The 288,358-nt window shown below is 39.8% G+C and overlaps 12 protein-coding genes, 2 long non-coding RNA genes and 1 pseudogene across 24 annotated transcripts; 7 read left to right on the forward strand and 8 right to left on the reverse strand.

The window, feature by feature from the left end:
- Positions 1–1,464: 1,464 nt before the first annotated feature.
- On the forward strand, positions 1,465–7,164 carry LOC115784916 (immunoglobulin lambda-1 light chain-like; annotated as a pseudogene).
- A 1,982-nt stretch (positions 7,165–9,146) lies between these two features.
- On the reverse strand, positions 9,147–12,708 carry LOC115784182 (immunoglobulin lambda-1 light chain-like). The gene is made up of 4 exons (XM_030735302.1): positions 12,654–12,708; positions 12,241–12,563; positions 10,555–10,588; positions 9,147–9,632 (listed from the first exon to the last, which is right to left on the reverse strand). Exons 1-4 carry the CDS (start codon positions 12,691–12,693, stop codon positions 9,310–9,312), a joined length of 720 nt encoding a protein of 239 aa, XP_030591162.1. The 5' UTR covers positions 12,694–12,708; the 3' UTR covers positions 9,147–9,309.
- Positions 12,709–14,098: 1,390 nt separating this feature from the next.
- On the forward strand, positions 14,099–15,753 carry LOC115784183 (uncharacterized). Its single transcript, XR_004020275.1, has 3 exons — positions 14,099–14,150; positions 15,351–15,444; positions 15,636–15,753. It is a non-coding gene; the product is annotated as an uncharacterized LOC115784183 (long non-coding RNA).
- A 473-nt stretch (positions 15,754–16,226) lies between these two features.
- On the forward strand, positions 16,227–16,958 carry LOC115784184 (uncharacterized). Its single transcript, XR_004020276.1, has 3 exons — positions 16,227–16,550; positions 16,669–16,762; positions 16,868–16,958. It is a non-coding gene; the product is annotated as an uncharacterized LOC115784184 (long non-coding RNA).
- A 7,083-nt stretch (positions 16,959–24,041) lies between these two features.
- Positions 24,042–30,109, forward strand: LOC115785172 (uncharacterized). The gene is given in 12 exon segments (XM_030736664.1): positions 24,042–24,122; positions 24,203–24,411; positions 24,413–24,529; positions 26,044–26,290; positions 27,533–27,628; positions 27,631–27,642; positions 27,732–27,761; positions 27,764–27,835; positions 27,838–27,907; positions 27,909–28,049; positions 28,722–28,756; positions 29,637–30,109. Coding segments are annotated over 12 exon segments (1,392 nt in total). The 5' UTR covers positions 24,042–24,082; the 3' UTR covers positions 29,960–30,109.
- A 4,268-nt stretch (positions 30,110–34,377) lies between these two features.
- LOC115784176 (immunoglobulin lambda-1 light chain-like) lies at positions 34,378–37,527 on the forward strand. Its single transcript, XM_030735292.1, has 5 exons — positions 34,378–34,433; positions 35,282–35,367; positions 35,448–35,773; positions 36,458–36,491; positions 37,052–37,527. Exons 1-5 carry the CDS (start codon positions 34,393–34,395, stop codon positions 37,372–37,374), a joined length of 810 nt encoding a protein of 269 aa, XP_030591152.1. The 5' UTR covers positions 34,378–34,392; the 3' UTR covers positions 37,375–37,527.
- A 2,938-nt stretch (positions 37,528–40,465) lies between these two features.
- LOC115784179 (immunoglobulin lambda-1 light chain-like) lies at positions 40,466–62,290 on the reverse strand. 3 transcript variants are annotated; one of them, XM_030735296.1, is made up of 5 exons: positions 62,254–62,279; positions 58,767–58,800; positions 58,349–58,671; positions 41,921–41,954; positions 40,466–40,874 (listed from the first exon to the last, which is right to left on the reverse strand). In XM_030735296.1, the coding sequence occupies exons 1-5, from the start codon at positions 62,257–62,259 to the stop codon at positions 40,552–40,554; spliced, it is 720 nt and encodes a 239-aa protein (XP_030591156.1). In that variant the 5' UTR covers positions 62,260–62,279; the 3' UTR covers positions 40,466–40,551. The 3 variants fall into 3 exon arrangements, with proteins under 3 accessions (XP_030591156.1, XP_030591158.1, XP_030591155.1); XM_030735298.1 differs by lacking the exon at positions 58,767–58,800 and having other exon boundaries at positions 62,220–62,290; XM_030735295.1 differs by lacking the exon at positions 62,254–62,279 and having other exon boundaries at positions 58,767–58,852.
- Positions 44,742–49,528, forward strand: LOC115784175 (5-hydroxytryptamine receptor 3A-like). The gene is made up of 9 exons (XM_030735291.1): positions 44,742–44,882; positions 45,006–45,139; positions 45,819–45,863; positions 45,958–46,064; positions 46,367–46,536; positions 46,993–47,108; positions 48,542–48,752; positions 48,842–49,000; positions 49,150–49,528. Exons 1-9 carry the CDS (start codon positions 44,819–44,821, stop codon positions 49,404–49,406), a joined length of 1,263 nt encoding a protein of 420 aa, XP_030591151.1. The 5' UTR covers positions 44,742–44,818; the 3' UTR covers positions 49,407–49,528.
- On the reverse strand, positions 59,879–69,203 carry LOC115784180 (immunoglobulin lambda-1 light chain-like). The gene is made up of 4 exons (XM_030735299.1): positions 69,116–69,203; positions 68,698–69,020; positions 61,025–61,058; positions 59,879–60,357 (listed from the first exon to the last, which is right to left on the reverse strand). Exons 1-4 carry the CDS (start codon positions 69,153–69,155, stop codon positions 60,035–60,037), a joined length of 720 nt encoding a protein of 239 aa, XP_030591159.1. The 5' UTR covers positions 69,156–69,203; the 3' UTR covers positions 59,879–60,034.
- Positions 69,204–80,946: 11,743 nt separating this feature from the next.
- Positions 80,947–87,074, reverse strand: LOC115784181 (immunoglobulin lambda-1 light chain-like). 2 transcript variants are annotated; one of them, XM_030735300.1, is made up of 4 exons: positions 86,987–87,074; positions 86,569–86,891; positions 82,102–82,135; positions 80,947–81,438 (listed from the first exon to the last, which is right to left on the reverse strand). In XM_030735300.1, exons 1-4 carry the CDS (start codon positions 87,024–87,026, stop codon positions 81,116–81,118), a joined length of 720 nt encoding a protein of 239 aa, XP_030591160.1. In that variant the 5' UTR covers positions 87,027–87,074; the 3' UTR covers positions 80,947–81,115. The 2 variants fall into 2 exon arrangements, with proteins under 2 accessions (XP_030591160.1, XP_030591161.1); XM_030735301.1 differs by lacking the exons at positions 86,569–86,891; positions 86,987–87,074 and adding exons at positions 82,895–83,217; positions 83,312–83,371.
- Positions 87,075–88,062: 988 nt separating this feature from the next.
- LOC115784178 (immunoglobulin lambda-1 light chain-like) lies at positions 88,063–97,190 on the reverse strand. Of its 2 annotated transcripts, none has more exons than XM_030735293.1 (4): positions 97,142–97,190; positions 96,710–97,032; positions 89,244–89,277; positions 88,063–88,577 (listed from the first exon to the last, which is right to left on the reverse strand). In XM_030735293.1, the coding sequence occupies exons 1-4, from the start codon at positions 97,188–97,190 to the stop codon at positions 88,255–88,257; spliced, it is 729 nt and encodes a 242-aa protein (XP_030591153.1). In that variant the 3' UTR covers positions 88,063–88,254. The 2 variants fall into 2 exon arrangements, with proteins under 2 accessions (XP_030591153.1, XP_030591154.1); XM_030735294.1 differs by lacking the exons at positions 96,710–97,032; positions 97,142–97,190 and adding exons at positions 90,025–90,344; positions 90,439–90,501.
- Positions 97,191–102,085: 4,895 nt separating this feature from the next.
- aatka (apoptosis-associated tyrosine kinase a) lies at positions 102,086–132,091 on the forward strand. Of its 2 annotated transcripts, XM_030735701.1 has the most exons (15): positions 102,086–102,226; positions 102,338–102,452; positions 114,513–114,646; positions 119,859–120,000; positions 124,325–124,404; positions 124,754–124,872; positions 125,004–125,091; positions 125,230–125,363; positions 126,022–126,106; positions 126,191–126,312; positions 126,519–126,668; positions 127,368–130,668; positions 130,752–130,932; positions 131,021–131,224; positions 131,666–132,091. In XM_030735701.1, exons 2-15 carry the CDS (start codon positions 102,371–102,373, stop codon positions 131,692–131,694), a joined length of 4,851 nt encoding a protein of 1,616 aa, XP_030591561.1. In that variant the 5' UTR covers positions 102,086–102,226; positions 102,338–102,370; the 3' UTR covers positions 131,695–132,091. The 2 variants fall into 2 exon arrangements, with proteins under 2 accessions (XP_030591561.1, XP_030591563.1); XM_030735703.1 differs by lacking the exons at positions 102,086–102,226; positions 102,338–102,452; positions 114,513–114,646; positions 119,859–120,000 and adding an exon at positions 123,287–123,873.
- A 2,277-nt stretch (positions 132,092–134,368) lies between these two features.
- Positions 134,369–185,443, reverse strand: LOC115785161 (brain-specific angiogenesis inhibitor 1-associated protein 2-like). 5 transcript variants are annotated; one of them, XM_030736655.1, is made up of 15 exons: positions 185,219–185,442; positions 171,163–171,238; positions 167,662–167,748; positions 155,991–156,052; positions 154,436–154,507; positions 151,890–152,027; positions 144,091–144,243; positions 142,266–142,508; positions 141,204–141,435; positions 140,558–140,759; positions 140,363–140,431; positions 140,122–140,275; positions 139,833–139,870; positions 135,989–136,031; positions 134,369–135,508 (listed from the first exon to the last, which is right to left on the reverse strand). In XM_030736655.1, the coding sequence occupies exons 1-14, from the start codon at positions 185,288–185,290 to the stop codon at positions 136,004–136,006; spliced, it is 1,626 nt and encodes a 541-aa protein (XP_030592515.1). In that variant the 5' UTR covers positions 185,291–185,442; the 3' UTR covers positions 134,369–135,508; positions 135,989–136,003. The 5 variants fall into 5 exon arrangements, with proteins under 5 accessions (XP_030592515.1, XP_030592512.1, XP_030592511.1 ...); XM_030736652.1 differs by lacking the exon at positions 135,989–136,031; XM_030736651.1 differs by lacking the exons at positions 134,369–135,508; positions 135,989–136,031 and adding an exon at positions 137,003–137,878 and having other exon boundaries at positions 185,219–185,443.
- Positions 185,444–186,903: 1,460 nt separating this feature from the next.
- Positions 186,904–193,907, reverse strand: LOC115784663 (charged multivesicular body protein 6-like). Its single transcript, XM_030735977.1, has 8 exons — positions 193,702–193,907; positions 191,591–191,700; positions 191,241–191,328; positions 190,720–190,806; positions 190,396–190,461; positions 190,099–190,179; positions 187,372–187,447; positions 186,904–187,259 (listed from the first exon to the last, which is right to left on the reverse strand). Exons 1-8 carry the CDS (start codon positions 193,765–193,767, stop codon positions 187,210–187,212), a joined length of 624 nt encoding a protein of 207 aa, XP_030591837.1. The 5' UTR covers positions 193,768–193,907; the 3' UTR covers positions 186,904–187,209.
- Positions 193,908–195,963: 2,056 nt separating this feature from the next.
- ttyh2l (tweety homolog 2, like) lies at positions 195,964–225,208 on the reverse strand. Of its 2 annotated transcripts, XM_030734866.1 has the most exons (14): positions 224,996–225,208; positions 221,960–222,132; positions 214,833–214,944; positions 208,850–209,070; positions 205,808–205,903; positions 204,278–204,350; positions 202,173–202,242; positions 202,020–202,075; positions 200,687–200,779; positions 200,511–200,603; positions 199,450–199,592; positions 199,140–199,325; positions 198,983–199,061; positions 195,964–197,724 (listed from the first exon to the last, which is right to left on the reverse strand). In XM_030734866.1, exons 1-14 carry the CDS (start codon positions 225,122–225,124, stop codon positions 197,629–197,631), a joined length of 1,620 nt encoding a protein of 539 aa, XP_030590726.1. In that variant the 5' UTR covers positions 225,125–225,208; the 3' UTR covers positions 195,964–197,628. The 2 variants fall into 2 exon arrangements, with proteins under 2 accessions (XP_030590726.1, XP_030590727.1); XM_030734867.1 differs by lacking the exons at positions 204,278–204,350; positions 214,833–214,944; positions 221,960–222,132; positions 224,996–225,208 and having other exon boundaries at positions 208,850–208,984.
- Between the last annotated feature and the right edge of the window lie 63,150 nt (positions 225,209–288,358).

A 288,358-nucleotide genomic window follows, 5' to 3' on the forward strand; every position in this document is an offset into this window, starting at 1 on the left:
TTACATTGTAATCATTTGGTAAACCAGTATTTAATTAAATTTGGATCACCTTTACTAATTATTGTCTTACATGTATTGTATGTCTGTGTAGATTCTCAGTTATCCAGGTCATATTAGTCTCTGGAGCTTGAAAAAGGCGACTGGACTTCTTTTTGTTTCTTGAAGACGTTTCACCTCTCATCCGAAAGGCTTCTTCAGTTCTCAACCAAATGGTGGAGAGACCCAGGTATTTAAACCCCTGTGGGCGTAGTCCCCTGGAGGTGGTTATGACCCTCTATTGATCATGTGCTTGAACACATGTGCCCAGGTGTGAAGGGGGCGTGGGTCATATTTAATCAGTGGTTTCAGTTGAAACCAACTTAGGACTCCGCTCCATTGTTTCCTGTGGCCTATTGAGGTCACTGGAACAAAGGTGTGAATGGGGGTTGAGACGTCTGGGAAGGGAGCTCAGGACAGCACTGTAAGCGGGGGAAAGTTGGTGACGTAATCCACCTCCTCTGTTCAATGATGGTTGTTCACAGTGGACATAGATGGCTTCTTTCACTCCTCTTTCAAACCATCTGTTTTCCCTGTCCAAAATGTGGACATTGGCATCCTCAAAGAGTGCCCTTTTTCCTTCAGATGCAGATGTACTGCTGAATCTTGTCCTGTCGAGGTGGCTCTTCTATGTTGTGCCATTCGTTTGTGAAGAGGCTGTTTGGTTTCACCAATGTAGAGGTCCGAGCACTCTTCACTGCACTGAACAGCATACACTACATCGCTGATCTTGTGTTTGGCGGGTTTGTCCTTGGGATGAACCAGTTTTTGTCTTAGGGTGTGACTTGGTTTGAAGGGGTTTAAATACCTGGGTCTCTCCACCATTTGGTTGAGAACTGAAGAAGCCTTTCGGATGAGAGGTGAAACGTCTTCAAGAAACAAAAAGAAGTCCAGTCGCCTTTTTCAAGCTCCAGAGACTACATGTATTGTATTTGATCTGTTAACAGCATCGCTGTGATATTACTAATAATTAGAAGTAGTTGTATGGACAGTGATTCAGAAAGAAGGGACAACACAGAGTTAGGAGTGTGACTATAACAACCAGATAAAAATGGTAGATCCACCTAATTACATATACTTTGATTTTCAGCTTAATTAACAGGATAAATACATACAACAGAGAGATTTATGGTGTTCACAGAAGATTAATCCCAGCAAATTGGGTCAACAGTATATCCTGAATTCAAATATATTTGTAGATAATAAATAAAACTGCTGTAAACTCAAAACATATTTGGTAGACTTATTGTTTTTTAAATAAACATTTAAGAATATTTGAAAAGTAGTTGAGTTGCTATCAAATAGTTTTAAGTATTGAGACTCCTCCTCCTCTGCTTATCCTCTCCTTAGTCCTTATAAGTTTCACTCTCTTCATCCCTCAGTTCACCTCTCAGCTGGACAGCAAAGAGAATACACCACATTTTCAACATGCAGGGGACCCTCTGCACTCTTATTGCTGTTCTAGCATGTAAGAGAGCTTTCTGGTTGATTTTAAAGCCTGTACTTACAGACATAAACATTTCATTAATGTTTCTTTTTCTCTGACAGGTGTGGATGCTGCAAAAGTGTTGACCCAGACACTGCTGTGCTCACAGTTTCTCCAGGAGAGAGGTTCTGCTCAAATGCAACATTCAGAGACCTGAAAGCTATTATGTAAACTGGTACAAAACAGTCCCTGGTTCTACTCCTCAGTATCTTCTGAGATTTTACCAGTCTTACACAGCTCACCTGAGTTTGGAACAGGAATCTCCTCAGACCGATTTAACTCCAAAGCCCTCATCAAACATTGATTATCAGTTTATCATTAAGCGGGGCAGAAGCAGGAGACTCTGCAGTGTATTACTGTGCCACATGGGACAACTCTGCAAAGGAGAGCGTATCACAGTGATTCACACTGTGACAAAAACCTCTTTATTAAATACTTCTGCTTCTTCCTGACTCTTTGCCATGTCATTTACAATGACTGTGTTGTCTGCTGTAATGAATAAAAAACAAAATTCATCAAAAATATCCATCCCTCCAGCCACCGTTCTGATAAAAATATAAAAGAAATACATAAATATAAATTCAAACACGTGTTATCAGTTGAAAACTATTGCAGAGATCAAAGTGCCAATGAGTGCCCAAAAAACACCAATGCACTGAATGTTTTATTTAGTTGCATTTATGTATGAAATATCCTCCTGCATCATCCAATGCTTCTTATTTGTATTCATCCATAACACAACAGAGAACATATTACAAGAACAAAAAATAAATGCAAGTCAATTGTAAATCTATTTTACTTGATTACATTTAATTTTTGGAAGACAACTTTCAGCATCAGCAAGTTAGACATGAAGCTTCTTTTATTCCACACTTCTGAAAGTGTGTAAATTTGGTATAACATCAAACTAAATGCAGAAGAAAATCATCAGAGTTTTGGAAATAAACAGACTGATGAAAGGAATGAGATGTTGACAGTGAAAGTTGGTCTCACAGGATGTTTCAGTTCCTCTGCCCTCATTAGTGAGAGTCAGGAGGTTTTTGTACAGCCATGAGTACAAACTGAATCACTGTGGTATTTGGACAAGGAACCAAGCTGACTGTGACAAGTAAGTACTTTTAATTTGATCATTAAAATTGTTGCTTCGCTCAACTTAGGTCTGCTTTAAAATGTATCATTGTTTTAAGTTAATAAAATATGTTTTTGTCCAGCTGTTTTCTTCTGTCTGTAGTAACTAACATTTTTACTTAAGTTAAAATATGGAGTTAAAGATAAAAATCTGACTGAAGTTTATTATAGGGGTATATTTTATTTCACAAAGACTGAACAATAATAACTGATTACAACTGTGTGATCTGCTTTAGATGATTACTTGTCCTTACCTTAAGTGATTTATTACCTTCATCCATTACTGTGTCTTTCTTGATGAAGATGATGTTAGGTCTTAACATGTGTTTTCCATTTATGTGTTTGGACATGAAATTTCTGCTGCTGTAGATGATTAGTTCAACTTATTTTGGCAGATTCAATATTTTTTCAATTTAAGACATTATTTAATTGTAAATAAATATTCAGCCATTATTGTCGATTGCTCGATTCTCAGATGTTCTAGATTTATTCTTTCATTTCCACCTCGTTCCTGATTGTCCTTCTATGTATTTTCAGGCTCCAGCCTCCCTGCTCCTGTCCTCACAGTCTTCCCTCCATCCAGTGCTGAGCTCCAGTCCAACAAAGCCACTCTGGTCTGTCTGTCCAGTCAGTCTGGACCTTTGCAGATGTGACCTGGTCGGCTGCTGGGAGTCCAGTGAGCAGTGGGGATCTCTACCAGCACTGCTGTTCAGAGACCAGACCACACTTTCCAAATCAGCAGCTCTCTGACCATCCAGACTCAGACTGGAACATGGATAAGGTTTACACATGTAAAGTGTCTTTGGGCTCCCAGACTTCAGAGAAAACCATCCAGAAGTCAGGATGTCCCGCTGAATAGTAGAGGACCAGAATGAGCATTTAAAATCTGCTTTTTTACTGCTTCCATGTGAACTTTCATTACAAAGATCACTGTTAGAAATCAGAATAAAGCAAAAGGTTAAGCATTGTGTTCATTTTGTCATTTTTTTTCCTTGTTGGTAAATAAATAATAACACACTGTTTGTGTTGCTGAAACATAAATTCAAAGTGACTGAAGAGAATCTGTAAAATCTTTGCTGAGGAGCACACAGAGGAGGAGAATATGATTCAGTCTTTCTACCATAGTTAAAATACATTAAAAATACTGATACAGTCCATGCTGTACCATATTTGTACACTAGAGAGCAGAAATTCCTAATTATACCAAAGCATAGAAACTGGTTTCAAATGTTGGTTGTAAACATGCAAATAAACCTTCACACTCAGTTAGTGAAGCATCAGCTCTCTGCTGCTCCCTCTCTGCCTGTCCAGGATGCACCTGCAGGTCTCAGGATCTCGTTTCTAACTTCATGTAAATGAAGAAGAATGAGATGGAACTGTCCCTGACTGGATATGTTTCATTTTACAATAATTTACTAAATCAGAGGCAGTTAACTGAATGCTGGTTTGGTTTGGTTTAAGAATAGCATTGGTTATCAGAGAAACTTTAAATGGAGTCAGCTGTGCGACTCATGTTTCCTGCAGCTCTGCTGCTGTCACATGAAGGTTTGCTCTCAAAGGGTTATTTTTATGTTGAACATTTAGTTGCCGTTATTCATCTTTTGTCTAATTTTCCTCTCATTTCCACTTTTAAGCTTTTTTTTTTACAGTGTGAAGTTTCAAGTTGAAAGCTTGTTAAAAATTGCCTCCAATGTTTTGGGGCATCACATTTACAACAGTCTGACATTATGAGCCCATTGTTGTGGAACGTCAGCACAAGTCTCTGACAACTCTTCTTTTCACTTCAGATATCCACAATTTACCAAATCATGGAATCAGAGCTCAGACAGACACTGTCTACTTAATGTCACTGAAAACTGTCAAGGATCCAATTGTGTGTAGAAAGTATAAAAGTAAAATATAATTAAAATTAAAAAACAGCAAATTTACAGTAAGATGATATTATAATGGGGTGACAGTTGTGACACATCAGCAACACCATTAGTTACAAATGCAGTCATGATGAAAGGCTCCTCCTCCTCATAGTTGTATTAAATGGCTCCTCCAGCACCTCCTCTCTTCATCCTACAAAGCAGTAACATCTCTTTCAGAGTTACAGGTTTATTCTGGGCTCACACTGACAACAGGCTGGTGGACTCTCTGCGCTCTCATCACTGCTCTAACATGTAAACACTTTGACTTATACTGCAGACTTACACACAGATGTCAGTGTGTTTCTCTTGACTCCATGTCTTCTTGTTGTCTGCAGGTGTGAGTGGTGTGACGGTGGTGACACAGAAACCTGTTGTATCAGTGAGGAGAGGAGAGACAGCCACCATGGACCTGTAACCTGGGGACTGTTACTACAGTGCTGCTTCTTTGGTATAAACAGATTCCAGGAGGAGTTCCTCAGCTTGTGCTGTATTGGTATTATAGCTGGAGTTCTCCAACCTATGGCTCTGGGTTCTCCTCTCCAAAATTCACATGCACTCATCAGTCAACAACAGATTATCGTTTGATCATCAGCAATGTGGAGGAGGGAGACTCTGCAGTCTATTACTGTCAAACATGGGAGAGCTCTGTTGCTGTATCACAGTGATTTATGCTGTGACAAAAACCTCTTCACTCACATTTCTGCTTTTTGACTCTCTTTCACTTGCTGATAAGCAAACTCAGTGTAAACCCAACCACCAACAGGTAACAGTCAAACATTTAAACATTGATCTGCTCTTTTTTTTCTTTTTTGATTCAGTTTGAGGTTCATCATTGAAAATATTTTAGCAAAGCACTAAAACATGCACACCTCCTTCACCCACATCTTTTCATCCTTAAACAAGGCTTAAATACATGCTTGTCTCAGTGCCTACATAGAGACATATTTTACATTTCCCTCTGCACTAAAAGTGACAGTAATCAGATTGTTTTATCCAAAGGTTAACTTATACATGACTGAAAAAGAGTTATTAGTATAAATTGTATGTGTAAGGTAGCAAGAAAATGCAGACATGTGAGGATAAGGACATCAGAGATAAACATTTACTTCTGTTATAACTGCTCACATCGCTCAATGAGTAAAAATCAAATCATTCAGTCTGGAACAGAACAAATTACACTTTATTAACGGTGTTTAAAGCACATTGTTATGAAATATAAACAGACTGATGAGGGGAATGAGATGCTGACAGTGAAAGTTGGTCTCAGCAGGATGTTTCAGTTCCTCTGCCCTCATTAGTGAGAGTCAGGAGGTTTTTGTACAGCCATGAGTACAAACTGAATCACTGTGGTATTTGGACAAGGAACCAAGCTGACTGTGACAAGTAAGTACTTTTAATTTGATCCTGAAACAGGAGATATTTTCTGATGACTTAGTGTTTATGCCTTGATGTCTTATTTTTCAGAGTTTATTTGTTGTTAAGCGTAAAAGTTGCTGTTTTATACAATGTACAAGCAACAGATGTGACCAGCAGTTTGAATGCAGTTGAACTTCTTTAATTAGAGTCCACAGAAACAAACACTGACCTTGATCATTGCTATGAAGTAATAACTCTGTTCAACTTTAAGAAGATATTTTTCAAGAGCCATTTTTTGGAAATGATTCCATTTTCTTTCAGTAGTAACAAAGTATTTTTTCTAAAGGTAAAACATTGAGAAAATTTACATTCTGAGCTTAATTTGTCTCAGTTCCACAACTACTTCTCATTGTGTCTGAAGTTTGTTTATAGCTGCCTCTGCTTTATTTCACAAAGATTAAAAAATATTAACTGATGTAAAAGAAAAAACGTGTTCATTATTTTTGTGTTTGAAAGTTTTATCATTTCTACTCCTTTAGATGTTTATTTGTACTTGTTTTGTTTATAGTTGATTTAGTCTATGACATTATTAGTAAATATTATATTTATCCATTACTGCCTCTTGATTGACAATGATGTTATTTATATAAGTTTTATTTATTTATTTTGTAGGACTTTAAATAATTTTCCAGCACATTTGTTTGTACAGTAAATTTCTGCTGCTGTGAATGATTATAGCTAGTTACATGTATTTTGGCACATGCTGTATTTTTCATTTTTATGAGATCTTAATATTTAATGGTAAATACTGTCATCATCCATTACTGTCGCTTGCTCAATTCTCAGACATTTTTAGTTTTATATTCCTTCATTTCCACTTCGTTCCTGATTGTCCTTCTCTGTATTTTCAGGCTCCAGCCTCCCTGCTCCTGTCCTCACAGTCTTCCCTCCGTCCAGTGCTGAGCTCCAGTCCAGCAAAGCCACTCTGGTCTGTCTGTCCAGTCAGTCTGTGCATTTGCAGATGTGACCTGGTCGGCTGCTGGGAGTCCAGTGAGCAGTGGGGTCTCTACCAGCACTGCTGTTTCAGAGACCAGACCACACTTTCCAAATCAGCAGCTCTCTGACCATCCAGACATCAGACTGGAACATGGATAAGGTTTACACATGTAAAGTGTCTTTGGGCTCCCAGACTTCAGAGAAAACCATCCAGAAGTCAGGATGTCCCCCTGAATAGTAGAGGACCAGATGAGCATTTAAAATCTGCTTTTTTACTGCTTCTGCTGTTTGCAAAGTTCACATGTTAGAAATCAAGAATAAAGCCAAAAGGTTTTAAGCATTGTGTTCATTTTTCTTGTCATTAAACAGGCATTTACAGGAATTGCTGTGTTATACTGACTAAATAAAAGCATTTTATTACATATTATGTTTCCTTGTTGTAAACAGAATAATAACACACTGTTTGTGTTGATGGTAACAAATTCAATGTGACTGAAGAGAACCTTGTTCAGTCTCCTTCCCATAGTTAATAAATATATAAAAAAATATAGTCAAAATACATGCTGAGCCATATTTGGACACTAGAGAGCATCATTTCATAATTCTGCCTGGGTACAAAAGTACAAAACAACTTGCAGATAAATCTTCACACTCAGTTAGTGAAGCATCAGCTCTCTGCTCCTCCCTCTCTGCCTGTCCAGGAAGCACCTGCAGGTTTCAGGATCTTTTATAACTTCATGCAAATGAAGAAGTATCAGCTCTGTGTAAAATGACATGGAACTGACTCAGACTGAAAAAGTTCCACTTTACTATAATTTGGTAATCAGAGGCAGTTAACTGAATAATGATTTGGTTGGTCTCAGAAAGACTCAGTTTTTTATCAGAGAAACACTAAATGGAGTCGTTCCTGCAGCTCTGTTTCTGTCATATGAAGTTTTGTTTTGAATGGTTATAAGTGTCACCTACTGTTTTGGAGCGTCACATTTACAAACAGTCTGGTCTCATTTTCTGACATTTAGTCCGTTTTTTTTAGATGATCTTATAGTGGAAAGTCATCAAAGATTTGATTAGTCAGAGAAATGTGTATCTAAAATCTCTAAATGCCTCCATAACGTTTTTAATTAAAAATCTGAGTTGATATTTTCTTTCCTGTTGAATTTTTATTTACCTTTTGTCATTTCAGAAAAATTTAACAAAGCTACAATTCTGTACTTTACTGCAACTGTTAAAAATTTAAATCTAACTGCAGAAAATAAAGACTTCAGGCTTTTTACATCTTATTCAGGCCATGGAGAGAGTAACCATTTCATTTAAAAAAAAAAGGATGAGTGTGTTTTAATAGGACAACAAGCAGTAGACAACAATAACTTATTAACTTAGGGAGCTATTGACTGTCTTCTATCACTGCTCCAGCAACAGTGTGCTGACTTACTGCATTCCCATGTGGTTCTACAGCTGAACCATGGCACACAACAGAAGGTAATTAACAATGCCCAGAAAATCATTGGCCGCCCTCTCCCCTCCCTGATTGACCTTCACAGCACCCACTGTCTCAGGAGGGCACGCAGCATCCTGAGAGTCAGCACACACCCAGGACACCATTTGAACTGTTATAGGCGATGGAAGGAGATTCGGGGCTCTGATGGTGCAGACTAAAAGACTAAGGGACCGTTTTTACAACAAATCAACAGCCCTGATCAATGCTGATATCTGTCTTCATCTGAAAGGCTGCTATTTAAATGAGCAATTGAGTGATTTTATTTCTTATTTATTTTGTGTATGTCTTATGTTGCACTGATTTGTTATACAGCCCATAGAGTGTTTCTTTTATAATGAACAAAGCTATTCTCAGACCAACTGCCTCTAATTTACCAAATTATAGTAAAATAAAAATTTCCACTCACAGACATTTCCATTTCATTTTACAGAGAGTTGATACTTCTTCATTTACATGAAGTTATAAAAAGTCCTGAGACCTGCAGGTGCATCCTGAGAACGCAGCACGGGAGGAACCAAGAGGTCATGCTTCACTAACTGAGTGTGAAGATTTATTTGCAAATTTAAAACCAGCATTTTGAGCCAGTGACACATGTGCCTACTAGGGCTGAAATGTGAAATGATGCTCTCTAGTGTACAAATATGACACAGCATGTATTTTGACAATATTTTAACAATGGTAAGAAGAACAAATTCTCCTCATTTAAGTTGAGCAGGTTTTAATAAAATGCTTTTATTGAGTCAGTGAATACAGCAATTCTAGTAAATACTTGTTAATGATAAACAAATGCACTCGTGGCTTAAAACTTTTTCTTTATTCTGATTTCTAACATGTGAACTTTGCAAACAGCAGAAGCAGTAAAAAAGCAGATTTTAAATGCTCATTCTGGTCCTCTACTATTCAGTGGGACATCCTGACTTCTGGATGGTTTTCTCTGAAGTCTGGGAGCCCAAAGACACTTTACATGTGTAAACCTTATCCATGTTCCAGTCTGATGTCTGGATGGTCAGAGAGCTGCTGATTTGGAAAGTGTGGTCTGGTCTCTGAACAGCAGTGCTGGTAGAGATCCCACTGCTCACTGGACTCCCAGCAGCCGACCAGGTCACATCTGCAAAAGGTCCAGACTGACTGGACAGACAGACCAGAGTGGCTTTGCTGGACTGGAGCTCAGCACTGGACGGAGGGAAGACTGTGAGGACAGGAGCAGGGAGGCTGGAGCCTGAAAATACAGAGAAGGACAATCAGGAACAAGGTGGAAATGATGTAATAACAACTGGAAATGTCTGATAATCGAGAAAGAGACCATAATGATGATGATATTCATTGCTAAATAATATCTCATAAACATGAGAAAGATATAGCGTCAGCCAAAATAAGCAGAAACAATCTCCCACAACAGCAGGAATTTCATGTACAAAAACATGAACAGGAAAAAATTTTTTCAAATCCTCTAAAATACATAAAAGTTAAATTCTACAACATTGATCAGGCTTTTAGATCTTTTTACCATCATCAACGGTGACCTATGATAACCTTCAGACACAGCAGGGCTAGTTTTCAAACTAAGACATATTAAGGTCAAATTATATACACTCTAACTTAATGTTATAACTTTAAAACTGACAGAATGTGTAATGGACTATGATTTTCAAAACTGTTCTTAAAAATGTCAAAACAAAGTAAAATAATATAATACTATTTCTTAGAAGAATGATCCTGTACTAATTGGTCCCCATCTGTTTCTATTCACTGTAATAAAATACATGCAGATAAAAGCACTGAGAAAAATTCAAACTTTTGTCCATTGTCTAAAACAAAGTTTAGTCTGGTATCAAAGCTGTCATACAGACAGGAAGATCAGTCTAAACTTAAAAAAAGAGAAAGAAATAAAATCATAAACAACAAATTAACAGAAAATGACTCCTGTTGATCTTGTTAATGATCATTTGATTAATCAGTAAAAGAAAATCTATCTTGATCATGGATCAATTGCTTACTTACTAAGACTAATGTCTAAAATGAAGATTGAACCTGCAGCAGGTGGTATGAAAATATAAAAGGCTAATCGGTCTGAAAATTTCAACATATGAAATCATTTGTTATCAGTAAATCATTTTTTTTTTCCAGTTAAAAGTACTTACTTGTCACAGTCAGCTTGGTTCCTTGTCCGAATACCACGGTGATTCAGTTTGTACTCATGGCTGTACAAAAACCTCCTGACTCTCACTAATGAGGGCAGAGGAACTGAAACATCCTGTTGAGACCAACTTTCACTGTCAGCATCTCATTCCCCTCATCAGTCTGTTTACACACTATATTGCCAAAAGAATCCACTCACCTATCCATATCACTGAGTTCCTGTGTTCCAGTCACTTCCATGGCCACATGTGCATAAAACCAAGCACCTAGATATGCAGACTGCTTCTACAAACGTTTATGAAAGAATGGGTCACTCTCAGGAGCTCAGTGAATTACAGCATGGTACCATGATAGGATGTCACCTGTGCAACAGTCAGCTGTTAGTGGTGTTATAACAAAATGGAAGTGACTGAGAACAACAGCAACTCAGCCACAAAGTGGTAGAATAAAGTATCTATATATCTAAAATCAAAGAGTAGGGTCAGCAGATGCTGGGGCACAGAGTCTGATGAGGTCACCAACCTTCTACAGACCTTCAAACCTTATGTGACCTTCAGATTCAGGACATTATGGACAATTTGTGCTTCGAACATTGTGCGAACAGTTTAGGAACAGCACGGCCACTTCCTGTTCTTACATAACTGTGCACGAGCACAGCATAACAGCTACCATAAAGACATGGATAAGCGAGTCTGGTGTGGAAGAACTTGACAGGCCTGCACAGAGTTTTGACCTCAACCTAATTCACACCTTCGGTATGAATCAGAGCAGAGACTGCAGGCCAGACACTCTCGTCCAACATCAGTGTCTGACCTCACAAATATGCTTCTGTAAGAATGGTCCAAAATTTCCATAAACACACTCCTAAACCTTATGGTTTATCATTGTCTGGGTCAACACTATCACTGCATCAACGTCTGCCAACAAACAGAAAAAACACGAGTGAAAGGTTACTTCCCCCCAAAAAAAAAAAGGTTGTGAAACAAATGAGAACATCTTAAATGTTCGAGCAATGATGAGAGTGCAGAGGGTCCCCAGCACGTTGTCAGTGTTTGGTGTAAACGGCTCTTTCTGTTCAGCTGAGTTGGGAACAGGACTGTAGTGAGAAGAGGAATGATACTGAAGCTCATAAAGACACAGAGGAGAGGGAAACTAAAGGAGGCGATTCAATTAAATGAGTTTCATTCATAGATCAAATAAATTACGAGTGGTTTCATAGTGTGCCATTCAATTATTACACATTTTTGCTTCATATTCATAATACTGTGCTACTTCACACTCTGTCACAGAATGGCAATCTTTAAAAAGCTGTTGTAAAGGAAACACTGACAGCTAAACTTAATGTAGCTGCATTTTAACTTCATATGAATAAGGTTATTAACCTCATCATGTAACAGTAAACAGTGTTTGTGTAGTCTGAACAATGTCACCTTAACTGCAGCTGAAATGTATCAGTTATCAGAGTTTTAACATTCAGACATGTCTGTCAAATTTCTATCAATTAAAACTCAGCAACATATGCATTTGTATGTTGGTTAAAATGCATGAAACAGAGTAATTCAGTGTTTATTATCTCCAGTGTTTAAACTGAGTTTGCTTGATGAGCCTGTTATCAGCATGTGAAAGAGTGTCAAAAAGCAGAAGTAATAGTGAGGAGGTTTTTGTCAGAGTGTAAATCACTGTGATACCCAATGCTTAGCAGAGCTGTCCCATGTCTGACAGTAATAGACTGCAGAGTCTCCCTCCTCCACATTGCTGATGATCAAACGATAATCTGTTGTTGACTGGTGAGTGGATGTGAATTTTGGAGAGGAGAACCCAGAGCCATATTCTGGAGAACTATAACTATGATGAAACCTCAGCACATACTGAGGAACTCCTCCTGGAATCTGTTTATACCAACGAGCACTACTTCCAGTAACAGTCCCCAGGTTACAGTCCATGGTGGCTGTCTCTCCTCTCCTCACTGATACAACAGGTTTCTGTGTCACCACCGTCACACCACTCACACCTGCAGACAACAAGAAGACATGGAGTCAAGAGAAACACACTGACATGTGAATCCAACACTCAACTACTGAACTAGAAATAGGTTTCATACATGTTAGAGCAGCGATGAGAGCGCTGAGAGTCAGCAGCATGTTGTCAGTGTGAGAATTGAAGTTGTAGCTTCAGAAAGAGATTGTTCTGCTTTTGTAGGATGAGGAGAGGAGGTGTGAACCAGAAAGTCGACAGGAGGAGGAGCTTTTGGCAAACCTGCATAGTTTGTAATGTTTTTGATTAACTTCTTCAGTGGATGATAACGCTGTTGTGTATTTATAGTTATTGGTGTTACAGATGCCTGCCTCCTCTCTGCTAAATATTGCAAAATCGTGTTCCTGTAGTTTATTGTTATAAATTGGTTACTTTGTCCATGCCCTTTAGATTTGTTATTGATGCTTTAACCGTTACCCATTTTTGTTATGGATTAATATGTTAGTCTGTTTGGACAAAAAAAAAACAAAGCAGTACTCAGGTTGGGACAGTACCTTCTTGTTTGACTTGTGTTATAAATGAGGAGGCCTGCAGATGCATCCTGGTACAGAAAAGAGGATGGAGTAGATTTCAGACTGAGCCACACACATACACACACAGTAGAAACATATGAACTTTTGAAGAGACAGCAGACAACATATTTAAAGATTTGTTGTCAAAAGAAACAGATAGATTGATATATTTCACACAATAAAAAGGAGAATACTCAAAACACAACACTATACTAAAGAGAAGTCACATTATTACATAATCCAAACTGCCAAAATGTAAACTTTGGAATGCACTACCATTACATCTGAGCTCTGCAAACTCTACTCTCAAGACTTATTTGTACAGGCTTGCTTTTAACTAGTGGTTTGCGTGTGTATTACTATTGTAGTACTGTGTAATGCTGTTTTTTTTTTTTTTTTTTTTTAGCCTGTCATGTCTGGCAGATCTTGCAAGCAGAACTGTGATCTTGTTAGTGTGTGACCCTTTATTTTATTTGAGTTATTTTTAACATAGTGTGTGACAAATTTTGCCAGAGCTGACAGGCTTAGGAAAAAGAAAGAAAAAGGGAGAGAGAAAGAGAGAGGGGGGGGGGGGGGGGGGGGGGGGGGGGGGTAGAGAGAAAATAAAAAAATAAGATAAAAATAATAGGAAAGAGCACAAGTAAATAACCAAATAATTAATCACTTGTTAAACACAAAAGATACTGACAATACACAGCAAATTCAAAAGTGTTACTTTCCAGAGTTCGAGTATTGTAGAGTTGTTTTTTTTACACTGTGGAGTTCATTAGTAATTAGATACACTTCCAGTGTTGCAAACAGTGTCTCCTATTGGTGTCAGGTATTTCTGCAGTGTTAGTGAGAGTTTATATTAAACTCACTAACTCTCACGGTGTGTATTTGTGATTGAGTCTTCACGGTTCGCATTTTACGTACCGTGCGTGTGCACGTCGGGTGCGTATCTGTTGCGACGTACTCTGAATGCGCATGCACCAAACAAGCAGACGGCGGTTATTTTTCGGCGGGATTAACTAGTTTGGATATAATGCCTTTTCAGACAACAGAAAATACAGGTAAGTACATTGACAGTATGTATGTACATTTAATTTTCACCAAATGTTAGTGGCATCAGCTGACAATTAAATGTATCGCAAGACGTGCTAAATGTCAACTCAAGGCAGATGTACAATTATCGGTGCTAGTTGAAAATTTTTTTTTTTTAAACTAAGGAGACAGACATGTCATTATTCCCACTGATTTTCTCAAAACTGTACTTTCTGTTCCCTCCATGTTATGTTCGCTGTGTTTGCCCTTCTGTCCTGCTCCTTCACCGGTTGCTCTCGAGATCTAGCACCTGCTGCTGATTAGCATTTCCACCTTTAGTGGCTTCTTGTCTTGTAGCGTAACTTAGGACGCCTTAAAGAGTACCAGTCATAGCCGATATAATGCAATGAAAGCCACTATCCCATCCACACCCTAGTTCTTCCGCAATTTTGAAAACTTGCTACGCCATTTTGACCCAACCCTGTTGCACTGTTCTAGCTAGCGGTTGATCGCCAGGCGCCTTGCTGAGATGCCCTCGCACTGGGCTGAGGATTTCACGCTTCACTTCGGAACTCTGCTGTCACTGAATTAATGACGAAACGCTATTATCGCTATTACTGCATTTCATTTTAATTCTGCAGCTCGAGTATCACTGTGTAAGCAGAGCATTCCATACTCTCTGTCGCTGTGTGACGGATTTCCATTATTTGAAAAAAAACAAAAAAAAAAACGACCCTTTAACACGAGTGGATCATCGCTGTTGTGCTGGCTGTGCTGAGAAGGTCAGCTGTTATTTTTTTTTCTTTATTGCAGCTGTAGCCACCAGAACAGGTTGCTATAACCACGACTCTATAAACACACCTAGTCTCCAGCATGGTAGCCAAGCAGCATATCATTCGGCGCTGAATGGCTAATGCTACACACAAACTATATAAAACTTAAAAATTTTAAACGCAGCAAGAAAAAAACAAACAAAAAAACAACACTTAATGGAAGCTGTCTCTCAGCCTTCATTGGGGATGGGCAAACATGGCATTAGCTGCTCCCCTGCCTCAATTTTATTTTTTTTCTTAGTTAGATTAGGCATGACCACAAGGGTCTGCCTTTACACTCTATGAACCAGTGACTGTTAAAACCCATAACAGTTTTGCTCTGCTTGTATGGTGGTGACACTGTTAACATGACCAGGTCACCGTTTAAGTAATGTTGAACTTATATTTTTTTCTCAGATATCTGTGACAATGCTCTTTAAAGTCCAATATGCAGGAAAGAAACGCTACATCAAACTCAATGGAGCGTCATATTCAACATTTTTGAGACAAGGTAATGTTTTTTGGTTTATTCAAGTTGACCTGCTTAAAATCCTACATTATATTTTTGCCTGCATTTTTATATATTTGTTCACCTTTTGTCATAGAAGTAAATTTGCAGGAATATTAGTGATACATAAAGAACTGACAGAATTCTATATTTGAACAATTTAGTAATCTCCAAAAATGTATGTGCATTTACAGCCAAAGAGAAGTTTGACATCCTTGAAGAAACAAATGTATATCTTGTGGATGAAACTGGGACGGAGGTGGATGAAGACGTCTTCAGTGACGTTCTGGAGGAGAAATCCGACATTGTCTGGACTCTCACTGATGCCTCTTCTGTTGAGGGTACAGTAGCACTACAAAATTAGGCCTATATTATTTCATACAACTAAAACTGAAGTATAGAAGTTCAGAAGGTTTTGTTTTTATTTATGTTTTTAGTACTTCAATTACATCACAGACAAAATCATTCTCTCATTGTAGGCACAGATTCTGTAATGGTGGTCCACTATCTCTTTGTATGACTGGTTTCTCCTTAGAATCTCCAATGCCAGTCTTCATGCACAGCACTCTCTCTGTGTCATCACGTTCATCGGGACAGTGATCTTTCGTTCATGTCCCCTAACCGAAAGATGCATTGATGACACCTTGATGATGTCCCCAAGAAGAGATTCAAGTGATGACATTTCCTTACCAGCCAAAGAGGTGATATTTTCACTTTATTTATATAAAATTACTTGGTTTAATTATGTGGGAAATAGTTTCTGAATGGAGTGGGGCCAATCTAATAGCTGTGTGAGACACAGATACTGCATTTCTCCACTATTTTACCTTTCAAATTAAACTTTACATTCTTATTTTAACACAGTTGCATATATTAGCTGCAAACTGAAAAAATGTGAGTGGGTTGACAAATGTATTTGGATGACTGAATAAACCTGTATTTCAATAACTTTGGATGTTTCACACTTTTAAGCTTGTCAAAACACTCCTGGATGCTAAGCCAGGAGGAGAGAAGATACTCAAAGAATACACACAAACAGGGGAGGTTAAAGACCCATTACGACGAAAACTGGTCAACATGGTTGTAGCAGCAATGATTGAGCAGTATGGGTAAGTTGTTTTTGTTACACTTGTAAAGACAGGATACTCAGATACACATGAAAATAAAAATGTCAGGCCATGGAAAAAAGAAATCCTCATCAGAGTCTAATATTAAAATCATGTTAAGGACTGCTCCACCGATGGATGTCAGGACACGTTATGCATTGGGAATTGTCACCCTGTTCCCTTGTCTGAAAGATCCGTACTCTGAAAAAGGATATGTGAGTATTCCCATTGAGTAAAAAGTTTTAGAGAAATATTGTGATAAGTATTTAAGGATTAAACTTTTTTTTTTTTTTCCTGGCAAATAATGTTATTCACTGCAGGAGCACTTTTTTGATTCCAAAAGTAATGAAGGCTACATCGCTTGGAAACTGAAAAACATGCAGCGCGAACTCAGCAGTGGCAGCAGGAGGGCAGCAGCACCAGTCGCGATCCATCGAGCAAGAGAGGACCACAGTTTGCAAGGGCTGTGACTGCGGAGCATCAGTTGGAGGGTGACCAGTGCAGAGAGGCCATTTCCCTTCTGAGGCACACCACAGATGAAAGGCAGATCTTCTTGAAAATGGAACAAACATTTCAGTACAGACAAGCACTGATTCACGATTCTGAGAAGTGTGAGACCCTCCTCAGCGTGTTCCCAAGATTCCTTGATACAAGAGGCCTGGTGAGTCCACTTTGAACAGAAAATCTTAAGATGAAGGCTTTGCTCTAAAATTTTTTTATTCTTCACAGCTGCTTTGATACATTAATAAATCCAGCAAAGCATCTCCCTTTTCTTAATGCTGACATGTACGCATGTGCACACGCCAATCAAGTTTGGCAGTTCCTTTTAACTTTACCTCCTTTAGGTCACATCAGTAATAGTGGCTAGCTGAACGTTATCTTTTCACCTCAACTCAGTGTATCTTGTCTTGTTTTCTCCTGCATTGATGTTCCATGTAATTTATAGTTTAATGTAGATTTTTTTCTTTGTTCTTTTTTTTGTTTTTTTTTTCTTTAAGGTGCTGCAGGATTTCCAAATGATGTTTGGAGAGGAAATCTCATCAAAACTAATGGAAAAGTGGGAAACCTCTTTGAGGCAGAAAGTCATCAAAGAAGCAAACAACCTCACTAGGACGCCGATGCTGGAGTCTCTCCTTCAGTCTGCTCAGGAGAACCCAGAGGACAACGAAGAATCATCAGGTTAGTCCTAGCTTTGGCATACTTCTTTTTAAAATGTGCAGATTATTGGAATCACTTTTTCCATTACATTGACAAAATATCACAACTTAGTTGAATGATGCATTTTTTGCAAATAACCAACAAATGTCTTTTTTTATAGAGCAATTATGAATAGCATATCTGACAGTGTTTCATTTAAATCTTGTAGAGTCTGCCTGGAACAGTGACATGGCAGCACTGTTGCTGTTGGGTACCTTCTGCCTCCACCTCCTAGTGGGAAGAAGAGGGCTGTGAAATCACTGTTCGAGAAGCTCTGAGCCACGTTGTCTGGTTTCACAAAGTAAGTGGCCCCAACCTTGAGTGAAGGTGTGTGTTATAGTGAAGTTGGAAAGCTGTTATCTGATTTTTATTTTTGTTCCACTGAAAATTTTCTTTCAGTCATGCCGCAACCTTCAAGAGACAACAAGCTCAAGTCCAGGGGAGGCAGCCCTACATTTTAGCAGTTGGAACATCGCGTCGCACCATCAATGACTACTACATTGTTGTGGATCGTCAACTCATTCCCTGCAAGGCTAAGTCTTCAATTTCAGCCTTTGATGAACTTTTCAAAGCACACTATGTGTTTGGCATTTCTTATGATCAGGCCCTGCACAATATGTACACATTTGTGCAGACCACCATTTACAATATTGATGTTGGTCTGTGTCATGAAAGCCCCAGGGTGAAGGATCTTAGAGCGAAGCTCCTTAACGGAGTGAACTAAATTAACAAATCGAACAAGATGCTTCAATGTTTTGTTTGCAAGTGTTTGTTTTGCTCTGTCAAAGATTTGGTTCGCCATCTTAAGTTCTCTCATGGCTTTTACCCCGGTTTGAAATTTAAACTGTTATGTGACCAAGACGGCTGTTGTCAGAGATTTTGCACATTTTCAGGCTTTCGAAAACATCTTCATAACAGGCACAGAGCTTGTATTGTGGATAATTTTGAGGTAACACGCCCTAATTTAGCAGTAGATCAGTCATTTGAGTGTTCTTCTGAAGAGCCACCTTGTTCTTCTGAAGAGCCACCACATAGTTTGCAAAGCAGTGAAAGAAATAGGCAAAATACTCAAGAGATGTGTGCATCTCTGATTGGAAAACTGCTTGGCTGCGGTGTGGCAACCACTGTAATAAAGTCTGTTGTACAAACTGTAGAGGAACTTGTAGATGAAGTTCAAACAAATATACAAGATGATGTTCTAAACATATGTTCTGACAATGAGAATTTGAAAGTCCAATTCGAGGATTATTTCAGAAGTGTAGGAAATCCATTCGTGATGTAACACAGAGACAAAATGGAAGAAACATTTTGTGGAAAAATGGGGGGTGGTCGAACCTGTCGAGATTGCCCTTGGCGTACGGTATGATGCACGAAGAAATCAAACCTCCTGTACATATGATCAGGTTCCAGTAACAGACAAGTTTGTTTACATTCCCATATTAGAGACTTTAAAATTTATTTTTTCCAACAAAGAGATATGTAGCCATTTTGTTCAGCCTTCAGGTCAACATGGAGTGTACAAAGATTTCTGTGATGGTAGTTATTTTAAATCTCATCCCCTCTTCTCCAACAACAAAAATGCTCTTCAAATTCAGATTTTCTTGACGAGTTTGAAACTGCTAATCCACTTGGGTCTAAACATGAATTCATAAAATTGGAAGCATCTACTTTGTTCTTAGAAACTTGAGTCCAAAATTAATTCTGCTCTCATGAATATCCATCTTGTTGCACTATTTCACAGTCAGGATGTTAAAAAGTATGGCATCAACTCAATCTGGAGCCCCTGGTACATGATCTGAAAATCCTTGAGTCCTCAGGAATCGGTGTCCCTTTTTCCAAAAATCCAGTTCATGGAACAGTAGCACAAGTCACTGGGGACAATTTAGGTTGCATACACTGCTTGGATATGTTGAATCTTTCAGTGCTAACTATTTTTGCCGTTTTTGTGTGGCTAACAAAGATGTCTGTCAAAGCTTTTCACTGATGATGAACCAGACTTGATACCTGCGCAACAAAGAACTCCATGTTCAGCATTGCCTTGATATAGAGGACCCTACAGTGGCGTCATCATTTGGGGTGAAGCGAATTTGCTACTCAATGATCTGCAGTATTTTAATGTCTCTGACAACTATGCTGTTGACATTATGCATGACATACTGGAGGGTGTCGGGCAATTGGAGTTAAAGTTACTTTTGGTCACCTCTCGGACAATAAAATCATATCCAAATATGAGGCCACTGAAAGAATATACTCATACAACTATGGATATCTTGAACGAAAGAATCGTCCCAACAGAATAAACTTGGAGCAGATGAGTAATTCCATAGGTCTAAATGCTCTTCAGACATTTTGTTTGATTAGAAATGTCCCACTAATATTTGGAGATGTCGTGCCAGAAGGCAATGCTTATTGGAGACTATTGCTGCTGCTGCTTCAAATTCTCAATATTGTTGTTTTCACCAGTCATACAGAAGGGATGACCATTTGTTTGAAGCATCTCATTATTGATCATCATCAGCTGTTCAAAGAGCTCTACCCACAGCAAAACTTGATACCCAAACACCACCTTCATGATCCATTATCCCAGGATCATACGAAAAATTGGCCCAATTCTTCACTTTTGGTCAACCAGATTTGAGGCAAAGCACAAGTTTTTTAAGAACACTGTAAAAATTTCAAAAAACTCACTAAGACATTAGCCCAAAAACATCAAATGGCAATAGCGTACCACTGGGAGTCATTGCCTTTGAAAGGCGTTGATTCTGGACCTGTAAAGACAGTGAAAGTGTATGAGTTAACAAATGGGGACATGGTGGCAGATAACCTGCATGCTGACATTGAACTGTGAGGTGGATGTGGTGTCTTGGGTTGCCTGTTATGGCACAGAGTATCGCCCTGGTCTCATTGTGTGTTCCAAGATTGAAGATGGAATGCCAATATTTAGTCAAATAAGTGACATTATTGTTTTTGCTGGGAATTATTTTCTTGTGTTGAACACTTGAGACGCTTGGATTTGATGAGCATTTTCACCTCCTACCATGTGGCGAAGGGAAATGAGTTTGATGCTTCTCTTCTGAGGGTTGACCAGTTGCAGTTTTTCCAACCTTTTGACCTTCAGACAACATATGGTTTTGAGAGGAATGATCTGTATGTGGTTCTTGTACATGTGCTGTTGTAGAAGACATTGACAGAGAATTTGTTCTTGTTTTAGACTAACTCTTTCCACAAACTTGTTCAGTACAAACTTACTTTCCTCAAGTTGCGTATATTTTTGAACTCTGATGACATAATGCTATTTTTAACACTTCAGTTACCTGTTTTAAAAATAAAGTCTACTTGGACTTTCTGTTGTTGGTTGCTCATTCATGTGTAAAATTATCTTTAAAGTAAGAGTTAATATTTCTAATTAATGTTAAATTGTAGCTTTGTAGGTGTGCATAAATGAAAAAGAGGGAGTTGTTGGATTTTAACCCTTTTACTACCGCAGGGGTCAGGGTCATCGTGACCCCTGTGGTAGTAGAAGGGTTAAAGCTATAGTACGCAGTGATACAAGTGTCAAAGATCAAATCTATAAGCTAGAATTCACTCTGTTTTGGTGATGAATAGGCTCTCTTTTCCATGGTACATTGTACTCCATATCATATAGATTAGACACCCTGTCAGAGTTTATTTTTATTCTCTGTCAGTCTGGAAAGAGTCGAATGATATCATTAAAAGAGTTCATTTATACTCTTAAAGTGTAAGAATTTTACACTATTCTGGTGTTATTTATTTAACTCCAATGTCCAGTGTGTTTTCAACACTCGGAATTTGGACCCAAATGATCACCGAGTTCGTGTAAACTTTACTCTTAAAGTGTAAAATATACACTTCACAATTTGCTGTGTACTTGCAAAATTAAAAATTGTGTGGGGGGAAAAAAAAATGCTTGGTTACACAAACCAACCATTTTGTATTATGATTACGTGGGTGTTTGTGTCTGTGTCATGAAATGTACTTACCAATGAGGGCAGAAACGCCGTAGCTCTGCCCATCAGAGGCTAGAGGCAGGCACAGAAGCCCCAGGAAGCCCAGGCCACCAGCAGCCCATCAAGACCTATGAAGACCCGCGGCCGCTCATTCCAAAGACAACCGTACACCCACCCCAGGGACCCCCCCCCCCCCCCCCCCCCCCCCCCCCCCCCCCCCCCCCCCCCCCCCCCCCCCCCCCCCCCCCCCCCCCCCCCCCCCCCCCCCCTCCCCCCCCCACCCCCCCCCCCCACCACACCAAAGAAGCCAATGCAGCCTCGCGCCGCAGCCCCCAGGGGAGCAGGTCAACAACCACGTCAGAACATCCAGCCCCACCCAGGAACCCGGAGGCACCCACACCCCAGGGGGACAGGGGGGAGGAGGCAACCAGCAAGGAGTGGCCAGGAGGCAAGGCACAGGCCCAGACCCAGGTCCAGCCATACATACAAACACACACGCACACCCGCAAGCACACCCATGTACACATTTATGCACAAATACACATACATGCACATACACACTCACCCACACACGTAAACATAGATACACCATACGTACACATCCACTCACCCACCCATACTCACGAAGACTGTGACAAAAACAAGACACACATTCATCCATAGCTACCCCACCCTCTGAAGATGGGGCGAGTGGAAACCACCCCAGGGCCAACAGTGACCCCAAGACGCCGCCAGCCCAGTCCCCAAAGAACCACCCGACCCCCACCTCAGGCGAGGTGTAAGAAATCAGGGTGTGAGATGACCCCTGCCCCCCACTTGTAAGTGTATGTGTTTATGTTTGTGAATGAATAAGGTTGTATAGGGTGCAGTATAAAATTGAGCGGACAGTTGTGCCACAAGCACCAACTGTGTAATATAGTACTGTGTAATATTGTTAATTGGTGTGATGAATTTGTGATCATTATCTAGAAAGGTGCTATATAAAAAATCGTACTTACTTACTTACTTAAAAATAACTGTTGCAATCATAGAGTTTAATGAGCTACAAGTAGTAAAATAATATTTTTTTGTAAAACAAGTTATTTTTGTTCTCCGAACTTTTACAGATGTGTTCAGGTTCAGGTTCCACAGAAATAAAATGCAGTATGTAACTGTCTGGTGAAGGAATGAAAAACCACAGTATTTTTTTTTTTTTTAGGTATATGATCTTCAGTGTGTTTTTACATGAAGCTTCACTTCCACCTCGGAGATGTCTGTCTACAACTTGTGTTTACTGCACAGTCTCAGTGCTTGGAAAAGATTCTGGTTTTGCACTTTTGTTTTCTTGCATTTTAGTACATTTTTAGATTTATCATAAAGTCCACTCACTTGCATTATTTTATAATGTCTTTTATAAGGTATTTTTAGAAGTTATTTATGTCTTATCCATATTGATTCTGTATCTATGAAGATACAATGCAGAATTAATGGAATGAAATTTTATTCATTTGTACACTGCGTGTATAGTTGAATGACAGTAAAAGTCTATTTTATTCTATTCTATCTAAAACACTGATGGTTGATGTACTCAGCAGTGGCATTTGTTAGAGAAAAAAATGTTTAATAAATACATGAATTAAAGTGTTTATTTCTCTTAAAAAATTGTCTTTCAGTTGATTTAAATTTAAGTACAAGATAAACTTCAGGGGAATTTATTTAAGTATTTATTATAATCTGTTTTTTTTGTGGAAGGATAACTAGTTTAGGTTTCATTTTGGATATGTTGCAGTTGGTGCCTAAAGTCTTAATTGTTTACATTGTAATCGTTTGGTAAACCAGTATTAATTAAATTTGGATCACCTTTACTAATTATTGTCTTACATGTATTGTATTTGATCTGTTAACAGCATCGCTGTGATATTACTAATAATTAGAAGTAGTTGTATGGACAGTGATTCAGAAAGAAGGGACAACACAGAGTTAGGAGTGTGACTATAACAACCAGATAAAAATGGTATAGATCCACCTAATTACATATACTTTGATTTTCAGCTTAATTAACAGGATAAATACATTACAACAGAGAGATTTATGGTGTTCACAGAAGATTAATCCCAGCAAATTGGGTCAATAGTATATCCTGAATTCAAATATATTTGTAGATAATAAATAAAACTGCTGTGTAAACTCAAAACATATTTGGTAGACTTATTGTTTTTTAAATAAACATTAAGAATATTTGAAAAGTAGTTGAGTTGCTATCAATAGTTTTTAGTATTGAGACTCCTCCTCCTCTGCTTATCCTCTCCTTAGTCCTTATAAGTTTCACTCTCTTCATCCCTCAGTTCACCTCTCAGCTGGACAGCAAAGAGAATACACCACATTTTCAACATGCAGGGGACCCTCTGCACTCTTATTGCTGTTCTAGCATGTAAGAGAGCTTTCTGGTTCATTTTAAAGCCTGTACTTACAGACATAAACATTTCATTAATGCTTCTTTTTCTCTGACAGGTGTGGATGCTGCAAAAGTGTTGACCCAGACACCTGCTGTGCTCACAGTTTCTCCAGGAGAAGAGGTTCTGCTTAAATGCAACATTCAGACACCTGAAAGCTATTATGTAAACTGGTACAAACAGGTCCCTGGTTCTACTCCGCAGTATGTTCTGAGCTTTTACCATTCTCACAGCTCACCTGAGTTTGGAACAGGAATCTCCTCAGACCCGATTTAACTCCAAAGCCTCATCAAACATTGATTATCAGTTTATCATTAAGCGGGCAGAAGCAGGAGACTCTGCAGTGTATTACTGTCAGACATGGGACCGCTCTGCAAATGAGAGAGTATCACAGTGATTCACACTGTGACAAAAACCTCTTTATTAAATACTTCTGGCTTTCTGACTCTTTGCCATGTCATTTACAATGACTGTTTGTCTGCTGTAATGAATAAAAACAAAATTCATCAAAAATATCCATCCTCCAGCCACCGTTCTGATAAAAATATAAAGAAATACATAAATATAAATTCAAACATGTGTTATCAGTTGAAAACTATTGCAGAGATCAAAGTGCCAATGAGTGCCCAAAAAACACCAATGCACTGAATGTTTTATTTAGTTGCATTTATGTATGAAATATCCCTGCATCATCCAATGCTTCTTATTGTATTCATCCATAACACAACAGGAGAACATATTACAAGAACAAAATAAATGCAAGTCAATTGTAAATCTATTTTACTTGATTACATTTAATTGTTGGAAGACATCTTTCAGCATCAGCAAGTTAGACATGAAGCTTCTTTATTCCACACTTCTGAAAGTGTGTAAATTTGGTATAACATCATAACTAAATGCAGAAGAAAATCATCAGAGTTTTGGAAAATAAACAGACTGATGAGGGGAATGAGATGTGACAGTGAAAGTTGGTCTCAACAGGATGTTTCAGTTCCTCTGCCCCTCATTAGTGAGAGTCAGGAGGTTTTTGTACAGCCATGAGTACAAACTGAATCACTGTGGTATTTGGACAAGGAACCAAGCTGACTGTGACAAGTAAGTACTTTTAATTTGATCATTAAAATTGCTGCTCGCTCAGCTTAGGTCTGCTTTAAAATGTATCATTGTTTTAAGTTAATAAAATATGTTTTTGTCCAGCTGTTTCTATAACTTTAGAAAAAAGACTTGATTAGTATTTATACACTGATATCTTATGGTTCAAATTTTTAGTCACAGATTCATCACAATTCTGAAAGCAACTAAATGTAATTCTTTAACTACAGTTAACAGAAACAACCTACTGACCAAAAATCTTCTTGTGAAAAAGTAGTAGTATATTGATCTTTCAGTAAATTTTTTAAGAAAAATTTTGGAATGATTATTCTTTGTCTTCTTTCAGTAGTAACTAACCTTGTACTCAAGGTAAATATGGAGTTAAATTTAAAATTCTGACCGTAATCTGTGACTGAAGTTTATTATAGGGGTATATTTTATTTCACAAAGACTTGAACAATATTAACTGATTACAACTGTGTGATCTGCTTTAGATGATTACTTGTCCTTAACTTAAGTGATTTTATTACCTTCATCCATTACTGTGTCTTGCTTGATGAAGATGATGTTAGTTCTTAACATGTGTTTTCCATTTTATGTGTTTGGACATGAAATTTCTGCTGCTGTAGATGATTAGTTCAACTTATTGTGGCAGATTCAATATTTTTTCAAATTTTAAGACATTATTTAATTGTAAATAAATATTCAGCCATTATTGTCGATTGCTCGAGTCTCAGATGTTTCTAGATTTATTCTTTCATTTCCACTTCGTTCCTGATTGTCCTTCTATGTATTTTCAGGCTCCAGCCTCCTGCTCCTGTCCTCACAGTCTTCCCTCCGTCCAGTGCTGAGCTCCAGTCCAACAAAGCCACTCTGGTCTGTCTGTCCAGTCAGTCTGTGCAATTTGCAGATGTGACCTGGTCGGCTGCTGGGAGTCCAGTGAGCAGTGGGATCTCTACCAGCACTGCTGTTCAGAGACCAGACCACACTTTCCAAATCAGCAGCTCTCTGACCATCCAGACATCAGACTGGAACATGGATAAGGTTTACACATGTAAAGTGTCTTTGGGCTCCAGACTTCAGAGAAAACCATCCAGAAGTCAGGATGTCCCACTGAATAGTAGAGGACCAGAATGAGCATTTAAAATCTGCTTTTTTACTGCTTCTGCTGTTTGCAAAGTTCACCATGTTAGAAATCAGAATAAAGCAAAAGTTTTAAGCATTGTGTTCATTTTTTTTGTCATTTTTTTCCCTTGTTGGTAAATAAATAATAACACACTTTTTGTGTTGCTGAAAACATAAATTAAAAGTGACTGAATAGAACCTGTAAAATCTTTGCTGAGGAGCACACAGAGGAGGAGAATTGATTCAGTCTTTCTACCATAGTTAAAATACATTAAAATACTGATACAGTCCATGCTGTGCCATATCTGTACACTAGAGAGCAGAAATTCCTGATTATACCAAAGCATAGAAACTGGTTCAAATGTTGGTTTGTAACATGCAAATAAATCTTCACACTCAGTTAGTGAAGCATCAGCTCTCTGCTGCTCCCTCTCTGCCTGTCCAGGATGCACCTGCAGGTCTCAGGATCTCGTTTCTAACTTCATGTAAATGAAGAAGAATGAGATGGAACTGTCCCTGACTGGAAATGTTTCATTTACGATAATTTAATAAATCAGAGGCAGTTAACTGGATACTGGTTTGGTTGTTTAAGAGTAGCATTGGTTATCAGAGAAACTTAAAGGAGTCCAGCTGTGTGACTCATGTTTCCTGCAGCTATGCTGCTGTCACATGAAGGTTTGCTCTCAAAGGTTATTTCTTGTTGAACATTTAGTTGCGTTTATTCATCTTTGTCTAATTTTCCTCTCATTTCCTCTTTTAAGTTTTTTTTCACAGTGTTGAAGTTTCAAGTTGAAAGCTTGTAAAAATTGCCTCCAATTGTTTTGGGGCCACACATTTACAAACAGTCTGACATTATGAGCCCATTGTTGTGGAACGTCAGGCACAAGTCTCTGACAACTCTTCTTTTCACTTCAGATATCACAATTTTACCAAATCATGGAAATCAGAGCTCAGACAGACACTGTCTACTAATGTCACTGAAAACTGTCAAGGATCCAATTGTGTGTAGAAAGTATAAAAGTAAAATATAATTAAAATTAAAAAACAGCAAAATTACGGTAAGATGATATTATTAATGGGGGACAGCTGTGACACTCAGCAACACCATTAGTACAAATGCAGTGAGGATGAAAGGTCCTCTCCTCATAGTTGTATTAAATGGCTCCTCCAGCACCTCCTCTCTTCATCCTACAAAGCAGCAGTACAGCCTCTTTCAGAGTCCATTCTTGGCACACTGACAACATGCTGGTGACTCTCTGTGCTCTCATCATGCTCTAACATGTAAGATTCTGACTCATACTGCAGATCAGACCTAATGTCAGATTGATCAGTGTGTTTCTCTTGACTCCATGTCTCTTCTGTTGTCGCAGGTGTGAGTGGTGTGACGGTGGTGACACAGGAAACTGTGTATCAGTGAGGAGAGGAGAGACAGCCACCATGGACTGTAACCTGGGGACTGTTGTGGCACGCCTTTTGGTTATAAACAGATTCCAGGAGGAGTTCCTCAGATTGTGCTGTATTTGTATTATGGCTGGAGTTCTCCAAGCTAGGTCTGGGTTCTCCTCTCCAAAATTCACATGCACTCATCAGTCAACAACAGATATCGTTGATCATCAGCAATGTGGAGGAGGGGACTCTGCAGTCTATCACTGTAAAACATGGGAGAGCTCTGTTGTTGTATCACAGTGATTTATGCTGTGACAAAACCTCTTCACTCACATTTCTGCTTTTTGACTCTCTTTCACTTGCTGATAAGTAAACTCAGTGTAAACCAACCACCAACAGGTAACAGTCAAACATTTAAACATTGATCTGCCTCTTTTTTCTTTTTTGATTAGTTTGAGGTCATCATTGAAAATATTTTAGCAAAGCACTAAAACATGCACACCTCCTTCACCCACATCTTTTTCATCCTTAAACAAGGCTTAAATACATGCTTGTCTCAGTGCCTACATAGAGACATATTTTACATTCCATCTGCACTAAAGTGACAGTAATCAGATGTTTTATCCAAAGGTTAACTTATACACGACTGAAAAGAGTTATTAGTATAAATTGTATGTGTAAGGTAGCAAGAAAATGCAGACATGTGAGGATAAGGACATCAGAGATAACATTGCTTCTGTTATAACTGCTCACATTTCTCAATGAGTAAAAATCAAATCATTCAGTCTGGAACAGAACAAATTACACTTTATTAACGGTGTTTTAAAGCACATTGTATGAAATATAAACAGACTGATGAGGGGAATGAGATGTTGACAGTGAAAGTGGTCTCAGCAGGATGGTTTCAGTTCCTCTGCCTCATTAGTGAGAGTCAGGAGGTTTTGTACAGCCATGAGTACAAACTGAATCACTGTGGTATTTGGACAAGGAACCAAGCTGACTGTGACAAGTAAGTACTTTTAATTTGATCCTGAAACAGGAGAGATTTTCTGATGACTTAGTGTTTATGCCTTGATGTCTTATTTTCAGAGTTTATTTGTTGTTAAGAGTAAAAGTTGCTGCTTTATACAATGTACAAGCAACAGATGTGACCAGCAGTTTGAATGCAGTTGACCCTTCTTTAATTAGAGTCCACAGAAACAAACACTGACCTTGATCATTGCTATGAAGTAATAACTCTGTTCACCTTTAAGAAGATATTTTTCAAGAACCTTTGTTTGGAATGATTCGATTTTCTTTCAGTAGTAACAAAGTATTTTTTTCTAAAGGTAAAACATTGAGAAATTTACATTCTGAGCTAATTTGGTCTCAGTTCCACAACTACTCTCATTGTGTCTGAAGTTTGTTATAGCTGCCTCTGCTTTATTTCACAAAGATTAAAAAATATTAACTGATGTAAAAGAAAAAATGTGTTCATTATTTTTGTGTTTGAAAGTTTTATTCATTTCTACTCCTTTTAGATGTTTGTTTGTACTTGTTTTGTTTATAGTTGATTTAGTTATGAGATTATTAGTAAATATTATATTTATCCATTGCCGCCTCTTGATTGACAATGATGTTATTTTATATAAGTTTTATTTATTTATTTTGTAGGACTTTAAATAATTTTCAGCACATTTGTTTGTACAGTAAATTTCTGCTGCTGTGAATGATTATTTCTAGTTACATGTATTTTTGGCACATACTGTATTTTTCATTTTTATGAGATCTTAATATTAATGGTAAACACTGTCATCATCCATTACTGTCACTTGCTCGATTCTCAGATGTTTCTAGATTTATTCTTTCATTTCCACCTCGTTCCTGATTGTCCTTCTATGTATTTTCAGGCTCCAGCCTCCCTGCTCCTGTCCTCACAGTCTTCCCTCCGTCCAGTGCTGAGCTCCAGTCCAACAAAGCCACTCTGGTCTGTCTGTCCAGTCAGTCTGTGCAATTTGCAGATGTGACCTGGTCGGCTGCTGGGAGTCCAGTGAGCAGTGGGGTCTCTACCAGCACTGCTGTTCAGAGACCAGACCACACTTTCCAAATCAGCAGCTCTCTGACCATCCAGACATCAGACTGGAACATGGATAAGGTTTACACATGTAAAGTGTCTTTGGGCTCCCAGACTTCAGAGAAAACCATCCAGAAGTCAGGATGTCCCACTGAATAGTAGAGGACCAGAATGAGCATTTAAAATCTGCTTTTTTACTGCTTCTGCTGTTTGCAAAGTTCACATGTTAGAAATCAGAATAAAGCCAAAAGGTTTAAGCATTGTGTTCATTTTTCTTGTCATTAACTGGCATTTACAGGAATTGCTGTGTTATACTGACTCAATAAAAGCATTTTATTACATATTGTGTTTCTTTGTTGGTAAACAGAACAATAACACACTGTTTTTGTTGATGGTAACAAATTCAGTGTGACTGAAGAGAATCTTGTTTAGTCTCCTTCCCATAGTTAATAAATATATAATTTATATATATTGTGAATATTGTGAAAATACATGCTGTGCCATATCTGGACACTAGAGAGCATCATTTCATAATTCTGCCTGGGTACAAAAAGTACAAAACAACTTGCAGATAAATCTTCACACTCAGTTAGTGAAGCATCAGCTCTCTGCTCCTCCCTCTCTGCCTGTCCAGGAAGCACCTGCAGGTCTCAGGATCTTTTATAACTTCATGCAAATGAAGAAGTATCAGCTCTCTGAGATGGAACTGACTCCACTTTACAATAATTTGGTAAATCAGAGGCAGTTAACTGAATACTGATTTGATTTTTGATTTTTTTTTTTTTTATTTGATTGGGGTGGCTGTAGCTCAGTAGGTAGAGCAGGTCACCTACTGATCAGAAGGTCAGCGGTTCGATTCCTGGCTACTCCAGGCTACATGCCAATCTATCCTTGGGCAAGATACTTAACCCCAAGTTGCTCTCCGACTGTCCCGTCGGAGTATGAATGTGTGTGAATGATAGTTAATTAAAAAGCACTTAGCTTAGCAAACATGGAAGTGCTTGTATGAATGGGAATGCACGGGTGAATGTAAACATGTTGTAATAGCGCTTTGAGTGCTCATACTGAGTAGAAAAGCGCTATATAAGAGCTAGTCCATTTACCATTTGGTCTCAGAAAGACTCAGTTTATTATGAGAGAAACACTAAATGGAGTCGTTCCTGCAGCTCTGTTTCTGTCATATGGAGTTTTGTTTTGAATGGTTTTGCTGTTTAAGCATGTAGTTGCTGCTTTTATGTTGACACAAAAACATTTATATAGGTGTCACCTACTGTTTTGGAGCATCACATTTATAAACAGTCTGGTCTCTTTTGTTCTAATAGCGAAACATCATCAAAGATTTGATTAGTCAGAGAAGTGTTTATCCAAAATCTCCAAATGCCTCCATAACTTTTATATTTCAAAATTGAGTTGATATTTTCTCTCCTCCTGAATTTTTATTTAGCTTAAAACAACCGTTAACATTTAAATTTAACTGTAGAAAATAAAGACGTCAGGCTTTTACATCTTATTCAGGCCATGGAGAGAGTAACCATTTTAAAAAAAGGAAAAAGGATGAGTGTGTTTTAATAGGACAACAAGCAGTAGACAACAATAACTTATTAACTTAGGGAGCTATTGACTGTCTTCTATCACTGCTCCAGCAACAGTGTGCTGACTTACTGCATTCCCATGTGGTTCTACAGCTGCACCATGGCACACAACAGAAGGTAATTAACAAAGCCCAGAAAATCATCGGCCACCCTCTCCCCTCCTGAGTAACCTTCACAGCACCCACTGTCTCAGGAGGGCACGCAGCATCCTGAGAGTCAGCACACACCCAGGACACCTTATGAACTGCTGTAGGAGATGGTAGGAAATTCAGGGCTCTGATGGTGCAGACTAAAAGACTAAGGGACAGTTTTTACAACAAACCAACAGCCCTGATCAATGCTGATATCTGACTTCATCAGAACAGCTGCTATGTTGTCCAGCTGTGGACACTCTATACATCATATGTTATTATGAAGGAGGAACATCAATGATATATACTGATGATGTCATTGGTATTATTATCAGGTGCAATGTAGATTAAACCATGAAATCAATGTGACTGAAATAATAATAATTAGTATCAATTAATCCAATGATAAATGTTTCAGTCATCTATGAATGAAAGCTGTTTCATTTAAATCCGTCCTCTTTCAGTTCTCACACAGTTTTGGCCGGTCAGGATGCTGTTCCCAACTGCAACACTGAGAGAAATGATGGGAACTATGTTAAGCAGGCTCTTGGTGGGGTTCCTCAGTTTGTTCTAAGATTTCACTGTTCTGAAAGCTCATTGATCACCAGTTCATTATTAAGTGGGCAGAGACAGGAGACTATGCAGTATTTCTATGAGACATGGGATGGCTCTGTTGATAATGGTTCTTCTGATAGTGCTAATAATTCTTTTAAAAAAGTAATTTTGAAAACCATTTAAGTAATTTTAGCAGGATTGCAGTGATAACAGATACTAAAGCTCATAGACTGTCATGGTCCTGGGCTGTTTGCCAGCATTTAGACTCATGTCTGTCATTAAATAATGTTCTTGAAAAAGTTTCTGTAAAGGAAACAAATGTTTATCACTGATGTCCTTTAACTCACACATCTACATTTTCTTTCTCCCCACATGTGTTTCTGATTAATTAACAGCTCAATTTGAATTTATTGGTTGTTTTTAGATGCATATGAATAACTGTTTTAACCTCATTGTGTAACAGTAAACAGTACCTGCATATTCTGATCACTGACACTTTTACTGCAGCCGAAATGCATCAGTTATCAGAGATTTAACACGACAGACCAGTGCCTGTCAATTTTCCATCAGTTAAAACTCACAGCAACATATGATTTGTATGGTGGTTAGCTCTGTGTATGATCATTTGGGTTGTCTTGAGTGAATGTGCAAATTTCTCAAATTCCTTATTTATTTATAGTTTCAATGATGAATGTTAAAATGCATGAAACAGAGTAATTCAGTGTTTATTAACACACTATCTGCAGTTGGTGGGTTTACACTGAGTTTGCTTGATGAGTCTGTTGTCAGCATGTGAGAGAGTGACAAAAAGCAGAAGTATCAGTGAGGAGGTTTTTGTCAGAGTGTAAATCACTGTGATACGTACTCATTAACAGAGCTGTCCCATGTCTTACAGTAATAGACTGCAGAGTCTCCCTCCTCCACATTGTTGATGATCAAACGATAATCTGTTGTTGACTGATAAGTGGATGTGAATTTTGGAGAGGAGAACCCAGAGCCATAGCTTGGAGAACTCCAGTCATGACGAAACCTCAGCACATGCTGAGGAACTCCTCCTGGAATCTGTTTGTACCAGCGAGCAGGACTGTTAGTTACAGTCCCCAGGTTACAGTCCATGGTGGCTGTCTCTCCTCTCCTCACCGAAACAACAGGTTTCTGTGTCACCACCGTCACACCACTCACACCTGCAGACAACAAGAAGACACTGAGTCAACACGACGACATGTGAATCCAACACATAACTACTGAACTTAAGTAGAAATAGGTTTCATACATGTTAGAGCAGTGATGAGAGCGCAGAGAGTCACCAGCATCTTGTCAGTGTGAGAATTGAAGTTGTAAGAGATTGTTCTGCTTTTGTAGGATGAGGAGAGGAGGTGTGAACCACAGAGACTGACAGGAGGAGGAGTTTTGGATAAACCTGCATAGTTTGTAGTGTTTTTGCTTAACTTGTCTTGAGTGGATGATAATGTTGTTTTGTACTTATAATTATTGCTGTTAGACATGTCTACCTCCACTCTGCTAAATATTGCAAAAATTGTGTTCCTGTAGTTTATTATTATTAGTTGGCTACTTTGCCCATGCCCTTCTGATTTGTTATTGATGCTTTAACATTTATTAAAATGCTGGTGGTATTTTCTCTTCAAGTTTTTGTTTCTTTTGTGAAGGGGACCCCTTCTCAGATAACAAAACATAGGTATGATCCTTCATATCTTGAGTCTTAAGGTACAGGCATGAATTGAAATGTTCCTCCACGCCACAAATGGCTATGAATTCTCCTCCATCTCTGGTGTTCTACCTGTATAGCTGGTCTCTAGTCACATAGGTAAAACGCAATTAGATGTCCTTCCTGGCCGCTGTATTGAAATATGGTGGGAGAACATGGCAGCTTCCACAAACCAGCACTAGGTCCTCTGTATTTTTAATGGACTAATTATAAGTTTATCAGAATGCATCAATTCTCTCATTTAGGATGTGGGTAGAGTAACCAGTTCACAAAAAAAAGTTTGTTTTTACGAGCTGTTTGTATCTATCATGAAAAGCAGTTAAACTAGAGTGTTTACTAGTCTTTGTAGTGGCAGAGAGAGAGTTTCAGGTGCTGCCTCTGCTAATTACTGATTGACTACACCTGATGAGGTGTGGATAAAGGTCTTAGCATAGTGGTTTAATTATCAACATTCCTCAACATTGCACACATTGAAATATGGGCAAAGCAAGACAGGGATCAAAACCCTGTCCATGTGATTAATGATCGTTTGTAACCACAGCTGCAGCCCCTGCCAGTGGAATACAACGAACACATTTTAAACACACAATGTATGGAGGCTGGCTTAGACTACGACTGCCCCACATCAGGTGAGTCTGCAAAGTAGCATTAATCAGAGTCATTTAACCAGAAGTAATGTGTTAATTTAAAGCTTAATACTGCAGCTGATACACCCCTGACTTCAAGTAAACCATCTGCCTGTGTGCTCTGTAACAATCCTGCTTATTAAATGCTTTTCAAAATTACTTTATCCTAATTTTTAAATGACTGGTACTACACATAAATGTCCAACTGATAATCTATGAACCTGATACGAAGTAATTTTTTATAATGTATTTTAATGTAAAATATTCCAGTTTGTAGCAGATTTTCTTTTTCTGATTTAAATCCCAGAATATATAAAGAAAATGTCATAATATAGATCCTCAGATACATCTGTTGTAGCTATTCTATTATAACAGTTGTGCTTAATAATAAATTTGTTGTATATTCCTGTTTTATTAATAGAACCAAAGGTTACTATCTGCAAATAGAAGTTGCAAAAACTGCCAATAAAAGTTTCTTATCAAAACAACCAGATAAAAATGGTAGATCCACCTAACTACACGTACTTTGATATTCAACATCATTAACAGGATAAATACATATAACACAGAGATTTATGGTATTTACTGAAAATTAATCCCAACATATTGGGTCAACAGTATATCCTGAATGCACATATATTTATAGATAAAAATAAAACTGCTGTAAACTCAAAACATGTTTAGTTGACTTACTGTAAAAAATAAACATTTACGATAGTTGAATTTTGATGCAAATACCTAAATTCATATAGTAGTTGAGTTGTTATCAAATAGTTTTAAGTATTGAGACTCCTCCTCCTCTGCTTATCCTCTCCTTAGTCCTTATAAGTTTCACTCTCTTCATCCCTCAGTTCACCTCTCAGCTGGACAGCAAAGAGAATACACCACATTTTCAACATGCAGGGGACCCTCTGCACTCTTATTGCTGTTCTAGCATGTAAGAGAGCTTTCTGGTTCATTTTAAAGCCTGTACTTACAGACATAAACATTTCATTAATGCTTCTTTTTCTCTGACAGGTGTGGATGCTGCAAAAGTGTTGACCCAGACACCTGCTGTGCTCACAGTTTCTCCAGGAGAAGAGGTTCTGCTCAAATGCAACATTCAGAGACCTGAAAGCTATTATGTCAGCTGGTACAAACAGGTCCCTGGTTCTACTCCTCAGTATCTTCTGAGATTTTACCATGAGCACAGCTCACCCAGCTTTGGAACAGGAATCTCCTCAGACCGATTTAACTCCAAAGCCTCATCAAACATTGATTATCAGTTTATCATTAAGCGGGCAGAAGCAGGAGACTCTGCAGTGTATTACTGTCAGACATGGGACAGCTCTGCAAATGAGAGAGTATCACAGTGATTAACACTGTGACAAAAACCTCTTTATTAAATACTTCTGCTTTCTGACTCTTTGCCATTTCATTTACAATGACTGTTTGTCTGCTGTAATGAATAAAAACAAAATTCATCAAAAATTTCCATCCTCCAGCCACCGTTCTGATAAAAATATAAAAGAAATACATAAATATAAATTCAAACACGTGTTATCAAAGATCAGTTGAAAACTATTGATGAGATCAAAGTGCCAATGAGTGCCCAAAAAACACCAATGCACTGAATGTTTTATTTAGTTGCATTGATGTATGAAATATCCCTGCATCATCCAATGCTTCTTATTGTATTCATCCATAACACAACAGAGAACATATTACAAGAACAAAAATAAATGCAAGTCAATTGTAAATCTATTTTACTTGATTACATTTAATTGTTGGAAGACATCTTTCAGCATCAGCAAGTTAGACATGAAGCTTCTTTTATTCCACACTTCTGAAAGTGTGTAAATTTGGTATAACATCATAACTAAATGCAGAAGAAAATCATCAGAGTTTTGGAAAATAAACAGACTGATGAAAGGAATGAGATGCTGACAGTGAAAGTTGGTCTCAGCAGGATGTTTCAGTTCCTCTGCCCTCATTAGTGAGAGTCAGGAGGTTTTTGTACAGCCATGAGTACAAACTGAATCACTGTGGTATTTGGACAAGGAACCAAGCTGACTGTGACAAGTAAGTACTTTTAATTTGATCATTAAAATTGTTGCTCGCTCAACTTAGGTCTGCTTTAAAATGTATCATTGTTTTAAGTTAATAAAATATGTTTTTGTCCAGCTGTTTCTTCTGTCTGTAGTAACTAACATTTTTACTTAAGTTAAAATATGGAGTTAAAGATAAAAATCTGACTGAAGTTTATTATAGGGGTATATTTTATTTCACAAAGACTGAACAATAATAACTGATTACAACTGTGTGATCTGCTTTAGATGATTACTTGTCCTTACCTTAAGTGATTTTATTACCTTCATCCATTACTGTGTCTTGCTTGATGAAGATGATGTTAGGTCTTAACATGTGTTTTCCATTTTATGTGTTTGGACATGAAATTTCTGCTGCTGTAGATGATTAGTTCAACTTATTTTGGCAGATTCAATATTTTTTCAAATTTTAAGACATTATTTAATTGTAAATAAATATTCAGCCATTATTGTCGATTGCTCGATTCTCAGATGTTTCTAGATTTATTCTTTCATTTCCACCTCGTTCCTGATTGTCCTTCTATGTATTTTCAGGCTCCAGCCTCCCTGCTCCTGTCCTCACAGTCTTCCCTCCGTCCAGTGCTGAGCTCCAGTCCAACAAAGCCACTCTGGTCTGTCTGTCCAGTCAGTCTGTGCAATTTGCAGATGTGACCTGGTCGGCTGCTGGGAGTCCAGTGAGCAGTGGGATCTCTACCAGCACTGCTGTTCAGAGACCAGACCACACTTTCCAAATCAGCAGCTCTCTGACCATCCAGACATCAGACTGGAACATGGATAAGGTTTACACATGTAAAGTGTCTTTGGGCTCCCAGACTTCAGAGAAAACCATCCAGAAGTCAGGATGTCCCACTGAATAGTAGAGGACCAGAATGAGCCTTTAAAATCTGCTTTTTTACTGCTTGTGCTGTTTGCAAAGTTCACATGTTAGAAATCAGAGTAAAGCAAAAGGTTTAAGCATTGTGTTCATTTTTCTTGTCATTAACAGGCATTTACAGTAATTGCTGTTATACTGACTCAATAAAAGCATTTTATTACATATTATGTTTCCTTGTTGGTAAATAGAACAATAACACACTGTTTGTGTTGATGGTAACAAATTCAGTGTGACTGAAGAGAACCTTGTTCAGTCTCCTTCCCATAGTTAATAAATATATAAAAAAATATAGTCAAAATACATGCTGTGCCATATCTGGACACTAGAGAGCATCATTTCATAATTCTGCCTGGGTACAAAAAGTACAAAACAACTTGCAGATAAATCTTCACACTCAGTTAGTGAAGCATCAGCTCTCTGCTCCTCCCTCTCTGCCTGTCCAGGAAGCACCTGCAGGTCTCAGGATCTTTTATAACTTCATGCAAATGAAGAAGTATCAGCTCTGTGCGAAAACCGACATGGAACTGACTCAGACTGAAAAAGTTTCACTTTACTATAATTTGGTGAGTTAACTGAATACTGATTTGGTTTGGCCTCAGAAAGACTCAGTTTATTATCAGAGAAACACTAAATGGAGTCGTTCCTGCAGCTCTGTTTCTGTCATATGAAGTTTTGTTTTGAATGGTTTTGCTGTTTCAGGATGTAGTAAAAACTGACATTTAGTCAGTTTTTTTTTTTTTTTAGATGATCTAATAGCGAAACATCATCAAAGATTTGATTAGTCAGAGTACTGTGTATCCAAAATCTCTAAATGTCTCCATAACTTTTTAAATTCAAAACTGCTACATTTTTATTTACCTTTTGTTGTTTCAGAAAATTTTAACAAAGCTAAAATTCTGAACTTTAATACAATTGTTAAACATTTGAATCTAATTGTAGAAAATAAAGAGGTCAGGCTTTGTACATCTTTTTTAGTCCATGGAGAGAGTAACCACTTCATTTAAAAAAAGGAAAAAGGATGAGTGTGTTTCAATAGGACAACAAGCAGTAGACAACAACACCAATTATCTTAGGGAGCTATTGACTGCCTTCTATCACTGCTCCATCGAGAGTGTGCTGACTTACTGCAGCACCCATTGTCTCAGCCAGGACACCATTTGAACTGCTGTAGGAGATGAAAGGAGATTCAAGGGTCTGATGGTGCAGACTAAAAGACTAAGGGACAGTTTTTACAGCAAACCAACAGCCCTGATCAATGCTGATTTCTGACTTCATCTAAATAGCTGCTCTTTAAATGAGAAATTGACTGATTTTATTTATTTATTATATGTGTATTTTTTTTTTTATCTTATACAGATATGGATGCCATACATATGTTATTATGAAGGAGGAATATCAGTGACATATACTGAAGATGTCATTGCTGTTATAATCAGTTGCAAAGTAGATTAAATGAGGAAATCATTGTGATCGAAATAATATTATTCATTCTTCTCATAGACATTTATTAGTATCAATTAATCCAATTCTAACCCTAACCGTATAATATCCGGGTTACCATTAGCATAAACACTTACTAATAGATGGAAGATATTTTCAATTGGTCATAAATACTGAAGTTCACAAACATAGTGTGAGATGCATTGAGCCCAGTGCTGCTACGAACCAGTCCAGATCGTGCTGCTACGGTTGCAAATGAGAGCAACCGTTGCTCATGTGTGCAACTGTGTTTGGAGACTGGTCGAGGCAACTAAGCCTCAACAAATCCCTATTTAAGATTGCAATGACTGTTCAGAAATCATCAGCTTGCACTTTGCTTTGTCATTTTTGTCAAGTTTAATTAATGGCTGAGTTCGGTGTCCGACGAGTTGCACTTAACTGTGTAGCTCGGCGGGCATGTACACTTGGTCATTCTACATGTAGAGCTATAGAGTTGTTCAGCACATGCTTATGAACCAGATGGAAATTTAAGAGTGACAGAGGAGAGGAGAAAATCAAGCAGATATATCTTGCAAATTCAAACTTTCTAAACAACGATAAACAAATGCCATACAAATGAAATGTTCATCATCGCTCCAGACCTTACTGTGGTCAACCTGAAATAAAGCAAAGCATGGAGGACTGGGACTCTCACCAATCCCAAAGTTTTTCTGTCATAGTCTACACACATCTGAGTTTAACATGTTTCCAGCTCAAAATTTTGACTGTGAATATCCACGAAGAACAGGCAAGTCTGACAGTACGGAAAATGTGTATAACATCGAAAAAGCTTTGAAAAAGAAAGAAAAATAATCAAAGAAAACCTTCAAATTAAAGCAACAGTAAAATTTGATGATTCAGCCAGACTTCATAGAGTGTTAGACCAACTGCCTCTAATTTACCAAATTATAGTAAAATAAAAATTCCTACTCAAGGATAGTTCTATCTCATTTTACAGAGAGCTGATACTTCTTCATTTACATGAAGTCATAAAAGTACTGAGACCTGCAGGTGCATCCTGAGAAGGCAGAAGGGGAGGAGCCAAGAGGTGATGCATCACTGACTGAGTGTGAAGATTTATTTGCAAGTTTACAACCAGCATTTTGAGCCAGTGACACATGTGCCTTTCTGTACTTGTGCAGAAATGTGAAATGATGCTCTCTAGTGTACAAATATGGCACAGAATTAATTTTCACAATATCATATATACATAAAATGTGGCTACACATATTTTTCCTGAAGTGCTGCTCACTAAAATTTAGCAGGTTCAAATCCCTGATTCTAATTTCATGTCACTATTTTGACAATAAGTGAAAAATGATTCTGCATTGCATTAATACATTTGTTCCTGAATGCCTGCTAAAGACCACCAAATGACCACATGGCTTAAATGTTTTGCTTTATTCTGATTTCTAACATGTAAACTTTGTAATAAGCAAACAGCACAAGCAGTAAAAAAAAAAAAAAAAAAGGAGACTGGAAATTGTGGAAAGTGTAAAAATGAGTGAAACATTCAAGAAACTGAAAAAAGAACAGCAGAAATATTTTAAAGATGTTGCTTTTTATTGAGTTCAAAAGAGCAAAATATGAGTTTCTTTATCCTGATTTCCAACATGAAAACATTCTAGCAAACATGAAAGCAGTAAAAAAGCAGATTTTAAATGCTCATTCTGGTCCTCTACTATTCAGTGGGACATCCTGACTTCTGGATGGTTTTCTCTGAAGTCTGGGAGCCCAAAGACACTTTACATGTGTAAACCTTATCCATGTTCCAGTCTGATGTCTGGATGGTCAGAGAGCTGCTGATTTGGAAAGTGTGGTCTGGTCTCTGAACAGCAGTGCTGGTAGAGATCCCACTGCTCACTGGACTCCCAGCAGCCGACCAGGTCACATCTGCAAAAGGTCCAGACTGACTGGACAGACAGACCAGAGTGGCTTTGATGGACTGGAGCTCAGCACTGGACGGAGGGAAGACTGTGAGGACAGGAGCAGGGAGGCTGGAGCCTGAAAATACAGAGAAGGACAATCAGGAACGAGGTGGAAATAAAGGAATAACAACTAAAAATGTCTGGGAATCTAGCAAGCGACAGTAATGGATGAATATTTATTTACAATTAAATAATAAAATATTGAATCTGTCAAAATAACTTGAACTAATCATTCACAGCAGCAGAAATTTCATGTCCAAAGTTTGAGAATCCAGCAAGACGTAGTAATGAAGATGATATTTTTTGCTAAATATTACCTCATAAACATGAGACAGATATAGTGTCTGCCAAAATAAGCAGAAACAATCAACTACAACAGCAGAAGTTTCATGTACAAAAACATGAACAGGAAAAAAAACATTTCAAATCCTCTAAAATACATAAAAGTTAAATTCTACAACACTGGTCAGGTTTTTAGATCTTTTTACCATCATCAACGGTGACCTGTGATAACCTTCAGACACAGCAGGGTTAGTTTTCAAACTAAGACATATTAAGATCACATTATATACACTCTAACTTAACGTTATAACTTTAAAACTGACAGACTGTGTAATGACTATAAATTGCTCTTAAAAATAAAAGTAAAATAATATAATACTATATTTTTTAGAAGAATGATCCTGTACAAAATGGTCCCCATCTGTTTCTATTCACTGTAATAAAATACATGCACATAAAAGCACCGAGAAAAATTCAAACTTTGTAATTTTGTCCATTGTCTAAAAGAAAGCTGAGACTGGTATCAAAGCTGTTAAACAGACAGAAGGATTACTCTAAAACTAAAAAGTAAAACAAAAGAAATAAAGAAACCAAAGAAACAATAAATCAACAGAAAGTCTCCACTCTTGAGCCTGTTGATGACTAACAAACAATCAGAAACAGAAAATCATTCTTGATGACTGATCGATTACTTACTAAGACTAATGTCTAAAATAAAGCTTGGGTCTGCAACAGCTGGTATGAAACTATAAAAGGCTGAACTGGTCAAAACCATGTAAACATATGAAATCATTAGTTATCAGAAAATCATCAGGAAATCATTCAGTTAAAAGTACTTACTTGTGACAGTCAGCTTGGTTCCTTGTCCAAATACCACAGTGATTCAGTTTGTACTCATGGCTGTACAAAAACCTCCTGACTCTCACTAATGAGGGCAGAGGAACTGAAACATCCTGTTGAGACCAACTTTCACTGTCAACATCTCATTCCCCTCATCAGTCTGCTCATATTTCAAAACAAATGCTCTCTGTAGACATTTTTATTCCATTCTGTCATTTCTTGTTTTCTTCATGATTTAATGGTTCGAGCTGGTTAATGTTAGAATATACGAGTGCAGCTGTACTCATGTACTCATCAGCAGTCATCATATGTCTGACAGTCATGCACTGAGTCTCCTGCCTCTGCCTGCTTGATGATGATGTTTGATGAGGATTTAGAGTTGACTGTCTGAGGAGAGCCCTGTTTCAAAGCTGGTCCATCTTTTCAGAATTAGCTGTGGTTTGCCTCCATATGGATGGAGTATTTGTTAATCTTGTGATGAAACGGCTCCTCTGTGAATTGCCACGTAATCTTGGTGGAGGTGTTTGTGTGTCCCAGTGGCTTTTGCCCACATTAAGCATGTCAAACTGGTCCAGGGAGAGGGGCCAAAGAAAGAGCGATTCAAATTACTTTTATGGGAGATACATCAAGGGAACAGTTTACCCTGCCACCCTGGAGCCTGGTGGAGTTGTACTTTGACGTTTTCACAGATGGACAAGAGGGTTGCTTCCCTGCGCCACTGGGTCAATGGGCGGGGTGCACAAGGACGCTCCTTTGGGGGACTCCATCGTCCTTCTGGGAGACTTCAATGCTCACGTGGGCAATAACAGTGAGACCTGGAGGGGCCTGATTAGGATTAATGGCCTGCCTGATCTGAACCCAAGAGATGTTTTGTTGTTAGACTTCTGTGCAAACTACAGTTTGCTCATAATGAACACCATGTTCAAACATGAGAATGTCCGTAAGTGCACATGGCACCAGGACACCCTCGGTCAGTAATTTCTATGGACAGAATTCCTAGTAGCAAAGTGGTGGAAAGCATGAATGAATGAATGAAGTTTATTGCCATGTGGGTGAACAAGTTCACACATTGGAAATTGCAGTTACAGAACACCATCCAAGAATACACAAACACAACACACATAGGGGGATATGTGTCCTCGGGTCATGCAGCCGACTTGCAGCGCTACCTTTGGCAGGAGGAGAAAACAACACATCATGGGGAAGTTAGGTTAAAAAAAAAAGTCATCTGGTACAGTGCTCAGAAGGAGCACTATACCAGGGTCCAAAAAAAACCACCTCAGCAAAGCATTTGCACATGTAAAGCAAGGACAGCGGCGGTAGGTGAGGTCAGGTCAGGAGGGGATGCAGACGGAGACGAGAGGTGGGGGCATTGTGGAGCCAGATGCCAGGTTCCAGCCAAAACAGTTCGCTGATAGTGGTGGAATTTCATCAGCGGCCGTGATACACCAGACCCAGCTTCACAAATCACAACGCGGAGTGGGTGAAAGAGCAGACGCACACAGAGCCCTGGAGAGAGATATGGTTGCCAACCCAAGGCCGGCAGGGGAGCCGAATTCCTGATAACAAATGTTGTTTTGGAACAGGCTGCTTGTTTTTCCAACAGCCTTCAGTCTTACTGGGAAACCATTCGAAAATCCAATATTCCAAATTCGTTGATTGCCGTCCTCACTGTGCAGAACCGAACTATATCTCCTGATCTAACCCCTCTCGCCTGCGAGCTCGCTAATCTTGCGGCTCAGGTCCACCAGGCTTTGAGTCTGAGTTTGTACGGCTCTGCTCAGCCCTTCCACCTGGATCTTATCTGATCTCTGATTTTTGTGGATGATGCGGTCCTGTTGGCTTCATCAGGCGATGGACTCCAGTTCACACTGGAACAGTTCGCAGCCAAGTGTGAAGCTGCTGATATGAGAATTAGCACTTCTAAGTCTGAGGCCATGGTCCTCAGACAGAAAAGGGTGGAGTGCCTACTCCAACTCAGGGATGAGTTGGTGCCCCAGGTGGAGGAGATTAATTACCTCGGGATCGATCGTTGGGGTCGAGTGATGGAAGAAGGGAAAGGGAGATTGACATTGGGGATGCGTCTGCATCACCCGTGATGTGCAGTGATGTGAACACTGCACCGGTCTCTTGTGGTGAAAAACAACTGAAAAGTATTAAAATAGCAGATCATTAATATGATATGATGTAATATGTTGCACAGTTTGAAACTTAATGATGGTCTGAATTGAAATCAACACACATCAGCACTGTAGTTTAAAAGACAGACATTGTTTATTTTCCTTTGTTAATACTCCAATTATAATTATTATAGGCCTAGAACATACACCAACAATACATCTTTCCATATGAAAAATAATGTGTATTATGATAGCACAATACAGAAATTAGAATAAGCGTTATATAACCTAATAAGCCCCTGAGTGAATTCATCAAGCAGCTGTCATAACTGCACCTTTTTGACTTAAACCACAGGCATGACGAACCTTTGTTCTACATCTATGACTGGGAGAGCAGCCTTATTCAAGTAAACTTATGTCGATATCACTGTGTGCTTTGTTTCACTCTCACGTATGACAGGCACACCCCATTATAATGCACACTAGCATAGCTCTGATGACAAAAAGCAGCTGGAGCTACCTGTATCTGCGGGCAGGTACACAGATACTGGGAATAATTGACTGTTTACACAGGCTCATTGATGACCACACAATTGTGTTCCTATTGTGGGTGAATGATATTGTCTTGGAGTGTGCTCAATCCAAGCGGACATCACAGATGGGTTATTTAAGGTTGAAACCTAAACAAGGATGCGAGGACAGGGATGGTGAAAACTGCACACAGCCATCAATTTAAAGTTTTTAGCTGGATGTGAGCTCTGCTGCACAGTCTTCAGAAATGCTGGAATTTCTTACCCCCAGTATAGTGAAGGTTGTGTTCTTACTGTGTGTACCAACTGTAGGTAAGTCTAACTTACTTTGCTCAAAGATTATCCTATGAAATATACTATAAGAGGCAGCAGATTGAGAAAAAGTGTTGCAAAACAATTATTCAAACCTATGTTCACATTTATCTCCCATTTTAGGGCGCGCACTCTGCACAAGTCGCCGATGTCTAAGTAACAAGTTGATAGATGAAAACTTGTTATCGCAGCCACAGAATCAAAGCTGCATCAATGAAATTCGTGTGCCACTACTGGAGTACACGACTCTGGCAGTTGTAAGTATTTTTTGTTTGTAGTGGAGCTAACTTTTAATACATTTTCATTTCTTATTTTTAGATCTTTTCAGTGACAATTTATCGAGGGCTTGGAGCCATGAGGGCGTAAGTGACTTTACAGGAGAGCTAAAAGAAAAAAAAAATGGCCATAATTTGCTCTTACTTTGATTACTGATTTTAGTCTGTTTTAAGCATATTTCTTTTTACAAATTGATGACACAATGCTTAATGAACAATATTGTCTTTCTTGTAAATGCACTGCCGCCCTTTTAGCACAACTTCTTCTCTGCATTCAGAGTTAAAGCTTTTGGTTTTTGTTGAACAACTCTTTCTATTAATATTTTACCTCTGTAATTTTGACAGTAGAGAGAGCACATCAAGAGCTTTCACTTCATATATATGTCAATTACGCTCTTTTGGCTCCAAGCCCTCATTACGATTCAAGTTCAAGTTGTAGCTCTTTGTTTAAAACATCTTTGCTTTTGTATCACTTTTATTCAATGCAAGTTTTACAAACCTGGTTAACATGTGTTCAGACTTTGATAAAGTAAAAATATATATAGCTTGTCATAAAAGAAAAAAATCCAACCAGCCTTTTTTTTGAGAGGCAAACACAGGCTACGTGTTTCAGCACTCTCATCAGCACTCCAATGCTTTGCCTAACTCATGTTTTCAACAGAACACAAAGGATCTCCATCTAAAAATTCTTCTGCGAGCCCTAATCGTAAGAGTCAAAATACTTTCAAATTTTAAAAAAATTAAAAAAAAAAAAAAAACTGATAAAAAATGAAAGCATCCATTTTGATTTGAAAACACAGGAATGGGAAGATCCTGAGTTGTCTTGGGACACATCGGTGTACACGTTTGATGAAGTGATTCTGCCAGTAGATAAAATCTGGACACCAGAGCTCCGTGTAACAAATGCGTAAGTAGTTACATCATTTATTCTCTTCCACTTATCCTGTTCTGGGTTGTGGTGGTGTGTGTGTGTGTGTGTGTGTGTGTGTGTGGGGGGGGGGGGGGGGGGGGGTGTCATAGGGCGCGGGGGGGGGGGGGGGGGGGGGGGGGGTTGGGTACACCCTGTACAGGTCAGTCTGTCGCAGGATTAACGCAGAGAGACAGACAACCATTCACACTCCCAGTCACACCTATGGGCACATCAAATTATTAGGACAAATTAAGAATTGCTAAAAGTCTTCTCAGACATTTCTTACCTCTTACATGTAGAATAACATCAACTGTGCAGCCGGCCTCTGGCAATCTGCTGGTGTACAGTAACGGGACTGTGAAGCACAGTTTGACCATAAATGCAGTGGTGAACTGTGAAATCAACCTGTTCAACTATCCCTTCGCTTACGATGTTTGTCCTGTTCCAGTACAAGCCTGGAGCTATGATGGTAAGTTCACAAAGGTACTGCATGTATTTTTAATGTTGTATAGTAAATATATGTTAATTCTTAAGATTAGTCTTACAGTGCCTCCTTTTTGCTTATTTGTTTTTGCTATTTTTTAAATTTAATTGCTAAAGTAATTCCTTACTATATGAATAACACTGTAATTATTTTAACATTATGATAATATCATAATACCCTAAATGTCACCCAGTGACAATAGAGTATGGATGGGGTGGGGGTGGGGGTGGGGGGGGGGGTGGGGGGGGGTGACGGGGGGAGGCAGTTCTTCCAGTACAATATAACTCAATTACTGCAGGTTTTTGCAACCAGTTTTACTGCATGAACCTAGTATCTTACATTCACAACTACATTGCAAATGTACACACACACAAAAATCACGGGGTCTTTATGAGTTTATTTTAAAATAAATAATATCAAAGCAGGCTGTATTTCCTTCAGGATGTGGTCCAGTACTGACGTTTGGTAAACTGAAGCTGGTTAATACTGGCCATGGAGACTGGCAAACCATGAATGCAGAGTTTCAGAAAAAAGGAGGTAAACGCAATTACATCCAGGTAAGTGAATCAGCCAGGCCTGCAGTTTGTAATTAAACTGAGGAAATGCTGGTGTTCAGCTACAAGAATTTAAGCCTAATAACAGCGACTTGTGTAACTGATGCAGACAGAAACAAATACACTACATCCATACATAGATGTGATTGGAGTGAAGACTTTATATTGTAAGGAGCGATTGCAATAAGTGTTTAAGAATTAAAGCTATTTTTATCCACAATTTTAAGCCACAATTTCCTAACATCTATAGCAGGGGTGTCCAAACTTTTTTCAAGGAGGACCAGATCTGACAAAGTGAAAGTGCCCAAGGGCCAACAGTCCCTGATGACATTATTTTATAGAATAAAAGATGCATATAAATATAATTTAATACTTTTATTTCCATGCAGCAAACCAACATGAAATAACCAAATGTAGATGATAAAAGCTCTCTGAATTGCCAAATGAAGTTGATAACATACAGAAACTGTCACATACTACTGTGTAATTCTCATAAGAGAGCAACAGGTAAGCTACTGATACTAACCTGAAGAGCACTCAGGTACACAGGGCCAGTCTGGCTCCAGGACAGTGGTAAACGTGCGTAAAATGTCACGCAGGTGGGAGTCACTTAGTCTTGAACTCAAGCAGTTCGTGTTTAAGTTCATAACAGAGAAAATCTGCTCACACAGCCAAACAAGCTGAACATTTTCTTTGCAAATGTTCATCTCTGGAAATTTGATCTTATCCAGTTGTCGGTTTGTTATTGTATCTATATTATAATCAACCTGGTCCTTTTTGGCCACATCAACTATATTTATAGAACTGTGGGGTGCTGAAGAGAAATCCGTACGTACAAAGGGAGTGCAGTATGTTCTCAGAATATTAGTATTTTTGTTTTCTGGGCTCTCAAAAAGTTTCTAAAAGTTGCCAAAGTCACCAGAGTCGCTTTTTGTTGCTAGAGGTTCTGAAAAGGTTCTGAAAAGTGGAAAGAAGAAAGCTGGCGACACTGTGTGCCACCTATGACCCCCACCCAAACAGCATGGCATCATACAGCATGGGCTGTGATTGGTTAATCATTCAATCTTCTTCTTTTTGAGGTTTTGAAGCAGTTGGCAGACATCTGTTACAGAACACTGCCTGAATGAGATAAAAAGAGGAATTGGATGCTGTGTTGTATTCATTGCTTGGGCCAGCGGGCTAAAAATAACACATGTATGGGCAAGACTCGCAGGCCATATAAAATCCGAGCTGGGGCCATGTTTGGCCCGTGGGCTGCAGTTTGGACACCCCTTATCTATAGAGAAAATGACTTCTCAATTAATTGTTGCTGTCTTAGATTAAGTATCCCCTTCATATTTACACTGAAAACTCACTAGCATGCACAGACACGAGTGGAAAAAAATATATCATTGTCACAATTTTCATCTTACTATGTTTTCTGTTAAACTCCTGAGGTGGAACTAGAGCTCAAATCTGACAGCCCCTTCTTAACATTGATGCTGCCCAGTTATCTGCTCATCTTTGTTGACATGGTCAGCTTTGTTTTGCCACTGCGAGGTGGAGAACGCAACTCTTTTAAGGTCACTCTGGTGCTCAGCTTAATCCTCTATATCAATATCCTCAATAATAAGCTCCCTGGAGACAGCGAATGCAGTCCAATAATCCGTAAGTCAGAGATTTGTGCACAAACAAACCATATAAACAGCATCACAGTGGGATTAAGTAACTGACTAATTAATCTGCCTGTACTGCAGGACCACACTTCTGTGTCTGCCTGATCTTCTTGATCATGAGTATGCTGGTGTCCATGCTAACTACACGGATATCTCAAGAAGGCCACCTGGATTTCTGCTGTTGGTCAATACGATCAGCCCGCAAAATCACAGGAAACAAGGAAGAGATGAAGGATGAGGGTAAGGAAGGCTTGATTATTGAGCAAATCCTTTAAATATTGAATATTAGCATTTTTAAATTGTATGAGGTGTTTTGATGCTCATCGAGGCTTTTTTAAGAGTAAATATGGTATGACCTGCTCTAACTGTGACCTGCTCTAACCTTTCAGAGACTAAAACTGATATTAGCACCATCCAGCTAAATGCCACAGAGAAGACTCAAATACTCAGAAAGGTGGCCAAATTCTTGGAAGCTCATAATACCAACAAAGCAGAAAAGGAGAGACAACACAACTTTGCCAACTTGTTGGACAAGACTTTTTTCTGGATCTATTTCATTGCTGGCATTGGATACCTTGTTATTATAACTGTAATTATGGCAAAGTATAAATGTAACGTTAATCATTTTGGTTTCTGGAATGACTGATGTGTATTAACACCTGTTATTATTACTTTTGTTTGAAAAGACAAATTTAAGATACATTTCAGATGCAAAAACTGATGAAAACCTCTGCATGTATTTATAATTTAAACCACATAGTCACAATGATATGCTAGTAACTGCTGATGTGTACTTGTAGTTTGTCTTTGGATATTTAACAAAAATGTTATTGTATGTTTCTAAAAATCAGAGGAATAAATTACTTTTGTTTCATTCATGACATTAAAAATAGGGTATTTTTTTCTTGATGAACGGTTCAGTGTTCGACAATATCTTTTTAAGCACCTTTAGTATTTCAAAAACGAACAACACATTTAAAAAATGATGAAATGACAAATGAGGCAATTTACTGGACAATCTGTTAGCCCTGCACTGTGGTACATGCTCCTTTGCAGAGCCGCCCCACGTCTGACAGTAATACACTGCAGAGTCTCCTGCTTCTGCCTGCTTAATGATAAACTGATAATCATTGTCTGATGAAGATTTAGAGTTGAATCGGTCTGAGGAAAATCCTGCTCCAAAGCTGAGTGAGCTGTGAGAATGGTAAAAGCTCAGAACAAATTGAGTAGAACCAGGGACCTGTTTGTACTAGTTTACATAATTGCCTTCAGGTCTCTGAATGTTGCATTTGAGCAGAACCTCTTCTCCTGAAGAAACTGTAGTGACAGCGGGTGTCTGGGTCAACACTTTTGCAGCATCCACACCTGTCAGAGAAAAGAATTTTTTTTTTTTTTTTATGTCTATAAGTGCAAGCTGTCAAATTAATCAGAAGGACCTCTTACATGTTAGAACAGTGACGGGAGCGCAGAGGGTCCCCAGCATGATGAAAGACAGGTGAGCCGTGTCAAACTGAGGGGCGAAGAGAGACTGAGACCTACAGTATAAGGAAACTAATGAGAGGGAAATGCAGAGGAGGAGGAGCTTCACTACTAAAAACAGTTTGTGATCATAACTCAGGAACTCTAAAATAAAGTTTATAGTCAATGTTTATGGTTTACAAAAATTCTCCTGAAGAGGATCATATTATGAAAAAAGTCTGGTGTAAATGTATCTTAACCCTTTATGGGACACTCATTAAAATACTTTCAAATTCATAATTTCAGCCTTAGAGTGTTATTGAAGGACATAAAGAGACCTTTCAGAATGTCTCAGTTTCATGTCAATGAAGTGAGCATATTTGGTTCATTGCCCGTAAGTAGTAACTGTATACAGCATTAGGCCATTTCTTCTTCAAGGCCACATGCTTCTTAACCTCTCTGAGGTGCAGCATGGACGACACATCCGGCATGTCTTCCACAGCTTGTCTTTTGTCCTGTCTCTCTCTCCTCAGGCACAACTGGTCATAGCAGATGGCTGCCCCTCCCTGAGCCTGCTTCTGCTGGAGGTTTCTTCCTGTTAAAAGAGTTTTTCCTTCGCACTGTTGCCAGTTGCTGGCTCACAGGGGGTCATTTTGACTGTTGGGTTTTCTCTGTATTATTGTAGGGTCTTTACCCACAATACAAAGCACCTTGAGGTGACTGTTGTGATTTGGGGCTATATAAATAAAACTGAATTGAATTGAATTGAATATGAAGTGTGTGGAAATTACCAAAAATCGTCACTTAAGTCACAAAATTGAATTTAAGATATATTGTGTATCCAATTTGTTAGGATGAATCTACTGTAAACACCACGGTTCTAAAATTGTACTGCATACATGTAAAGTATGTGTTGTTAGGTGAATGTACAATTTGGATCTGGTAGTTTTAACTTCAAATAAGATTTTGGGGGGTTTTGTAATTTCTATTTGTAGATAACATTTAGGGCAGTTAATAAAGCAGTAAAATACAAGATATATATCATTTAACATAACTGTTGTGCAACAAAAGCTGAAGTAGATGTGTCTGTGTTAATTTAGATCAGCTGATCTGCTGCAAACTTAATGATTTTGTTCTTTTATATTGAAATGCACAGCAAACAGAGCACAGGCAGAGATCAGGACTTTGTAGTTTATGAGCACCAATATTAATTTGAAAAGGTAATTTTGAAAAACATTCAAGTAATGTTAGCAGAATTGGAGTGAGACAAAAAGAAATACTGAAACTGAGAAAGACACTGGGTAGAGAAAAACTCAAAGAAGAGGAGTTTAAAAGAACAGCTTTCATTTGATCAAATCAATTATGTTCAGTTTCACATTTTGAAACACACAAACTGATTAAATAACAATAACATAAACATTATTATGATGAAATCAAAGATTTGTTGTGTCTAAAAATCAAAATGATAGATGGCATTTGGAAGTCTGTTTGGATACTCATCCTTTGCATCCTTGCAGTCTGATCTCCATCTTTACAAATAATACATTAAATCACACCATCATTACTTATTCATATTCATATCTTTTATCATGTCTGACACAAATGATGTTCTTGAAAAACAGTTGTAAAGTAATCAGATGTTTGTCGCTAGTGTTTTTGTCCTCACAGTCCTAAATTTTCTTTCTGCTTTATAAACGTGTTTGTGATGAATCCAAACTGAATTAAAATGAAGATTCCCTCGATCTAGATGATCTAAGATGAGTGTAACAAAGTATCTTTATTTAGCTGCATGTTAAAGGACCTTTGCTCTAAACTGTAAGTTAAACTTTTTACAACAAGCAGGATTTGTGTAAACTGTTTACTGTCACATTTACTGCATCTGGATTGGTACAGTTGTAACTATGTGAGACCTGCACTGTCTATAAAATTTCTATTTAAAAATAAGTTATAGCAACATATAAAACTGTATGCTGGATAGTTTGGTTTATCTGATCAATTGGGCTGATGTGAGTGAATGACTTGCGTATTTCAGTTTTTATACTTTTAATAATGAAGATAAAAAACAATCGAAAAAGAAGCAATTGAGTGTTTAATAACACTTTATTTGAGGGTGATGGTTTACACTGAGTCTGCCTGATGGGTCTATCAGCACACGAGAGAGCAACAAAAAGCAGAAGTAAGAGTGAGGAAGTTTTTGACACAATGTGAATCACTGTGATACAGCTCCTCTGGCAGAGCCAAACCATATCTGACAGTAATACACTGCAGAGTCTCCTGTGTCTGCGCGCTTGATAATAAACTGGTAATCTGATGAGGATTTAGAGTTAAATTTGACTGAGGAGAATCCTGCTCAAAAGCTGGGTTAACTGTCAGAATGATATAATCTTAAAACATACTGAGGAGCCCCTCCAGGGACTTGTTTATACCATCTAACATAATACCCATCATATCTCTCTATGTTGCAGTTGAGAACAGCTTCTTGACCTGGAGAAACTGTGTGTACAGCAGGTGTCTGGGTCAACACTATCACTGCATCAACATCTGCCAACAAATAAAGAAAAACATGAGTTAAAGGTTTACCTAAAAATATATGGACTGTAAAACAGACGAGAAGAAGATCTTACATGTTAGAGCAGTGAAGAGAGTGCAGAGGGTCCCCAGCATGTTGTCAACAGGTGGTATAATTATCCCTTACTGTCCAGCTGAGAGGTGAGACGGGCTGTAGTGAGAAGAGAAGAGAGACTGAAGCTTATAAAGACACAGAGAGAAGACAAAGTAAAGGAGGGGGAGCTTCAACAAAAGGAGTTTCATTCACCAGTCAAATAAATTATGGACTGTTTCTGTCATTGTCCTGGGCCAGTGGTCCAGTGTTTTATGTTCCTTTTGTGCAGTTCTGTTTCTGTTGTATTTTTCAGGTTGTGCTTCTTAATTTTTTTTACTGTTTAGGTTCTCAGTTTGTTGGAGTTTTGTATTCAATTTTTGGTTTGGGTTATTGCTTTGCATTCTGTCTCTGTGTTCCTGTCCCTGTTTATCTCTTTGTGTGTGTCTCCCCGTGTGTTGAACCCTGTTTTGTTTCCTCTGTGTGCCAGTTCTCCTATGTGTTAAGTCTGCGTGTACAATGTTTAGTTTTATTGTGACAGTCCCATGTTCCCTGTGCTTTGTGTTTAGTTTTGCTTCCTTTGTGTTATTGGTTTCGTTTGTTTCACCTGTGGTTCCCAGCTGTTTTCACTTGCCCTGACCTATTGTGTGTATTTAAGTCCTCAAGCCCCCCCCCCCCCCCCCCCCCCCCCCCCCCCCCTCCTTCTTCTCTGTGGCAGCACGGTGGCGCAGTGGTTAGCACTGCTGCCTCACAGTTAGAATACCACCTGGAAGGCCTGGATTTGATTCCACCTTGGCCCAGGCCCCTCCCTCTCTCTCTCTCTGTGGAGTTTGCATGTTCTCCCCGTGTCTGCGTGGGTTTTCTCCGAGTACTCCGGTTCTCTCGCACAGTCCAAAGACATGCACTTACTGGGGTTAGGTTAACTGGAAACTCTAAATTGCCACTAGGTGTGAATGAGTGCATCAATGTGAGTGTGGATGTCGTCTGTCTCTCTGTGTTGGCCCTGTGACAGGCTGGCGACCTGTCTCGGGTGTACCCTGCCTCTTGCCCTATGTCAGCTGAGATAGGCTCCAGCCCCCCTGCGACCCTGAACAGCATAAGCGGAAGTGAATGGATGGATGAAGTTTTCTCTGTTCTTTGTTGCGCTATTGTCTATGTTTTCCCCCTTAGCTGTGTGTTCCCTCAGTTTAGTGTTTTGTTTTCCTCTTTTCTCCCAGGCTTGGGTTTTGCCTTTAGCGTAGCCTCAGTTGAGATTTTGGTTATGTGTTTTTGTGTTTTGTATTATCTGAGCCTCCTGCAATAAAGCAGTTAGAGTTCAGCTCTGTCTTGCGTCCTGCATTTGGGTCCATCCCTTCCTGCCACACAGCCACATATGTCACTTTCATATTGCCCCATTCAGTTATTACATGTTTGTGGTTCATATTTATCATGATGCATGTGCACAACTTTTTAAAACTCATTGTGTTACAAATAAACAGCATCTATGTAGTCTGGTTGTTGTCACCTTTACTGCAACTGTTATAAGAGTTTTCAGACTGCAGACTAGTTTCTGTCATATTTCTATTGTTTAAGATATACAAACAGCAACACACACATTTTTATGTTGGATAGCTTTGTGTATGCAAATATATATTGTAGGTGAAAGTGCATATTACAGAAATTCCTTGTGAATTTTGAAATTCAGTGATGAATGTTAAAACACATTAAATAGTGTAATTCAGTGTTTATTAACACATTATCTGCAGTGTTTACACTGACTTTGTTTGATGAGTCTGTTATCAGCATGTGAGAGAGTGACAAAAAGCAGAAGTAATAGTGAGGAGGTTTTTGTCACAGTGTAAATCACTGTGATACGTGCTGTTTAGCAGAGTCATCCCATGTTTTACAGTAATAGACTGCAGAGTCTCCCTCCTCCACATTGCTGATGATCAAACGATAATCGGATGTTGACTGATGAGTGGATGTGAATTTTGGAGAGGAGAACCCAGAGCCATAGCTTGGAGAACTCCAGCTATGATACATCCTCAGCACATACTGAGGAACTCCTCCTGGAATCTGTTTGTACCAACGAGCAGACTCATCAGTAACAGTCCCCAGGTTACAGTCCATGGTGGCTCGCTCTCCTCTCCTCACTGATACAACAGGTTTCTGTGTCACCACCGTCACACCACTCACACCTGCAGACAACACAAAGACATGGAGTCAAGAGAAACACACTGACATGTGAATATTAAATGCAGTCTAGTCTATATTATAAATGAGACTGTTTACACGTTAGAGCAGTGATGAGAGCGCAGAGAGTCACCAGCATGATGTCAGTTTGGGCTAAGAACTGAATGTGAGAACAGCAGATGCTGGAGGAGCTGTTAAATACAACTAACAGGAGGAGGAGGTGTTGTTTTTTTTTCTTCTGGCTGTTGATTGGATACTTTGTTCATTTCCTTCTTAATGAGTCATCATTTCTGATTGGTTATATTCAGTGCCTATAGATAATGTAGATTAAACCAGGAGAACTCGTGTGTATGTGTGTGTGTTTTTGCACAGGTGTGTGTGTGTATACAGCTTTTGAGGGCTCATGATTTTCTGACTTATCTGACCTGGTACTTATACAACAATGTTGTTGTCTAAACAACTGACTACAAACAGCTGAACTGAAATACAAAAGTTATTAAAGAGTTTCCAGAAATTCACAAAGTGTGAAAAAAAACATTAAGAAGCAGCAGTGAAAGGAAACGCTGATGTTACAAATGTGTTTTTGATGAATCCAAACTGATCTAAAAGGAAGACTGTCTCTCTGGAGATAATCTGAATTTGATGGTGCACTTTATTTTGACTCTGTTTTAGATGCATATGAATGACTCTTTCTCTTAAACTGTGTATAACTGAATCTTCAGCTGATATAACAACAAATGGTCTGATTCCTGTCAGATTTACTGCAGCTGATAATAAAAACAGTTGTCACTATTCAGGTTTTGAATGTTGTTCGTTTTAAACTTTTGTTTCTTAAAAGTGACATGATGCAAGATTTAAAGGATCATTTAAAGTATGGTTTACATATTGAGGTGTTACAAGTATAAGAGCTGTGGTTAATCCAGTGATTTCCTTATTTATTCTTTTATCAATGAATGTTGATATGAACCTAAAAAGTTATTAAATGTTAAATAATAAATTATTTTTAGGTGGTAGGATTATGCTGATATTTCTTTAAGTCTAAATTATTTGTAAATGATAGTCTCAGAAAGCAAAATTAGTGAGGACATTTTTAATCACAGTGTAAATCACAGTGATAACTCCTCCTTAAAGGAGTCATCCAGTGTCTTACAGCAATAGACTGCAGAGTCTCCCTCAATTCAGTTCAATTCCATTTTATTTATATAACACAAAAGCACAACAAACAGTTGCCTCAAGGCATTTTGTATTGTAGGTAAAGACCCGACAATAATACCTCGTCCACATTGTTGATGATCAAATGATAATCTGATGTTAACTGTTGAGTGGATGTAAATTTTGCAGACAAGAACCCAGAGCGATGGTATGGTGAACTCCAGCTATGATACATTATCAGAACATACTGAATAACATGGAGTCCAGAGAAACACACTTACTGATCAATCCAAAGTTTGATCAAATCTGTAATATAGCTGCAACTCTTTACGTGTTAGAACAGGGATGAGAGAACAGAGGAACACCAGCATATTGTCAGTGTGTGCTGAGAAGTGACCGTGCTGCTTTTGTATGATGAGGAGAGAGGATGCTGGTGGATCCATTTAATATAACACTGAAACTCAGAGTAAATGACTGGAAATAGTAAAGACAATAAAACATTATTATACCAAGCAACAGAAAAACATCACTACATCAACCTGGTTAACTGATGCACCATTTTAAAAAAGAGTTAGTCATAAAACAAGTGATTTGTAAAATACAGCTGATACAGCTTCATTGGCTCCATGTCTGACAGTAATACTGAACTTATTCTCTGTCTCTGCCCACTTAATTATGAACTTGTAATTAATGTTTGAGGATTTAGAGTTTGAATCTGTGAGTTTGAGAAACTGTTGGAGGAGAATCCTGTTCCAAAGCTGGGTGAGCTGTCAGAATAGAGAAATCTGAGAACAACATGAGGAACCCCACTGGGAACTTGTTCATAACGTCTAACAAAATTCACATCCAGAGACTCTGTGTGGACTGCACACCTCTGGGTCAACATTTTCAGAGCATCAGTGACAGGAGATTCAGTAAAATGAGTTTCATTCACAGAGCAAATAAATGATGGACAGTTTCTCATTGTACGATTCAATTAGGAAGGAAAAAAAGGAAACAAATGCTTATAGATGATGTCTTATACTGTCCATATGCTCACACATTCATATTTACATTCTCAAAATGAGGTAGAATACAATCAGGGCTTGAGGTCCCGTCACTTAGAGGCTGGTACTCTGAGTCAGCTGTACTGTGAACCAAGTGGCCCAAAATAAAATGATCATTCAGTCTCATCACCATTAACTTAAAACATGGTACTAAACAAAAGAGAAAAAAAGCCAGACTCATAGGCACGATTAACACTGGAACACATAATCCGACCAAAGCAGAGTCCCAGCCTGGAAAAAGGGAGAATAACCAGTCAGAAAATCCAGATGTGTGGGAACTAAATTGGTTAACCATTCTTGTAATATTTCTAATTCTCTCATCAATAGCATGTCCATCAGAATCATTATTCAGGATATACTTAGAGCAGGCATTGGCAGCGATAATGCACATGCCCTCTAAAGCAGCCATGAATTGATCTAAAGCCATCCTATTCTGCAGCACCACCAACTGCAGTGCCCTTACACTGTGAGACACTCCCATCCAGAGCTCCCTGCTTTGGCATACAGAAAGAACAGACTGACCTGTGCTGTTGTCTCTTCAGCGACTCCAAGAAAAGTGGGCACCTCTATCCACTACACAATGACTGAAAACCACTGTGGGTGGAACAACAGCTTCAAACAAGTTGAACATCATTCTGGTCAACATTTATGCTGGGTGGAAAATTAAAATGAAGATTCTCTCAATCGAGATGATCTAATTTCAGTGTAGCTTTGTATTGTTGTTGAGCTGCATTCTAAGGACTATTTGCTCTAAGCTGTAAGTTAAACTTAGAGAGTAAAACTAAAAAGGATTTGTGTAATCTGTCACTTTTTCTGCAGCTGGAATGAAACAGTTGTAACTATGTGAGACCTGAGAGTACTGTCTATAAAATTTCTATTACTTAAAAATAACTCGTAGAAACACATAATACTGTATGCTGGATAGTTCAATTTATCTGATGGGAGTGAATGACTTGCATATTTCAGTGCTTTGCTTTATATACTTTTAATGATGAAAATAAAAAAGATTAAAAAGGAGCAATTCAGTGTTTAATAACACTTTATCTGAAGGTCGTAGGTTACACTGAGTTTGCCTGATGGGTCTATCAGCATGTGAGAGAGTGACAAAAAGCAGAAGTAACAGTGAGGAGGTTTTTGTCACAGTGTAAATCACTGTGATACGTACTCATTAACAGAGCTGTCCCATGTTTTACAGTAATAGACTGCAGAGTCTCCCTCCTCCACATTGTTGATGATCAAACGATAATCGGATCTTGACTGATGAGTGGATGTGAATTTTGGAGAGGAGAACCCAGAACCATAGGTTGGAGAACTCCAGCTATGTTTCATGCTCAGCACAAACTGAGGAACTCCTCCTGGAATCTGTTTGTACCAACGAGCAGCACTGTCAGTAACAGTCCCCAGGTTACAGTCCATGGTGGCTGTCTCTCCTCTCCTCACTGATACAACAGGTTTCTGTGTCACCACCGTCACACCACTCACACCTGCAGACAACAAGAAGACATGGAGTCAAGAGAAACACAAGGACATGTGAATCCAACACCCAGCTACTGAACGTAAGTAGAAACAGGTTTCATACATGTTAGAGCAGTGATGAGAGCGCAGAGAGTCACCAGCATCTTGTTAGTGAGTGCTGACAATGAACTTGTAACTTGGAAAGAGATTGTGCTGTTTTTGTAGGATGAGGAGAGGAGGTGTGAACCATTGAATATAACACTCAAACTCAGAGAGAGCGACAGGAGGAGGAGCTTTGGGTAAACCTGCATAGTTTGTGATGTTTTTGGATAACTTATCTTCAGTAGAGGGTAATATTGTTTTATATTTGTAATTATTGCTGTTAGTGATGTCTCCCTCCTCTCCTCTAAATATTTAAAATTGTGGTCCTGAAGTTTATTGTTGGTTGGTTACTTTTCCATGTCCTGCAGATTTGTTATGTATGCTTTAATCTTTCCCAGTTTTTATTATGGATCAATATGTTAGTCTGTTTGGACAAAAACAGAGATAATCTCGCCTAAATATTGACAGGTGAAACTCAGTTGTGTATTTAAAGAGAGATAAATTTGTGCTTCCAAATTAGTCTTGTTAAAACATTTCCACCTGTGAGGAGTTTATTCTTCATTTACAGAAAGCTGACAGTTCTTCATTTACATGCACCTATAAATAATAAACGCACTCATGCAGCTGCATCCTGAGAAAGAAGAGAGGCAGAAGTAGAGAGGTGATGCTTCACTGACTGAGGATGCAAATGAATGCAGGGTTAGAATCAACATGTCATTTCATTATGACTTTGACCTTCGTTTGCTCATCTAAGCTTATGAAACATTGCTCTCTAATGTGCAGCTCTTGCATATTATACTGTGACAAACAAAACATGTTCTTCAAACTATTCTAAAGAGGAAAACAACAAGAAAGAAAGAGAAGATTTATATAATTAATAGTTTAAGATTTTTGTAATTATATAAAGCTATAAAAATACATGTACAAATTAAATTAAGTCCTCTGATTGCTGCACAAAGCATGACACTAATATAAGTATTAAAATGTAAATGATGGCATTTCAAACAATACATATATACATCCAGCAAAATACACTGGAAATGGTGGAAAGTGTGAAAATGAGTGAAACATTCAAGAAACTGAAAAAAGAAGAGCAGAAATATTTTAAACATGTTGCTTTTTATTGAGTTAAAAAGAGCAAAATATGAATTCCTGATACTGTCCAGTAATGACAAGAAAACAGACTCATGGCTTAAAGCTTTGCTTCATCCTGATTTCCAACATGAAAACATTCTAGCAAACATGAAAGCAGTAAAAAAGCAGATTTTAAATGCTCATTCTGGTCCTCTACTATTCAGCGGGACATCCTGACTTCTGGATGGTTTTCTCTGAAGTCTGGGAGCCCAAAGACACTTTACATGTGTAAACCTTATCCATGTTCCAGTCTGATGTCTGGATGGTCAGAGAGCTGCTGATTTGGAAAGTGTGGTCTGGTCTCTGAACAGCAGTGCTGGTAGAGATCCCACTGCTCACTGGACTCCCAGCAGCCGACCAGGTCACATCTGCAAAAGGTCCAGACTGACTGGACAGACAGACCAGAGTGGCTTTGATGGACTGGAGCTCAGCACTGGACGGAGGGAAGACTGTGAGGACAGGAGCAGGGAGGCTGGAGCCTGAAAATACATAGAAGGACAATCAGGGAAATAATGGAAATGAATCAATAAAAATGAGAAAAGTGGACAAATAATACTTCCCAAAAAAAGTAGAAATATCGTCTACAGTGATAGAAAATGCATTTTTCAAACATGTGAATATTAACCATATTAAAATACTCCAAAATGCATTGAAATGATCTCCTACAACATCAGTCAGGTTATTGTGATCTCTGTAAAATCAAATGATGCCAGTTATTGCAAACTTCAGACACAATAGATTAGTTTTGAAATGAAACCAGATTAATGTAAAAACATGAGCTTAAACTTGATTTTTTAAGTTAGTAAAATAAAGTAACTACTGAGAGAAGATAAAATAGGCTGTAATTTATAAAGTTTTTCTTAAACATGTAAACTCCAAAATAAGTAATATTTTTATTTAAGAATAATAATCTTATACAAACTGGTCCATATCTCTTTCTACGTGCTGTAAACAAATACTCAGAACTTTTCAAATGTTGTAATCTGTTATAAAGCAAAGCTCAGTTTGATATCAAAGCTCTCATATCAACAGCAAAAATTGCTCTAAACCTAAATACTGTCAAACATAAGAAATCAAGTCATAAACAGTTAATCATCAGTAAATTATCATAAAAATCTCTCCTGTTTCAGTTACAAAAGTACTTACTTGTCACAGTCAGCTTGGTTCCTTGTCCAAATACCACAGTGATTCAGTTTGTACTCATGGCTGTACAAAAACCTCCTGACTCTCACTAATGAGGGCAGAGGAACTGAAACATCCTGTTGAGACCAACTTTCACTGTCAACATCTCATTCCTTTCATCAGTCTGTTTATATTTCAGAACAATGCTGTAAATGACTGTAAATGTAAAATGTTGTCCAGAATCCTTAAAAGCTGTAATGTCTCTTATTCAGCTCTTTGTCACAGTCTGAATCACTGCTCCATGGCCGCCTCTACAAAGTCATCCCTGGACAGCAGACATCTGTGTCAATACTATCACTGCATCAACATCAGCCAACAAAACAGAAAACACACAAGTGAATTGTTTTTGTCCCAAAACTGTAGAAGGGATGAGAAGATGATCTTATATGTTACAGCAGTGATGAAAAATTGTTGTCAGTGTGTGGTGTAACTGTCCCTCACTTTCTAACTGAGATGTAAGCAGGATAATAATAGAGAAGAGAAAGATATTTGAGCTTACAAAGACACTGGGTAGAATAAATAGCTGGGTTTGGATAATAATTTAAGTTGTTGTGGGTGAATGAGAATTGCATATTGTGGAACTTTGTGTTTTTATATTTTACTGATGAATGTCAAAATAAATCAAAATTAGCAATTCATCTAGATGGTGGCTTTACACTTTTGTTTGTTGTATGCTTTTTAAAGAGACTCAAATAGTGAAGCAATAGTGAGGAGGTTTTTGTCACAGTGTAAATCACTGTGATACGTGCTGCTGAGCAGAGCTGTCCCATGTGTGACAGTAATAGACTGCAGAGTCTCCCTCCTCCACATTGTTGATGATCAAACGATAATCTGATGTTGACTGATGAGTGGATGTGAATTTTGGAGAAGAGAACCCAGAGCCATAGGTTGGAGAACTCCAGCTATGATGCATGCTCAGCACAAACTGTGGAACTCCTCCTGGAATCTGTTTGTACCAACGAGCAGTATTAGTAACAGTCCCCAGGTTACAGTCCATGGTGGCTCGCTCTCCTCTCCTCACTGATACAACAGGTTTCTGTGTCAGCAACGTCACACCACTCACACCTGCAAACAACACAAAGACATGGAGTCAAGAGAAACACACTGACAGATGAACATTAAATGCAGTCTAGTCTATATTATGAATGAGACTGTTTACACGTTAGAGCAGTGATGAGAGCGCAGAAAGTCACCAGCATGATGTCAGTTTGGGCTAAGAACTGAATGTGAGAACAGCAGATGCTGGAGGAGCTGTTAAATACAACTAACAGGAGGAGGAGGTGTTGTTGTTTTTTTTCCTTCTGGCTGTTGATTGGTTACTTTGTTCATTTCCTTCTTAATGAGTCATCATTTCTGATTGGTTATATTCAGTGCCTATAGATAATGTAGATTAAACCAGGAGAATTCGTGTGTGTGTGTGTGTGTGTGTGTGTGTGTGTGTGTGTGTGTGTGTGTGTGTGTGTGTGTGTGTGTGTGTGCACAAATGTCAATTTTAGAGCTTTTGAGGGCTCATGACACTCTGACTTATTTGTCCGTCATCTGTGGTCATCTAAACAACTGACTACAAACAGCTGAACTGAACTACAAAAGTTATTAAAGAGTTTCCAGAAATTCACAAAGTGTGAAAAAAAACATTAAGAAGCAGCAGTGAAAGGAAACGCTGATGTTACAAATGTGTTTTTGATGAATCCAAACTGATCTAAAAGGAAGACTGTCTCTCTGGAGATAATCTGAATTTGGTGGTGCACTTTATTTTGACTCTGTTTTAGATGCATATGAATGACTCTTTCTTTTAAACTGTGTATAACTGAATCTTCAGCTGATATAACAACAAATGGTCTGATTCCTGTCAGATTTACTGCAGCTGAAAATAAAAACAGTTGTCACTATTCAGGTTTTGAATGTTGTTCGTTTTAAACGTTTGTTTCTTAAAAGTGACATGATGCAAGTTTTAAAGGATAATTTAAAGTATGGTTTACATATTAACGTGTTACAAGTATAAGAGCTGTGGTTAATCCAGTTATTTCATTTTTTATTCTTTTATTAATGAATGTTGATATGAACCTAAAAAGTTGTGCAAGATGGCGCCGGTGAGGTCAGCAGCCGTCGTACCTGCTCCTACGCTTTGTTTGTATATATTAGGTTTAGCTCTAATTTTGGACTTTATAATTCCGCCTGCTCTGCGTCATATCACGTATGACAGACAGACTCTTTTTAATATCAGAATACAGCACTCTGGCTGTATTCTGACACCTTTTTCTCCCGACCCGACTTGGCCTCAGGAAATACTGCGTTTCCAGTGGGCCAGCTCAAACAAAGGACGCGGAGCACCCAGGTCACGGACAAGGCCCCGAGGGAAAAGAGCCGGCGTAAGAGAGAGGCTGAGGCGCAGAGCGCACCAAACGCCACTGCCGAGCATCCTGTTGGCTAATGTCCAGTCACTGGATAACAAGCTGGACGAACTCAGGGCCAGGATACAGTTTCAGAGGGACATAAGGGACTGCAACATCATCTGTCTCACGGAGACATGGCTGACCCCCCTCATACCGGACCACGCCGTACAGCCGTCGGAGTTCTTCAGTGTTCATCGCACGGACAGAACGAGTGAGTCTGGAAAATCAAGAGGAGGAGGTGTGTGCCTAATGATTAATAACAACTGGTGTGACAGTAGGAATGTTGTCCTTCTGAAACAATCATGTTCACCTAACCTGGAGCTCCTAACCCTGAAATGCCGTCCCCACTACCTGCCCCGCGAGTTTACTTCGGTCATCTTCAGCGCCGTCTATATTCCACCTCAGGCGGACACAAACACTGCACTATCCGAGCTACATGAGGCGATTTCCACCTATCAGGCTAACCAGCGTGATGCGGCTCTCATCGTAGCCGGGGACTTTAACAGTGCAAACTTGAAAAAGGTGATACCGGAATTGATTCAACACATCGACTGCCCCACCAGAGGAGAGAGGACCCTAGACCACTGCTACTCTCCATTCAAAGATGGCTACAAAGCAAAGCCTCTTCCGCCTTTTGGGAAGTCTGACCACACCTCTGTACTTCTCATGCCGAAATACAAACAATGGCTCAGGCAGGAACCCCCTGCTGTGAGAGAAGTGACACGGTGGTCTGATCAAACAGAGGCCGCTCTGCAGGGTGCGTTGGATTCAACCGACTGGGACATGTTTCGCAGCAGCGCGGGCGGAGACATCGAGGAGTTTACGGAAACTGTTGTGGGATTTATTGGGAAAGTTGTTGAAGACACTTCACTTAGGAGGACCATCAGGACTTTTCCCAACCAGAAGCCGTGGGTGGATAAATCTGTCCGCGACGCCCTGAGGTCCCGCACCGTTGCCTACAACTCCGGCCTCGCCTCTGGGAACATGGAGGACTACAAGGTTGCATCATACAACGTCCGCAGAGCGGGTGAAAGAGGCTAAACATCGCTACGGCCGCAGACTGGAACAGCAACTACAACAGTCTGACTCCAGGGGACTGTGGCAGGGACTACGCACCATCACGGACTACAAAGCACCACACACACACCCGGTGAGTGCCGACGCTTCTCTGGCTGATGAACTCAACATCTTCTTTGCGCGCTTTGAGTCGGGAAGCCGACAGCCCGCTGCGCTCCCGGCCGGAGGGGCGGAGACACTCACTGTGACGGAGCGCGACGTGAGGAGGGCGTTTAGACGTGTAAACACCAGGAAAGCGGCTGGACCAGACGGTATTAGTGGACGTGTCCTTAAGACCTGCGCTGACCAGCTGGCACCTGTGTTTACAGTGATATTCAACCTCTCACTGAAACTGTGTGTGATTCCCACCTGCTTTAAAAAGTCCATCATAGTCCCTGTCCCAAAGAAACCACACCCCAGCAGCCCCAATGACTTCAGGCCCATAGCACTCACCTCTGTGGTGATGAAGTGTTTTGAGAGACTCATCAAGACATTCATCACCTCCTCACTGCCCACCACCCTCGACCCACTACAGTTTGCATACCGGCCAGACAGATCCACAGATGACGCCATATCCTTCCTCCTCCACAAGACCCTTTCACACATAGACACTGGTAAGGGGAACTATGTGAGAGTGCTGTTTGTAGATTACAGCTCAGCATTCAACACCATAGTTCCCTCCAGGCTGGGCTCTAAGCTGCTGGACCTGGGCCTGGGCCCATCCCTGTGCAGGTGGGTTCACAGCTTCCTGACCAGCAGACCACAGGTGGTACGAGTGGGTCACCTCACCTCATCCTCCCTCACCCTCAACACTGGATCCCCCCAAGGCTGTGTGCTCAGCCCTCTGCTGTACTCACTGTACACCCATGACTGCGAGGCCACGTCAGAGTCCAACGTCATCATCAAGTTTGCTGACGACACTGCTGTTGTGGGACTAATCTCTCACAATGAGGAGACAGCCTACAGGAGAGAGGTCTCCCGCCTGGAAAACTGGTGCCAGGAGAACCACCTCCTGCTCAACGTCAGCAAAACAAAGGAACTGATCGTGGACTTCAGCAGGAAGCAGCAGAGGGACTACCATCCACTTGTCATCAGTGGTGCTGAGGTGGAAAGAGTGGACACTTTCAAATACCTGGGAGTGACCATCTCACAGGACCTGTCCTGGACTCATCACATAAACATCACTGTGAAGAAGGCCAGACAGCGTCTCTACCTCCTCAGGCGGCTGAGAGACTTCAAGCTCCCACTCAAGGTGCTCAGGAACTTTTACACCTGCACCATCGAGAGCATCATGCGTGGGAGCATCACCACCTGGATGGGAAACTGCACCAAGCAGGACTTCATGGCCCTAAAAAGGGTGGTTCGTTCAGCTGAACGGACCATCAGAACCACCCTCCCCAACCTGCAGGACATTTACACCAAGCAGTGCAGGCTGAGGGCCATGAAGATCCTAAAACAGCCCAGCCACCCCGGACACTCTCTCTTCTCCCTGCTCCCATCAGGCCGGCGTTACCGCTGCCTGAGGGCTAAGACTGAAAGGTTGAAGAAGAGTTTTTACCCACAAGCCATCCATCTGCTCAACTCTGAGCCCTAACTGGACCATTATTGCACAATGTAAATATTATAATTTATAAAAGTGTGTATAGTGTATAGTATATAGAGTATAGTGTATAGTGTGAATTACTTTTTTTATTTTTATTCTTCTTATTTATATGTGTGTGTATATAAGGTACAAAATACATTTCACTGTGCATTGTACTGTGTATAACTGTGCATGTGACAAATAAACACTATCTTAATCTTAATCTTAATCTTATTAAATGTTAAATAATAAAATTAATTTTAGGTGGAAGGATTATGCTGATATTTCTTCAAGGTTAAATTATCTATAAATGATAGAGTCTCAAAAAGCAAAATTAGTGAGGACATTTTTAATCACACTGTAAATCACAGTGATAACTCCTCCTTAAAGGAGTCATCCAGTGTCTTACAGCAATAGACTGCAGAGTCTCCCTCAATTCAGTTCAATTCAATTTTATTTATATAACACAAAAGCACAACAAACAGTTGCCTCAAGGCATTTGTATTGTAGGTAAAGACTCGACAATAATACCTCGTCCACATTGTTGATGATCAAATGATAATCTGATGTTAACTGTTGAGTGGATGTGAATTTTGCAGACAAGAACCCAGAACGATGGTATGGTGAACTCCAGCTATGATACATTATCAGAACATACTGAATAACATGGAGTCCAGAGAAACACACTTACTGATCAATCCAAAGTTTGATCAAATCTGTAATATAGCTGCAACTCTTTACGTGTTAGAACAGGGATGAGAGAACAGAGGAACACCAGCATATTGTCAGTGTGTGCTGAGAAGTGACCGTGCTGCTTTTGTATGATGAGGAGAGAGGATGCTGGTGGATCCATTTAATATAACACTGAAACTCAGAGTAAATGACTGGAAATATAAAAGACAATAAAACATTATTATACCAAACAACAGAAAAACATCACTACATCAACCTGGTTAACTGATGCACCATTTTAAAAAAGAGTTAGTCAAAAAACAAGTGATTTGTAAAATACAGCTGATACAGCTTCATTGGCTCCATGTCTGACAGTAATACTGAACAGATTCTCTGTCTCTGCCCACTTAATTATGAACTTGTAATTAATGTTTGAGGATTTAGAGTTTGAGTCTGTGAGTTTGAGAAACTGTTGGAGGAGAATCCTGTTCCAAAGCTGGGTGAGCTGTCAGAATAGAGAAATCTGAGAACAACATGAGGAACCCCACTGGGAACTTGTTCATAACGTCTAACATAATTCACATCCAGAGACTCTGTGTGGACTGCACACCTCTGGGTCAACATTTTCAGAGCATCAGTGACAGGAGATTCAGTAAAATGAGTTTCATTCACAGAGCAAATAAATTATGGACAGTTTCTCATTGTCCCATTCAATTAGGAAGGAAAAAAAGGAAACAAATGCTTATAGATGATGTCTTATGCTGTCCATATGCTCACACATCCACATTTTCATTCTCAAAATGAGGTAGAATACAATCAGGGCTTGAGGTCCCGTCACTTAGAGGCTGCTACTCTGAGTCAACTGTACTGTGAACCAAGTGGCCCAAAATAAAATGATCAATCAAGCTCATCACCATTAACTTAAAACATGGTACTAAACAAAAGAGAAAAAAAGCCAGACTCATAGGCACGATTAACACTGGAACACATAATCCGACCAAAGCAGAGTCCCAGCCTGGAAAATAGGGAGAATAACCAGTCAGAAAATCCAGATGTGTGGGAACTAAATTGGTTAACCATTCTTGTAATATTTCTAATTCTCTCATCAATAGCATGTCCATCAGAATCATTATTCAGGATATACTTAGAGCAGGCATTGGCAGCGATAATGCACATGCCCTCTAAAGCAGCCATGAATTGATCTAAAGCCATCCTATTCTGCAGCACCACCAACTGCAGTGCCCTTACACTGTGAGACACTCCCATCCAGAGCTCCCTGCTTTGGCATACAGAAAGAACAGACTGACCTGTGCTGTTGTCTCTTCAGCAACTCCAAGAAAAGTGGGCACCTCTGTCCACTACACAATGACTGAAAACCACTGTGGGTGGAACAACAGCTTCAAACAAGTTCAACAAAGTGCATCATTCTGGTCAACATTTATGCTGGGTGGAAAATTAAAATGAAGATTCTCTCAATCTAGATGATCTAATTTCATTGTAGCTTTGTATTGTTGTTGAGCTGCATTCTAAGGACTATTTGCTCTAAGCTGTAAGTTAAACTTAGAGAGTAAAAACAAAAAGGATTTGTGTAATCTGTCACTTTTTCTGCAGCTGGTTTGAGACCTGAGAGTACTGTCTATAAAATTTCTATTATTTAAAAATAAGTCATAGCAACACATAATACTCTGTGCTGGATAGTTCGGTTTATCTGATTGAAGTGAATAACTTGCATATTTCAGTGCTTTGCTTTATATACTTTTAATGATGAAAATAAAAAAGATTAAAAAGGAGCAATTCAGTGTTTAATAACACTTTATCTGAAGGTGGCAGGTTACACTGAGTTTGCCTGATGGGTCTATCAGCATGTGAGAGAGTGACAAAAAGCAGAAGTATCAGTGAGGAGGTTTTTGTCACAGTGTAAATCACTGTGATACGTACTGCTTAGCAGAGTCATCCCATGTTTTACAGTAATAGACTGCAGAGTCTCCCTCCTCCACATTGCTGATGATCAAACGATAATCGGATGTTGACTGATGAGTGGATGTGAATTTTGGAGAGGAGAACCCAGAACCATAGAATGGGGAACTAGAGCTATGAATAAAATACAACACAAACCGAGGAACTCCTCCTGGAATCTGTTTGTACCAACGAGCAGCACTGTTAGTAACAGTCCCCAGGTTACAGTCCATGGTGGCTGTCTCTCCTCTCCTCACTGATACAACAGGTTTCTGTGTCACCACCGTCACACCACTCACACCTGCAGACAACAAGAAGACATGGAGTCAAGAGAAACACAAGGACATGTGAATCCAACACCCAGCTACTGAACGTAAGTAGAAACAGGTTTCATACATGTTAGAGCAGTGATGAGAGCGCAGAGAGTCACCAGCATCTTGTTAGTGAGTGCTGACAATGAACTTGTAACTTGGAAAGAGATTGTGCTGCTTTTGTAGGATGAGGAGAGGAGGTGTGAACCATTGAATATAACACTCAAACTCAGAGAGAGCGACAGGAGGAGGAGCTTTGGGTAAACCTGCATAGTGTAACGCCCATTAGTTGCACTAATAAGGAAAACCTCCGGATTTTTCCTGTTCCTAAGTGTTTAGTGAAAACCTCAGGCAATTCTTATTTTTTGCCAGCAGGGTGCGCATACACCCACATCTATGCTGACAGCAACGTTGTGTTCTCCCGTTTTTTTCTTTTCCGTGTTTACTTTTTTTCTGGTAATTAGGCTGATCAGAGCACACACGGCGGAGAGGAAGGGTGTCGTTCGCTCTACTTCCTGTTAAGTCCAGGATAAACAGTGGAACTATACTTTCTTTTGAATGGTGTTTCGAGTGTTTGAAGATTTTCATTTTGAGAGTGAGCCGCTTTGACGGACATCGCCTCGTCAGATCGGTATATTGTCAAGTGGAAAAGCTCCGGTGAGTGAGTTCTTTCAGCGTAGGCTAATATGCTAGTCGCCGCCATTTTGACTATATTGTTACTTATTCTTTGGCACATACGAAAGAAATATTTGAATTCAAAAGGTTTCTGTGATGGAAAGAGGAAAAAAACCAAAACCAATCGGAGCCAGATTTATTGTATTATGTTCAGTGGTGGTTCAATTTTGTTCTGTTTGTTCTGATATTTTTTTGTGCAAGTTTAACTATTGCTGTGTCCTTGGCTACACATGCAGTGTGTGTAGTTCAGTTAATTATATGAGGTAAACTCAAATGATGCATAATGTGGACTTGATGTGGTTATTTTCTCACACTATGTGCACTTTGTGATGGGTAAGATGACACAAATCCGTACACATTGTGGTGTATTGGCTGTAAAAAAAAACAACTTTTAATGTGCAGCTACACTGACGTTGAATAACTTATGTTCATCGATTTACGAATGGAGAAAACATACTGTACAGTTTGACAGATTTAAGAATATAGATAGAAAAAAGGGAATATATTGGTTTTCTTTTAAGAAGGGATGTACCAATTACTGCTTTATGCAGGTTGGTTTTTTCCCACCACCCCACATTTTGGGTGGATTCTGAAGATGGCGAGCCAGAGGGAGAATCAGCGAGTGGAGAGGCGGGACGTGGGGTTGCACGCATGGAGGGTGTGACGCCAGCGGCCTGTTGTGCTGTTCGTCTGAGGAAAGGGGACGCCCATCGCAATATTCCAGATAAGACAAAAAAAAAAAGGAAATCAAACTACCCGGGTAGAGAGAGAGAGAGACCTGTGAACATTTTACACAGAGAGACCTGTGAACATTTTACACAGAGAGACCTGTGAACATTTTACACAGAGAGACTTGTGAACATTTTACACAGAGACATTTGACATTGACCCGACTTTTGACTGTTTGTCTTATTTAATTATTTTTTTTTGGGGCCCAGTTTCTTTTCAAGAAGTTTACCAATTGGTAGTATTTTTTTTATACAGTGAGAAATTCAGTCGTTACTGAAGCCTTGTTTTTTTCAACTTGTTACAGTGCTAATAAATTTTTCTTCTATGTGTTACCTTTTCCAAATCTCTGTCCACGTTCATTTGTCCTCCGAGAGAGAACCTAATTTTTCTGATCTGGTCCAAGTTGAGGGAAGCACTCTGTCATCCCTGTCTCATAAGGGTTAAAGGTGGAAGTGTTACATCGTCAATTTCTGTGGCGAGCCAGCCAGGAGGATAAATAGGAGGTGGACAAAGGTTCTAAGTTTGAAGGCACATTTTACATGTTTCCATGTGATCTGCCACTGGAGGTTCATTTTGTAGCATTTTTGTGTGTGTAGAGTCAAAACAAACATGGATATTGAACAAATGTATGGTATTGTTGTTGAACGGTCCATCTGTGTAATCGGTCTTATCGAAACTGACACTGATGCTGACATCATAGCTTCGTTAAGAACATATGGGACTGTAATCAAAGTAGTGCGACTTTCAGCTGCAGTGAAAAAAGACACAGCTATCGTAGAGTTTGATTCAGACATCCCGATGGCAATATTTGAGTTAAGTCTTCCTCTTGAGATCACAAATGTGAACAATCCCACAGTGACATGGCAGGTAGATAGTGTTAATGCACTTATGGATACTGCAAGTCAGACTGTAGCCCCTCGCGCAGGCACACTTCTCGCTTTAAGCAGTGGCAGTCCTCTGATGAGAGTGTTCACTCTGAACACAGCACTACACCTCTCATACGCAACTCTAGGGTCAGAAAAGCTGTCCTTTCAAAGACCATCCTCTCGCCACCTAGCACTAAAACAGATAAGAAAATAGCTCAACCTGCAGTGCAGAAGAAGATGAAAAAGTTTGAATCTCTGAAACTGAGAGATGATGAGCTAAATCCACCTGATGTGCAGCGAATTGTGGTTGAGCATGTGATCAAAAATGATTCTTCCACCTCTCAGAGCTCATCTCGGTGGTTGCGCCCCTTCTCTGGTAGGGCGCCCAAGCCTCCTGGAGAGGTTGATTTTGAAACATGGTGTCTCCATGTGGATTTAATGTTCCAAGATGGAGCCTCATTGGATGTCCAGCGGAGGAAAATATTAGAAAGTCTGCTCCCTCCAGCCTCTGATGTTGTTAGACAGCTAGGTTCCTCAGCTCTTCCCGGAGAATATGTGAAGTTGCTGGACTCTGCTTATGGTTTGGTAGAGGACGGTGACGAGATTTTTGCCAGGTTCTTGAACACTTATCAAAACTCTGGTGAGAGGGCCTCAGAGTATTTGCAGAGGTTGCAGGTGTTGCTCAACACCGCTGTGAAGAAAAATGGAGTAAGTCAGTCAGCAGCAAATCATCATTTGCTGAAACAGTTTAAACGTGGCTGTTGGGACCATGATCTCACCATGCAGTTGGAACTGAGGTCGGAGAAAGATGCTGGTTTTGCAGAGCTGCTGCTACAGTTGCGGTCAGAAGAGGATAGAAGGGCAACTAAGTTGGATCGAATGCACCGGCATTTTGGGGTCCCAAAGCAAAAGGTCACAACAAATGTGCTTTACTTGCCAGATACATCTCCTTGTGGAGATCCAAATTCAAGCATCCTCCAAGCATATATCTCTGAGACAGAGAACTTAAAGAAGCAGCTTGCTGAACTGAAGCTGCAGCTCAGCACCAAACCTAAGAAACAGAGGAAATGTGTTAAAATGTCAGAATCAGCGTCAACTGATGAATCAGATGTGCATGCACCTAGAATTGAGGCACAAGCTCATCAGGTAGCACACAAATCTCAGCCTAGGGCTTGGTTCTGCTTCCGATGTGGTGAAGATGGCCACACAGCCAAAGTGTGTGAAAACCAGATAAACAAAGCTGCTGTTGACCGAAAATACAAAGAATTAAAAGCAAGGCAAGATGAGTGGCGTGCAAAACATAGTTTACCTTTAAACTGGACGGGCTCCCAGTAATGGGACCTACTGGAGCCACAGAGATTGGTGAGAGTCCCAAGATAAGACACAAAGAAAAGCGAGTCAAATGTGAACATATGCACACTTTTGAGGAGGAGCTCCTAAATGGCTTAGTAGGGCCAAGGTCAGTTGCTGTCGTTAGCATTGAAAAGGTCCAATGTCAAGCAATCATTGACTCTGGGTCACAGGTCACTACAGTTTCCAAGTCTTTTCATGATACTTACCTGTCTTCCCTGCCGATCCTGCCTCTTAGAGACATTCTTGAAGTGGAGGGTGCAGGAGGTCAAAAAGTGCCTTACCTGGGCTATGTTGAAATTAATGTGCAGTTCCCAGAAAATTTCACGGGTAGAGCTGAGCATGTTAGCACTTTAGCTCTCGTTGTCCCAGATTGCAAGTCCAATGCAGAATTTCCTGCTCTGTTAGGCACCAACATACCTCTTATTCGCAACATTTACAACACGTGTCAGGCTAAACAAAACAGCGACGTGGTGAGGACAGTAAAGTTACAATGTAAGAAAGCCATTGTAATTCCAGCTGGTGAGAAAAAGGTTTTGAGTGGCTATGTGAGGAAGGTGCCCACAAACAAGGGAGCTCCTTTCTTAGTGGAACCGTCCACTCACTCCAATCTACCGAGTGGGTTGTCTTTTTGTAGCTATGTTATGTCCAGCCCTCAGCAAACACACTTCAAAGTCCCCATTTTGCTAAAAAATGAGACTGCCCACAACATAACAGTTCCCCCAAAACATAGCATAGCAGAACTTTCCATCCCTCTAGCTCTTTTTCCTTTATCCACACCTTCGGGTAAACCTGAAGAGAATCAGGCAACACGATCCCCCAACGGTACTGCTAAAATTTCAACTACAGGTACCACAAACAACACAGGCAAAATAACCTTCGACTTCACTGGTTCTCCACTTTCCGAGGAATGGAAAGAGCGGATCACGCAAAAACTGAACTCTATTCCTGAAGTGTTTGCAAGAGGCGATCTTGACTATGGTCATACCACAGCAGTCAAACATAAAATTCGCCTCTCTGATCCAACACCTTACAAGCAGAGGGGAAGGCCCATTCACCCGTCCGATTATGAAGCTGTGAGGCTTCATCTACAGGAACTCTTGGATGCTGGCATCATAAGGGAGTCAGAAAGCCCTTTTGCCTCACCAATAGTTGTTGTAAAGAAGAAGAACGGTGCCATCCGTTTATGTGTCGACTACAGAAAGTTGAACAACCAGACCATAAAGGATGCGTATGCCCTGCCGAACATAGAGGAAACCTTTGCTGCTCTCACAGGGTCCAAATGGTTTTCCGTGATGGATCTGAAATCAGGCTACTATCAAGTAGAGGTAGATGAAGAGGACAAACACAAAAAAGCTTTTGTCACACCCATGGGCTTCTGGGAATTTAACAGGATGCCCCAAGGAGTCACAAACGCCCCTTCAACTTTCCAAAGAGTCATGGAAAAATGCATGGGCTCCCTCAATCTCAAGGAAGTCGTGGTCTTCCTTGATGACCTCATTGTGTTCGCTGACACTGTTGAGGAACATGAACGCCGCCTCATGCATGTCTTGAACCGGTTAAAAGAGTTTGGGCTAAAGTTGTCACCTGAGAAATGTCATTTCTTCAGGAAGTCAGTCAAATATTTGGGTCATGTTGTCTCAGAGAATGGAGTTGAAACTGACCCTGGAAAAATTGCCCCTCTGACAACCTGGCCTCGTCCAACTAACATCAGTGAACTGAAATCCTTTTTAGGATTTACAGGGTATTATAGGAGGTTTGTCAAGGATTATGCAAAGATTGCAAAACCGCTAAATGCTTTAACTGCTGGTTACCTTCCGCCCCGGAAGAAGTCCAAAGGTCCAAAGCTATGTTCAAACTCTGACCTCAAACGGCCTTTCAATGAGCGGTGGACCTCAGACTGTGAGGAAGCTTTCAAGACACTCATTGAGAAGCTGACAACAGCCCCAGTGCTTGGCTTCGCCGATTCCAGGAAGCCATATGTCTTGCACACAGATGCCAGCCTGCATGGGCTAGGGGCAGCTTTATATCAGGAGCAAGACGGTAAGATGAGGGTAATTGCCTACGCGAGTCGAGGCTTGTCAAACTGTGAGCGGCGTTACCCGACTCACAAACTTGAGTTTCTAGCACTCAAATGGGCTGTCACTGACAAATTTTTTGATTACCTGTACGGTGCAGAATTCACGGTCATGACGGACAACAATCCTCTGACCTATGTTCTGACATCAGCCAAGCTCGATGCTGCGGGACACAGGTGGCTTGCCGCCTTGTCGAACTTCAACTTTAGCATGCAGTACAGAGCTGGCAAAAGAAACGCTGATGCCGATGGATTATCCAGACGGCCACATGATTCAGATGGAACTGATCTCACTACTCAAGTCGAGGATGACAGAGTGAGGCAGTTCATTTCAAGGTTTGTGGATGAAGGGGGTGAACACAGCTTCCCCAAAGAAGCTGTCAAAGCTATTTGTGAGAGACATGAGCTGTATAACGCTCTAGATGACGGAGATGGCAGTTACTCACCTGTCACAGTAGGGTGCCTTGCTATTGGTGTGGGCGCTATCCCAGCTGAGTTCTCTCAGGCTGATCTGCTGCCTGGATCTAGCACTCTACCACAGATATCACAGCAGGATTGGGGGGCAGAGCAAAGAAATGATCCTCGGATCAGCAGAGTTATTGACCTTGTTGGTGCGGGTAAACGTCTCACTTACCGTGTTCGCCGACAGGAAGATCAGGAAGTTCAACTCATGCTTCGAGTGTTTGACCAACTTGTGTTAGATAATGGCGTTCTGTACCGGAAGCGTATGAACCGGGGTGAGCCTTTCTATCAGTTGGTCCTACCTCCCAAGTTCAGGGAGATGGCACTCCAAAATCTCCACGACTCCATTGGCCACATGGGACTGGACCGGACACTGGATCTTGTTCGCACGCGGTTCTATTGGCCAAGAATGTTTCTGGATGTGGAGAGAAAAGTCAGAACCTGTGAAAGATGTATTCGTCGCAAGGCCAAGGCTGAGAAATCAGCGCGCCTTGTGAACATCAGAACAAGTCGACCACTTGTATTAGTGTGTATCGACTATTTGTCGTTGGAGCCTGATAGGCGTGGGACAAAGAACATCTTGGTCATAACTGACCACTTCACAAAGTACGCTGTTGCTGTCCCCACTGCCGATCAGAGAGCCAAGACAGTAGCCAAGATTTTATGGAACAATTTCTTTGTTCACTATGGGCTACCTGAACGTCTTCACAGCGACCAAGGTCGTGATTTTGAGTCTGTCCTTATCAGAGACCTTTGTCAGCTGTTGGGCATAAGGAAGACAAGAACAACTCCTTATCATCCTCGTGGAAGTCCCGTTGAGCGGTTCAACAGGACGCTTCTAGAGATGTTAGGAACTCTCCAAGAGGAGGACAAAGTAAACTGGCGTGATCATGTACAGCCCCTGGTACATGCATACAATGTAACCAAAAATGACACCACTGGTTTCTCTCCATACCAGTTGATGTTTGGGAGACAGCCAAACCTCCCCATTGACGTGGCATTTGGACTACATCCAGAAGGATGTAAGAAAGGTACTCACACAGATTATGTGAGAAAGCTGAAGGAAAATCTGCAAGACAACTATAAGCTTGCCATCGAACACAGTGAAAAGACTGCTCAACGTAACAAGCAGAGATATGATCTCAAAGTTAGGGAGTCTACCCTTGAGGAAGGAGATCGTGTGCTTGTCAAAAATGTTTCCTTTCGAGGTAAACATAAGATAGCAGACAGATGGAGTGGTACAGTGTACAAAGTTGTCAAGCATATTGACGATTCTCCAGTCTATGTTGTTAGTCCAGTGACCTCCGATGGTCCAGAGAGGACACTTCATAGAGACTTGTTACTACCTTGCGGGTTTCTAGCTTCCTCTATTCAAGACGAGTTAAGGCAAGTGAAAGAAGAGGAAGGGAAATGTCAAACCCCCCAGGCAAGTGAAATGCTTCCTGAGGTTGCTGAACTAGAGCAGCCATGGGAAAGTGAAGAGGAAGTAGATTATTACCCACAAACTGGTAGAGAGAATATCACATTCCCAACAGTAACCATTGTCCATGAAATCCCTCGTACAAGAGTTGACTTGACTGACAAAAATGGAGTAAGTTGCGAGGAGTCAAGTCTGAATCCTGAGGCTGATGTGTTTCACCCAGTGAGTAACCTGGAAGGGAATATTTCTGAGGAAGTGGAAGGAGACTTACCTGTGGAAATAGACTTACCTGTTGTGGATGATGTTGGAGTTAGAAGTGAACTAGTCAGTGATGAATCTGTGGAAAGAGACGCAGTCGAAATTAGTGAAGAAAAAGATGAGGAACAAACTGATGGGATGATGGAAGACAAAGAAAGACTCAAGGAATCAAGTGGGGAGGAGCTGAGAGAGAGTGGAGATAACCTTGTTCAGGAAGAAATTCAAGATTCAGGGGTTAGGAGGTCAACAAGACAGAGAGTTGAGCCTGATAGATTGACATATAGGTCACTTGGGAATCCTTTATCCCTAGTTATGCACTCTATTCTGAAAAGTCTAGACCAAGCTGTAATGCAGGCTCTTGACTTTACTGCTACACCAGACATGGGTCAGCTAATTCAGGTGTAAAGTCTAAGCATGCAGGGACGCACGCTGATTCAGGAGGGGAGGATGTAACGCCCATTAGTTGCACTAATAAGGAAAACCTCCGGATTTTTCCTGTTCCTAAGTGTTTAGTGAAAACCTCAGGCAATTCTTATTTTTTGCCAGCAGGGTGCGCATACACCCACATCTATGCTGACAGCAACGTTGTGTTCTCCCGTTTTTTTCTTTTCCGTGTTTACTTTTTTTCTGGTAATTAGGCTGATCAGAGCACACACGGCGGAGAGGAAGGGCGTCGTTCGCTCTACTGCCTGTTAAGTCCAGGATAAACAGTGGAACTATACTTTCTTTTGAATGGTGTTTCGAGTGTTTGAAGATTTTCATTTTGAGAGTGAGCCGCTTTGACGGACATCGCCTCGTCAGATCGGTATATTGTCAAGTGGAAAAGCTCCGGTGAGTGAGTTCTTTCAGCGTAGGCTAATATGCTAGTCGCCGCCATTTTGACTATATTGTTACTTATTCTTTGGCACATATGAAAGAAATATTTGAATTCAAAAGGTTTCTGTGATGGAAAGAGGAAAAAAACCAAAACCAATCGGAGCCAGATTTATTGTATTATGTTCAGTGGTGGTTCAATTTTGTTCTGTTTGTTCTGATATTTTTTTGTGCAAGTTTAACTATTGCTGTGTCCTTGGCTACACATGCAGTGTGTGTAGTTCAGTTAATTATATGAGGTAAACTCAAATGATGCATAATGTGGACTTGATGTGGTTATTTTCTCACACTATGTGCACTTTGTGATGGGTAAGATGACACAAATCCGTACACATTGTGGTGTATTGGCTGTAAAAAAAAACAACTTTTAATGTGCAGCTACACTGACGTTGAATAACTTATGTTCATCGATTTACGAATGGAGAAAACATACTGTACAGTTTGACAGATTTAAGAATATAGATAGAAAAAAAGGAATATATTGGTTTTCTTTTAAGAAGGGATGTATCAATTACTGCTTTGTGCAGGTTGGTTTTTTCCCACCCCCCCATTTTGGGTGGATTCTGAAGATGGCGAGCCAGAGGAAGAATCAGCGAGTGGAGAGGCGGGACGTGGGGTTGCACGCATGGAGGGTGTGACGCCAGCGGCCTGTTGTGCTGTTCGTCTGAGGAAAGGGGACGCCCATCGCAATATTCCAGATAAGACAAAAAAAAAAAGGAAATCAAACTACCCGGGTAGAGAGAGAGAGAGACCTGTGAACATTTTACACAGAGAGACCTGTGAACATTTTACACAGAGACATTTGACATTGACCCGACTTTTGACTGTTTGTTTTATTTAATTATTTTTTTTTTGGGCCCAGTTTCTTTTCAAGAAGTTTACCAATTGGTAGTATTTTTTTTATACAGTGAGAAATTCAGTCGTTACTGAAGCCTTGTTTTTTTCAACTTGTTACAGTGCTAATAAATTTTTCTTCTATGTGTTACCTTTTCCAAATCTCTGTCCACGTTCATTTGTCCTCCGAGAGAGAACCTAATTTTTCTGATCTGGTCCAAGTTGAGGGAAGCACTCTGTCATCCCTGTCTCATAAGGGTTAAAGGTGGAAGTGTTACAATAGTTTGTGATGCTTTTGGATAACTTATCTTTAGTAGAGGGTGTTGATGCTTTAATCATTACCAGTTTTTATAATGGATTAATATGTTAGTCTGTTTGGACAAAAACAGAGCAGTACTCAGCTAACTGTCTATGATTGAACAAATTAAAGTGAATGAAATATTTCCAGGTTGGGATAAAATTTTCTTTTTTTTTTGACCCAATCGTATAAATGAGGAGACCTGAAGATGCATCCTGGTACAGAAAAGAGGAAGGAGCGGATCTAAAAATCTCACACACACACACACACACACACACACACACACGCACGCACACACACACACACACACACACACACACACACACACACACACACACACACAGTAGAAATGCATGAACCTTTGAAAAGATGACAACCAACAACACAAATAGAGTTGTTATCAAAAGAAACAGAAAGATTGATGCCATGTTGTGTTATATTTCACACAATACAAGAGAGAACAATACACAATACTCTATGGAGTAGTCACATTATTACATAATCGCTGAAATGTAAGAACTCCTCTGACCTTTTATAAATTGTCCCTTTTGTGTCCATGTATAAACGCAAAAGTTTCTAACACTGTCCCAGCTGATATTTCATGCTTATGTTTGTGAGCAGTTACAGAAACAAGAAAAGTGGTGCTGGCCACAACACACTCAGAAATAGAGGGACAAGAATGGACCTAAAAAGGTACAAAGGCTTTGTCGCTCCATCTGTACCCTAGTGGGGTACAGCACTGTACCTCTGAACCTCAGAATGATTTTGTACCTTATTGTCTGTACCTTTAAAAGAACATTTCTGTACCTGCAGTGACAAATGTGTGCCTTTATATACAGGTACAAAACTGTACCCATTAAAAAGGTACAAATTATTTACCTGATAAGGTACAGCTGGAGCGACAAAGCCTTTGTACCTTTTTAGGTCCATTCCTGTCCCTCTATTTCTTAGTGTGAACAAACTCCACGCCTGGCAGATATTTCAGCTGACTTGAACATTGTATATCTCACAAACATACCACTCTCCAAATGCTGAATCACTGAGATAAAACAAAGGTCTTATTGTCCAGATCTGCAAATTTCCTTTGGTCTTTTGCTGAAGTAAGCAGTGAAGAGGTTTTTGTCACAAAGTGAATCCCTGTGATGTGGGCTCCTGTTTTACATTAACAGATTTCTGAGTCTCCAGTCTACATCTTCAGACTCAAACAGTGATCTCATTTTGATTGGTGAGTAGATGTAACCTTTTTGAGAAGAAACCAGAGCCATCTGTTGGAGCGTTATCACTGAGAGAGATATTAGTCTGACTTTAATCCACTCATCAGCTCTTCAGGATGGATGTTTAGTTGAACTTACTCTGATTATTGAATGTAATGTAGAACCTATTTACAGAATAATATGATAATCTCGCCTAAATATTGACAGATGAAACTCAGTTGTGTATTTAAAGAGAGATAAATTTGTGCTTCCAAATTAGTCTTGTTAAAACATTTCCACCTGTGAGGAGTTTATTCTTCATTTACAGAAAGCTGACAGTTCTTCATTTACATGCACCTATAAATAATAAACACACTCATGCAGCTGCATCCTGAGAAAGAAGAGAGGCAGAAGTAGAGAGGTGATGCTTCACTGACTGAGGATGCAAATGAATGCAGGGTTAGAATCAACATGTCATTTCATTATGACTTTGACCTTCGTTTGCTCATCTAAGCTTATGAAACATTGCTCTCTAATGTGCAGCTCTTGCATATTATACTGTGACAAACAAAACATGTTCTTCAAACTATTCTAAAGAGGAAAACAACAAGAAAGAAAGAGAACATTTATATAATTAATAGTTTAAGATTTTTGTAATTATATAAAGCTATAAAAATACATGTACAAATTAAATTAAGTCCTCTGATTGCTGCACAAAGCATGACACTAATATAAGTATTAAAATGTAAATGATGGCATTTAAAACAATACATATATACGCCTAGCAAAATACACTGGAAATGGTGGAAAGTGTGAAAATGAGTGAAACATTCAAGAAACTGAAAAAAGAAGAGCATAAATATTTTAAACATGTTGCTTTTTATTGAGTTAAAAAGAGCAAAATATGAATTCCTGATACTGTCCAGTAATGACAAGAAAACAGACTCGTGGCTTAAAACTTTGTTTTATCCTGATTTCCAACATGAAAACATTCTAGCAAACATGAAAGCAGTAAAAAAGCAGATTTTAAATGCTCATTCTGGTCCTCTACTATTCAGTGGGACATCCTGACTTCTGGATGGTTTTCTCTGAAGTCTGGGAGCCCAAAGACACTTTACATGTGTAAACCTTATCCATGTTCCAGTCTGATGTCTGGATGGTCAGAGAGCTGCTGATTTGGAAAGTGTGGTCTGGTCTCTGAACAGCAGTGCTGGTAGAGATCCCACTGCTCACTGGACTCCCAGCAGCCGACCAGGTCACATCTGCAAATTGCACAGACTGACTGGACAGACAGACCAGAGTGGCTTTGTTGGACTGGAGCTCAGCACTGGACGGAGGGAAGACTGTGAGGACAGGAGCAGGGAGGCTGGAGCCTGAAAATACATAGAAGGACAATCAGGGAAATAATGGAAATGAATCAATAAAAATGAGAAAAGTGGACAAATAATACTTCCCAAAATAAGTAGAAATATTATCTACAGTGATAGAAAATGCATTTTTCAAACACGTGAATATTAACAATATTAAAATACTCCAAAATGCATTGAAATGATCTCCTACAACATCAGTCAGGTTATTGTGATCTCTGTAAAATCAGATGATGCCAGTTATTGCAAACTTCAGACACAATAGATTAGTTTTGAAATGAAACCAGACTCATGTCAAAACATGAGCTTAAACTTGATTTTTTAAGTTAGTAAAAAAAAGTAACTACTGAGAGAAGATAAAATAGGCTGTAATTTCCAGTTTTTCTTAAACATGTAAACTCAAAATAAATAATATTTTATTTAAGAATAATAATCTTTTTCAAACTGGTCCATATCTCAATCTACGTGCTGTAAATAAATACTCAGAACTTTTCAAATGTTGTAATCTGTTATAAAGCAAAGCTCAGTTTGATATCAAAGCTCTCATATCAACAGCAAAAATTGCTCTAAACCTAAATACTGTCAAACATAAGAAATCAAGTCATAAACAGTTAATCATCAGTAAATTATCATAAAATTCTCTCCTGTTTCAGTTACAAAAGTACTTACTTGTCACAGTCAGCTTGGTTCCTTGTCCAAATACCACAGTGATTCAGTTTGTACTCATGGCTGTACAAAAACCTCCTGACTCTCACTAATGAGGGCAGAGGAACTGAAACATCCTGTTGAGACCAACTTTCACTGTCAACATCTCATTCCTTTCATCAGTCTGTTTATATTTCAGAACAATGCTGTAAATGACTGGAAATGTAAAATGTTGTCCAGAATCCTTAAAAGCTGTAATGTCTCTTATTCAGCTCTTTGTCACAGTCTGAATCACTGCTCCATGGCCGCCTCTACAAAGTCATCCCTGGACAGCAGACATCTGTGTCAATACTATCACTGCATCAACATCAGCCAACAAAACAGAAAACACACAAGTGAATTATTTTTGTCCCAAAACTGTAGAAGGAATGAGAAGATGATCTTATATATTACAGCAGTGATGAAAAATTGTTGTCAGTGTGTGGTGTAACTGTCCCTTACTTTCTAACTGAGATGTAAGCAGGATAATAATAGAGAAGAGAAAGATATTTGAGCTTACAAAGACACTGGGTAGAATAAACAGCTGGGTTTGGATAATAATTTGAGTTGTTGTGGGTGAATGAGAATTGCATATTGTGGAACTTTGTTTTTAAATTTTAGTGATGAATGTTAAAATAAATCAAAATTAGCAATTCATCTAGATGGTGGCTTTACACTTTTGTTTGTTGTATGAGTTTGTTGTTTGCTTGTTAAAGAGACTCAAAAAGTGGAAGTAAAAATGAGGAGGTTTTTGTCACAGTGTAAATCACTGTGATACGTGCTGCTTAGCAGAGTCATCCCATGTGTGACAGTAATAGACTGCAGAGTCTCCCTCCTCCACATTGCTGATGATCAAACGATAATCTGATGTTGACTGATGAGTGGATGTGAATTTTGGAGAAGAGAACCCAGAACCATAGCTTGGAGAACTCCAGCTATGTTTCATGCTCAGCACAAATTGAGGAACTCCTCCTGGAATCTGTTTGTACCAACGAGCAGCATAGTTAGTAACAGTCCCCAGGTTACAGTCCATGGTGGCTGTCTCTCCTCTCCTCACTGATACAACAGGTTTCTGTGTCACCACCGTCACACCACTCACACCTGCAAACAACAAGAAGACATGGAGTCAAGAGAAACACAAGGACATGTGAATATTAAATGCAGTCTAGTCTATATTATAAATGAGACTGTTTACACGTTAGAGCAGTGATGAGAGCGCAGAGAGTCACCAGCATGATGTCAGTTTGGGCTAAGAACTGAATGTGAGAACAGCAGATGCTGGAGGAGCTGTTAAATACAACTAACAGGAGGAGGAGGTGTTGTTGTTTTTTTTTCTTCTGGCTGTTGATTGGTTACTTAGTTCATTTCCTTCTTAATGAGTCATCATTTCTGATTGGTTATATTCAGTGCCTATAGATAATGTAGATTAAACCAGGAGAACTCGTGTGTATGTGTGTGTGTTTTTGCACAGGCGTGTGTGTATACAGCTTTTGAGGGCTCATGATTTTCTGACTTATCTGACCTGGTACTTATACAACAATATTGTTGTCTAAACAACTGACTACAAACAGCTGAACTGAACTACAAAAGTTATTAAAGAGTTTCCAGAAATTCACAAAGTGTGAAAAAAACATTAAGAAGCAGCAGTGAAAGGAAACGCTGATGTTACAAATGTGTTTTTGATGAATCCAAACTGATCTAAAAGGAAGACTGTCTCTCTGGAGATAATCTGAATTTGATGGTGCACTTTATTTTGACTCTGTTTTAGATGCATATGAATGACTCTTTCTCTTAAACTGTGTATAACTGAATCTTCAGCTGATATAACAACAAATGGTCTGATTCCTGTCAGATTTACTGCAGCTGAAAATAAAAACAGTTGTCACTATTCAGGTTTTGAATGTTGTTTGTTTTAAACTTTTGTTTCTTAAAAGTGACATGATGCAAGATTTAAAGGATCATTTAAAGTATGGTTTACATATTGAGGTGTTACAAGTATAAGAGCTGTGGTTAATCCAGTGATTTCCTTATTTATTCTTTTATCAATGAATGTTGATATGAACCAAAAAAAGTTATTAAATGTTAAATAATAAATTATTTTTAGGTGGAAGGATTATGCTGATATTTCTTTAAGTCTAAATTATCTGTAAATGATAGTCTCAAAAAGCAAAATTAGTGAGGACATTTTTAATCACAGTGTAAATCACAGTGATAACTCCTCCTTAAAGGAGTCATCCAGTGTCTTACAGCAATAGACTGCAGAGTCTCCCTCAATTCAGTTCAATTCAATTTTATTTATATAACACAAAAGCACAACAAACAGTTGCCTCAAGGCATTTTGTATTGTAGGTAAAGACCCGACAATAATACCTCGTCCACATTGTTGATGATCAAATGATAATCTGATGTTAACTGTTGAGTGGATGTGAATTTTGCAGACAAGAACCCAGAACGATGGTATGGTGAACTCCAGCTATGATACATTATCAGAACATACTGAATAACATGGAGTCCAGAGAAACACACTTACTGATCAATCCAAAGTTTGATCAAATCTGTAATATAGCTGCAACTCTTTACGTGTTAGAACAGGGATGAGAGAACAGAGGAACACCAGCATATTGTCAGTGTGTGCTGAGAAGTGACCGTGCTGCTTTTGTATGATGAGGAGAGAGGATGCTGGTGGATCCATTTAATATAACACTGAAACTCAGAGTAAATGACTGGAAATAGTAAAAGACAATAAAACATTATTATACCAAGCAACAGAAAAACATCACTACATCAACCTGGTTAACTGATGCACCATTTTAAAAAGAGTTAGTCATAAAACAAGTGATTTGTAAAATACAGCTGATACAGCTTCATTGGCTCCATGTCTGACAGTAATACTGAACAGATTCTCTGTCTCTGCCCACTTAATTATGAACTTGTAATTAATGTTTGAGGATTTAGAGTTTGAGTCTGTGAGTTTGAGAAACTGTTGGAGGAGAATCCTGTTCCAAAGCTGGGTGAGCTGTCAGAATAGAGAAATCTGAGAACAACATGAGGAACCCCACTGGGAACTTGTTCATAACGTCTAACATAATTCACATCCAGAGACTCTGTGTGGACTGCACACCTCTGGGTCAACATTTTCAGAGCATCAGTGACAGGAGATTCAGTAAAATGAGTTTCATTCACAGAGCAAATAAATTATGGACAGTTTCTCATTGTACGATTCAATTAGGAAGGAAAAAAAGGAAACAAACGTTTATAGATGATGTCTTATACTGTCCATATGCTCACACATTCATATTTACATTCTCAAAATGAGGTAGAATACAATCAGGGCTTGAGGTCCCGTCACTTAGAGGCTGCTACTCTGAGTCAGCTGTACTGTGAACCAAGTGGCCCAAAATAAAATGATCATTCAGTCTCATCACCATTAACTTAAAACATGGTACTAAACAAAAGAGAAAAAAAGCCAGACTCATAGGCACGATTAACACTGGAACACATAATCCGACCAAAGCAGAGTCCCAGCCTGGAAAAAGGGAGAATAACCAGTCAGAAAATCCAGATGTGTGGGAACTAAATTGGTTAACCATTCTTGTAATATTTCTAATTCTCTCATCAATAGCATGTCCATCAGAATCATTATTCAGGATATACTTAGAGCAGGCAGTGGCAGCGATAATGCACATGCCCTCTAAAGCAGCCATGAATTGATCTAAAGCCATCCTATTCTGCAGCACCACCAACTGCAGTGCCCTTACACTGTGAGACACTCCCATCCAGAGCTCCCTGCTTTGGCATACAGAAAGAACAGACTGACCTGTGCTGTTGTCTCTTCAGCGACTCCAAGAAAAGTGGGCACCTTTATCCACTACACAATGACTGAAAACCACTGTGGGTGGAACAACAGCTTCAAACAAGTTGAACATCATTCTGGTCAACATTTATGCTGGGTGGAAAATTAAAATGAAGATTCTCTCAATCGAGATGATCTAATTTCAGTGTAGCTTTGTATTGTTGTTGAGCTGCATTCTAAGGACTATTTGCTCTAAGCTGTAAGTTAAACTTAGAGAGTAAAACTAAAAAGGATTTGTGTAATCTGTTTTTCTGCAGCTGGAATGAAACAGTTGTAACTATGTGAGACCTGAGAGTACTGTCTATAAAATTTCTATTACTTAAAAATAACTCGTAGAAACACATAATACTGTATGCTGGATAGTTCAATTTATCTGATGGGAGTGAATGACTTGCATATTTCAGTGCTTTGCTTTATATACTTTTAATGATGAAAATAAAAAAGATTAAAAAGGAGCAATTCAGTGTTTAATAACACTTTATCTGAAGGTCGTAGGTTACACTGAGTTTGCCTGATGGGTCTATCAGCATGTGAGAGAGTGACAAAAAGCAGAAGTAACAGTGAGGAGGTTTTTGTCACAGTGTAAATCACTGTGATACGTACTCATTAACAGAGCTGTCCCATGTTTTACAGTAATAGACTGCAGAGTCTCCCTCCTCCACATTGTTGATGATCAAACGATAATCGGATCTTGACTGATGAGTGGATGTGAATTTTGGAGAGGAGAACCCAGAACCATAGGTTGGAGAACTCCAGCTATGTTTCATGCTCAGCACAAACTGAGGAACTCCTCCTGGAATCTGTTTGTACCAACGAGCAGCACTGTCAGTAACAGTCCCCAGGTTACAGTCCATGGTGGCTGTCTCTCCTCTCCTCACTGATACAACAGGTTTCTGTGTCACCACCGTCACACCACTCACACCTGCAGACAACAAGAAGACATGGAGTCAAGAGAAACACAAGGACATGTGAATCCAACACCCAGCTACTGAACGTAAGTAGAAACAGGTTTCATACATGTTAGAGCAGTGATGAGAGCGCAGAGAGTCACCAGCATCTTGTTAGTGAGTGCTGACAATGAACTTGTAACTTGGAAAGAGATTGTGCTGCTTTTGTAGGATGAGGAGAGGAGGTGTGAGCCATTGAATATAACACTCAAACTCAGAGAGAGCGACAGGAGGAGGAGCTTTGGGTAAACCTGCATAGTTTGTGATGTTTTTGGATAACTTATCTTCAGTAGAGGGTAATGTTGTTTTATATTTGTAATTATTGCTGTTAGTGATGTCTCCCTCCTCTCCTCTAAATATTTAAAATTGTGGTCCTGAAGTTTATTGTTGGTTGGTTACTTTTCCATGTCCTGCAGATTTGTTATGTATGCTTTAATCTTTCCCAGTTTTTATTATGGATCAATATGTTAGTCTGTTTGGACAAAAACAGAGATAATCTCGCCTAAATATTGACAGATGAAACTCAGTTGTGTATTTAAAGAGAGATAAATTTGTGCTTCCAAATTAGTCTTGTTAAAACATTTCCACCTGTGAGGAGTTTATTCTTCATTTACAGAAAGCTGACAGTTCTTCATTTACATGCACCTATAAATAATAAACGCACTCATGCAGCTGCATCCTGAGAAAGAAGAGAGGCAGAAGTAGAGAGGTGATGCTTCACTGACTGAGGATGCAAATGAATGCAGGGTTAGAATCAACATGTCATTTCATTATGACTTTGACCTTCGTTTGCTCATCTAAGCTTATGAAACATTGCTCTCTAATGTGCAGCTCTTGCATATTATACTGTGACAAACAAAACATGTTCTTCAAACTATTCTAAAGAGGAAAACAACAAGAAAGAAAGAGAAGATTTATATAATTAATAGTTTAAGATTTTTGTAATTATATAAAGCTATAAAAATACATGTACAAATTAAATTAAGTCCTCTGATTGCTGCACAAAGCATGACACTAATATAAGTATTAAAATGTAAATGATGGCATTTCAAACAATACATATATACATCCAGCAAAATACACTGGAAATGGTGGAAAGTGTGAAAATGAGTGAAACATTCAAGAAACTGAAAAAAGAAGAGCATAAATATTTTAAACATGTTGCTTTTTATTGAGTTAAAAAGAGCAAAATATGAATTCCTGATACTGTCCAGTAATGACAAGAAAACAGACTCATGGCTTAAAGCTTTGTTTTATCCTGATTTCCAACATGAAAACATTCTAGCAAACATGAAAGCAGTAAAAAAGCAGATTTTAAATGCTCATTCTGGTCCTCTACTATTCAGTGGGACATCCTGACTTCTGGATGGTTTTCTCTGAAGTCTGGGAGCCCAAAGACACTTTACATGTGTAAACCTTATCCATGTTCCAGTCTGATGTCTGGATGGTCAGAGAGCTGCTGATTTGGAAAGTGTGGTCTGGTCTCTGAACAGCAGTGCTGGTAGAGATCCCACTGCTCACTGGACTCCCAGCAGCCGACCAGGTCACATCTGCAAAAGGTCCAGACTGACTGGACAGACAGACCAGAGTGGCTTTGATGGACTGGAGCTCAGCACTGGACGGAGGGAAGACTGTGAGGACAGGAGCAGGGAGGCTGGAGCCTGAAAATACATAGAAGGACAATCAGGGAAATAATGGAAATGAATCAATAAAAATGAGAAAAGTGGACAAATAATACTTCCCAAAATAAGTAGAAATATCGTCTACAGTGGTAGAAAATGCATTTTTCAAACATGTGAATATTAACCATATTAAAATACTCCAAAATGCATTGAAATGATCTCCTACAACATCAGTCAGGTTATTGTGATCTCTGTAAAATCAATGATGCCAGTTATTGCAAACTTCAGACACAATAGATTAGTTTTGAAATGAAATCAGATTCATGTAAAAACATGAGCTTAAACTTGATTTTTTAAGTTAGTAAAATAAAGTAACTACTGAGAGAAGATAAAATAGGCTGTAATTTATAAAGTTTTTCTTAAACATGTAACCTCCAAAATAAGTAATATTTTTATTTAAGAAGAATAATCTTTTTCAAACTGGTCCATATCTCTTTCTACGTGCTGTAAATAAATACTCAGAACTTTTCAAATGTTGTAATCTGTTAAAAAGCAAAGCTCAGTTTGATATCAAAGCTCTCATATCAACAGCAAAAATTGCTCTAAACCTAAATACTGTCAAACATAAGAAATCAAGTCATAAACAGTTAATCATCAGTAAATTATCATAAAAATCTCTCCTGTTTCAGTTAAAAAAGTACTTACTTGTCACAGTCAGCTTGGTTCCTTGTCCAAATACCACAGTGATTCAGTTTGTACTCATGGCTGTACAAAAACCTCCTGACTCTCACTAATGAGGGCAGAGGAACTGAAACATCCTGTTGAGACCAACTTTCACTGTCAACATCTCATTCCTTTCATCAGTCTGTTTATATTTCAGAACAATGCTGTAAATGACTGGAAATGTAAAATGTTGTCCAGAATCCTTAAAAGCTGTAATATCTCTTATTCAGCTCTTTGTAACAGTCTGAATCACTGCTCCATGGCCGCCTCTACAAAGTCATCCCTGGACAGCAGACATCTGTGTCAATACTATCACTGCATCAACATCAGCCAACAAAACAGAAAACACACAAGTGAATTATTTTTGTCCCAAAACTGTAGAAGGGATGAGAAGATGATCTTATATGTTACAGCAGTGATGAAAAATTGTTGTCAGTGTGTGGTGTAACTGTCCCTCACTTTCTAACTGAGATGTAAGCAGGATAATAATAGAGAAGAGAAAGATATTTGAGCTTACAAAGACACTGGGTAGAATAAACAGCTGGGTTTGGATAATAATTTAAGTTGTTGTGGGTGAATGAGAATTGCATATTGTGGAACTTTGTGTTTTTATATTTTACTGATGAATGTCAAAATAAATCAAAATTAGCAATTCATCTAGATGGTGGCTTTACACTTTTGTTTGTTGTATGCTTTTTAAAGAGACTCAAATAGTGAAGCAATAGTGAGGAGGTTTTTGTCACAGTGTAAATCACTGTGATACGTCCTGCTTAGCAGAGTTATCCCATGTGTGACAGTAATAGACTGCAGAGTCTCCCTCCTCCACATTGCTGATGATTAAACGATAATCTGATGTTGACTGATGAGTGGATGTGAATTTTGGAGAAGAGAACCCAGAGCCATAGCTTGGAGAACTCCAGCCATGATACATGCTCAGCACAAACTGAGGAACTCCTCCTGGAATCTGTTTGTACCAACAAGCAATATTAGTACTAGTCCCCAGGTTACAGTCCATGGTGGCTGTCTCTCCTCTCCTCACTGATACAACAGGTTTCTGTGTCAGCAACGTCACACCACTCACACCTGCAAACAACACAAAGACATGGAGTCAAGAGAAACACACTGACAGATGAACATTAAATGCAGTCTAGTCTATATTATAAATGAGACTGTTTACATGTTAGAGCAGTGATGAGAGCGCAGAGAGTCACCAGCATGATGTCAGTTTGGGCTAAGAACTGAATGTGAGAACAGCAGATGCTGGAGGAGCTGTTAAATACAACTAACAGGAGGAGGAGGTGTTGTTGTTTTTTTTCCTTCTGGCTGTTGATTGGTTACTTTGTTCATTTCCTTCTTAATGAGGCATCATTTCTGATTGGTTATATTCAGTGCCTATAGATAATGTAGATTAAACCAGGAGAACTCGTGTGTGTGTGTGTGTGTGTGTGTGTGTGTGTGTGTGTGTGTGTGTGTGTGTGTGTGTGTGTGTGTGTGTGTGTGTGTGTGTGTGTGTGTGCACAAATGTCAATTTTAGAGCTTTTGAGGGCTCATGACACTCTGACTTATTTGTCCGTCATCTGTGGTCATCTAAACAACTGACTACAAACAGCTGAACTGAACTACAAAAGTTATTAAAGAGTTTCCAGAAATTCACAAAGTGTGAAAAAAAACATTAAGAAGCAGCAGTGAAAGGAAACGCTGATGTTACAAATGTGTTTTTGATGAATCCAAGCTGATCTAAAAGGAAGACTGTCTCTCTGGAGATAATCTGAATTTGATGGTGCACTTTATTTTGACTCTGTTTTAGATGCATATGAATGACTCTTTCTCTTAAACTGTGTATAACTGAATCTTCAGCTGATATAACAACAAATGGTCTGATTCCTGTCAGATTTACTGCAGCTGAAAATAAAAACAGTTGTCACTATTCAGGTTTTCAATGTTGTTTGTTTTAAGATTTTGTTTCTTAAAAGTAACATTTGGCAAGATATTATTTTATAATTTTATCAATGAATGTTGATATGCACCTAAAAAGTTTTTAAATGTTAAAAAATAAATTATTTTTAGGTGGTATGGTTATGCTGATATTCTTTAGGGCTTAATTATATGTAAATGATAGAGCCTCACAAAGCAAAATTAGTGAGAAAGTTTTTATCACAGTGTAAATCACAGAGATACCTCCTCAAAGGAGTTGTCCCATGTTTTAAAGCAACAGATTTCAGAGTCTCCCTGCTCCACATTATTGATGACCAAATGATAATCTGATGTTCACTGATGAGTGGATAAGAATTTTGGAGACAAGAACCCAGAGCGATGGTATGGAGAACTCCAGCTCCATGTCAGAACATACTGAGGAACATGGATTTTATTTCAAGACCAGTCGAGACCACAGCTCTGGAAATATCACTCAATTGGTCTTGTCTCGGTCTCGCCCTCCCTCGGTCTTGCTCTCGACTCAGTCTTAGACCCTAAAAGTCTTGGTCTTGTCTCAGTCTCAGGTTAGGTGGTCTTGACTACAACACTGCACAAAGCAAATAAATTATGGACAGTTTCTCATTGTCCCATTCAATTAGGAAGGAAAAAAAGGAAACAAATGCTTATAGATGATGTCTTATGCTGTCCATATGCTCACACATCCATATTTTCATTCTCAAAATAAGATAGAATACAATCAGGGTTTGAGGTCCCATCACTTAGAGGCTGTCACTCGGAGTCAACTGTACTGTGAACCAAGTGGCCCAAAATAAAATGATCAATCAGTCTCATCACCATTAACTTAAAACATGGTACTAAACAGAAGAGAAAAAAGCCAGAATCATAGGCACGATTAACACTGGAACACATAATCCGACCAAAGCAGAGTCCCAGCTTGGAAAATAGGGAGAATAACCAGTCAGAAAATCCAGATGTGTGGGAACTAAATTGGTTAACCATTCTTGTAATATTTCTAATTCTCTCATCAATAGCATGTCCATCAGAGTCATTATTCAGGATATACTTAGAGCAGTCAGTGTCAACGATAACGCACATGCCCTCTAAAGCAGTGATGAATTGATCAAAAGCCATCCTATTGTGAAGCACCACCAACTGCAGTGCCCTTACACTGTGAGACACTCCCATCCAGAGCTCCCTGCTTTGGCATACAGAAAGAACAGACTGACCTGTGCTGTTGTCTATTCAGCGACTCCAAGAAAAGTGTGCACCTCTGTCCACTACACAATGACTGAAAACCACTGTGGGTGGAACAACAGCTTCAAACAAGTTCTCAATCTAGATGATCTAATTTCAGTGTAGCTTTGTATTGTTGTTTAGCTGCATTCTAAGGACTATTTGCTCTAAGCTGTAAGTTAAATTTAGATCACTGTGGTACGTACTCATTAACAGAGCTGTCCAATGTTTTACAGTAATAGACTGCAGAGTCTCCCTCCTCCACATTGTTGATGATCAAACGATAATCTGTTCTTGACTGACTGGTTGATGTGAATTTTGGAGACGAGAACCCAGAGCCATAGCTTGGAGACCTCCAGCTATGATGCATCCTCACCACATGCTGAGGAGCTCCTCCTGGAATCTGTTTATGCCAAGCAGCAGCATTAGTACCAGTCCCCAGGTTACAGTCCATGGTGGCTGTCTCTCCTCTCCTCACTGATACAACAGGTTTCTGTGTCAGCACCGTCACACCACTCACACCTGCAGACAACAAGAAGACATGGAGTCAAGAGAAACACACTGACATTTAAATCTAACATGAGGTATAATCTACACTGTGTCGCCTATAAAAGTGTAAGTAAGTGTTTACATGTTAGAGCAGTGATGAGAGCACAGAGAGTCACCAGCATGTTCTCCATGTCAGCAAAGAACTGATTGGAGTGAAGGTGCCAGAAGAGCAATTTAAAACCACGAGCAGGAGGAGGAGGAGCTTTGGATTTGTTTTTGTTCTTGTTTTCTTTCTGTGTTTGTTTTTTACCTTGTTTTCTTTTGTTTAGTTTTTTTCATGTCTGTGTTTATAATCATTTGTGTTAGTGATTTCTCATGTGTCATCCTATTACAACATCATCATCGTACAGCTTTTATCTTTTTATATTTACTTTTTCTTCTCGTTGTAGGCTGGTTACTGTCTTCACATCCAAAATGAGACAAAATTTCTGGTGTATTAAGCACTTTTTGAAAGAATCATAGTTGGATTTAAAAATTTCTGAACATCAAGTAGATAATTTCAGCTTTAGCTCTCAGTGTACTGATTCATTTGTGTTTAGTCAAAATGAAACACTATTCAGCTAACTGTCTATGAATGACCAAATAAAAGTAATTAAAAACATTTCCAGTCAGGCGGTGTTTCATCTCATTGTACAGAGAGCTGATTCTTCTTAGAGTTATAAATGAGATACTGAGACCTGCAGGTGCATCCTGGGAAGGAAGAGAGGGAGGAGTGGAGAGGTGATGCTTCACTAACTGAGTGTGAAGATTTAGTTTAAAGTTGACAACACATACGTTAAATCAGTGACTCTTGTTCCTTTCTGTACTGAGGCAGAATTATGAAATGATGCTCTCTAGTGTGCAAATATGGCATAGCATGCATTGTCACAATTTAATTATTTGATTAATTAATTGATAAGACAAAATATTTCAAAAGTGGTTTGGTTATAGTTAAATTCTCCTCCTCTATGTACTCATTAGTAAATATAATTGAATTTATGTTAAGGGCAACTCTGACAGTGAGTGAGACATGATTATATCGACTCACAAGAGAAATATTATACAATAGAATGCAGTTATTGTTTAACACAGTGCAACAAAGATTTTACAGATCCTCAGCAAAAGCCATAAGTCTTCTTCAAATATGTGGCAATGCAGCAGAACCACCTACAACAGCATGGTTTGGGGCATTAGACCTCCTTTATTCCTGGTGGTCTGTTGCAAAGCTCTGTTGGTGCTCTTGAATGTTACACATCTGGGATTTCCACCTCGACACACTCTTTGGACAGAGGTAGCACCATCCAGTCTGTCACACTGAAGAGACCGATGAAGAGAGGATGCTGGTCAGTCAGCTTTAAGGTCTGGCATACTGACTTGCTTCACATTATGGGTGAGACCTGTTAAGAGAGATTGGCTTCTTGTTCAGTATAGCATAGTCTCTCTTATAGACAATCCAGCAGTCTGAGATGGACAAGAATGTATACAAGCAGGGTAAAGTGCCATCCCCTTGACCTTGCTGGGGGGTCTTGTTCATGAGACCCAGCACGCCAGAAAGAACAATACGTTCTGTTTGCTGACTGTAGGAATGAATGAGTGATGGGCACACTACATCTATTTTTATGTGGGACTCTTTGCTCCACTGTTTGTCAGTCAAAAGAGGCACGATCTCACGGGTATCAAATTGGCCTTGCGTCATAAAAAAAGATTTAAAGTCCTTCTTTTATATGTTAAACAGAGCCATACACTGCTGCAATGGTTGTAATGTGTCAGTATACTAATACTGTACATGCCAGTTAGAAGAATGACCCATAATGGTTATACATCTACGCACAGATGTGGACAAAATTGTTGGTACCCTTCTGGTTAATAAAGAAAACCTCACAGTGGTCACAGAAATGAATTGAAACTGACAATTAAAAAAAAAAATACATCAAGTACTCTGTTGAACCACAATTCGAAAACAATGTCTGATTTTCATTAATTAATTTTCAGTAAATTTTTATTTCTTATTACTTTTGTCAGTTTCAAGTTATTTCAGAGAGCATTGTGGGTTTTTCTTTCTTTAACTGAAGGATACTGTCAAGGACTGGCTGTGTGGCAGGCAGGAAAGGGCCCCAATTCAGGACTCAGGAAACAGGACATACACTTAAAACTCAGCTTTATTTGCTGGCAAACCTAAGACTTAAATAAACATGGAGCAGGTCAGCAGCTAAACAAACTGGGAACTAGGACTCAAAGGGAATACATGGAACCAGAAGAACACACATACACATATTCATATTTCACAGCCACATCTGAAATAAACAATGCATTTGAAAAAGCAGTTTATGAATAAAACAAATACTCAGTTCTAATGTCCTTATCCTCACGTGTCTGTATTTTCTTTCTTAAGTCCACATATCAAACTTTTTAAAACTACCTATAAGTTAACCATACGATGAAAAAATAAATAGGATTTATGTAATCTATCAGTTTTACTGTAAGTGGAATGTAACAGTTATCTCAATACCGGCATTGAAACTACTGTCTATTCAAGCTTTGTTTAAGAATGAAAAGGAGTGGATGAATGAGGCGTGCATGAATGTTACCCTGAATCCAAAAAAGATCACATCAGTTTTAATAAGCTTGATCACTGTTGGTGGTGGAGTTAGTTGATGGCTCTGTTATCTGCATGTGGAAGAGTGTCAAAAACCGGAAGTATAGTGAAGAGGTTTTTGTCACATCAACACAGCCATCCCATGTATCACAGTAATAGACTGCTGAGTCTCTTTCCTCCACACTGTTGATGATCAAACTACAATCTGACATTAACTGATGAGTATATTTGATTTTGTTTTGAAGATGAAAGATGAAGATGAAAACCCAGCTGGGTTTTCATCTGGGCAGAGCAATAATATCGAGAACTTGAGCCATAATAAAAGCTCAGGACAAAAGAAGGAACTCATCGGGGCGCCGGGGTGGCTCAGAGGTTGAGCAGGTGACCATATACATATGCCGTGTTCGGTGTGGGTGGCACAGGCTTGAGTCCCGGCCTGTCGCTATTTCCCGCGTGTCTTCCCCATAATCACTCCTCACTGATACAGCAGGTTTCGTAAAACCACTTCCTGCATTTTTTTGACCTAGAGAAACTGTGTGAAAGGTTTTTATCCCAAAATGTGAATTTTTAATGACACTGGATAGAAGAAATCCCAAATAAGAGAAGATTCAGCAGAATTGCTTTCATTCAAATTCACATCACACATGTTCATATCTTACAGACGTGTTTTTGATTAATCCAAACTTTGACTTAGTTTGTTTTACCTACATATGAAGAACTTTTTTTAAGCTTTGTATTATCTTTATTGTGAAACAGTAAAAAGGATTAGTGTACTATGATTATTGTCATGTTTCATGCTGGATATAACGTCATCACTATTTAATAACTGAAACTAGTGTCTATCCAATTTCCATTACTTAAGGCTAACATGTTGAAACATACAGTATTGTGTTTTGGTCAGCCTTAAGTGTGTATGTTAATTTGAGTTGTTGTGACTGAATCAGATGTGCATTTTTTCTTTCTTTTTCATAATTTTCAATGATGAGTGTTAAATTAAATCAAAACAAGCAATTCAGTCTTTAATAACACACCATTTGAAGGTGGTGGGGTTACAGTGATCTTGTTTATATGGGCCTGTTATCAGCATGTGTGACAGTCTGAAAAAGCAGAAGTATCAGTGAGGAGGTTTTTGTCACAGTGTAAATCACTGTGATACTCCACTATTAGCAGAGCCGTCCCATGTCTGACAGTAATAGACTGCAGAGTCTCCCTCCTCCACATTGTTGATAATTAAACGATAATCTGTTCTTGACTGATAGGTTGATGTGAATTTTGGAGACGAGAACCCAGAGCCATATTCTGGAGAACTCCAGCTATGATACATCCTCACCACATGCTGAGGAGCTCCTCCTGGAATCTGTTTATGCCAAGCAGCAGCATAGTTTTCAACAGTCCCCAGGTTACAGTCTATGGTGACTGTCTCTCCTCTCCTCACTGATACAACAGGTTTCTGTGTCACCACCGTCACACCACTCACACCTGCAGACAACAAGAAGACATGGAGTCAAGAGAAACACACTGACATTTAAATCTAACATGAGGTATAATCTACACTGTGTCTCCTATAAAAGTGTAAGTAAGTGTTTACATGTTAGAGCAGTGATGAGAGCACAGAGAGTCACCAGCATGTTCTCCATGTCAGCAAAGAACTGATTGGAGTGAAGGTGCCAGAAGAGCAATTTAAAACCACGAGCAGGAGGAGGAGGAGCTTTGGATTTGTTTTTTGTTCTTGTTTTCTTTCTGTGTTTGTTTTTTACCTTGTTTTCTTTGGTTTTGTTGTTTTTTCTTTTGTTTATTTTTTTTTCATGTCTGTGTTTAGAATCATTTGTGTTAGTGATTTCTCATGTGTCATCCTATTAAAACATCATCATCTTACAGCTTTTATCTTTTTATATTTACTTTTTCTTCTCGTTGTAGGCTGGTTACTGTCTTCACATCCAAAATGAGACAAAATTTCTGGTGTATTAAGCACTTTTTGAAAGAATCATAGTTGGATTTAAAAATTTCTGAACATCAAGTAGATAATTTCAGCTTTATCTCTCAGTGTACTGATTCATTTGTGTTTAGTCAAAATGAAACACTATTCAGCTAACTGTCTATGAACGACCAAATAAAAGTAACTAAAACATTTCCAGTCAGGCGGTGTTTCATCTCATTGTACAGAGAGCTGATTCTTCTTAAAGTTATAAATGAGATACTGAGACCTGCAGGCGCATCCTGGGAAGGAAGAGAGGGAGGAGTGGAGAGGTGATGCTTCACTAACTGAGTGTGAAGATTTTGTTTAAAGTTGACAACACATACGTTAAATCAGTGACTCTTGTTCCTCTCTGTACTGAGGCAGAATTATGAAATGATGCTCTCTAGTGTGCAAATATGGCATAGCATGCATTGCCATGATTTAATTATTTGATTAATTAATTGATAAGACAAAACATTTTAAAAAGTTACAAGGTTACAGTTAAATTCTCCTCCTCTGTGTGCTCTTTAGTAAATATAACTGTGAATTTATGTTAAGGGCAACTCTGCCAGCGAGTGAAACATGATTATATCTAAAGTGATGAAGACACGCACAATCCAAAGTGATCAAAAAGGATGCTGGAACAAACATGTACAAAGCCAAAAGGAAGTCCGCACACCAAAATGGAGCTCCTGAATAAAAAAAGTTTAACACAAAAACCTTCAATGATGTAAAGTTTTGAGCTACAGCTGCCCTTCTTCAGACTTAACAATTTACAGGAAATACGTTATTCATATGCGCCCATTTGACAGGGTGTTTGAGGGTGTCTACGGCCCAAAAAAGGAAAAAAATAGAAACGAAAAACAGCAGCATCCAATAAAACACATGAATGCAATAAACAATCAGGTAAGGAGTCTGAGCAGTGGTATTATAAAATACTGTAAGAAATTCATATGATTATATACAAACATGGAAAAAGCAAAAGCATAAATCAAATCATGTAAGATATATAAGTATATAAAAGGAATAATACTACAGGTGAGATAGACTATAGTGACAAACCTTAACGAGTAACCTGCAAGTCTAAAAGACAATTGTATATAGGCAGAAATATAATACAAATGTAAAAACAGTGCATATAGAAATGCAATATGGAAAAATTGTAATATCAATATTAGAAAAATATAGGAAATATACAAAGAGATATAAGACATATTACAAAGAGAAAATCAAGGAATAATAATGGCAAAAAGACCCATATAAACCCAATCAACACGATTATAGAAAGGGTCTCAAATCAAAATCTTCATTCAGTCCACCATGTGCCATGTGTTTAAGGTATAAATCCAAAAGGCTTCTCTCTTCAATAGAAGAGAATTAACATCATCACCACGACATTGTGGTTTAACTTCAGTCTTGCAGTAGTGAAGGGCAGAGACATTATGTGAGGCTTGCATAAAATGAATAGCAACAGAATTTTTTGTATCGTGATTCCGAATATTTGAACGATGTTCAGACAGTCGGATTATTAATGGTCTAGTGGTTTTACCTACATAAGCCAGACTGCATGGACATTTAAGCAGATAGATAACATTACTAGTCTGGCATGTAACAACGCCTCTGATGTTGAAAACTTTACCTGACCGAGGATGGTTGAAAGTTTTGGTTTTATGAGTAAAGTTACACTTTGTGCGATGTCCACAATGGTAATTGCCAGATGGGATTGAGTTTAAGAAATGAGAGGGTTTAGAAATCAGAGGACAAGCGCTCACTAAATCATTTTTTTAAATTAGATGGTCTTTTATAGACTATGCGGAGTGTTGCGTTAAAACATTTAAGAGTTGAATCAGAACTGATGATGTGCCAGTGTTTTTAATGACAGTTTGTAAATCTTTAGAAAAAAGGAGAATATTGGACAATCAGACAAGCAGATGACTGTTCAAAGACATCTTATCATTAATTAATATATAATTTTAAATATGATCAGTGTATCCCTAATAAAAAGGATGTGTATCACAGGCCACAATGTTCTATTATCTTAGCAGAGCACTTCACTTTTTTTGCAAAAAAAAAAAGGAAAAAAAGGTGCAGGATTACTTGTAGTTCCCAAGATGCAGAGCCTTCAGCTATCAGGCTCCTCACCTGTGGAATCAGCTCCCAGTTTGGATTCAGCAGAATCCTACTTTTAAGATTAGACTCAAAACTTTTTTTTTGGATAAAGCATATAGTTAGAACTGGATTAAGTGAGCCTGAACCTGAACCTTTATGCTGCTATAGGCCCAGACTGCTGTGTGACTTCATGTGATACACTATGGTACACTGAGCATTCCTTCTCTACTCACCTCTTTTCATTTCCTATGTTTATATACCTCAGAAGCATGTCATAACATTTTGTTTGCGCTCCCCCATAGTTTGTGTTTTGTCCTGTCTCTCTCTTCCTGGGCCTGGTTTGGCTGGATGTTTCTTCCAGTTAAAGAGGGAGTTTTTCCCTCCCCACCATTGCAAAGTTTTTGTTCATAGAGGTTTTGTTGATTGTTGGAAGTCTTCTCCCAGATGCTGTAGGGTGGTTAGCTTACAGTAGAAAGTACCTTGAGCTGACTGTTGTTGTGATTTGACACTGTATAAATAAACCTGGATTGGACTGAAGATAACTGATTTGAAAGAGCATGCTGCAGCAGAGCCAGGCAGAGGAGAGTCTTCTCTCTCAAGACATGGAGAGAGGGCAGCAAGTAGGGAGCTTCTAAAGTAGAACACACTGGGCCCAGGCATAACTCATTCATCTAATCACCCTCAAATCAGCAACTGCAGGAGCAAGCAAAGCACAAAGATAATGAATAAAAAAGGAGACAACTATTGCCCAGAAGCCCAGGGGTTGCATCAAAAGTTACCTCACTATATTAGTAAAGTGCTGCTCTCTAGTGTACTTTCAGGAGAATAACAACACAATCTACTGACAATTTCCCCCCTAATATACTGCAATCCAGTAGTGCCTAAAAAACATAATTATAGCAGAATAATAATGAAAGAAGAAGAAGAAGAGGAGGAGGAAGATGAAATTTAAAGAAAGTGCCACAAATTGACCAAAATATATTGTGAAATTGCATTGTACCAATGGTCTGTTTTTATTTTGCTGCTTAAGATAATCAGGGCAGTTTACTAAAGTGTCGCTCTGCTTGAAACAACTAACAACGAGAAATAAAGCATCAATAAATCTTTTTCACATGCAGTGGCGTTTGCGCTTTGCCACCTGGTGGTGACAGAGAGAATGAGGCGCTAAGGTACATGCCGCCTTTCTTTCTGAATTATTGGTTACAAAGCCATTCCTGAGGCTTTGGGACTCCAGCGAACCACGGTGAGAGTCATTATCCACAAATGAAGAGAACCTGGAACAACGGTGAACCTTCCCTGGAGTGCCCGGCCAACCAAAATTATTCCAAGAAAAAAAAAAAAAAAGTTTTGGAGTGACCTAGTCAAAGTCCAGACTTAAATCAGTTTGGCATGACCTTAAACAGTTACTTTCCTACAGGGACAGATAGGTTTATATTTTAGATTAATAAATGAAATGATCATTTAAAAGCTACATTTTGTGTTTCCACGGTTTATCTTTCTCTAATACTCAAATTTGTTTGATCATCTGAAACATTTAAGTGTGACAAATTTACAAAAATAAATAAATAAATAATCCCGAACAAGCACAAATCTGAAGCTCCACGGAATCCAGACTCAATATTCATTTGCTACTTTCACGAAATTTAGTAAATGATAATAATAATAATACTTTACAGACTGTGACTTCCACTGCCAGCACTGATCAAACAGTGACAGACCCTAATCATGACAGACTGAGGTACTGGCCCAGTTAACCCGGATCGCCACACCATGCCCTTTAAATCGATCTCGATTTGTGGGATGGTCAGTCTGTTTCTTTTCCTGCTCCTGGAAACAATTTGTGAGATATCAAAATAGGGTGTAAAGTGATGCAAGTGACTTCAAATGAGGTTAAAACGTTTTCAGATATTTAGTGCTGCTAATGACTCAGTGCTACAAAGCTGTGCGCGAACAGGCGCGCGCTTGCTCTACCAGCATTTTTATTTAAGAAACGACTGCGTCAAGAGCGGCAGAGAACCCCGGAACACTACTGAAGTCGAGTTGATTCTGCAATTAAAATAAAAGTAAAAATAAGTCTTTCAGAGAAACTGTGTGATTGAGTTGTTATTCTGAAAGTCTGAAACGGATGTACTTCTATAAACCGCTTCACTTGACACTGGTGCAAGATGTCGCTCAGCCTTTCTCTACCGAAGCTGAATCGCAAATGCGCGTCGCTCTCCGTCGCATCTTTTTAAAACCATATCAGCTGCTCTGCCATTAATTGGCATGTTACATGAAGTAGAAGGCGGGGCGTTTACGGGGTTTGATTCTGAAAGAAACACACATGGGATATTTCCAAATGTTTGGAGCAGTCAAGATTTTACAGTGTATAAAATCTGTGTAAATAACAGAAGCGTTTCACCCGGTGACCGAGTAGGTGCACTGATTCTGTTAGAGAAAAAAAAAACAAAAAAAAAAAACAGCCAAAAGAAAGGAGGCGCGTGGAATGATTTTAGTGTCAAAAAAGTAAACACACAGATGTGGTCAAATGGAAACGACTGTCAACATCTGTCTCCAGGTCTGTTCGAGCTGAAGGTGAAGCAGGATTTTCGGAGGGCTCTCCATGAGGTGTGCTAGAATAAAATGCTGCGCATTATTGCTTCTATTAGAGGTTAGGCTGCTTAAATTACACAGGCACCTGAGTCAGGCATTTATTTTTTGACCCTTGTTTTCGGTTAGGCATTTGCTGTCTTCTGAAACGCGACGAGGAGGATGGTCTTTCCTCTACATGTAATTGTCATGTCTTCGGCTTTTTTCAATCCCAGTTTTGCCTTCAGTTCTCACTTCGATACAGGTAAGGGTCAGACGGAAGAAATTCTTATTTCTAATAAGGGTATTTATCTATTTACTGCAGAGCTGCTCGTTATTTATGTGTTTTTTTTTTTATGATTTGGTTGAGTGATCACTGTTCGGTGTAATATGCCATATCATATGAACATACAATTTTCTTAAAGACCAGCAGTAGCGCTGACGATATGCCACTAATATCGTGAAAAAAAACACAATGAGCCTGAACCTTAATAGCTTAGATATGGATGTTTTACCTACTGTCAGGCCCTATTATAGCTTGGTGACAAGAGGGTTAAAAGTTATACCTGCACTGAACCTGCATAGTCCTATACATACATCCCTGCAGCTGACTGTGCATGCATGTACTGTATGTGTGTGCTATGATCAGGGTGTGTGCGTGCTTGCTGACTAATACATTACAGATATGCATGGTTCTGCTGTTTGAGGTTGCAGTTCTTGGTGCTCATTTGGATGCAGCATTTATTCGTCCTCAGCATGTCAAGTGACGGGATCCTTGGCAAAGGTGAGCCCATGTGCTGCTGCAGTGTTTCAGGACAACTGAGCAGGAAGTCAAGCCCTCACACAGGATGACAGAGGTTGAATTAGAGCAGAATAAATAACTGTGTACAAATGTAAACAGGACTAAGAGAGTCCCTGCACTGGGTGCAGTGTGCTGAGCATACAAATGACAGCACAGAGCACAGTGGCTCTCAAGTTTCAGGCTCTATCTGTCCTCCAACACTGCACACTTTCAGTGATCCCTGATCCTTTTTTGTCCAATTATTCCTCCCTCCTCTACCTTCCTGTGACTCTCTCCATGTCTCATTTGCTGTCTCTAATCTCTCTTGTGGAGTCAGAATGTAGCACAAAAAAGGGGCTTCACTTTAAAATCAGGTTATATATGAAGGACGTATGCTCTCCTTTTGCATTTAGAAAGTTTCCGTGGCTTAGATTAACATTACATTAAGAACTGCGGAAAGGGACACTTTTGACTCTCCACAAATGTGAAGTCATTTTTCACTGGAAAATACAGTCAAAATATCAGCTGTCATGTATGATTGATAAAGGTGCAGTAAATTCAGATTAGATGACAGAATGGGTAGATAACTCGTTTTACTATCACGGTCGTCCTGATCAAGCCCCAAAGAGGAAACAGACATTAGTTTAGCTTTTACATACTTGGAAAACAAGTGCTGGGTGCTGGTCTGGATATTCCTGGGTGTGTGGAGTGCAATATGATACAAACAAATCAAAGAGTGTGTTCTTTTAATTTGAAAAAAATGATAAATAGCTCCCAATTAAATTACGTGTAAACGCCTGCTAACTGAAGCTCTTCTGGGCCATCTATAATGTTGCTGCTTCTGTATTTCCTTCCTAGAGGAGAACACAGGTTTTTGAAACATTCCACATCAGGATTATTCAGTGAAGTATGGTCTCTTTCTTCAGCTTAAAGTGGCAGATTGAAAAGCCTCACTGACACTTTCAATGCTTCACATGTATAAAGAATTCAGCTCATTTTAGGTGCATTGGGTGCGGCATGAGTGGGACTGTGCATGTGCCTTGTATATAGCTGGAATTAAGTATGGGGTCTGGATTGTCACTCCTGTCATAATGATCTATAGTTCTCATGAGAGCAGGCCCTCACCAGCGATCTGATTCCTTTCTAGTAATTGGACTGAGAATCAATGTTGCCTAGGAGATGGAGGGGGTGTGTTTTAAAAGGAACCAATCATTTCTCCAGCCAGCGCTAAGGACAGAGAAATGCTGGAGACCCTTAAAGGGGAGGGACATACTCAAAGAGGAATTAGCTGTAGTCGCTGAATATGCTATTTGTAGATTAGTAAAACAGACTAACATTATGCACACACAACAATTTAACACATAACACAAAACTATAATTATACATGCAAGCTGATGGAAGGATAAAAATGTCAGATTCTTCATTATTCCACCATTTTGGGCTTTGCAAACTGACCATTTTAACAGCGTAATCCAGTTTTGCATTTTGCACGCACACTCATGCGCACAAACACTTGGTTGATTTGACATCAAAGCTCAAATTCAGATAGCGTTTGAACTGCAGCACCCCTCAAGCCAACCTCCACAGCTGCACTTCCTCTCCACGCCCCAGGCTGTGTAAGAACATGGTGTGCTCTACCTTTGCACACTTTCACACAAACAGTCACACATGTTCAAAAACACACATCCAGGCAGAGGAAAACAACCATGGAGCCCAGTCAGCTGTCACACTGGCTGGCATTATATAAGTCATCAGCCAAGACAGACACACCATAGCAGGATTGACTTCATCAGCCCTTCATCAGCCCACATAACTAGGCTGGGGTTTGGTCTGTGCGGCCAGGGGTAAAGTAACCCCTGGACGCATGCAGTAGTTTGTGGCTTTCTGCACCAATGACAACTGCAGCCAACACCTGGCCTACTATTGCTTCAGCACCACGGAGAGCGCTCCCATCAGGAGAGGAAGCAGATGTGCATTGCCCTTGTGTGTTGTGTGTGTGTGTGTGTGTGTGTGTGTGTGTGTGTGTGTGTGTGTGTGTGTGTGTGTGTGTGTGTGGTGTGTGTGTGTGTGTGTGTGTGTGTGTGTGTTTAAACCTGGTAGCATCCTATGTTCAGACTAAATATGCAGCGCTTCACTGTCACTGCAAAAAGACAATGGATTGACCTAAAAGGAAGCACCCATACACCAACAAACTGGCAATGCAGCACCGTGGGAGGCTGTCTTTCAGCACTCACCCCTAGTGCCTGGAGGTGGCAGTGGCATCAAGTGTGCATGTTACAGATAGTAGCACACACATTTTCTGTCACTACCGTGCTCTACAACATAACTTGGCATGCATGTTCCACATGCAGGAAGGCTTTCACATGTCCCCACATACAAATGGGCACACCAAAGCAGGCTGTAACCAAGGCACGGGTGATGACAGAGAGAAAAGATGTTTAAAATGGTATCTGTACTTGCTCTAAAAGCTCCTCCCACTGACTTGGTCAGTACAAGCCAGCCACCACAGACTATTTGATTATTCATCTCTTCATGTGTAGCACCAAGCACTTTGGTTACATAAGTCCTCCCCTGGGGGAACTAGAATAAGAATGAAGTGGATTTAAGCAGTTAAGGGGAACCATCTATGTCTTCTCTATGTGCTCTCTGTGCGATGATGTGGTGTGCCACAGTTGTTTAAAGCTTTGTGTCTCCAGTTGCGTAGTTGTTTATCTTAGAGAGTGTTACATTCGGCTGTGTAAATGTCAGATCACACTGATGGCAATTTAGCAACATCTCACACAGTAACTGAATGGAGCTAATTAAAAAGCAAGGTTGATATGCAGTCAAATTTTAGGATTGCCTTATGATAGGATGACAAATGGACAGCTGCTGGTTTGAGAAGCAGAAGGCATTCGGTTGGAAAGTGTGCATATGTGTATTTTCTGCATTTGGGTCAGAGAGGGGGTATGTGTTTAACAGTAGCATCAGGAAACAGACAAACATGGAAGTGCATCATACTAACTTGTTTTGCTCAGGAATATTTGCATTTCAGCTTCTTTTTTTTTGCGCACACACACACAAACGCACACACACACACAGGCACACACTTCTTTTGTATATACATCATAAGACTGGCTGAAATGTTGTCTAGAGTGCATGGTTTGCACATGCATTAAATCTGTCTATCAGCCTGAGGCTTGAAAAAGTGTGGTGTAATGTGAGTGCAGAGCTGTGTTCTGTCAGGTGTGTATGCACACAGCTCTGTCACTGATGATACTTCATACAATTCAGTAGCTGTAAAAGTTGTGTGACTTGATTTATGTCATTTTTATACAGTTTAGGGGAAAGACTATTATATTCTCTCTATATTAATATTTTCTGTCTATATTAATAAAGGCTATTGCAGTACAATTAGTATAGTTATTACTTTATGTAGAATGATAATTCTCATAGCTTTTGTTTAACTTTACAGACACAGCCTTTGCATAGGGGACACAAAATAGAATTGATCTCATACATCTTTTTTGTATATAAAGCAATGGTGATCTGAATATCAAGGTTTTTTTTTTTTTAAAGGCATTGATTCCTGTTTACATCCATCCTTCCTTTTCATACTTACAGCCTAGACAGCAGTGATACAGAAATGGTTAGATTGTAACCACTCACTAAGGCACCAAATGATTACATCTATATATTCATTACTGCGAAGCCAATAGCAAAACATTAAGTGGCCATTTTAAGTAGAACTCAAACTCGTGTTGAATCCAGAGCTGTTAGAGGTAGTAATTAAATATAGATTATATTCTCTTAATGTAAATGGTGAGGAAAATCTTTAGTTGAGTATCCACATCAATCCTTGTAGGTCATCTTATGAAAGCTGCATGTTACTTTTATATGTGCTAAAATTTGTGTTTGTGTTTTTTTTGTATCACTAAGCACAAATATGGGTATTTATACATATGTGTTGTATAGAGGGGTTCATGTTGTTCTATCATGACACTATCTGTTCATTTATCTCAGTCATATAACACGATAAAATCTCTGTGCATGAATATATGTGTGTGTTTGGTAATGCATCACAGAATGCTCTGTCAAGTTTCCTACTCTAGTGGACTCAAGAGGGTAAGCATATTTTCATCCCATTCATTCATGCAACTCTGTTTCCTAGTTAATAATAAACTGTGAACAGCTTTGATTCTTTTATGCTGCATAATAATTACCCAAATTCAGCAGATTTCCTTCAGAATCTCACCCAGCAGCGCACACTATAAAATGCAGGGTAAAGGCCAGCAGAGGCTGCTAGTCTCCTCTGTAATGGGCTGCACATAAATCATAATAATGTCTCAAAGATATGAATTATTAATGTTAAATGTTGCAGCTAACACTTTTACATTCAGTGCCCTGGTCTTGTAATTGTTCAGTCTTAAAAGATCTGTCTGTCATGAGCAGAGTTGATATCCAAACCCTTTTTTGTCAATAGTGTGCCCTTGCTTGGACTGTCAGGGGATGGACATGGCAGGCCTATAATGCAGATCCATGGTGGTCCTCCTGGGTGCTCACTCCCAGTTAATGACAGTTATCATGGCTCTCTACAGGCCTGCACATCCCTCTGCTATCTGCAGTCATGCACAGAGCATGACTAGAGAACAGCAAAGCGGATGTAAGATGGTGGAGGATACCATATCCTGCCATTAATCATGTCATGCTGTTCCCTCTGCTGCCAACCCTTCCTTAGTCTGACATCTGTGCTCATGTGTATTTGTCGTCGACTGCTTTCTCCTCCGTATGTTTCTGTGTTCGTCCCTGTGTCGTTACAGTCCTGTGCTTGTTGTGCTGTTTCTTTTAGCTCCTGCACCCCTCAGTCCCGCTTTAGTTCTCTTGCTTTCTTCAGAGCATTTTCGTGTCTCTCATCTTCATGCAACTTGTCATATGTTGTTTCTCTCTTGGGAAGCCAGACTGTCAAACTACTACATCCCACTAAATGAAAAAGCAGGAGCTAACTCCAGCAACTCTGCATCCCCGGATGCTCGTACACATAAGAAGACTCAAGCTGGTCCTCAGATTACATCAACATGTACAAAAGCAGTGCAGAATCATCAAATATTCACAAAGGCAGCTCCTTGTCAATCACCCAAAATTGGAATATCAGCGACTGGAATCAAAATGTTTTGATTGTTGATTTGTTTCTCTCATCCTGCAAAATTTATTCAAAGATTGTTGGAGCTCTTGCATGTTTTCTGTATGGATTTTTAAGTTTTATGTGTTGCATATTTCTTGTGCCTCATAACTGAACTGCAAATCTAAACCCAAAGGTCACACTTCAGCGTGCCTTTCTCTATGTGGTCTTTATGCTGTATCCTACTGTAAGCACATCCCCAGTATTCTTCCCTCTCTGCTATTGGATTTGTGTGCAAAAGCAAATGTGTTATTGTTGGAAGCCACTTGGTACAGCCCAGGCAGGGCAGATGGAGAAGCTTGTTTGCCCCTCCAGCACTGTCCTAAATGTAAATTTGGGCTGTTTTCTGCTCTCCTCTTCTGCGTGTGTGTGTGTGTGTGTGTGTGTGTGTGTGTGTGTGTGTGTGTGTGTGTGTGTGTGTGTGTGTGTGTGTGTGTGTGTGTGTGTGTGTGTCTTTCACAGATTTTCAGGCTTTCCTGTTGGTAGGATTGAGAGAGGGTGGAAGTGCATTAAAGGTGTAAAAAAGGCAGCAACTAGCCTACTGTTGCATAAGTGGTGACGCTAACCACCACAGACTAAAACTTACTGCATTCTTGATGAATGGATGTCAAACAAAGTGTCATCTTAATGACACTTCCTAACACTCACAAAAAACAGTCTTTGCCCACTGACCACACACACACAGGCTTTCATTTAACACACTACTTGTTTAAAACATGCCCAATCTACTGAATACTAATTGCAGTTGAAACAGTATCTCACCCCCACTGTTTCTCAAGACAGTTTGATTGCAGTGGTGTGTAGCCTGGCATGCTGCCCACCTCGCAGGCCCCTTGGTAGAATAAATAAATAAAAATAAGAGCTACCAGAGAGAGTAGAGACAGACTGAAGCAAAGAGCTAAACAGAGGTGCGCAGCAAGCAGACGCAGGATCTCGGAGAGGGCAAAGCATTTAATTGTATTCAGTCTGAATCATAGAATACAATATTATCTGTGTGTAAGTGCTCCTCCTCATGGACCTCATTAGTCCAATGTTATGGAGCCTAGTCCACCACCTTTACTGGGTTTTCTGTGTGGGTGCAAATTCTTATGTCTGCATGCGACTATGAACACATGGCTTTGCTCTGGCCTTGATATGAGTGTGGGAAGGAGATCTTAATATGCTCATTCTGTCCTGAAAAAAACAGTTACTTTGTCCTCTCTCCGTCTCCTGTTTGTGTCCATTTGGAACAGACTTTTTAAATGCATAAGGATCACGAGCACCATGTAGCTACCCATAGTTGCATTTAGGAAGCAGTAGATCTGTTTTTCAGTTGGTTAAGTGGGCTGTAGCAGCTGCACAGCAACAGAAAGCTCTACCTTACTGGTTTATTTATGATATACCATTAAAAGCTCAGTGGCTGTGCTTAACACACCATATCCTCATCCTGCATATGCATGCATGAACACACATACAAACAAACACATGTACATACATGCTGAGCTTTGCTTTTCTCCTTGCTTCATGCTGTAGGCCTTGAGCTTTCGACATGTCTATTTTTCTTGCTCACTCTTTATTACTTTCTGTCATTGCCTCTGGTATTTCATGGAGCAGTGTCAGACAGCAATATGGTTCGTCTCACATTCATTACTATTTGTAGACCTTATTCCTGCACTGATGTGGTGAGCAGTCAGCTGCTTCTGATATAGCCACTCTGCTGTTTGCATTTTATGACCATTATTTAGTTTTGAATTTGCATTGTCAGCTCTATGGCTGCGAAGGACTCAGCAGATTTTCTTCAGCCACTGATGACGTGAGATGTGCACATCAATCCTGAGCCTAGTGTTAGATTGTTTGACAGCACAACCCAGACTTTATTCACGCAAACTCAACCCGATCCAGAGTGGCAACGCTAAGACGGGTTTAAGGAAGAAAGACTGTGAATGTTACCCACCATTAGGAAATGCAAAGCAATGCAAACAGCGATGGCCTCATTCATTCATCCTTGTTACGCCACTGCTTTGTTTCTCTCTTCATCCCTCCCTTTATCCCAGTGCATCCTTGCCATCATCAGCTTGAATTGTGGGGGTGGCACGGTGACTCCATCACTCACCTCTCCTGTCTTTCAGGACATTTCTCATTTCTCTTCAGTCCTAAAGACAGCTTTTTAATAAAATGGGTAAGAGCACGGATTTAAGTGCTTTATTTTCATTTCTCTGTGCAGCTGGTGAACTAATGTGTGCCTCTCAAATATTTATGGAGGACCACGAGTTGGTTCACAATTCCTCAAAGAGGAAGTGAGATAGAGTTTTCAAATGTCATACTTAAACAACTTATACCAAAGATTTTTCTCTGGATGACTGTATTCAACTTTCTGGTAAAGAATGAAGACTTAATAAAGGATGATCCCAATGCAGTAATTTTGGCTAAAAATTGAAAAATATCCTAGAATATGACTATTATATTTCTAACTTGAAAGTGGGAAGCTAAAAAGGGAACAGATATGGATTCTACAGTCACCTGTTTACTGACCCATTTTCAAAGTCCTCTTCGGCAGAGTCCTGGTGGTGATGGGATGTGCAGAGAAGCAGACACACTTGCATTTGCAGCTTTTTGCATCTCTTCCTGGGGATTCCCTAACCTCTGTCTGTCCTAAAACCTCCACCTTGCCAATCATGCACTTATACATAATTGTAAGGCAGTGACTAGGTACTTGTATTCCATTGACTCAAAGTAAAGGTGGTTTGAAGTGGGAATCACTGTGAAAAACCTTACTTCCACTGCTGGTATTTGCAGTTTTTCTTAAATTGATTCCCAAAGCTTATAGTTGGAAAGGGTGCTTGCTTGAAAAACACCTTACTGATATTAATTTGAGCTACTGCTGTGTAAATGCATTAGAATAATTTAGCTGAATTAGAAGAGCCTCCTAGTAAAATGATAACCCACCATCCAATAAACATTCAAAAGAAGCTTGCACAATATTTCAGTATCAAGGTCTCAACCACTAGTTCCAAGACTTATTTAAAATATAATATTCATTATGTAAATTATTGTAAGAGTAAAATAGGTCATAAAATAGGGAATGCTTATAGGGCTTGACTAACATGTTGCTTTGATTTTGCAGTCAGATCCACAAATCACTTGTGACATCTAGAGATGATGAAGCTTCAAAAGCAAAGTCCACATGGTGGTTATATTTTACTAGTGCTTATGATCTGATTTGTCATGTGTTGTGAATAAAGGACCCAAAATGCAGCCTGTGGAATGAGCTCAGTGAACAAAAACAGACCCTTTATTTAGGCACAGCATATAATCTGCCTCTAAGTGTACAATTTTTTGAGCTGTACGTAAGTGAGTTAGGTGGAAGTTAACAAAACCAGTTCACCAAGGTTAAAACTGCTTTGCAAAAAGCCAAGCTTGTTCCTCATGAAACAGGTTAGATAGCTTGACATATACTCCACTGTACACCGTGTGAAGCATCATTTTCTTACTGTGAGAAAGAGAGTGTTTATTGATAGTGAGCAGAAACAGGAACAATTGATCAGCCCCAGGGCTTGTACATGATGACAGCCAACCTAATAGTCTCCTTCAGAAATGACAACATGTGTGTGTCTGTTTTATGTTGTGTCCTTCAATGGGTTCTGAGTCACTGTGCCCTCTGATTCAGCATGTACCATTTCTGTTTCTGGCACCATCTGCACAGCATGGTTCCTCCCCACTCCCCACTCCCTCCTCCTTCCTCACATTCATCCATCAATCCAGTCCTCCGGGCACCTAAATTGCGCAGCAGTAACTTAATGCAAAGTGCTGGCACTTGACATTTTCATTTTCATTTTATAAGATTTTCTTTCTTACTTTCTTTTAATTTACTGCCTTCTGAAGCACTCAACATTTTATTCTCATTTCTTATAATGCATTGTGTTTGTTTGTTGTTCTGTCATGAGGCTACAAAAGAAAATTCCTTACAAGTTAGTTGGATGTCAGTAAAGTACTGAGTCTTGAATCTGTGCATATATACATATGTTCAGTATATTCTTTAGGGTAACAGTGCGAATAACACAGGTAAAATGTTTAATATTGTGCTGGAAATTTGTCTGTATGATTGCAGAGGGAAAGGTTGCACATTTCCTTTGGTTTTAATAGTTCACTTCTCAGTACTTAGCATCTTTTCAGTCCCTCTAGTATCCTATGACTGGTCACAATTTAAGGCATTTGAAGGATCATCCCCATTTCTCTATCAACCTCTGCACAGGCTGTGTGTTGTGGCATTTGGTGGATCCAGAAAGGGCACTGCTTTGTTTAGTTTCATAATCACCGTCTTTTCCAGTTCACAAGCTCTCACATACTGAGACACACACACACACACACACACACACACACACACACACACACACACACACACACACACACACACACACACACACATATACATGCTCTCTCTCAGCAGACACGGCATCAGCAAAAGGGAAGGGGCATGAGGTTTACCACACTGTAAAAGCCAATCAAGTAATATGTGCTGGCCATCAGGATGTTACCATGGTGATGTGTTGGCGGGTCAGTGCCCACACATATACACTCGCACACTGCAGTTCCTAAAGCAGTCTTCACATAGGAACCTGCTCCTGTCTGTTTGCTTTGTGCATTCATGTGTATGCAAATGTAGGGTATACAGGGCTTTGCAGCCATGACCTTAGAGCTAAGCTTTGGTTGGAGTAGTTCTGTTTGGGTTGCAGGAGCTGTCGGGGCTGGAACAGTGTGTTCCCTGCAGCCAAATGGGTCAGGACTGCTGGGTCTCAGTCAGAAAGCTGTAAAAAAAAAACAAAAAAAAAAACAAGAATCACAGACCACAGTGATCCTAGTCAGCGCTGGGGTTTGCTTGTGTTTGTTAACTTCGTGGTGGTAAAGTAATGAAGGGATCCTGGATTGAACACACACACGCCACTCCTCTTCTTTAACAGGTTGCTGACAAAGGTATGGGGTAACTGTGCATCAGCTATAATTTTGAAAGTTTATCTCTTAAAATTTGTGTGAGCCTCAATGGCAAGGTCACTAAAATGTAAAAACATTATTCGGGATCACATCATAGTGATGCCACCACTGTCACTTTAATAACCCTTTTTAATGCAGTGCTTGCATTTCAGAGTTTGAAAGACTTTTATTCATCTATTGAAGGGAATAAAAATCATATTCCAGCATCTAGAACATCTGAAGGTTATTAGTAAAATGCTGGCATTCCTTTTGAGTTCAGGAAATCTCTGAGGAAGTGCTAAATAACCTAAAGATTGAAAATGTGCTCTTTAAAAAATCTGAGTGACTAAAAGGTTTAAAGGGACTATAAAGGGATTATCCTAAATACAGGGGAAATGGCTTAAATGTCTCATACATGTTTTGTATGTTTGTATCCTGTAAAATAGTAGCAATATTAAAACTCTCCTCTCCCAACAAACTGCTGAGGTGGACAATGGTTAAATAACAATAAAATCATCCTCCACTGAGCATCTAATATTTAACTGACTGGAGGTTAATTCCCTCACCAATCAGTAGTTTGAGCACTGATGGTGAAAATAGTTTTGTTACAGTGGATATCAATGAAAAGTCATGAAGAAACAAAAGAGAGGGAAATCTTAAATAAATGTCTTGAGATGTGTGGAAATATTACTGTTATTTCATGCCTGCATGTTTGTATCTGTTCTAATCCTTCTTTCAGAGTCTGTCTCTCTCCCTCTGTCTCTACTCCTTCCTTTGTCTCCTCCATCTGTGCTGGCAGCAGGTTGAACACTGTAAATCAGCTTATGTAGATGCTCCAAACTCTGACATCTGGCCCTCTGGCCTTCTCTAACTTACTACAGGCTAAAAGACAAATCAACACATGTGTGCAGCACATATGCATTCAGGAAAAACACTGGCAGATTGTGAATAACTTGCACAAAGTTATTTTATAATTGCAAACTCTGCATTGAGGGCAGTTTGGGTTGTACTGAAGAAAACAAAAAGCACATTTAAAAGTACACAGCATTTTCATCATCACTTTTCTTTTTGCACTGAAATAGAATGAGCCACCACTCCTACTCCACTGCTGTTTTGTTAATTTATTAAGCAGTAATTGTTTTTGTGGGCGATTTAAAACTTTCAGCTTCCATGACTCAGAGTGCATAGTAACAACTGTAATTAATCTACCGCAGCCTACTTTCTATGCAGTCTATGGAGATGAATATAAAACTGAAGAAAATGCAAATGAGGAGTCGTGCTTCTTTCGGCAAGCGTGCCGATAAACATCCACAAATCTTCTGTTTGTATACAAATCACCTCTGTCTGTGCTTTGGTTTTAATTTCCCGTATGACTGCAGTTTGCCATCTGATCTCCGGGTCCATCCTTTTAACACTCGCTTTATCTTCTAATGTTGCAGATGGGGCTCCACTGAGCGAGCTGTCTTGGCCCTCGTCTCTGGCAGTGGTAGCTGTCTCCTTTTCTGGCCTTTTCACCTTCGTCTTCCTCATGCTGGCTTGCCTCTGTTGCAAGAAGGGAGACATCGGCTTCAAGGTGAGCTCCCTGCTGCCCCCAGCTGGACGTGGTGAGAGTAGCACCAACTGTGCACACAGTGAATGTCAAGAGAACGTAATGATCTGTGAGTTATCTGTGGGCGACCTGTAGAAGGAGAAGAAGAAAAAATACAAGGGGGCAGGGGAGGCTGAAGTTTGCCTAATTTATCTATTTACAATAAATTAAAACAAATATATCTATAGTACCGTGCACAAGTAATGAGCCATCCATCATTTCTTCACAGTTTACTTCCAAGTGGTTTGAGCAATAGTTCTCCAGGCTTTCTAAAGGTCTTTCAAGGTTTTTCTTTGAACATTGGCTGCTTCTTCACTCAGTTTCACACTGCAGTGTGGCAGTGCATCCTTAAAAAACTGAGGAACCTGGACAAGCGGAGGACAAACGAAGAAGTGACAGGCCTACGGTATCTACAGCTGATGACTAGTATCTGAAAGTCAGAATTGATGGAATCATGAAAAGTACCATCAGAGTTTAATCCAACATGCAATACCATCTAGAAAACATATGGTTTTTCAGCACGGCAGTAATCCCAAACGCACTACCCATGTAGGAAAAGCATAACTGTACAGAAAAACACACAATGCAACACTATCAGTCATGGATTGGCCTCCCTAGGGCCTGGACCTTAAAGTTACTGAAGCAGTGTGGGATCATCTTAATAGAGAATGAAGCAAAAGGCACCCAACATCCAAAGACGAACTTTGAGAAGCCTGGAGAACTATTCCTGAATAAAGCTTGATAAAGAGAGTTCAGGCTGGGTTGAAGAATAAAGGTGGTCATGCCAAATACTGACTTTCAAGCTTCTTAGGATTGTACAAAAACTGTTTTGCCTTTTATGTTGTATTTTCCTTTTATGTTGGCTTGTGTGTGAATAAATTACTGCAGCTATTTCACATTTTCTTAGCAAAATAAAGAAATATGGTTTGGCTCAAGACTTATCCACAGTCCTGTACTGAATTAATTAACTGAAGTGAATATACCTTCTTTTACTCCTTCATTAAGGCATGCCTTAAGTGTTTAAGTCTTGCTAAGGACTATTGTCTCATTGTGTGCAAGTGAAGTATCCTTACCCATTCCAGACTGGCACACATTGTCTCTGTGTTGCCTTTGGCTGCCAGCATGACTCAGTCATGCTGTGTCAAACATCAGCGCTGAACTGAGCAGCTGATGAGGGCTAACAGTGACTGACACAGGCAGGGGGCATATGGAGAGATGGAGATGGAGCACTAACTCTAGTGTCACTCCAGTGCCTGCTCCTTGACATTATAAGTTTCCCATGAACATGCTCCTTGTTTTATGGAATTAGCATTGAAATATATTTTCATTTTGTCAAATTATATTTGTCTTGTATTTTGATGTAACTCTTTTTCGCTGGGGAATGGTTACATTACAGCCCTGACTCGATAACAGTGTCTTTAGTTGTAATTACTGGAGCAAATTCAATCACAGTATTCAAATGGGAGGATGAAAACTTTATTTGGCATTGCTGTTGTTGATTAGATAGCTGTAGAAAGCAGAGGACAGTGCAGGAGAAGATTAGAGCCGAGCTGCTTGTTTCTTGTGCATCTACTATATGTGATGAGAATCACTGGGAACTGCCTCCGGTAGGTACTGTACATCCTGCAGGCATAACAGTGTCACTAATGAGCACCACATAAGGAGGTACCTTTAACAACTGCTGAACCTTTCCTATTAGTGGATAAGTGTGTTTTTGTGTGTGTGTGTGTGTGCGTGTGTGTGCGTGTGTGTGTGTGTGTGTGTGTGTGTGTGTGTGTGTGTGTGTGTGTGTGTGTGTGTGTGTGTGTGTGTGTGTGTGTGTGTGTGTGTGTGTTCCAAAGTCTGTCTCTCCCATGCCAGATCGCCTCTGCCTCATTATGTGAAAGTATGGTTTAATAACCAGCAAGAAGAGTGGAAGCCTCAGCGTGTCTACTTTTTGCTGGTCTGCGTTATACTGTGAAACAAATAATGACAGAAGGATGGCTTAAGCTGCTAAAACACCACCACACAGGAGCTGATTTTTTTTGTCTTCATGAAACATAGCTCCACCTTTCAGACTGGTTGATAAACCAATATAGCACTATTGAGTCTATATTGAATACTGTCTTCCAGCACCATGTCATCAGAGAGTTGAGGATGAAAATTAAACTACTAAATAACTGCCCTACTGTTAAAGAGTCAATGTCTTGCACAAAGACATGACTGACGTTGCATATTTCAATCTTAGAGTTTAGATATTTTCAAATATTCATCTCTCTTTCTTGGGTTAACACCAAGAATCACATCATGGTTAAGTGGTCCCCCAATCTGTCCCTCTCTTTGGCAACAGCTTATCACTCAACAGCTCACTTGTAAGGTGTGCAGTCATGTGGGACTGCAAAATTGCACTGCTGCACTGCCCAAAAAGCTTCATTATTCCTCTTCATCGCAGTGTTCTTACTGGTGCATGTAGTGCAAGGCTGGATATTAAGTGCTTTCTAAACTGAAGACTCTCTGGGGAGCTGTGCAGTGCTGAGTAACAGCCAGGTGCTCGCTTTCACACTTTACTCGGAGGAGAGTGGCAGATGGTTCTGCTCAATGAGAAAGGCACACACACACACACACACACACACACACACACACACACACACACACACACACACACACACACACACACATTCCTATGTACACATGAGTGTTTTATAACACATGTTGAACAGCACACACAGAAACAGCCATTCAAATATCCAGCATTAGTCCAACCTGCAGCTCAGTACAATCCTTTATCATTTCTTCTAGCTTTCTCTTTTCTATTTCTTTACCTCAGTGGTTGCTGCAGGTAGGAGGTGGGCTATGGGTTTATTAACTAGAGGATGGATGGATGGATGGATGGATGGATGGATGGAGCTGTTTTTGTGAAAAAGGATAGCTTTAGCCAATCTGCTTTTTCCAACTAGATAAATCAGAGGAAGCAGCTGCACTGATACCCCTACTAAGAGTATCCAGTGGCTCTGTTGTGCTGATCCAAACTGTTGGCAGGCATGGCTTGGCTCTACTTGTCCCTTTAAAGAAACAGGTCACTCCAAATCAGTTCAGAGGATAAAAACCTTTATCCCATGATGAAACACTTCTATTCTGATAGGAGTGGTCTCCTCCAGGATGACAATTTCCCCATGCTAAGCGGCTGAAGAGGCACAAAATATCTTTGACCTTCACAGACATCATCTCCCAATCCAACTGCACACCTCTGGGAGATTTTGGATTGCTGTTTTAGACAGTGTTTCCATCACTATCATTACAACACCAAATAAGGGAAGATTTTTTTTTTGGAAAAATGGTCTTCCAGCAGCACCAAGGTTTGTGAAATCAGATTTACTTTTCCTTTAATCACCTGCCTATTTGTATAGAAATCTGTGGCAAGATGACCTTTGATCTCTGACCTTAGTATACACTAGTTCTATTGTGTTATTGACAAGTCATTGCCATATGAGTATTCCATGTCCATCAGTTTCTCAGTCAGATCCACCTCTCACTCTCATGTCAGGTTTCAAAACACCAATATAGCAGTGACCAAAATGCTCAGTTCAAGGCTCTTGAGTCACAGAAACTACTTTCAGTTGGTCTTAAAGATAATGGCTGTTGTAACACATGACCATCTTTATTGTGTTAATTAGGATTTCTAATAATGTGCATTGCCAGCAAGGTAAAAAATTGTCAAATGCCATTTTGGACTATTCTGGTGTTTCGACTCACAGAAAGCATACACTTAAAGTTTAGGGTTTCAATCGGAATTTCTTTCAGGAAAATACATTTGAATGAGAATTCCTAGCAAATAATTTGAATTAATGAAATGCCATCATATGTGCAGTGTATGGAGTATATTAGCCTTTAAGGGACTGTAGACTGGGACCTGTGCTGCTTCTGAACAATAAATGAAAAGAGCACTTGAAAATATAATTTTGTGTATTTAAAATAGCACACTTGTAATTGAACACGTGGGACTCTCACCTCATGCAGTCTCCTTAACTTATCCTAGCAATAGTAACCTTCCTTACTATATGTCTTATAATGTAGTTTGTCTACTGCCTTTTTGTTATTTTTTTAGCAGTTGTAGCCAGAATGGTGATCCTTGTCTGCATAAACAAACAGTAAATACTACCTATTGGGATGAATGAAAACAGCATATATGAAGCTATATGTATGCAAAAGTGAAGGAGGAGGAGGAGAGGCTACATGCAATTTAATGACAGTACGGGATTTTTCAAAAAATCCTGTACAATGAAGCTGATGTAGTTCATACAAACCTGCCTCTTGGTTTAATATCAGCACTATTTATATATACAGTTTGGGAGAGAGTATGGACAAACTACAGCAGTATAGGAGCAAGGACACTGCAGCAGACTGGAGAGTTACTCTGGATGGGATAGAAAGAATTTAGTGGGATAAAGCAGACGTGGCAGGGTAGAGGATATGGGATATGGAGTATAAGGAATGGAAAGAGAGAGGATCATTATTTTCCATGAGTTTTCTTCTTGAAAAAAGGGATTAAAGTTTTTTTTTGTTTTTTTTAATCGCTGATTATAGATCCCATTCTTTTCCTTTTCTTCCGAATGTGGTGTAGTGGTTCAACCTACACTGTGTGAACAGCTTTTTTGTGTGTAGTGTGCAATGCAGACAATAAATGTTTTCTGTGCATGTCAAACTGTGCAGATGGAAACACCAGGGAAAACTGAGATCGCGCAAACACTGTACTGGCAGATGTAACAGCACAGTTTAAACCCTGTAGCTGTCAGAAAACTGTTGTTTCCTGTGAGACATTTTGGTGCAAATGTGGATGTTATTTTTCAAAGTAAAATCTATTAGAACAAGTCCTGTGAGACGAGCTGTGCTCAACATTGTAGTTTGTTTTTCTCTGCGAATGAAAAAACCCCCACAAAAATAAGAATTATGTGTGTGATGTTTAAGAAGGTGAATACATTGAAGGAAGGAAATAAAGACTGGCTTTGTGTATGCGGTTTGAATAGTGGCATGCATTTATGTGTTCCCCCACAGCGTCCCACACAGCGCACCCCACAATGTACATGACTAATGTATATGGGTAGGTGGAAGTGCCTCAGTGCATTTGAATGTCCTCACAGTTGAACCATTGTCTCCCACTATCACAGTGGAAGGACAACTGCGAGTGGATGACTAATCCGAGAGTGTTTCTTTGCACCAGGAGTTTGAAAACACAGAGGGAGAGGAGTACCAGGCAGATCTCTCCGCCCTGGCCTCGCCTTCCTCCCAGAATGGCCCCGAGGTTTACATCCTTCCCCTCACCGAGGTCTCCCTGCCTGTCTCCAAACAGCCTGGCAGATCCAGTAAGAAACTGCACAACGACATGAACACACAACACGCAGTGTATTTGAACTTCTACTCATTTGGGTTATTCTGATGGGTTTTTTTCAGTCCTCTTGACCTCCATAGCTTCTTTTAAGCCATTCTAAGAGTTGTAACAAAGGCTGTACTTCTCAAGTGGTTTTATTGGTTTGGAAGCTATAAACTGAGCAAATTTGCCAAGCTTAGTTGGCCTCCTTTATTTGTTATCGTTTTTTTGTTTGTTTGTTTCTTCTCTCTTACCCTCTGTCTTTCAATAAGGAAGAGACATCTAACCATTGTGCAATATATTTAGAAACTGACCTACTGTAGTGTTGCATAACTTATTGAATGTAAAGGAAGAGGAAAATGGCCTAACCCTATTTTACATGACCCCTAGAGCTCTGTCTGTTTTCTTAACCCTCATCCTACCGACATATTTAACATACATGGACTACTAACTGGGGACCCCAAGAATGATTTAGTGCAAGAATCAAATATAAAACTTTATATTTATTCAAAACTTTATTAGTTATGTAATTAGTGTCATTAAGGAAAAAAAAAATTTTCCCCAAATTTACAATTACTTTGCATATTTTGTCTACTTTTCTACAACTTCCAGGTTTTGTCCCAAATACAATACACATTATTATTATTACTGTTATACTATCTTTTGATTCTGGTGTGACTTTTTCAGGAATTTCAAAGTCATGGCTTGATGACGCCATCAAAACTAAATCATCTGCGAAAAACAGAGATGAGATCCTGAGACCACTGACGGCAGCACCCTCCACCCTTTGGCTAAACTTAGAAATTCTGTCCATAAATGTTATGAGCAGAAAAGGCCAACACCCACCTGTGCAAATCTGACTTGCTGGCAGTGTGATTGTACAGGAACCAGAAACAACTAAAAACAATTAAACTAAACTCCGGGCAGTTCTAGCACCCAATTTGCCTCATGCTTTGTTCAGGGCTTGCTGACATGTAACAGGGGGGCAAGTTTCTACTTTCTTGTCTATATTTCTTCAGCAAAGGTAAATAAAACCTTTTGTGAGTAGATTTCCCAGCCCATCATTTTTCAGTCACATCAGCAGATGGAGTTCTCCTCACTCCCAGGAGGGTCTTTGCCGCTCGGGTTGGTGCTTGTAATCTAGCAGTATCAGCTCTCCGTTTCATGTGTAGCATGGCCGGGGTATCTGTCTGTTTTAGGTAGATCAAGCGACGTCTCCAGCGATCTGATAACTTTTAGTCTTGGAAGTTCTCCATTTTTTCATTTCTTTAAAATCAGAGTGCTTCTGCCTCCCTTGAAACTGTGTGATATTTTAATTTAGGGCTCACAGCAAATATTGATTAAATAAACAGTTCAATTTATTAAAACTACTTGGGTGGCGATGGGGTCATCTGGGACCCCAGAACATTTGTATATTTTAAAAGCACTAATTAAAGCAACAAAAATAAAACAATGATGTGGCATCATTAGGAACAAGTTGATTGATGAGTCATAAAAAGCTTTTATGATTAAAAAATAAACATCTATGACAAAAACTATACCTCAAAGGTCTGCATGGACCCCAGTCTGAAGGATGAGGGTTAAATGCATGTTTCAATATATCAATTCTGTTTGGTACTTTACAGTTTTGCGTGCAAATTTCATCATTTATTGTTAGAATTTCAATACACGTTCACGTTATCTTGGCTTGTTTAGTTCATATTCCATATTTGTATTTCTTCAGGACATTCTACCTCAAACCCAGGATGTTCAAGTGTGCGTTTGCATTTATGTGACATGATTATATGTGTTGATCTCAGTCAGATCCTGGGTGCTCAGAGTGCCTCACCCTGCATGAGTCACTGGCTGTGTGCGCTGCACTATGCTTAGCCAGAAGGGAGGTGAGTTGCTGCTCAGCATCCCAGGATGTAAGCGCCAGCAATGATTGGACAAGGCAGCCTCAGGCTCACAGCCAATCACTATTCTCGCCTCTTTCCCCCATAGCTACTGCTGTATGATTGGTCCAGGTGTTGCAGGGTGAGGAATGGGTAAACGGTGAAAGGAGAGATCGTGAAAGAGGGAGATTGACTCCTTCCACTGATTCAGAGGGAGAACGGTCTATGACTCATTCCTCTCTATAAATAGTGGAACCTTTTGTACTGTTGTATTTACTTTTTTACATGTATATTTCACATGCTTAGGTAACATATACAGACTCTAGGTAGTATATTCAGCTTTTTCTGATGCCATAATTAACTGAAGAGGGTATTTTATATTTGTTGTTACCCATGCATAATTAATGGAAACTCCTTCACATGTCATGAATTACCCACCCTCACACTAACATGCAGAGGGTCAATGAATCATCCTTACTACTGCTAAAAAAAAAAAATACCAGTAGTTTACATTATGCACTAACCGTGAATGGTGTTTTCAATATGAACTCATACATCAGTTTGAACACACAGTACAGTGTTTGCCTTTAACCATATGAGAGCTCTTCTTTTCCACTTGTTGCTTTAATCTTTTATTCAGGAGATCGTGCCAAGCTTTCAAACTCCCTATAGAAGCTTAATGCCTCAAAGTCAATGTTTGAAGTGTTAGCATGGGTTTCCAACCCTACATCCCCACTGGCAGAGCTGTCTTTTCAAGAAATGCCATTAGTAGGACAGGAATGCACACTCACGCTCACAAATTCCACATTTGGAATAATATGACTTCTTAATTTCCCTCTCTCTTTTCCTCTGTCGAGGAGGGGCAGTGGAGGCTTGGAGGTTGGGGTAGAGAAGTGTTGTTCTGTTATCACTGTGACACAACCTCTGTCCAGCGTTCCAGCGGAGAATGGGCCTTGTGTGTGACTTTTTTTTTTTTTTTTTTTTTTTTCATTTCTGTGAGTGTGTGTTTGGTGCACTGGGTACCAGGAGACACTGCGAGTGTGTGAGTGAGCGAGGCAAACAATGGCTCCGTTTTAAACCGGCTGGGCAGTGGGGGAGCATAAGGCCGGGCTAAAACGTCCATGGAACGCACAAGCGGAGGACTGGCATTATGAGGAGAATACAGTGAGGGGTCTGTGACAGAATGAGGAAAGACAGGGGAAGGGTGGTGGCATGCACCAGGACCTAAGAGCAGAGAGATAGGGGTGGTGAATGTGTATGACAGAGGTCTTTTTTGCATCGGACAGAGCAGTGTTTGTGTCATGTTTGGCTGAGGAATGCTGCTGTCCTGAGTGATAGGGGGGGCATTATGTGGACCTTATGTCACTACTGGGTGTCTTGAGGCTGCACATAGAGCTGGCGTGTCAAACGGCACACAACCAACATACGTGACAGTCACTTCAGGCGGGATACATGACCAGAAGATCTCTGCGCCCAGGGCAGAAATCCATCTCGTCTTTTTTTTTTTGTTGTTCTGTAGTTCAGTTTAAAGATTCTCTGCTCCTCTGTTTACTGTAGCTGGAAGTATAGGCTGTATACGAAACCAAGGATTTCAGTATTTGCTCAACAGCTGGAGAGCTTTAGATGAGGACAGTATGTGTTTTTTTGTGTGTGTGTCCCAGTTGGAGGATGAGCTCGGTGGAGATGGGGAGAGGCAACGTGGTGAGCTTGTTCAGCTGTGCAAGGGCTCGGAGGGTTAAATCCTGCCGAGGCTCTCTCACACACACAATGTGACCGTGGGCTCCTTCTCACATACACACAATGAGGCTAACTCGCCTGGGGCTGGGGCCGGGGCCACGGGCTCTTGGTTCTCACACTCTGAACCAGTACTTCATGTCAGCCTGGGACTCAGACTCAGTCCCTATCACGGTGCTCAGAGTGGCTGGCCGCTCCACTGCTCCATCATCCTCTTCCTTTCAACATCTCCATACTTGAAAATATGAGGATCCATGGAGGTATTTGATTTTGTGCACGAGACGATATTTTCTGAAGAATTGTGGTGTTTCTGAAGGGAATCTGTGTGTAGTGACAGAAAAACTCTTTGTTCTCAAAGGATAATTTAATTTATATGGAAAGTAGCAGGTTTCTTTAGCTTCAGGCAATCTGCTCTTCAGTAAATGCAACGTTTTAGTTAGGAAATGTATTGTTTTGCTCAGAGGGGTTTCTGTATTTTCTCTGTATCTGTCTTTGTAGTTTTTTTTTTTTTTTGCACTCTGGGGCTCAATTTATTTTTTGTATCTGCAGACAGCTTACTTAACTTTCGATTTTTCCTTTGTTTTCTTCGTTCAGTGTGTTGAAAAACACGTTCTTGTGAGATTTATTTTCTCTTATTCCCTTCTTTGACACTAAAGCAGTCCTTTTCTTCCTGTCTGAGACTCATGTTATGTCTTTGTTTCTCTGTTCCAGTCCAACTGCTGAAATCATCAGACCTTGGACGCCATAGTCTGCTCTATCTAAAGGAGATTGGACATGGCTGGTTTGGCAAGGTAAAACTTTTATTTACTTCTGAAAACATATGCACGGTCAGTTTTAGATTGAGACATCCAAAAGAACTTTGCGCTCAATATTACTTTGTCAACATTATTATTTATCCTTACTGTAATAACTGGACTCTAAAATGTGTCCTGCTCTCATATCGAATGCTGAGTTGAGGCTAATTAGGTCAGGGTGTTTACTCCATGGGAGAAGAGTTGAAATTTACAGTCACATAAGAGTTCTTATGATTTACTTCACTTCCTGGATTGTTTCACACGTCATTTCCATTCTCACTGTATGTTAACCTTCAGATACTTTCTAAATTTACCGCTGCATGTTGATGTTGCGTAAACCTTGCAGGTTCTGCTGGGTGAGGTCAATGCAGGCCTCAGCACCACCCAGGTGGTGGTGAAAGAGCTGAAGGCCAGTGCCAGCGTCCAGGATCAGATGCAATTTCTTGAAGAGGTCCAGCCATACCGGTCAGTTGTATGAAACATCACACAACACTACTCTTCGGTGCACAAATAGCACCTCATACCAATAAAACACTTTTGAATATTTTTTTACATTGCTGGTCTGTATAATAATACCTGCTGAAATTCTCTGGCAGGACCCTCCAGCACCCTGCCCTCTTGCAGTGCCTGGCACAATGTACAGAGGTCACTCCTTTTCTGTTGGTCATGGAGTTTTGCCCTATGGTAAGACACATTTTAAGGACCAACTTGCGCTTTTTCAGTCCTTTTTTTTTTAACTTCTTGTTGGTTTTTTTAAGTATTGTTTGCAGCATTAATGAAACGTCCGTGTGTCTCATGTTCTCATATTTTTGCCCCTCTCAGGGTGATCTGAAGAGTTACCTCCACAGCTGTCAAGTAGCTGATTCTGAGACTCCTGACCCTTTGATCCTCCAGAGAATGGCATGTGACATTGCCTCAGGGCTTCTGCACCTTCACAAAAACAACTTTATTCACAGGTACGTGTGCCAGTCCAGCTCCGTTTACCTTCAACTCGAACCTTTATGCTCGCAAACAGGAAGGATCCACTTGAATGGTTTGTACGCCCCCTGTTGGTCTCTCCTGGCAACAACATCCTGGTGCTGCCTGAGTAGTTGTCACAAACTCCAGCATCAGTGATTTTGTTGCTGGGGGCGAGCCCCTTTCACTCTCACTCACACCCATGTGGCCAAAGCAACCAATCAGTGACTGCCAGGCTGAACGCTCACATTGTGAAGGAGGTGAGATTCCACTTAGTGGCTTAGTGACTGTGCTTACACAGTTGGGTGATATATATATGTTACTCTACTTGTATCATTCTGATATTTATCAACATATTTTAACTGACAACAATACTGTATGTTGTAGCAAAGAGAAAAGTGTAAGTCAAAACGAAATCAGCCCAGACAATACTTCTCTCAAGATACTTAGAACAGCAACTTTTTAAACTCGATCGGATTGCAGTAGCAGCATTGCAATTAGTTTTTAGATCACACTCATTTCATATATTAAAACAAAAAAAAAACAAACAAAGAATAACTGCCACATTTTTGCAGCTGGCATCAAAGTTGGTTTAGTGTGTGTATAAAGTGGCACTCTTTTAGAAATTTTTATTTAAGGGTTTGTTTGCTCCAACAGTGACCTGGCCTTGCGAAACTGCCTGTTAACTTCAGAAATGTCGGTTAAGGTTGGAGACTATGGGCTTTCTCACAGCCGGTACAAGGTCAGTCTTTTAAAATAGTAATTTTTATAGACTGCTTTTAATGCTAGCACTCAACATGTCTTTTTTATTATTATAATTCTGTAGGATGACTATTATATAACACAAGACCAGATTTGGGTACCTCTGCGCTGGATTGCACCTGAACTCATAGACGAGGTCCATGGAAACCTGTTGGTTGTTGACCAAACTAAAAGCAGTAACATATGGTGAGATATTTTTAAATGGGAGCAAATTGGAGCTTTTATTGCAGATTATTGCAATACTGCAGTACCAGTATCAGCTTTATTACAATGCATGTTTGAGTTCACACATACTTCTGGCATACCATCAAAAGGGTTACAGAGTGAATTAAATAGCTTGTTTGAAAAGTTGGCGTATCTGGGATGTGAAATGATTCCTTTGTGTGTTTCAGGTCATTCGGGGTGACTTTGTGGGAGCTGTTTGAGCTGGGAAACCAGCCGTACAGACACTACTCTGACAGACAGGTCTTGACATATGCTGTGAAGGAACAGCAGCTTAAACTACCAAAACCTCAGCTCCAGTTCCCCCTGGCTGACCGCTGGTAAGATATCCCTACACACCTACACTCAGAAAAACCTGCTGTACATACAAATGCAAGCTGATACTCAAAAATGCACAGAAGCTTACAGTAGTTGATGCCACACAAAATAGATTTTAGATGCTAGTTTCTAGCTAGTGGGTGTTTCCTTTTTTAAAACCTTCTCTCTCTTTTTTGTTGTTTTTTTTTTTGTTGTTGTTGTTTCTTTATGGTGGTGCACAAGTCCATTGTAGCAACATTTCTCTTTGCTAGCAAGGGCAGATGATCAATACTCTCCCCATTCTTTATGATGCCCTTGGCATCGACCAGACCTAAATCACCTCATTCATCTTTGCCTCGGAAGCCTGCCAGATATTGTTTTTTATTTATTTTATATTTCAAAATTGGTCCCTAAGGAATTCAACAATTTGGTGCAAACACTGAGAAGCCACACAGACTCACAAAGAGGAGCATAAACATCTTCTGTGTCAGCACTTGCACTGCACCTCCTTCATATACTATATATGTTATTGACTAGTGCAGTAAATAAGTGCTAGGTGTTGCTATAAAGTGCTGACTTTGAAGTTCTACTTAGATTACCATCTTTAAAAAAAAAAAATAGTGCCCCAGATTTTCTTTTGTTCCTTCTTTAACAAAAAATATCTTAAAATACCAACAAGTGTTTTTCAGCTTGAAGTGTAACTCTGACTGCTCTCTGTTCAGGTATGAGGTAATGCAGTTCTGTTGGCTGCAGCCAGAGCTGAGACCCAGCAGCGAGGAAATACACCTTCTGGTCACATATTTGTGTGCCAAAGGCTCCAGTGAAGCTGAAGAAGACTTTGAGCAACGCTGGAATGCCTTGAGACCCAACTTGCTTGGCAGCACCTCTCACACAGCCACATCCACAGCCCTAGTCCTAACCCCTACACCAGCCTCAGCCGGTGCCCCTAGTACAGACCAAACTCAGGCAGTGGAGCTGGCCTCCTCTGCCTCATCCTCCTTCCCCCTCTTGGAGCACTTCTCTGACAGCTTCCAGTCTGACACGGGTGATGACCTACTGACTGTCACAGAGACCAGTCATGGTCTCAACTTTGAATACAAATGGGAGCAAGCCCGAGCTGAACAGCCCTACTGCTCCTCCTCCACCAGTGGTCCACTGGGCCAAGGGAACCCATACTACCAGGATATCTACTATTCAAGCAAAGGAAGCACCACAGGAGGCTGCAAGACTGATAGCCTTACCTCAAGCATGTCCCCATCCTATTATGAACCCCAACACCCGAGTGTTGTCCCTGTGTTGAGTGCCCACAGCCCCTCAGTCAGCAGTGAGTACTACATTCGCATAGAGGAACCAGTAGAGTGTAACATTAACTTGGATGACAGCATTGTGGACTATAGCCCAGGATTAGAAGCCAGTAATAGCAGATTGTTATCTGAGAGTCAAGAGAGTTTGTCCACAGCACAGCCCAGTACTTACTGGTCAACTGCTGACAACACCAAATCCACAGCATATGACTCTGATTCAAGTCCCACTATCCAACTAACCAAGGAGCCACTGCTCAGACACACACCCAGCACAAGCCCTCCACAATTAAGCCACTCCCAAAATTGCCTTTCATCCAGTCGCAACGACTCTTCTGAAAGGCCAGCAGAGTCTCAATCAAAGGAGCAGTTAGAGACCCCACGCAGTTTATCACAGGCAGTCAGTAGCCCCAGCCTAGGGTTCTGTGATCCCTACCTTGAAGCATACACAAATCATAGCACAGTTAATGAAAGCTGCCATAATGTGGTGGGTCCTCTCAGAAAGAGACTATCCATTGTTAACCACATTGGCATTGATGCAGGAACAGTTGATGGTGTTATTTTGGGTCAACAGAGAAGCGGAGAAATTGAGGATGACCTTTTCTCTGAGGGAGAGGCCCCTAACTGGATCTCAAACCATTCTGCAAACAATAATAGCCTGAGCTTTGACACAAGGCAGACAGGCAGTGGAAATGACAGCTATCTGGATCTTCAGTATACTGGTCAGTCAAACACAACAGAGTTATGGTCTTTAACCAAAGCCACTACCAGAACCTTCCATAGCTCCAGGTCTTGTGGGACCTTGGAGGGAGGAGGAAGCAGCTCTGACTGCAATGCTTGTAGCAAGCCAGCTGAATTAAGCTCGTACATTCACTTATGCCACAAAGAAAAAGAGGAAGATGCCATTCAAGTGGAAAGAAATGTAACTGCAGATAATGTGCAAGGTACCAATTCTCTCACAGGCTCAAGAATAAATACCAGAGGTACAGAGGATGGAAAATATGAAATGCAATCATTGCTTAATGAAGAGAGAATATATTCTGAAATGACACCTGAGGCAAGCTACATAAAATCACCATCCTCTTTTAGGGAGCCTCAGACTGGTCAAGCAGTACCCGTGTCAGATAAGCAGAGATGTAACATCTGGGAGGGTGTTTCAACAGGAGTATCTTTTGATCTGAGTGACAAGAAGCTAAACTATGCAGAGACACCAGAGAGAAGCAGAACATTAGATAGTGGAGTTGTGGTAAGAGACTCCAGCATTTGCCTGGTTGAACTTGGTGACTACAGTGAGGAAGAAGATGATATCACAGATATTACATCAGGAATCTTTGCTGACTTCAACCTTGACTATGCTGAGATAGAGGAGGAAGACCTCAGCCCACAGAAGAAACCAGAGGGACCTCCTGACTCTTTGGACACCAACAACCTGTTGTCATCAATGGCAAGTCCCTTAAGCCCTGATCCCTTCAATATCCCAGTCCTGCCCAAATCCTTGGATAGTGGCTACGACACAGAGAACAACGAATCTCCAGAATTTATTTTTAAAGAGCTTGGAGATCCCCTGGGTGGTGAGAGGAGCCCTAGGCTGGGTGGAGAATCTGAACTTGTTTTGCAGGTGGGTTTAGGACAAGGGGTCTGCACTTCCACATGCAACTCAGAGCTACAGTTAAAAGGCCTGACTGAAAAGAACCCATACAGGGACTCAGCCTATTTTTCTGACTATGATGAGAGGAGTCCTCAGGAGAAGGGCAGTAATTTCTTTGCAGGTCCACGTAACTGTTGCCCCCCTGCTGAGAAACTGAGCTTTTTAGGAGATAATCATGCTGTAGAAAAGAAGTTTAACAATGGGGAAACTGTAACAAATCTGAGACACATCAAAAGTTGTGTTTTGGTGAATCTCCCAGAGGCTGACAATAGTTCATCCCACTCTCTTCCCACACCTGGATTGTCTATGCTGTCACCGTTTCCTCCACAGATGGGGGGCTGCCTGACCAAAGAGTCTGCCCCTGCGGATGATGATCTTGGGTTGGAGACAGAACACTCAGGAGACGAACCTTCCACAGAGCTTAACTTCTCCATTGGATCTGAGCCAAATTCCAATGTCCAGGAGGCCCATGAAGAGGAGAGCAGGAGACCAGAAGACTGCTCCAATTCCCAGTCATTGCATTCTGGCTCCACAATAACCAACAATGACAAAGATAAGTCCCCCAAAGAAAATGAAAATAGTGATGGATCCACAGAGGAGGAGGAGCTACCTGAATTCAGTCACGTCAACGAGGAGACAGATGACAGAAAGGATGGCGTGAGAATAAATGAAGAAGAATTCGAGGACATAGATGCAGAGGAATGTGACTCACAAGACAGTTTATGTGAAGAATCCAACGGTCCTCTTGATCTGTCAACTTCCTCATCATTGCTGGAGCTTTGTGGAGAGGATGTAAGAGCTCCACTGGAGCAGGCAGAGGATGAAGATGACTCAGATGACAGTGAGTCTGACGAAGAGCTGAGGACCTACAACATTCAAGATGAAGACAGTGAGGAGAGTGAGGAGGATTTCACCACAGTGCCAGTGGTGGTAAGTGACTGCAGCAGAGCTAGACACCTCCGCAGCCTCCTGAAGATGCCCAGCCTACTCACCGAGTCCTTCTGTGAGGAGTTGGAGAGGAAGAAAAAAGCTGTGTCTTTTTTTGATGATGTGACAGTGTTCCTTTTTGACCAGGTATGATATGTTAAGAGCTCAAAGTTGCACAAATTGGGGAAATTATTAGAATAAATGATTTAACTGGTGTTTATGCCTTCCAGGAGAGCCCCACAGGAGAGCTGGCTGACTATTCCTTCTCAACAGGAGTAGAGTCCAGTGGGCAGGAAACATCAGAGACAAAAACCTTTGACCAGCAGCTCCAGCCTGACCCTGATTCAGAAGCTCAGTCGTGTGAATCATACTGTGTTTCTAAACAAACAGATGGAAACAACTTAGAAGAGGGTGAGGATGCAATATGTTACAGAGAGTAATCCTTACTTGATTTATTCTGGATTAAACAAAGTGATTATGGCTTTGTTTGTGCATTCAGGTGGGAATTGCCAATTTGAAGATGACCTCTCCTTTGAGCCCTGTCCATCCTCACCTGTCACCACACTTGAGCCCGCGTTAACACCCACTTCTCTCTCCAACAGTCCCGAGACACCTAAACCAGCTGCTGTAGCACTTAATCGTTTCATGGTGTCACGATTCTCTATCACACATGTTTGTGACTCCCACATGAGCTCAGCAACAGGTAAAAAATGACCAGCCATACCTATTTAAGCTTTTCAGTAATGGCAACTTGTTCCACCTACTGAATAATTTTGAACGTTTATCTAAAATTCTGATATTCCACTAAGCATCATCTTAATTTAAAATGCTGCTGCTCCTACTTTGTAATGTGGTGGTTAAAAGATGGAATTTGGGTACCTCAGATTTGCAGCTTGGAATATTGGGGATAACAGCAAAGCTCTACATGCAGCTCATATAAACAGTCTAAAGGTGGACAGTGAAGGAGTGAACTTAAAGATTCAAATGCAAATATTTAAGAGCTACAATATTTCCAAGGAAGCAGTTTAAACATTTGGCACAAGGAAAAAGGGTGTTTCTGGTTCATTTGTTTTTCTTGTGGATTCAGTATATAAATAAATGCATAATTCTTTACCTTCTATTTCCAATATCTTGTGTCCTACAGGAAACAGTGACGATAGTCCAAAAGACTGAGGGGCCCTGCCACCACGACGAGAGAAGGTTGATTCAGGTCCTTCTCATCACAGAAAAGCAGCATTATTATATCTAGATGTTTTACAGAGTTTTATTTTTTAATCGACCTTTGGGGCATCTGACCCTGGTGACCCTTTATGAGACAGTGCCTCATATTGTAGTGAAGTACCCCCGAATGATTTGCACACTATTATTATTATTATTTTATTTATTTTTGATGAAGAAGGAGCAATAGCTGCACGGATGGTAACCTGAAGTGGACACAAAGTGAAGCGTTATTGTCTGCAGAAATAGAAATGCTAGTTTTGACACGCAGTATTTATTTGCTAAATGCAGCATCAATTCCTTTTTGTGATCTTATATTTCTTTCAATTTGTGAATTATAAAATAATTCCCCCCCCCCCCCCCCCCCCCCAAAAAAAAAAGAAAGAAAAAATGTGAAATGACAGACATAGTTGCTCCTCTCATTGGCTGCCTTTGTCCATCTGCTTACTATTGATCTGGCATTTTTTTGGCAAATTAAGACTGTTACAGCTCTCATTGTTGGTGCCAGAAAACAGTGCTTGATGATTGTTGCATAAACTGCAATGGATTTCCAAACAAAATATCTGACTTCATTGAAACGTTATGGCTGTTGGCGATGGTGGAGTTGAAGGTGCTTAATCTTAATTTGTCCCTCAATCCAAGTTGCATCCAAAACATCATTGTGGATTTAACGTGCCATGTTAATGGTAACATAATGCAGAAAACCAGGATGTTACCACTACCATATTCTCCACCGCTCACTCTTGTTAATGATAACCCACTGCTCCCCACATCTTTCTGAAACACCTTGTGTTCCCCATGTTGCCCTTCACATCCACATTCTGAAATTAAGTCGAACAATGAGATTTCTCATTTGTGTCCACGGTGCCAGCTATAAGATTAGTTTCCTTTAAAGTAAATTGTTATCAAAAACAGAATTACTTTAAAGGGACACAGAAATGTCACACTGTTGAGTGGTATCAATGTCAACATGCCAGTTATAAATGTTGAATGTCAATTATCATTTTTAAGCATCTTTTCTACAGCTATGTCTTGTTCCTGGTTTCATCCATAATGTATCTATTATGTTAATGCTGAATGAAGCAGGTATGAGGTGACGGGGAAAAAAAAAAGGACATATCTGACAATTGTATGAATCCTATATCAACATGTAGCAGGTAGCTTGACTTGAATTACTACTGCTGTATTGACAGCTCACTCCCCCTCTCCATCCTCCTGTAGCTCCAAGTGCCAATTCAGGTTTCCTCTTACCTTGCCTTTGAAGTTCTGCAAAAAGAGAAAACACCGGTAGTATTTTTGTATAGAGAATTTGAAGAAGATATAATCCAGGATGACAGGCTCTCAAATTTGCCAAAGAGATCTTACAAAGCCCATTGGCTAAAGTGGCAGACGCCATTGGAGAAGGTGAGGTGAGTTGTTCTATGCACCAGTAGTAACATCATTGCTGTTTCCATTCATCCTTCACTCACGGCTGTTGTACTATCCAAATCAAATAAATCAAAATACTTTTTTCCCCCTCTTGTGTCTGTGATGTATTTATCTGCATTAATGTCAACAAGTGCAAAACGAACAGGAAAACACGACACATAAAATATGAAGTCTGTGCCCATTCAGATTTATTTTTTGGACAAGTTAATTTACATGCACGTTCTGCACACTACAGATATAATACAGAGACACGTGAGAAATGGACAGGATGAGAGCTATATAAAAGTTTTTTTTTTTTGTTTTCTTTAATGCATTTGAAACTTGATGCTCAAATGTATTACAGTTGTGGTCAGAGGTTTGCAAACACTCATGGCCCTGAATGTCACAGTAATTTGGGGCTTTTAATGATTTCTTTGTTCTTTTTCCAGGGTGGAATGATTGTACAGCATACTGACCTTACTTTAAAAAAATGGGTGCACAAATTTGAATACATTTTGGATTTGTTCTAAACCACACAGGTTCAAAGTATACATACAGGATCAAATATATACAGTCTTTCACTTAAATGTGCAACTTGCTAAAGGGACATTTAACCAAATATTAGTTGGGGTGTATGTACAGTAGCAGTCAAAAATTTGGACACAAGACTTTATGCATACTTTTGTCCCTGTGTGGATTAGAAATAATCCAAAACAAATTCAAATTTGTGCACCTAATTCATGTTTTTAAAGTCATTAAAGTTGTATGCTCTACAATCATTCTACCCTGGAAAAAGAACAGTTTAAAGAAATCATTAAAAGCCCAAAATTGCCACGACATTCATACCCATGAGGAGTTAATGTAGACTTCTGACCACAGCTGTGTGTAATAAAAGCATGATCCAATTTCTCAGTGAAAAGTTTTTGTGATGTAACTGTTTATTTCCTGGGGTCTAAGAGGCCTTTCAACTCATTCACACAACACATTCTTACTTTTCAACCACATACATTTTCAGCACTACGCCTGTACATCATATGGTTAAAAAAAAACAAACAAAGCCTCCAATATTGTGTCCCATATGAGTGTATTGTAAAATACTGAACAAATGATCAAAGCTATGATAATACTGTACCTTATCTGATAAGCTACCACTCCCTCAAAGCTATATATATATATATATATATATATATATATATATATATATATATATATATATTTTTTTTTTTTTTTTTTTTTTAAAGCCTCAGACTTGCGTATGCATTGCATTTCATCTCTGGCAGCTTAGATATTAATGAAATTCAAACATAAGGAAGGACTAGCAGTTTAAAGTATTCCCGTATTATACCTGTGGAACTGCACCTGCACTGTATGGAAGCTTGCCCAAGCCAAAAAAAAAAAAAAAAAGTGAAATAATCCCATCAATATAAAAATACAAATCGAACTGTGATGCATATTCCCTCAAACCAGTTAACAGAAAAAAAAAAGGGATACTGCTGTATGCATATTTAAAAAACAAACAGACAGACAAACAAAACAAAAACAAACTAAAGAACACCTAGAAGGCACAGTTCCCACATTTAAAATCTGGGTATACTGTATCGCAACTAGTAAATATATAATTCTATATTATCTAGCAAAAGCAGAATTATAGTTTACTCATTTACTGTCAGGGTTCAACCATCTGTTTGATTATTCAGTTAAGTCAGTTCACATTACAGCAATGCACAGTAAACTGTTTCCAACCATCTTAAACATACTTTCAGTTCTCACGTAAGTAACTATTGCTGAGCGTGCCTTCACTGCTCATTAATGCAAATAATGTTCCAGTGAAAGTTACAGTGTATAGTGTTGAAGAAGCCCAAAAAAAAAAGAAAAAGATACCACAACAGAAGAGCAGATAAATATTAATGTATTGGCATCACTATTAAAACTTCTTAGCAATACCTTATTCACAATTATATGCTCTAAATAACTAATTAAATCTACTGTCACACTTGCACTTGAATGTTCGGGCTGAAACATTCAATGTTTTGTGAAAGCATTTGCAAAACATTGATGGGAATTTCTCTAAGTGTATTTTCACAAGCCAGAAAATAAATTCTTAGTAGTGTAATGCATTCCTTGAGGCCCCCCCGAATTAAAAAAAAAACATTAAAAAAAAAAGAAAAAAAAAAACACTTCTGGGCCCTCTTGTGATAACATAATACAACTGAAACCTGCCAGTGTTGTCATTTTCTCTTGCTTTATAAAAAGAAGGGCCCATGAGTGTTAATTGGGGGGGACAGCAGGCCACTAGTAGAAGATGGGTGCAGATCGGTCATCACAGAAGGAAGGCCGGAGGTAGACCTCCAGGGAACGGTCACTGTGGGGAGAGGAAAGGTGAGACAAGGAAGACTTATAATTAGCTTGAGAAAAGTATAAGATTTAGATGGTCAGTTATGTAACCACACCCAAAATCATCTACCGTCCTAAAGTTTCCTATAGTAAGTTGAGCAAAAAGTTGCATTGTTGTGAGATTTAGCAAGCATGTGATGAACAAATTCTAATAAAATAGCGTGTTATAGGCATGCATGAAGGGTTAGTGTCTTCTCTGTATGATGTTGGGTTACACATAGAAAGGAAATAATTAAGTTAAAATACAAAGTACTTCTTTTACAACCCAAGGCCTGCTGGATTGACAGAACCAAATGATGCCACACTGCCAAAGGACAGAAAAGACCAGCTATTCCCAGCATCTTAACTGCAGCCAGACAGCCAATGACAACAATGAGAACCAGACAGTACTAGAGAGCAGAAGGTAAGAGACTGGTTGGCTGAAAGGCGATGGAGACTGGTGACTTACGGAGGTCCTGTTCCCTCAGAACCGGGATAATTCTGGACCCAAACTGGAAGGTAAAAAGAACTTTTGGATTTGAATGGCTCATCTCTCAGATCATGCATGGGTCACATTTTGTAAGGACACTGGTTAGTCTGGTGCAAGGCATACATACTGTAGGTCGATAACAGTAAACGACTGAAATGAGGGATGCAAAACACAGGTACACTCTTCATGCTCAACATGCCATACTGTATACAGCGCTCTATGATCATTTCAAACTGTAAAGCTCATTAGAAACAAATTATTTGACAGTAAATGGAATAAAATCAACTGGAAGTCTGCTAAAAATGTGTGCATTGTTGTTTATAGAACCCAAACACAACTCAAACACAAGCCAAAATCATATATAAATACAACCAAAGAAGGAAAGCAGGCAGGTAGAGTTCAGATCACACTGCACACAACACCACCTCACACACTGACGGGATATAGAGAGCAGCACAGATGTTGTAGGTGCTTGGGGAGGGGCTACAGATGAAACTGCATGCACAGAACAGTTGCGGCTTGAAACGATTCGCATGTGGGTGTTTGTTTTGACGGTTAAAAACAAAAACAAGGGGGTGGGGTGGGGGGGCAAAAAGGTAAAAATAAATCAATTTTCAGCCAAACTTAAAGACAAGGAAATTATCACTGACAGAACAGATTTCTCGTCAGACCACACTGTTTATTAATATATAGATGTATGTTTTATTTAGCATACCTTTGTAAAAAGTCACCATACATTCAAGGTCAAATCTCAGTATTACATTTTCTTGTTTCCCTCCACAGCATGCATAAGATAAACACTTCAACTAATCAGCAGGTTTTCATCATTTCTGGAATTTTTTTTATTTTTATTTAACTATTATTTCTTTCTTTTTCATTTTACTTTTTTTTTTTTTAGTTTTTACTTTTTATTTTTTTTTTTTTTTTTAAGGAGGACAATTTTTTTTTTTTTTTTTTAAAGAAAAGACCAAAAAAACTACATAGCCACTCAGGGAATACAATCATAAACACTGAAAGCTGCAGAAGCCGTGGTTATCATTTAACCTAAAACTAATTCACAGCTGTTACTGAGGATACAGAAGATCACACCTCTCCAAACTAACCGTACCTTCAGTATTTCAAATAACAAAAATAAAAAGTAGGAGTGAGGCATTTTATTTAACTAATAACTGTGGCAGTAGGTTCAGCCAAGGCTGGCAAAAAGAGGGCTTATACAGGGCTGAGGGTGGGAAGATCAGTTTAATTTGTTTTTACTTTACCATGTGATGATCAAAAATACAGTGCAATTTAGTGGACGGACAGAAACAATTTATATATATATAGAGATATAGATATATAATGTATATTATTGAAGCTCAATTTAAAAAAAATTCTTCCTTGCACATTAAGTCTGCTTTAAATAGAAAAAAAAAGCAAAGTAAGGCATATATGACACACCTTCTGGACGGAAAATAAAGTCTAGCACTGACACGAAAAAGCACAGCAGGACCTGGGGGATTTCTCAGAACGGAAACATAGTAATCTGCTGCACAGCCTTACTTCGAACAAAGCTTTTTGAGCATGTATGTGTTTGGTGGGAAAATCAATAATACTGGGCCCACTTGTGCTTAAAAAGGCCATTCAGTCAGTGGCTTTAATACATCGACATTGAAGTCTTTTGGCACTTGTACAGTACATGAATGTCCTTTAGTTTGACAAAATGACACAACCATGTACATGCATGAAAGACAAGCAGTAGCAAAGGCAGTCTCTCGTGAGATCAGTCCTTGATGGTGGACTAAGAGTATTCAGAGTCCATATCGCTGCATGCCGAGCAGGTAGGCCCCGCTCTGGCTCTCTCGCTCAACGCAATCCTCCACCCACCAACCGCTACTGTCCACACCGACACCACCAGCAGCAGCACCCAGGACGGACGGAAGGAGGAAAGGAGGAACCCGGGGAGGAAGAGAGGACAGAAAGGAGGGATGAAACTGGCCTCTTCCATTCGGAGAAGGGGTGTGCGTGGAGGCAGAGGAGAAGAGGTGGAGATAATTGGACAGGAGGGAGGCTAAGAGGAGGGAAAGATGGGGAGGAAGAGGCCCCTGTGCTATCCGGAGCTGTCTGTTTCTGTCTGTATGTCTGTTCTCACACAGTCGAAATCAATTTGCCATCAGGACTGTCACTGTGGAACAAAGAGAGAAGGAAGCTTGCCAGGTCGGACACACTCAGAGAGAAATGGAGAAAGACAAGACAGGCACAAGGCGGCAGAGTAGAGTTTAGGAGAAGTGCAGGTGGGGTCAGGAAATCTATTTTGCCCCACCCACAGCTACAGCTCCAAACACACCTGCCATAATCAGGAAGATTGGACTTCCAATTCCCTCATCAACACTTTTATGCAGATATGTTTGCTGTTATTGTTGCACATATCAAGAGGTTTTGATTGTGTTTGACTCGAGCAGTCACTGAAAAACAGGCAAACCAAATATGTCGCTGTTGATGAGAAAATCATCAAGTCATCTCCTTAGCTGAAGGGATGCAGTATTAGTCTGTTGGGGTGAATGCACCCTGCAGGACAGAGTTGTCTCAAAATACTGATACAGAAAAAAATACACACATTTAGAGCAGACAGGAGTATGTAAAACATCTTGACACTGGTGCCCAAAGCCCCAGGCTGACGAGCAGCGATGACTGAGATGAAGTCAGCGTGATGTCTACTGTCACAACATGTACTCCACCAAACACCGGTACAAATGCACATACACACCAGGACATTTTTTCCTCTCCGCCTCTCTCACGCATACACACATTTACATACAGGTATACACAAGGATGCACTCCCTGATCGGACAGAAACAGGCACAGCATGACTCTGAACCTTAACCTCACATTACCCTGACGAGTCAGCAAGGATTTGATTAGAGTTAAAACATACTAGGTCAAAATCACTGACAATAAACCGAGACTGACCCTGATCGAGTGCATTTCTTATTTTAATGAAGGTATATAAAATGTAAAGAAGAGCAAAGAGGAAAGGATAAAGGTGACACAAGAAAAAGTATTTAAAGAAAACACTGCATACATACAGTATGGCAAAGTTGCAATTTTAAATACTACTGCAAATCAGATGTTTTACTTGAGTCTAACTATGCTCATTAGTTTGGAAAAGTACTGGATGAACAGACAAATCAGCGGCCTACTGTCTAAGTTACATATCAAATTTTTAAAAAAGGTCAAATCCCTGTTTCATATAAGGATGTAGCTCATCTCTTTTTTCAGTTTGAAAATAACTACCATCTTTGAGTTTCTGGACAAAAATAAATAGTTAATCAATAGTTAAAAAAAAAAAACCCAGATTAAATAAATAACTGCTATCCCAGTACTTTGATTTACACACCATTCCTTCCAGTGTACTGTAAACTGCAATGTAGTATACGCCACACTACATTACTTCTACTGCACACCATATTGTACCAACACAAAAACGATGTGCTGATGGAAATAAACTGTGACATTGTACCTGCGAATTAAATTTACAGAAAAAAAAAAAAGGTCAGTTGAGCTACGTCATGACTGTTTGGGACTTTCAAACTCTGGCACCTCCAGAGACAGTCTGTAACTGACTTTTTTAGTGGATCCAATGTCAGTAGGCTTGAAAACCTTTTCTGAGTAAAATTTATTTTATCTGTTTAGAAAAGACAGAAAGTACACTACATTAAATTAGGACATGTGTGTGTAGGTTTATCAGCTGCCTTGCTGTCTCTTGAGTGTTGAGCATTTCAGATGGCAGTGGCAGTCATACAGTTTCAGTCATTACTTAGTAAATAGGGAAGAAAAAGGCACTTACCTTGTGGCAAAGCGACCATCATAATCCTCAATAGCAGGCTGAAAAAAACAAGTATTAAGTTGTCATCGTGTGCTCGTACACCCATTATTAACATACCTGCTGTATTTAAATACAAACACTAGGTGGCAGCAGAAACTGAGCAAATGTCTAATTTCCAGTCACTGCAGGATTACTCATTTCTAATTATGCAACATAAGACAAACTCAGGTGGGAGCTGCAAATTAATTTAGCAAGTAACAAGTGTAGAAATGGTATTGTTCACTGAAGGTAGTACTGCATGTTATAATACCTGGGTGCCAAAGCCTGCCATGCTGTAGGGGCGTGGGCGGGGCTGTGCTAGGCTTTGCGCCAGCAGTCGGGCAGTCAGGCCATAGTCCGGTGTGGGCACTGATGCATCATTCTCCAACAAGTTCCCTGTGCTGCTACTTTTCCCATGGTGCAGGCTGGAAGGATAAGAAAGCAGCGGCCTCAGACTTGTTCTCATTCGGACTCATGCAGGTAGCACAGTGTTTATGAAAAATGCCACATACTTCACTCTGAGCTTCTCACTGTCACTGTCAGGAAGCACGCGCGTGTAGGAGAACGGGAACCAGCCACGCCTGAGAAAAGAGCAGACCTTGTTAAATGTATACTCTACTGTTGCCACTCCTAAATGTGGGACAAATATTTACTTTATTTTACAGTTTGGATTCAGGCAAAAAAGAATAAATGAATACATTACTTACATCTTGTTTTTCTCATTCTCCCCATAGTGCCAGCCATCACGGGCTTCAGGCACTAGCAGGGTGATGACATCTCCCTCAGAGAAACTAAGCAGGGTGCTGTTGTCACCTGCAGCATGGGAGAAGATGGCCTGGACACGGGAGCGCCCATTCTTTTCCAGTCCTGCTGCCATTGAACTGGACCTAGGCAGGGTCCGTGTTTCCCCTGTTGGGGTTTGGGGGCAGAGATAAAGGTGAGAGTCATGATTAAAATCAATAAGTGTTCACAAACTTCTGGAGTGACTTGAGACCGCTGCGCTAACTCAAGGTAACAATCCTTAGGCAGTCAACAGGCAAACATACTGAATTTAGCAGCTTTTAATATGTAGATTATAGGATTCTGTACCAGAAGATAAACTTATAATCTGGTATATTATCATAAACTAACAATCTCCTTTGGTATAATCTTTCAATCATTTTTTTCAACCCAATGATCAATACTGAGGTTGGAAGGTGAGGTTTTATTGTTATGGCAAACATATGTACAATGTTGAGTTATAAGGCGCTTACTGATGGCAGAGGTTTTGATTCTCAAACATTCTGCTTGTTTTCTTCTTTCTACAGTTGTACAATTTCATTCAATTTCAGAAGTGTGTTGACAGCATCTTACCCACTGGGTTTTTATTCTTGGCGGGGGCAGGCCTGCGGACAGGGAGGGTGTTGGAGTAGACGTCGCTGACCTGTCTCTGGGGCTGGGCCTGGGACTGTCCCTGTGCCTGGGTCGAAGGGGATGAAGGCCTAACTTGAGAAATAGACATTGTCCCCTCATCTGCCCAGTATTCCTCTCCTTGGACTCCTGTTGTCCCATTGACCATGGACATACCATCAGGGCCCATCAGCCTCTGAAAGCAGACATGGATTCAGTAAGAACAGTAAAAACAGAAAAAAAAGGCTTTCCTTGTGGAAGTCTGTTGCAGCACTGACTTGATCAATTTTTTTGTGGATTAAGATTTGGTATGTTTGGAATAGCAGTGGATCTGTAGGCATACAAAATACATTTTTCAAATCAAAGTGACTGATGTTTTAAGCCTCGTAAGTTCATCTAAGTTTACTTTGTTGCTACGCTGCATGGAATGAAGACTTTTAACAGCTCGTTAACTTGAGTGCCATCTTTAAAGTGAGACTAGAGAGAGATGTTTGTTCACTTTGCTCCTCACGGAGGGCCAAAACCACATGAGCTGACATAAGGAGAGCGATGTTAGCTCTTACACAGTGGTGCCCCCGAGTAAATGAAGTGAAGAAATTAAATAATTCAGTTTTCTCCAGAAAACAAGCCTAAGTTCTGTGCCATCAATCTTAAATCTTTGACACCATATCCAAGACTTAACTTACAGCAGCAACATTAAAATCGCTATCTCTGGGGGTGCACTGTGGCATGGGCAGACGATTCTTTGAGTCATGTGGGTTGTAGGGGCTCTGGGGGGTTTGGAAGCCAGATAAAAGGTTCTTGTGCTCCTCTAGGTCTTTGTCACTGGGAGGTTCTTAGTCTGAACAATGCTGACGTGTGTAGTGTGTGTCAAAGCATCCACAGGAATGCAAGGACTCAAAGGTTTCCCAGCAGAAAATTGCATTGTAAAGAGATCAGTGTCACTCACTAACACAGTAACAACTGTGTTATGAACATTAATAAATGCAAACATTAAAAATGTAAACAGACATTTCCTGAACTTACCGCTGGGTGTCCAAGGCCACTACCCATAAAGACAGCCAACTCTGGGGGCACAGGAAGCGGCTGCGCCCCAGGAATGGGGTCTGAAATGACCAGATTGGATTTGGAGGTATGCAGAGGACTTGCGCCCCCAAGGGCAGCAGAGCCCATCTGTTGGGCCAGGAGCATGGCCCTCTCCGGGAGCTTGTTTGGGTCTGAGCAGGCCTGTTGCCACACTGGGATCTTCTGGGTCAGAAGGTCTTTACCCTGAAAAGAGGAAGAAGCGATTGGGGGGAAAAAAAAACACACACACACATTCAGGGTTAAAAGAAGAGAGACTGCTGTGTCTGCAGTGTCACCAGAGAAAAAGAGCTCAGCTTAGCAATTTCTTTACTCTTTCAGTTTTGTTCCTATTTTCAAAAGAAAATGTTCCGTCCTCAATGATACTTCCTCACCGAACATCCTTGACCACTGCCCTTTGTGCAGCTTTTATAATGTGTTGCGTGGGTGAGGCAGGCTAACATACAAGCATGCTGCCCACTGCAACATCTCACAGCCTGTGGACACGGCTGTTCTTTTAAAAACTACTGAGTTGAACACAGTTGAACCGAAATCATGCTTGTATGTTTGTACAGTTCTTACACACACACACACACAAACACACACACACACACACTGTGTTTTATCACTGTGTATGGACCAATCTGTAGCTCTCATCTCTTTTTTCTCTGTGTTACACACAGGCAAACACACATTAAAAACCCTCTGGGAGAGGGTTCTTCAGTTTGCTGAAGGTGAATTCGTCCCACGCACACCCCCATCCTGATTAATGACTAGACTCCATGTTGGAAAAAAGCAGCAGGAGCATAGCTGGTGCACACATGCACACACACGCGCACACACACACACACACACATGCAGTCCTCCAGCCACATCTTCAGGCTGGCAGTTTACACCCACCAGTATTCCCTGGAGACAGATGTACTCCATTACACATGAATTTGATATTCTTGAAAAATGGATAGTCTTGTATTTGGAGTTTACACACAGAGACACACACAAACACACACACTTACTACATAAATATATAAACTGACTAAATCCTGCTATAACAACTCCCAGCTATCTTTGATTGCATGATACAAGGGGATATTAGTTTGGATTCAAAGTCTCTTTGCTTCAAATGTCAGCAGCAATGTAAAAAATAAGACCCAGTTAAAAAAATTCTCTAGTGGCTGCTGTTGTAAACAATATGGATAAAAGGCAATCTGAAATTTATTCCAATCAATTTTACTCTAGATTTAGCTTTTTAATGCCTTTTCCTATTAGCCTTTAATGAACTGAAAAAGTGAAGCAGCTCTCCACGTAGAAAAAGGCGACCAGATGCACGCAGGTGCACTGACGAATTACAGCTTCAAATATGTCCGTCAGCTCGGCAAAGTCTACAGTGTTTATTAATTTTTTAAAAATGAAGAGTCCTCTAGGAGCAGTCAAACCAAATGTGACTTTGAATTATACATACAAGTTTACTCTTTCTGCTGAACAGTGGTTCATAAACTTAGAATGACTCTGAGATAACAGATGGGGAGTAGCTACCTAGAATCAACACGCTGCCACAAAGGGCATCCATTAAGTTTTAGATACTGACTTTAAAAACTTTGACCAGATAATACAGACAACATGTTTCAGATTATCTAAACAATATTACTACTCAAAACAGGCTAGGCTCCACAAGCTGCAGAGGTGCTTATGAGGTGTCACGTTCACACTAACAGCCAATTTAGAATCACCAATTAAACTAATGTGCATGACTTTGGACTGAAGGGTGTGATGTGATGACTGGCCTTACCTTGCCATGGTAGGCACTGCTGTTCTTAGCCACAGCACACTGGCGGTCGACCAGGAAGCAGTACCTGCGACGCTCCTCAGACAAGGCCGTCTTGTATCCATCAGCGATGAAGGTGTCCAGCTCAGTCTGCTTACTGCTGATTGTCTCCACATACTGAAGGAGAAAACAGAGGGAGCAGGACAATTAGTAGGCAGGACATTTTGACATCTACAGATTTGCATGAAAAGGTTCCCAAACATGCCTCTGTTTCTGCCAGAAAGCCTGTGGGTTGACTTTTCATTATTGCTGCAGCAATTTCTACTGCTGAGACAACAAGGAAATATGCTTCATAGCTCTTGTAATTAAAGGGGAAAAAAGCCAAAAGTCAGATTTTGCATTTAATAAGGCAGGCCAATGGCCATGAAGATCTGACAAGAAAGGGGTCCTTGCCACTGGCCAACACCAGCTGTATTTTTTTTTTTTTTTTTAAATAACACCCTGCTTCACATTCATGCAATTACACACATTCATACCAAGGAGCTGCTCAGTGCTGCACAATCTTGTGCTGTCAATCACTTCACAGCTCCACTGGAGCAATTAGGGGTTAAGTGCACCTTGGCAGTAATAGTTGTGCAAGGAGAGAGCCTTACTCAGTAACTTTCTCTGGCAAGATTTTCCCTGCCGAGTGCTATCGAGGCACAGCAATTATGAGTGAAGATCCCGCAGTGTGGAGGAGGAACTGCTCACAAAGACCCACTAATCCATTTTACATATTGGACAATAACAAATAACAGGTGTGTTAATGTCTGTATAAGAGTGAGTAATGGTAAAACAGCAGGAGGGAGAGATCCCAAGCTTTAAGTCTGTGTTAGGATGAACTCTGTAAACTGGGAAATGTCAGTGGGGAATGTCTCTCCAAATTCACTGACAACACACACACGCACGTACACCAAAGGATCCTTGAAGAGGAATGGTGGCATGTAGGTGTTTTTGTGACCTGTTCTTCCAAAGCTTGTTTACAACAGAGTTTGCATACGATAGCTAAAAGTTTTACAGACTAGTCTAAAAGTAGGTCAAATGAGTCAACTTTCATGGCTTTAATACTGTAACATCTGCTGATAAACACTGACCTAGAAGAGAGTGTTATATTTACTTGCATTGATTTTTAACTAGACTGAAAGCTGGGGTTCCTTTTTGTTGCAGTCACTGCAAGTTTACTTAAATCAGGTTATCTGTGGTAAACATAAATACACTGTAGATACAGTGACAATGCACATTATTTACATGAGCGCTTAGGGCTATGATGGGAATATGAAAATAAAGTCTGGCTCAAATATAACAGACTTTCAGCTGCTCCCTTGTCATGAGGGGTCAGCACAGCAGGTCCACACATTTGCTTTGACAGATTTTTACACCAGATGCCCTTCCTAAGGCAACCTCTGTGGGATTTGTGCTTTCTTCCAGGATTGAACTGGGATCTTTTGTTTGTTAGGTGAATGTGTAAGCCACTGCACTATGGAGCCACTAGTTTGGATCAAAACATGATTCTGGTTATTTGAATCTCACTGGCCAGAAAGAGGAAAACTGTTCATAACTTATATTGCTGCTGCAGTGTGATTAATAGATCCTAAATTCAGTGTTCTTAATTAAAGTACAATTTAGAAAGTTCCAGATTTTATCCCATTAAGACTGTCGAAATTTAGCAAGTTCCTCCCTGTGGGCAAATCTAAGATCCTATGGTGACGCCACACAGTGCAGATGTGTATTTCATTGAGTAACCACCAGAGCACACTGCTTCCCCACTGCCAACAGCCAACATGATACTTCATTGTAATTCTGAGTGTGTAGGAATATTTAAAGTGGCTAAATGACACTGAACACAAGCATTTTGACAAATATGCATCCATCCATTGTCTTCCACTTATCAGGGTCACAGGGGTGAGAGTTGGGCTGAGCCTATCCCAGCTGTCATAGGGCAAGAAGCAGGGTACACCCTGGACAGGTTGCCAGTCTATCGCAAGGCTAACCCAGAAAGACAGACAACCATTCACACTCACTTTCACACCCACAGCCAATTTATAATTAACCTAACATGCACATCTATCGACTGTGGGAGGAAGCTGGCGTAACCGGAGAGAACCCACCCAGGCGCAGGAAGAACATGCAAACGCCACACAAAAAGGTGGATTTGAACCTGAGACTGTCTTGTTATGAGCAAACAGTGCTAACCCCATTTTGAGAACTATCCTTTTGCATTTGCACTGGAAGAAATTCACCTACACCATTACCCAAATAAATGGAGCAAAGTTGCAAATCAAGCAAGGGAAGGGTGGAAGAATGATGAACACATTTTACTGAGTTTACTGAGAGGCTCTTATTTCATTCTTTTACTACATTTTAATTTCAGATTAAGGGGCATTCTTCCTCCCATCTGTTGCTTTCTTATTAAAGATTGCAATTTTGTTTTGGTATGAGTCATACTCTACAGTGCAGAGAGAATAAATAGAGGAGGATGAATGCAAGAGAGAAATATGCCTTTGTCTACCCCATAGGTAGACAATTCGGCTGCTAACACGTGTAAATGGGTCTTTGGTGATATCAAAATGACCATTTAAAGATCTGCTCCTCTTTTTCTTGTGTGCTGGAGTGACCCTTTTTGTTTCTGCAGTCTGACTCACAGTCTGATAGCCTTTCTAGCACTTCTAAGCAGAGCTAATGGGAGAAACTCAACCAGTGTGCCCTCTCCACATGTCAAATTCACAAGCCCCAAATTCTCAATCATTCAAAAGGTCACCAAAGTAACCCAAGACAATGAGTGCAGTGGGAAAAGCCTAAGCAAACACCAGCCACTATTATAGCTTAGGGACCTCAGGTTACATCATAGCTGGAATGACTTGTTTTTCAAAGGTTATGAACATGAATGGAACCTGCTACAAGTCAGTGCAGTTCTTACATTCAGAATTCAGTTGATTAGCATAACTGCCTCTCTTTCTGCACGTCTCTTTACACTGACATATTCAGGACAAAATCCTAATATGACAGCAGAAAAAACTGCATGTGACAATCGCACGGTGTACCAACACAGTTTCCCATAATTGCACGCAATGTAGAGGGAGGAGCGTTCATATCCTTCAAAAGCGAAGAAAGCGCTAAGGTTCAAAACATCAAGAATGTTTCTACTCTGTTTATTCCTGTGGGGATTCGAGAGCATCTCACTGCACAGTTCAGAGCTGCTTAGGTTTGCTCTTCTGCTCCTTCATCATCAGCACTCTTTGGATTCAAGAATTGTATTATATTGCTCCAGCGCATAACGGAAGGCACCTACACGTACAGTGTCTTTGTCAGAGCTCATCTTGTGCCTGCGTACATCACCAACACCTTTTTTCTAGCTGTGCATGAATGTGAATGAATGTACCCACAATTCCAGGTTGGAATCCCTTTGCATTTTTTAATGACACAAAACCAAAGAAGCCCAGAGCTTATCAAAAATCTAATGACATTAATTCTTAATCATGAACTCCATCTGTCTCTGACTGTCTGGGCTCTTATTAACAGCCTCTACAGAGTAAAGGGGTTTATCTAGATGAAACACCTTTCTATAGTACCTTTGTCCCCTCCAATGAACTACATAATGAACTGATTAGCATTCTAGCAGGCTTTGACCACTGAAGGCAAGAGAGGATGGGGAGAGGAGGAAATACAAAGGGACATATAGTGAAGTGGAGAGACAGCAAAGTTAGAGAGGGGGGGGGAGAGCAATGGAGACGATCAATAAGTTTGGCCGTGTCTGTTGCCAGACTGTGCTCAGACATCCTTTACTTTTTAATGAAAAGAGAGGCCATAAAAAAAAATGAAAATTTCGTGCTTCTCGTCTGCTAAAATAACACAGATGTGGCTTAGGAGAAGGAAATGTTCGGTGCATCTTAGCAACTTATTTGTATTTTCTCAGCTGCTTGAGAAAGAACCATTTTCTGTCTGCACAAAGTAAACTGCAGACTTTATATCTGCAGCCGGTCACTTTCTATCTCTTTCTAGGTGGATGGTTGTCATTGTGCTGCACAGGACTTGTGGGAGTGCGGGTCTCTTTCCCTCTCTGTGTGTCGTCTTCCCTGCGGGGCTCACGCACAAATGAGCTGCCTTTTCTCTCACACGCCCACAGACATGATATGATCAGTGAGAGTGAGCGGGTTGAAAATGAGAAAGGGAGATTGATTTTTTTCTTTTTTCTGCTAACTTGCTGAACATTATAGGTCCAGAGCTTTTATGGTAATCCAAACGCAGAAGAAGCACTTCACTTCGCTATGTCCAATATGCAAAAGTTTTTCCTTCCTTATTTTATTTTTTTTTTTTGCTGATAGTAGCTCTGTGATGTTAGTCAGTGTATTTGCCCAATTACTATGGCAACTACTTTGCTCTTGCACAGCCATTAAGAAAAAAGAACAGATTTTGTATTTGTTCGCTGTGGGTAAGCTGTTTTAATGCCCCCAGGGGTCTTCTGTAATCCTTCAAGACAAAGTTTAAATTACATTACAACTCAGAAGCCCATAATAAAGCTAAACTGTCAGTAGCATGTAAAAATACAAGCATGTTGGGGGTGGGGGTGGGGGGGTCATTTATATTGAGAACCTGGAATAGTATTTTGAAATCATTAAACTAATTTGTACTTTTTTTAGTACTTCTTTATTCTGTTGATTGCAGTGCAGTGGCTGTTTATCAAATCAAACTATACCACGGGAACCTTACCAAAGGTCTAATTATGTAACACAAGCTTCAGGTAGCCAGATACATGTAGCAACTTGCCATTCTTAGCTGAGCTTTATTGGTTTGGCGCCCTCAAGCAGCCCTCCCAATTCAAGCTGTGGCCTGAACAAAACTGGACTGCCACACACTGTGAGGTTTGATGCTTTATGATGACACTTGAGACAGTATCTCTTTATGACATGCCTGACACTGTGGAACAAACTCAATGCGACATCGCAGTCAGATCAATCCAGCACTGCCATACTGCTCCAGACAGGATAGGGCGGATGTGTGACAAAGTGCGTGTCACAGCATGTAAGCTGATCAGACAGAGGAGGAGCCTCTTCTTCAAGAAACTGAGAGGCAAAGGAATGTTTTTATACTCACAAAACTCTGGAAAACAGTACCATGCTTAAGTGAGGGCAGAATCATTTTTTTTCTGGCCAAGCCATCGATCTGATTCTGTCATGGACAGCTACACTTCATGGCAAGACCAACAGTGCAGTAATTACCCTGCAAGTCTTGACCTGCTAGTTTGACATTTGCCTCCATCCCCCCAAGTTTCCAGTGAAATCCTTGAGAAGGAACAGCAATCACACTGTTGACATTCTCTGCTGTGTCATTTTTCTCAGTTTGATAGTGACACTGGCTAAAGGACTACACAAATAAACATGCAGACAGCATTAGAATAAAGCTTGACAATGAGAAAGAGAGTGTCTATGTAAGGAGCATGTTTTCCACTGTCAAGTAGGTGCTCAAGTGATCGAAAACTAACTATGAAAGGTAGCTAATTCAGTCATGTCTAACAGTAAAGAATCTTTTCAACCTGAAGGACTCCCACATTCTTGCTATGGAAAGAATCACAAAATGAATGTAAACAGAAAAAAAAAACATTTTCTTTTAAGCAATGATTAAACATTTGATCACTGTGTTATAGCATGATCAAAGGTAAATACAGTAAATGATGTGTCTCTAATACCTTTGCAAAAAAACTGTGCAAAAGTTTTGAGCCACCCAGCATGGTCTTGAGCAATAGTTCTCCAGGCTTTCTGAAGGTCTTTCAAAGTTTTTCTTTGGACATCGGCTGCTTTCTCACTCATTTTCAGTCCAGTCCTTGTACCGTACCATTTTCAGTTTTCTTTTTTTTTTTGGTTTGTTTTTGTATCGAGCCATTCAACAATGACATATGAATCATTCAAACGTGAAAAAAGCAACCAACTCAAAGGAAACCGGACAACTGGGGGACAAGAGAAGAAGCAGTAGATGAACAGTATCCAAAAGTCACGGTCTTAATGAACAGACTTGACAAAGGACCCGATAGATGTATCAGTGATCCATCACCTTTTCACCAAAGCCTCATCAGAAATGGTCTCAGTGGAAGGGTGGCTGTCAAAAAGCCATTCTTAAGGAAGGGAAACAGGGAGAAATATGCCAAATTACACAAGAACTGGACTGAAAACAAAATCAGTGATAACAGGTGATGAACCAAAAGCTGAAAGTTTTGGTTTAAATCATTACATATATACACATACGGTATGGGATCAGGAGAAAGGAACAACAGTGAGGCTCTGTCAAGGTTTGGGGCTGATGGAAATATGAATGCAGAAAAGTACCATCAGATTCTGATCCACCATGCAATACCATTTGGAAAGTGTCTGACTGGCAACAGCTTCATTTTTCAGCATGATAATGATCCCAATCACACTACCAATATAGTAAAAGCATACCTGGATAGAAAAACACACAACTGAACACTGTCAGTGATGGATTGGCCTCACCAAAGCCCGGACCTCAACAGTACTGACACAGTGTGGGATCATCTTGACAGAGAACAGAACAAAAGGCAGCCAACATCCAAAGAAGAGCTTTGAATGTCCTTCAAGAAGCCTGGAGAACTATTCCTGAAGACTACTTAAAGAAATGAGAAGAAAGCTGCCTCAGAGTGTTTAAGCTGTGCTGAAAAATAAAGGTGGTTAGATGTTAGATTAAACCCATTGTCATTGTGCGCACAAGGCACACAATGAAATGATCGTTCCAGATCACTCATCCAGAGACAAGCATCTGCAGTCATGCAGCCAGAGACCAGCGCTACCGTTAGCCAATGTGGTTTAAGTGTCTTGCCCAAGGACACAATGCAGCGCAGGGACTCAAACCAGCAACCCTCTGGCTGCAAGGCGAACACCTACCCACTGCGCCACTGCCACATGTCATACCAAATATTGATATTCAAGCTCATTAGAAATGTACAAACTCTTGTTTTTGCCTTATTTACTGTGTGTTTGTACCTATTTCCCATTTCCCAGGAAAATCTAAAGAAATTAGAGGTGGTTTAAGACTTTTTGCACTGTGCTGTAGTTACAGTAATTATTTCATTAAGCAATTACAAAACTGTAAAAATTTCAGCAAATAATATAGTTGGATAGCATTCCGCTATGAATTCAATTTTTGAAACGTCAGCGTTTGAAGTCCAACATCCTCAGATTTTTGCCATCTTATCTAGCCCACCTTTGATAATTGAGTCATCTATTTTGTGTTGCATGTGCAGGCTGCGCTTTTAGTCCTCCCATTAAAACTCTGATCAAAGCCTTGTGCTGAAACATACTGGCTGAATAAAGTGCACAGGCCTTCAGTATATAAATTAGTGTAGTTATTTCCCCCATGCATGTTCTTGTCAAAGTGCTTGTCATATGCGTCTAGATGTAATAAAGATTGTGAAGGGTGCACGATTCATGATCAAACCTCCACTATTTGCCTTCCCACTCAGGACACCTCGTCGCCACCGCCTCCACCCGCATCCTGGCTGTTTTGAATGTTCTCTTTACTTTATGAAGAATAAAGTCATTATTTTCACCAAGACTCATAAATCTCAAATCCAACTGTCACCCACATCCATGCAAACTCTGCTAAAACTAGATATGGCAGAGTGTCTGACTTGGTTTGTTATTTTTAAATTCCGTCCCTGTGATTTCTGTTGTTCTTCTTGAGATTTTTGAATGGTTATATCAGGTACTTTTATTGTAATTATTGTACATGTTTGAAGAAGTGCTATCCTTTATGTAAAAACCCAAAAAGAGGCTCACCTGTATCTCTTTTTCTCCATACTTTGAGGGGTTCTTGCTGCCCTGACTCTTCCTGCGCAGCTTCTTTAGTTCAGCTTGGCACTTCTCCAGACTCTCCCCTTTGCTCTTGTGTTCCATCTGGTATTTCTTCAGGGCAGCCTACGTGGGGCAGCAAGTGGTGCACAAAAACACAAAATTAGACTTCCTAAAACAGGACTGCAAATTAAATGGCCTGGGTGGAAAAAAAACCCCAAAAAAACCCCACAGAAATAAATGAGGCAAATAATAGGACTGAAAACCACTTTCCAAAAGTTTTTATGCAAGTTTGAAGCTCAGGAAAAAAAAAAAAAAAAAAAAAAAAAAAAACCCTTTGAGTCTTGAAACTTGCTTCTGTTTTGTAATACACCAGAAAATTCTTTTAGTGTGGTGCTGAGGCTGGAACACAGGATTATTTGAAAATGTCCAAAAGCAATCTTTTTCTCAATTCATATAATCATTTATAAGCTCCATGATTGCTTTCTATTTGTCCTTTCGGAGTGATTTAACATCTGCACAGCCTGCGATTGTGTCTCTTAAAGCATCTGAGTACTTCTCTCAACCTGGGCTCAAATTGATTTTCGTAGTGTATTGAAACAGGCAAAAAAAAAGCAATTTCCTACCATGTAAAACAAGGTATGGTTGGATGTAAAATTCTAAAGCTATTCATTTAGATTTTTAACCAAAAGCTTATTTATTTGATTAATGTAATTTGCTTATTTATTCATTTATGAGGAAAAACAACTTTGGTTCCAGGCTTTACCAGCTCTGTTGCTATAGAAACAGTGTCTAGTGTGACAAAGCTCATGTGGTTTCAGTACACGGCAAAATTGGAGAGATCATGCACGCGGGTTCAACACCCACATTTGCATACTGTAAGCCGCTGAAGATGCAGGTAGCACATTCTAGGTATTCTGAGAAGGCACAGAAAGGAAACTGCTGCTGTCACGAGGAATCTAACGGTATGAGACATGCAATCTTTCAATTTTAAAGATGAGAAATTGGTGGCATTACTCCTATTGGTCTATGCTTGACTGAAAACCTGTAAACAGCATCGACCTTCTAAACATCACACTTAAAAAAAATATATAAAAATAAATAAAAATGGCTGCAATTTTTTGGGCTACTGCTACATAGCTTTCAACATCAGAATCCTCTCTGCATGTGCACAGGTATCCCCTTTGTAACCCAATAACAATGAATGACCCATCCTTTCGTTCCCCTAGTCTTTCTAGCAGTGCAAACACCATTTGCTGCTCCTGCTATTGACATGTAATTTAACTCCTAGGAGCTCTGACTCTATTGTGAACAGCATCCAGCACATAAATCATAGCAATGAGTAGAAACAGAACAATTGACTATCGAGTAAGTTTGCCCTGCAGGGTATATAAAGTAATATTCCAAGCATCCTCTTCAATGAGCTGAAATGTAGCTCCTAATTAAAGCTAAAGCCAATACACTTTCATTCGTTTACCACACAACTATTAGTCACTGGGTACAATTCCAGACAGATAACTAGTGTGTGTACTGAAAGCAGATTAGAAACAGAGGGATCGGTTGGTGAACTTTGGTACACATTGAGAATGTGACCCTTGTTTTTAAAGGCTGATCTCGCAGAGATGTGGCTCTTTATTGGTACAGCAATCCATTTGCTTTTTGTAATTCAAAGCGATGCCCAAATTCTGACCTTTGTGTAATGAATAAGGAATGTTGTAAACTCAGCACAAATCATTACGTCACACAATAGTACGAGCAAAAGAGAAGGAGAAGAGGCAGAAGAGGGACACCAGAGGGAACGCTCCAGTCTGGAAAAGAACAAAAGCACACTTTCCTTTGAGTCTTTCTGAACTCAGTCAAAGTTCAGAAGCAAAGCGATCGCGATTATCACTGCAGCACATCTGTAAGATATTCATATTAAGTAATGGTTGTTAAAAGCTCAGGGAAACACCCAGATATAAATGTCAGAAACCAGAGAAGTAAATGAGACCCCCCCCCCACACACACACACACACACACACACATTTAATTTTAAAAAGCAATATTATGTAAGGAGTGTGTGTGAGTGAGCAGCTGAGAGCTGCAGCAGCTCACAACGTGGTCCTTCCAACAATACAATACAATAATGGTAACGTTATCCCATCCCCCAAAACACGGCACAGCAGTACTGCTCTACACTCAGGCTGCAACCCACTCATTCTAAAGATATCACATGTAGACCAGCTTCACAGTGCTTACACACAAACACACTCCAGGAGGGGTTTATTATAATCAGTCTACCCTTCACGGGGTGAGACGACTTAAATGTTATTTCAAAACATCTCTTTTCCCAAACCAACCCTTTAATTGTCTCAGACTTCGAACCAGTTCAGAACACACAGCTTTACCTCCATCTCTGCAATCACTTTAGTCAAATCAAGCTTAACTAATTTGATGCCACATTACATGGACTGTTATAATAAGCTCAAATATGGAGTGCACTTATGAAGCGTTACTCTCCTCTGGATTTGGAAGCATGAGCTACAGATACTCACAGTCAAATAACGAGCATCCAGCTCCACCTTCTTCTCCAGCTCAGACAGAAGCTCATTGTGGAAGGATTTAAGCTGGGTAAACAAAAGCACACAACATTTAAGTAAACATGAGGATATGTTTTCTGTGGTAAGTGAGATAACTCAAAGTAACAATGTTGTCCTGTAACGCCAATTTAACTTAATATTGAAATGGTTCAGAAAATGGGAATTTAGGTATAGCTCTGCCAGTACTATTGCCAATAATATTAGTTTACAATGGTGTTGCCAAGAAATTTGGAATGAAATTTTAAAATGTTCATATAGCTAAATGCAATGACAAATTATTTGACAAATAATTTAAAAACTTTAAAAATGCCTGCAACATTCAAAAGAAAGAAAAAATTGACAGGAGTAGCAGGACTGTGAATTTAAAGAAAAAAACAAAACACTTATGTTAGATTGGAAAAAAATAAAGAGCAACTGGGAGAATCTTTGGGAAGTAAAAAAAATGCACATTTAATATTTGTGGGCCAGTTAATGCTGAATATCATATACAGGTTTTGGAGCAATATACGCTGCCATCCAGATGTCTTTTTCCGGAAAGGGATCGGATATTTCAGCACAAAAAAAAAGACAAACCACATTGCTGTGCATTACAACAGCATGCCTCTATACTAAAAGGCAGATCAGTGAATCAGTGGTTAGCACTGTTGCCTCACAGCAAGAGGAAACTGTGTTCAAACTCGGGTAGGACGCCTCTGTGTCGGGTCTTGCATGCTATCCCTGTAATTGCACAGGTTATCTCCAGGAGCTCGGGTTTCTCATGCCATTGGGAAAAACATGCAAGGTGACACTCTCACAAAAGACTCTCTTTTAAAAAAAGAAGAAAAAAAAAGAAAGTATGCTACAGTCCATATCTGTCATCTTTAAAAACATTTGATGGGTTATAGAACGACAAAGGAGACTCCAAACTCTTGTGCATCACAAGCAATAATGAGAAAACTTTACATTTTTCATTCCTTTCTTAGACTGGATTCATGATCTGGATGGTAGGCACAGATGGTCACGTATATACACAGAATCAAGGAAGCCTGTCCAATAAAAAAATAAATCAGCCTATGACATGAGGCCTGTGAGTGCCAAAGTGAACTTGGAGTGCTAAAGCTCCAGGGCACATAATGATTGTGGCACCTTTGTCCATTATTTTTATGAGTTAGGTGCACAGCAGTAACCTCTGGATAATCCAGCAAAGAAGAAAATTACCCAGAATGCCATACAGCTCAATTAACTGACTCAACACCTCCTGTGTTAGCAATTTGGATTATATAGGCTCAGCATGCCTGTTCATTCAATACCAGTTTATGTTCATTTAACATCATTTATTCCATAAAGTCAATAGCTCAGGGCAAACTTTGCATCGTCACTGGGCAAATTGTTTGAGGAGCAGAGCCACACAGCCAAATTAAAATGCACTCTTTTTGTAATAACTTGGTTGATCTACCGTTAAAAGATTTCATTTGTAACCATGCAGTGCTGAGCAGCACAGTTAGGAACCTTTTGAGCTCAAAATACAAACCATCTCCTCTAGCTGCACTTGGATCTGTCTGTGGACCTCTGCCATCTGGAACAGCACATCCCCTACACAGAGAGAAACAGGGAGAATGAGAGAAACACATCAACAGTGCTCTACAACATAAGCAGAAAATAGAGAGAACAGGAAACCACAGGGGGGGAAAAAAAACTTTGAAAAAAGAAAGAAAGAGATTAAACAAGAAAAACAACAGAGAAAAACAGAGACCCCAGCTTGCAAAGCCCATGCAGTAGCAACACAAGAGACACAAACATACAGGACAAGTGATTTGTAACTAGGATGATGAAGAATATGATGAAAGTTTGTTTTTGGCCCAAGATAGCAGAAAATGGAGGCAGACAACCGAGATCAAGTGATGGGGAAAAATGAAAAGAAAATTAAGTGAAAAAACAAAAGCAGGGGGGGCAAAAGGCTTAGATTAAATTCTAGTTGTTCACGGGTATAACTGCTGGTGTCTTCTGGAGATCAAACATACTGCCTTTCTTTCTTTGATTACTAGGCAGCGTAATTTACAGCAAAAAGAAAAGAAACACCTAAAAGAAAGGTTAAACTCTCCACAGGATAAAGTGGTAAAATAAAAAGCAGCCAAAACATAAACATAAGGTAGGATCATGCAGCTGGTGAGTTTTTAACATTTATATACCTACAGACTGCCGCTTCTGAATGTGCAGTGCATTGTCAAGAAAAGGAATACAAAGAGCAACATTGAGCGAAAGACACACATACAAACATTCAAAGACAGGCCTGGTGTAAAGAGAGTGTGAGATATACATGTACAGAAAAATGAGACACACATATTTCCTTGACGAGGAGTTCCAAAGCCCCTTTAGCTGTCAAACGTGTTACATACTGTATATTTAGGGATCACTAAATGGCTTTTTAGCATAAGCAACAACATTTATCTTCAATTAAAGTTCTGATTAATTACAAGTATAACTGAAAGTGTGGTTAAAAAAAAAATGCTATTACTCTGTTTGATGCAGACATTAATGTTACAACTATCTTATAAAAATGTAAAATATGAACAATAAAGGGCACTTTGATTCCTCTCCCGCTACATCATCTTTTGAAGGCTGACCTATAAGAGCAGATCTCGACCCACCTCAAAATGCTCCATAAGTAAAAATTGCTACTTGAGCTGAAGAGAATTCAGAACAAACTTTTATTCTCCACCAAAGGGCTTTGGAGTGGTCTCCTTCATGACAAACAGCAAGCGCAATGCAAACCAATGACACTGAAGTGATCATGACAGAGCTGACTTCAACAGTTCAAAGTAAAAAAAAAAAAAAAAACAAAACCCAAAGTTTATTCAAAGCTGTGAAACTTGAGCTTGGTGTTTAGACCATATGAGGGAAGGAAACTGTAATATGCAATCAGCATTCTGCAAGAAAATTGTAAACAGTAGCAAAATGTGTAATGAATGAAACATTTTTGTAGCACTACAACTACTACCCCCATTTAGCATTTAGAAGCAGCATATAGATGCATATTAAATTGTGCATAACATTCTATACTGTAGCTTGTTAGGAGATAAAGATATTTCAAAGTGTATTTTGATGTACTGCATTTGCCAGCAATTCTATCTTACTGTAGAACGTAGGGGGGAAAAAAATTAAATTCTACTTTTAGAATTTTGCTGACCTGCTTATCACCAGAAACCTCTGCGTGCAGCAAAAACAGACATCTTACCAAGATTTTTTTTTTTTCTTCACACCATCGCTTGCTAAATTCACTGCAATCACTGCCGCTACAACGCCTGACAAGCTCATCACCGAGTGCCCTAGACAGCAATGCCTTTTGCTCATGTTGCAACCTGCCTGCTGATTTTGCGCCTCGCAGGAGTTGAGAAGGAGGCCAAAGCATCCTGTCAGTTCCCAGCAGGCCCACTAAGCAGCTTACAGATACTCATCCCTGATCACAGCCCTTCAGGCTTAGAAACCCTGTCATTCTGCTGGTGGCTTCAACTAGCTGGATCAATTAACTAATGAGTATCCATCACTGTGCTGGCAACATATGCGCGCAGACTCACACATGTCATGTATGGTGGCAGTAAATAGGTAAATTGGGTGTTTGCAAGAAGTCACAAAAATACAAAAAACAAATCTGAAAAAAAGCATCATCGTGTCATATGCAGTTTCATTACTGCATATTTAAACGGGGGGGGAGAGGGGGAGAGAGAGAGAGAGAGAGAGAGAGAGAGAGAGAGAGAGAGAGAGAGAGAGAGAGAGAGAGAGAAAGAAAACACTTTGGGGGATACAAACCGTTACCATGGCAACTTCAATATCATCACACAAAAACAGTAACAGCAATGTGGGCATCTTTCAATGGCCATTAACATCAGAGAATTCAATCTAAAATTAATAAAGACACAAAATAAGAAAAAACAGAATGTGTTTTACACCGTTATTGGTTCCTACAGAAAACATCTGTCAAGCGTGACAACTTAGTGAGACTTGGTGTAAAGAGCAACCAGCCCAATAAGGATATTTGCACACTATCATGGACTGACATGACATAACATGACATGTTGATCACCATACACCCTCATACAGATACACGCCTACACACGGGATACACAGAAAAACACTGGTAAATAAACTTTCAAGGACCTGTCATTCTAGTATCAATATTTCCCAGCTTACTTGAACCTCGCTTGTGTCTTTGGCTGACAGAAACAATAGTTTCTTTGTTGTGAGGCGAGCTCAGGTTGGTCTGCACCTGCAGCTCTGCAACAAGCAGCCACACGCCTGCCAGCTCAAACCACTGAGTCAGAGAAGGAAGCATGCATGTAGGACTCTTGTGCATGCATATGAACAGACTGTCCCCTGAAGTATGACATCAGCTTGTGTAGATGTATTGACTGCTTGTGTAACAGCAGCCATGATACACCCACACAGGTGGAAATAGAGAAAAAAAAATACTGAATAACAGAATGTGGGCTAACGTGCAGAAAAAAAAAATAAAATAAAAAAAAAAAGTGGAAGTTTGCAACAAGAGAGACAGAGATGGAGAGAATGGAGGTGGATGGAGAGACACTGAATCACTGCTGAAGGTCAAACCAGATTCACTAAGGGTTGTCATGGAAGCAGGAAAATGCGAGGGTCGTTGCCATGGAAGAAGCTACAAGATGAGGAACAACGCCGGCAAAATGCTGTGTTACAAAACACAGTTGAAAGAGCTCCACCCTTACAATCAACTATCATTACATCAGCATATACGTTCTCCTGGGGAGGTGAGTGGTGTGTGTCTCGCCTGGGGAGTCTGTGTAAAGTACAATGCGAGCGTGCACAGTGTGCGTGACTAAGCAGGGATGTAAACACCAGCCTACCTGGCAAGCCAAGCCACAAGGGAAACAAACAAGTATGCAAGTACAATGGGACAGCGGTATAATGTGCGAGACACAGATAATAGCTGAGACTCTGGACAGCCCCGTGTGTAGGCTACACATGTATGAGTATACTCTGTGGAACCACAACATATGAGCACAGTTAATGAGCAACTAAGGACAGCTTATACTTAAAGTTCTTCCAGAGAGAGAAAGACACACACACTTATTTACTGGTTCTGTAAACTCAATGATAAACTCAGTCTGCTTTGCTCATTCATGTAGCCTCTCACAGGAGAAGAGAAAAATACTGATGCATGTATGACACCTGGCTTAAATTAGAAGCTCAGCAATCACAGCTGTCCAACCTACTAGCCTAATATAAGTTTGCCTAGCAATGGTGTCATGCATGTAGGCCAAAATAAAGATTTAACAGGAGAAATATGTGATTGCTGAAGGGAAGTGAGGCAAAGTGCAGTAATATATATATATATATACCATATTCTTGACATTAAATCTGAGGAGCAGAGGTAGAGGTATAATCCTCTGGCATCACTAAGCTGAAACCTTTATGTTTTGCTGTTGGCCCATTAACAATTTATAACAAAAAATATGTATATTTTCAGTTTCATAACAAACAAAAACAATTACCATGACCATGAGGTCATAAAATGCATACAAAGCTACACGTCACCACTGCATAAAAATAACTTTATGACAACATAAACTTAAATTGTGTGCAGTGCTTGTACAGCTCACAGTAGTAGTACTTAAGTAAGCAACCCAAAAGGCCACCGCGGTGGCTGGGTTTCAAGTCCACCCTGAGCCATTTCCTGTCTCAGGAAAAATTAAAGGAAGTCATGACAGTTGCATTGTCTCCTCAGAGTATACGAGTTACTTGTATTTCCAGTAAGCTATGGAAACCTGCACAATGATGAAAAAGCCTTGCACCCCCCGTCCAGCAGCAGTAGTTTATAAGGGATTCAATTTGACATGCTTGCAAAATTTACAGGTAGGAATGAGGTAGGAAAAACTAAACTAGTGGCACGTACAAAAAAAAGCATGATTAAAAGCAGAGAGTTAGTTTGTGACATACAGATTATGGTACATGTGTTGAATTACAGTACTGTGCAAAAGTCTTAAGCCATCCTTCATTTCTTTATTTTTCTAGGAAAAAGGGAAACAGGAGCAACAATTTATTGTAACATGGAAATATACATGAAAATACTGTACATAAGGCAAAAACTGAGTTTGTGCAATTCTAATGGGCTTGAAAGTGGTACAACCACCTTCATTCTTCAACACAGCCAGAACTCTCTGAGGCAGCTTTCATATAATTTCTTTAAATAGTCTCCAGGAATAGTTCTCCAGGCTTCTTGGGTATCCACAGCCATTCTTACAAATGGCTGTACAGTAGATACTCACTGTTGTAACTCTCTCCTTTCATACTACGTATATATTTGTGACAATTTAAACCAAAATCGTTCAAATTTGGATTCATCACTCCATAAGTCCTGCTGGCACTGATTTCCAGTCCAGTTCTTGTGTAATGTGGCATACCTCAACCTTTTCTCCCTGTTTCCCTTCCTTAAGAATGGCTTCTTCACAGCCACCCTTCCACTGAGATCATTTCTGATGAGGCTTCAGTGAACAGCAGATGGATCAACTGAAGGGTCAGATGCATCTCTCAAGTCCTGTGTCAGATCATTGCTGGATTTTTTTCTTAAAGGACATGACTTTTAGATACTCTTCATCAGCTGTAGATAGTTTTAAGCCCTGCCATTTCGTTTGTCCTCCATTTGTGCAATTTTTTTAAGGACACACTGCACACATCATGCTGAGATCTGCCACGTTTTCTTCTAAGAGCACTTTAGAAAAAAATACTATTTTATGCATGTCAAACTGTGGTATTTGGATTATTTTTTCATAGATTTAAGTAAAGAAATGCAAACAACTTATGTGTTTTTGTGACAGGCTGCTAACAAAGTACCTGAAGATACAATTTAAAATTTCCTCTTTGCCAAGCTGTCTGTCACGTGTTGGCGTTAGATTCCTTTATGTTTGAATAATTCATAGGTCAGTATTTAGTGGCTTTGGCCAATGTCCAAATAAAACCCTTGGAAGACTAGAAAACTACTGCTCAAGACCAATAAAAAAAAAATAAAAATTACTAGAAAGTCTGGTCTCTTGAAACCAAAAGATAAAGAAACTAGCGGTGGCTCAAGACATGTGCACAGTACTGTGTTTGTGATGTGGAATTATTTTGTCTCCCTCCCCTGAGACAAAACCTTCTAAGAATTAAAGTATGAAAAAAGTAAAAAAAAATAATTGAGGGTAAGTTAGCCAAACAGAGAGCAACAGGTAGGACAGAAAACAGTGAAGAGACGTGGAAAATCCCCAAACAGCACAGCCTGTAACATGTGACACAACCATGTAACCAAAGAAAAAAAAAGAGATAATCTTAAACTCTAATTTCATTTTATCAGTTTTATCCAAGACTGGCATGCTATAAAGAAAAAAAACAGCACAGTCATGTTGAAATAAGAAGATGCAAAGAGGGGCTGCTTTAAAAAAAATCTAACTAAGCTCTTTGACCATGAGTGTGTGTGCTACTTGACCCTGCAAGAATGCTCTAAGTAAACCAGGGCATCTAAACACAGACTGAGTATACTGATGCACCACTGAGAGGAAACAACAGCAGACTCACTGGAGCTTCAAAAGCACATGATCTATTTTCTATAGGCTACACCCTAAGAGTGGATTATTTCCCATGTATAAGTCCAGTACTGCAAATACACACAAGATCCCTTCTGTATCACAGCATAGAAATAGCAGACAAGATTTTAAATTATCACATGTAAATGATTACATACAGTAATGACATGATCACACTTTCACACTGGCACGGCACTGACCGGTCTGTGTCTGCGAATAGTGCAAAGCACAACGCAATACAAATGGGATAATGTTACTATGTGGGTGATGGTTAAGACTTGACTTACTTCAGGTTAGCATTTGTTTAAGCATCATCTTTATCACCGATCATCACAAATCAGACTATGATATGTGCCTAGCAGCCTGATGCTTTCCTTTACTGCACGCTGAATGTTAAAATGCTAAAGGTGGATCCAGCAACTTTCATGTCTTCATTCACTTAGGGACATCTGTCTTTAATAAGGTGTGCACCATCTCTTTGCTGCTTTCAGGAGGACACTGAGGCACACCTTCCATAGGCTGGCTATATGTCGTAGAATAAGTGAATGGACTGGTCGATGTGAAGCACTGGATTTTCAGATGGCTGCTCCTACAACAAACTTCCTGATTGTTATAACTCACCATCCACAGAAGAATATCAGGAACCACCGAGTTGCCTAGCAACACAGTGTTTTGAGTATGCGTGCTAAGATGCATTTTTGTGGACTACAGCTGCTGTGTAGTTTATATTGATTAGACATCTCTGCACTGTCTACCTTAGTGACCTTTTATTAAAGTGACAGATCTACACAACCTCAACTTTGTGTAAAATTTCCTTACCAGTAACCTTTATGCGTAGCCTTGAATAAAACTGCCCAACACTATGCTGTTCCCTGCCACGAACAAATGAAGGACATTGCGAATGAGTGTAGATGGAGACTGTAGGGGCCACTAGCTTCCCATCATGCAATGCGTGTCTCAGAAATAGAGCAGGAGAAGGGAGAGACCCCTGGGATGGTGGCACAGAGCTAAGAAAAGAGCTCTTCTGCTCTCATTTAAACAGGGACAGGTGCTGGAGGAGGAGAGAGGTAGGCCACACTAAAGACAGAGAGTGAGAGAGAGTCAGAGAGATTTGTATACAGTATGTGTACTTGTGGGTGCTCATTCAAATACAGCATGTCAAATTAACACATTGTGTGCCAGTATTAACATTTGCTCTCAACAACAGCCATGTCATTTACTCTTTTTAGACAGCATAAAATTACAGGCAGATATTTAATGCTTCCATCCCAGGTCCATTAACCTAAAAAAGACAGTTATGCTACATCAGTTTGCAGCCTCATTTTCCCAGAGTGTTCTGCTTTTTTCTCCAATAATTACTGGGAGGAATAAGAGTTTTTTTTTTTTTTTCTGTGCAAGTGTGTGGTTTTAATATTTGCCTCTCTTTTTTTTTCCTAATGCATGTTATTTCCCGAAAGACACGTCTTTGTGCTGAATCATACATGATGTTATTAAAATTTAGCCATTAGCAAGGCTAGAAAAGCTGATAAGAGGGGATGAAAGATATTTGATTTCCTCCGGCTAGGGAGACTAAACTGTATGCATTTCACATTCTTGTCCAGGTTGTTGAGAGTAGACGGATAAATCAAACGGCCAAAAGGGAGTTTATTTTATTGTTAGCCAGAGGACAGGATAAAGGAAAGCTGCAGCAAATATAAAAACAATATGAAAATCTATGACATTTCTGTGCTAGCACGTTTTTTGAGAACAAATTCTAACAGTGAAATACTGACATGTATGACAGCATAATGGAACAGACCCAGCCAAGCACAGAGAAGTTAAAAAAAAAAAAAAAAAAGCACAGACTGACTATGCTGAGTCGTAAACAGGCCAAAACCTTCAGCATACCTTTAGTGACTATTCAGCCAGGCAGATGCAGCATATTCAAGCGGACAAAAATATCTCAAAACTGAGATTTACAAACTGATGTGCTGCCTTTGTAAAAAGAAAAAAGAAAAAAATAAACTCCTACTGCTTGTCACTCATGTGAGGCATGTACATTAAATAGAAACTACCAATTTTACATTTTGAAGTCATGCTGACATGTTTACTACTGCAAATGTAAAATGTTGTAGCGCCAAGAGAGCTGCATGAAATCTGTGTTTTCACTTTAGCATCACTTGGGTCTGAATACAATTTGGGTAAATGCAGAAAGAGGTGGGCTCAAAAGACACCTGTATCCTGTTACTCCGCTCTTTGTAACGCTGCGGGGCCTGAGCCTACATATGCTGCTGCGTAACACAGGTGAATTAACCAATGGCACCAAAGCACCAAGGCACCTGGTTTTTAAAAGTAAGGACATTGCACACAAAATGCACAAAACAATAAATAATTTGTCTATTGCAAGTCAGACACTGTTTTAGGTGTGCAATGTTATATGTAGACAATTTTATTTATGTCACATTCACTGGAACTCTGAAATCAACTGAGCAGAGCAAGCATAGGCGAAACAACAGACTTCAGAGCAAATGGAAAATAGGTAAAATAAACTGACTGACCAGTTTTAAGAAATTTTTTTTTAAAAAAGGGGTCGTTATAATGACATAAAAATGCTTGAAATTTCAGGAGTTTAAACCTGTAAACCGCCTTAGCCACAGGCCTTGTTGTAAATAACAAGCTTCTAGCTTCAAATGGATATAAACACAATGGAGAAGGGCTGGTCAGTTAGGACTGTCGTAAATACCTCCAGCACCACAAACACTGCATTTCCCTAAATGGGTTGAAAAGGAGGTTATAAGTGCTCACTCCTTCCAGACCTACATGAAGAGAAAAAGATAAAGTAAGAGGACGATGGCGGAAACAGAGAAAGAAGGAGAAGAGAAAGAAATGAGGGAGGGAGAGCAGGTGTGTGTGTGTGTGTGTGTGTGTGTGTGTGTTAGCATGCATGTTCATGTATGTGTGTGGGTGGCAAAGTGACAGGCGATGATTAGCCCAACCAGAGGAGGATATGTGGGAGGAAGCATGTGGGAGTAGTGGGCCTGGCGAGAGAAGAGAGAGAGACTCTCCAGGCGTAGATCTACACAAGTGGATTAAAAGAGCTCTCATACTATATAAACACATAGAAATGGCACATGGTTATGTACAGAAAACACACACACAAGCATGCATGAATGCACACAGAGTACAGCACACACCAGGGTGGATTCCTGTGGGAACATGCTCTGTTGTCAAGGTGCTGTGAAGAATCAAGCCAGGCTATGGTGCATGTCGATTTGATAATGAAAACAGGCAACAGAGGCAATCATTTTCACAAAGTAATTTCATCCCTCACTGTGCGCGTGTGTGTGTGTGTGTGTGTGTGTGTGGGGGGGGGGGGGGGGGGGGGTCAAAGACAAGAGGAGAAAAAGGCAGGGGAGAGGAAGGAGATGGATAGCAGCTGCAGACTCTTAGGTGTGTAGGTGGGACCATTTGCAGCCCATCTCTAACTGAGTTTCTGTGGAATTAACAGGCTTTAAAGAGCTCGAACTCATAAATGCATGCGTGAACATGCACAAAGAGAAAGAAAACAAACAAACAAAAAATGCTGAATACCTTTGAAAGGACAATCAGCCAGTGAGCTCAAACACAGAGTCCACAGAACAAACTGATCTATCATGTTAACGATCTGACTGGTGTCTCTGTCAAAACTTTGGGAGGCAATCACTCAAATATCTATTACATTTCTTACAAGGCTGATTTTACACTCATATCTATTTCTACCAGTACTGGAAGAAAAATATTTTGTGTTCTCAACTTTAGAACAGAGGCTGTGGTTCTATATGGGTAGTTGAGATGCTCCCAGGTTGCGGTTATTTCAGTGATCTATTACCAGCCAAACAGGAAGTCCAGAGCTCTGGATCCTAACTCTATATATACAGTTGAACTGGAGGTCATTATTTTTGGAAGTGACCTCAGGGTGGGGACTCCAAAATATTGCAAGCAACCGGCTGGAAAACAAAACACTAATTCTTCCTGTGGGAATAGAGTGGCATGCAGAGAACTGCTGGGTGTAACCAGCATATCATACAAGAAACAGACAATGAACGACAGGAGGAATTATATTTAACTATGTCACAATCTGTCCTGTTCAACTTTGAGAATGAGCGATTCAGTCTTTGGTGTCTCTAGATGGAGAGACAAGCATGGGCAGATATTACGACAGAGAAGATTAGTCTTAAATATCAAATTCCTTTCCAAATCCTCCTTGAGGCACAGGTTTTATCTGTGGAATCATTTTCAGCTCCCTCACACACGCAGAAATATTCCTACACACAATGGTGTATGCATCATTTCCAAATTTGGTAATTTTATTTCCATTATGAATAGGAGTTAAATCAAATGCCGGCACACGCAGAAACTTTCGAGCACATCCAATAATGCGTATTGTTTAAAATAAGATTCAGTGCCGTTACAGTCAAAGTGTTCGGTGGTGCAAGAGGCTGTCAGTCAGATCGCGTATAGTGTTCTCTCTTTGTGACAACTTCACCCGAGGTTGTCTGGTCTGGAAGAGCCTGCTACTGTAAGCAAGGCCGAGTTCAGTGTGGAGGTACTGCTGTGAACTTTGGAATCAATAGAAATCCACACAAACGCTGTGAGATATAGAGATAGAGAGAGAGCGAGACGATCGCTTGCTGAATAAAACATCCTGAAAACACTTTCATGTCAGTCCCTGTTGGCTGGGCTGGAAGAAACCCAAACTGTATCTCAGCTCCACAGCAACAAAGGCCCCATCAAATCAACAGCTACTTCTGCGCAGATCAAGCAGCCGAATGCACAATCAGTGCAAAAGGAAATCTCTTCAAACAGGAGCTGATTTCCCATGAGCTGGGGACAGCAAACACACACACACACACACACACACACACACACACACACACACACACACACACACACACACACACACACACACACACACACACACACACAGAATCACTGATCACCTAGGAAACTACTCACTATGAGAGCACCAGGTGTTGCTTCTCCAATTGACCTCTATGTTTGCACCAAGAGCACACACATGCAGACACACCTAACAGACATGATATAAGCATATTATCTAAAGAGCAACACCTCAGGTATACAGACACATTCTTCCACAAAATTAATACCACGCAGGAAAAGCATCAAATTGGCAGTCTCCTACCAAACATGAGGAGACTTCAGGTTGGATGAAAGTGGATGAAAGCAACTAACCTATGCTATTGAAAATGGCAATATTCAGCCCCTGACTCACTGTGCTGGTGATCACTGTTTTTTTTTTTCTTGAAACATTTTCCTATGAAATTGAGGCCCATGCAATAAAGAAGTCACTTCCTCCACGAGAGACTTTAATACCAAACTGCTTCAGGAGTGAAATGACTAGATCAAAAAAAAAAAAGAAAAAGAAAAAAGACTAATTAAAAAGCACCTTCTCTATCAACCCACACACTCTTCTGTGGATGCTACTCAACTTCCACAGTCACATTGTTTTTTATACACAGAAACATAATGTTCATAGAAACAAAAAAAGAAAAAGAAAATGTGAAGGCCAATGTGACCAAGTCATAAAAAAGGAACCCCCCCCCTCCAAAAAAAAGAAAATTTAAGATGGTGACTTACCCAAGTCTTTGGATCCTTGACTCTCACTGGCCAGTTCACCCATTCTGACCAAAGCATCAAAGTAGCCTTTGGCAGCAAATGTCACATCTTGAAGAAAATAGAAGTGAGTACAAAAAGAAAGAAAGGGGTTATTAGTTTAAAGGTTACAGAATGGTTTCCTTTCAAATCTGAAAAACCCCACAATGGACAGTTTAGTTTTGTGTGAACACAGCTGACAACTTTCTGCTTAGTGATACTGAATCATAAATTCTTGCCATCTCAAAAAAAAAAAAAAAAGGCAACACCGATGCTGCTAGTGTCTTTCTTTTATGTTTTGTTTCTAGTTTAATATAATAATTAATGTTACATATTGGAGTCAGGATAAAAGTATGCAAGCATTTTTGGTGTATTTTCCAAACACTTCACATTCAGTGAAATAAATTAATTTTGCTCCTAAACGCTTCAGTTAAGATGTGATAACAACTGGAAACGCTTCCTTTGTCCATGTTTGAACAGCTTTTATATGTTCACTTTCCTGTGCCATACATCGCAGAAGCCTTTATGAGTTTGTAAGTGTGTTTAGTTTTCTGACTTTTTTTTTGTATCATACAGTAAACACAAACTAAGCATTTAGGATATTTAAAATAAATAATATATAAAACAGATGGATGGATAAAATGCACAAAGAATATTCATCTCAGGGCTCTTTTTGATCTAATACATCACTGAAGAAGAAAAAAAAAAAACATCAATAACTGAGAAAAAAAAAACTGTGGTTCCACCAAGGAAAAAGTAATGTCATGCTGTTAACCACATGCTGAGAACCACCACTGGCCTTTTGCTTCTTCCATTACATTTAATCTTTTTTGTCGATATGTTTGAACACTCCACAGCAGGGTGACACAGCTGTTGATTGCCAAGACTCATACACCTGTATAGACAAGGATTCAACATGCTGTGTGAGGGATTTTGCCATAATGAATGTCCCCAAGTTTCAGGTAATCTGTCATGTGACTTAGACTGCATTGGAGGGGTGTGTAAAAGGACTTCCCTCACTAGCACTAATGCAAAGCACAAAGCCTTTGGTGTTACTGGACATCTCAAAATGATTTGTTCATCCACTGTGTATCAGTGAATGAACAGGCATGTAGGTCTGTAGACCTATGCAAAGCTACTCACGTACACACAAGAAGCTTGACTTTTGCTCTTTGCATGCACAAAAACAATCAGTGAAGTTAATCCTAATCGGCAGTCCTGACGCTTTTATTTGCTCTATGACTGAATAAAGAGTCATCCTGGCTGCACAAATCAATATCCACCTCAGCACACTATCATTTTAAACGCAGCTGACCAGGCTAACAAAGGTCACACAGGGCAGAGTCAGCTTCCAGTGATTTCTGCTTTACTACCATACAGTCCTCCACCATTCTGTCAATCTCCAGCAAATAATGGCCAGTGCTTTTGGAGGTGAATTGAATAGCAGTCCAGGTGACAGATGGGCCCTGTGCCTGCAGACAGCTGCCAGGTGAGAGGCACACCTACAACAATGTCCTGGCAGGGGCAAGCTATTTCTAGCAGACAGATGCAGTTGCCCTGCAATAAAGGAAGTCTCCTTGGCTGGAAGCCTCAGAGCTCTGCTCCAAGGCTGAGGGACATATGCTAATGCTAATCCCAATTACAGCTGAGTCAATGGCAGGAGACGGCTTGTGCTTCCTTCTTTCTCTACTGCTTGGGGAAGACCGGAGAAATAAGAGAGGAGCCTTCAGAGCATCATGGCTGAGCTCTCTTCATTATGTCAAGCAGACCTCCTGCCTGCCTAGATGTGGAAAGTGTGAATGTGTGAATGTCAGTTCATGCGAGTTTGCACATGTGTAGCGGGGGGGGGGGGGGGGGGGGGGGGGGGGGGGGGGCAGCTATTGCAGATCTCCCAGCAACAGACACTTTCTTTTTGCTGATGCTGCTGTTGTAGCATGTGAGATAGTGTCTCTGCAACTGAAGGATAGCTGAGTAGATAAGCTGGATCTATATGGATACATCTGTCTAATGAAATGTGTGGTAAGGGGTTCACAGAGACAGACGGAGAGGATTACTGGATCTCTGATTGCAGGGCAGGCAAATGGTAGGGGAGGGGTTTATTTGAGAGCTACTGATCCTTCACTCATCCTTCACTCTAAGGAGGAGGGATAGCACATCTTAATCGAGACAGTAAAGATTTTCTGTAAGTGTGTCAAAATCATCATATTGTCAGGGGACTTGTTTAAAAAGTTACAGGCTCTGTTTGCTTGGCAGTTGGACACAGTCAGTTGCAGCATTTGTTGCTTTTACACTTACCAACCACTGTGAAATTCACTGACTGAATGCTGTGTTGGAAAACCTGTAATACTCTTGTACCAAGACCATGCAGGCCTATCAGTGAAGCCTTTTGGCATTTCTGGTGTGGGATAATTTCAGTGATTGCACCATATGGATGGAAGTGTGCACTCAAATCCCCAGCCCCCTCAAATCAGAGCTGCTTAGTCCCTTGGGTTGAGCCAATTCTACAGAGTGGGTCTTTAATGGCTCAGTGAGCCCCTACCAGTCTGTTTCCTACCTAAACCAAGGCCAGGATTAGTTATTGTGCATAAAGGGAAGGAAACACAGACTTGGTTAGGGAGGAGAAACATCACTGATAGTTACACTGGGGGAGAAGTCTGTTATGGTTCAGGAGCTCTTTGGGTGAAAGTATTTTACAAAAGTCATTTTCACACATGCTCTGCAGTTCTGAACTTTTCTAAACAACACTCAAAAAGTTTCACGTGAGAATGCAAATGCTGGACGCAGTCAAATTAAACATCAACCGCTCTTCAACCTGCCACCTCCTCCAAAGTCTGCATGCTGTTCAGCTGTACTGATTTGCACTGATGTGAGAATAGTGCACATACAGTAACCGTTCTGTGAATTCACAGCCAGTAAGCGGTCATCCTGTATTCTGCCCCCCGCACACCCTACCCTACCTCGCCTAAATTAAATACAGAACAGTTTCCAGCAGTGAGATAGCAGCAGACATATCCACTGCTGTGTGCTACATGTGGGAAAGGACAACTCTGGACAATGTCCTGACCTGATTTCCTGAAAACAGCTCAAGTCAGAGAGTAAATGAAGATTTCAAAAGGCTGTAAGTGTTTGGAATTGCAACAAACAAATGCACAAGTACAAGCACACACACTTATTTTCATCTGTAAATCTGACTGCTGACAGTGAGCTATCCTCGCTTTTGAATTAGATTAGAGGTCTTTTGTGTTGCTCTGACTACACCTCTACACCCATGCACAAGTAATGCCAGAAGCTGTGCACCAGATGATTAGTCTGCCCATTTGTAATGAGGATAAATAACGTCTTTTTCTTAATAGCACAAAAAGAACAATATGTAGATAAATACATAAAGATAAGAAGAGAGAGAGGGAGTGAAAGAAATAGTGTTTTCTTGGCTGAGTTCCTAAATCTGCAGTGAAACAGGAGCATGAAAGAAAAGAAAGGACTTACTGGCCAGCGCCTTCTCATAGTTCTTCCCCATGGCAACAAAGTTCCGTAAGCAGGGATTGAACTGCTCCATAATGGTCTGAAAGAGAAAAGAAGGAATAGATGGGAGGTGGGGACTTCACTTATCATTACAGTGAAAGTCAAGAGCAAAGAAGACTTGCATATTGCTTAATTTATTAGCTATTCCGCTTTTTTGCCTCACATTCTCTTTATACACAAAGCTTCGTCAGGTGCACAAAACCAGTTTTATACAAAATAAACAGCTATATATAAAATATTTGTACACACCAAGAGGCAATTTCTGGGGCTGAAATATGGAGCCAGTGCTGATGTGCCAAAAAAAAAACAAAAAACAACTGCAGATCCTCAAATGGGTTCTTGAGGCTGGCTCCAAAAGCAAGCCAGTCCCCATAGACTGCCATGTTAAAATGCCGAACTTCACAGCAGAAATAAACATGTTTACAGTACAGTGCAAAAAGGAATTTGTTGTCTTAACAAATTCAAATTTAAACTTACCAATTCAAATTTGCTAAGACTTAAAATTTTATGCTATTAGGAATAGGAGTTAAGAAACTATAGCTCTCGACCATGTTTGTGGTGTTGTTGCCTTTTGGAGCATTTTTAATGCCAAATGAGAAAACACCCAGCTTACAGTGTGGTTAATTGTACTAACAGCCTTTCCAGTAAGTGTGTCCTCCAGTGCTGGTTCAGTGATATTCAAGCATTTTATTAGTGTGTTTCTCATTTTTGTAATAACCAGATGCAGAGGCAATATTTTTGCTTTGGCAGGATCAGTAAGCTACACTATTTTACTCTAGAAATACCGTATCCCAATACACTCCAAGGTGCAGTTTAAATGCTGAGAATGCATGATGCCTGACACTTCTCACCACCATCTCCCTTCTCCTCGCCTCCTTCCTCCTGCGCTTCTCCAGGGCTTCCTCCAATTAGCCGGTCCCTAGTCACATAGTCAGGAATAGCCGGGGGGAAAGAATGACAACTACAGCAGTGCTGCAGCAGCACTCCCCACGAACCATCAATACTGCTGGAGAACACTTTATAATCTACTTCTAGCCTGAATCCACACTGTGGCAAAATAATACGGTTATGGTGCTACCAGCGTCAAGCTAAAACCCCACCAGCTCATCCTGAAAATCATGGGCCTCTTAGCCTCACTCAGACTTCAGCATTTTTGCTTTATTCCTTCATTTTTCTGCTAGTTTTTTATTATTTATATATTTTTTTAAAAGTGCCAAAGGTTGCATTGGAGCATATGTCTGTGTGTGATAGCAGAGATGTCACTAGCTGTCCTTCAAGTGGCTCAAGGGCATCCCAACAATAGTGAAAATCCCAATGAGTGAACCATAAATTGCTGATACTTTCACCATCATCAGTGACTATATTACTACTCCTTTCTGCTTACAACAAAAACCAAAAGTGGAATGAAGTACACAGTGCCAAAAAAGATAAATCACCAATAACCCATTTAGTCTGATGTTATTAGACTGGTTTAGATCTATACAAGAATGTGTGAATTAGATTAATACATTTTAAATGGTATTCAATTTAGATATCACTGTCATTATCTGCCAGCAATGTTCATATAAAAAATACTTGATTAATGTTTGGTCAATAAGTCCAAGGAAAACCATAAACCAAAGCTAAAACAATTCTATAAAACCATTATATTAATGCATTATTCATAAATATATCAGAAGGATGGCTCAGGTTGAGCAGTTTGGAGACAAAGTTAGAGAGGCAAGCCTGAGATGGTTCGGACATGTGCAGAGGAGGGATAGTGGATATATTGGACAAAGGGTGTTTTAGATGAAGCTGCCAGGCAGGAGGAAAAGAGGAAGACCACAGAGCAGGTTCATGGATGTAGTGAAGGAGGACGTGCAGAGAGCTGGTGAGCCAGAGGATGCTGGGGATGGGGTGAGATGGAGGCAGATGATCCAGTGTGGTAACCCCCAAAGGGAGCAGCTTAAAAAGAGAAGAACTGACACTTGATTCTAGATTATTTCTATTTTCAAAATGATCAAAAAGGTAGGGCAGCACGGTGGCGCAGTGGTTAGCACTGCTGCCTCACAGTTAGAATAACATCTGAAAGGTCTGGGTTCGATTCGATGCACTTACTGGGGTTAGGTTGATTGGCTACTCTAAATTGCCCATAGGTGTGACTGATAGCGTGAATGTGAGTGTGAAAGGTTGTTTGTCTCTCTGTGTTAGCCCTGCAACAGGCTAGCAACCTGTTCAGGGTGTACCCTACCTCTCGCCCTATGAGAGCTGGGATAGGCTCCAGCCCCCCCCCCCCCACGACCCTGAACAGCATGAGCAGAAGCGAATGGATGGATGGATCAAAAAGGTAAAAAAATTATCATTATTGTTGTTTTTTTTAATGTTTTTGACTATCAGTTTCACACCACAACCTCCAGTTCTAAAAACATTGCTAGAGTACTGTAATCAATGAAGTCAGTCAATCTGCAGGACAAATCATGTGATGGCACCATTCCTCAATAACCCCAAACATGTTTTTCTGCATGATATTACAAACTGGATATAGATACAGTACCAAGTCCAAAGTTTTCACTGGTACTGCACATCTGTGAAAGACCAATACTGGCCCACAATATCAGCCAACTGATATATTGGTTAGGTTTGAGAGCAGCCCCAAAGACATTAAGTTATAGAACAACAAAAAGCATAAAATCCTAAAAGTTAATGAGCTGAACCCAGCAAATGTTTACTACAATTGCTTGTACACTGCTTGCACTATTAATCATATTTCCAAGTGAAGGTTCAGATAAATAATATTTTATTTTTTGCTGTTGTTTTAATTAGGGCTGCAGTGATTCCTCGAGTAACTCTAATAATTTGATTGTAAAAAATTCTCAAAGCAAATTTGGTGCTTGTTGCCATTATAGAGAAGATGAGCTCAGGTGGAACGAAAGTAAATGTTTTTCTGGCGTCCAAAATAAGCTTTTTTCCCCTGTAACCACCATTAAACATTTACTGGGAAACAGCTGGAGGTCCTTCATCAACTACCTGATCAGCAAGTGAAGAAAAGAGAACTTTGTAGCTGCTCCATCCACCGCTGTTTGTTTCACACAGTGAAAAACTGCAGTACGGAAGTTAAAATATGCAGATGAACTGTTAATATGAAAAAAAAAGTATTTCTTATCTGATTACTCAAGTAAATCGATGGAATAATCGATAGACGACTCGATTACTAAAATAATCGATAGTTGCAGCCCTAGTTTCAATAGTTTGATTTATTTTGGAAACCTACAAATCTCTGCATTACATATGATGCATTTTAACATTTGTCATGGTCAGAGCAACAGTAACAGTGAGCGAGAGGACAAGGAAGAGATGTACAGGATCCTATATGAATTATTGTTTGGCTGAAATCAGAGGTCAGACCCTGTTACTCAAGGTAAGTCTACAGTGCACTGTGGAACAGCAACACAGTGAGAAACTTTATTCTTATACAGATATGCACACACACACACACACACACACACACACACACACACACACACACACACACACACAGCAACAATACCCTACAGACTTTCAATAGCCTGCTTACTGATTTTTTTTTAATTAAAAAGAATTGTTTTACATAAACCTATTCCAAAGTTACCGTGAAACAATGATAAAATGAATATTATAAATGACTATAGCAGAAACATTTAAATAGGTGCCTTTATTCATCCCCAGGCTTTGTTTGTCTAATACACTACAAGGATACGACTATAACTGCTTGAGAACCGGATCTCAAGTACACACAGCGCCTCAATACAAAAGGTATCCCTGCTTGTTCTGCTCCTGGGAAGATAAAAGCCAACCCTCAGGACCTTACTAAGACAATGTTTATTCTTAAATTACTATTCTTTCTGCCTGATGTGAAGTGCATCTCACTGATGAGGTTCCGCGAACATGCGCATCCCAAATTCACACGCGCATGTGTGTGCTTGTGCACACACCTACATTGATACAAGTGTTTATAATAAAGAGTGGTGGTGTTTAAAACTGGTGGGAGGATTACATAAAAAAGCTAGGCCCAGTACAGCATCATTACAGAACATTCTCCCACTGAAGAGGCCAAAGGTATGTGACACAAGCCTAGCTGCCTTTCTTACACACACACACACACACACACACACACACACACACACACACACACACACACACACACACGCTGACCCACTGCGACTGTATAAACAGACAGTAATACATGCAGCCAGTTTACAGAATTATGTGATTAGCCACTGATATAACTATTATATAAGAGACATGAATTACAATAGAATTTAAATGATATGCACTTAAGGGGAAGTGGAGAAAAAAAAAAACATTGAGGTAGTTTCTTTCTTCATCTCTTCCCATTGTTGCTAAATTTGTCATCCCAGTTCTCTTGTACTACATTGTTACCCTAATTGTGGCAGCTAATTGGGAAATGGGGCCAGGAGACACGTAAGGTTGTGTGACATAGAGACAGAGACAGGGAGGGAGGGAGAGAGACAGGGAGCGAGAGAGAGAGATCAAGTAGGTGACTGAGTAGAAAATTGTGAGGATGAAAAATTCTATGAATTACGAACAAAAGTATATAATCATGTACTGTATCCCCCCTTTTCAAATTCTCTGTATCATCCTTCAATTAAAGAATTCATAAAATACGAAATAAGTCACGGCTGGAGTAATTTCCTCCTCTCCTGAGAAGAGGAGTCTGTTCATTTCGTCACTGCCTACACGAAGACTGATTGAATTCATTATCAGCACTCCGGGCAAAAATTATGGGAGACAATCAAAGGAGGGCAGACAAATGTCTCCTGCAAAATGAATCAAATCTCTTTGACACCCAGCTGTGCTGTGAGGTGAGACAGGAATTGTGGAGTGCATGTATAAAGGCTGCAGATTAGAGGAAAACTTTATTACATGGCTTGAAAATGGTTTCTCCCCACACACTAAACAAATCAATCTTTTCCTCACCGTAGAAGTAACAATTGAAACAAGGTCGATGCATCTAGATGGCAGATTCAAATTATGGGACATTCATTCATGTCTGCTCTCTTCTGTCGCATACACTCACACACCTACACACGCACAAACATTGTAATGACATGCAAAGGGGGCAATTTGAAAGTAACACCAGCTGATTAGAACCAGGGGGAATCACGCGCAATCAGATGCCAGCAAGCCATCATCTGTTCCCTCTCACCCTCCCCTCTCTCATTCCTTCTCGCTGCCCCGAATCACATGAACACTAAAGTTGCCATTAACTGCACTTGTGAGGACTGTAAGGACCTGTCACATGGTGAAAGCCAACAGAAGCACCCAGACCTAATGATGTTATTAGGGAGGAATGTTAAGCAAGTGGATACTGTGTGGATTGACTAGTGGCAAAAATGCAGTTTCTCTTTCCTTTCTTAATAATGAGGGTGTGTGAGCGTAGGGCGACTGGGGGGCAACTGATACCTGAACTAATTAGTGGACTAGCACCAAATATTTTAGCTCTAGTGCAGTCTCCAGTCTAGCTGAGCCCGCTGAATGATGAATATCACAGGATCGAACACCTCAGGACCTCAGCTAAACAATTTCACAGGGAAACCTTTTCTTGTCCAAGTGACTGCATTCAAGCTTAAATGATGTGTAATAAACAGTATAATCATGCAACTCATTCAACAATTTAATAACTTTTTTTAAAAAATATATTGTTTTCATGTAAGTTTGTGAGCAAACTTTCTGAAAAGAAACACAGAAAATGAGTCAGCAAACTAAGTTAATTTTTTCCATTAAACTGAAAGCACTTTTAAAATGAACTTATGCAATTTGCAGAAATGTGCCCCCCCAAAAATGAACAACAATTATTTAAAGATTAAATCAGTGCCTCTGCATCCAGAGAATGCTGTGTGGATGCACATCAATGCTCATCCATTGCTCTGTATGGAGCACAGTGTGTATATTAATATTAGTTGATTCCACCTTCTGGGTTAAAGAAAAGGAATTTTGGTGCAATTAGTTTATGTATGCACATCTTCCACAAGAATCAAGGCACAGTCACAGTAACAATGCTTGAACACACATGTCTAACCTGCACAGAAACATTGCAATTGAGCCCAGATCTCATATTGGAGAAAATTTAATTGTCTAAAGAGGTCTCAACAGTTTATAAACTAATTGCTGCATGACTTATTTATTCATGAAGCTCAGGCCCAACACGTCTGTATGAAGTCTCTCTGTTAATCTAATAGTAAACAGTGAAGTGATTACCATCCAACCAAATCACCCTTTGGGTGAATATTCTGTACCAGAAAAAGGAAAGAAGAGGAAAATTATAAACAACTGGAATCCACGGTTTAGCGTTTGCATAAACGTGAGGTTAAAGGACAGGAAGCAAAAAATAATGAGCTGTATGTGTTATTCATTATGCAGTATATTTTACTGTGTAGTATACATATATATATATGTATGTATACTACACAGTAAAATATACTGCGTAGTATATATATATATATATATATATATATATATATATATATATAATTTGTTATCTGTTATTGTTTTAGTAGTGCAGGATTTGGAGTATATTTGGTATATTTGGCTGTTTATTCTATGCCACCCTGGGTTCTTCTCTCAAGCCAGTCAGTTTTGTGCTAAAGCTGGTCACAGCTAATCACAAATTGTTTCCTTGTTGTTAGAACCAGTAAGCCAGTTGCCATATTGGAAACAGTACGCACTTCTGAGAGGTTGCATTCCAACCCTTATTACATTTCACTAAATGAATGCCAATTCCATTTAAAGATCATGCTTAAAAATAGACACAACTGACTGTTTTGATTTCTTCCATTTACTCATAAAGGGCTGGCAGTTAAGAGTCTTTGATTTACCAAGAAGTTAAGACTTACAGATTATTATCAGCTCCCTACAGTATCGTGGCATTTTCAGCAATTATCAAGAGAGTGCGGAGTACAAGGATTGTAAAGAGTAACTGCAGAGCTACTGTACGAGTGAAGGAAACACAGCCAGCTTCTTACTGCAAAAGAACTAACATCAAACCAGAGCGAGTGCTTATGTCAGAGGTATACACTTTGAGTGGATGCCATTGGGCAGTTTGTACTTCTCACATACCTAAAGCCTTACTAATGCTGCAGTAGGCACATCATGTGCTTTCAGTGGAAGCCAAGGCAAAAATCAAATCTCAGAATACCACGAGTATATGTGTCCTTTCCAAGTTCTCTTGAAGGAAGCAAACTTTTTTAAACATTATGAGCAGATAGAAAAGTCTGTAAACTTCAAAAACAGCTCCTACATTCTTTTGTTATGGAAGTGTGCAGCGTCTAGTGTTGTGCATCACTCATGTCAAACACAGGCATCCATATAAAATAGGACAGAGACATTATTCCTATAACAATGTGCTAGGCAATTGTTTGGTTGCAGCAGCTACTGACCGTCTCAGCACTTGCTTTTATGTCACAGATAATGACGCTGCTATGCCATATTTTGAGATGTAGTGAAACAACCAGGTGCAGGTCAAATGCTTGGATCAAATTTAATCAAATAGCTGGAGTAAGTGTTTTTGTTTTGTTTTGTTTTTTTTTTTCTTTTTTTTTTTAAATAGAAACAGCAGAAAGAGTTTCATGCCTTTTAATCCAAAATGTCTCATGTCAGGCCAGAACTATGAAAACAATGAGGAAAAAGAAACACTGCAAAAGGATAAATGCCTATAAATCATATATCACGCCTTAGTGACATTTGCCTACTTTCTATTCTCTGTCATGCAAACGTGCTCCTGCTAAATTAGGACTAAAAAGGGGAAATTATTATTTGTAATATTCTCTTGCAAAACAAAGGGTAAATATCAGCAGTTCATGTGTGCTGCACCTGTGAACTCACTCCGGTGTGCAGCAAATCAATGATAATGCCTTCCATGCCATGCGGAAATAAAATGGTTTGTCAGGTTGGAGATGCCTCCCACTGTCAAGATTAGTCCCCAACAAGCATTTTGGCAAATTTTATCACAACTTGAAGGCTGCGTTGGGGACCATAATTGTCTCTAAGGGGTCTCAAAGCAGGAAAAACCAAGTCTCCTGCATACAAGTGCTTTGTCTTTTCCTCACCTTTAAGCTGCAACGTCCCCTGCTGCCTCCATCCGTAAAATAATACACACATCAGAGACCAACTATGTACTGGGTTTGTTTGCTTTGGTGTCATCTGCAGCTCGTGTGACCCCCTCATCCACCTCAGCAACAGCCATTCACCTAACTCAATGCAGAACCTAGTTACCACAGCAACCAGGGCCCAGACTTATTTGCTAGCTTTATTTCTTTTACCTGCAAAAGATCCATTTCATTTTGTGGAGGAAAGGAATGCATTTCTCAGAAATCCCTCTAAATATAATTCTAACTTTGAAATTAAAAAAAATTGCAAACAGTGAAATGGAGAAATTCATCCAATCAATTTCAGGTTACTGGCTGGCTATATAGAAAATTAGTATTTTGCACAGCAGTTTTAAAGCTCCCAGAAATGATCTGTATAAATATGGGCTGTATCGAGCAAGGAGCCCACTGCTGGCTGACTACCTGCAATATTCATATTGCTCCACAGTCCAAAACAGACAGAAAAACACTTAAACATAAACTCAAATTGCAAATCTCCCATTTAAGCTTCCCACAGTGCCAGTCAACTAAGTGCTTGATTAATTTGAATGCAACATGTGGGTGGCACTATTTGTTTTTGCTGTCATTGTTTTGTTTTGTTTTTCCCCAATGCTGATTCATCTGAGAGAGAGAGATATCTATATTCTGCTGTATATATTGTCAATATATGGCGACTTTGTACACAGGTGGGAAGCATCAGTAAAATAGCTGATGTAAACACATTTTGAATTTTGTAAAAAAGAAAAAGAATGAAAGTGTACAGTGGCATCGCAGCAAATCTGCTCCATTACTCACTTTATATCCAAATGGCAAAGTTTGGCTGCGTGGAAATGTTCTCACCTAAAGGAACATTCAAACCATCTGGGTATCCGTGCAGAATTATCTACTTTCTGCCCGTAAGTACGACTGGCTTGGGGCTCAAACGCACACTGTGGCTGCCTGTTGAACTGGTCTTGTGGGTGTAGTGTAGCCAGTCCTACTGAAAGTAGCAGCATCTGCCACAGACGCATACAGTAACAGCAGCCACAGGCATGTTAACTCTAGTTCATGGGCCACAAATGCAAGACCATTGTGTCCATTGACACAGTACGAACTGAAATTTTCTGTCTCCACGTCTGTGTCTCTCTCAGTCTGTATAATTACAGCTTCACCCTCCACAGTAATTAGGGACTATTTCAACAAGGATGTGGAATGTCTCCATCTATTTTTCTTTCTCTTCGTCTCTCTCTTCCTTTTCTTTTTCCTAGAGCAAACAAAATCCTTACATATGCTTGCACATTTTGTTTCTACCCTATATATATATCCTAGATATTTTGGACAGTAGTCATGCTAATAATGTGACTTCAAATTAACCTTAACTATCAGTGATTGCCACGAAACATGTTTGAGTCACTAGAGTGTAGCTTTGGATTTAGCACTCAGCATCTCCAGTTTATGCCCTTGAAAAAAAGCAATGATGAGTAAAAGAAAAGAGAATGTCTCTAAACCATCCGCCCCCAGACGTGCAGAGAAGGTGGGTGTGTGGAGCAATAGTCCTCTCTCTGCATCGCAGTCAAAGGCACAGGCAACAAATCTGCTGTTCCAAAGGCAATGAATGTTATGATATCTCCTGCAGTGCATAATGCAATCTCTTCAAGGCCCCAGGCACCGCAGGAATAAACTTGTTGAAACACTATATTCTGGGGGCAGATGTTCAGACGCACAAGTCTTTTTAAACTCCTTTAAATTGCATTTTATAAGACAAGTGGTGCCTTATTTGACATACAGCTAACAAAAAGGCAAATAAAGCAATGGATGACATCTTCACTTATGTGGATCCACACAACTTCTTAATGTAAGACCACACAGTCAACACACAGCACTGTATATACATCAAAAAGTCTGGTTTACACTAGACCCTTTCTGGGGTTTTTATAAAGCATTTCATTAGTACTACATCTCATTTGATCCCCGTTTTGAAATAAACTCTATCGCTATTCCTCCCTCTCACACGCCTTCTCTAGTCCTTCACCAACTGCAAGTCTTTTAGCACAATGATATGACAGAAACACATAAGAATAATGGCACGTTGTTGCTAAGAGACCACCTGTTCAGATCTCCCACATGAGATTGTGGTGAAACTGTAGTTCTCTTATCATCACCAGAGTAACATTCATTTGAGTGTAGCGAATGTCACGACAATATTGCAACTGAGAGAGAAACCTATTATGTAAGAAGATGTCTTTTAGGCAGGCAAAACTGCATTTCAGATGAAGGCTTTTAATCAAACATACTGCAGCACTATCAGGCGACCACAAAGTGAAGATCAAATAACCGGAGCGTACCACAGAACGCACTTGATCCAGTTAACATCAAACGACTGTTTTTGCCATATTCATAACAGCCATTTGAGAAAATGGCATCCACCGGTTTCCAGGCTGTGTTGACATTTAGGGAGTGGTGTTCCATGGGAAAATGGGTGCTGTACTGAGGTTTAGCAGAGATGAGCCACACCTTTCTATTTCCTTACCTGTCAGGGTGTGTTCAAAAACTGCACTGCACGGTAACAGGAACACATGACACTTCTTGTGACAAAGACTGAATCCAAGCAAGCGTTACATTCTTCCACAAGGTGCTTCATGTTTACTTTGATGTAACCTTCCACATCATGTATACTTTAGGATAGCGGTGTATAATGTTAGCACTGAAAAGCTTCAACTATTGACTGGCTTTAACATACAGCTCTATTCTTTCTCAGCTGCATTCAGGCCTGCTTAATCTGCTTGTTCACTTCATCTTGTCCCCCGCCCCCCCACCCCCAAAGCCAGGTTAGTCTCAGACTTCCTCCAGCGGCATGCTAAGAGGCTTGATCTGGGCCACCAGCTTTCTCAGGCACCCGGTGACATGACCAGCTGGTGGAGATGACAGTGGCGCAGACAGACACTCTAAAACACGCAAGCACCGAGTGTCAGTCTTAAGTATCTGTCTCACTGTGTCAGCACAGGAATGACTATATACCAGTCACCACGTCTGGAACTGCCTGTCTACATGAGGGAGGAGAGTTGAAGTGAGTCATGGAGGATCATGCAGGGATTGCTGGGTTTACAGGGTTGACTCCCTTGTTGATTAAGATAAAGTCATCTCTAGAAACCAGGGAGTGCCTCTGGCCTTTGCCAATGGAACAATGCTCACAGTGAGATTCAGAATCCCCACTCTTACCCTCACCGTGCCCGCAGTTCCAGCCCTGTTAAACACACGCTCTCGGCTGGGCTAACATGACTCACAGCAGCGCAGTTACCCCCCTCACCTCCCTACTGATTACTCAGTATCTTCCCAACTGCTGGCTACAATGACTTTACAGTCACCGGATCGTTTTTTAGATCTCCCCTTCCTCAGCAAGTTGTTTGCTTGCAAATCAGACAAACACAATTACTGTCTGCAGAGGCCTTCAGATATGTATGGAGCAGAGAAATAGGCAGGGTTATAGCAGCCAGAAAGGGTTTTAGAAGTTGAAGCAATTATTTTCCTCAGCAAAGATGACTGCCGGAGTGTTTTCAACACTTGGTGGTGCGTGAAACTATTCGTGTTCAATCACTGCAGGCAATTAGCACACAAAAAAGGTAAAAGTCTGTAATGTGGAAAAACAACTCAAGGTTCCAAGTTTGAGTCTTACTCAGCAATACACTAAGAAATATTGAATCATTACGTATTGAACTCTGCGTGCCACTAATCATAGGGTGGATGAATTTTCTGTTTACCTCTGTGTACGTTTAGGCATCCATTTTCTATCATTTTGATCTAATCCTGTAACAGAAACCCTGGCTTCACTGTTTGCTCTGTGTGGCTGAAAATTCCCCTGAAATTAAAGATGACAGTCTGCATTTCACCCTCAGACAATGTGTCATTTTACATCTAAACTCATAACAGTAGATTTCACTGATGAAACATGCTGAATATTTCACAGATTTGAGGGTAAGTCATAATTATTATTAACAATTTTATTACCAATCCAGCTCCATTTTTTTGTCTTGATTAAACAATGATTGTGGTGCATATATAATTTCATAAAACATGGAAAAGTGTTCATGAACACATAGCAATGGCTATTCTAACCGTGCACAGGGTTGTTGTTTCAAGAACGACTAAAATAAAAGTGATTTGCAGATAATTGTGGATTCGTTTCTTACTAATTACTCAATTCATCGTTGCAGCTCCACTGCAGTAACAACACGCAGTATACAGTAAAAGACTCGTGTTTTTCCATCACTGAAATATGGGTCAAACTGCACTCCTGAAATATTTAAGCATAGTATGAAACTTGCTTTTATGCTGCAACGCTTTGGTGAAGAAAGAATGACAAAGTGCCAAAGAAGCAGTGACTATAGATAACACTCACTCTCTGACCTCCTGGCTTTTGCCACTGGGTCAGATCCCCAGTGTGGAAGAGGGACTCTGTTTCTCCACTCTACTGCCCATCAGTGTTACTGGCTGTCAGGGCTTTGACGGGGTGCCTTTACCCCAGAGACAAAGACTCACTGCTGAGATTTTACTTGAATGAGCACCAAAATCTGCAGAGGGGCCTGTTCTCCCAAAAGATTTGGGGAGTGTTTTGGTTGTTTTGTTTCTTTTGTTGTTGTTGATTAACACACATTTGCAGGAGTAAGCACTTGGACAAAGCCAAATGGTAAAGAACACCCAGGTCACCTTAAAAACAGTGCCCAAAACACCTACTTCATTTTATGGCTCTTAAAGAAGCACTAGAGGCCTGCTGTTCTGACCTCCTTTCTGACCATTCAGTTCCCTTTAGGAGTCTGAGCAGCTTGACTCATTTTTTTGGCTTTTGCAGAACTGCTGCTGACTTATATTTAAGTTATTATAAGTAATATTAACTACATGTATACTGACACAGACCACCTCAAGCAGCCCTAAGTTCTTAGGGAAACCTGAGATTATAACAGTGCAGACACAGGTGCAAGCCATCATACAGTGACAGTATGTTGACATTCCATTACCGGCTGCAACTCTGAACCATGGCAAAGGTTCTTAAACAAAGCCTGCCGTTAGTTTTAATAAATTATAGAGCAATCAGTGCTAAAACAAGTGGATGATTAAAGCACTAGCTCGTTTAAGTTATTCATCAACCACTTTGATAATCAAAAGAGCATTTCAGTCATGTATAATCCAACAGGGGTAAGCACTGGAAGTTTACAAATGATAAATCTCCACATTCTCCTCACATCAGGTGCTCTTCTTCTTATATACACCTGTAAACTCGACGCATTGTTGTTCGTACAGTAATAATTTGAAGGTTTCTTTCTTCTTTTTTTTTTCATCGAGAAAGTCTTCTTAGAATTGAGGCTTAGCAATCACATGCAGAGTGCACTCAGGGTTTTAAGAAGAACAGGTTTGAAGAGGCAAATATTTACTTGTTGCAACAGGATGCTTAGTCTTTCGTGCCAATCAGGCACTGACTTCTGGAATGCAGTATGTTAATGTTTCAGCAGGCTATGCTCCACTAGTAACCAAGGAACAGCTTACACTACCTTTAATAGACCACTTTAGGTGCAGGCTTCTCACACATTAGGCCAAAATGCAGGAACAAAAAGAGTGAGTGACTTTGATTTTGCAGCTTGGACCGAAAGGTGCTGCATTGTGTTGCCTTAAGTTCGTGATACCACGCAAAATTATATGTAGAAGGAAAATAGATAATTTTGATCAAATGCAAAAAAAAAAAAAAAAAAAAAAAAAGCTTTTGAGACGCTCCCTAAAGAGATTATTGAAGGCAAAAGGAGTTTTGAATGCATCTTGATCAAAAACATGTGAAGATCAAATTCATTTTGCCACTGCATTGCGTGCTTTGCTGTTAAAATGACATCTTCGTATACATCTCTAAACTTTATTAATTAGTTGAATCTTACCTTGTAGACATTTTCCGTCAGGCGGTGAACCTCGTCAGTGCGAGACATGGTGAAATCTTCAGTCAAGACCATAAACGTTGTTTTTTTTTAATTAAAACGTGTATCCGTGGAAAAAAAAATACCCCCCCAAAAAAACAAAAAGAAAAAAAAAAAAAAAAGAGGGAGGGGGGGGAGACAGGTAAATGCGCGAGTCCGATCTAACAACAGTCGAGGCAGGCGACCGCGAGAGTGACTCTTCGCTCCCAAAACCCACTAACTACACACACCTTCTCTCTCCACAGCTGACAGTCCGCTGCTGCCTTTACGGTCCACTCGAAAGCTCTGTTTTTTTTTCCCGCAAGCACTGTATGTGATGCGAAGATTGAAACAAAAGGAGGATACTACGACATTTTACAACTTTTGTTTAGAAGAAAAAAAAATATATACCTAGACATATATAATATTAGGGGTAAGGAGGACTAGGGGAATACAATGGGAGAAATGTTACCCCAACAAAAGTTTAATATTCAAAAGGTGTAAAAAATAAAATTATGTTAGGATAAACCACATTGTAACGGCAACGAAAGACACGTAACGAAATGTCTACTATGCAGCAGAACGTTATGTTTGTCACACTGACGTACTAAATACATTATTTCCCACGGCACTGGAACGCAGCACCATCTAGATTTGGAGCCCGCCCCCTAAATCTCTACCAATACTACATTTTTAAGGCAAATTTGCTCTCGTAGCCGCAAATGGCATTCGTATTTTTAAATATATATATATATATAGATCTATTTATATTGTTCCAGAGCTTATGATGATGAGCTTGAAATGTCGATGAACTCTAGAATCTAGCACTCACCTTATCCTGTAAACCTGTGTTTCACAAACTGTGGGGCACAGGGTCATGACAGGAGGGGCGCGAACGACCGGGGGGAGAAAAGTCATGCTGAACAAATGCTGAACACGGAAACGTTAACAGGTACGTTAGCACAGGGACTCCCCCGACCGCGTCTCGACCCCGAGGGTGACCCCCGGGACGCGTTTCGCGTGGGGCGTGAAAAGATTTCATCCAGCGAAGTACGTGGCATGACGGGAAAAGTTTGAGAACCACTGCTGTAAACAAACATGACTAAACGTGCAGAGCCGGTTAACGTAATGATCCTTACAGGTTGTTACCATGCACGAGTAACCAGGAATAAATGATAAACTCTCTACCGGAACATTTCTATAGCGTCAATGTGGCGCATTTAAGCCGCTTTTCTTCCAGCTGCAGCTATTACACACCATGTAAATCTGCCTCAACTATGTCTATTACATGAGGCTTTAGGTAAGTCATACTCTGTTGCACCATACGTGCTGTTTTTCCTCACAGCATAATTTGGGGTAGCTGCATTGTATATGCTAATTAGTGTATAATTGCTGCTTAAATGTCAGCTTGTAAATACTCCATTTTCTTCCTCGTCTAAACATCTCCCACATATTAGCAACATGAGATCTTAATTTTCTTTCATTAAGTACACACTTCACTAACGCACCGTGAATGAAGACACCTGTTTTTGTGGCGTATGTCAAAAACACAAGTAAGGAGTGCCCCCTTCTGGAGAAAGCATGTTGCACATTTTGACTGTATTTTTTTTTTAACAGGATTACAAGAAACACAAAAATAAATCAGTTGTGAAATAAAAGTCGAGACAGTGTGTTGTTCCCACAGCTCAATTTAATATGTAAGACAGCTGTAAATAATGTGTAAAACATCTAAAAACTCACCCTGTTATTCTACAATAAAAGCTAAAGTGTAACAGTTTTGTTTTGTTTTTTTAAACCAAATCAGACACAAATAGAATATTTCACTTTAAGTGGAGCGGTGAACCGAGTACAGACAGTGCTGATCCTGTAAAATGAGTGAAGATGCACTGATCTATGCAGGTCCCACCCTCACATACCAAACAACTCCCAACTCTTTAGGCAGTTTAACACTGGATATAGATCACAAATTCAGTCTGTTAGGCTGCCAGCATCTCTCTGCCTGGCTTGTTCTTTGCTTCTCTCCTCTCTAGAAAAACACAAAATCAAAATAACACAAACATCTTCAGTGTGACATCAAACACTAATTTGTCAGTTGTGTAAGGAAAGCTCTGTGGAGTGGACTACAAAGACAAGAGTACCTGGCTCTGCTTTAGCTGCTTCTGAGACCTCTGGTATTGGTTCAGTGGGGACCTCTGGAAGTGCTACATCTTCTCCCTGTTTCAGACAAAGCAGAGATTACCAAAGCTAGAGGTGCATCAATCTATTTACTTGACATATTTAGTTACCAAAAAGTTGGAATTTTGGTGGACTGATTATGACAGTAGTAGCACAAAAATGCACACGTTGTAATTTGGATTTTATTTTAATTTAAATTTAGGTGCAGCTCAGTCTTAACTTGGTTCATTGCAAATCTAAAACAATTAAGTTCATTTTTTTGTTGGACAAACAGATTTTTTGTGGTTTTTGCATCCGTACACCAGCACAGTGGACTTTAAAATCAAATAACCAAGAAATGATTGTTGTGTAGACTTTCAGCTTTAATTCACAGGGTTTTACTTGAAAAAATGTTTGCATTAACTAGAGACTACAACCATTTTTATACACAGCCTTCCTTAACTGAAAAGCTCAATTGGGGTCAGATTAGCTGACACACTTGGCCATTGAAACACTTCACTTCACCCTCCTGCTTCTATAGCGGGCAGCACGGTGGCATGGTGGTTAGCACTGTTGCCTCACAGCAAGAAGGTTCTAGGTTTATATCCACCTTGGCCGAGGCATTTCTGTGTGGAGTTTGCATGTTCTCCCTGTTTCCTCCTACAGTGCAAAGAGTTAGTGGGGTTAGGTGATTCTAAATTGCCCATACTGTAGGTGTGAATGGTTGTCTGTCTTTCCATGTTAGCTCTGTGACAGGCTGGCAACCTGTACAGGGGGTACCCTGCCTCTCGCCCTATGACAGCTGGGACAGACCCTGAAAGGATAAGCGGAAGAAAATGGATGGATGGATACTTCTATACTACTACTACTACTACTACTTCAATAAACACTAGTGATCCAGATCCAGTGACGCGGACATACTTCAGATCATGAGCTGTTTCCACCATTCTGGCCTAAGTTAATCTTGGTTACATCTGTATGATCTTTTATGTCTTTTCTGACAAAGAATGCAAGAATGTACCAGACTACTGATTTGGCCGCTCCCAAAGTTGTTGCTATCTCTCTGATAGGTTTGTTTTTCAGCCTGATGGCACTTCCTTACTTGCACTAACATCTCTTTGTGCCTCATATTTAACACTACAGTGAAAAGCTATAAAAAAAACAAACAATTCAACACTTTGAAACTTTGAATAAACTTCAGATATTATGTCTGCTTCATTTTTTTCTAAAATCCCTTGAATTAAAACTGAAAGCCTGCACTTCAATCACATCTTGACTGTTTGATTTAAAATCCACTGTGGTGGATGCAAAACAACAAAAATTGTGCCTTTGCCCAACATATTATGCACCTACCTGTATTTGCGGATAAACTGCTTATATGGAAAAGATGATGCTTTTTCCTCTTGTCAGGGTGTACTGATAGCTAATTCATTCCAATATCTGAAAGTCTGATATGTCAAAGTACCTCTTATGGACTAGGCCGACATCAAAACAGCTCTAACTATCTTGAGTTCTAAATGATAGTTCAATATATAGATGTGTTTAAGGTGTCCACAGAGAACTCACAGTTGTTTGATGTATAGATGCTTAATTGGTTGTAGCTTTAATTTATTAGACCTTTCACATAGTGTTATTCATTCTCAGGGTGTGTTCATTTTAACTGTCCTCCTTATTATAAGCATTTTCTTGTAGGTACCATTTAAGTTTTTCTGCATATTATTTCTCCCCAGTGTTGAGCACATCTTTACAACGTACTCCAATACGCTCCTTTGAACTCAAACTTTTTTTGTAGGATCTATTACTGCTTCCTCTTGCTTCAGGTCATCTTTTTCTTCCCATCTAAAAACAACTTGTAAATGTTTATAATGTGCATGCAACTTTCAACTGAGGAGTTTTATTCTACAGATAATCTAAAAAGAGAAATTACTTTCATTACTCTTTGTCCCAGTGTAATTTATGCAGTATTTGTGTTTGTGTAACTAATTTCATTGTACAATAGGTGAGGTATGGGAGGGCGAGGGTGTGCAAGTTTTCAGTATTTGTGCATTTGTAGTGTAGGGTTACTTTATGTTTTATTATTTGTATACATTTTAGAATTTGTGACGTCCTTAGCAAACCCTTCAAAATAAGATGAAACATTCCACTACAAATACAATTACTATAATCTCTGGATTTTATTTGTATAATTGTGTCAAACTGAGTCTTAAAACCAAAGTCTTTGTTCTAATATGAAACATAATAATTTTGCAGAATGCAGTTTGACAGACTTCTGAATGTGTCGTTTAGGATAATAATTAGATCACTAAAGAATGATCTGAGGTTTTAATCACAATGAATAAACCAAATTCACACCCACAGTTGTTTCAAATTCAGCGGGTTATTAAGCTACAATTATATTGTGATTAGCTTCAAAATTCTTCTAACTTTGCAAGAATTATTCATTCATTCTCCTCAAGACACAGATGTCTCTACATTTAAGGTTAAATGGCAACATGCAGTTTCAGTATGATATCCTTCACATGACTCAACCCTGAATCGCAGTTTTAACCACATAATTGCTCAAGTGGAAGCACTCAGTGGCCAGCAGTTGAATACTGTGGTCATGCCCGAGCTTCAGTGAGCGCAACTATTACATGAAATGGGGCGATAACAGCAAAAGAGCATTCGTGCTTTGGTAATAATAAAGGTTTAACATGCAGTTCAACACCCACCTGAGTGATATCTTCCAGCTCTGCTAAGACAGCGTCCTCATCTTCTTGTGTCAAGACCCCAGCCAACATTTCATCTATTTGCTACAGGTGCAAAAAAAAAAAAAAATTAAAAAATGTCTGGTTAAAGTGATCTGCATCTTCCAAAGACATGCATTATAATATGAACGTATTATTTTCTACTACATATGCAGTTTTCTCAAACCTCACCTGCTTTTTGGCATTTATGCAGTATAGGTTTTAACTTACAATGATAGTTCTTTTCAAGGTGTATTTGACAAACATCAGTAAGGCAGTTACCCTTTGATATTCAATCGATTCCTGGGTCTCATCCAGGATTTTCTCCACATCTTCTATTGACATGAGCTGTCACAAACAATCAAGAAAGCCTGTGTTACAGAAGCTAAATGTTTTTGCATGAAATTGGTGTCAGGTTACTCTGGCTGTGCTGCTCATTCCTGACCAGTGAAGGAATTAAAGAAAGCTTTCTACTAATGGAAACTTTGAAAATGCTACAATATACACTCACGTTTATCAATCTTAAGGCAATTAAGCATTAAAATAATGAATATGAAAGGCATACTTTTAAACACAAAACGCAGGAAAAATAATGAAACGGGCTACCTCATGCATACTCTTTAGGCAGTCATTGCCAACTTTAAGCCCCTCGATGACTTTCATCTCAATTTGCATGAATTCAATATCTTGAACCTGTTGACAAATTATAAAATTAGCCAAATGCATTACAAACAAACAATGCTATCAAGCAAATAGTATATGCCACTTTTATTTTCCTCATAAAATATTGACTACAGAGTGAGTTTTTTAAAATTAGCAGGTCCTGAGTAGATTTTTTTAAATGAAACTATATTATTTTACAGCAAGTAGAAAATGAAGCTATGGTGTACTGCAAATATCACATAATAGAATTATATCACAAATTACTCTTGAAACGAATTTAAGGACAGAGTGGAGTCTTCATCTTTCCTTTAAAATAATGGCACCATTTTACATTTAAACAAACTTATTACAGAAGTAGGTATATTGGAAACTGTTAAATATTGCTGAACTGAATTACTCCACTCTCCCTCAGCAGTGATTATTAAAGCCTGATGGGAACCAGAGACTAATCTTATGAAACTTACCATGTGCTCTAGGTTTGAAATCTGATTTTCAGTCTTGTCTAGCAGCTGATCCTGATACCGTTTTTTCTTAAGAAGCAACAGCGCTTTTCTGCAAAAACACATAAAAATACGAAGCATAACATAGCAAAGAGTATGTTTCATTTGCAGCACGAATACACTGTGTGCCACTGCATGCAGAATAAAGTGGATAAAATTACAAAAGATGCAAGTGATCATTAGCTTGGGAAATTTCAAGTAACATTATGTATGCTTAGGTCAGCTATACATAACTTTTTTTTTTTTTTTTTTACTGTTGTCATCATTCACAGCAGTGTTGGTAGATACTGTGTCAAACCTGAACTTGTGCTTACTCTTTCTTGCCATCTTGCAGCAACTGCTTTGCCAGAAGTCGCTCTTTCTCCAGTTGCAAGGTGATTCTCTTTTGGTACTGTTTCAGTTTATCTCTCTGCTGCTTCAGTTGCTGCGAAAAAGATCGTAGAACATAAAAATAAAAAAAATTATATTATTTTTATATATATATATATACACACACACACTAGACACTTTATTAGGTACACCTTGTTAGTATGTTAGTACCCCTTTTGTCTTCAGAAATACTTTAATTCGTAATGGCATAGATTCAACAACATGCTGGAAACATTCCTCAGAGATTTTACTGTCACACAGTTGCTGCAGATTTGTCAGCTGTACATCCATGATGTGAATCTCCCATTACACCACATGGTAAACAGTAAAAAGTAAATGGACCGGCCCTTATATAGTGCTTTTCTAATCTATATGATCATTCAAAGCGCTTAGCGCTTATATAACATATCTCATTCACACACGTTCATACAAGCACTTTTTTTCTATGTCTAAGTGCTTTCTATCTAACATTCACACACACAGTCGCACTCCAATGAATGCAATGGGAGCAACTTGGGGTCCAGTATCTTGTCCAAGGATACTTTGGCATGCAGACTGGAGCAGTCAAGGACCAAACCACCAACCATCCAATTAGTAGATGACCTTCTCCACCCACAGAGCCACAGCCCTATTATATTGAGACCTGGTGACTGTGGAGGCCATTTGAGTACATCAAACTCATTGGCATGTTCAAGAAACCAGCTTGAGATGATCTGAGCTTTGCAATATTGTGCCTTATCCTGCTGTAAGCAGCCATCAGAAGATGGATATACAGGAATCATAAAGCGATGCTCAGCAACAACACTCAGATAGGATGTGGCATTTGGTACTAAGGGGCACAAAGTGTACCAAGAAAACAGCAGCCACACATTACACCGCCACCAATCTGAACTGTTGATATAAGGCAGGATGGATCCATGCTTTCTTATTTTTTATGCCAAATTCTGACCATGCCATATGAATGTTGCAGCAGAAATAGAGACTCATCAGACCAGGCAACATTCTTTCTAATCTTCTATAATGCAATTTTGATGAGCTCATATGAATTGTAGCCTTATTTTCCTGTTCTTAACTGACAGGAGTGGCACCGACTGTAGCTCATCTGCTTCAAGGTTTGACATGTGCATTCAGAGATGCTCTTCTGCATACCTTGGTGGTAACAAGCAGTTATTTGAGTTACTGTTGCCTTCCTATCAGCGTGAAGCAGTCTGGTCATTTTCCTCTGGCCTCTGTCATCATTGAGGCATTTTTAGAGAACTGCTGCTCAGTGGATCTCCTTTTTCTTTTTCATCTTCCTCCATATCACCCTATCCCCAGCATCCTCTTCTATTACACCAGACCTCTGCATGTCCTCCTCCACTGGATCCATGACTCTTCCCTAGGGTCTTTTTCTTCTCCTCCTGCCTGGCAGCTCCATCTTCAGTATCCTTTGTCCATTACATTCACTATCGCTCTTCTGCATCTCTTTTTGCACCATTCCATGTAAACCCTAGGGATGGTTGTGGGGAAAAAACCCAGATCATTAGTTTTTGAAGTACTCAGACTAATCCTTCTGGCACCAACAACCATGCCAGGTTCAAAGTCACTTAAATCACCCTCTCCGATGCGCGGTTTGAACTTCAACAGGTCATCTTGATAAATGCTTTTAGTAGCTGCTATATGATTGGCCGATTAGATATTTGCGTTAACGAGCAGTTAAACAGGTGTACCCAATAAAGTGCAATGCACCATCTAATTCTATTCATTTATATTTTTTGATCTTTTTTACTTACTACTTAGGACTTAAAGTTACCAAGACACAGAAACACCACAATAATGCCCATATACTTATATGCCATGTTATGGGGGTCTATTTTATACACTACAGCTGTCACAGTAACACACTGGACCAGACTTAGCTTGTCCAAACAAAGGAGCCCCATCGAGCTGTGAGTTCCAGAGAAACAGTAAGCACATCGGGTGATATTAATCCATCTCGTCGTGTACCACAGCACAGCACAGTGCAACCGCTAACACTAGCCTGATAACTGGGCTGCTATAACCGCTATCAGCTCACCAAAATGGCTTTGTCTTGCTCCGTTACACGAGAAGGTCGACTCTTTCTCCCAAAGACGTTTCCCATTATTCAGCCACATCCCCGCCACATCCTCCCCTATCAACACAAAAATTACTTTTTACTGAACATATTGTCACGTTAATAAATAGCCTAAAATGGCTAACAGGCTAGCCGACTACACCATGCCCGCAGTTTTGTTTTTTTTTTCCGCGTTTCCTACGGCGAGCGAGGCAGGACGTATAATTCGAAGCGTTTCATAGCTTGACTACTGCTGTTACTCGTTGTCCTGATATTAATTCATTCTATATTATGATATTGTACGAGTAGTAAGTAACAGCTGCGCATATTATCAGGATAAAATTAATTAAATTACATATTGAATAGGTTGCGACATGTTGAGCAACACCTGCTAATACCTGGGACAGCGTCCGCATCTCCGGGGGTTCCAGGATCAGCACCATGGATAGCAACCATGAGATCTTATTTTACGAATGTCAACTTTTGTTCAATGTGAAGACAGGATAATAGACAGTTTTAGTATTGTTTTACATTAGTAAGGTTTAGCAATATGAGAAGAGGACAACACTTCCTAAAGTATACGGTACTGTGCAAAAGTCTTGACCCACCCCTAATTTCTTTATATTTTGCTTCCAAGGAGCCAGACTTTCATTTTTTTAAACTGGTCTTACACACTAGACTTTTTTTTTTCTTAAGCCACTTAATACTGATCTATGAATCATTCAAGCATAAAACAGGCATCTAACTCAAGGGATGAACCAGTGCTGTATCTACACATAACTCACAGCTTAGCAAAGAACCAATTTTAAATTATATATTTGCAATTTTATCTTTAGACACTTTGGTACCAGCAGCCTGTTGCAGAAACAATTAGTTCTCATTTCTTTAGTTGAGTCCACACAATAAATAAATAAAATGCCCCAAATAACACACTTTGGCAGGCATAAAGTAGTATTTTTGCACCAACAAGGTGAGTCCCAAAGAGCTCTTAGCTGAAAACTCAGCATATTTCATCATGCTGTGCAGTGTGTCCTTGAAATTTTGAGGAAACTGGATAAGTGTAGGACAAAAGAAGAAGTGTCAAGGCCAAAAAAAACAAAAACATCTTCAGCAGATGAACAGTATTTGTCCTTGTGAAATAGGAAAAGAAAATCCAGCAAAGACATGACACAAGACCTGAGGGATGCATCTGGCCCTTCAGTTGATCCACCTACTCTTGAAGCTTCATAAGAAATGGGAAGGTTGGTTGTCAAGAAACCATTGTTAAGGGAAACAGGGAGAAAAGGCTGAGGTATAACAAATTACACAATAACTGGATTGAAAATCAGTGGCAACAGCTCTCACAGAGTGTTGAATCCAAATTTGAAATTTTTGGTTCAAATCATCAACGCGTAGGCAGGAGGTCAGAAGAAAAGTCCAACAGTGAGTGCCTACAGCCATCTGTAAAACATAATGGAGTCTCTGTCATGGTTTGGGGCTGCATTTCAACCAGTGGCATTGAGTATCTTGTCAAAATTGATGAAATTATGAATATAAAAAAGTGCTAGCAGATTTGGATCCAACATGCAAAACCATCTGGAAAGTCTCATTGGCAGCTTCAACACACTGCCAGTGTAGTTAAAAAAAAAAAAATACCTGGATTAAAAAAAAAACACACACAATGGAACACTATCAGTCATGTATCAGCCTCCCCAGAACCTCGACCTCAACTTGACAGAGAATGGAACAAAAGGCAGCCAACATCCAGAGAAGAGCTTTGAATGTCCTTCAAGAAGCCTGGAAAACTATCCCTGAAGACTATTTAAAGCTTGCCTAAGAGAGTTCGAGCTGTGTTGAAGAATAAAGGTGTTTAAACCAAATATTGACTTTCAAGTTTGTTAGAATTGTACAAATTCTGTTTTTGCCTCATATACTGTATTTCCATGTATGTTTGAATGTTTCAGTATATCACTGAACCTATTTCAGATTTGCCTAGCAAAAAATAAATAAATGAGGGGTGGCTCCCAGCTTTTGCACAGTGCTGTGATTGTTGTAGGCTGTTTAATGATTTGGCTGCTGTAACATAGATATTTCCCAAAGTTATCTTGCCTTCCTAAAATTTCCTCTTTTCTGCGATTCAGATGCAGCTGAGATAGGTAGAATAAAGTGTGCTGAGCTGAAGGTCATGCATCGGATAAGAACTTTATTTCAAACACATATATTTTATCTGCTACCATCAACTATAGGCACACACTAAAGCCCACAAGTGCAAAATAGGTATTTAGAAAACATAAAAACAAACAAACAAAAAAGTGTTTATTGACCATTTGAAGGGAACTATAGGAACAAAATGAAAAACAGTTGGTTCAAGCTGACCTTACAAGTTAGGGCTTTAGAAAAACAAAACCTAATCCCCACCATAGTGTAATCCCTGTGATCTGCACTGTTTTTTGATCAACGGCTGCACAGCCAGATTAAGTCAACAGACTGCTGTTTATTGGTTTATTTCAGTTCTACTTATCATTGCACTGTACAGGCTTACAGGTGCACTGCAGGACATAGTGACATCACAGATGGATGTGTAACAGAAAACATTTCTGACCACACCTATCAGCAACACTGACTGCTGTCAGAAGTGGATCGAGTTAGGGCTCTGTGGCATAGCTTCTCCTATTCCAAGGTGCATAGAGAACAGAAAGATTGTAAAGTGGTCAGACTCATGTAGTATAAAGAACAACTTTATTTCATTGAAGTGAAACAGGTGAATACTTCAAGGACACTGATTTGTAGTTGTGTGTTATGTATTATTTGATTTTGAGAAGTCTGCTCTGAGTGAGAGCAGATTGAGAACCATGCCTCTAGGACTCCCATTGTCCCATGGGACATCTCCAGGTACAGGTTGTCACACCAAATCCCAGGTACACTAATGCAATTACTGCAGTAGGTCATTCTAAGCTATCAGAGGGAGAGCTAATGAGTAAACAATGGATCAGCAAGTCTAAATATAGCATTTTATCATGAGACTTTCTATATACATTATCAAACATAAAAACAGACAGAACACGTATTTATTTACTAATATAAAGAATGTTTCTTGCATGTTCAGTTCATGTTTTAGAAGCTAACTAGTGGCACTGGGTTCTGTATTTCAAAGTGAAATTTCTTTATAATTAGTTATACCGCCAATTTTGTTTTAATTGTGAAACAGTCACAGTTATAAACATCAGGATGTTAAAATCCGTTACATTCCCACCAATTAGTTCAGGAGATTTCTCCAATTACAAGTGTGTCTGCAAATGCAGCATGACTGCGTTTGCAGATACACATCTATGCCCATCTGACTTATTGTTAAAGGCATCTTTGGCTGTTTAAAACAAAACTAGAATATTTGGCATCCTTTCCATTAACCCATTCATAAGTTCCTATTTCATTTCAAATTGCACCATTTGAAATTACATTAACAAGGCCAAAAAAATGAATGCATTGCTGCCAAAGAAAAGGAATATTGCAAAAAAAAATCAAATGCCATGATGGGAGGCCTATTCATATTCAGCCACTCACTTTACATCGAAAATACTGACCGATGATTATATTCATGCACGCCACCGGAATACTGAAGAGAGTTCAAAGGCTCTTGATTTTGGCTCATAGAAATGCTTACATTTGAGCAACAGTATTTCCATAAACCATGATAACAACAACAAACAGCAGCAGCCTTCAGATGAAACTGTACAGTCCTCTCTGTTCAAAACTGCATTCAGTGCATTCCAGGCACTGGCACTAATGTGTCAGTGAGGTAGCTGTCTCTTATGGCCTGCTTTAATGTCTCAGATTTGGACGGCGGGCTGTCACTCCTGTAAACAGAGTTATGCCATGACGACAGCCTTCTTGGTTGAAGCTTAGCGTCTTAGATGAAGCACTGAAAGGGATTCAGTAGGCAGCAGGCAACACCTGAAAATCAGTTCCAAAGTGTCTAATCTGGGCATCAGTCATGGATAGATAGGCGGTCCTCATACTGGGTGAATACTGCCGAAAAAAATACATGAAAAACTCAATTTAGCATATATGTATTAAAAAAGCATCTTTGATTATCATATGAAATGTTAATATGTTCTGATCTAAGTTTGTAGAACACCTCTTTTAATGAGTTACTCTTTAATCAGGAGTTTGTGGTATCAGGGGAGAAGTTAAAGAGCAGGAGGGCATAATAATTTAAAATAAGTCACACTCACATGCAACACTGTGGGTTAAACAGTGCCAGGAAGTCAAAGCTGAGGTACTATGGAGCTTTAAAGGGATTCCTGAGCTTTTGGGATATGAGTTATAAACATTCTGCATAGCAAGCATCAAGTTAGTTTACGATGTGTGTAAAGAAGCCGAGGGTGGGATAAATCAAGAAAAAGAAAGTCAGACAATAAGACAAAGAATCAAAATAAAAAATTTAAAAAAACAGGCTGGTGTGAAACATTGGTTAATATTCAGTACTGGTTACATAAAAGACCCCAATCACAAAAAATAAAATAAAAATAAATAATAACAGAAAAACAAAACAGCATTTACTGCAAATACATTTTCCAACATTTCAAACATTTCTGTAACAGGAACAAATAAACAGTGCACCATTATGCATGCTGAAAACGTGTTTTAGAGAGGAAAGAATAGTTTTAAACATAGTCCACATTCGCTCTCTCATACCACAAACAGTGTTTCAAGTCTTTGGCACACTGTGAAAGCTGCCCAAGCACTGAGTCAGCCATGCAAGCAGAAAACTTAATAGAAAAGAAAATCAATCAAATAGAAACTTTAACTGTGGATTTACAAGTGTTCTATACATAATTTATTATTTAGCCCCAGCTCTGGTTTCACAACATACACACCTAGACTATGAGGCCCTTCCATTAAAAATAGATACCTGATGTGAGGATGAGCAGGCAGTACTGATTTGTTTCATCTTTAGATACCTAATCTGAACTAAACTATTTCTTTCTGAGAACCAGAAAATACAGTCCAAGGCAGTGGTGAAAAGGATATATCACTGTAGCTAAAGATCAGTAATGCAGTAAAAAAAAAAAATTAACACACTTCAGCCAACAGCCAGTAGAGGTCAGTCTTTCACCATTTAACTCCCCTCATTAAATGTTGATAATGTGAGGTTGTGTGTGGTATATCAGCATTGCTATGTTTATGGCACATTCTTCTTGTTAGTGCTGTATCAGTGCTGAGGTCAAATGTGCCATCAATGTCATCAAACTAGGGACACTAGAGCCCCATAGGGCCAACGCACCGAGGGAGGTGGGGATCCTCTCCCTATCAGTGGCACATTCTCATATCGGGGGGTTCCTCCAAACAGCATGGACTGATTCCTGTGAAACACGGGGAAAGACATTAGTCAGAGAAGAAAAGCAAACAAAAAAAACACCATAATTTGCTATTAACCTTACATGTATTCAGGGGGTGACGTGGCAGTAGAAGTTGATTGAGGGGGTGGATGAAGGCTGGCCTGGCTGCCAAGGCTTGTTGTATAGCTACAGAAACTGTGCGTGTTGGACCTTCTGGGGTTATAGGATATCCGATGAGCTTGGGGGTTGAATGGGTCCTCCTCATCTATGTCATTGTACTCTTTTTCCCTGCATGAAAGTGTACAGCCGCGCACAGAGACAGAAAGACAGAACAGAGAGTGCATGTGTTAACACTTTGCAGACGTGCACTGCGGGCATTACTAATGGGGTAAGGGGGTCGCTCGGCACTGACCTGCTGCCCATTAGTGTCCACACTCGGAAAATTACACATAGCATGGCAGAGAGTGCGCAGGCAGCCAGAAGCGAAAACAAAGAGAGGTAGAGGAGCCCTTCAACTCCATCATAGCACACACCCATGAGGGCATCCAGATAGTCCTAGAAGGATGTATATACAGTCAATACAGTGAGTCACTAGTGAAAATACTGTATTACCTTTGACAAATATCACCTGTGAGAATAATATTAAGTGCCTTAAAAAGGGACGATTATGTCTATGTTTAGACCATGAACAATGATGGAACGCGATTTGAAAATTAAACACCTCTGTGAAGAGGACAATAGTGCTGCAGGCTTTTACAGCAGAGATGCTAAAAGGCAGAGCTGAGCCACGCAGACATCCTCGTGCAACTCTGATGATATGTATTACAAAGATGCATTCCTATTGCGCGTTGCTTGTTATATTTGACTAACAAGCTCTGAGAAACAGTCTTTGTCTGCATTTGTCTGGCATGTGTGGTAAGTTACTGCATAACCCCAAATGTATTTGCGCATCCTCATTACTGATGTTCATAACACATAATTATGGAATGTTTGCAGCCTTCTATTACCTGTCACTTTGAATAAGTCCCCAATTTGAACCTGATCTAACAATGAGGCAGGCCTACTACAGTATCTTAGCTTATCTTCATGGATTTGTTTAATCTCTGATAGGAAGGATTTAATAGAATTACCACAGAAACTCTGCTGAGCCAAAACCCTGCATTTTAGGTTCCCATCACCACAGCAGACTCATATCAGAGCAGAGAGATGCTATTTTCATTAAATGATAAAACTGTGACAAAGTGAAAGTGGCAAAAGCCATTTTGTTCCGTTCTCAGTCAGAGAAAAAATGGCAGCAAAGAGTCTACTACACACACGATGACTGACAATTTGAATGGTGTATATAAAAGTCAGTGTATGTGAAGTACATAGAGATAACATTGAAAAATCAGTCAGGTTGGCCCTCTAAGTGGCTTTGAGCTATGCTACAAAGCAGTCCCATTAAAAAGTGTCCTGGTCAGAATCTGACCTTACCTTATGTAGCCCACGGCAATCCAGCAAGGCTGTTAGCTGGTGTAGACTGAACTCAGTGGAGTTTAATAGTCGCTGGATTCCCAAAAGGTCTCTCTGTACAACAAGGTATAAAAGGGGAGCGGATGATACACACATTTCCACAGTCTAGTGCAAAAGTCTGTTAACCAGCTGCATACCTCAGCAGTGGGAAAGACACGCACAGAGAACTGCAGCAAGCCTTGAATCTGGATTTGCATGGTGGTCAGGGAGCGCTGGCAGGTTGTCAAAGACTGTGAAAACATAATCACCTCAACATCACCCACACAGATATCCAGTACAAACAATGAGAGGATCTTAATAAGGAGGGTATTGTTTGGGAGCAGCATGTCAACAAGTAATTTGGTGTTAAGTAAGGCTTTATAATGCGCTTAACAGGGGACACATTTGTTTCCAGACAGATTATCCTTTGCCACCAACCGTCTCGCCCACCACTCTCCCACCTCCCATTCCCACCACCAACCTATAGCACAAACAAAAGAGTAATATTTATACCATCTAGGCCATCAGAGAAAGGATCATCCTTACCTACTTAACAAGCATCGATTTAATCCATAAATGGGTAGTGTGACGATAACAAAGCATGTAGCTCTTAATAATTACCGGTCATGGACTTATCCTCCACAAAATCACTGAATACATGCCACACAGATGCAGAATCACTCATGCAAAAGAAATCCTCAGACTATACAGAAAATATAACACATGAGAAAAAGTGGGATTATCACACTAAATTCTCTGAAACGTTGCCATGCAAATGATGAAGTGTGCGTAATGGAAAAGTGGAGCATTATTTGAATTTGGCCATCAGATTCACAATTTAAGCAAAAGAAAACATACTGAGAGTCAACCAAGGACTGATGTTTATTAGACAAGGCTATGTGTCTAATCCCGGTCACCTTGAAGGTGAGTGAATTCTGAATAGAAGCAGTTAAGTGCCAAAGTGCTGTTATTCAAACTGGTTTTAATGATAAATAGTGTGTTTTCTGTAGTTCCCTTTTTTCAAAAACGAATTCATCTGTATTTCAGGCACCAATAATTAGCCTTTTTTGGAACCTGCAAAGGGGTCTAAATGTTTTGTTGAAAAGGCATACAAATAAAAAGTAATGAGTTATATCTTTCAGCGCTAAAATAAACCAACACAACTTTAGTGCTCTATGCAGACTGGTTGCCTTCATGCATGATGTTCAGTAAATTGAATAAAAATATTTCTAGCTGGGTACCAAAGGACAAAATACTATGCACAGGGTACATGATGCAACTAATTTTTGCAGAGCTACATAAAAAGAAGCATTCTTGATCAAACTTTATCATTTTACATGACTGAGGGCTCACTTGCACCACTAACAAGATTTAGCTGCCTGGGGTCTCACAAGAAAAAGTAATTTAGAAAAAAAAAAAATGAGTGTGTGCATCTTTAGTAACTAGTTGCATATGTAAACACACAGCTAAGACTGGACATGTAGCCGATACCTGCTGGAAGGGGTTTGGTAGATTCGGACTGCAAAACAAATAATAGTGTGCGACATCTGGAAAGTGAGAAAAATAGCAAGATTAGCATTTTGTTGAAACAGTCATTGGTAGAGAGAGGATGTCAATGCAATTCTCTTTGGAGACATTAATTACCTGCACTGAGGAAATCCTTCGTTTTGTTGACAATAAACTTGTCTGGAGACACACAAAAGTCACTTGTACCCTGTAGAAAAACAACAAAACACAGTAATAAGAAAAAAAAGAAACCAATCTAAATTTGGTTATGCAGATGAGTAAAGCTGATTTCTGAGATGTTAGTGACAATCAGTAATGATAATACCATGCTTTACTACATTTTTAATCGCCCTTTAATTGTAATGATGATACCACCAGCAAGCACATAGCATAATACACAGTAAAGTGCAAAAATTGTGTGGTAAGTAGGACCAGACTTTAAACATTATTGGCCATGTAGAGCATGTCATGCTTTGCTGACCGTGGGTGAAATCTACTAAATATTTCTACGCTTTTTAATTCATCCCTGGAGAGCTGCTAATGTGCATGCATAAACAGTTAGGGGTCAGAATCATGCAATTTCTGTGCACTTAGTCCCTGGAACTCAAAAACAGGGCTATTATAAAAAAAAAAGGCAAATAACAGAAATAACCACAACGATTTGTTTTATGCATGCATAATTCACAGTTGGGGGGAAAAGGATACTCTTAAAATTGATAGGTTAAAAAGAGTTAAAAGAGATCAAGGACTCTGCTATGGTGAGGATCGAACATTAATTCTCTATATTTAAAAAATAATAATTTTCTGACATCTCCAATCAAGAAATGTCCTTCTAGACATTAGTCAACACGTCTGCATGCTGACTACTTACCTAAAATCAAAACAATCCACATGATCCAAAAAAGTCAAACATACTGTATGACATTATAAAGTAAAAAAAAAAAAAAAAAAAAAAGGTCTACATAACAATCAGTTCCACTTCCTATTCTAGCTTTTCTAGTTACCCCACTTTACTCTCAGATTTTCAACAAACCCTTAACTCAGCTGTGATCATGTGACTTTGTTTTCAGCAAAAACTGTACAGCACCATGCCAGGCACTGTTGTCTCATTATACTAGCAGGGACATTTTTGTTTATGCTAGGCCTCATCAAATATGTATAAATTTATGAGTATTTTCTAGGACACCACCATCATCTACCTTCCTTTCAAAATTCACCATGTTTTTGCACATGCAGTTTTGGGGTTTTGTTGTTGTTTTTTTTTTAATAATGATGTGCAGGTGCAATATGTTTACTAGCTTGTTTTGCATGTTGTCCCACATTTCAGCTTCAATCATTCAAGACTCTTTGATAAACAACTTTGGCTAGCCTTCCTATTACAGCTAGTCACAGATTGCTCGTGAGTGTACCTCAACTTAAGACAAAACAGTCCGGGACAGAGAGCTGCATGCTACAGCAACAAGCTTTAAGGCTGAAAGGCTCCTTTTAAACTATAATGAGGGGAGCTAAGCTACAAACACTGTCCAAGATATTGCCCATTTGGCTTTACATCTACAGAGAATCTCACCAAGAACCACAGATGTCTGTGAATTGCATGCATGTAGTTAATTTCAGGTTAAAATATGCTATCCTCTCCCTTCTCCTTCCCTGCCTCACTTAAAACAGCTGTCCAGATGTCAGATCCTGTGGGATAATCCACAGATGTTCGGTTTCTCAACATGGGGGATGGAGGGAGGGTGGAACCAACGGGGTTTTTTTGTACCCCAGACAGTGTCCCTAATACAAGCACCATTTAACACACCAAGTCCAGATGTTCTAAACACATGGTCTACAACCAGGAAGAGAGAACAATCTGTCAGAAATGAGAGGAGCATGAGAGATAAATGAAACTAGGAACAATGGTGGAAGAGATTTTGAAGAAAGGAGAGCTAATAATTGAAGCTACAAAAGTGTTTGGTTTACAGTGGGGCTAAAGGTCGATGGACTTAAAAGACTAAGGATGTGTAATCAGCTTTACTGCATGGATGACCTTGGAAAAAGATCCATTGTAATCTAAACAAACAGACACTTTTTAAGCTGCAGAGATGCTCAAGCATTGTCCACATGTTTACTGGCACAAACACCCTTGGAGGGGTAATGGGAAGGAGGGGTCTAAATAGTAGAACCAATATAGTCCAACAGTCTGATTTCAGTATGTCTGATGAAAGTGTGAAGTATACTTAAAAAATATGTAGTTTCCTCACCACAGCTGTAGCAGTGTCAGCTCCTAGTGAGGCCCAGCTCAGGATCAAAGACAGTATAGCAAAACCCATGATCCTAGTGGAAAATTGCACATGGGAGTGCGGGAGAGAGACAAAGAGATATGGGGAGAATCACATGAATCACAGAATCAGATGAATCAGTTTACTTTTGTGCCACTGATCTTCAGCCCCCTTTTTTTCCCCCTGTTAATGTGATTAAATCTTTCCAGTTTCTCTGCTTGGGGACTGTTCTCCTGCCTGGAGACAGAGGCTCTGCTCACAAACCAGCTACGTGTAAAATAGACCACATAACGGAAATTTAATTTATTTTAGAGTGATACAAATATAAATGAACTCGTGATTCTTTGCATGATTTATATACAAAAAAAAAAAGCTTTAGAAAGAGGACAGAAGTAAAAAATATTCAAGTTTAATAACTGCTCAATAGAACACTCAAAGTCAAAACTAATGATGATACCGCTTGAAATCTATTTCTTTGGTCATTTGTGCTCTGCTGTATTCCAGTAGCAGCATTTTAATTCCCTGCATGTTCTATCAGTCGTCTTATATAAGCTGTCAGTCACTCCAAAGTATCACTGCCAGTCAAAAGCTTTTTCTGCCCCTTCTTTTATCTGATTCCTTTTGTCAAGAAAGAGTGACAAGTTCAGCAAAGTCCAGCAAACACTGTGAAAGAGCATAAGCATGAGTTTCTTAGAGATCACTGGCAGAGGTTTGACAAAAGCCTGCGACCATGAAGTAGACAAACAATAAAATAGGAAAGAACACCCCCCAGATGAATGCAAAATGCTGAAGAGGGCTTTACTTCTCAACTCACTCCACGGACCTTCTTGAAAGCACCAATAAAGTAGCCTGAGAGCACTTAATAATTAGTTAAGGGAGCAGACTCATCCCACTCAAGCGATCAATAGGCATTAGTGAGACCCATCAGAGAGGGATGTGAAAAGCGAGCTTGAGCATCATCTGCTAACACTGACACGCAGGTTGCAATAAATTGGGCAAATAGGACGGGAAGTCTGAATTGTGGATGTGCTGGTCGGACATCAGTGTTGGTTTCAAATACTGGTGGCAATTTAATAAATAAACTGTTCTATTTCTCCTTCTTTCAGGGCTTTGCATTATCTATTTCACTTGGTTTAATGTGTGTGTGTGTGTGTGTGTGTGTGTGTGTGTGTGTGTGTGTGTGTGTGTGTGTGTGTGTGTGTGTGTGTGTGTGTGTGTGTGTAAAGTGGCCTTTACCTGCATGTGGAAATAAGGCAATTCACTGAGGAGAAGAGTAAGGCCAGTGCCTTTGTAAGTGCTATTTGAAGATTTAATGCTATCATTTTTGTTGTTAATGGAGTGCCCTCTACAGTGCCAAAGAATCTGATTGGTGCCCTGTCTGTCTGAAGTCTGCGAGCAGAGGCCAATGAAAACAAAGATGTATTGTGAGTAAAAAAATAAATAAAATAAAGAACTCGCACAAAGGTTGTACAATAAAGTGAATACCTTCGCATGCACACTCAGGGTACCTACGTGATAAGCAGACACTGAGAGTGCTTGGCCATACCCAGGCACATGGCCAAACAAATGACCAGATCCAGGATCAGCAGCAGCAGATAAATCAGCCATCTACAAGACATGAAAATGAAGCATTTTACCTACAGACAGCAGATTTCATGCACGTTTACAAGCACTAGAAAGTACCGGCTGAACATATGTCTGTGACTGTGTGTGTGAGAGCTTTGTGTAGTTTATCAGCATTCCTGTCGCTTAGTTAGAGCCCATCTGTTTCAGGTAATTTCCGGCTTGTTGGTTTAATAATTCAACACCAGAAATCCATATACATTCATTTTTAATTTTCCTTTGAAAATGTCCTTCACAGGAATAGCTAATGCTTGTGTGTGTGTGGCCTGACTGGCCAAACACAGAGGAATTCTTACATCTCATTGTTAACTCCCCAATCCCAGCATACTGTAAAAAAAATCATTCTGAATTTCCAAGAATGATGCATTATGGTGTCTCAGTGACATCGTGTTGAAGATGATTACTCTTAAGATGGCCATTAGAATACAATAACAGGATCCTCAAGGTGATGCAATAAAGCCTCCAAACCCTTTGTTTTGTTTGACTTATGACCAACTGATTTTCCAGTTCAACTAAGTATTTCAGTCTGAAAATAAAGGAATTCACTTTGACTGTAACTATGACTATTTTGTCTTTTTTCTTTTCTATCTGTAACATTTATTGGCTTACTGACAAAACAGCTCTGCAGGCTCACAATCCAGTAGCCGCATGAAACTCAATCATGACCCAGAAGATTGGTGTCAAGTATCTGCAGTCTAAAAGAAGATGTGGTAATAGGATGCAAAAAGCAAGTGAGTCATGTGGGAATATGTATGCATGCACTCAATGGAAGGGATATTATGTCTCTACCAGTGGTACAATAGCAGTTATGTTTGACCCTTTTTTTTTTAATGCCATGAAAACCAGACATCAATACTGCAGCTGATGCAGAGGTATAGATGAAAACCTGTGCATCCCATTCAACACACATATTTAAACAAAACAGTCAACTTATCTCACCACCTAAGTTGATGAATGAGTCATTATGGTGTTCAAAACCATGGAAAATTAATGTCCATTAAATAAGCAGGTTAGTACAGAAAAACTGCATCAAAAACTCAATTATATAGCACCTACACCCTCCATAAGCAAACTCCATGTGGAAGTACATCTGATGTTGTCTAAAACTACCTATCCTGTACATAAGCAGGGGCTAGATGACTAGAACAGCTTTCCATAGAGGTGCAGAAATGAGTCTCAAATAAATGGTGCTTTTAACTACTTTTTTGCACTCAGCTACATATGCAAGTAGAATGCATATTTTTGCAACTTTTGAGGGAAAATTATTTTATTTAACTGTGTGTACCAAAGCAGTTGTACAAGATGTTTGCATTCAAACACCTCCATAATGTACAAAAATGTTTACCTTCATCGGCATGGGTAGCGTAATATTTCACACACAAATATTTCAGCATATACACTCACTGGCTGCTTTATTGGGTACAGCTGCTGATCTGATCATTAATACAAATACCTAATCGGCCAATCACATGGCAGCAACTCAGTGCAATTAGGCATGTAAGTAAGTAAGTAAGTAAGTAAAACTGTGCTTCACAACAGTAAAACAAGTACAAAGAAAACATTAAGCAAATGCAATATTAAGAAGATGAGTTTAAACATGTTCAAGATGACCTGCTGAAGTTCAAGTGACTTTGAACATGTCATGCTTGCTGGTGTCAGACTGGTCTGAGTATTTCAAATAACCTCTCATTACAACAAAGGTATGCAGAAAGCACAACACGATGTGGTCTTCTGAAACAGCATAAGTCTACACCAGGTGATACTCCTGTCAGCTAGGAGCATGGGCTCACTAAAACTGGACAACAAACGATTGGATTGCCTGGTCTGCTGCTACATTCAGACGGCTGCTTCAGAATTTGATGCAAATCAACAGAATGGCTTCAAGTTGAAAACATGAACATGAGTCACATCATGGATGCACAGCCAACAAATCTGCAGAAGCCATGTGATGCTATCAATATGGACCAAAATCTCTGAGGAATGTTTCCAGCACTGTGATGAATCTATGCCATGAAGCACTAAGGCAGTTCTGAAGGTAAAACAGGGTCCAACCTGGTAGTAGCAAGGTGTAATGAATTGGCTGGTGAGTGCATTTGAATCAGTTGAACTAACCTGAAAACAGCACTTTGGTGTTAACATCTACGATGACAAGATATCGTATGATGATCTACACTGACATGCTTGCACAAGAAACAGAATAAGCCCTAGTTCCTGAATAACACTTTAATCGGTGCCTAATGAATGAATCATTTTGCTGAAGTTCCCACATCACTCTGAAGTATTATATTTCCGTCTATTCAAATCTACTGTAAAAATAAAGTGGGCAACAGGCTTACTGGAAACCTTAGTGCACAGCATGATGGTCTTTAAAGTCTTATGTGCTTATTCATTCAGTTTCACACTGCATCAATTTAAGCTCCCTAAATTAGCCACCACTAATAGCTGATTTATTTATTTGTTTTTATTCTTTTGGACTACTTTATTGCTGATTGGGTTTATTAGCTTTTCTGTTTTCTAAATTTATTCTTTTTAGCACTCTTGATATTTTGAAATAAACACATTTCTTAAAAAGAAAACAGCATCAATATAATAACTGCAGTGAATGTGAGCACCAGTCTGCAGGTACGGAGATCATTAACGGCCTAATAGCCACTCTGCCATGTATAACGTTTTATGAGAGTAATACATATTAGAGTTGAACCCGCACAGTGGGGGGAAAAGCTCAATTTCAGCTTTCATTTATTTAGCAATTAGGAAAAATAGCTTTTCCGGTCTGTGTTCCGGATGGGAGATCAATAAAATCCCATCTGCTGTGTCTGTTCTGGATCACTTACAGTCCCATTCTGAGCAGTGCATTTACTTCATTCGCATGCAGATCAAGGAAAAAAAAAAAGTGCATCACTCCAGGGGATGTGTTAAGGCACCACCTACCTGTAATACTCAATGAAAGCTGTTTGGTCTGCAATGGCTGCCAAGTCGAAATTGGCTTTGTTGATGTCTGGCAGGACAGTCAGCTCACGGATGACATTATTGACCATCAGCTGCATAAAACGCAGAGCTTGGAGGTAGTCAGGCCTTGTAGTAAAGATCTCATCCAGGCGTTCCAGGTGCTGTTTGAGTCCAGTTTCCACATTACCCAGAGAGCCTGCAACCTAAAAGCAAAAAAAAAAAAAAAAGCAAAAAAAAAAAGCAAGGGAAATAAAAAACATAAAGGAATGAAAAGACAACCAAAAGGGTAACATAAAAAGGCAAATGAGGCCAAAAGAAGTAAAGGAGAAAATAGGGTCAGAGGGAAACAGGAATATAAACTCATAAACAAATATTCTTTTAAAAGCTGATTGAAAATATAGAGAAAGGTGAAAGAAACAAAGAAGCCCTCCCTCGAGAAAAGATTAACTTTTCTCCTCAACCGTGTGTTTTATTCAGATAAACAATGTTAGAGTAGAATACTGATAAGAAAACCGGGGAGACCTGTTATCACGCAGGTTTTTGATAGTGAGAACAGAGTGGGAGGAAGCATGGTGGAAAAGAGCAAATCCATTTTTTTTTCTTTTATTTTCACAGCATCAACAGAACAAGAAACACGTACATTTTTAACACTATTAGGAAACCGTGTGTTACAGCCACAATAGGCTGACCTGAGCATGTATATTATTCTTTTTTAAAGTGATATTAATGAGAGAATCTGCTCAGCAAATGTGGATCAAAGGGTAACCCTGCTGCTGAAATTGAAAACATAACACCAAGGCAAACACATCTTGAAGTTTTTTGACTGGGTGACTTTGGAGTTAGACACACTTCCATACCTATCATCATCTTTATCAACGCTCTCTAAGAATATGGGACATGAGGAGTGAAAATGTATTTGTTTTCAAAGGGAAGTGTTTTCCTGTTCTTGCTGGATATAGGACTTATACTAGTGAACAGTTCAAAGCCTTCTTGCTGTTAGTTTTTGTTTCATAATGTGCTAAATGTTTTCAGTGTGCAGGCCAGTACCCACACTTGAACAACAGAGACATACATGCAGAATATAGGTAAGCATTGTCTTGTTGACATAAGCTTCCTTAAAACTATTTATGGTTGGCAACATATTGTTCTAATACAATATATGATGTTATCCAGTATATAACAATATGTTGGGCACAGCTGTTCCAGTTCTCATTTATGGAAATATCTAATCGACCAATTGCATGGCAGCAAATCAATGCATTTAGGCAGACAGACAGGGTCAAAAGACTTGCTGAAGCTCAAACTGAGCATCAGAAAGGTGAGTTAAGAGACTTTGAACATGGCACGGTTGCTGGTGTCAGACAGGCTGGTCTGAGTATTTTAAATAACCATTCACTACAGCAATGGTATGCAGAAGAGCATCTCTGAACGCACAACACGGTGTGGTCTTCTGCAACAGCACAATTCCACACCAGGTGCCATTAATGTCAGCTAGGTACAGAAAACTGAACCCACTTTCCACAGTACTGTAAACTGGCCGGTAATGGCCTGTATGGGCTCATCAAAATTGGACAGGAGAAAATTGGAAAAAGGTTGCCTGGTAAGATGAATCTTGATTTCTGATGTGACATTCTGACCGTAGGGTCAAAATCTAAAGTAAACAACATGAAAACATGAAGCCATCCTGCTTTGTATCAACAGTTCAGGGTGGTGCCACTATAATAATGTGGGGGTATTATTTGTGTACTATATTAATTACTGATTGTTAACTTCGGACATCTACACCTCCCGCTGCACCAGCAGAGCCAAGAACATCATCAAGGACAGCTCACACCCTGGCTTTGACCTGTTTGACCTGCTGCCCTCTGGCAGGCGCTACAGGTGCATCAAAGCCAGAACAAACAGACTCAAGAACAGTTTCTTCGCCAGAGCAATCACCACCCTGAACTCACACACTCACCCACCGTAACTGTGCAACACCCACATCTCTGTGCAATATTATATTATTCATACTGAACAATATCTAACATTCCTATATTGTGTAATATCCAGTATTCATTCACTAGTGCAATATTCATCATCTTCATTATTATATGTATACATATATTTACTTTTCTTACAATGTACAGATGCACCAATGTATGTATATATTTTTATACATTCTATTTTTTGTATATTTTACACATTGTTTATTTTCTGTATATCTCTTGATTATATTGATTATACTAGATTATAATATTTTTATATTTTTATTTTTATTTTAGAGAGTTTGATTTTCTGTTACATGGCACTGAACAGGAGTGGCCCTCCAATCTCATTGTACATCCTGTATAATGACAATAAAGGCATTCTATTCTATTCTATTCTATTCTATTCTATTCAGTGATTTCACTGACCTCAGGCAGACTAGCGAGGGAACAGCTAATACGGATCCTAACAAATGAACAAACTGTCTTCACTGACAATGGTTTTCAAAAGAGTTCTTGAGCCCATGTCATTTATTAAGTATCACACAACCTTTGAGTCTTTTGTTGCTTCTTTCCTAACTATTTTAAAACATGCTGGTGGTGTCAAATAAGAAAGGTAGATACTTTTCAAAAAGCAATAAAATGCATCGCTATCAGTATTTCATGAGTTGTCTTTCTAAAACTTTCAATTAAATCCAAAGTAGGAATTCCTTGCAAATTGTGGCCTTTTTACTGAAACCTTTGCACAGTGGTGGAATCTTTTTTGGTAACGAGAATACAGTTGTCAAAATTGAGATTATCATCAGTCATATAAACAAAAGGCTAAAGCCAGCACCCTGCTCATGTCAATTTAAGGTCTGTACAAAGACATGACACTGGGTCAAACAGCTTAACATCCATCTAGCTCTGAGCAGGGGCGTCTCTGATGATTGCCACTGCAACTGTGTAGATGCAAGAAATAATAAGAGTGAATTATTTTTTTAAACAGTTTAAAAAGAATGTAGGTGGATTTGGGTGTTTTTAGACTGAGCCAAGGTTGCCATTTCCAGTCTTTGTGCTAAGATAAGCTACACTGTTTATCTGTTTAAACAAAAACTTTCAACACTGAATAAAAATAAGTTCGACAAAAAATGGTGTGCTTTTAAATAATAATAAAAAAAAATACCATAACAGAGCTCCTAAACTCGACACCCCCGCCAAAATGACTTTGCTAGAGCACTTAACGTTACACTGAGTAGGAGGCCCTACTAATTCTGAACAGATGTTACTTTCTGTATTCTAATCTGTGACAGTTTGCAGCAGCTCTGCTTTCTTTATCTATTATCTTTTCTCCATTATACCCACAGCATCTTCAACACATCCAAGAATTCTGAATAAGACTGTATATTCTCACACAATGAAAATTCACCACATAGACAAACATGTATCTCTGTCTCCTTGACACCTCAACTTTTCAAATACTTCTGATTAAATTTTACTGACTTAATGCGCATGATGGTTTGAGTAAGACCTTAGAAAGTGGCTCCATGTAGAGATGCAACAAAGATAAAGCCCCATTTTCCAATGTGGCAATCCCAAGGGGTAGAGTGTGTGATTGCCAGTAAACTGCTTTCACTCCCACCTCTATGTTCATCATCCCTCACAGTTCCTGCCACAATGCCTCAAATCTTATCTGCAAGCCAGTCTGCCTGCCTGTGAGAAATGGGATCTATCAGCTAGCTGCTCTGGGTGATCCACATTTCCCTAATCTCAACTGTCCCGTCTTTCTTTAAAATGGATTAAAGCTCGATTTAACTAAAAGCGGGTCACAAGGAGGAGTCTCCATTTTGGACATGCCTGTTAAATGAGACCGATTTGGGGCTCACAGCAGCTCTACTCAAAAGCCCAATTTAACATGCAACTGAACTGTTCTGCTAAATGCCTTCAGTGATTTATATATAAGTGGGACAATAAAACAAAATCTAACACGTTAAAGTCAAGCGAGGTTATACATTGAGAAGTAGGACCCCGAGGAGAGGCATTTAAAGGAACTGATGTACGGTGCAGGAAGTAGCAATCATTTTGTTCCAAGAATCACAAGCCAGCTTTCACTTCAAAAGACAAAGAATTATATGTAAGTTACCGCTGCTGCACACTGAAAACTTACATTTTTATCTAGTGTAGTTCTCGTGTTTTTGCATCCATCATTTTATGGAAGTACTGACGAGCCCTTAATAATGCAACCTGAGCATTGGATATAGAGATGAAATATAGATTGCCTATCAACATTCAAAAGCTCCAATAGCAAAGGGAAAATTGTTCTCCTTATCAAATATTTTCTTCTGTGCTGCATGATAATGCCTTACAGAGTGTAAGAGTGTATATTTTGCGAAGCAATCAGTAGAGCCAAACAACTCCTATTGTAAACTTCAAACCTCACTGGAACCCTGAGAAGTAGAAATTGGTTGTTCTTGTTCCCATTTACTTTCTTGGCAGATATATTAACCAAGCATGTAAAATGCAAAAACAAAAGAACCCAAAAGGAAAATAGGTTTTACGTTAAAGTAAATTACTGAAATGGTTAACTATAAACCAACAGAAACATAAATGAAAGTTGAAGAAAGGATTTGGTATAACTGTTATCTATCACAACACTAAACAGACTGTAGCACCTTTAGATTTGCAGGATTGCCAGCCAGCCAGCTCATCAGCTCTGTAAGTAGAGTACACTACATCAAGCTATAATTTTACACAGAATGCTTTTGTATCCCCAAGGAACATCTAAGCTTCTCATGCAGCTATAGTATACAGTACATCACGCTCTAGGATCAAATCAATACCAAGATGCCTCAGAGAGCGTCAGCAGCAAGGATGCAGAATCGCCAAAGCTGAATCCCATTTACTTCCTACAACACAAAAGCAGTACACACTTTTCCAGGTTATTTGCTCTACCAAGCTCAAAATAATATAGTACAACACAATGGCCTTGAAATATATGCTGCCTATTATGAGGGTCATAATGTTTAGTCTGCGTGTGAAACTGCTTTAGATACTGTTGATTCAACTTAATTTTTGAGGATGCAGTTTGTGATGCTGCTGAATATTGCATGATAAAGAGAAATGTATGTGGTGATAAATGTTGTCAGGCACATTTATATCAATGACGATACAAACTAACAGTTTCCCTGTGACCACTGCACTGAATCAAGACCTCTAAACCATTCTAACAAAAAAATAAATAAAAAATGAGCAAATGTATATTTTCTATACTTGAGGATATTCAGCATCTTACATGAAAGCACAATCACTAGTCTGCTTGTGTTCATACATTACTACAACAGGCGTACACATGAGCACTTGTATGTGTGATACTGACACCACCATGCACACAAACACACATGTACAGTGCAGATAGTAAGACTGAGCGTGATCGAAAGAGCAGAGGCTTAGCATCCATTAATGCACTGCAGATGGGAGTTAATCCTCTCCCTGCTCATTGTGATTACTGCTTCTTGCAAGGCCTTGTTCTGATTCCTTTACTCTCCTTCCTCTTCCTTTCCCACACCAACCCTAAGCCTCCCAAACAACTTCCTTGAATGCAGGTCAGGACTTGTACAGAAATAATCCCTATTTACAAATCCTGAGACAGCAGGCACCTCAATTCCTTCACTGTGACAAAAAGTGGATACAGACCCCCTGTGGGGAGGTGCTGCTGCATTGAGACAGATGCACCATTAAAGTGGAGGAGCTCTGGTGTTTATCAGCTGTAAAACAGGGCTTTATTGTTATGCTTTTGCCATCATCAGATTGTTCTTAACTGACAGTAATATATGAAGCGTGGGGTCAGAAGTTTTTCTCTGCAAAATTCTTTTTCATATTTTTACACAACTCTGATACGTCAGGGTCAGACCGCAATTACTTAGCTGTTATAAACAAAACATTTGAGAACACATCATATTTGATTTTTATGATACTACGATTATAGAAATATAGAGCAGAGTTTGGCATGCTTCTCTCACCAGATTGTTGATGCTAGCCAGAGTGTGATTGGCATTGTAGAGCGAGTAGGTCATCTGGTACACCCCATCATTGGTCTCACTGTTCCCATAGAAACCCACTCCAACAGCAGAACTGGGAAACACAGATAAAATAAATTAATAAATAAACAATTTAATTTTTACCCCCAACATGTTACTTTTTGAAATTGGTCTCTATGGACTTGTTACAGGGCAATGAAGATGAATGTTAAGTGCTCCCAAAAAACAAACAAGCAAAAAAAAAAAACCAAAGAAGTGATAAAAAGGGGAATAATTGTTGTATTTGTAAAACGTGTTAATGTAGTATTATCAAAGAGTATAATTTGTTCTGTTTTCATTTTATTTTCCACTTTGTTACCAAAAGAATATATAAATCAGCAGATTAAAAAGTATATTTTAATATTCTTCCTAGATCCAGTATTGCTTCCATCTGCTTTGCTTACTGTCATTTTTTCACTTTAATTGAAAACAATTTTTCAGTAAGACTAAAAAATTATTCAGTTAAATATACAGTACTGTATATTAATAACTGTATATTACAGTACTGCAAAAGCTTGGAGCTACTCATATTTTCCTACGAAAATGGGAAATGGGTCATTTTTAAACCCCCACTTACTTCCTTCGTCTTGGCAATATCTTCCACAAATTCGACATCCATTTTCATTGCTTTGCAGATGATACCCAGCTCTACCTATCCACCAAACCTAACTCTTCCCTCCCACCCTCCGATCTCACCGCCTGCTTATCTGAAATCAAATCCTGGTTCACCTCAAACTTCCTTAAATTAAACAGCGACAAAACTGATTTCCTTCTTGGTGGAACAAAATTCACCTTATCCAAAGTTGGCAGTTTCTCCCTCTCAATCGACAGCTACTCAGACCCCCCCCCCCCCCCCCCCAGCTATGGAACTGTCTCCCATCAGACATTCGCAATATTGACTCTCTTCATGTTTTCGAATCACGACTCAAAACTTACCTGTTCAAGATTGCAAACTCACTTTAGTTCTTTTGGTCATTTTAGTTTCTGTTTGTGCTTTATGTGATTTGTTTTGCTCTAACCCCTGTAAAGTGTCCTTGGGTGTCATAAAAGGCACTTACAAATAAAATATACTTTTATATTATTATTCTTTGGATGTCTGCTGCCTGTTGTTCCGTTTTCTGCCAAGATGATCACACACACTGCTTTAATAATGTTGAATTTTCGGCTCTGGGGAGGCCAATCCATGACTGACAGTGTTCCTGTGTGTTTTTATATCCAGGTACACTTTTACTGCTTTGGCAGTGTTTCACTGTTATTCTGAAAAGTGAAGCCATTGCCAATCAGATGCTTTCCAGATAGTATTATGGTATTATGCTGACTCAAAATCTGATGGTACTTTTCTGTGTTCATAATTGCACCACTGGCTGAAATTCAGTCCCAAAGCATGACAGAGCCTCCACTGTGTTTCTCCTGACCTCCTCTGTAAATATTAACAATTTGGAACAAACGTATCAAGTTTGGATTCATCACTCCATAAGAGTTGTCACTGATTTTCAGTCCATTTCTTTTGTATTTTGGCATACCTCAGCCTTTTCCCCCTGTGTCCATTCTTTAAGAATGGCTTCTTGACAGCCACCCATCCAGTGAGGCCACTTCTGATGAGGCTTTGGGAAACAGCAGATAGATCAACTTAAGGGCCAGATGCATCTTTCAGGTCCTGTGTCAGGTTTTTGCTGGATTATTTTTTTCTATTTCTTAAGGACATAACTTTAAGATATTGTTCATCTGACGTAGCTTCCTCAATTTTTTTAAGGATACACTGCATACATGCTGAGGTACTGTATGCCAAGTTTTTGGCCACTAGCTCTTTGGGAATCAAGTTGTCTGTTATGTGTAGACACACCACTAGTTCATTCCTTGAGTTGGGTGCCTTTTTTATTGCTTGAATGAATCATCAGTTTTAAACAAACAAGTAGTAGCAAACAAACAAACATTCCTATGAAAATGATCAAGTACATCGACTGTGCTGAAAATGAGTGAAAAAGCAGCTAATGTCCAAAGAAAAACTCTGAAAGACTTTCAGAATACCTGAAGAACTGTTGCTGAAGACCACTTTAAAAATATTACAAGAAAGTCTGGCTCCATGGAAGCAAAATATCAACAAATGGGGTATCTCAAGACTTTTGCACAATACTGTTCCAACTTCTTTTAACCAGCAAACATTTGTTCAGCATCTATGCAGTTATCTAAGTGGAATACAAAATCCACTTTTCTTACCTACGTTTAGCCTATTAAAGCTATGCCTCTGCAATAGGGAGGGTTGTTGTCCTAACCCAGAGGGAAAACGCACCCCTACTGCTAACAGTCTACAGTTATTTGAACAGTGATACAATTGTTCAGGAGTTAATTGGAGTATGGTCATTGCGCACAAACATAAGCAACACTTTCAAACACATTTTGGGTGTACCTGGGGGTTTATAGAGCTGTCAGGTCATCAATCACACCACAGGCAGCACGAGTGCAGAGCTAGACTGTCATTTCTTATAAGATATATACACATTCACACAGGCAAATGCAGTGCTGGTTCACTCTCATAGTGACTCATCTTGAGAAGTTTTAACACAATCTGTTCTGCAAAAATACAAACACACACACACAAACAGTCAGATAGGCATATGGTACGGCTAACAGCCTCCACAGTGAGACAAAACTAAATCAGTAGAAGTTAACTGATGCTTCTATGTCATCTTATTGTATTTTAAACTTTAATACAACTCGTCTGTGTGTGTGTGCGTGTGTGTGTGTGTGTGTGTGTGTGTGTGTGTGTGTGTGTGTGTGTGTGTGTGTGTGTGTGTGTGTGTGTGTGTGTGTGTGTGTGAGAAAGAGAGAGAGAGAGAGAGAGAGTGAAATGTGTAATTTAATGTTCTGCCATTAATGGCAATTGTGAGATGATTTTTTAAAAATCAAGTGAGTATCAAATAAAATGAGTGACTTAAAATAATGATTTTCGCATGAACGTGTAATTTTGGCCATCTTGTGTTGATTTTCCCTTATTTCCAGGAGTGCGAAAGTAAGTTAACTGACTGGTTTTTAGTCATTGTCTAGGTTTTTCTTTTTGTATAGATTGTTCACACACAAAAGATCAGTAGGTGTCTAGTTTTCATTTACTGCAAGTAAAATCGGAAGGCATGCTCATAAAAGAAGAGAGAAGTGACAATGACAGAAAAATGGTTCTCCCGCACAAGGACAAAACTAACAAAAAAGTAATTTTGAACAGGAAATGAATATTTTAAGAATGAGGAAAGTTCTGAAAGAAAAAAAACACACCATTACATGCATTTTTAGACACTTTTTTTTTTGGTCATTTTGCTTCTGCACACCACCACAGTGCATTACCTGCTGGAGAGGGGAGTGAAGACCCCTCATAACCTGAAAGACTGGTTATGCATTTCCAAATTAGATTATATTTAGTTATGGCAGTGGATTGAAGACTTCATTACTTTCATTTAATTTGACTTAGTTAGCTTGGTTTTGTACATTTTTGAAAAGGGGACATAATATTATATTTGAAAAAAAATAGTAAAAATAGTAAAAATACATGTGTGTGAAAACAAATGCTAAAAGCAAGCCTCACCTTTGTCTCTGTCAAATTTTCATCAAATGGCTGACTTTAAATGACTAAAGCAGCAAAATCATCAAGTTTCACTCAACTGTGAACCAAGTTTTTTTAGAGGGCACTGTTTCTTTTTGTGTTTGTCAGTACCCTGCTGCCATTATATTGTAAGTGATAAAAATCACTGCCTGTTTCCTCTCTACTAAACTAGCTCCTTCTGGTCAGGGCAGGGGACACAGGGGACATACTGTGTAACAACCACAGTCCAAAATCACATGGTTGTGGTTAGCAAATTACATCATTCAGCTGGGTTTTTTTTTTTTTTTAAAAAACAAAACAAACAAATACACACACAAAAAAAGCCCTTACTTCAGACTTTTCAAGACATCTGTATTCCATCTAATATGTGGTGGTCTGGACAATAAGCACTTAATTAACCCTGTGGTCATCCTAGTGTCACATCAGCCACAATAAAGGGGCAACTAATGACACTGTAATAAAACAGTTATGAGACAGGACATTAGGGGGCAGGTTATCCTCCAGGGAGGCATTTGTGTTTTGTGCTTGTGGAAAAGGTTCTCTGCAGCAGTAGGTGTTTAATAGAAACCAACACAGTATAATATGAAACCGCAGAGAACGTGCACACCAGGATATTTGGCTTCGCTCCTCTAAGAATAGATCACTTCACAGACAGTATAAGAACTAAACGGCTGTACATTAGTATTCAAAGCTTAAGCTGAACAAATGGTTGCACTGGATGCAACAGAACAACGCCTTGATTCTGGGGAGACCAGTATATTGCACCTATAATAAAGTGGATAACAGAGGCTAACAAAGGCGAAAAGGGATTTTTGAACGTTATATTTATTTTCTAACCATAATTTACCCAATTCATCCTCCTGGGGTCAGAAATAATCATCCGTAGAGGTTCAGCAGCTCTAAAAAAATCCCCTTTTCTATTTAAGTTCTACAGCACAATTCAAATGTAATTCATTGCGAATATCACGCCAAGTCAAAAGCTGGAAAATGAATGGGGTTCTCATAAAATACAAATAGATCTTTCTTACATGACATGAAAGCACAATGAAGACTTGTGTTGAAGTATGATGTATGGTTATGTAATAACCACCTCATGATATAGAAAAGAGGACAAGAAAGCTGCACAGTTAGTGCCTTCTGTCTCTCTGTGTCTCCTTTGCTGCTCCAAAATATGTAACAAACACATTTTCAGATAAACTGATCATGCCACAGCTACCAAAAAAATATGTCAAATGGAACTTCTTCACAATCTCAATCCAAACAAACTGTATCATCAGCAAGTATAATTTTATATAGATGAAGCAGAGTTCACTGAAAGTGCAGTTTTACTCCACACAATCTAAAGTCGTTTCAATGTCATTTTTATTCATGGATATATATTATTTAGCTGGATGTTGTATGCAGTGCTCTGTTTGTTAAACTGAATGTAATCCACCGTAACGAGCTTGTATACACCAGAGCTCCTTTGCTAAACAGTATCATGCCCAGCCACTTAGTCTTGCAGAATGACCGTGTGCATGTTGGTTGTGGCTGGATGTGGAGAGAAAGTTAACAAAGTTAAAACCCAAAACTGTCACAAGCTTAAGCGGATTGTTACGTAAATTCAATCAAGCCTGTTAAAGAAGTCATTCGCTCTCTTTCATTTCTGCCAAAACATTTTTTTTTCTTAGTGTAGTAAATCTTATGCAAAAGTACAATGCAATGTGGCTCTGTAGGTTTTTTTTGGAAGCTCCCTGTTTGTTTATGCTTGGCAGTACAACGGAAAAAAAAAAAAAAAAAAGTGAGCCAAATCCTAGGCTGCAAAAATCTGATTAGGTAGAATATTTAAATGCACCAAATCAGCAATCAGTGGTTTCACGTTTTCAGGGGGTGTGAACAGTCAGCTGATGGATTTAGCAGTCTGATCAGTTGCCGATCAGCTGATTAGGGCATTGCTAATGACATTGCCACTCAGAAACTGAGCAGCTAAACTTGCTTCATTTGTATAACACAAACAGAAAAAGTTGTACCCTTACAACAAGCAGATTCAGTGGGGCCCTCTTTCCTGCAGCCTGCAATACAGTCAGGTTTGCCCTAATCTCACAAGTAAATAATGCATTAATAAAAAATGTATGAAGCTGTGGCAAGTACTTTGAAGCTTATTATAATTTGAGCATAACTGCCTTTATTATTAGCATGCGTAGCTACATATTCAACGAGAAGTACTCTGAGAGCACAAACCTCTGCCAAGGCAGGTTTGGGCCGTATTTACTTTTAAGGGAATAATTTTGTATTTTGTATATATTCATTTTGATTTCTTTGTATTTTAAATGTACTTTAAAAAGGTTGTAATGCAGCAAAACTCAGATAAGGGTAGCATGACACATGTTTACTTGGATTACTTGTTTGCTTTTTACCTTGAGTAGATAATAGGATAATAAGTATTGGTTAGTACATAACTGGACATGAATAACTTGAGCTTATTATATAATATTCTACTACAGTATATTTCTAGCTAACTAGGCAGCTCATTCTCTTTCCCTTGACAATACATTCTTTAAAAGATAAAATGCATTTTGGGATCATCTTGAAAGAAATGTGTAAGTGAGATCAAACTATCTGGTTCTGCCGGAGGTTTCTTCCAGTTAAACGGGAGTTTTTCCTTCTCACTGTCGCCAAGTGCTTGCTCATAGGGGGTCGTTTTGACTGCTGGTTTTTCTCTGTAATTATTGTAGGGTCTTTACTTTATAATATAGTGCCTTGAGACAACTGTTGTGATTTGGCGCTTTATAAATAAAATTGAATGAACTGATATTTAGAATCCCAAGATACAAGTATCAGCTCATTAAAGATGCCAATACAAACACCTTGAATAAGAGGTCAGAAGACCAAAGTATCATAATATTTAGAATCCCCATATATCATTCCCTATAGCCATTTATGTTAAGACAAACACTGGCAGTAAGAAACATACAGTAGTTTTAGCTCTATATAGCATTATTATCACTTTGACCTACAGATCAATCTATTGACCTTGAAGGAGAGGTGAGAGGTTAAATGTGACATAATATTTTAAGCCTTTATACAGTATGGTACTTTCTATATATTGGCTATACACACCACACTTACAAGAATCGTAGTTTCTAAGTTTTAAGGCTTTTTCCAATCCAAAAAGTAATTAAGTTGAACTTGAAGACCTTGGTGGACGTAAGCCAAATTCTGATGGACTGTTAGCATGACCCCACTCTATACCCCTACAAAGTTTTATCAGAATTCATTTAAAACATTGAGCTATTGTGTTTACAGACTAACATGCATGGAGGTAACACTAGCCATACAGTTGTCCTCAGTGAACAGAAGACATATATATGCATATATACATATAGTATTCAAGAGCTAAAACACAGCCTACATGAAACACAGCGTGTTTCATGTAGGCTGTGTTATAACACAGGCGTAACATGAAACACCCTGACACTGTTTTATCATTTTGACTCACCATATTATGAGACCTGTGATGATGGCGACCCAGGTGACACAGCAGGTATCAGGCCTTTTGGTGTCTTCGTCGATATCCCTGTAGCAGCAGCACAAGCACACCGCGTATACCGCCAGAACCAGCAGGCTCACACCAAGACCAGCTGCACCAACACATGCTAGAATTATCAAAGACTGAGGCAGAAGTGTGGAGAGGAAAAAAGTGCCAGAAAAAACAGAGATGCCATCTGTTAAACTCATGATTAAGATGTGATTTTACCCTGAAAAATATGTCAAGTGCTCTTCAGCAGATTGCTTCTGCAAATATCAAAGAGTCAAAGAGTGTGTGTGGTCTTAGAATGTCAGGTTAGCTGACCCCAACGCCCGAAAGGTCGCCTGAGTGAAAAGGACTCATCAGTATTAAACAAACACTCGTGTAGAGATATCTCTAAGGTAGCGTTTAGCCATCTCATTTATATCATCAGCATTATCGCTGCTGATTACAACATGCGACAAAGAGGATTGAAACACTGGGTGGAGGCAGATCCCAGAGAACCTTGATTATACTGCCAAGTGCCAAAGCAGAACATGAACTGTGGCTTAGAGGAAAACAGAAATTATTTGAGGCGGTAGGAGGGGGCATCATGTGACACAAAAGGCTTTCATTAAGTCTTGTGATTTCTGAGTGAAAAAAATATTTGTACGCCAGAAGGATGGACTGAAAAAGGAAACCATTGACTGAGAAAAACCACAGGTTTTTGTTGTTGTTGTTGTTTATTTTATTTCGTTGCCTGTTTCCAGACACACTATCACTGCACATCCACCACAGTCATAAAAAAATTGGGGCCTGTATAAAGACTTTCTAAAGTCACCACAAGCATCCATATTGAGGTTGGCTGATACTTGCAGCCTGTTCTCAGTTTTGGAACAAAAGCATTAAGTCCAGAAAATCCCTGGAGTTTATCATTGCTAAGAAAATTGTGCGAGTTCAAACGCATAACATCTGAACTCTTGGTTAGTTCAAAACAAGCCCAAGAAAAGCAAGACCTTGATTTTACTTGCAAATAATAAGTGCTGGAAGTTTTAATGCCCACAAGCTCACACCATCTCTTTCTGGCTGACTAAGCAGAGCGATTCCATGACTACAATGTCTGTGACTAATTATTCCATTTGGAGGCATTGACACTGTGACTGAATTTAAATGATATTGTTTTGCATATTCTAACAAGGTCCTTCATTGTTCAAACTCTGTTCCAAGTAAAGTCATGCTGAGCCCCAAATTGCTTTTACTTTCTGCAAACAAATAAGTTAGCATTTGATATATTTTACTTTCATACCAGGTCCTCAGACATTCAACCTGAGGTAGAGCAACTTAAAACCAAACCAAAAATGTCCAAAGAATCACAGCATAATATAAACTATATCAGTGGCATTTAGATACACACTACTTTACAATCCACATTTACAAAAAACCCTATAAATTATGCCCAAATGAGCAATTCCAAAGCAAAACAAACACTAATAGCTCACAGCTCCCATGTTACAAATGTAGCTTTACAAAACTAGTCAATAGAATAATGGTGCCAGCTAAGTGGCTCCACCTTAGTTGGCACCCTCACCAAACACTTAATCCAATAATTTCCCTGTTGTTTTTTGAGGACACTGTTAGTGAGTATCATGCTGCTGTGTCATGTCCTTGATGGTTTCAGATTTGATGGGGTTTTCTGTCCCTATAACTCAGTTCAGGGCCCTCATAATATGACATTGCTAGTTCCACTCATTCTTCTAATTTTCCACTCAATTGTTTTTGTAATTAGACATTTAGGCACTTCAATTTCCACCTAATGCATTGTCACAATAAGGCAACAGATGCAGAAGAGAGGGGAAAAAAACGTGAGACAGAAAACAATTATGGTACGGTCATTCATCACAAGGTCATTGATCTTTTATCTTCCAAAAAAAGAGTGTTTGTATAAAGTAGGCTTAAGTGTGCCTGTCTAATTTAATTAAAAAGCAGGCAAGGAGCCTTTAAAAATGTGTTTGTAGCTGCTCTGCATTTTCCACTTTTCTCTAAAGAAAAGTGGACCAGCAAATCAAATGAGCACTGCTAATTACTTTCAGGATTCAGAGACTGTGCAAGAGCCTCAAGACTATCTGTGGTTTGACAGTGAGTAGTGATCAATTGAGCTAATGTGACACTATTGGAACTCAGTGATGGGATCAATAGAAGACTGTATAATAAGGGACCAAAAGGAGACGGTTCTTGGTGATGAATTATAAATTCATAAAAGACCTGGGGTCCAATGAGGATGCAATACCCGTTTTGAAATGCTTTCTGTATTTTATTTTATTTTTAGAAGATAGCTGAGAAAATAACTGGTACAAGAAGCTTGTCTTTGTACGCTAGATTAAAATATTAATGAATGTTTTTAATTATATCTGTAAACAGTAATTTATGTCACAAAACAAATTAAGTGACCACAAGGTTTTCATTTACTGGCATAAATGAACTAGTGCAATGTTCATAGTCTGGCTCATATGAACTTCATTATTAGAATTTAGTTCAGGCCTGTCAAACCATTCTCACTAGTTTGTGAGGATATATTCAAGGACAAACTGTCACCTCTCACATGGAGTTGCCTTTATTATTATGTTTTAGCCGATAAAACATAATAAATATACAAATGAAATTGTGTTAAATGTGTTGAAGACAAAATAATACCTTTCTAAATTCTGTACACACACAGAAAACACACACCTGAATATTGTTGTTTACAGTATGTGCCTGCTTAGTTAATACAGGTCATGTGTCCTGTCATGTGAGAGCTGCAGGACGGCGTAAGTTCCAAACTCTCCAATATCTCGATCAGAGTGATCTCAGAGTGCGTCTATAGAAAAACTACATGTAACCAAAGTAGTCTGCCTAGTATTTGTAGGACGGCATATCTAAATATGCGCACTACTGCTTTTGGAAGCCTCTGATGGACAGCAGAACAGATTTTCTAGTGAGATTATTTTGAAAATACGTGCGTGTCTACCCGCAAGTACAGTTACTAACCTGCTGATAGCTCGCCTCCTCTGGTTTGAAAGTGCTGTCGACCGTCTGGAAAAAGAAATTGAAGTGAGGGAAATTGTGCAGCCAGTAAGTCCACCATGGAGCAACATAATCAAGCCTTGCAGTAGCCATTACTACTGCTTGAAAAGTCAATCACCAAAAACCACTGACGGCAGGCTTCCTTCAGAGACGCTGGCAGTCAAATATTCCCGGGTTTGGTTAAAAGTTAAAAAAAAAAAAAAAAAAAAAAAAAACACCCATAAAATAATGAATAAACTAAAGAAATACATAAACTATAAAAGAAACGCTACTTTTTGTAAAGGTTAAAACTACCCGCAGACTAATGGGCTATAACATTGCCCCGAAGTCTCAAAGCAAAAGTTCTCCTTTTGGCTGATTGTCACGGTTTCCCACATCGGCTCCCATAGTTATGAATGAGCTGTTGTGTTACAACTAAAAAACATATATATACAGTGTGGGCCACACACTTGCATCCGAGACAAGAGATCGCGTGACGACACGAACCTGCCTCCTTTAGAAGGCGTGACAACTACTAAGTAGAGTGGGAAAGGCCCACGCCCTTAAGACGCTCATGTTTCCTGCTGACCTCCTGCACTGGAAAACGCACCGGGGGAGGGGGGGGGGGGGCAACGAAACTACAGCATGTAAGTTTAAAAAGAGAGAGAACACGTCACAGGTTGCTCTACGAGCACGTTAATAGCATGCACTGCCCACTCTCTCTTTTAAAATGTATTTATTTATTTATTTTCATCGTCGCAGGACGAACCTCTAAACTGTATCGCACTAAAACTGCTTCACAGAGAGAAGAAGCTCTGAATTCCATCTGCCCTGAACTTGTGACTGCTGGTGAGGCTACAGAGGCAGTCACTGCACTATTTATGACTTCTGCTGTTAATGTCTGACCTCTTGTGGACAATGAGGCGCACTGAGGTGAACGAAGTAACGAGCACGGTAATGAGCTTCTGCAGCCACTGCCACAGACTGTTGGCTTGGCTTTTATTTACAGTGTGATAGTTTTTTCTTCTCCCTTTTCTCTCTCTCTCTCTCTCTTTCTTTTTTTTCCAGTGGTGGAAGCTGCACTTATACCTCTATCATAATCACTAGACAAAATAAATATAAATTTGCAGGGATTTATTGAAGTCGTGGAGCCTGGCCCGGTTTTTCTAAGTGTCTTAGAGCACAGTTTGGGGATTGTGCATTAGGAAGTGACGTGGATACCGGTGTCCAGCGGGGAGAACTGTGTCACAGTAATTATCATGTGTTAAGCATTATCTGTTAAGCGCATGAAAGACAGCAAATAAACAAAAAATAAGGAATGGAAACATTAACTAAACAATCATATGACGTATACTTGAATCGTGGAATACAGCATATATAGTGTATAATATATTATGAATTGCTTGTTTTTTTTTTAAAGTAAAGGCCTTTTATAAAAAAAAAAAAAATTGTTGATGTCAATGTTGCCAGCACAACAGAACTGTGTGCAATAGCATCACTTCATGGTCTAATGGTTAAAAGCCTTGTAAAATCACCCACATAAAATACGCCTTTGGCAGATAAAAGGGAAGATTAAAATAAGTCAAATGCATTTCGCTCTGAGGAGCGCTTGTTTTATCAGCATGGAGTACAGAGCCGCTTGCTTGCAAGCTAAACCATCTTGGCGTCATATGACCACTGCTGTAATTATCTGGATGCTTTGATGCACCTCCACGACCACAGTGCCTAGAGAGTGTGCTCTGAGTCTGAATGCTCAGAGTAGGTGACTCTTGAAATGCACTGTATGAATATGAATTTTTGACTGTGCTCTGCATTTACAAATAGTAGGATTTGGTTCCAGGAAACTCTCCAGTGATTGCCGTGCCAATCACGCTCAGTGTTTGAACCAAAGGGATGTGAGAAAAGGAATGAAATGCAAAAAAAAAAAAAAAAAAAAAGCACCTCTGCCTTTGTCTCTGTAATTCAGACTACATGTATGAATCATCAGTGTCTGCTCTTCATTAATTCTTGTTATTGCAGTGCAGACAAAAATATGTCATACCAAGAAATCACATGCATGCCAGCGTGAAGTAATATATGTTATGGATGTATGTCGTCAAGCCAAGAAGCAACAAAGTCCCCTATTATTAAAAATGTTACTTCAAGTCTGTTTCGTGATCTGAGTCTTATTAAAGTCAGCACACCTAAAGATAAAGGTATTATGTGAGTGCACCATTTTTTAAATCACTGTCAAAAATGCTGCATTGTTGGGCTTTGATTTATGGATTTACTATAATGCATAAATGCAATATATGTGGATAAAACACATAGCCAACTAGAAAATGGTTAAAATCCAACAGTCAGCCAGTGAAGCTGAGCCATTAGGTGGCAGCCCAACACTTTTCTGCATGCCTGAGGACCCCTTGGCTCCATGCTATCCAGTGGTGACCTTTAGTTATACATTAGAAGAAAATCTCAACTCATCACTGCACACAGCTACTTGTGTATAATGCTGTGCATGAAGTCATAATAACAGTCCAATCTAGATCTCATTTTAATGAGGTGCAGTTTATAGATCAGATCCTTCGCTTTCTTTGGGCTTTTCATCCGAAAAAGTCTTTGGGGTCAGCAATTTGGGGCATTGATGTTACAGGAAATACATATCAAAGAGAATGTTGAAGCCAAGTAATCGAACAGTAAATGCAAAAGTGTGAAGGAATAAAGTCTTACGGTGAGTGGCAAGTCTGAAGGTCAGTAGTAGTCCAACAACTCTATTGTAATGATGTACAGAGGGTTAAAAAAAAAAGAAAAAGAAACCTGGTGAATTTTAAATTATGGGCCAATATATTCCTGGAGGTTATTCTCCAGCCTTGACTTCTGTGGGCAGCAAAATTTCACCTGGAGCTCACTGGAACTGCCTTGAGAATAATGTCACACCCTTGACTTGAATTACAGAAAAGTCCAATTGAACTTTCCTATGAACCTGCCTTTTCTAAAATCTTGATACTGAATTTTGCAGAGTAAGAAATGCATGAGATGTCTTGGTGCTCCCAGACACAGCTTGGCCGGATTCAGTGGTTTACAGATTCTATATTCATGGGGGGAAAATACTCTTCATAGTCCTTGTAGTTATATAGTTGTTGCCACCTCCTCATCATGTGCTCAAGTGTCCTCAGTGAGCGCTGGATTTACGTCCTGATTGACTGTCTCCATAACAATCACAGGGATGATTGGTTCATTTAAAAGTGTTTTGAAGAGTCTTGTGCCATGCCTCCTACTTCCTATACCAGTGGGATCCTTCCAATCCTTTACAGTTACTGCTCAGTGGAATGTGGAAATATGTTGTATTGGACTCTTCCTCCTTCATGGTTATTGCTTTTTTGGATTTGTGACTCAAATCCCTTGCTCTATTTTGAGTGATTTATACATATGAATGAAGATTTATGCCTGTGAGCTCAATGTGCCAGTATTATCCAATCAAACTGGGCTGCTCACTGGGTCCTGAGATTGCATTAAAGTGTAATATCAATGCAGCAATCCCTGGGTTATTGCCACTTTGAAATACCCGGCGCTTCTGATACTATAACCACGTGTTATGATCAGGGGATATCTGTCTATTTATGTGATGTTTCCTAGGAGATTGCTGCTGTAAATTAATCAAAAGTTGCCAACCATGTTTAATTCATTTGATCAATGACTGGATGAATTGGGAGAATAAAAAAAAAGGAAGTGTCAGTGCATTCAGGTGATCACAAACATAGAAGTGAGGCACACAGAACAACCACACGAGAACTAGAAATTTAAAAGAACCTATTTCCTGAAGTGTTCTCATTGGAAAAGAAGCAATCATTTTAATGTCTCACCTTAGGTTTCTTTAGTCTTCATAAACATAATTTATTATTCCAGTGGCTTGTAAACCCGCAGTTATAATTTGACGGCATTGAAAGGTATCCCGCAGAATGTTAGAAAATGGTGCCAAGAAAGAGACAACATAAATTCTTCAGTAGTATTACAGCTCTGCAAAGTGGTGTGTGGGAAAATCACATTCCAAAACTTTTTATTATTGTTCCTTCACAACCTATTAATAAAGGATTTTCAATTTATTTTGGATAAGAAGATTGCCTTGAACCCCAGTCTTTAAATTCTTCTCTTTAGTGTGCAAATACTAAAAAAGCCCTAAGGACCTGTAGTGTGCAAAACATTCAGAATAGTCTGCCCGAGATCTATCCCCCCAGTGATTTACGCATATTGACTGTCTATTCTAATCTGCTTGGTTTTTAAACTCTGTGTGGTTAAGCATTTAAAATGAGAAACTTCTTGGTGCTATGTGAGACAGCAGCTTTGATGTCATGATCATACTATTATTTTATGCAGCGACCCAGTGCTATAAGGGCTATTTCATGCAGTAATGATTTTTGTGAGGAGAAAAACCTGAACTGACATTGGCACATTTTTTCTTTTTTTCCCACTCCCCTGTAGGAAAATGGCTTTCTTAGCCTGCAATTTATCCAATTACGGATTTACAGCAGTGCAAAGTCAACCATATGATACAGCCTAAGTCTATTTTTCAGCCTTTGGAGCAAATCCAATCATTCCAAATGGTTGCTGATGGTAATAATTGCAACAGCATCGCATTGATCGAGTGGGTCCACCAAGTGGAAACAAACAAAGCACACTAAGAAAAGGAGATTGCGGGTTTTTTGGATGAGGAAAAAACGTTTTTTTATTATGGCCCCTGTGGAAAAAAAAATAAAAAATACTGGGCATTAAAAGATGGACTTTAGGTTTTATTGGTTGCTAAGGAAGAAAACGTGCACACCAATGTCCCCATTTTCCTTATTCACCACTTGAATGTAAAAGGTAAAGGATTACTGTGCGTTCTGAAGTCAAAAGGACTCATGGAAGGGACACAGAAAATTTGCAGATGGTCCCAGTATAACAGACATGTGCATAGCTCTTGGTTACTCCTTGTGTGCTTATAGAACTTTATCAACAGATTCAAACATCACCAATGATTAGTTTACAAAATGCTGAGTAATGAACTTTTAAGTAAGGATTAAATCAGGAACTAAACAAAAGGCATGTAAGTCTGGACAATAGTGATACACTGACCAACTACACAATTTACTCAAAAAGGTTGTTTAATGCAAACTAATTTTAAAACTGTTTTCCTGCGTTCTGCCAGCTGCTTTGCCTTGAGTGTGCAAAATAGCTATACACGCACCACTTTCTCATCAGTTACCTTTTATAAAGTGTGTTATTCAGATCGCTTTCAAACTATTAAGATTTATGAGTCACAGGTGATAGCTCACATGTATCTGTACAAATATATTTGTGTTTCCCGTATGTTGTTGTACAGCTCTGCAACAGATTGGCGGCTTGTCCGGGGTGTACCCTGCCTCTCACCCTGTGACAGCTGGGTTATGCTCCCGAGACTTAAGACTTAACTGTATACATGCTGGTGTTAAAAGCAGGATCAGAAAAGATGACTGAATCTTTATGGTTGTTATTGCTCTCATGCAGAACTGCTTCTGGCAAGGCTTTTGGTTTTGTTGGTGTCCCTCAGCATTTATTTTGCCAGCTATTTAATATGCTTATTCTATAGCACTTGCTGAGTTTATCAGTATTTTGGCTTTTAATTCATATCGCTGTGAGGAGGGGACTTGCTCATTTCCGCCAGACTAACCGATGTCTCTTGTCTGTGCTTATTTTGACTAAAGGAATATCTGTCTTCTTGCACGCATAATTACTTCCTTGAATATCAGCTTCAAACCCAGCATGTCTTTTGCCACTCTTGCATCACCTTTACCTTGTTCTCCATACAGACCCTATTCAGTTAAGCTCTGGAGAAATATTTCAATTCAAACGCAATATGGGATAGCTTGCTCTACTCTCATTCATATCATAATTACATCTTAACTGTTGAGCTCCTGTCCCATAGTTTATGCTGCTGCTCATCTCAGCCACACTCACTGCGCACCCTAAGCCTATATCCATGAACTGATGGTCATCTGCCTATTGTCAGTGCTACATAACATTTAGTGGAGAGAGATTATCTGCTCCAAGCCATGAATCTTTGTGAATTTAATATGCTTAAGTTAATAATTATCGTCTGCATAACTGATGTGTGTCTGCCTGATGCTGCATATTAAGTGGCCCCAGTATTTAGATTTATCCATCTAAATTCATTACACACAGCTCCTTACTCTTTATTTTTTTTAATTTTTTTTTCCTTTTTGTATGGAAATTGTTTCTCAAATTGACTTCATAACACAGCGATACATGCGTGGGTCTGCCACCATTTTTGCTCCTTACTTACTAGGACACTTTGTAAGCACTGCTGGTTCATTTAAAGAGGTTTCTGAGAACATGTCTCCCACTTGTTGCCAAATTGCCATTTTAATGAAGGAAGTGCCGTAAGATTTCTAGAAGCACTGTCTTTGTTGATGCTCGTAATGAGCCATCTCCAAGAAGGAACTGATCCAACTTCATGCAAGGGCAACTTTAGAGGGCTAACAGATAATCATATTCTCTTTCTGTCAGTGACATCGTGTAGAGTTGTTTCATATAAAATATTCTTTAAGACAAGTAAGCAACATAGATATGACTGAGATGGCCACTTTTTCAGTATCCACTGTTTAATAAGATGCGACTGTTCATGCTTACACTCAACTGCTAAACTTGGCCAGGATACAAATCATTTCAGCGGAACATGGGGATGCATTCCAAACAGCTGACAACCATTACACATAATGGCCCCTGCTAAGGGCAAGGTCTCAGATTCATTCTCATGTTAAGTGCCTTGTCTGAGTGACTGATAAGGATGCATTAAAGAATAGGTTGTGATACATGTGACAAATGTTACTGGCAAGCCAGTGAAGAGAAAGTGTTGCGGTGCAGGTGTGAATGAGGGCAAATGTCAGGTAGACATAATGAAAAGGGTGGTGGGGGTGGTGGGGGTGGCAGCAGTGGCGTAGCTTCTGTGTCTGTACCACAAGCCTGGCATGCGGGTCTAAATTATTCCATAGTGGGTCTGTGCTCTCAAAACTGCTGATATGATAATGAGTTTAATCACTGAATTTTAAGAAGTTTTGTCTTTGTTTAAAATGCATTGTATTGCATCACTTGAAAAGCTTAGAATTCAAATTAATAGCATTTAAAGTCAGTGGGTAATTACACAGATAGGGCTACTGATCGAATTATGCCCGATTATTTTTGGGATGTGGTTAGAATATATGAAGCCAAAGTTAAACTCTGTATGCATTAGGAATGCCACTTATCAGCTATCCTAGGACAGTAGACATAAAACATATGCTGAAAGCTGTCTCTCTAATCTCTCTGCATATCTTGAAGTCTCATCTAGATATTGGATTGTGGATCTCTTAGGGAAATCTATTAGTCCTGAGTATGAAAACTTAAGGTCTCTGCCCTTAAAGCACAAGGTCATAGAATGCAAGCTGCATATTTTACACTACATGACACATTTTGCATTCTGAGGCTTTGCACTTCCCTGGAAAGGTTGTACTTTTTATTTGGCAGTGCAGGAGCAGGAGAGTGGGGGAGATTGATTTAGTGTGCTTCAGGTACACGGGCTGCTTTTGTGTCTGGAGTTGCAATTTAGATTTAGAAGACAGAGCGGCTGCAATCAGGAAGAGGTGGTAATCAATTTTTCTTGTTTATGTGCACTTGTGTGTGTGCGCGCATGTGTGTGCATATCTACAGCTGCAGGGAACAGATCCACGGCCAGTGGCGTATAAGAGGAGCATGTAATGATAACCATTCCACGTTCCTCACTGATACACAGCTACTGCCCTCACTCTTCAGCACATCTAGCCTCTCATTACATGCTCTAGATATTTGCTTTTGTTTTTTCTTTATGCCTGATATACCTTTCAGTCATTTACAGTACAGCACATGTACTGTATTATATTTACTGTGTTTATAGGTTTCATCTACACAGGCAAACTAATTCAGAGACCTCTATTCATTTAACAAGAGCAATTCAGATTTTTTTTTTTAAAAAAGGCAATAAAAATAATTCTATATTTTCAACAACACCAGCAAACTGCTTCCACTTGGTGTTTTCTAATGCACTGCATTTGTCCCGTGAATAAAAAGAGGTTTATACTATTCATTACACTGAACACTTGCCCTTGTGCAGCACAGAGGAAGTGCATCAGAAAGTGTTACCAAGTACTTTATTACAGCTTGAGGACAGTTGAGCCTGCTGGGTCTTCATTAGTTTTAAACAACAGGACTGTTTTTTGGCAGTGCAGAACAGGCTTTCATGGAGCACCAGCGTCCTGTGAATGAGAGAAGAAAGACGGATGAGCAAATGCTAAGGAGTTAGTTTTCACCTTGAACACATCATCACTCTTCTTGACTAATTCTCAGGTTCTGTCTGTACATGCAGTTAAGGTACTGGTGCCTGACAGAGAGGCAACAGTGGTATACCTGGCATACAACTAAAAGATCAATCACTGTATTGCTGTGGCATGCTACTGAGCATCACACAGAGTATTAAGCAAAATATATAAAGCTGAACACTGTTGAAAGGAATTATTGCATCTGTGGCCAAAGGGAAATAAAAATGGGTATTTAGAACCTTAAAAGGTAGGTCTTCCTTTCTTTCTGACAATGAAATTAATTACATGCTGAGAAGGTAATGATTTGGTTTCCTCTTTGCACGCTGAATGAACAGAGCTGTAATGATTTCAAAGGCTGAATGGACATGCCTGGTTGAAGTTTCTTGAATATGACCTGTGGGCAAGACAGCTGAAACCTGGAGTGCTGGCAGCCCCACAGTACCTGTCTCCATAGTGAGTGAAGAGAAAGGTGGCACTATGAGCCCCCAGTCTGCTATTAATTCATGCAACTGTCTGGAAGATGAGCTGGTGTGAGGGAGAGCACAATTCCTCCATCTTTACACCTGTAAAATGGATTGACCGAGTACACTGCTGGGGGATGACTTTTGTTTTAATGAAAATTTCCATGCCATATATTTCTCTCAGCATTCATTGCTGGTTGTTTACTCTGTAGGTCCCAATCACCTCGCTGATGTCCAGTCTAATGTGATGAGCACAACTAATGCCAGAATAAACCTCTATAGGCTATATGATGCAAGGACAATAATGTGAGTCCATGATGCCAAGGCTCCCTCTCGTGCCTCTCATTATAGCCACACACACACACACACACACACACACACACACACACACACACACACACACACACACACAGGGAGAGGACAGGGCAGCAGTTACACACACAGCAAATAAAATGGACTCTGGCAAAGGTGGGGCTGCCTGCAGATTGTGTAGAAATGATGGAGATGGTTTATTGTGAGATTTAATGACCAGCTGTGTGATGTGGACTAATTCATAACCATCTAAAAACACATTTGGGGAAGGAGGAAGCTGGGGGTGGCTGAGTGAGAGTCAGTGAGAACACTTACTTTATATACTCGCAATCTTAACACAAATATGCAAGCAAAGTTCAATAATTAAGCAACATCAAATTAGTCTGACTGAAAAACTCAGCAAAATTCTTAAAACAAAACAAACACCAACGCCTTTCCTCTGTATCAGCTTACATCACACCCAGATGTCCTTCCATCCCTCAATGCTGTTATCAGTGCAGCCTTTCACCTTTAATTCAAGAGGCTTCACAAAGGTTTTGCATGAATTGCTTAGGAATTACAGCCATTTTAATACACAGAGCTACATTTCTGAGGTTCAAAAGTAAGTGAGCAAACATAAAAACAATCCTTCTATTAAAAATTATTACTTGGGTGAACATCAGTGGCTGCCTAACATCTAGAAAATGCAGACAAGTGTTGTGTTTTGTAACTTGAGACGCTCTGCCTGGCCTTTCCTGCAGCCACCTGTAGTTTCTGCTTGTTTATGAATTCAGTTTGGTCTTCAGCAACTGAATAGCATGCTCTGTTGGCTTGAGATTAGGTGATACTGGAAAATATCCTACTTCTCTGCCTTAAGAAACTCTTGGAGTTGTTTTTGCATGACATTTTGGTTCATTATCCATTTGCACTGTGGAGAGCTGTCTGAACTGTCAGGTTTGCAGCATTTGGCTGAATCTGAGCAGAAAGTATAGCCCCGTGCACATCACAATTCATCCCACTTCTTCTCTCAGCACTCGCATCATCGATAAACACTAGTGACCCAGTTCCACTGACAGCCATACATGCCCCTGCCATAACATTGCCTCCACCATGTTTGACAGATAATGTGGTCTGCTTCAGATTAGATTATTTCACTCCTCTGTACTTCTCTCTTCACATTATTCTGGTATGAGTTTATCTTGGTTTCCAAAGAAATTAAAATTTTTTTTCAGATCTATGCAGACACTTTTAGATGGTTTCTGATGAAAACTAATGTGGCCTTTCTGTTCTTGACTGTAACCAGTGGTTTGCACCTTGTTGTGTTCCAATTTGTGAAGGCGTCTCTTGATCGTAAACTTGATACACCTATCTTCTGGAGAGTGTTCTCAAGAGCTGACTTGGTTAGATATTTGTATTACAAAATTAATTTCAGAATAAGGTTTTTAAAGTTGATAATTTTCCACAACATCCTACAATCACTGTTACCATATAGCAGCCTTGATTTTGGCTCTGTTTCTAATTTTCACTGTGACATAAATGCACAGTATTTTCCACTTTTTTGCACAGTTTTCTGTTCCGTTTTCACTTACACTTACATTCAGTTTTAACAAATTCACACACATCCATGTCCTTAACTACTTCTCTGACTTATAGATCTGAGGGTGCATGAGCCTCTTCTAGATGACACAGGGCAAAAAGTGGTGTACCAGACTATCACAAAGCTAACAAAGTAACACACTTTCACATCCGCACCAATGGCTGATTTAGCAGCATCGATTAACCTGGAGCACTCACAGTAAAACCATGCAGGCACAAAAGGAACATGGAAACAAGCAATAGAAAGACCCAGACCAAGCAAGACATTTGAAACCAGAACCTTCTTGCTCTGAGGTGATAGCACTAACCACTACGACACCATGCCATCCTAACTGATTTACATAGTTCCAATAATTTACATAGCACACTGTCATCATAAAATAATAAGATCTGGCTCACACAGATGTTAATGGTAAGTACTGAGACATAGGTTTTGTGGCTGCCTTTGAGATAAGAAATGGTCCATAATCTGCTGCCCACCTTTGCCCCTGTTAATCTCAACTTTCATTCATGATCTATGACAACACATTACACTATAACTTCTGGAGTTATCAGTCAAAACTGGAAGAAAGTGTTACATACATACATAAAAACAAGTTTCAGCCACTTGAGGGCAGTGGAAAAACTTGCAAACACTGACATTGACATGAAACTGCCCTTCCAGCAAGTATGGCAAAGTTGCTTATTTATACAGTCAACAGTGGAATTATTATCTTTTATTTAGAGTGTGTTTCTAAATCCAATATTCATTATTTTAGCTCCTGGAGAAATATCTGACAGTTCGGTTGCTAAATGTTCCACTATGTTCACTAACAGATCTGTAATTGCTTGGTTCTGTGGTAGAAATGTGCACTGTGAGTTTATCAGAACTAGCTTGATGAAAACACACAGCCTGCTGTGGTCAAAAACAGTGCTATAAGCGGAGTACTGAACCAAAACAGTAAAGCTGTTGGGACTGGCAGCTAATCATTGGCTGAAATTCACTTTCAAGATCCATAAAGCCAAGGGCAGCCTCAGACCCAGGTGATGATTTTCTGTGTGTTTATCACTTTAAGTGACTCCTTTGTTTTCACATTTTTCACTTGACTTGATACAGTATTATAAAAATATTGGTAGCCACTTATGAGATATTGATCATGCAATGGTCAGATCAATGCAGCTATAACAACTGACCACAGCTAGAAATATCTATTTTTTTTTCTAGTTAGAATTTATTTGGGAAAATGAGTTCTTTTAACCTTAGTCTGTCTAACCTTACTGGCCTGAGTGAGACTCAGTAAATTCTGTTCATTAAAAAGGCATTTTAATTCATCCTCAACTTAATGACATTAATTATAATCTTGACCTTCATGAGATGTTTTATTATTTTTGCTACATCCGCTCAGCACACGTAACAAAGGCAATTATTTCGAAGAACCATTTGCAGATCGGCCAAAAATATTTTTATTAATTTATTTATTTTTTCTGGATGCATCATAGTTTTATTATTGATAAAGATGCAAGGTTGGGGTCACGGTTAAGGGTACAGTGGTTTTGCACTGTGCATAAACAAAATCCTGCAGGGTGAAGCCAAGGCCTGCTGATAAGATATAAATATGATGCATACAAAAACACTACCCTCTCATAACAATCTTTACAATTCAGCATAGAACTTTAGAGTTAGAAGTGCAAATTATGTTTATTGAAATGAATGATTAAAAAAAAAAGATTATTAAACATTTAGACATTTGTAAACAGGCTTGTGTACCCTATGATAATATATAGCCGAGAACATCTTAAGAGCTAGTTGAAGTTTGCTGATAAGATGTATTTTTAACTGTTAGAACATATTACACTTAAAACATATTACACTGACAAGTAGCTTCAATAGCCAAACCACCTATAGACATAAGTAATAACTTGTTTTGCATTAATATTGCAGTACTGACAGCAAAAAGGAAACTGATATAATACTGTGTATTCTAGGACCCAAAGCCTATAGACAAGGTTCAAAGAAAAGTAAGAGTAAAATCAAAGCTTGACAGTTCGAATCTGTGTAGGTTGTTTACTTCTTGCACAAACGGCTGAATTACACTCAAAATACCAAAATAAAAAAAACAAGATAAATCAATTCCCATCAATCTGAGTTAGGGAGCAAAGATGTCCCTTTACAGTAGTAATAGATTTGAGTCTTAAGGCAAACCGATTAGGCTGTATCCATTTCTTTGTTTATGTTTGCAAAAATCAATCACAGACCTTTACTTTCACTGTATTTCCTCAATTTGTCATGCTAGGAAAAAGGCTGCCCCCCACCCAGCCCGTCCCTTTCTTTGTTGACATGTCAACAAAGTCAGTGTGTTACAATCCCACAGGAGCAACGTGTTTCAAGTTAAGGCTGACAGGCTCTTCCAATTGAAAATCACTTAATGGGACCTCTCCTCTGTTCCTCTCATGGCTGCTTTGTTCAGTCTGTTAGATTGTACACCATCAGGCCCAGGCAGTGGCTGTCATCGCAGAATGACACCATCCCGACCTTAACTCCTTTGAAGGCGATGCCTCCAGGTCTTCCCCGGAGGCTGTTGAGGCATGCTGAGGTGTGCCATAGGTGGAGGAGAGCTGCAGTACCTCAGCTCATTTTGATTAATGGACCTCTCTCTGCCCCTGAGTGAGCAATTATCAGAGGGTAGGCAAAGTCGTTCATCACTGTAACCAAGCAGTAGGTCGCTTCCACTGTCGAAAGTCATACCTGCAGGGTGCAGGGGTCTACATCCCCCACCTTCTCCTCCCTGTCAACCAGGCAGCTAACCCATGTTTGACCAGGAGGGTCTGTCTACGCAAGGTCAGAGAGTTGAGGCTTAGGCTTTGTGGAGTCAGGACATGAAGCCCTCAAGCAGATCAGATTTGCCTACGATAATTATTTAGCTGCTGCTTAGGTTCTCTTGCATTGATCAAATTCAAGCCTGCATGTTAATGTGAGATCAAGTTCCTACTCAGTCATGCAGCACCGAGCCAACAATTCACAGAACACATTGTGAAAAATCCCTGCCTGCACTTAGAGGGTGTGCACAACATATGTATGCCTCAAGGACTGAAAGAAAGCAACACGTTTCTGTAGTGTCTTAATGTATGTAGTCACCACCAGTAACAATCAGTTGTACTTTGTTACAGTAGATGCGAAAGGAGTACCTATGCATTTCTGCTGTGGCTCTTCTAGACTCTGTTTAATGACACCAGATCAGCTATAACAGTTGTTTTTTACTCATAGAAGATCTTTTGCAACAAAAGGTGAATTGGCCGCAGAGAAGACTGTGCTTTCAATGCACACTGGCACTACAAATATTGCTCAAGTGTGTGTCTGCACTGACAGATTAATGGGCCCTTGATCCCTGCCAATAATATGCAAGATGCTTGACCACATCGTTGTCAAGAATGTCTATCCATTCATGCCTAACAGGTTAATGCCAGACAACTGTGAAAAGTAAAAGACTCTTCACACAAACAGACACATAATACACCATACCAAGCACTGACCTTACTGTTTGTGTCCATTAGTGTGACTGACAGCTAGCTCCTGAGGTTTTGTTGCCAGTGAAATTCAGTTTATATCTAGCTAAGCAAACTGACAGTTTATTCATGCGAGACTTAAAACTACCCCTTCTTTACTTTACAAATCATTTGCCAAACACCATCTATGCCTTTTATTCCCATCACTCTTTCACCCTTTAAGGCTCTTGATTTCTTCAGATGTAGAATCAGAATTTGCAGTGATAGTCTTTCATGATTCAGATGTTTGCATTGCAGCTAAGGGGAGATGCATTTACAGAAATGTAAGTAATAGTACTGCCTAATTGCTGGGTTCATTACAGCACTGTCATTGCTATTATGCACCTGTAATCCCTTCATCTGCTGTTAAAAATGCAATTAACAAAATTGTTGTTTCTCCCAGGGACCAACAATTTACCTGAATCTATCGGTCAATTACCGGTTTGTCTTCAGGCTGACCCCACCAGCTAATGGCTTTGGAGGAAGGCCAGAATCTGATTTCCTTTTAATAGTGTCTAATGGGCTGTCAGCCTATACATTATGAATGCAAACTAACAGCACACAAACCGTCCCACCACACTATTACGGCTGAGTTCTATTAATTGATTTCACTCTTTAGTTTAAGCTAATGATCCCCTCTTCTTTTTAAGCATGCTGGTGAATCTGTTAAATACTTTCTATTGTTAAAACAGGACTGGGAAGGCATTTGAAGTAAAGCGATTTTGTTTGACCGCCCTGTTATCAAATCACCGTGTGTTATGCATCCAAAATGAGTGATGTCTCCGTCACATTAATGAGAAAGTGTCTCTCTCTGTCCAAATGAAAAGAAGGGGGGAAGGGGTAGGAGTAAGGGTGGGGGGGTGGCTGTGTTTTGCTTCATCCACATTTTGAATTTAAAGTGGTCAAAAAAAACAAAAAAAAAAATAGATGCATGTTTTGTCAGGCTTATTGCTACTTACCTGATTTGTAAATAATTATTATAGACTGCTAATTTCTCATAAATATATTTTTATACACAACTAAATATTTTTTTTAGCCGTGCGTATTTCGAAGAAAATCACTTCCTTGAGTGTGATAGCAGGTGGGGAGTTTGTTTCCCCACCTGAGTAAAAGCTATCGTAAAAAAATCTGGTCAAGACATTTGCTGCTGTGCTCTGGAAATCCAGAAATCTGTGTGCTGCTACCTTGTCTGGCCTCGATCTCACGCTTTCCCCTATATCTCACTGTCTGCATCTTTTGCCATTCCCTTGCCCTCCTTTTTACCATCGCTGACTGTCTTCTCAATCTGAAGCTCACATCTTTATATCACTCCAATTTTCACACGGTGAGATGGAAATTGAGTGGGAGGACTGGGTTGCAGGATAAGATGGAGGTCTCGGAGTGGACAAAAATAAAATCCAATTTCAACGGGGGGGGCCTCATTGCCCCCCCCCCCCCCCCCCCCCCCCCCCACCAGCTGCCCATGCCCATCTTCAGAAAGTCTCACCTGTACATCTATGGAATTTCAAAACCTGGCACCCAGCAGGAAGGTAAAAAGCGAAGGTCCATGCACTACTCTCTCACAACTGAGCTTGAAAACACGCCACTGGCCCTTTTTTCAACTTTTAAAGCCAGTGCTTACTTCATATCATAATAGGAGATTTATCAGATGACGCTGTGCTCTGAAGAATTTCTAATGCTCAAAGCTGCAAGTCCAGACTCAAACCATCCAAACAATTTTGTGAGTGAAAAGAGGATTTTTTTATTTATTTTTATTTTAACTGAGCTTTGTGAAGGGCAGAAGGTTTGATTTGGACAGATGAGGAGCAATAATCTTATCAGCTGAGATCCCTTTCCAGGCAGTAAGCCTTGTACGTGTGTGCTACTGAGGATGAATGAAGGGTTCTCACAGGAGTAATAGGCATCTCTCAGTCAAGGAGGGGTCAGCTAAGCTGAAAGCTTAGTGAGTGTTGACAAGTGAACAGAGAACCAACTGTTTGATGGATAACAAATAAAACTGAAAAGGTCTAAAGGTTTAGATTACACGTGTCTAATTATCTTCTGCTTATTAGATTAGAGGAGCTGTGCATGTATGAGGTTGCAAAGCGCGTGAGGAATTGTTCATAACAGCTTTGTTGAATCAAAATCAGATTTACTCGTCTAATTCTGTTTCTCATGTTGAGTTTTTTTGTTCCGCAACCTTTCAAAGTTGGGAAAAAACAGACATCTTCAGATATATCTGGCCAGCAAAGTTAGGAGCCATCTACTTATTTTGGGAGTGTGAACAATAAGGATCCTCTAGAGCTGTAATCTAGTTGACTGACAGCAGCACACAATGCCTTTCTCCACTCCTAACCAGAAGACTTTCAGTAAAAGCAATGCAATTCATGAGAAGAGAACATAGACAGGGAGGAGGGGGGAGGGGGTTTCTCAGCCCCAGAGAGATAAGAAAGAGGGAAGAAGATGGAAAGCAGCAAAGGTGGGAGGAAAAAAAAACACATTTCTGAGGTAGATCTTCACTCATTTGGGGGTTCAAACTCACTTTCTATTACAGCTACCATGGTGTGCATACACAATCTACTCTTTGTAAATGAAAATATAAGAAGAAGAAGATGAAGAAGAAGAAGATGAAGAAGATGAAGATGAAGAAGTAGAAGAAGTAGAAGAAGAAGAAGATGGCTCAACTGAGCACAGAACAGCACCATGAAATCCTCCACTAAGAGTATTTTGCAATTTTAAAGAAATCGATCCAGATCCACACAAAAATGTAACCGGTTCTTTCTTTGCCGATGTTGCAACTCTACACCAAACTGAATGAAATTCAGATTGGTAGTTTTTTTTTTTTTTCTGCTTTTCCTGACAGGCAATCACAATAAATAAAAAATGAGATTTACAAAAGAATCTTCTCAAAGGCAGATTAGAGCTATTTTGCAGCAATTAAACATCTTTATGATGTTAATGCATAACTCATTTGCTTATTCCAGCTTACATTCTCAAATGTTTTAGACTATTAGGAGTTACTGCAGCAATATCGAAAGCTTTCAGCGGGGAAACGCAAGTTTAAAGATTAAACTAGATGGCACGCCTTATCCAGAGGGGCAGAGAGGAGGAGGAAATGAGAGAAATTATGAGTAAAGCTGGGGACACAGTGCAGCCCATTATATTCTCCGGTGTTAGTTTTTCCCCATAAGGCCTTACTCTAGGCTTCTTTTGCTGCTCAACATGGCTCACTCCAAATTCCCAAACATTTCCATAAACTTGCAGTTTTGTGAAAGATAATAAAAAGGTCTAATTCAGCGGAAGCAAACAGCACCTGGTGGCCTCAGGCACCCTTATCTCTCTGAGAGATATCAGATTGTACAGTGTGTGAAACCAAATTATAGTTTTGTTTGCCTCAAAGTGCAAAACAATCTCGCCAACATCTAAGAAGTGCTCAGAAGTAGGCAGAGAAGGGTAATACTGCAGATATGAGGCTATTTCTACTGTTTATCTCTCATGTGAAAAATGCAACACTTAGGCTGTGTTGATGTTAGGGATTCTGTTTGTCTCTCTAAGCTTGTATTGACTGTACTGAAAAAAAAAAAAAAAAAAGCTCAGTAAACCAAACATCCAGTCACAAAAGAAATGAATATCTCTGCGTGAAGTGATCTGCAGCAAAAAAATGAGGTGACATGAGTCCAAATTACAGTCTCTGGTAACACATAGGTGTGACCCAGGAGGAGGAAAACTCTCTGAACAAAATATCAGTTTTGTTCAGAGATCTTTTGTTCAGACATGATGGTAGCAATAATGCTAAGCTCACTGTCAGGGCTATTGTTCATAAAAAAAGAACGAAAAAGAATGAAAAGGAGACAAAACACTACTTATAAGACTCCTGGCTGTCTAGCACATCATGTTACATTATTTATCCCGATTGAAGATTTATAGATGCTATTCAATATCCAACTGAGAAAATAAGTCATTCCCCCCCATTGTTTGTCCTCCTACATAAACGATCACATGAACCCCACACATGTATGCATATGCAAACACTCGGTAAATGTTTTCTTTTACACCTGTTCTCGAGCTGTCTGTATTTTTTTATTTCTGCCTCCATCAGACCTGCCGCCTGTGGCCTGGTGTAACAGATGGTGGGGAAGGAATCAGTCAGACTCTCTTCAATACACACATGTCAATCAAACATAAAACAACATTTCACTGACCACACTGTTTTGTTCGGGGTGCACTGTGGGTCAGACTCACAGATAGTTCATTCTGTCAGCCTCTTATTGCTTGCAAGCTGAAATTTACAGTATTGAATAGGTAGAAAACAAACAATATCAGTATAAAGAAGTACTCATTTTGTATACCGATCAGGAACAATTGTTGTTTGATCAGTTGCTGTGAGACATGTGTAATGATATTAATATTTAGGCATAACTGTACAGTGCAATGAAAGCCAAAAAGTTTTTGTTTGAGAACTATTTTATGAATCACTTCAATTATAACATAAAGCAATTTTTTTAATGAAGTTGGTGTCCCTGCAATGGACCTACCACTGCTGTTTTACCACCCTAATCAATCAACACCACATTCAAGCCTTTGAGTCTGTTTTGCGTTGCAGTTTATAGCAAAGCAAAACAGACTCAATGGTTCTCCAACTTAGACGATCTATTTTTAAACTTGGCCTATTTTGTCTCAGAGTTTACAGCAAATAATTCTTCTTTGGCATCTTTTTTTTTTTTTTTTTAACCACTGTAATAACATGCACTGGTCTCTGTGGTCTTCATTTTATTATTGTTTCATTTTTTTTTTTTTTTTTACGTGTACTTTATGACTTATTTGATTTCTCATGCTACATGTTGAGACCAACACATCGCATAACATGCCTAATTTTCCCCTCGAGCACGACTGAATCACATCCTGGAGCTATCTCCCATCATTTCTTGCACCGTTCCTTCCCACTTGAAAAAGTGTTCTAAATTGGTAAATGGAAAAGTACTTAATATTGACCACTCAAAGCATTTTCACACCATGATTCACCCATTTGTACAGTCGTATTCCATGCCCTTCAAACAGTTTATTTATCACTCACACACACACACACACACACACACACACACATACGCACACAGTGAAAGGGGCATCAGGGGCATTGTACAGTTCAACTTGCCCAAGGACAGTTTGACATTGCCTTGAAGAGAAAGGACTGAACCGCCAACCTTACAATTAGCAGATGACTCACCATACCTCCCAATTCTCAGTTACCCATGATTAAAACTAAACCTCTCCAGTCCATCACTTTAATAATTCTTTCAGACATCCATCTAAAGACTTTCACTGCATATCGACTCAGGTTGTTAAAATCTTGCTAGCAGCTCAGTTCCACAAGTTGAGCATCAACTTACAACAATTTCTGCTAACTCATTTGGTAAGATTTTGTCTTCCACACATTTTTTTCTGACACATTACCTCATCTATAGAGAAGATTATGTGTAGTCTCCACAGTGCATTTACAGTGGTGTGAAAAAGTATTTGCCCCCTTCCTGATTTCTTGTTTATTTTTGCATATTTGTCACACTTTCAGATTTGTTACGCTTTTCATGATTCAAATCAGATTTTAATATTAGAGAACAATAACCTGAGTAAATACAAAATGGAGTTTTTAAAGGATCATTTCATTTGTTAAGGAAAAAAGCTATCCAAACCTACCAGTCCCCAAAATATGCTGGCCTTTTTGTTGCATTGGCCATGAAAATGGAAATGATACAATGCTTGTATAAGGTGTCACAGGTGGATTAATGCTAAAAACAGGTAATTTTAGCCCATTGCCAGGCAACCTAATGGTGTCGCAATGTCTGCTAGAGATAAAAACCTTGGGGGTTTAGGAGGAAAAGTTGAGCAATCAAACATGCCAAATTTGTGGAGCAACTTGTGTTGCCACACAGTGTCTCAGTCAGAGAAGCTGTTGCTTATCTCGGCAAAACAATCCCAAACAGACAGTGTTAAACCGGCCTGTTTGGAGTACACATTATGAAAGGAAAAATTCAACAAAGGAAGCCCCAACTGTGGGAGCACTGAAATGCTATATCAAGCAAGAATGGGAGAACAGCTTTCTTTAATAACTACAGCTATTAGTTTTCTCAGTTCCCAAACACGGACTGTTATTAAAAGAGTGATGCAACACAGTGGTAAACATGCCCTGTCTCAACTTCTCTGAAATGCGTCGGTGTCACCAAACTCAAAACAAACCCAGATTTTTCAAAAATAAACCGTCTCTGTTTCAACATTTGATATCATTTCTTTTTACTATTCTCAATTACTTACTGGATTTAAAGGATTTGCAAATCATTGCATTCTTTTATAATAATTTTTAGATAGCATAGCAGCTTTTCGGTGGTGTGGATGGAAGATTGAGGGGATAATAGCTGATCTTTTCAATAGTATATTTGGTAGATAGAGATCAAAGTGGATAGAATGTCTCAAATGAGAAACACACTGCAGTTCCTAGCCCATCCTGTCCTTACCAAAATTAACAAACAAAAAAAATCTTTATTACTAACAGGAACTTATCTGGTGAATTTTCTAAGTCATCTTTTTGCTTTGGTTTGTCAGACAATCACTTATCATGCTGTTGAGGACTGATTATTGGCTCTACAACAGATAAAAATGTTTAGGTTAGATTTAAGGTAGCTGGAGTAAATGTATGGGTGTGAAGTATTACAGTTACATTATCACCATTAGACTTACTGCGTCTGTGATGTTTCTGTTTGTTCGGTGGAAAAAACCAAGACAGTTCTGCACCAATCTGAGGCAGAGATAACAGAAGGTATAGCTGCAGTCTGCAGGACAGAAGCCAGTGCACACATCCATACACATCTGGCAGCAGATGTCACAGCAGTGGTCAGAGCAATATCTCCAGTCCTTGCACATACAGCAGTAGCCACAAGCTGGTCTGCATTCCTCCTCACTTTGTAGGCAGGAGTTGGAAAGCTTGCAAGACTGTAACCCCATGGGAGTGCCTGCCTGCCTGTTAAAACACACAGACACTAGGAGATGAGATATTGGAGGAAATCACTCTCTGGAAAAATGGTCTCCTTTTCAAGTCCAGAATTGGAATTGAGGATGTATATAAAAAGGAATTCTGTAGAGACAAAGATGTTGATAATTGGCTGTCAGCCTGTCCTGAGCACTGTACAAGTTGCCTGCTATTTTGAGTCACGTCCAAAGTTCTTGCTGCATGCAGTGTTTGCTGATTTTTCTTGCTTTTTTTTTTCTTATTCTTTTTTTTTTTTTTGCTTTTTTGGGAACAGTTTGACCAGCTTTTAGATATAATGCTTGATGTCATGCTTTATCCCCTGGGGGCTTTACTCCAGTCTGTGCCATCATCTCTGACGTTCATAAGACAAGGGATGAAGTCTAACCTTCAAAACAGCATGACAACCTCAAATGTTGCTGCAGACAGAGGTTTTCTGTTCTTCAAAATCAAAAAAATTTTCATAACTGGAAAAAAAAGAGGCTTTTTTTTTCTGCTAGGAGTGTGAAATTATACAAAAAGCACTTTGTTAGGACTACAAAACAGATTCTAATAAGCAAGGATAATGAGCAATGCACCATGAATAAAGAAACAATTACTGATTAGAACACTGGCCATCTAAGAGTGGTTAAAAATGTTTGTATCATTGTAAAATTGGAACTTTATTTCTAGTAAATAGAAAGAAAAATACATTCAGCTGATCCTTTATTTCCCAAGGGATCACCACAGCAGAAGGATCCACATGTTTGATTTGGCACAGATTTTACACCACATGCCTGTCCTGACACAACCCTCCCATTTATCCAGCCTTGCGACAGCAGCAGTACAGTAGCTCATGACTTCCCGAGGCTGGGTTTGCCTTTCCTCTTAATCTCAGAAGGAGGGTCTTTAACATGTAAGGCATATGTATTAACCACTACACCATGGAGCCACTACTTTTGCATTTACTAAATAAAATGTTTTAAGAAGAAAAGAATGCACAGATTTATCATTCTGATATAAAAGAAAAGAAAACAGCGAGAGAGGCGCGTCTTTGCACATTGAAGGCTGATGAAATCAGGGCTTTGCAAGTATGCAAAACAGACTCCTCAGTGTCACACTGATAACACCTGATGATCATTACGACAATCAAGAGTCAGTCACATTAATGTCTGAATGCACAGTCAAGCAAATCATTAGCACAATCCTGTGGTTTCAGAATATTCACTGAGTTTTATGTTGGAATTGCACAGGTTTGATACACGATCCCTGCAAAATGATGGTGAATCAGCTTTAGGGTAATTTAGAAAAGTGCAGTTTGTGTTGCCATTCAGTTGTATTGCATTAACATATTAAGAGGTCTTTTTTAAAAAAAAAATAAAAATATCACCTTCATGGGTCATTCTGTCATTCATTCATTCATCAAATACCTCCCATCTGGCCATCAGTGCTTGCCAGGAGTGCTTGCCTTGTCAAACCTAAAAATAGACATAAATTAAAATGTACCAAAGTAAAGTGATCTCTCTCATCTCAGACAGCACTGTGCAAAAGCTCTTCACCTGTTTGCATCCCTCCTTTATATTATTACCACAGTCGGCTATTGTTGCTGTAAGATCTGCTTGTTTCGTACTGTAGCTGTCTCCATTTTGAGGGGGCGTGTCCGTCTCCCATTAACAATGATTTGAGTTGGGCAACCTGAGAGGCCAACAGCTGTTTTCTGGTGTTTTGCGCACGTGCATTGTTGATAAACCTCAGGTCTTTCATGGTATAAAAATCTGAATGTAATAAAAATCAAACAAATCAACCAAATACCACAACATGAGAGAACTAAAAAAACAGACGATACTAAACAGAATGCAACATCACTATAAATGACTCAACTTGCGAGATTTATCAAAACAAAACCTCAGGGATAACAATTGAAAAGCAAATTAAGAATCAACAGAGAATATTTAATAATAAACAGAACATGAAAGTTCAAAACTCAGATCACTGGGTCAAAGACCCAAGACCATGAAAACTTGATGTCCAACTGGACCTCTTAAAGCAGATTTGGAGATCTGTAGAAACCAGTTTTATAGGGAGCTGACTTATACTTTGTTTACACCTTTTCATATGCAAAACACATGATATTCTTTAAAATAGTCCAAATCAGATGAATGGTTTCACAAATATTAAGCCTGAATATAAAAAAAAAACATTTTCATTCAACTTTAGTGTGATATTTCTGAGCTATGACACCATGTACCAAATCCAAATTATTTTTTATATTATATATGAAATTTGTGATATGTTCTCTCTCATTTTCCCAAGTATATTGTCCATATATCTAGAGTGTAATTTGGATAGATGGGGCAGAGAACTTTTATCAATTGCACTGAATATTGCACTTACAGTAATAGTCACCAAATCATAGGTGAGGTTGTGTTTTAGCCACAGGTGCTTAATTTTTCTTCTGTTGTTTTTCCTTCTGGATGTGCCAAATGCACACATATGAAGTACAGGTTATTAAGGAATCAAATGCAGACAAGGAGGCAAATTAAACAAAAAGTGAGCCTGTTTATTAACACTATTTGCTGCAATAAACATGTAACACAAACTCCAAAAGGCAAGGTATTAAGAATCAAAATAACACAGAGCAGGAGGCAGGAGAGTCCAAGAAGCAGTGACTGAACACGGTGGACAGACCTTTCCAGATGTGAGCAATGGAAGTGGTGAAGACCCTCTGGTGGCTGGACTGTAGGTGAGACGTGACAGAGGCCCTCTGGAGGCTTTGCTGTGTGCCAGTGACAAGGAAGCAGGGCTGAAGGCCAGCAGAGGAGACAGGAATCTTTCTGGAGGCTTGGTGGGCAGCTGGCAACAAAGCTGGGCCCACTAGGGTGGCTTGGCCCCCCTGGCTCTGGCTTGGCCAGCTCTGACTGCAACAATCACTGGCACAGGAATCGCAGGGGGCTTGGGCAAAAAGTCGCTGGGTAAACTCCTGGCAGAGCAATCTCTGGGGAAGTCCTAGCTTTGACCATTCTAGGGACAGGAACAGGTTGGTGAATAGCTAACTTTACCCTTGCAGCAGGGATAGGCACAGGTACAGGCTCTGATCTGCCCTCCTTCACCCTTGTAGGAGGGACATTGTAGGACCAAGATGGAGAAGCAGGCAGGGGCCTGGTTTCGTGGGACCTTGTTCATGGTGTGGGGACCAGAGTAGAATGGGCCAGGATGACAGGTAGCATGACCTCAGTTGCACAGAGTGATGGCAACGAGGCTGGATGGCTGGGTGGTGGCTTGGACGAAGGTTGGGTGCTGGGCCAAGGAAAACATGAACCTTGCCTAAACGAGAAGAACCATAAACTACCAAAACATCCATAAACCTATCCCTAACACTAAAGTTAGAGTTCAGCACCTCAACAATAAAGCCATGCTGTTGTAATAGATTTAGTTTTTAGTTTAGCATCAGTTTTCTGAAATGTTCAAAACCTTCCCTGAAAAAGACATCTTCTGGATGGGAGCATATGTTGCTCTAAAACCTGTATATACCTTTCAGCAGTGATGGTACTTCACCAGATGTGCAAGCTGCCAATTCCATAGGAACCAGTGCACCCCCCATACTCTCAGAGATGCAGGCTTTTGAACTAAGTGCTGATAACAGACGTTATGGTCCTTCTACATGTTACTCCAGAGGAGACAGGGTCGACGTTTTCCAGAAAGAACTTTACATTTCAATTCATCTGACCACAGGACATTTTCCACTTTGCCTCAGTCCATCTTAAATTAGCTTTGGTCTAGTAACACTGTGAGGACTCTTGGAGTCATTTTTGACCAGGATATGTCCTTCAATGCACATATTAAACAAATATATAGGACTGCTTTCTTGCATTTGCACAATATTTCTAAAATTAGAAACAGCCTTTCTTAGAGTAATGCTGAAAAATAGTTCATGCATTTATTACTTCTAGGCTGGACTACTGTAATTCATTATTATCAGGTTGTCCTAAAAACTCCATGAAAAGCCTTCAGCTGATCCAGAATGCTGCAGCGACAGTACTCACGGGGACTAGAGAGAGAGAGAGCATGTTTCTCTCATTTTGGCTTCTCTTCATTGGCTCCCTGTTAAATCTAGAATTAAATTTAAAATCCTTCTTGTCACATATCAAGCCCCATCTTATCTTAAAGAACTCATAGTACAATATCACCCCAATAGAGCACTTCACTCTCAGACTGCTGGCTGACTTGTGGTTTCTAGGGTATTTAAAAGTAGAATAGGAGGGAGAGCCTTCAGCTTTCAGGCCCCTCTTCTGTGGAACCAGCTCCCACTTTGGATTTGGGAAACAGAAACCCTCCCTACTTTTAAGATCAGGTTTCAAACTTTCCCTTTTGATAAAGCTTATAGGATCGGGTTACCCTGAGGGATGATGGGGGCTTTCCATGATGCAGTGAGTGTTTCTTCGTCATTCACTTCTTTTCCCTCTGTCTCTGTTTGTACCCCACTCTGTATTTAATCATTAGTTATTATTAATCTCTGGCTCTCTTCCACAGCATCTCTTATGTCCTGTCTCCCTCCCCTCAACCCCAACTGGTCACAGCAGATGGCTGCCCCTCCCTGAGACTGGTTCTGCTGGAGGTTTCTTCCTGTTAAAATGGAGATTTTCCTTCCCACTGTCGCCAAGTGCTTCCTTATAGAAGGTTGTCAGATTGTTGGGTTTTCTCTGTATTACTGTTGGGTCTTTACCTTACAATATATTGTGCCTTGAGGTGACTGTTGTTGTGATTTGGCACTATATAAATAAAAGTAAATTAAAATTGAACTGAATTGTTTTTCCCATGTTGTTATTTTTTTAAAAGAGGGCGGCAGGAGTTTGGTCTGTGTGTCCTGTTTTTAAGTGAAGGAGCGCAGAAAACTAGTGTGCAAAATTCCACGTTTTTTTTTTTTAATTTTTCACATTTTGAACAATTACTGCATAATCTTACGGCACTGCAGCAAAAAAGAGAGGAGATCCTGATCTGAGTGCCATGAAAACTCTCCCCATGAGAAAAACCTGGCCTGCAACAATAGGCCATGAAGAAGAATCCCATTTACAACATAGAAATTACTACAAAGAGGCAAAACTACAGTTTCTGTCTTTCTGTAAAAAAAAGAAAATTGTGTAAGCTGTTCCTCAAGCTATTAGCTAATAATGATCTTTTTAACAGCTTTTCACCTTTAAAAATATCTTTTGCTCTTAACTCAAAATATTCCCTCATTTTCACATCACCTTCTTTCATTAATAATTGATAAAACACATTCAAATCATAATAAAAATGAAATGCATCTATAATTAGTTACCAACATTAAATGAAAAATATGACTTTACAATCTATGCATTCAGTTTTCTATTTTTACTGATCAAAAACAGAAGCCTTATTTACCTTGTTTGCTAAAAACCTCAGGCTCATCTTCAGTCTTGTGCAGTTCCTGGTTTTTGTTTGGGAAAATCCTCAGTTTCCACATGCTAAGATGGAGACACTCTAGGCTTCTAATTGTGCCACCTCTCTGCTATGGCTAGCTGTCTAATTGTTCTCAAGGCTAACTACTTTTGCAAGTGGGAGTGTAAAAACTATTTCCACAAATTACTTTTCTTCCTTAGGCTACTCCCCTAATCATCCAGTGTGCTGTCCCCCTACTCTCCACCTACTAGCTTGTTCTCCAGCTATTACATTATCTGTTTCCAGCTGCTTTGTTTTTGTTTTCCCGCTTATTTGATTCCATTCCTGCCCTGATTAGTTTAACCTCATCAGTTCATCAATCCACCTTTCAGTTTATTTACTCTGTTTTTACAATTTTTCTCACGACTCTAAGTTTTAATAAAGTTACATTTTTTTTTTCCTGGCGCATTTGTGCCTGCACTTGCATCCTTTATTAAACTGAACCGAAACCCTTTGGTCCAAAATATGAAATTCAGCATCTTTGTTTCAGATGTCTCGAAAATTAAATCTAATGGTCTTGGCAAAAGTGCTGACTTTTTTCAGTGTTTTCATCAGCAGCTCAAATCTTTCAATTTTTCATTCATCCACTAAAATATGAACAACTACTCAAAGTACAGAAATGTCAACTCAACCCAACTGAACTTTCATCTGAGATTTTGTAATGACATATTAGCACACTCCAATGCCATCATCAAAACTCTAAATGAGGGAAAAGGCACTGCTAAAAGCACTTAAGGGAACACTTGGTCATCACAGTATAACATAAACTCAGCTAAACATCAGGAATATCAGTCCGTTTCCCCATTTCCCAGAGACAATAGGTGCACTGTAGAGGCAACAGCAAGAGAAACCCTGAAAAGGGTATGTTATGCTGGTGATGGTCACAGACCATTGCTCCTTCCTCATCCCTCAAGGCTGATTTTCTCTAGTTTTGCTTTTTTGATGGTGTTCTTGCCACTGCTGGTCGCATGAGATGGTGCATGCAGCCCATTCCGGTTGCACAGGTAGTCCAGCTCCTCCAGGAAGGCACATCCATGTGTGCCATTGGAAGAAGGTTTGGCATGTGTCCCTGCACAGTCTCAAAATTATAGAAGAGTTACTGAGAGGGCAAGGCTGTAGAAGGGCATCAACCAAGTTGCATGACTGGTATCTGCTCCTCTGAGCACAGAGGAACAGAAGGATCACTGCCAGAGCACCACAAAATGACCTCCAGAAGGCTACTCATGCACATGTTTCTGATCAAATGATGAGGGTGGCATTAGGACCCAACATTCTATAGTGAGACCTGTGCTCACAGCTTATTGCCATGCAGATCGATTGACATTCACCCAAAAACACCAGAAGTGGCAGATCCCCCACTGACACCCTATTTTCTTCACAGATGAGAGTAGGTTTACACTGAGCACTTGTGACAGGTGTGAAAGGGTTTGGAGACACCATGGGGAATGTTACTGCTGATTGCAACATCATCCACAGCGGGTCAGTGATGGTCTGGAGGGTCTCACAGATTTCTACATGCTAGCCACCGATACCCTGACTACTTATGCCGGTGCAGTGAACCTTGGGTTCCTCCTGGTGTAGGAAAATGCCCAGTCTCATGTGACCAGAGAGTACGGCAGTTTCTGGATAGTGAAAGTATTGATGCCATTCACTGACCCTCACATTCCCCAGGTCTGAATCTAACTGAGAACCTCTTTGATGTTATGTAGTGGTGCATCTGACTGTTGAGGAGCTCACTGATGTTAGATCCATATCTACAGTAGAAGGAGATCCCCCAGGACAACATCCGCCATCTCCTCGGGAGCATTCCCAGCATCTGTTGGGAATACAGACAGGCTAGTGGGGCCCATAAACCCTACTGAGCCACTGCAAGTGATACAAGTTGTGATTTAAATTTTTAACTTTGATTTTTAGTTTGATTTTCAATCCTCAAAGAGTTAATGATTTTAGTTGCCGCTAACTGTTGTCACTTAATTTTGTTTCCAGACAGAAAATGCATACTGCATCAGTGGATTGATCAAAGTTAAAATAGTTCTCTTTCAGCTCGTCCCACCACATTTAATTGCAATAAATCCTCAAGGATATTTCAAAATGAATCACTTGCCTTAAAAAAATGACTCTTTGATTAAATATCCTCAATAGGTAACAGATTGCTTTTGTATTTTTACTTAAACATTATACCCTCTTAGGAGTTACACTCATCACGGTTAATCAAGGACAGCGAACAGAGTACATCTGTTCAGCTGGTGGATCTCCTGGCATTTTATTATTTGCCTTCCTTCTCTCTGTCATTCTGTCGCTTTTTCTCTTTCACCCTCTTTCTCTCTTTTTTAGACGCACACACATTCTTGTTCCCTATAACACAAATGTCAGCAGGCTGAGTCTGACAAGTGAACGACAGTGAAGTAGATTTGACCTTGACGGCTCTGAGAGTGAAGTGACAGTAATAAAAGGCTGTAGTGAGCTATTGTTGGCCCTGGGGCATCCATTAATGAATGACATGAAACAGCCGTGAGATTCGGGGACAGGCAGGGGAGGTGGAATGATGTAGGACAGATGACAGCAACCCACACATGGTCCTCACCTGCGAGCACCAGCCAGCACCCTGCACAAGGTTCACACGTGCGCATGCACTTGATAGCACGTGCTCACATGGCTACATCCATACATTTGCATGCAAGTGCACAAGCAATGGGATGTAAAAAGCACACAACCACCTACAAACGCTCACCAGATTCTGTCAAAGGATGTTTACTGTAGAATAAATCACCAGCTATTTCAATATATTATTCATGTGCTAAGTAGACCCCTCTGCACCTGAGGGCAACTTACTTATTTATTTTTTTTCCTCTCTCACTCATGCTGACTCTTATGCCCGGATCCTACATAGATACAAACCCCAGTGACAATTTAACTTAATCACTATATCCTACTGAGTGTGGCACTGAGGGATTTAAGCATCTTATATTCAAAACCATGAAATTGTAGCAAATTCTAGAGTTCCTAATATCTTGAGTTGTTTTTTTTTAGCTGATATAAGGATAATTATAGATAATGAATTAATATGGGGGAAGTGTCAGACCACTAATGGAATGCAGTACTTAACCTCTGTAATCCCTCTGTGCCCTTCACTTAGTGTCAGGATAATTAGATTACTCCTACGGATACCTTTTTTTGCTCACAAACACCAACTTATACACAAGCCCGTATTTGATTCCCCAAAGAACGCAGATATAAGGATATAAAATGTTTAAAGTGAGAAAATGTACCATTTTGAGAAAAATATTAGCGCATTTGGAATTTGATGGCAACATGTCTGAAAAAAAAAAAAAGTAGGACGGGGCAACAAAAGTCTAGAAAAGTAAGCGGGGCTAAAAAGAAAAGGCTGGAGTCTGCGACTAATTAGGTTAACTGGGAAAAGGTCAGTAACATGATTGTGTATGAAAAGAGAATCTTAGAGAGGTAGATTTCATCAGCAGCACAGATGGGCCGCCGTTCATCAATCTGCACAAAACTACATCCGCAAATAGTGGAACAATTTCAGAATAATGTTCCTCGATGTAAAATTGCAAAGACTTTGAATGTCTCATCATCTGCAGTCTGTAATATCATCAAATGATTCCAGGAATCTGGAGAAATCTCTGTGTGTAAGGGAGAAGGCTGAAAATCAATTGTGGACGTCTGTGATTTTCAGGCCCTCGGTCAGCACTGCATTAAAATACATGCTTGATTCTGTTATGGAAATCACTGCATGGACTAAGAAAAACACTTACAGAATCCACAAACACTATAAGCTGACCTTACTGGATGAAACGGTCCGTATTGTTATATTATGTCTCCATGTAATCTTCCAGATATAGCACATGTTGATGTACAAGTTATCTTTTGCACACAATGTATTCTCTGACCATGGCTGATAGATCATTTGTCTTTATAAATATTCTAGGGTTGCCTCTACAGTTGTCTGACCCCTTTGCCAAGGTAAATAAAATAATAAAGACAACCTTGTTGTGTGCACTTCAGCTTATTTCAGACTTCACAACACGTTCATTTATGCACAGCCCTCTTAAGGTCCCACCACAGCATTTCAGTTGGGTTGAGGTCTGTACTTGCAACACTTTCTTTTCTTTTTCAAACCTTCTGTTAGAAATCTGCTGGTGTGCTTGGAATCATTGTCCTGTAGCATGACCCAATTTTGTACAAGTTTTAGACAGATGGCCTCACATTTGGCTCTAGAATACTTTGCTGACTACAATGCGCCCAGGTCCTGTGGCTGCAACACAAGCCTAAATCATTGCCCCCTCCACCACAGTGCTTGACAGTTTCTGTGAGATGTTAATGCTGATATGCAGTGTTTGGTTTTTGCCAAATGTGGCACTGTGGCCAGACTTCTGCACTTTGGTCTCATCTGTCCAACAGACATTATTCCAGAAGCCGTGTGGTTTGTTCAGATGCAACAGAGTCTTTTGCTTGGTAACACTTCCAAACAAGCCACCCTTGTTCAGTCTTTTTCTAATTTTACTGTCATGAAGTTTAACATTTGGCATGCTAACTGTGGCCTGTAGTGTTTCAGATGGAACGCTGGAATTTTGCAGCAATAGTTGCTTGTCTAAAATCATTGTTGATGTCTTTTCTTCTCGGCATTATGTTAACACACACCAGAATACTCCATACCAGCAAACAACCAAAACGTCTGCTTTTGTGCTCATATTGGAGATTATATTTGACTAGCAGTACCTGGTTTCTATTTACCCTCTGAATTCCTATGGACGCAGTAAGGGGGCACTTAGTTTTTTGCGCACTGCTTCTACATTTCAGCTTAGTTTTTGTTAAATAAGTAAGTAATGATACAATGTGATATATCAAACATGTTTTGTAGTTCATCTGAGATAGTTACCACCTTTAAGACCTCCAAAGGACCAATTTAAAAAAAAATTTTTAATGTCCTAATATGTAAAACCTTAGAACTGAAACTGGGTGTACTTTCTTTGTACAATGACTGCATGACTGTATGGACACTCCCCATAACAAGAGTATGTATGCATGGACACAGTATGCACTTCTGCTTCATGTATATATAGTACCATTTCAGTACTAGGCCTAGCAGTGCTTGGCATGGTGTTTACAATTTACTTCCACTACCTGCCTTGGGAGGATGGCTCAAGAAAAGCAATGAGTAAGGGTTTAAACAGTAAAAACGGTGAGAGATTTACTGAACCTGTCAGAGAAGATGTGGCAGCACTGTATGAATTACTGTGGTGGGGAGGGAACAGGCAACTCCAACATTTCATTGGGATTGGCAATACACTCATATTTTATCCCAGCGTCCCGCAACGCCACCCTCCCCACCACCTACTGGTCTGTGCTCCAGCATCCCACATCACTTCATCACTTCTAGCAACAGGGTGGGAAGCCAGATCTAAGTGACAAATATGGATCATTCAGTGATAACAGAGACAAAAATATGGTGAGAGGAAGAAAAAAAAAGACAGAAACAGGGAATTTCCTATAGTAATTGTGGTCATTTTGATTACATACCCAATCCTTTTCAATCCTTTTGTAATCCTTTTCAGTCTGGTGGTCCCCTGACTTTTCATCAACCCTACATATTAATTTGGCAAGATAAAGACTACAGGTAGAACCGGCTGAATTTATCTGCCTGTGCAGTAAGATCATTAAACTTATTGAGATCTGGGTTATAGAAAAGTGAGAAATCTTTTTTTTTTTCTTTTTTTTAAATAAATGGTAAAACACTCGTTCAAAGCAATTTGAGTCTCAATACTAATTTTTTCTTTCACTTTCATTTTTACTGAAGTGAAAACATTAAAATTAGAGCTGCTAAACAAGACAATTCGCCTTAATTTGTCTGCAATTATACATATGATCAGTTTAACCCCAGCAGTTCTGCTATGTGCTTTTTAAGCTTCTCATGTACTTGTTCATGTACAAAGGGCACAGGAACAATGGACCCAAGAACACACTGGCATGTGACGGGGAGCAAGGATTGAGCCACCAAAGCTGTTATTAGTGAACAATCCACGCTACCACTAAAGCCACTAGATGTGTTTTGAGTAAAAGAGTTTTTTTTTTGACATCTAAATTAATTTAAGTCTTTTTTGAACCATAATCAACCTTTTGAAAGTTGGCAAAATTAATGGGGTAGTGAGCAGTTTGAGAAACTGTGTTTTGACGAAACATAACCTTGGTAATGTAATTGCACTTAAAACTGGAATTTAATAACCACAATGAAGATGGTTTAGAAGGAGAGTCATGCTGCTGATACCCATGAATACTTTCTGGTCTGTACATAAATGTTTTGAGGATACTGTGATGATGATGTCCCCCAAATGAGGACACTGAAATTCATTTTTTCTGTGAAATTTATTTCAAATATTTAGTGTGTCAAATAATATATCATTCCAGCAAAATGAGGAATTTGTACGTTTTTATTCAGCATGAAACATAAAACCTTTATCTGATCTCACATCCCCATCAACAAGGCCACGCTGTGTGTCTATCCTTAAGCACATCCCATGATATAGTTTGAGATAGGAAAAGAGAAGGATTTAAGTTAAAATATGGCTCATTATAGTATGAGCTGGTAAATTACAAATTCATTACGGTCAGGCGACCTTCCTTCACAAATACTCCAAATACTGATCTCTGATCTTGTTGGGTTCCACTAAAATCACACTCTAACACATTGGCTGTCCAGTTGTTATTTTAGTTACTCTTTTGATAGCAAAGAATATTTATAATATCACAATGAACATGTATGTACATTCCTAACCTAACCAATAACCAAGCACTGGAGTTAGGTAATAGTTTCCAAGATCTAGATCGCCTCCAAATCTGGTTATGTCTGGTTTAAAAAAACAAAAAAACACCAGAACTGAAGAATTGGAGTCCAAGAACTGTCTGGGTTGCTCTTTCCACCTTTTATATACACATAATGTCTTAGAGCAGGGGAACTGTGTTCTTGTTCACTTTTCCAACAAAACCCCTTGCCTGTAATAAATGAATAGCCTTTTCAGAAGCCTGCTTCTTTAACTTTTATTCTGGGCACTCAAGGACAGACTGACCATCTGGAGTTGCAGACCTTTGGGCCTGTGGTTACTTCAGCAGCATTGATAGGGAGAAAAAAAAAGGCTCATTCTATTTGGCTATCCTGATTTAGCCTGGCACAGTCTGTCCACAGAGGTGCCTGTGCACAGCAGTCATCAATTTATACCATCTCAGGAGTCACATCTCTCTTTCCTGTAAATTTTATTTTGGGATATTGCTTCCATCATACAGATGGCTAACTTAGATTTTGATGCAAAGACTTTTTCCTTTACAACATATTATACTGCATGTAAATTACAAACTTAACTAAAAATGCCATAGCTGCTGTAAAATGTGGTATCAAAGCTTTAGATCCTTTTTAGAACTCATCTTGCCATTGATCAGGGACTGTTAAATGTATTTAAAAAAAATTCCATACAAAAACCTAATGTGTAATTTATCATTTTTAAAAACAACCTTTCCTCCCATTTTTGAACTGGAGTCTGACCGCAGCATCCCCATCATCACCTGTAAAGTCTTAGTTTGACTTGATACTGAGCTCTGCAATGGCCAAGTGCCATGACAGGCTTTTCATAATGACTGATGTCATCTGTCACACTTTCATTTACTGTTCAAAGTGATGGACAAATGCCCAGAGTGTGCCAAGGGATTGTACCATCAATATGTCTTTTTGAAGCAGAGTTTCTGGCACATGACAAGCCAGCAGGACGTTTCTCTTTCCTGCTCGCAGTGAGGCAAAGGGATCAATTATGATTGGTTTCTCAGCAAGCAGTCAGGCTGCATGATTGACTTAATAATGTGTGTTGACATGGAGATCAACTGAGCCTACTCAAGCAGCTGGTATTAATGAAGCACAAATTAAAAACTGTTTGTTCACTAGTAGCTGTGCAAATCCTTATTCCCTTTCCTTAAGCGAAACACCCACTCACAGATCCACTTGTGTGGCAACAAACAAATCTTTGCACCAAGCTAGTCTTGACTCATGTGTTGTTATGGCAATTAGATGGTCCACTGTTATGCTTACCAAAGCCACAACCTTGATCATAATGCTATCCTCTACTTTTGACTAATGAACTGAATCTTCAGAGCATGACTTTTTTCAACCTTTTAGTGAATTAATTGCTTGTAGCTCTTGGCTTTTATGGTTTATTTAATATGCAGGTTCTTTTTCTCCTGAAAGAAAATATAATAAAACTTACAAAATAATACTTACAAGTGTATTTAAAACCCATTGCTGTGCAAAAGTCTGGAGCTGCCCCTCTTGTCTTTATATTTTGCTTCCAAGGAGCCAGACTTTCTTCTAATTTTTTAAAGTGGTCTTGAGCAATAATTTTTCATTAAGCCACTTAACACTGACCTATGAGTCATTCAAGCATAAAATTGCACCTAACTCAAAGTATAAACCTGTTTTGTGCCTGCACATAACAGACAGCTTTGATTGTATCTTTGGGCACTTTGTTACTAGCTGCCTGTCACAAAAAACCCCCACACAATTTGCTCAAATTTCTTCAGTTGAATCTATGAAAAATGCCAACGATAACACAGCTTGACAGGCATAAAATAGTATTTTTACACCAACAAGGTGATTCCTAAAGCACTATTAGCAGAAAACTTGGCATATCTCAGCTTGGTGTGCCCTTAAAAATGTGAGGAAACTGGACAAGTGAGAGGACAAGAGAAGTGGCTGGGCTAAAAAAAAAAAAACTTTCTAAAGCAGATGAGCATTATCTGAAAATCATGTCCTTAAGAAATAGGAAAAAATCCAGCAAAGACCTGACACAGGACACGAGAGATGCATCTGGCCCTTTAGCTGATCCATCTACTGTTCACTGAAGCCTTATCAGAAATGGTCTCAGTGGAAGGGGAGGTCATTCTCAAGGAAGGGAAACAGGGAGAAAAGGCTGAGGTATGCCAAATTACTGTGCAAAACCATCTGGAAAGTGTTTGTTTAGCAACAGCTTCATTTTTCAACATGTTAGTGATCCCAAACACACTGCTAATGCAGTAAAAGCATATCTATACAGAAAAACATACAATAGAATATGATCAGTCATGGATTGGCCTCCCCAGAACCTGGATCTCAACAAGATTGAAAACAATGCGGGGGTTATCTTAACAGGCAATACAACAAAAGGCAGCCAACATCCGAAAACGAGCTTTGGAATGTTGTCCAGCCTGGAGAACTATTCCTGGAGACTATTTAAATCATTTACAAGAAAGGTGCCTAAGAGAGTTCAGGCTGTGGTGAGGATTAAAGGTGGTCACAGCAAATATTGATGTTCAGGGTTGTTGGAATTGCACACACTCTATCTTTTACTATAATTTTTTGCATGTTTCAATAAATTGCTGCACCTATTTCCCATTTTACTAGCAAAATATTAATAAATGAGGAGTTGCTCAAAACTTTTGTATATTAGTGTATATTACAACTAATAACATATTTATTATTGTCATGTATTCCTTTATGTTTACTTAGATTTTTTTTAAACAGATTGCAAAAAAGAAAAAAAAATCCATATTACAAAAGATCAAACCAAATATAAAAGAAATACAGATTTTTTTTCACAGCATCAAATATGAGCAGGGCAGTGCAGTTAATAAGACTCTGGAAAGATTTTCTGCTGCACAGTTTATTACTGTTGAATCTCTGCTATCTGTGTTTGTGTGGACTACGCGCTCCAGTGGAGTTCGCTTGGCATCCAGAGCTTTCTCTTGCCCATTCGTCAAAAGGACCAGTGCTCTTGTGAGCAACAAGATTTATATACCATCGGAGAGAGGTGGAGAATTAGCACAGATTTATGAGCATAGACTGCAATGGCAAGGCCCAGGCAGCTGCTACTTGACATTTGAACAGAGAATGTGAAAGAAAATTGGAGACGGGGGAAACAGGAAATTGGAACAACAGAGAGGTGGAGAAAGAATGAGGAATGAATGAGACACAGGCTGGTCCAAAATCAAAAAAACTGTTATGGGAAAGGGGAAGCTCATTTATGGCTGAAAAGGCTAAAGAAACAGTGTGCATCCATCAATTAACTAACTTATTGCTATTTTCATTAGCCTTCATCTTCTTAAGGTTCAAAAGTTAAATAGCCTCCGATGATTCTGCTTTGAATCAAATGAAAACGATCCCAGCAGCTTTGACAAGATTTCAGGTCATTGATTTGTTTTGTATAATTGAAGAGATCATGTTCTGACCCACAGGACAAAGGTCTTCAGATGACAGAACTTGTGTATTTTTTTTCCCTCCTTTTCTGCCATGTAAGGTGGTGATCCAAAGCCAATGTGATGACCCATGGTAAATCTGAAAGAACTTGATTATCATATCCACGTAAGAACATTTTTCCCACTTCATCTTCTTTCCTACTTACCACGCTCTACTGTTATCTATTTGATAATGTGGTCCCGTTTCTTTACCAGCTCAGGGCTATTGGAAGTTATAATAGGTGTAGAAAACATTAGGTTGGGCATTGGACACACAATACAGCAAAGAAGTGTTGCTCAGAAAGCAAAAGAGAGCGTGATAACGTTTCTGTAAGGAGCAACAGCCAGTCTGTCTTTGGGAGAAAAAAAAAGTAAAAAGAAAATAACTGAGACCCACAAAGGAATTCAAGAAATACTGGTGTTTGCTGATTTTGTGACTGAATAGTGAAGGAACAAAATATAAGAAGGTTTTGAGTAGCATGCATAACTGTTGGTCTATAGAGAGTAGATACCTTTCATTTTTGTGATTATTCTAGTGGTGGGGTGGTATACCAATTCAAAGACTTGCTTTTAAAAAAAAAAAAACAAAAAAAAAAACAGGCACAATGAGTTTGAACTGCTCTTTTGAAATGATTTCACAAACCGCCGATAATACAAAGTAGCAGGAGATTACGATATTAAACACCTCTTTGTGCCACAATTTGGAAAATAATAATACTGAACCTACAGGGATGCTCTGTGAGTCAGCTTCTCTTTATTCATATAACTTCTAAAGAACACACACACACACACACACACACACACACACACACACACACACACACACACACACACACACACTAGTTATTTGCCTTGTAGGGGGTAAAAGTGGACAAAGCATGAATGCCCTGGATGGTCTGCAAGGGAGTGGGAGGTCAGTCTCCTCACCTGAATTTAGAAGGCATGCTGGAATGGTTGTAAGATCTGACAGAGGTGACAAAAAGCGCAGAGAGGGCTTTTTTGGCTGTGGAGTGTATGCAGTCACATCTACTAAAGGTGAACTGTCATGAGGTGACACAGAGAAGCACAGAGGACAGTGGGGGCATAGCCTCAAGGCACGCATCCACATCTAAGTTGAGTCAAAATCTGACTCACAACGTCAGTGTTCAGCTTCCATTAGTCTGCTGGTGACCTGCACTCTATCCATGACTTCATCTTGATTCTCCCACATCCTGTTAGCCATCTGTGAGCACAAACACAAAGGGAGGCTACTCTCAGTTGGGGTCAGTCCCTGCCACAAATAGTTATGTCTGTCTTGGTTGGATGGAAAGAGCTCCAAGTGTATCTAGTTGGCATTTGTCTGCCGCCTTCACCATCTGAGTGTTACTGCAGACACGGTTCTTTATGGGTGACGAGAATGGAGCTAAATCTTGTAAGGAGTCAGTAGAGTGTCTTCATCATCTCATGCTCCCTTAAACTGGAAGATCAGACCTGAGGAGAAGATATAGTAAATTTTTGGCTATGCTACAGCATGTGTGCATATATATCCATGGAAGACTGTAATGTGATGGGGAAAAGTAGGGGCTATGTTGTGTTAAAAAGCACACCGACTGACTCATGATCTACTGAAATTAGGTCAGATCTCTTAAACGGAGAATACAAAACTAGATGTATTTTCCACCTGAAAACCTCTATCCAATGTGACTGGAGTTGGTAGTAGTGTACTGTTCACTGTTTTGTATTGCTCTTGATGAGATGAGGACCCAAACACAGGCAAACACAGGCAACAAGAAGAAGAATAAAGTCCAAAATCCGCATCTGTTTTACCACGCTAGAGGTTGCAGGTGGTCACTCAGCATGGTAGACAAACCAGGCAGTGAGCAGCTGAGAGGGTAAAAAAAACAAAACAACAAAACAAAAACTGGCAAGAGGTCATACATGGGGAAAATTTCAAGCAAACAAAACAAAAAAAAGCCCTTCAAAAAACAAAACCACAAGGGAGGGCTACAAAGCTTGGCCTACAGAAGTACAAAGACAGGCGCGTTGAAAACTGGTGTGAAACTAAAGAAAAAAGTTTAATAGGAGTTCAAGAGAATAGCAGAAACAAACAAAGGAATTAAATTAATGTCACAAAAAAGCTCATGCTTGCCTAATCATACAATGATCGTTCAGAAGTTTACGTAAACTCTTTATGGGCATGAATGTCATGGTAATTCTGGGCATTTCATGATTTCTTCATTGTAGAGCATACATCTTTAATGACTTAAAAAAAAAAAGAGGAACAACTTTGAATTTATTTTGGATTTTCTCTAATCCACACAGGGGCAAAAGTGTGCGCATGCATTCAAATATATACTCAGAACAACGGGAAAGTTCAAGGAACTTAGTGAAGGTCTGAGGACATTTGAAACTTGGACAATGTTGGATGTTCCAACAGGACAATGATCCCAGAAATACATCAATGCTGGTTTTGGAATGGATAAAGCATGCTAACATTAAGCTTCTGGAATGGGCTTCCCCCGACCTCAACCATACTGAAAATTAAAAGCTGAGTCCGTGCCAGGAAACCAACCAATTTAAATGAACTCTACCAATTCTACCAAGAAGAGCCAGAAGTTTGTTGATGGCTACCAAAAGTGTCTGGTCCAGGTGCAATTTGCTAAGGGACATTTAACCAAATATTAGTGGGGGTGCCTGTATGTGAGAAAATATGACAATAATTTAATCACTTTGTTTCTGCTTTTCTTTCAAATCCCTATCAAACCTCCATGCACAGTTGGTGAAATCTGCCTAGGCACAACATCTTCAAGATAATTTCCATTTAAATTTTTATTGTGATTTGCTAGTCTATATACTATGTTTGTATTTAGGAGAGGAAAAAGTAAACCAAAACCATCTGTGATGTGGTTCCCGAACAGTGGTGAATCCCAAGCTGAAACATGAAAGCTTAGCTTTGGGGAATAGATGGACTTAGTGTTAAACTACTGAAGCTGCTGAAGCCCATAGGCATTCTTCCAGGTGGTCTGGATGATCTGTATAGACTGATGGAGGCTGTTGCATCATGAAGAGATAATATCTGACTTCCCTATGTTACTGCTCGAGGAGGGGAAAAAAATGTGACCCTGAAATGCGCTCAGTCTATTCAGTCTAAGGCTGTCGTCAAAAAGACAACCAGAAGCCTGCTCAGTGGTTAATGTTTAATGGACTTAAAGGACATGATTGCCCGTTGGCACTGAATCAAATTTATTGAGCAGCCATATTCAGTTCCAGGATGAAAGGTTTGGCTCCATGCTCTAAATGACAAAATGACCTCTATCATAAGAGTACGTCTGCTGAAGCCACCGCAGCTGTCCAATTTCAGTCACAACGTCTTGACGTCACAAGGACACCTATTATGTTTTTGACATAATCACTTCACAAGAGCTCTCTATGATTAGCTCTAGTGGCTTCTCTAATGAAAATGATGACTTGCTTTGTTAACCTTCTGTGGCTTTAACACTCTGGTGTTAAACACTTCAGGACGTGGGCTGCATAATGAAATAAAAAAGAAAGAAAAAGAAATGAATATATACCTTTAACCTGAGCAGCTCCGACAAATCTCATCAGCTTTAATGCTGTCGTAACTGGGTTATGGTTGGATGTACTTTACAGTTCACTTTATTGTTGCTTTATGGAAATCAATATGTCAGTTTCTGGCAAACTCAACAAATGCCGTCAATAAACTATTAACGGGTCATCTAATCTCTTGTGGCCAATTACATTTTTTTTTTTTAAATGTAAAGGAGCAATTTTTCAGGCTTCATTTGCAGAACAGGATCCTGTAGCTGATGCTTTAATTTCCCACTATTGGGAATCATTTCCTGATTACTGTCAGCAAATGCTCTTGCAAGACATCTGTGAGAATCATCTATATCATTTATCAGACTAACCAAATGCTGGTACGTTAAGGCCGTATGCTGTGTGATTTTGTATACATATTTATGACACTGGACAGGTCATGCAACCTAACATGAGGATATATTGTCTAACTTAATGTGCTGTTTGACAAAAAAAAAAAAAAAAAAAAAAAAAAGAGCCACCCATCATTTTACGTTCATCCCATTTACAATATGATTGTGCTGACAAAAAGAAGAAAGAAGCACACAGCTTCCTAGACAAAAAACAAAGTCAAAGCCCCCCTGGGAGCACTCTACAGCGCTACAACATTCGTTTACATTATACTACAGCCAAATATCTGAAAACGACATAAATCACACTGTCACAGACGGGCCATTGTGGCAATTCAATTGGCTAAACTTTAGCCAGCTAATACGGTATAATAGCATCTGTATAGTGCAATAATTCAAATCCATTGATCTGATTACAAGCATTCTCCCCAGTAACTCACTGTGTGAAAACACAGCTAATGTATTCAGCCTGAGAAGACAATAGTTTCATCTCTGTGGGATCGACACAGCTGGGTCAAGCATGCTGTTTATGTTTTAAAATTCTGCCCATGCTTGCTGTGAATATACTAGTGCTGGTTTTGGTAATCATTAGGTTTAAAAATCTGGGGCTGTTGCCACTCTCCCTCCTGCATCGCTTACGGACAAATTGCAGCAATGCTAAGGCAATAATAAACACCTGGAAGCAGACACCAAACCCAGAGAGACCCTTAAAATGTTAACCAAAATATGGATCGGTCTCTGTTTAGATGCTGGGTTGGACAGGTATGCTGCAACAGCATCCTGCACACAGCGTTATGACAGCTACAGGGAAGAATTTCACATGCTAAAACCAGTGTGAAATCTTAAGAGACCTCTGGCTTCTATATCTCTATTCATCCCACCTAATCTTTAGTGTGCCCAGGGTATTTTATAATGCCATGATATACCATGGCAGGGTTTAAGGGCTCAAGGATTTAGCAGTGTGATGTGATCAGCCAACAGGCAGAGTTGAGAACTAGTGGGAATGAGCTTTTTTTTTTTTGCTATGTAAAAAGCTGCTTTAATTACGTTCCAACAGCTGAAGATGAGAAACATGACTTTTATCATCTAAAATTATCAACGATATGCTTTCTGGTGTTTCTCTCTGTCACATTTTAGCTGTTTTTTGTTGCCATTATATACCACCTGTTACTGTTTTATGAGCCTCGTTTCTTATGCAGGGAGGAGGATGCTGTCATTATTATCGATTAGTTGCTTTGATTTGTTTAGTAGGAAAACTCATAACTCTGCAGCACAGAATAGGGAACATCCATTATTTCAGTGTGCATGTAGTACAGTAAAATCAGCTTTCAGTCTTTCTACATTTGGCAAGAAATATATAAAATCAAAATAATGTTCTTCATATGATGCTTGCTGCAGCTCTAACACTGTCAGCTGTTCAGCTGGAGCCAACTAAGTGAGAAGGAGGACAGAGAAGCAAAAAAATACAATTCTACCAGCAGAGCTTGCTTTTGTAAGCTCTTCATTCAAAATAAGGACTTGAATGTGGGGAGCTGACACAATAAATAACCAAAATCAGAGCATTAAAGAGGGGAAGGTGGAATGGCTATGAATGTAAAGAGAGAACTCCACAACAAATTTATGAAAATTATTGTTTTGAAAGCAAACAGCAATAAAGAGTTGTTGAGTGGCAGAAGGCGAAGTCATATTGTAACTGCTGCACTCTACATTGCATCAAATGTAATGCACGTGCATGCGTCCGTACACCATTTTATGCACTCAGTTCTGTGAGTGTATAGTGGACAGAAATTGCTGCTGGCAAGGCACAGAATCAATCCCAATAATGTTGCATCTCTTAGGTAGTGAAGTTTCTCAGACAACTTGAATGAAATGCACGCTTCACATCTACAGTCTAAGACATTCAATTTCCAGCTGCTTCTTGGGGCAGAATTCTGCACTGGAGGATCAATGCAAAATGACTGGAAAATTGCTAATGTTATTTACATCAAAGTGAGACTGGGGGAACCAATTATGCCACTGATTCAATGCAATATTTTTAAGTGAGTTGTCCTTTGGGTAATAAAGGTATAATATTTTTTATAATATTAATATTCTGGGACCTATCCAGTATTGTTTTTTTGTTTTTTTTTTAATGCACATGAACACATGAACTAACTTGATATACTTTTGTTCCAATGTTCTGTTTAAAACTGCCTGGTTTTGGTGGAATGGTGAAGTCCAGAAAATAAAGTGCATACGCTGGGTTTTGTTGTGGTGAGAAAATAACAGTGTGACATAAAAAATGATCCCTTTGCTGATGCCTTTTCTCAGATGCAGTTATGCATCTCGTAGCAGGAGTTTGGTTGTATTTTTCATGTTTCAATTTGCAGCTTTACCACTGTCTAAAGGAAAGAGCTGTGAGATGATCTGTTACAGCGGAGAAATCAGATTTTCTCTGTGAGGTACTATAGATGAGGTGTCAAGACTGATGCAGCAAAATCGCACAGTGAATGTACTGTTTGCTGACACTTGTGAGAGAAGGTCCTTTTTTCCTAAAGAAAGCACATCCACACTGCCAAATCAGCAACAGCAACATGCGTGTTCAACGGCACCGGCATCTACAGCTGAACACAGGGAATTAAGAACAAAGCCGAAGAAAAAGTCTGATTGATTTTCCTGTTTATGAAATAGAGACCATTGTAATTGTGGTGTTTGTACCCACAGATGTAAAGACTGGTATTTCATGATCACTTTGTTTCCCTTTGCACTGTCATGCCTGCATACATAACTGAGGCAGCGCAGAGCCAATCTCAAATGAAGCTCATTTCAATCAAGCCGTTTCAAAGCAGGCAAGCTGATGGGAAAAGAACAGCTTTGAAAAGTCTATGGTGCATTCCCTATCTCCCAGACTGAAGGAAGTACTTATTTAGTTGGGGTTCTGTATGAGAGTGCATTATACTTACAATTGCTCTGATGATGAACTACAGTAACCTGCCAAGTGACTGCCAGAAACCCCCCTCAAAAATATCTGCTAGTCTGAATATGTTTGAACATCCAGTATCCTGATGTTAAAGGATAAAGGGTTTTCAACAAATATTCTATCAGTCCAATTTTAGTGAATGCTACACTGCAAAGAGCATCTGTCTTAATTCAAGCTCTGCTTTCAAGACTAGTGAGAAAATTACAGTTGATTGTAAAAAATTCTTGGAACAATTTGACATCGTTTGCAATTTTTTCTAAGAAATTAACATGGAGTAGCTTTTTTGAGAGAAAGACTTTTGCAGTCTAAAAACTTGGCCAAGCTTTCGCATCCGGAGATTTTTATATGCATTATACAACTTTTTCACTTTTTTGAATTGTGTCAGTCAATCACAGTGAAATAATTTGGGTTTGAATTTTTAAGAATTATTTTCAAAGTGGTTTCAAAGTGGGATCTGCAGCCCATAAAGTGATCTGCAGAGAGTTAGCTTTAAAACCCAGAGCTGGGCTGCATCATTAACAAGTGTATATACAGCATGTGGACCAATCATATAAGTATACTGTTTCTGCAACAGAAACTCATATGATTCTTTAATGATTGTGACGCATCATTTCATTCTGTCATGAAACAGCTCACATTTTTTTATGGTGCAACAACTTGTTGCCTGTGTCTTGGCTTATTGCCAGCTAACTAGCTGGCATGCATAGTGGAATATTTGAGTTGGTCCACGTCATCGATGAAGCTAAGCCAAAACCATTTAAATCCATGACTATTACAATGGTCCTTGGAAAGATTTCTGCCTTGTAATTGGTCCCTGGTCCTCATTTGGACAAAGAAAGACTCATGATACATTTTTGTTCGGTACAGTACACCTGTTCAACTACTTGTTAACACAAATATCTAATTAGCCAATCACATGGCAGCAACTCAGTGCATGTAGATGTGTAGCGATGATCAAGACAACCTGCTGAAGTTAAAATTCAGTATCAGAATGGGGAAGAAAGGTGATTTAAGTGACTTTGAACGTGGCATGGTTGTTGGTGCCAAATGAGCTGGTCTGAGTATTTCCAAAACTGCTGATCTACTGGGAATTTGCCACATCCAGCGCACAACCATCTCTAGGGTTTACAGAGAATTGTGGGTGAAAATACTTTGCTGATGCCAGAGGTCAGATGAGAATGGCCAGACTGCTTCCAACGATAGGAAGGCAACAGTAACTCAAGTAACCACTTGTTACAACCAAGCTATGCAGAAGAGCATCTCTGAATGCACAGCACATTGAACCTTGAAGCAGATGGGCTCCAGCAGCAGAAGGCCATACTGTATCAGGTGCCACTCCTGGCAGCTATGAACAGCTTTCACTGATTCACGAAAACTGAACAATAGGAGATTGGAAAAAAAAAAAAAGTTGCTGGGTCTGTTGAGTCTTTTTACTCTGACATTTGGATGGTAGGGTTGGAATTTGGCATAAATAACATCCTGCCTTGTGTCAGCGGTTCAGGCTGCTGGTGGTGGTGTAATGATGTGGAGGATATTTTCTCGGCACACTTGGTGCTCCTTCACACCAAATGAGCATCATTTAAACACGATGGCCTTGATCCTTATTGTTGTTGACCTGTTGACCTTTGGGATGTGGTGGAAGATTACCATCGTGGATGTGCAGCTGACAAATTTGCACCAATGGTGTGAGTCTATCATGGCAATATGGACCAAATGTTGAATCTATGCCATGAAGAATTAAAAAAAGGTGGTCCAACCAAGAACTAGCATTTTGTTTAATACTAAATTGGTAAATGCAGTTTTGAGATCCAAAAACCTGTTTTCTATGTTTTGTGGAACACTGTTATACACCATGTGTCACTTGGCAAGTAAAAGTAGCTATTCTCAGTATGTGTTATGTATAAATGTCAGCTACACAATACCTTATTGTTTGACACCCGCCTGTGGTGCCCCCCCAGCGTGGCTTGTAGCATCTCTGTTTCGTCTGCTGCAGAACAGTTATATAGACGGAGACAGAGCACCTGCCCTCGTGCCTGAGCACTGTTCCCAGCAGCTTGCTAATGTCAACCTGCCTGATACGCACAGCAGGGTGGGGGCTCCAAGACAGCAGCAATTTTCCACTGTATGCGAATGAGACTGGAGAGCAATCTGCTGGTCTAAGAGCCTCATAATCAGCACATCATTATCAGGAGGGGGTTTGGTGCATGGTGTGGCAGCGGAGGAGAGAGGAAATAAAGGGAGGGAGCAATGGATGACATGAAATGAGCCTGTGGTAACAAAGAGACATTGTAATACATTGGGGGGAAAAGGGAATTTTAGAAGCATTAGCGTAAAGGAAAGGGAAGCAGGTTCACAGCAAGACTATACAAAGCAAAGAGCACCACCTCTGTTTACACTTCAGCTGGGCTCTCTGAAAAAGAAGCAGCAGGCTTTACTTTGCTCACGGTAGCTGGGATTTTCAGTTAGTGAGTATTAGTGCTGGTCTTCAAAACTCACAAAATCTAATGGGACACATACAGATATATTGTGACAGCTCTTTGAAGCTTACCTTGCCCTGCATGCATTTTTCAGTGAGTTCAAAAGGAGCAAGGACAACAAAAGCTGATATCACAGCCCATATGTACTCTTCGGTGTTTCCAGAAGTGCCCACCATTTCTGAGTACTCAAACTTGCCTTTAATCCTTTGTCTGGTGATAGAGGAAGCATTCTGGTGGGCTGAGTATTCATAGATGCTAACAGTCTGCCATTCTTTTTCATCTCAGACAAATTCCTGAATCCCATTTAATTGCTCAGGTGTTACCTATCTCTTGTGCTATTCTTTAATGGCTTGGTTGCTTTTAACCATACCATCAAGCCAGATTTAACTTGGAACAATGCAAAGTAAAGAGATTTACTGAACAGCCCTCATACCACTTTTAGACTGTGACCCAGTTTATTCTTTCTCCTTGGCAGTAAAAAAAAGCATCCAAACGCAGCTATTTGGAAAGATTTAGTTGCCATCAGGTAGTTTTGTAATCCGTGCTTTAGGTTTTAATGTGTCAACAATCAATCATGGCTGTCCAAATAGATATTCCCTACCCCTTTATGCCGCAAGGTGGCAGTAGCGCACAGAGCACTTGGCTTGTCAATACTTGGCTCAGGTTGGGCGCACTACTGTAGTCTATGTGATGGGCAATTCATTAAAGAAATGACTGCACTGTCAGAGGCCACCATTAATGACAAACGCTGAGCAGCTTATAGGTATTTTTCTTTCTTTTCAGTGTTTTAAGATGTAAGGAAATCTTGTTATCTCTCTATTAGGGTGCACTGAGTCCATTCCTACTGTCAGCAGCTCGTACACTAAAGTACACATACTAGGGAGTTAGAATACAACCTTACTGACTGCCACCGGTCACTGAATAGTGAAGTGCCTTTGAGAAAACAAATAAGCAAGTACCTGATTTTATTTATTATTTATTTATTAGTGGGGTAAAAACTGTCAATTGTGTCTCAGAAGAACTTGGAGGCTGTGTGTAGTTTTGTCAGTCTCGTCATTCCCTCTTATTTATTTTTTTCACTGCTCTCTCTGTGATACATTCAGGGGCTATTCGGAGCAGTAAGAAGATGATGTCAATACTCCGTCTCGCACACTTGACAGCCGAGCAAATTCAATTGGACTGACTCCGCCTTGCTTATGCGGGTCTTGTCCACAGGCTCTTCATACTACCGCGTGCCTATCTGATGCACGCTTGGTGCTCTCTGACGGAGTCTCTCCATTCTCCCCCAGTCACTCACCCTCATCAACAGTGAGGAGCAGTCTGACGCACAGGACCAGCGGCAGCCAGGACTCTGTTCCAGGGAGTGTGTGCCCACGGAGCAACATGTTCCCAGCGTGGAGACGGGAGAACCGCACCGGGTCGACGGTACCACCGCGGACCATGGCTGGAGCTGGACGGACTGAACAGGTCGGACAGGTGTGGGTGTCCTGCTGGGGTCTGCTGCTGACGACTTGTATCCTCGGCGCCCAAGCGCAAGGTAAGACGCACAACTCAGTTCTTTTTTTTCGGAGTCAAACAAAAACTGTGCCAAAAACTATGTGCTTTTTTTGCCCCTAAAAAAGTCACATCAGTTATAGGAAAATGACCAACACGTTATACGATTCAGTTCGTCACTTGTTAAATTAATTGCTCCAGACAACGTGTAAACTGCCGGTTTCTTCTCCACCGCGTACCCCCACTGTGACCACAAGGCCACTCGATTGCTCCAGTCGCTCAAGCAGAACCACCTGCCTCGTCATAAACGGTCGCTAATATTTAGAGACAAATGTCGATGGGTTTTGTCATTGTGAGAAATTTTAAATACTCCAAACATTATAATCGCTATAATATATTGGATATGTGACTTAATATTAATATCATAACACGTTAAATTTCATGTTATAGCTGCTTTACAGTATTTGTCTGTGTAGGTTCTTGGTCATCCAGGTCACGGTAGTCTCTGGTGCTTGAAAAAAGGCGGCTGGACTTATTGAAGTTTCCTGAAGACGTTTCACCGCTCATCCAAAAGGCTTCTTCATTTCTGAAGAACTGAAGTCAAATCGCCTTTTTTTTTTTTTTCTAGCTCCAGAGACTGGTTTACAATTCATTAATTAAGCCCTAGAAAGTCCATTGGTCCTGGAAACCTCAGAACATTTTGCTGCTGAAGTTTGAGCTGCCCCTCCTGCCCATAGGCCGCTTAAATAGTCCAGCAGAGGCTGTTATTAACTTGTATGAATATGGCTATGGGACAGTAATGCGGGGCCTTTGTTTGAAGACTGTGCTGCATTTGCCTCTTTTGCTCCTTTGTAGTCTCCTACTTAGAGGCTGTGTGAAAGTAATGGGCATAATACAAAATGAATACATCACAAAATGTCGTTTTCATTTCTTCTCTGCGCAGTTAGAGACAAGAACAGTATCTGCACTAATTAAACAATTACTGTGAACTGGTATGACTCCTCACTTTACATCTGTTAGCCAATGGCCTCTTGACCAGTGAGAAGATAATGAGATCTGTATAGTGGAAGCTAAATAAAGAAAAAAAGCCAGAGAGAGCATTTCCACTTCACTTCCTTATTTTACAAATGGAAAAGCACAACTGCCAGTTATCATAAGAAGTGAAGGTAAGTTGCTGAAAGATAAAATTTACTTTGTGGGCTCACTTGATCATGAATTCCATGAGCAATATGTTTGTATTTAATAGTGTTTAACCATAATGCTTCAGAATTCAATCATAGAGTCATGTTTTTTTTTTTTTTTATTTGACAGCAGGTCTAACAGAAAGATTCATGTTTGACATACAAAGCCTTCAAGCATTTACTTCTATAGATCCCATAGGATAAAGAAAGTCTTGTTTTGGAAGTTAGTTCATATGAAAAGTGTCTCTCCTATGCACTCTCCATCTTATAATCATACTGCTCAGTGCATCAAAGTGCTAAAAGCAGCATAATCCCTTTGCTTGTTTGTCTTTGAACAGGTTGCATTGCTCTAAAGTGCTCCCAACCTTATCTGAAAAGAGTCTCAGGCGTCTCTTATTATGCAGGGCACAGTTCCTCTAGCAGTTATTAGCATCCTTTTCTCAAACTAACATGCCTGGAGTCTTTGAGGATCTGTTGAGCGCTTCCAGGCTACTTCACAGGGCCATACCTTTTCTCCCCAAATGGACCTTTTTCCTCATCCTTGCTGTTGGTATTCTTGCCCTTTGAATGTTCCCGGGTGTGCATTAGCATTGGTGAGAGTTTCACTCCTCACTCTTTCAATTGTGAAGGGCCTCCTCTATGGTGCTCAATTGCTGCTTTTGGTTCTTTAGTGAAGATGCAGTTGCAGTCTTTGCAGGGGGTCATCTCAGCATCCAGAGGGGTCTTGTTTTTCCGAAGCTGGAAGCAGATCTCCTACTCATGGGGATTCCTTGTTTGCAAATGAGTGGCAATGCAACAGTGCCTGTGGATAAAGTTAGACATGCTGTAGTCGTTCCCTGAGAGGGGAGGACCTCTGAGGATGTCATAAATTAGGCAACATGGAGGCACGTGAGTTTTCCCCAGGGAACCATATTGGCGTGAACTTGTTTTTCAGCAAGTTCCTAGCAAGGCTCCAGCTGTGTTATAAAAGCTGGCTGCTCCAGTGCACAAGAGGATACATGATAGATCCACGGGGGAACCTTTCTACAGGCTGCTCTCAGCAAGCCATTTTAAGACTCATTTAGAGCCCCTCATCGAAATACCAAGTAAATTGATGTGAGTTTTTGTCTTCCCCTCTGTATCTCCTCATTTCTCCTCAAGCCCCTGCTGCTGAAATCTGTCTTGCAAGTGATTGTGGTCTTTTTTTTTTTTTTATGTGCGTCTTGTTGTGCATTTGTAAAAGTGTGTTTGTGTGTGTATGCTTACTGGTGCTCATGTTCCTGTCTATTGAGCTTTAATCTAGATAGCAGCATTGACATTCTGCCAACCGGCAGCTGCTATAATTTTCTGGACGTACGTTATTATGCAGCTTGACAGCTGTCAGCCATTTCCAAATCTTTAAATCTTATGATAATCCACCATGCTTACAAAAAAAGCGTTTGTTTAAAACACTCTGAATCCTTGTGTGATTAAAACTCCCTGCTCTAATGCAGGCACCAGATCATAATTCATCTACATCAGTGACACACAAATACGCATGTATGCATGCATGCAAACGCGTCCACGGAACGATACAAAAATCAATATGTACAAGATTACACAACTCCATCAAGAGAAATATAATACAGTTTTAATGGAATCAAAGTCATCTTCCTACAAAGATGGATGACAGACCTGTTCGTCTGCACCCACACATGCAACCCTCCATCACAAATAATAGAAAGCTCATTCTGTTTTGCATGTAGCTCCATAATAGCAGACCTGCAGAGTCACATTGTTTCCACATTGGCCTCTGGCATATGATTTTGCAATATGACAATAGATCATAGCACATATTGGTGACAAAATCACAGCATATTCCTAAACCTGGAGCTCTTTGGATCATATTGAAAGTCCTATATGTGGCTCGGTGATGTGGGAGTGCTGTAACTTCTTAGCTGCCATGGCATAATTACACAGTGTACATATTTATGACATATGTATCTCCCTGTTTGGTGAAATGTAGTTAATTAAACATGTTGACTGCTCCTGAGAGCGAACAGCTGCTGAAATTTGGACTAAATGCTTGTTTACTTCTCAATTTGGCTCATGCCAGGAGAGACCTGCTAGTGGTTTGCACAGCCTCAGGTGAAATGTGGTGGCAGCCTTACGATTTCCAAATCAAACAGCTTGCCTTTTTTTCGTCCCTTCATGTCTGCTGGCTGTTTTTTTTTTTGTTTGTTTGTTTGTTTTTGTCACAGGATGCTTCATCCATCAAAATAGAACATATTACAGCTGAATTAGGAAAAAGAAAAAAAAATCTGTGCTTATCAATGAATGAAAAAGCCAGTTCTTTTTTTTTTTTCCTGCTAAATTAAGGGTAAGGTTTCTGAAAAAAGAAAAGTACAAATGCCTCAAATGGGTTTAAGTGTGACAAATGATTACAATCAAGTTTATTGTTGAAGAACAATAGGGCTGTTGTGCTGTCAACGCTTTTTAGCTTCAGGAAGCCTTTAATTGGCTCAGTCGAGCAGCAAAACTGTGTTTATAGTTCATAAAGGAAATGTAATCAAATTAACTCATACTGCAGGGTTTTGGCATTAGCCCCTTGCCCAGTAATTGCCATTTGCCCAAAGGGCTATGGTAATGGCTATTTGCATATGGCAAAGAGTCCTATTTCCTTCCATATGTCTGCTCTGCTGCTGTCTGCTTTTTTTTTTGCATTGTTAGTGTTCAGGACTTAATGTGAGCTTGAGAACACAAGATATGTAAGAACCTGTGGGAACTTCACTCCACAAAAATGTATTATATAGATTGATTCTTTACCCACAGAGAGTCCATCTTCTCTTACTGAGTCAAAACTACAGTTTGAGCAAGGTATACGGTACTCAAATTAAATTTTTCAATAACAACAGCATTGATCTGAAGGCAAGATCTTCTTTTGGGGCCTATTTTAATCACATAGCTAAGAGTGGTTTCATTTCCATGTCTCCTTGTTTACAGATGAGACTTGGGGGGGTGGAGTGCTGCAGGGGAAACAGGCAAATTCTTCACATATTAATTCTCCTGGCTAAATGTCTAATCAATTTGACACAAGGCTGGGAGGCACCTCAACTATCAACAAAAAAAAATGTCTCAGAAAGGGCCCTGAGCTGGGACATAAGCTCAAACAGGACGTGACCTTGAATGCTGTAGGGAAGGGAATGTGAAGTGTCGCTTTTCACTTAATTTGTCTAATATCATTTTCAAAAGGAAACAAGATGTTGTGCATGCTTCTTATTCAAAATGCCATTGTAAGGAGCCATATGAAAGACTTTAAAATTGTGTCAATACTTCCGTCCAGGGAAAAGAGGGATTGTACTTACCCAGTATTCTTGGACCATACATCTGCCTTCAAGCCCCCAAGCTGTTCCATGTAAACATTTAAACAACACAAAGGCAACTCAAGGAAAACTGTGGTGAGAAACAATGCTTTTTACAGCATAATGTGCTCACTGAATCTCTGCTCTCATCCAGCTTGCCCCTCCTGGGGACTGGTGAGTGTATTCTTGTGTTGTGAATAAAATGGCAAAAGAGACAAAGACGTGGAGAAATGGAGGAAAAACTGTGGTGAGGCGGGGGTGGTGGGTACTTTTTTTTTTCTTCCTATCCTAGTAAAAACAACGTGGTACAAGTATCTATTTTCTCTGTCCATTCACATGAATGACTTCACATCTTGACATTCTGCTCCATTCTTGTCCTGACTTCTAACCAATCCAATAACAGCGTTACTACCTGCTGCAGGTCCTTGCAGTAAGTGATGACATGAATAGATGTGCCAGTATTGCTGTTAAACTTGGTACAGACACAAAGAGTCTGCGTAACAACCGGACCCTCAACAAATGGCAGTAAAGAGGTCAGAAAGGGTAGATTCCTGTTTGTGCTTCTAGTGCTTCATTTCTGGCTTCTTGTTTGACCTTCAAAGCTGCATTTTCCAGATGAAATTGGCACCTTTGCATTGCTGCTTACACTTTTTAGAAATGTACAAAGAATGACTGTGGGGTCAGTAGGTGGCTGGGCAAACTTGTCCAATCCATGGCATACTTTCTATCAAGGCAAGGTTTTGTCTGTAAAGAAGGAGTCTCAGTGCTCCCTAACAGTAGGGCTGCTCTGCTCAGTCTGTACTTGGCAGCAGTCTTACCAGACCCGCTAGGGGGGATGACAAAATGCCTTTTGCTGCATCTTCATGCCTTGTGCTCATTATTGATTAGGACCAGAGCTGCTTCTCATTTCCCATTGTCCTGTTCTTAGACACATGAGATTTCAATTTGAGGCTGATTTTGTTTCCAAACACCTGCCATTTTACACTTTTCCAAGATAATGGGAAGCTCAACATCAGCCCCCCTACCCCCACCCACCACCCCACCCCCACCCCCACCGCCGTCATGGCTTGACAGTACTCCACCTTGACTAAAAAACAAGTGGTGTGCAAATAGTATCTCTCTTGCATTGGGGATATCATCGTGGATGTTAAAGTATGGAAGATCCAAAGGCATCGACTGAGATAAATCTACAGAAACTCATACCTACCATCACACCCAGCAGAGCGTTTGTGTTTGTTGATAAGGAATTCTGAGCTGGTAGGCATGGCAGAGTGGAGCAGGTTGTCATTGTAGCGCGGCGGCACTTTAATGTACATATATCTTTGATCGCCGTCCTTGCCTGTGACATCAGCAGAGTGCCTCATAAGAAGTGTGATGGTGACAGGCACTGACAGTGGTACTGCTGGCTTCTTCTCTATGGCTTGTGTCACATCTGGATTCCCTTTCCTTGGCCCCCTCAGTACGAGCCATAAAAGTGCTTCAGGTGCAAGACTAAAAGCATAAGAAGGGGTTCAACTTCAGATGAAAGCCCAGACAAATGCTGTTTACTTCTTATAAAGAAGCTTGCATGTAGGTAGATAGAGTCACACCTAAAACGCAAACTTCAACTTGATGATCTTTTGTATAAATATTTTTTTCTGTCTTTTCTTGTATATTGAGTGACGCTGTATGTGACTGTGTCCTTGATCATTGCGTTTTCATGTATATGCCAAAGAAAGCAATGACTGGTAAAGCCTTACAGTACTTCATCAACATACAAACAATGAACAAAGCCTCCAGAAAAGAGGGAGTTTGACTGTGTGAATGATACAAATTATGCAAGTGTACCATACATACAAAATCAATACAGCCTGGCAGCTCCTATTGAAATTGGCAAATTGAGAAACTTGTGGTATTCATTCTTCTACATGCTTACAGGATTAATGGGCGCAGAGCCATGGAGAGCCAGTGTTTGACAATGAAGCATGAATCTGCCAATACGCAAATCGAGTTGGCCATGTGTTTCTGCCTGGAATGATTTAGGATCAGTTTGGGAGAGCTCCTCAGAGGTTAAGTGGGAAGTCTGTGGTGCATTGCACCTCTAAAAGCAACCAATACTGACAAGGATGAAAGAGATCCTGCGCAGATACATTTGCCTATTTATTTTAATTTCAAAGGCAGCTTGAAAGAGGAATCCAATAAAGTGTCTTTATTGCTTTAATGCATGTTAGCAGATGCATAAGCATGCACACAGCAAAAGTGTGCAAGTATGCTAATACCCAAACACATTTCCTTTTTCTAACACATGCATTGACACAAATACATGTAGATTATTTCATTATCGCTAAATAGAGCTTTCTCAAAAGACCAGTATTTGAATGCTACTTTCAGCACAACTAATGAAAGTGGGGCACAGCCATGGTGTCTCATGTGAATAGACAAAATCAGAATCAGCTTTTTCGGTGTGAAGCGTCATGTTCTGATGGCCCTCTGTGCAAAATACTTTCCAATTTAACCTGTCTCACTGCCATGTCGCAGTCACTGCCAACCGCAGTGAGGTGGAGGAGAAAGGGGAACAGAAAAAGAAATGAATATTGCCATGGATGTTGATGCTGGGTGGGGTATTGATGGAGGAAAGAAAGGAGAGCGCTGCATCAGTGGGGTAGAGATTGCTGTGGTGTACAGTAGCACAAATCCTAAATTCTGTGCAGATCCGACGGTAGCTAGGAAACAGCTGACAGTAAAATGGGGGGATCAAAGGGATTAGTGTGCCCAGTTTGAGCCCAAACAGTAACCCTTCCACTTCTCCTACCGCCAGCCTTTTATACATTTACCCTTGTATTTCAGCGCTTTACTCGGCTGATTAGACACAACCAATTTCTTGTTATCCCCCACGAGTCTAATTTTTTAATTTGGAATCACCCTTTTACACACTCTTTAGGTTTTGCGTACTCTCACAGACAGCCAATATTTATAAAAAGGTCACGGTTTCAATTTTAGATGAGGAGCAGGCTGAATGGACTCTTGCACACACACGCGTGCATGCACATGCACAAGCTTAGACACATAAACACACAAACAGAAAGAGGCTACACTAAAATACAAATGCCTACACACAAGTAATCCAGACAAAACAAAGGCATCGTATCTGAAGGAAAAGGATGCACATGTCAGATGCAATCAGTGCTGCTTTCTGTGATCTGAGTGAGATTTCCTGTCACTGGGGCTTGAGATGCAGCCTGTTTAATTCTGCAGGGGCTACCATGTCCCAATGCCTCGGTCACTGTCTCCTCTTGTCTCAAAGCCAGAGTGAAGTAACTAAAAAAACGGGCCCAAGTGTCCCCTACTGGGGACGTGTACTGTACTGCACCAGTAGGTCTTCTGACAAAATTGGATGTCTGTCTCCACACTGGAGATTCTGCGACCGCGTGAACACATTCTGGGCTGAGACAGAGCTTCACTCAAGAGAGTAAAGCCAAATCAGATTTGCATCACATATGACATGCATATGATAGCTCAAAACTGATTTGTGATGCCTGAATTAACTGAAAGCATTGCCGCAGCAACAAAAAGGAGGGTTGGCTATTGTTGTCCCTCTTAGTGAGCAGATTCTACATGTGGACACATGATGGCTGCAGCTGCTCTGACTTGTGGTGCTGTTACGGAGGCCCCGGGCTACATTTCCACATCATTGTCCCCAAATCTTTGTCAAAGTGCTGGTCAAGCTGTTTGAACTTGGAAGTGGTGGAGGGGGTGGGTGAGGGTGCTTTCAAAGAGTAATTTGCTCATCCAGTGAAAAAAAATGTTTGAGCACATATTTTATTGTAACAATACTGGACATGTTCCTTGCCCGTGGCGCCTGCAAAAAATGGGAGAGTCAGTGGGATTGTATCAGTTAAATGAAGTTGCTCTTGCCAACATGAATTCAATAAGTAGTCTTGATTTCCATTTCTGAAATCACTCAAGGCGTTGGCATCATTAGATTGCAGCAAAAGAATTGTGAGAACAAGTGACCAGTCTAAAATGTGTTCTTTCAGCGCTTGTTGCACCGATCTCCTGGTGTCTCAGATGCTTCAGAGTGACTACTCTTGCTTTGTGAGCGGAGAAAAACTGCAACTTAATTGTCAAGAAACAGAATGGAATAAAGATACTGTAACAAAAGGTTTGCATGATATATGAGTACAGGAATAGAGCTGTTAGAACTGTACCCATCATGGTTGTACAGCAAGTACCTTTCTACTTTATGTTCCTTTGTGGGCTTTGCTCTTGATGTTCCAATTTTATTACTGAATATTGCTTTATCACTGTGCATGTTAAAGTGGACCCAGTTTTGCCCTTACTGCATTAGTGAGAAATAGGGGAGGAAAAAAGCAAAACAAAACAAAAAATACATGATAAGACAAACTACAGAGAGAGCGTTTACCCTACCGGTCCTCTTACAAACAGACTGCAGAGCTGACATATGCAAACTCAAAGGGTGGCGGTGTTTAAAAGCTTTAATCACACCACTGCTCAGAGCCCAATGGGGCGTTCCTTGCTGCATCATTGAAAGCCTGTTTTATTAATGTTGTCCAGAGTGAAGTACGGTGGAGTAATGGGGTATGGGGGGGGTCTGAGGGGGCGGGGGTAGTGCATTGTACTGTTGATTTAAAGTGGGGTGGAGCAGAAACAATGGCCATGAAAAAAACATGGCAAGGCTGTGAGAAGCAGCCCACTTCCATCACTTAAGAATGCACAGTGCCCAAAATGGTGCAAGAAGAAAATGGATGGGCAGCGTACAGAAAAGCATTCGCAAATGATGCGTCTTCATGTAAACTTTATTTTTTGTCAAAATGGGCAGTCATGCCGGTGTTATTGGGAAAGTTGATTTTCCCAGATACCACAGAGAAATATCATGTGTTCGTCATGTGCCCTATGTGGCGCATACAAGCCAATCAAGCCAAAGTACGGCGCCTTTGAGCAAGTGTTTGAAGTTTCATGCGAGCCTAATGCCTAATTGCTCTCATTAGCAGCCAACGTTCACACAGTTATTCTGCACAATTAACCGGCTGCCACAAAGATGTTATGACGCAGAATATTGCGGTGGGTCAAGGGGAAAAAAAAGGCTGTAATTAATTCTCACTTAAATTAATGATTTCATATCTCAAAGGCTGGTACAATGGCATTTTTGGTGTGATTCCCTACGGGAAAACCACTGAGTGATTTTTGTGTGTCATGTGAAAATGAGGAAGTGTGCATAGTTGATGGAAATCAGGAGCCATTGTTGTTTGACAGTAGGCACCTTTGCAGTGATTGCCTGTGTTATTAATTTGTGAGATGAGAGGAGGCAGGCTCCTCCAGCCTCTGATGGTTATGCACCGCATTAAAGAACTGCTGCTATGAATGACACTCAGGACTAATGAATATGAATACATTTATAAAAATAGGCGCAGGCTCCCCTCTCATTGCAGATTGGGAGTGACAGTCACATTGGCTGGGTATGGTTGATGAGAGAGGGAACCGCTGCCCCTGGAGATGGAAGATGTTGCAGGGATCAGACAAACAACCACACACACACACAGAGTCTCGCACACAGGTGAATGCCCTGGCATGATCATACTCAAAAAGGCTCCAGCATTTAAGAAAAACATGCTTGTCATTTCATTGTTATTTCGTGATAGCGTTTACTCGCTAGATACAAACAAGCTGATGTACCAAGCGTCTGTCTACCTCGCTTTTATATCACTGAAATTATAATTATCACAGCATCCATCATAGCTCATTCCTCCACTTGCGCATGATGTCACTGCACAGAAGATCATTTAATATTATGTGTGAAATATTGAGCAGTTGGGAGGCTTGAAAGAGGATTTCTTTTACTTTTGAAAATCCACAGGTGTTAACATTGTTAGTTAGTGATTTATGCTGCACAAACAACACATTTACATTGCCTGTCAACCAACTTATAGATTATATCCTGTGGAAACAAAAGGGCGGTAATTTATTGTCATTACTGCACAATTCATTTCTTTGAGATTGACTTTGGGGACATGAAGATATGTTAATTTATCTCTCTGTGGTTTGGCATTTAAGCACAGTCATTACCGTACATGCACATTAATAATGAACTACTATTAACTGAACATCACTGTTCATATTGTATCCAGTATATAAAGCAAGGAGAAATGCTTTCACTTCAGTACTTGGCTTTTTGCTACAGCTATTTGCTGCAAATTTAAAAAAATGTTCAGTATGAAGCGTGTATTTTACTTTTCTATTTATCACTATCAAAAGCCCTGTCACTCTTCCCATCTAAACACATATGAGAAATTGAGTAGCACTGAATGTGTTCTTCCCCTTACACAGATGAGAGGTATGACAAACAAGAATATGCAAATGCATTCATCTGTTTCACATGGTTGGCAACTATTTTAATTGATTAATTGAAGATTCTTATTTGATTGGTTGCGGCTTAATAATTCAAGATGTTATCTGTCAAGCTGTTCAATTTAGATGCAACAGGGTGACTGTTTCCCCCCCTCATCAATAAGAGTTAATGCCCTTATTTTTCCGAGTTTGAAGCACAAGCAGAACCAATCCCTCAAAGATTTTGTGAAGGACTTTGATTGAGATAAGTAGGATATTCATTGCCTTTGACAGACGTAACCTTGGTGAGTGTTCTCTGGCAGCCACTTGAGGAGCGTGGCAGACTTTCAGTGTCGGACACTGGGCTTGACTGACACCGCGGTGCCAACCTTGAGCCAGGTTCCTGTAGAGAAGTGGTTCAGTATTTAAGGCCCAGAGAAAACTCATTGAGCAACTGACTTAACTGGGTTAGACTGCACCAATGGATGCAAGCCATCAAGCTGAACTAATTAACAGCTGAAACAACCTTGGGAGCTGCAAACAACAGTGTAATTGCAGCATTTGCTCCCCCTTCTACATTCATTCCCCAAATATTTTCTGGCGTATGTTTTATGTGCCATGCTATTCAATTCATTCCTTTTTTTTGCTCTTGAGCAACAGTTACTTCTTTGTCTTTCTTGCTCAGCTGAAATAAGGTTAGAAGTTCCTTCTCATCAAATTTTCTGTTGAAAATTGGAGGGGCATAACAGAAAGATAAAAACAATACATGTTGTCCCTGGAAAAAACAAACAAACAAAAAAACACTGGTTTGCAGGGTTGGAAAGAGAGCGAAGGCAAGAGCAGGTGCAAAAGCAATCTTAGAAAAATGCTCATCATTTAGGATGCGTACAACGACTCTGCTTATTGGGGCAACTCACTTATTTACTTGTTATTTCTATGTCGGCATGTCTGTGTTGATGGTACTGCCCTAGAAAGTGAATGTTTGTGCTTCTGAAATATGTTCACATAAATCAAAAACAGCAAAAAAAGGAATTACTCAAAGGGGAGACTCATCAAATTCTGTCAGATTTGAACTCTCATACCACTGAGCCCCAGGGATTCTGTTTGATTTCCTCTCGATTCAGCAATACTGCGATTTTCTTTTGAGGGTAGTTTGGCATGAGCTGCTACTGGGGGTCAGGGGCCAATTCAGCCTTATTGAATAATAAATAAATAGAAATGTGTTCTGGTCGTAGCTGATCCCTGTTGTTTCTTCTCCACTCACTTCCCTGGGCAGACAGACAGCAGCTGTAGCCTTGTATTCTCTGTAATGGCCTGTATATATGCAGGGTTTCATATTTCAATCACCGGCATGGCGGTAGAAATTGGTGTTTTAAGATGAAGTTGAAATTGGAAAGTGGCTATCGTGTCTGCATGAGGAAACACATTTGAATCCCAGTGGAGAAGGTGCTTGGCAGCTGCATCGGGAACACAAACGGACAAGTTCTTAGCAGGGGAGTTTAAGATGGAGCCACAAGTGCTTCAGTGCCTTGCAAGCCATAGGAAAATCATTTTTCAGTGGAGATTGCTTCAGGGACACGTGATTTGAGGAAGTCTTTCATAATAGCACCATAATCAGTGATTCATCATTGAAAATGTTATTAAGCCATAAGTGATGTATTAGATTCTGATGCTGTAGATGCACAACCACACCGTTAAATGCCACAGAGCTGTCTATTCACGGTAATAAGACGTGTGTATTAATTCATGCTTGAAATTTATTGGCTATATAGTCTGTATGGGATGTTACTCATGTGCTTTTAGTAGTTTTGCTGTGTGCTGTCAAAAATGAGTGCAAGAAATTTACCTTTTGCTGTCACTTATTTCTGTTACTCACACAGTCTTCACTCTGCTACATTAACTGAATATTCATTATGTGGCTAATAGTGGTGCCTTTGAAGAGGAATGATCATATTTAATTTTCTCGCCTGAGAAGGAACAAGTGAGTGAGGAGAGAGTGTAGGAGAAGAGTGTATGGGATAGATAAAGGCGAGGGAGTATGAGAATTAGATCAAGCGATGAATGGAACGCCACTGGGGCATTGAGTTTATAGCCAGCCAGTGGTGGGACATATGGAGGGAGGTGAGATGAGTCTACAGATTACAATATGATTATATCACTCTATCTGCCTGCATTAGATTGACCTGCCCCTGTATCTCGCAACTTTTCTAACTCTCAGTGCACGTACAGTGTGTCAGGGTGCATTGTTCTCTCACCTACAATGGTCCTCTTGGAAGAAGAGAGTCTTTTTCTTTTCCTTTTTTTTTTTTCTTTTACACTGTGCAAGAGGGGATCAGATTATGAGAGGGAAAAAAAAAAAAAAAAACCTGAACCAGTGGCCGCAGCGGTATTTCTTCGCTCCAGCTGCTTCGGTCCCTGGCTGTGTTTATCGCTTTATCGATTACCATCACAAGGCAGTAATTTGCCAGGACTTGCAGGGACATGATTAAAGATCCGCTAGCGATGCATGGTGGCTCAAGTTGGTGCCAGGGTGTCATGTTGATGAACACGTGCTGACATACATGCACACGTACATACACACACTACTACGCTGGTAAGCAGGGAGGGCTTGAAGGAGGAGGTGTAGGGTGCATTCCTGTCATAGACATCAATGGCTTTAAATCTCCTGAGCTAACCTTTTAATGCTCTCAGATCCTTATGGCTGGCTGGATAATTGATTGTGTTTGGTCTAATGGGATTAAGAGGCAGTAGTGGCCTTGGGCTGGACACAGTGGCAGTGACGGCAGTGTTGGTAGTGGATTGGAAGATGGTAGATAGGGGCATATAAGGTGAATAAAGTGTGGTTGCAATTGAGTGAGAGATATGCTTCGAAGACTGAGAGGAAGAGCGGAAGATGGTAAGAGAGTGAGACAAAGAAGGGCAGGACAGAGACAGAAAAACATCAGATTTGAAAAGGATTGAGAAAAGAGAGGATAAAAACAGGGTGTATAGATAGCTGCAGGTCTGCTTCTCAGTCCATCCCTAATTAGCTGTACGAGAAAACCAGGGAGCTGATGGTATCCCCAAGTGAAAGCTTGTTAGCGTAAGAGATGCTATCTGCTGGCTATTGGTTTTGGCTGTGTTTTGCTCACTGGGTGACTCACTGGATCTGCGGTGTGCAGCAAGATGAAAGCAATGGGAAAAAAAAGAGGCAAGGTGATGAGGCCCATACCCTTCTTATCACCTGGGACAAAGCCTGTCCCACCCTTACATATCAACAGCACTCTGATTTAGCTTCATCTTTTACACCAGAGCTCGTTGGAATGTGTCAGTTTCCTAGCCCCCTCTTTCTACTCTGAATTATTTTTAACTTTCCTTCACACTTGGGATGAGATAAAAGCACAAGTTTGTGTGGGATGAGGCTGCAGTTAGTAAATTCTTTGCTGGTGTTCTCACTGACTTGTCGCCCAGTATATTGCAGCTGTTTGTCTCAAATCACTGTCCTCGTTATGCTGTGCGTGCTGGCTGTAGCATGAGCTCACATGCAGCACGGAGCTGTCATCGTCAGTTCCATTTTTTATTTTTTTTTTTAAATACCTACCCCCTCTGTAGTACAAAACACACGCACCTCCTCTCTCAAACTATGGCGTATACATCCAGGCAGAACCTCACGGTATAAAGGTTAGCAGAGTGTGCTGTAGCTGGATTGTTGGCTCTATTCATAAGTCCAGCCAGCCAGATCATGCCACAGATCCAGGTTTTGTCTCTAATGAATAGAGAGGCTGCTGTAGCCCACCGGCCCTTTATAGTGGGCCACATTTTCACTTGGGCTCAGAATATGCCAGGTCAGGATAAATGTTGCCATTTTTACCAGCTTCCTCTGGCAAGAGTAGTAAAGCTGAAATGTGTCATCGTGTGCATGTGTCTATGTGTATGTCAGTGGCAGTACAAGTGTTAGTTAATGAGAGGCAAACAGAGAGTGGAGAGCACAGCAGAGAACAAAGGGAGGGTATGAGAATAGACAGATGATAAATTTGGTGTGCACAGAGTAGGCTGTTATGTGTCTGCTCATGTTCTGGTAAGAATATGAGAGATTATGAGGAACTGCACGGCACATGAAAAATCACCCCGCATGTTTGTGAGTTAGAGAAAATGTGTCACTCTGACCTGGCTCTGTGCTTATTCTTGTCAAGGAGACGACAGGTGAGGGGTTGCTATGGTTACCCCGAGTAGGGGTAGGGTTGGAATGAGTGTGTTTTTTTGTGCGATGCCCTCACAATTTCACGGTGGGAACTTTTTTTTACGCCTCACATGTTCTAGTTTTGTTTAGGTGATAAGGTGATATTGTATCACCATATGGGTGCAGCAGGTGTTACTAGTAGGTGTGTGCCAGTCTGTGCACATAGTGGGTGTTAGAAAGAGCTATCAGTCAGCCCCTTTCTCGCTCCACAGAGACTTCCCAGAGAGCTGTGCTGCCCCTACAAGGGCCAGATGCTGCCTTGGTGTGCTCTGCCGCCCTCTTTCCTCTCTTCCCTCGTTCCGCAGGCTGTTTCCCCCACAGCTCTAAATCTCTTTAATTCCATCATCTGTTGCCCATTGAGGGCAGCAATTTAGTCTTTACACAGCATTTTAGTGTGCTATTAAAAATCTGTGAGGTTGGTGGCCAGGCCCTCAAGCAGAGAGGTGGGCAGTCTTCAATATGTGTTTCTGCGCTCTAACCTCTGCACTGCTGTCTCCAGGGATACATTTAACCATGAAGATAGTATTGCAACAGCTC

The sequence above is a fragment of the Archocentrus centrarchus genome, chromosome 8, assembly GCF_007364275.1.
Source record: "Archocentrus centrarchus isolate MPI-CPG fArcCen1 chromosome 8, fArcCen1, whole genome shotgun sequence".
Taxonomy (NCBI): domain Eukaryota; kingdom Metazoa; phylum Chordata; class Actinopteri; order Cichliformes; family Cichlidae; genus Archocentrus; species Archocentrus centrarchus.

What these genes read in the sequence shown, in the direction of transcription:
- LOC115784182 (XM_030735302.1), bottom strand. Translation starts at nt 12,693, where the DNA reads ATGCTGCTGACTCTCAGCGCTCTCATCGCTGCTCTAACAT. An exon ending in ACAGCTCTGCTAAGCATTGG is followed by an intron (nt 10,589 to 12,240) that starts GTATCACAGTGA and finishes TGAATCACCGTG; the next exon opens with GTATTCGGACAAGGAACCAA. An exon ending in AACCAAGCTGACTGTGACAA is followed by an intron (nt 9,633 to 10,554) that starts GTAAGTACTTTT and finishes CTGTATTTTCAG; the next exon opens with GCTCCAGCCTCCCTGCTCCT.
- LOC115784176 (XM_030735292.1), top strand. Translation starts at nt 34,393, where the DNA reads ATGTATGGAGGCTGGCTTAGACTACGACTGCCCCACATCAG. An exon ending in ACAGCTCTGCAAATGAGAGA is followed by an intron (nt 35,774 to 36,457) that starts GTATCACAGTGA and finishes TGAATCACTGTG; the next exon opens with GTATTTGGACAAGGAACCAA. An exon ending in AACCAAGCTGACTGTGACAA is followed by an intron (nt 36,492 to 37,051) that starts GTAAGTACTTTT and finishes ATGTATTTTCAG; the next exon opens with GCTCCAGCCTCCCTGCTCCT.
- LOC115784175 (XM_030735291.1), top strand. Translation starts at nt 44,819, where the DNA reads ATGCTGGAATTTCTTACCCCCAGTATAGTGAAGGTTGTGTTCTTACTG. An exon ending in ACAAGCCTGGAGCTATGATG is followed by an intron (nt 46,537 to 46,992) that starts GTAAGTTCACAA and finishes TATTTCCTTCAG; the next exon opens with GATGTGGTCCAGTACTGACG. An exon ending in GTAAACGCAATTACATCCAG is followed by an intron (nt 47,109 to 48,541) that starts GTAAGTGAATCA and finishes TAAACTCCTGAG; the next exon opens with GTGGAACTAGAGCTCAAATC.
- LOC115784179 (XM_030735298.1), bottom strand. Translation starts at nt 62,259, where the DNA reads ATGCTGGTGACTTTCTGCGCTCTCATCACTGCTCTAACGT. An exon ending in TCTCATCACTGCTCTAACGT is followed by an intron (nt 58,672 to 62,219) that starts GTAAACAGTCTC and finishes TGTTGTCTGCAG; the next exon opens with GTGTGAGTGGTGTGACGGTG. An exon ending in ACAGCTCTGTTAATGAGTAC is followed by an intron (nt 41,955 to 58,348) that starts GTATCACAGTGA and finishes TGAATCACTGTG; the next exon opens with GTATTTGGACAAGGAACCAA.
- LOC115784180 (XM_030735299.1), bottom strand. Translation starts at nt 69,155, where the DNA reads ATGCTGGTGACTCTCTGCGCTCTCATCACTGCTCTAACAT. An exon ending in ATGACTCTGCTAAGCAGTAC is followed by an intron (nt 61,059 to 68,697) that starts GTATCACAGTGA and finishes TGAATCACTGTG; the next exon opens with GTATTTGGACAAGGAACCAA. An exon ending in AACCAAGCTGACTGTGACAA is followed by an intron (nt 60,358 to 61,024) that starts GTAAGTACTTTT and finishes ATGTATTTTCAG; the next exon opens with GCTCCAGCCTCCCTGCTCCT.
- LOC115784181 (XM_030735300.1), bottom strand. Translation starts at nt 87,026, where the DNA reads ATGCTGGTGACTCTCTGCGCTCTCATCACTGCTCTAACAT. An exon ending in ACAGCTCTGTTAATGAGTAC is followed by an intron (nt 82,136 to 86,568) that starts GTATCACAGTGA and finishes TGAATCACTGTG; the next exon opens with GTATTTGGACAAGGAACCAA. An exon ending in AACCAAGCTGACTGTGACAA is followed by an intron (nt 81,439 to 82,101) that starts GTAAGTACTTTT and finishes ATGTATTTTCAG; the next exon opens with GCTCCAGCCTCCCTGCTCCT.
- LOC115784178 (XM_030735293.1), bottom strand. Translation starts at nt 97,190, where the DNA reads ATGGAGAACATGCTGGTGACTCTCTGTGCTCTCATCACTGCTCTAACA. An exon ending in TCTCATCACTGCTCTAACAT is followed by an intron (nt 97,033 to 97,141) that starts GTAAACACTTAC and finishes TGTTGTCTGCAG; the next exon opens with GTGTGAGTGGTGTGACGGTG. An exon ending in AACCAAGCTGACTGTGACAA is followed by an intron (nt 88,578 to 89,243) that starts GTAAGTACTTTT and finishes ATGTATTTTCAG; the next exon opens with GCTCCAGCCTCCCTGCTCCT.
- aatka (XM_030735701.1), top strand. Translation starts at nt 102,371, where the DNA reads ATGGTCTTTCCTCTACATGTAATTGTCATGTCTTCGGCTTTTTTCAAT. An exon ending in AGGGAGACATCGGCTTCAAG is followed by an intron (nt 114,647 to 119,858) that starts GTGAGCTCCCTG and finishes TCTTTGCACCAG; the next exon opens with GAGTTTGAAAACACAGAGGG. An exon ending in CAGTGTTCCTTTTTGACCAG is followed by an intron (nt 130,669 to 130,751) that starts GTATGATATGTT and finishes TATGCCTTCCAG; the next exon opens with GAGAGCCCCACAGGAGAGCT.
- LOC115785161 (XM_030736650.1), bottom strand. Translation starts at nt 185,290, where the DNA reads ATGGTCTTGACTGAAGATTTCACCATGTCTCGCACTGACGAGGTTCAC. An exon ending in AAGTGCAGCTAGAGGAGATG is followed by an intron (nt 154,508 to 155,990) that starts GTTTGTATTTTG and finishes TTGTTTACCCAG; the next exon opens with CTTAAATCCTTCCACAATGA. An exon ending in ATGGAGAAAAAGAGATACAG is followed by an intron (nt 144,244 to 151,889) that starts GTGAGCCTCTTT and finishes TTTCTCCTTCAG; the next exon opens with TATGTGGAGACAATCAGCAG.
- LOC115784663 (XM_030735977.1), bottom strand. Translation starts at nt 193,767, where the DNA reads ATGGGAAACGTCTTTGGGAGAAAGAGTCGACCTTCTCGTGTAACGGAG. An exon ending in GCCTAAAGAGTATGCATGAG is followed by an intron (nt 190,462 to 190,719) that starts GTAGCCCGTTTC and finishes TGTTTGTGACAG; the next exon opens with CTCATGTCAATAGAAGATGT. An exon ending in AGCAGCTAAAGCAGAGCCAG is followed by an intron (nt 187,260 to 187,371) that starts GTACTCTTGTCT and finishes GTGTTTTTCTAG; the next exon opens with AGAGGAGAGAAGCAAAGAAC.
- ttyh2l (XM_030734866.1), bottom strand. Translation starts at nt 225,124, where the DNA reads ATGGCTACTGCAAGGCTTGATTATGTTGCTCCATGGTGGACTTACTGG. An exon ending in GTGTCTTTCCCACTGCTGAG is followed by an intron (nt 200,604 to 200,686) that starts GTATGCAGCTGG and finishes CTTGTTGTACAG; the next exon opens with AGAGACCTTTTGGGAATCCA. An exon ending in TGGACACTAATGGGCAGCAG is followed by an intron (nt 199,326 to 199,449) that starts GTCAGTGCCGAG and finishes ACTTTCATGCAG; the next exon opens with GGAAAAAGAGTACAATGACA.